This window comes from Ranitomeya variabilis, chromosome 4 (genome assembly GCF_051348905.1).
Source record: "Ranitomeya variabilis isolate aRanVar5 chromosome 4, aRanVar5.hap1, whole genome shotgun sequence".
NCBI lineage: Eukaryota > Metazoa > Chordata > Amphibia > Anura > Dendrobatidae > Ranitomeya > Ranitomeya variabilis.
The window spans coordinates 96,963,573-97,251,930 of NC_135235.1; the positions used below are offsets into that span (position 1 = coordinate 96,963,573).

The following is a 288,358-nucleotide window of genomic DNA, read 5'->3' on the forward strand; positions in this document are numbered from 1 at the left end:
CGTATGACAGGTGACTTAAGCCATTTTACAGGATCTCTATCACAACCCGGGCCCTATGTGTCACTGTGCCTCCTGGGTGTAAAGGCAGACAGGTAACTGAAAGTTCAGCTGTCCTGCCGGTTTCAGCTATGTCTCTTAGAGTCCGACACGGCCTCGGTCTTCCTGCTACCGGAATCTGCACTAGCCATGGAGGTAGCCAAATCACTGCTCTGCTCCCCTGGTGTCACTCTCCTGTCCTTTCTCTCTCCTGCACACTTTCCACAAGCTGTTCTTTCCTTCTTTTGTTCTCTTTCCTCCAGGAACTGTAGTAACTCTGACTACACGGCCCCTTCAGTCCTGCTGACACTCACTGTCCGACTGTACTCTCCTCTGTCCTCTGGCAGACTGCCTATTAACCTCCCCTCCAGCCAGAATATATTAGGGAAGTTCCCCTTAATCCGCGGTCAGAGCTCCCCCTTCTAGCCTGGAGTTTGAACATGTTATGTGTATGTGATTACCTGGTGAAAGATATCTTTCATCGCTTCCAAGCGTGACATCACTCTCCCCTTGAGGAAAGCAATGCCACTGTGATGACCAGGACCTTGCATACTTTCACCTCCCATACTCCCTCCATGGAGTATTTACTGCTGTGATTTTATATAAAAAACCTGTTAACTCTTGCTCTGTCTCCTGCTTGTCACTCCATCCCGCGTACCTGCTAGAACCTTACAGAGCCACCGTGCTGCCCTTCATGTATGAATGTGGTCTCAGCTTTGGCCCTTGGGGATGGTGTTTTTATAAGGTTGCTTAGCAATCAATCAGCACCTTGAGTTACATGGTTTAATTTATTGTAAAAATATTTTAAAACGCATAGCATATGGATTGCATACGCGTGTCATATGAATGTCATACGGATACTAGGTGAGGAAAAAAAAGCACACTCCCATAGCATTTGTATGACAAACTGATGCTAGGTGAGAAAAAATACACACTCCCATTACATATTCTTGTCTAACACAAACAGATAATGAAAAAAAACTTAAATATAGTATATGTGTGGCACCCCAGGAGTTCGGGTACCACAGTAGTGCTGCCTTCCTCTCGGGGAGGGTAGTGCTATGCCTGGAGACAATTGAGATTCCCTTTGGCAGGTTATTGCACACACAACACCTTCCAATTCCAGGCCAGGATGGGGAGCTCAAAACCCTGTTTTAGGGCAGCTTCCCTGGATAAAGATAAAGATCCTGGTGTGGAGAAGGAGTCAGATTAGTCTGTGAGAGAGGACAGACAGGAGTGGAGCAGAGAGGAGATACAGGACTCAAGGAGGCTACGAGTAGGCCTCTGAGGAGTCATAGCTCAGGAAGCCGGGTACCGGGAGCCCGAGGCTAGAGTGGAACTACAGGACACTCAACAGAACCGGAGGGCATAGGATTACACACATATTGCCCAATTACACCTGTGGTACAGCAGCACCTTGCAGCCTGGAGTCACCGTGTAAGGACCCTAGAAGGGACAGCCCAAGCTGCCTACCATACAGGTACCTGTCCCAGGACAGGGGAAAGAACTGAAACAACTAGGACCTTGTTTGGAACACTTAGTGGCAGCAGGGACCTCAGACACAGCAAGCGCAGAGTGGAAGGCTCCCAACCTGACTTGCCAAGGGGATTCCACTTGTCTCTGGACTGCCTGGACTCCAAATTCACCCGTTGCCGGTGCTCTGGACTGTGGCCTGCCATCTAAAGTAAATCCGGTAAAGACTTACAACTTGTGTCCTATCTTTATTCACCGGCACATACCATCCACGACTTACATCTTAGGACCCCTGGGGACCCCACTTCACCTGTGGGAAGTGTAACATCAGTGCTGCCATAACATCCCCCAGAGGACCCCTTTAATGCAGTGTCGGTCCCACTATTGACCTGGACTCCACAGGTGGAGTCAGACTTATGATCATTTTCCCTTAAATGACCGTTCCCCTTTAATGTTGAGCCCCAGGGCCACGGATCGGGTCGCAGCCACCGTGACATCCCCCCTTTTGAGAGACCGGACCCGGTACCGAGTACCCCACTGCCCTGGCTGGGCGACTCATATGCATTCTCCTCAAATGTGGCAGAACCCTCTGGCAACATAAAATAGTTTGCAAATATATCTCGAACTCTGATGCCTGAAGGTTCACGTCGTCTTCCAGGAAACTTACGGTACATTCTGGAACCAATTCTGTAATATAACATTAGCACATTTGCTGAATCTGGAGAGTCATGTATTCTTGTGAAAATATGCGAGATGACACATGCTTAAATTATGCCATTTATATTTTGTTTGCATAATTGGAGGGCACTCATCAACACATTTCATTTAGCAACCAAAATGTGCACTCGTTTGAACATCAGGTCCTGGTAAGGTGGTAATTAAAGACCTTCCATTGTTCGGTCAATTCCCTAAATGGGAACGGCCTCCAGACATGGATGGTCTTTCCTAACCAGAACATCAGGAACTGGTTCACCGGTAGATCCAGGCAGGATCCATGGGGGAGGGACTCCTATGTCGCTTATTAGAAGACGCTGTCCCATTAAGGAAGAATTGAAGATTATAGTCTCCAGTTCTTCCATTGGCCCCAATATGTACAATTACAAGCCTGTAGTTGTTGTCAGCCATGTTTAGAATAACTACAAAAAAATATTGTTAGTAATTAAAGTATTGGAACCCTGAGTTCAGCGGCTTCTTTACGTAGAGGTGTGTTTTCAGTGGATGACTTCAATGCAGTTGGGAAACTGGCTGGTCTCATAAATCCCCTTGGAAATGTGGAGCCAGTCTTCAGTGATTGGCTGGGGCATAACCACTTCCTGGAGGAACTCCCAAATTAGCCTGCAGGTGTTCGTGATGATGCCCGAAATAGTGGATTTCTCCAAAAGAAAATCCATATGTAATGCTGAGCATGAATGGCCATTAGATAGAAATCTGAAAGGGGTAGGGAGAAGATTGTTAACAATAAAGATGAACACATATGGACCAAAAAAGTACAGCATTATGTTTTTATGGTTTATTGATTTATTCCAGGTTTAACCCCTTCATGACCCTTCATAACGTTTTTATTTTTCTGTCAATATGGCCATGTGAGGGCTTATTTTTTGTGGGACGAGTTGTACTTTTGAATGACACCATTGGTTTTACCATGTCTTGTACTGGAAAATGGGAAAAAATTCCAAGTGCGGTGAAATTGCAAAAAAATGCAATCCCACACTTGTTTTTTGTTTGGCTTTTTTACTAGGTTCACTAAATGATAAAATTGACCTGCCATTATGATTCTCCAGGTCATTATGAGTTCATAGACACCAAAATATGTCTAGGTTCTTTGTTATCTAAGTGGTGAAAAAAAAATCCAATCTTTGCTAAAAATAAAAAATAAAAAAAATTGTGCCATTTTCCGATACCCGTGCCATCTCCATTTTTTGTGATCTTGGGTTGTGTTTGTGTTAGGGCTTATTTTTTGCATGCCAAGCTGCCATTTTTAATGATACCATTTTGGTGTAGATACGATCTTTTGATCGCCTGTTATTGCATTTTAATGCAATGTCGTGGCGACCTAACAATCGGAATTTTGGCGGTTTGACTTTTTTTCTCGATACGCCGTTTAGCGATCAGGTTAATCCTTTTTTTTATTGATAGATGGGGCGATTCTGAATGTGGCAATACTGAATATGTGTACGTTTGATTTTATTTTTATTGTTTTATTTTGAATGGGGCGAAAGGGGTTGATTTGAACTTTTATATATTTTTTTTATATATTTTTAAACACTTTTTTTATACTTTTGCTATGCTTCAATAGCCTCCATAGGAGACTAGAAGCTAGCACAACTCGATCAGCTCTGCTACATAGAGGCGATGTTCAGATCGCCTCTTTGTAGCTGAATTGCTGAGTTGCTATGAGCGCCGACCACTGGGTCTGGCCGTGACAACCATAGAGGTCTCCAGGAGACCTTGGGTTGCCATACCGACACACTGGTGACCCGCGATCACATGACGCGGGTCACCGGTGTGCGTATTTCCGGCGCGATTGCCAGAAGCATCATTTAAATGCCGCTCTTAGCATTTGACAGCGGCATATAACTAGTTAATAGCCGTAGGTGGATCGCGATTCAAAACAGCTGACATGTCCAGAGAAAGATGTGGGCTCACCGCTGGAACCCACATCAAAAGGAGGGAATGCGACATTGGTGTACTATTACGCCCGATGTCGGAAAGGGGTTAAAATGGCAGTATTTGATTTTTGGGGGAATTAAAATGATAGGCTCAATTGGCAAACAGCCATAAGATTTTGTGACTTACCTCAGCGTCAATAGGAGTCGCTCTTCTGCAGAAATGCATCTCCGAAAACATCTTTTGCTTGGCCAGGCCTGGGCATAGAGCTTCCAGGAGGGAGGCAGTCAAAAGTTTGAATCTGCATTTTGCAGTAGGCCAAAAACTTTTCAGTACGCCTCCTGGGCTCCACAATACCAGCGTACCTTGAGCCATATTCCCTGGTGAGCACCCAGCGAAATATAGCCTCTTCACGCTTCTCAAACAAGGAAAGATTGCTCGTCATATCTGGGTCGGAGGATGCAACAAAGCCAGTCACAAACAAAACCCTATGTATTTTATTTATTATGCTTTGCTTATATAATGCTGCCATATTCCACAGCGCTTTACATACATTATGATGGCTTCCTCAATGGGGCTCTCAATCTAAATTCCCTATCAGTCACTCTTTGGACTGTGGGAAATAGCTGGAGAAAATCAACGCAAACACAGGGAGAAAATACAAACTCCTTGCAGATGTTGTCCTTGGTGGGATTTGAACATAGGACCCCAGTGCTGCAGTGCTAACCACTGAGCCACCGTGCTGCCCTTCATGTATGAATGTGGTCCCAGCTTTGGCTCTTGGAGAGGGTGTTTTTATAGGGTAGCAATCAATCGGCACCTTGAGTTACATGGTTTCATTGATTGTAAAAATATGTTTAAAAAACGCATTGCATATGGATGGCATACGCTTGTCACATAGATGTCATACGGATACTAGATGAGGAAAAAAAGCACACTCGCATAGCATTTGCATGACATACCGATGCTAGGTGAGAAAAAAAATACACACTCCCATTACATATTCATGACACTCGTCTAACACTTTTCATCTTTTCTGGCTGAGAATCTCAGCTACTTTATATGCGCAAATGTAAGGGTCCCCTTACTTAGAAAACGTCTTGCGAATTGCAAAAAAACAAATAAATTTTGAAAGCTCCTTCTGTCACTACTGTTGGGGGCTCACATGACATAGATTTAATATTGCATTCAATGGCAACATTCAGGATATGTGCCGACGATCAGGAAATGTCAGCGCTTAGGACGCAGCGTAGTTTTGCTGCGTCCAAAACGCTGTGTTCTAATCACGCAGGTAATTCTGCATGTGTTCACTGAACCATGTGGATTTACCACATCCAATACATTTCTATAGTGGAAAATTCTGTTGAGCAGACTAGTGTTTCTGAAACAGAAGTTGACATGCTGCGGTTCGTAAACCCGAACCACAGGTGAGTTTACGCAGCATCAAATAGAAGCACAGTGGGCATGGGCTTCCTATAAATCACTGTGCTTGTGACCTAGAAAGCAAAGGGTGCTGCTTCCAAAACGCTACTATTCCTGATCGTGGACATGTACCTTAAGACGCTCACACACATTAGACTAAAGTTGAGTAAAATGGATGATTTTGAGAGTTTTCTCTCAATTTCCCCATAAACTGGAAAGCTCGGCTTGGCCAAGCGCTCCCGTGTTCTCTATGAAAGAGCTGCTGCCAGACTCCCCTGATAGAGGCTTATCTTCCTGCTGAACAAAAGGATCGGCTGTTGAAATTCTAATAACAGTAACCTTCTCTACCCTGACATCATATGTTGGAGGAGAGTCAGGAGGTCAGCACCATACATATTAGATGGTCTGCCAATCTTACCAAAATTTGCGTGTTTGGCCAACTTTTATCTTACGTGTATGAGGGCTAAAACACAATCATCCTAGAAAGCCATTGATATTAAATATCAATATTCAAGTGAGAAAAAAATCACATTGCACTTGGACCATGTGAGTGCCATCCAATTTTTACGCACCCATCTCCTAGAAAACCCGACATTTCATCAGCCGAGTACAGTAAAATCACAGCATGACAAGTTAGAATAGAATTGATAGAATAGATATACAGTGGAATTTGATACGCTGCCATTTTGCAAGTTTTCCCACCTACAAAGAATGGAGACGTCTGTAATTTTTATCGTACGTACATTTCAACTGTGAGAGAGAATTAGAATAAAATCCAGAAAATCAAATTGTATGATTTTACATAATTAATTTGCATTTTATTTCATGACATCAGTATATGATACAATAGAAAAACAGAACTTAATATTTGGTACAGAAACCTTTGTTTACAATTACAGAGGTCAGACATTTCCTGTAGTTCTTGACCAAGTTTGCACACACTACAGCAGGGATTTTGGCCCACTCTTCCATACAGATCTTCTCCAGATCTTTCCAGTCACTCCAGAACCTTGAAATGCTTCTTACGGAGCCACTACTTAGTTTCCCTGGCTGTGTGTTTTGGGTCATTGTCATGCTGGAAGACCCAGCCATGACCCATCTTCAATGCTGTTACTGAGGGAAGTAGGTTGTTGTTCAAAATCTTGCAATACATGACCTTACGCATCCTCCCTTCAATATGGTGCAGTCATCCTGTCCCTTTTGCAGAAAGGCATCCCCAAAGTATGATGTTTTCCCCACCATGCTTCATGGTTGGGATGGTGTTCTTGGGGTTGTACTCTTCCTTCTTTTTCCTCCAAAAATGGCGAGTTTAATTAATACTAAAAAGTCCTAGTTTGGTCTCATCTGACCACATGACCTTCTCCCATGCCTCTTCTGGATCATCCAGATGGTCATCGGCAAACTTCAAATGGGCCTGGCCATGTGCTGGCTTCAGCAGAGGGAACTTGCGTGCCCTGCAGGATTTTAATCCATGATGACGTAGTGTGTTACTAATAGTAATGTTTGAGACTGTGGTCCCAGCTCTCTTCAGGTCATTCGCCAGGTCTTCCCATGTAGTTCTGGGATGATTCCTGACCTTTTTCAGAATTATCTAAACTCCATGAGGAGAGTCCTTGAATGGAGCCACAGACCGAGGAAGACTGACAGTAATCTTGTGTTTCTTCTAATCCAGTGTTTCTCAACTCCAGTCCTCAAGACCCCACAACAGGTCATGTTTTCAGGATTTCCTTAGTATTGCATAGGCGATGGAATTAATGCTTGAGCAGGTGATGAAATTATCACCTGTGCAATACTAAGGAAATCCTGAAAACATGACCTGTTGTGGGGTCTTGAGGACTGGAGTTGAGAAACACTGTTCTAATCTCTAATAATTGTGTTTGCACAAAACATTAGCAGCCCTGCAGTGCTGGAGTCCTGTGTTCCAACCAGGGGCTGGCTGACACTTTTCAGCCTGGGGGGCAATCACAAGGCAGTGGCCCTCCAGTTGTGGTGTTTTTGCCCTGCATGTCTCTGGCCGCTGCATTAAAGCAGCAGAGATAACAGGCTTTAAAAACAGGCTGGTACATTGATATCGGAATAGAACGGAGCTAGCAGCATATACAGTATATGGAAGTAGAACCAAGCTTGCTGCCTACATAGATACTGTAACAGAAGCAAGCTGACTACATAGACACGAGACCGGAAGCAAGATTGCTACGTAGACAAAGAAACTGACTGGGGCTTACTACAGAAATATGGGAGCAGAACCAAGCTTACTACAGAGATATTGGAGCAGAACTGAGCTTACCACAGAGATATGGGAAAGAACGGAGCTTTCTACAGAGATATGAGAACAGAACTGAGTTTACTACAGCGATATGGGAACAGAACGGAGCTTGCTACAGAGATTTGGGAGCAGAATAGAGCTTACTACAGAGATATGTGAACAGAACTGAGCTTACTATAGCGCTCTGGGAGCAGAACCGAGCTTACTACAGAAATATGGGAGCAGAACCAAGTTTACTGCAGAGATAAGGGAGTAGAACCGAAATTACTACAGCGATATGGGAGCTGAACCAAGCTTATTACAGAGATATGGGAGCAGAACTGAGCATACTGCAGAGATAAGTGAGCTGAACATAGCTACTGTTCTACTACAAGATACGGAAACAGAACCGAGCTTACAGCATACATATCGTACCAGAATCTAGATTACTACATGGATACAGTACCAGAACCAAGGTTACTGCTAAGATATGGTACCATAACTGAGTTTACTTGCAAACATACATACAACTCCAGAAACATGGACATGTAAACACACAGTACGGCAGGGGCATTGCTAGGGTCCTTAAAGATCAAGGGCCCAAGCCCCAAAGTGCATGTCTCCCCATACGACCAACCTTTAGCCATTTAAAATAGCATGTATATATAATTACAGTATACCACTGTTGCTAACCAAAAGCACACAATGCAAAGACCAATATTATCAATATTACTACTATAAAAGGCCAAAACAATACGGCTGGACAATGCCCACTACCATCACCACCACACCGCAAATACACAATATAATATGACCATTACCTCTACATAACAAAACACTCTAAACAAAGACCAATGACACCACCATATACCTTCTACTACATAATGACCGAAACACTAAATAAATTTAAAAAAAGCTACTAAAAAGAGCAATATTTCCACCTTAGAGGAACCGTATATTGGTAGATACCAGCCCTGCAGAACACACACATGATTACAGTCAGGGCTGCCACTAGGAATTTCGGGGCTCCATACTGGCAAAATTTTCGGGATCCCTTGGGACTCCGCCCAGACTCCACCCCCAGTTCCGCCTCCACACCTCAAGGCTTCCACAGTCCCACTGGCTGCTCATCATCATCCTCTCTGTTCTCCCACTCCTCGCCCTGAAAGTCACCCTCCTTCTCTTCTTGTGGAGCGCCCCCACACCGCCGCAGGGCCAAGGGGTACCCGGAGCCGGGCCTCTGGGATCTCAGTCCTGGGGTTGTCACGGTGGCTAGACCCGGTCCGTGGCCCTGTCTGTCAGTGGGGGACGTCCGTTGCAAATAGGTACTGTTAACGGTAGTATAGCGGTGCAGTTGTGGGGTGCAGGTCGCGGTAAATAACGAGGACACCAGGTTGCAGTCTCTTTACCTCTTTACTGGAGATCTCTCGGTCCTCAGTCCAGAATCCGGTCCACCAGGCTGCGCAAGTCCGGCCGGTCCAAGGGCACTTCCAGAGTTCTCCTCACAGGTGGAAATCAGTGCCTTCCTTCTTAGCGCTTTGTGTTGTAGTCCTTCCCTGCTGTGCTTACGGAAAGTACCCCACAACTGTTGTGTCTGTTTCTTAAGTTCCCTCACAACTCGATTAACTGATCTTCTGCTAATCTTCCGTCCCTTCCTGATGTTACAGTAAGAACGGCACCCGTTTGTCAGGTAGGCCTGGAGTTCTTCCGGGACCCTAGAGACGCCCCTCTCCCGCAATTGCCCCCCAAGACTTCATAGGTGATATGTGGTAGACAGCCCGCCTGAGACTGACTGTCCTGCCGCTGTTTGGAGTATGGCTTAAAGCTGTATATTATTCCACTCCCTCGGCGTTCCGGCCACCGGTAATGCGCCTCAGCAAGGTGCTGCCTCTTTCAACAAAACCCCTGCTGGTATTCTCCTTCTGCTTGATCTCGTTTCTCACTCAGCACAATCTATCTCGCTTCTAATCCTTTCTTAGGGCACCGCCGCTATTCTGAGCAGGCACGGTCCCGTTACGTTCTTTCAATGCCAAGCCTCTGCCAGGATCCCACCCCTGGCAGAGACCTTACTGTCTCTTCCTCCACAACACCCTCTCTCACTAGGTGTTGCTTCGTTCAATCCAGTCAGCTTTCTCTACTAACTTCCTGCCTGACCCCCAGTTTACCCACTATGGTGGGGAGTGGCCTAATGAATAGCACCCTTAGCTCCCCCCGGAGGCCCAGCTGTGAAACATATTGGTGTCTGTGATACCTGATTGGAGGAACTCCTTCAGTGCCATCGAACGCACCATGGCTCCCCTTAGTGGCGGAGCCACAGTACTGCAACGACCAGGACTCTGGGGCGCTGCACTTGCCTTGACAGCACAGTACAGTCTGTGGGCGACTCAAATATCTGAGTCTTGTCACAAATGGATCACCTTCACCCAATGGGGTTAACGTCTGTTGACAAGGGTTTGGTTTATGCTCGGATAAAACTTCGTCCAGCCATGGATGAAGTAAATGAGCTGTTAATATCTATGAGCCAGACACAGATCTCTGTGAGAATCTTCCTACAAAGGTTTATTTTAAATTAAAGATGGTATTATCAGTGTGAGACATGTATATCAAGAGGGAAAATTGTCAGTCATTACATGTCTCACACTAGTAACGTCCCCTTTCATTTTAAATAACCTCTGGAGGCAGATTCTCATGCAGATCAGTGTCCTGCCTTTAGAGCTCATTTACATATTAAGAAACACATGGATTTCTCTGGAACAAGACATTGAGTCACACATATGAAGCTATCCCTTTATTCATCCTTCTGTGACCTTCATGCACATATAGATGACTTAGGAGGTTTTATCCACCTTTGAACCTTTTTTAGTTAAGCTGACTTGTACTACAAGATCACATTCCTCAAGTTCCTGCAGTTTGTTATTTGCCCTTTTAAACCTTTTTGAGATTATCTTGTGTTTCAGATCCCATGTGATAAACTGACAAGATTTACCGTTCTTTTGTTTGTAGATTTTTTGACAGTTGCAATGTCAATTCCAATTCACACAGAAATGTTTGAGCTGTAATCAGGGCCGGCTCCAGGTGTTTGAGGGCCCCGGGCGAAAGAGTCTCAGTGCCCCCCCTTTAACACATACCGTGATTCATGATGCACAGATACAGCAGAGACATATAGGTATAGTACAATGCCAGATTTCACTTCTTACATGAGTGATAGCTATTGTACATTACCACACAGCAGAGGGGCTTTATATAAGTCAACCCCTTATATGCCAATTATGCGAGAGCGATGCGCGAGCCTTGCATTGCATCACCCGAAACATCCGTATTTCTATGCAGCTGCACACTCCTGTCCAAAGAACGAGCGGCTGTGCAGGATGAAGTGATGCGAGGCTCTCGCAAGTGGAACTCCAAGTCCGACCTAATATATAGTAATGATTGGTCACTTAGTCACTTACTAGTCCAGGTGTGTGTTCTGGAAAATAAGTCCTGATAGTGGCGATTCTGCACTATGTCACTGTTGGAGTAGGTGACATGTAGATCCTGTGCTTTAGCAGATGGCTAACTCTGGTGATCTAAGGTCCACAGGTCTCAGGGTATCAGTACCTGTCATATTAGAGGCAAATCAACATTATAGAATACTGTTGGGTTTTCACTGGCTGTAAGCCATAATCATCTACAGTAACGGAAATAAACACTTGAAATAGATCACTGTTTATAATGACTATATAATATGGAGTTTCATTTTTTGTATTGAGGAACTGAAATAAATTAACTTTAATGATATTCTAATTTTGTGAGCAGCACCTGTATGCATACAACTTTTCTAAACTAAATTAGTGAAGTTTCAGAAATTCATAAACTGTAGGCACTGCTTCAATGGTGATGGTAACTTGATCTGAAGATGGTGACTTGATCTGAAGCGCTGGCCATCTGACAATATAAAGGGGTACAAAAATGATAGGGTGCCCATCCACAAAAGGAAATACAATAGTAAAAGGGTGAATTTCTAATATATGCTTGCATGTGTGACTTTAAATAAAACTGGGCTATTTGGACATCCCCTTTAAATATTTACTGAACTTAAAGTCTTTAGATTCGTACCTATTTATGGTATACACATCAGATATGCCACAGAAGGGAACACCCCTTTAATTTAGTGGGGCTCCTGGATTTGTTCAGTGTGACCCATGACTCCTATACCCTAGAGATGTGGCCAGTGACCTCCACCTGCCCCCACCCCCAGGTCACCTCCCAACAGGGCTCACACGTGGGGGACAAGTCCTCGCCATTTCCCACTATTCCCAGGAGTATTATCATGCTCCGGCACAGGCCGTACGTGGGAGCAGCACACAGCCTCATAGGCAGGGGGCACTCCGGGCTTCAGCCACCAACACCAGCAGAACACACACGTGAGCCCAAACCCGGGCGTGCCTCTACCCGGGGGTCACCGTGCTGACCAGGGCCAGTACCACAGACATACAGAGCTGCACACCGCAGGCTGGATACTCACAGGCGAGCAGTTCATTGACGTCCGGCTATCAGTCAGACCGCTAAAGCTCCAATCACCTACTCCTCGTCTGACGGTTCCGGCCGCTATGACACCTCTGAGTCAGGCTGACGGTCACCGCGTAGTCTTCCCTGCGAGGCACGCGCGCTGTATCCCAGACAGTGTGAGTGGGCCCCCCGTCTTGCCAGGGCCCCGGCACTTGCCTGGGTGCGCTGGGTGCTGACGCCGGCCCTGGCTGTAATCACAGTCTCACACTTAACAAACTTGAATATTTTGTCTTTTTTTCTTATGACCCTAATAAATTACAGATAGGTAGTTGCTCCCTACCTGCCTGTCCTTCCTGGCACCGATCTGTGCCGGCTCAGAGCAGTCATGGACCGCTCATGTCAGCTATTCTGCAGTTTTGCATCGTCCGATCCTTTCCATCACGTTGATAGAGCAGCTTCCCTTCTGCAGACACAAGTAATGTCTAAACATACTCCTAATGTCTCACAAAGTTGAGAAAAACTACAGCGTTTTTTCATGCCCTAATGGTATAATTAACCCTTTGAGGACATGGGATCATTTAATCTTTAGAAGAATTTTTTTTTTTTTACATCCACTATTTACAAACCTTTTTACAATAACATAAAAATAATTTTTGATTTATTTAGCACCAACCTTATCTGCAGCACTTTACAATTAAGTGAGATATCTACAGACAATAAGCACATTATATAGTAACACATAATACAACAGTTATAAGAGTTAGGGTCCGGCTGGCAAGATTAATATCTATAAAGACTAAGGGGGGCACAATAGGTAGAAAAGTGCCTGCATAGTGTGGTCCAACCATCATCAGAATAGATAGGGGTTTTCAAATAAAGCTGCATAAACCGGCCACCGCCTAGTATCAGTCTAAGAGCTGTTACCGAGTGTTACATTTTTCTACTTTTTATTGACAAACAGTGGCATGTAAAAGTTTGTGCACCCCTGGTCAAAATTACTGTTATTGTGGATAGTTAATCAAGTTGAAGACGAAATTATCTGTAAAAGGCCTAAGGTTAAAGATGAGACATTTCCTTTGTATTTTAGACAAAATATAAATATATATCTTTTACATTTTAAAAATTATAAAAAAGAACATGCAAATGCAAAACCCAACCTTTTGAAAGTACATAAGCCTTGTAAATTCTTTTTGTACCAAGCCAAAAATCATTCTAGGCATTCAAGGGATTTCATCCATTCTTCCTTGTAAAATTGTTCCAGTTCTGTGAGATTCCTGGGGCTTCTTGCATGCACAGCTATTTTGAGGTCTAGCTATAGATTTTCAATGATGTTTAGATCAGGGGATTGTGAGGGCCATTGTCAAATCTTCAGCTTGTGCCTTTTGAGGTAGTCTATTGAGGATATTGACTTGTGTTTAGGATCATTTTCCATTTCTAGAAGCCATCCCCTTTTTAACTTCATCTTTTTTACAGATGTTTTTATGTTTGCATCAAGAATTTGTTGAAATTTCATTGAATCCATTTTTTTTATTTAACTGTGAAATGTTCCCATTGCCATTGGCTGCAACACAACCCTAAAGCATGATTGATTCACCCCTATTGTATTGTCAGTGGCATCATTTTTGGTGTACATGTAGCTACATAACAATTTGTTATTAACTCTTTACGGGACTGAATCAAAACCAAAATGTAATACTGCTTGTGTTTTTTTTACTTTTAACATTTTTATACTCTTGATTTACTGCACAAATAAAGTGTTAACTTTATTTTGTGGTTCGCCATTCTACATTTGAATGACACTATTCATTTTACTACACATTGTACTCGAATACGGGGAAAAAAAATCCAAATGCTGTGTAATTATAAAAAAAAACAAAATTCTGACATAGTATTTTGGGAACTGTTTTTTACATTTCATGATAAAAAAAAGCCCATGCAATGTGTTTCTCTTCATTAATATGATTACGGCAATACCAAACATGTCCAGGTTTTTTCATATTTGAGTGTTGGAAAAAAAAATCAGAAGATTGCCCGCTCAAAATTTTTGGAGTTGTGTGGCAAGACCCGGAACATTTTTATTTTTCTGCGAATTGAGCTGAGTGAAAGCTTATTTTTTTGTGGGGCGAGATGATGCTTTTATTAGTACTATTTTTTGATAGATATGATTTTTTGATTGCTTTTTACAGCATTTTGGGGGGGAATTGTGGCAGCCAAAAAACATAATTTTGGTGTTCCTGAATTTTTTCCGTTTAAAGTGTTTACCCATCAGATTAATTGTTTTTAGATTTTGATGGATGTTTGAAATTTTTTTGAGAGTGGCAATACCAAATTTGTAAAGCCTATACATACAGGTCCTTCTCAAAAAATTAGCATATAGTGTTAAATTTCATTATTTACCATAATGTAATGATTACAATTAAACTTTCATATATTATAGATTCATTATCCACCAACTGAAATTTGTCAGGTCTTTTATTGTTTTAATACTGATGATTTTGGCCTACAGCTCCTGATAACCCAAAAAACCTGTCTCAATAAATTAGCATATCAAGAAAAGGTTCTCTAAACGACCTATTACCCTAATCTTCTGAATCAACTAATTAACTCTAAACACATGCAAAAGATACCTGAGGCTTTTAAAAACTCCCTGCCTGGTTCATTACTCAAAACCCCCATCATGGGTAAGACTAGCGACCTGACAGATGTCAAGAAGGCCATCATTGACACCCTCAAGCAAGAGGGTAAGACCCAGAAAGAAATTTCTCAACAAATAGGCTGTTCCCAGAGTGCTGTATCAAGGCACCTCAATGGTAAGTCTGTTGGAAGGAAACAATGTGGCAGAAAACGCTGTACAACGAGAAGAGGTGACCGGACCCTGAGGAAGATTGTGGAGAAGGACCGATTCCAGACCTTGGGGAACTTGAGGAAGCAGTGGACTGAGTCTGGTGTGGAAACATCCAGAGCCACCGTGCACAGGCGTGTGCAGGAAATGGGCTACAGGTGCCGCATTCCCCAGGTAAAGCCACTTTTGAACCATAAACAGCGGCAGAAGCGCCTGACCTGGGCTACAGAGAAGCAGCACTGGACTGTTGCTAAGTGGTCCCAAGTACTTTTTTCTGATGAAAGCAAATTTTGCATGTCATTCGGAAATCAAGGTGCCAGATCTGGAGGAAGACTGGGGAGAAGGAAATGCCAAAATGCCTGAAGTCCAGTGTCAAGTACCCAGTCAGTGATGGTGTGGGGTGCCATGTCAGCTGCTGGTGTTGGTCCACTGTGTTTCATCAAGGGCAGGGTCAATGCAGCTAGCTATCAGGAGATTTTGGAGCACTTCATGCTTCCTGGCACCTGCTCACAGTGCCAAAACCACTGGTAAATGGTTTACTGACCATGGTATTACTGTGCTCAATTGGCCTGCCAACTCTCCTGACCTGAACCCCATAGAGAATCTGTGGGATATTGTGAAGAGAAAGTTGAGAGACGCAAGACCCAACACTCTGGATGAGCTTAAGGCCGCTATTGAAGCATCCTGGGCCTCCATAACATCTCAGCAGTGTCACAGGCTGATTGCCTCCATGCCACGCCGCATTGAAGCAGTCATTTCTGCCAAAGGATTCCCGACCAAGTATTGAGTGCATAACTGAACATTATTATTTGATGTTTTTTTTGTTTGTTATTAAAAAACACTTTTATTTGATTGGACGGTTGAAATATGCTAATTTATTGAGACAGGTTTTTTGGGTTATCAGGAGTTGTAGGCCAAAATCATCAGTATTAAAACAATAAAAGACCTGACAAATTTCAGTTGGTGGATAATGAATCTATAATATATGAAAGTTTAATTGTAATCATTACATTATGGTAAATAATGAAATTTAACACTATATGCTAATTTTTTGAGAAGGACCTGTACAAGGCCAGTATCCACAAAAAGACCAATTGAATGTGGAAAGGACAGGAATAGATTCAGTGCCAAAATAACAAAACTCAAATAGAGAACACGCACCACCAGTAATCAATGAGTAAAAATGTACAAACTTTATTATAAACAAATCCATAAAATACAGGGATGTGACAGAGGTAAGCCAAAAAGTGGATGGGATTACAAAAAGGCACCAGGCACCAACAGGCGTATGTGAATTAAAGAATAAATAGATTGCTCCATAATCAGTGTGAACCCGATATTGGTAATAGTACAAAATCAAAAATAGAAGTGCATAGACCAGAGCAAACATAGTAACATAGTAACATAGTTAGTAAGGCCGAAAAAAGACATTTGTCCATCCAGTTCAGCCTATATTCCATCATAATAAATCCCCAGATCTACGTCCTTCTACAGAACCTAATAATTGTATGATACAATATTGTTCTGCTCCAGGAAGACATCCAGGCCTCTCTTGAACCCCTCGACTGAGTTTGCCATCACCACCTCCTCAGGCAAGCAATTCCAGATTCTCACTGCCCTAACAGTAAAGAATCCTCTTCTATGTTGGTGGAAAAACCTTCTCTCCTCCAGACGCAAAGAATGCCCCCTTGTGCCCGTCACCTTCCTTGGTATAAACAGATCCCCGGAGAGATATTTGTATTGTCCCCTTATATACTTATACATGGTTATTAGATCGCCCCTCAGTCGTCTTTTTTCTAGACTAAATAATCCTAATTTCACTAATCTATCTGGGTATTGTAGTTCTCCCATCACCTTTATTAATTTTGTTGCCCTCCTTTGTACTCTCTCTAGTTCCATTATATCCTTCCTGAGCACCGGTGCCCAAAACTGGACACAGTACTCCATGTGCGGTCTAACTAGGGATTTGTACAGAGGCAGTATAATGCTCTCATCATGTGTATCCACACCTCTTTTAATGCACCCCATGATCCTGTTTGCCTTGGCAGCTGCTGCCTGGCACTGGCCGCTCCAGGTAAGTTTATCATTAACTAGGATCCCCAAGTCCTTCTCCCTGTCAGATTTACCCAGTGGTTTCCCCTTCAGTGTGTAATGGTGATATTGATTCCTTCTTCCCATGTGTATAACCTTACATTTATCATTGTTAAACCTCATCTGCCACCTGTCAGCCCAAGTTTCCAACTTATCCAGATCCATCTGTAGCAGAATACTATCTTCTCTTGTATTAACTGCTTTACTTAGTTTTGTATCATCTGCAAATATCAATATTTTACTGTGTAAACCTTCTACCAGATCATTAATGAATATGTTGAAGAGAACAGGTCCCAATACCGACCCCTGCGGTACCCCACTGGTCACAGCGACCCAGTTAGAGACTATACCATTTATAACCACCCTCTGCTTTCTATCACTAAGCCAGTTACTAACCCATTTACACACATTTTCCCCCAGACCAAGCATTCTCATTTTGTGTACCAACCTCTTGTGCGGCACAGTATCAAACGCTTTGGAAAAATCGAGATATACCACGTCCAATGACTCACCGTAGTCCAGTCTATAGCTTACCTCTTCATAAAAACTGATTAGATTGGTTTGACAGGAGCGATTTCTCATAAACCCATGCTGATATGGAGTTAAACAGTTATTCTCATTGAGATAATCCAGAATAACATCCTTCAGAAACCCTTCAAATATTTTACCAACAGTAGATGTTACTTACTGGCCTATAATTTCCAGGTTCACTTTTAGAGCCCTTTTTGAATATTGGCACCACATTTGCTATGCGCCAGTCCTGCGGAACAGACCCCGTCGCTATAGAGTCCCTAAAAATAAGAAATAATGGTTTATCTATTACATTACTTAGTTCTCTTAGTACTCGTGGGTGTATGCCATCCGGACCCGGAGATTTATCTATTTTAATCTTATTTAGCCGGTTTTGCACCTCTTCTTGGGTTAGATTGGTGACCCTTAATATAGGGTTTTCATTGTTTCTTGGGATTTCACCTAGCATTTCATTTTCTACCGTGAATACCGTGGAGAAGAAGGTGATTAATATGTTAGCCTTTTCCTCGTCATCTACAACCATTCTTTCCTCACTATTTTTTAAGGGGCCTACATTTTCAGTTTTTATTCTTTTACTATTGATATAGTTGAAGAACAGTTTGGGATTAGTTTTACTCTCCTTAGCAATGTGCTTCTCTGTTTCCTTTTTGGCAGCTTTAATTAGTTTTTTAGATAAAGTATTTTTCTCCCTATAGTTTTTTAGAGCTTCAATGGTGCCATCCTGCTTTAGTAGTGCAAATGTTTTCTTTTTACTAATTGCCTGTCTTACTTCTTTGTTTAGCCACATTGGGTTTTTCCTATTTCTAGTCCTTTTATTCCCACAAGGTATAAACCGCTTACAGTGCCTATTTAGGATGTTCTTAAACATTTTCCATTTATTATCTGTATTCTTATTTCTGAGGATATTGTCCCAGTCTACCAGATTAAGGGCATCTCTAAGCTGGTCAAACTTTGCCTTCCTAAAGTTCAGTGTTTTTGTGACTCCCTGACAAGTCCCCCTAGTGAAAGACAGGTGAAACTGTACAATATTGTGGTCGCTATTTCCTAGATGCCTGACCACCTGCAGATTTGTTATTCTGTCAGGTCTATTAGATAGTATTAGGTCTAAAAGTGCTGCTCCTCTGGTTGGATTCTGCACCAATTGTGAAAGATAATTTTTCTTGGTTATTAGCAGAAACCTGTTGCCTTTATGGGTTTCACAGGTTTCTGTTTCCCAGTTAATATCCGGGTAGTTAAAGTCCCACATAACCAGGACCTCATTATGGGTTGCCGCTTCATCTATCTGCTTTAGAAGTAGACTTTCCATGATTTCTGTTTTATTTGGGGGTTTGTAACAGACCCCAATGAGAATTTTGTTACCATTTTTCCCTCCATGAATTTCGACCCATATGGACTCGACATCCTCATTCCCTTCGCTAATATCCTCCCTTAAAGTGGACTTTAGACAAGACTTTACATAGAGACAAACCCCTCCTCCTCTCCGATTTTTACGATCCTTTCTAAACAGACTGTAACCCTGTAAGTTAACTGCCCAGTCATAGCTTTCATCTAACCATGTCTCGGTTATTCCCACTATGTCAAAGTTACCTGTAGATATTTCTGCTTCTAGTTCTTCCATCTTCCATCTTCCAACGGACTCAAAATAGGCTGTACACCACATCTAGAGACCAGTAAAAAGAAATCCAAATCCGATCATACAATCATAGTATTTACCTGAAAGTGCCTGGAGACCTGCAAAACCCACCGTCCTCAAAAATACCAAATTTGTGTATTTTTTTATTTTTACATTATTTTTATTTTCATTTTTTATTTTTTAAATTTTTTTTACCTTTTTACTGATCTTGTTAGTCCCCTTGGGGGGCTTGAAGATGTAATCATCCAATCACTTGTGCTATATTCAGCAATGCCACAGCATCAAGGCATATAGCAGAGATCACAGTCTCCTTTGAAGCTTGGCCCCAGCCCGGGTTTCAAAGAAGCTCCACAATGACAAGCATGGCTGTCCTGACAACCTATCGGCGATCTGCGGTCAAGTCACGGTTGTGCCAGTGGGCAGAGTTAGGCTACTTTCACACTTCCGTCAGTACGGGGCCGTCGCCATGCATTGGCCCGACGTACCGACGGACGTTGTGAAATAAATGAACAATGGGGGCAGCGGATGCAGTTTTTCAACGCATCCGCTGCCCCATTGTAATGTCCGGGGAGGAGGGGGCGGAGTTCCGGCCTCACATGCGCGCTCGGAAATGGCGGACACGACACACAAAAAAGTTACATGGAACGTTTTTTTGAGCCGACGGTCCGCCAAAACACGTGTGGCCATATGTCGCAATGCGTCGCTAATGCAAGTCTATGGAGAAAAAAAGCATCCTGCGGGCAACTTTGGGCTGGCTATGCAGCATCAACAGTAAAAAGATATACTGTTAAAAATAATAAAAAAATAAAAAATCATGCTATTCTCACCTTCCATCGACTCCGCAGCTTTCCCGCTCCTCCCGATTCTCTCGGCAGCTTCCATTCCCAGAGATGCATTGCGAAATTACCCAGGTGACATAGCGGTCTCGCGAGACCGCTATGTCATCTGGGTAGTTTCGCAATGCATCACTGGGAGCAGAAGCTGCCGGCCGCATCGCTAGGAGCGGAACAGCTTCGGTGGACGGCAGAAGGTGAGTATATAACTATTTTTTATTTTAATTCTTTTTTTCACAGGAATATGGTGCCCACACTGTTGTATACTACGTGGGCTGTGTTATATACTAGGTGGCCTGTGTTATATACTACGTGGCCTGTGTTATATACTACGTGGGCTGTGTTATATACTACGTGGCTGCTATATATTATGTGGCTGCTATATACTACGTGACTGCTATATACTAGGTGGCTGTCTGTGATATATACTACGTGGCTGCTATATATTATGTGGCTGTGTTATATACTACGTGGGCTGTGCTATATACTACGTGGCCTGTGTTATATACTATGTGGGCTGTGCTATATACTGTGTGGGCTGTGTTATATACTATGTGGCTGTGCTATATACTACGTGACTGCTATATACTACGTGGCTGAGCTATATACTACATGGCTGTCTGTTATATACTACGTGGCTGCTATATCTTACGTCGCTGTGCTACATACTACTTGGGCTGTGTTATATACTATGTGGGCTGTGCTATATGTTACATGGCCTGTGTTATACACTACATGGGCTGTGTTATATACCACGTGGGCTGTTATATACTACGTGGCTGCTATATATTATGTGGCTGCTATATACTACGTGACTGCTATATACTATATGGCTATCTGTGTTATATACTACGTGGCTGCTATATATTACATGGCTGTGTTATATACTACGTGGGCTGTGCTATATACTACGTGGCCTGTGTTATATACTACGTGGGCTGTGCTATATACTACGTGGGCTGTGTTATATACTACGTGGCTGTGCTATATACTACGTGGCTGCTTTATATATTACGTGGCTGCTATATATTAAGTGGCTGCTATATACTATGTGACTGCTATATACTACATGGCTGTGCTATATACTACGTGGCTGTCTGTGTTATATACTACGTGGCTGCTATATATTACGTTGCTGTGCTATATACTACTTGGGCTGTGTTGTATACTACATCGCTGTGCTATATACTACATGCCTGTGCTATATACTACGTGGCTGTGCAATATACTATGTGGCTGTGCTATATACTGCATGGGCTGTCTTATATACTACATCACTGTGCTATATACTACGTGGCTGTGCTATATACTACGTGGCTGCTATATACTACGTGGCTGTGCTATATACTACGCCGCCGGCCGCGACCAATCAGCGATATTGCCGCGGGATTTAAACACCGCTTCGTTATTAGTCATGCCCAGCCAACCTCGACCAATCAGCGAAACGCAGTCCGGACGTGAATTGTTGCGGGATTTCAAACACGCCCGGCTGGCCGTGACCAATCAGCGATATTGGCGCAGAATTTAACCCCCACTCACAGCACGACGTATATACATACATACATATTCTAGAATACCCGATGCGTTAGAATCAGGCCACCATCTAGTATAATATAATTATCTTATTATTTGTAAGATAGTCAAAAACTGGTCAGTTAGGAAAAGGTTGTACAACAAGGCTTAATGCAATTTCTGGCTTATTAATTTGTCCAGTGGTTAATTTAAAAAAAAGCTGCTAAGGAAAAGAAGGGACTGGGACCTAGAGAGAGAGGTGCTATACCCCGTGAAAGAGTCACACCAGAAGCATCCCTGGTATTGCTCATCGGCTGGCAGAGCTCTGTATCTGGAGCGCCCCCAGATGCAGGGCCACGGGGCACTCGGTACCGGGCCTCTCAGTCTCGGTCTTGGGGTTGTCATGGTGGCCTGACCCGGTCGGTGACCCTGCTAAGGGGCGTCCAATTAAAGGTGATGGTGCGTGGTGGGAGGAAATAATGAAGACACAGGGTTGCAGTCTCTTTACCTCTTTACTGTAGGCTTCAGGATCCACAATCCGGAGCACTGCTAACAGGGCGGGCTGAGACCGGCTGGTCCGAAGGCACATCCAGAGTTCCCTTCACAGGTGGAAATCAGTGCCTCCCTTCTAGCGCCTGTGTGTTGTAGTACTTCCCTGGTGAGCACCACGGGATAGTCCTCACAACTGTTGTGTCTGTTCTGATGTTCTTTCTCACAACTCTCGTTTCTATTCTGATGTTCTTCTCCGTCCCCCAGATGATATGGCTAGGATGCACCCGTATGACGGGTAGGCCTGGAGTTCTTCCAGGACCCTAGTGACGCCCCTCTCCCACAGTTGCCCCCTATGTCTGCTTAGGTGATTTAGGTGAGACAGCCAACCTATAATTAACTGTCCTGCCGCTGTTTGAAGTAATGCTTGGAGCCCAATACTTCCTTGGCGTTCTGGCCACCGGCTACGCGCCTCAGTAGGATGTTGCCGATCTCGGGGCACGACTCCTACTGTTATTATCTCCTTTTTGCTGTGATCTCGTTTCTCACTGCTTCACAATAAACCTCGCTTCTTGTCCTTTCTTAACCCCTTAATGACCGCCGATACGCCTTTTAACGGCGGCCGCTAAGGGTACTTAAACCACAGCGCCGTTAATTAACGGCGCTGTGGAAAAAGTTAATAGCGCCCCCCAGAGTCGGATTTTCTCTGGGGTCTCGGTTGCCGAGGGTAGCCGAGACCCCAGAGAACATGATTCGGGGGGTTTTTACCGACCCCCGAGTTGCGATCGCCGGTAATTAACCGTTTACCGGCGGTCGCAACAAAAAAAAAAAAAACGCGATTTGCCGTTTAATTTCTCTGTCCTCCGATGTGATCGCACATCGGAGGACAGAGAAATGTGGTCCCCGATGGCCCCCAATAGCCCCCCAATACTTACCTACCTCCCCCGGTGCTCCTCGTGTCTCCCCATGGGCGCCGCCATCTTTTTTCCGGGAAAAAATGGCGGGCGCACGCGCAGTGCGCCCGCCGCCCGGCACCCGGATGTTCTTTGGGGTCTCGGCTGCCGGGGGTAGCCGAGACCCCAAAGAACATGATCGGGGTCGATTTGCACCGACCCCTGCTTTGCGATCGCCGGTAATTAACAGTTTACCGGCGACCGCAAAAAAAAAAAAAAAAAAAGCGATCAGTTATTTCTCTGTCCTCTGATGTGATCGCACATCAGAGGACAGAGAAATAGGGGGATTCGGGGACCCTATAATACTCACCCGGGGTCCCTGGGTCCTCTTCTGTCTTCTCCTGCCAGCCGGCTTTTTCATCATGGCGGGCGCATGCACAGTGCGCCCGCCATCTGCTGCCATCTGCCGGCCGGCAGGAGAAGACAAGTTGGGGCTAAAATTAGGGTTAGGGTTAGGGTTAGGGTTAGGGTTAGGGTTGGGGCTAAATTTAGGGTTAGGGCTAGGGTTAGGGTTAGGCTACTTTCACACTAGCGTTTTTTGGCTTCCGTCGCAATGCGTCGTTGGAGAAAAAACGCATCCTGCAAAAGTGCTTGCAGGATGCGTTTTTTCTCCATTGGCTTGCATTAGCGACGCATTGCGACGGATTGCCACATGTCGCATCCGTCGTGCGACGGATGCGTCGTGCTTCGGCGGACCGTCGACACAAAAAAAACTACATGTAACTTTTTTGTGCGACGTGTCCCACATATTTCAGTGCCACGTGCCACGTATTTAAGTGACACGTGCCACGTATCAAAGTGCCACGTGCCACATATTTCAGTGCCACGTGCCACGTATCAAAGTGCCACGTGCCACGTATCAAAGTGCCACGTGCCACGTATCAAAGTGCCACGTGCCACGTATCAAAGTGCCACGTGCCACGTATCAAAGTGCCACGTGCCACGTATCAAAGTGCCACGTATCAAAGTGCCACGTGCCACATATTTCAGTGCCACGTATTTAAGAGACACGTGCCACGTATCAAAGTGCCACGTGCCACATATTTCAGTGCCACGTATTTAAGTGACACGTGCCACGTATCAAAGTGCCACGTGCCACATATTTCAGTGCCACGTGCCACGTATCAAAGTGCCACGTGCCACGTATCAAAGTGCCACGTGCCACATCTTTCAGTGCCACGTGCCACGTATTTAAGAGACACGTGCCACGTATCAAAGTGCCACATGCCACATATTTCAGTGCCACGTATTTAAGTGACACGTGCCACGTATCAAAGTGCCACGTATTACGTATTTCAGTGCCACGTATTTAAGTGACACGTATCACGTATAAGTGCCACGTGTCACGTATTTAATTGCCACATATTTAAGTGCCATGTATCAAGATTTTCCATGGAGAACAGACACATCCAGAGATATGTCTGCTCTCCACGGCTGCAGCAACACACTGACAGGAGCCATAGTTCCTGTCGGTGTGTCACTGCGCATGCGCGAGCGAGTTTACCGGCGGTCATTGACCCCGGCACTCTCGCTTAACGGCAGTGCTGCGTGGGAAAGTTCAACGCAGCTGTACTGCTGTTAACCGAGACGCCGGAGTCATTGAACTCCGGAACAGTACGCGATACACTGCTAGGAGCTTCGCTCCTGGCAGTGTATCGCCGGAGAGCAGCCGATCGGCGTGGGACACTCGTTTTATGGATTCTGCGGACAGGGAGTATGAATTTGGTTTATTATTTTTGGATTTTTTCCTGGAGGATCGAGGGCTTCGCCTACAAGTGTGCTGTTGGTGAGTATATACTCTGTGTTATATGTTGTATGTACTGTGTGTCATGTATGTGTATTGTGTGTAGGTGTTTTGTGTAACTTTACAATTGTGCTAAGTCGCCGGACACAGGGACAACTCTCCCATCCTAATACCGGATGGGAGTAGTAGTCCCATACGGCGACTTAGCACAATGGTGGCACTAGCGTCGCATGGGGACACACACACGCACACACACGCACACACACACACACACACAGAAGGACTCCATGCTGCTTCACTGGGGGGCGGGGGCTTCCCTCTTCCTGTCCGACGTCACGTCCGGTCCTGGGTGTCAACCCCTCCGTACAAAGACGCCGACACCCAGGACAAAGGCGCTGTGTGTGGAAGGTAATATGGGGCCCTAGGGGGATACGCAGACACGCCGCTGCGTAAAGAATTGACATGTCAATTCTTTTTACGCCAGCGTGTTTGCAGACAAAAGCGCCGCGTTTTTTTGCGGTGTGTCTGAACGGCAAAGTGAATTTCTCATTCACTTTGCCGGCAGACGAAAATGACATTGCGCATTTTTGAAAAGCGCCCGCAAAATAGCGCTCAAAAATGCGCTATGTCTGAAAGTAGCCTAAGGCTTCTTTCACACTTGCATCGGTACGGGGCGGTCGCAATGCGTCGGCCCGATGTACCGACGCACGTTGTGAAAATTGTGCACAACGTGGGCAGCGGATGCAGTTTTTCAACGCATCCGCTGCCCAGTCTATGTCCTGGGGAGGAGGGGGCAGAGTTACGGCCACGCATCCGCGGAAATGGCGGACGCGACGTACAAAAAAAAGGTTACATTGAACTTTTTTTGTGACGACGGGGGCTAAAGTTATGGTTAGGGTTGGGGCTAAAGTTAGGGTTGGGGCTAAAGTTAGGGTTAGAGTTGGGATTAGGGTTAGGGTTTGGATTAGGGTTGGGATTAGTGTTACGTTTGGGATTAGGGTTAGGGGTGTGTTGGATTTAGGGTTTTGATTAGGGTTATGGTTAGGGTTGAGATTAGGGCTGTTTTGGGGTTAGGGTTGTGATTATCGTTAGGGTTGTGATTAGGATTATGGATCGGGTTGAGATTAGGGTTAGGGCTGTGTTGGGGTTAGGGTTGGAGTTAGAATTGGGGGGTTTCCACTGTTTAGGTACATCAGGGGGTCTCCAAACACGACAGCCAATTTTGCGCTAAAAAAGTCAAATGGTACTCCCTCCCTTCTGAGCTCTGCCGTGCGCCCAAACAGTGGTTTACCCCCACATATGGGGCATCAGCGTACTCGGGATAAATTGGACAACAACTTTTGGGGTCCAATTTCTCCTGTTACCCTTGTGAAAATAAAAACTTGGGGGCTAAAAATCTTTTTTGTTGGAAAAAAATATATTTTTTTATTTTCACTACTCTGCATTATAAATTTCTGTGAAGCACTTGAGCTTTCAAAGTTCTCACCACATATCTAGATAAGTTCCTTAGGGGGTCTAGTTTCCAAAATTTGGTCACTTGTGGGGGTTTCTACTGTTTAGGTACATTAGGGGTCTGCAAACGCAACATAACGCCCGCAGACAATTCTATCAAAGTCTGCATTGCAAAATGGCGCTCCTTCCCTTCCGAGCTCTGCCGTGCGCCCAAACAGTGGTTTACCCCCACATATGGGGTACCAGCATACTCAGGACAAATTGGACAACAACTTTTGGGGTCCAATTTCTCTTGTTACCCTTGTGAAAATAAAAATTTGGGGGCTAAAAAAATCTTTTTTGTGGGAAAAAAAATATTTTTTATTTTCACTACTCTGCATTATAAACTTCTGTGAAGCACTTGGGCATTCAAAGTTCTCACCACATATCTAGATAAGTTCCTTGGGGGGTCTATTTTCCAAAATGGGGTCACTTGTTGGGGGTTTCTACTGTTTAGGTACATTAGGGGTCTGCAAAGGCAACATAACGCCCGCAGACAATTCTATCAAAGTCTGCATTCCAAAATGGCACTCCTTCCCTTCCGAGCTCTGCCATGCGCCCAAACAGTGGTTTACCCCCACATATGGGGTACGAGCATACTCAGGACAAATTGGACAACAACTTTTGGGGTCCAATTTCTCTTGTTACCCTTGTGAAAATAAAAACTTGGGGGCTAAAAAATCTTTATTGTTAAAAAATATATATTTTTTATTTTCACGACTCTGCATTATAAACTTCTGTGATGCACTTGGGCATTCAAAGTTCTCACTACACATCTAGATAAGTTCCATGGGGGGTCTAGTTTCCAAAATGGGGTCACTTTTGGGGGGTTTCTGCTGTTTAGGCACATCAGGGGCTCTCCAAACGCGACATGGCGTCCGATCTCAATTCCAGTCAATTTTGCATTGAAAAGTCAAATGGCGCTCCTTTGCTTCCGAGCTCAGCCATGCGCCCAAACAGTGGTTTACCCCCACATATGGGGTGTCGGCGTACTCAAGACAAATTGTACAACAGCTTCTGGGGTCCATTTTCTCCTGTTACCCTTGGTAAAATAAAAATTTGGAGGCAAAAAGATAATTTTTGTAGAAAAAATGCGATTTTTTTATTTTCACGGCTCTACGTTATAAACTTCTGTGAAGCACCTGGGGGTTTAAAGTGCTCACCACACATCTAGATAAGTTCCTTAAGGGGTCTAGTTTCCAAAATGGTGTCATATGTGGGGGGTCTCTACTGTTTAGGCACATCAGCGGCTCTCCAAACGTGACATGGCGTCCGATCTCAATTCCAGCCAATTCTACATTGAAAAAGTAAAACGACACTCCTTCTCTTCCAAGCTCTGCGGTGCGCCCAAACAGTGGTTTACCCCCATATATGGGGTATCGATGTACTCAGGAGAAATTGCACAACAACTTTTGTGGTCTAATTTCTCCTGTTACCCTTGTGAAAATAAAAATTTGGGGGCAAAAAAAAAATTTTTGTAGAAAAAATGCAATTTTTTATTTTCACGGCTCTACGTTATAAATTTCTGTGAAACACCTGGGGGTTTAAAGTGCTCACCACACATCTAGATAAGTTCCTTAAGGGGTCTAGTTTCCAAAATGGTGTCACTTGTGGGGGTTTCCACTGTTTAGGCACATCAGGGACTCTCCAAACGCGACATGGCATCCGATCTCAATTCCAGCCAATTCTGCATTGAAAAAGTCAAACGGTGCTCCTTCACTTCCAAGCTCTGCGGTGCGCCCAAACAGTGGTTTACCTCCACATATGGGGTATCGACGTACTCAGGAGAAATTGCTCAACAACTTTTGTGGTCTAATTTCTCCTGTTACCCTTGTGAAAATAAGAATTTGTGGGCGAAAAAATCATTTTTGTGAAAACAAATGCGATTTTTTATTTTCACGGCTCTACGTTATAAACTTCTGTGAAGCACTTGGGGGTTCAAAGTGCTCACCACACATCTAGATAAGTTCCTTGGGGGGTCTAGTTTCCAAAATGGTGTCACTTGTGGGGGGTTTCCACTGTTTAGGCACATTAGGGGCTCTCCAAACGCGACGTGGCGTCCGATCTCAATTCCAGCCAATTCTGCATTGAAACAGTCAAACGGTGCTCCTTCACTTCTAAGCTCTGCGGTGCGCCCAAACAGTGGTTTACCTCCACATATGGGGTATCGGCGTACTCAGGAAAAATTGCACAACAAAATTTGTGGTTAAATTTCTGTTTTTACACTTGTGAAAATTAAAAAAAATGGTTCTGAAGTAAAATGTTTGCAAAAAAAAGTAAAATGTTAATTTTTTTCTTCCACATTGTTTTAGTTCCTGTGAAGTACGTAAAGGGTTAATAAACTTCTTGAATGTGGTTTTGAGCAGCTTGAGGGGTGCAGTTTTTAGAATGGTGTCACACTTGGTTATTTTCTATCATATAGACCCCTCAAAATCACTTCAAAGGTGATGTGGTCCCTAAAAAAAACATGGTGTTGTAAAAATGAGAAATTGCTGGTCAACTTTTAACCCTTATAACTCCCTAACAAAAAAAAAAATTGTTTCCAAAATTGTGCTGATGTAAAGTAGACATGTGAGAAATGTTATTTATTAACTATTTTTTGTGACATATCTCTCTGATTTAAGGGCATAAAAATACAAAGTTTGAAAATTGCAAAATTTTAAAAATTTTCGCCATATTTCCATTTTTTTCATAAATAATCGCAAGTAATATCGAAGAAATGTTACCACTAACTTGAAGTACAACATGTCACGAAAAAACAATCTCAGAATCAGCGGGATCCGATAAAGCGTTCCAGAGTTATAACCTCATAAAGTGACACTGGTCAGAATTGTAAAAATTGGCTCGGTCATTAAGTACCAAATTGGCTCTGTCACTAAGGGGTTAAGATACCGCCGCAAATCAGTGCAGGCGCGGTTCCGTAACGTTCTGTTCTGTTCGCTAGGCCTCTGTCAGGATCCCACCCCTGACAGGGACCCCCCTGAATCTTCTCAAGCAACCCCCTCTCTCACTAGGTGTTGCCTGGGCAAAACCCAGTCAGCTTCTCTCTCACTTTTTATCCAACCCCCAGTTTTACCAGATTGTGAGGAGTGGCCTAATGCATAGTACCCTTAGCTCCCCCTGGAGGCCAGACGGTGAAGTGTATTGGTGCCTGTGATACCTGGTCAGGTGAACTCTTTTGGTGCCATCAGACGTACCATCACTCCCCTTAGTGGCAGAGCGATGTTACTGCAACAACCAGGTTTCTGGGGCGCTGCATATCCATCTGCGTGTGCTGATTATTTTGTTCAAAGCAGACCAGGTGAAAGGACACTAAAGCCAACACCCTCAGTGCATGATTTACAAATACTCAGAAAACCAAATTTAAAAATGTCTTCCCATTCCTTCAGAATTGGTGCAGCCACAGAGGCAGCGTGGATGGGTTTGTTAGACCAGTGATGGGCAACCTTTTGAGCTCGGTGTGTCAAAATTCGCCAAAAAACCGAGCATAACTTGGGTGGTGTGTCACCTTGATAAAAAAACAATTTTGCGACATGTATAGTTTAAATAACAAATATGTATAATTAGAATTAACTTACCTGCTTAGTGACTTCTTTGTTCATCTGTCAGTTGGTTTCTTTTGTTGGTCTTGCTATTATTTAACTTGTGTGGGGTGCCGTGAACTAAGATAAGTGAGGGGGAGGGGGAATTCTTCCAGTGATGGCGAACCTGTGGCACTCCAGCTGTTGCAAAACTACAATTCCCATCATGTCTTTACAGCCAAAGCCTTTGCTTTGAATGGCCAGCCATGATGGGAATTGTAGTTTTGCAACAGCTGGACTGCCACAGGTTCGCCATCACTGATGCCTCCCTCTCACTTATCTCAGTAATGGCCAATGACACCCCACAGTTCACTGGATGATGGTTGCTGTAGTAGTCACAGGGCCTGAGTCCAGACAGCAATCACAGGGCCTGAGTCCAGACAGCAATCACAGGGCCTGAGTCCAGACAGCAATCACAGGGCCTGAGTCCAGACAGCAATCACAGGGCCTGAGTCCAGACAGCAATCACAGGGCCTGAGTCCAGACAGCAATCACAGGGCCTGAGTCCAGACAGCAATCACAGGGCCTGAGTCCAGACAGCAATCACAGGGCCTGAGTCCAGACAGCAATCACAGGGCCTGAGTCCAGACAGCAATCACAGGGCCTGAGTCCAGACAGCAATCACAGGGCCTGAGTCCAGACAGCAATCACAGGGCCTGAGTCCAGACAGCAATCACAGGGCCTGAGTCCAGACAGCTATCACAGGGCCTGAGTCCAGACAGCAATCACAGGGCCTGAGTCCAGACAGCAATCACAGGGCCTGAGTCCAGACAGCAATCACAGGGCCTGAGTCCAGACAGCAATCACAGGGCCTGAGTCCAGACAGCAATCACAGGGCCTGAGTCCAGACAGCTATCACAGGGCCTGAGTCCAGACAGCTATCACAGGGCCTGAGTCCAGACAGCTATCACAGGGCCTGAGTCCAGACAGCAATCTCCTCAGGCCCCAGAAGTGCAGCCTGGGACTTCTGGTCGGCGCAGCAGGGAGCAGCGCAATGTCGCCCAAACAACACAGATCCGACGCAGAGGCCTGGGACTTCCGGGAGCTGTGCCTGGCCTACCGGAAGTCCCAGGCCTAGACGCTCTGCACCGGAGCTCTGTTGTTTGGACCCACAGACCTCCTGCATGGCATCCGATCCGATAAAAAATCGGATGCCATTGTTTAGTATTCCGATACCGCAAGTATCGGGTATCGGCCGATATTTGCTGTATCGGAATTCCGATACCGAGATCCGATACTTTTGTGGTATCGGTATCGAAACAACATTAATGTGTGTAAAATAAAGAATTAAAATAAAAAATATTGCTATACTCACCTGTCCGACGCAGCCTGGACGTCCGCGAGGGAACCGGCAGCGTTGTTTGCTTAAAAATCGCGGTTTTCCTTCCTTACTTGAAGTCCCGGCTTGTGATTGGTTGCGTGCCGCCCATGTGACCGAGACGCGACCAATCACAGCAAGCCGTGACGTAATTTTAGGTCCTTCAGGATTTTAAAATTACGTTCCGGCGTTGTGATTGGTTGCGTGCGGTCACATGGGCGACGCAACCGGTTCCCTCGCGGACGTCCAGGCTGCGTCGGACAGGTGAGTATAGCAATATTTTTTATTTTAATTCTTTATTTTACATATTAATATGGTTCCCAGGGCCTGAAGGAGAGTTTCCTCTCCTTCAGACCCTGGGAAAGAAGCAATTTCTATGGGGCCGCGGCCGGCGTGTCACTGAAAATGACTACGCGTGTCAGCACTGACACGCGTGTCATAGGTTCGCCATCACTGTGTTAGACAATAAGATAATGAAAATTGGCAGATGGGATTCTAAACATTTCAAGCTTTGCGTAAGACCGGGTTTGATGTTTCACTAATATTTTAAATTCATAGTTCAGATCCTTTGATTGTGTGGATCTTAGGACATTATTTTTATATACTGGGCTGAGAAAAGAGCCAAAGTAAGATACTACAATGAAAATGAATGGTTCAACCCAGCTAAGTTACAAGTCTGGTGGCGCAGCATGAGGGGAATGAAATGGGTTTACCTGTTAGAGGAAATGGAGAAATTATTGGTTATTTGGCCGGGCACTTTAGACTTGTTGGCATTAATGAAAAAAGATTTCTTCGCTATTAAAATGTCGTTTTCATTCCAATTGTTTTGTTGTTTCCGAATTCATTGGAATTGGATTTCCAAGCAATGATAGAGAATTGGCGGGGGCATTTGTGGTGTTTTGAGGGGGGTACATCTCGTTGAGTTGTGGCGAATGGAAGATCGCCCAGCCTTGCTTGGTGGATTTGGTCTTTAACAATTAAATGCTGACACTCTGGGTACAGGATAATGAGGCTGACACTCAGGGTACAGGATAATGAGGCTGACACTCAGGGTACAGGATAATGAGGCTGACACTCGGGTGCAGGATAATGATGCTGACACTCGGGTGCAGGATAATGATGCTGACACTCTGGGTACAGGATAATGATGTTGACACTCTGGGTACAGGATAATGATGCTGACACTCGGGTGCAGGATAATGATGCTGACACTCTGGGTACAGGATAATGACACTGATACTTTGGGTACAGGAAAATGATACTGACACTCTGGGTACCGGATAATCATGCTGACACTCGGAGTACAGGATAATGATGCTGACACTCTGGGTACAGGATAATGATGTTGACACTCTGGGTACAGGATAATGATGCTGACACTCGGGGTGCAGGATAATGATGCTGACACTCTGGGTACAGGATAATGATGTTGACACTCGGGGTGCAGGATAATGATGCTGACACTCTGGGTACAGGATAATGATGCTGACACTCGGGTGCAGGATAATGATGCTGACACTCTGGGAACAGGATAATGATGCTGACACTCGGGTGCAGGATAATGATGCTGACATGGTACAGGATAATGATGTTGACACTCGGGGTGCAGGATAATGAAGTTGACACTCGGGGTGCAGGATAATGATGCTGACACTCGGAGTACAGGATAATGATGCTGACACTCGGAGTACAGGATAATGATGCTGACACTCTGGGTACAGGATAATGATGCTGACACTCTGGGTACAGGATAATGAGGCTGACATGGTACAGGATAATGATGTTGACACTCGGGGTGCAGGATAATGAAGTTGACACTCGGGGTGCAGGATAATGATGCTGACACTCGGGGTGCAGGATAATGACACTGACACTCTGGGTACAGGAAAATGAGGCTGACACTCAGGGTGCAGGATAATGAGGCTGACACTCAGGGTGCAGGATAATGATGCTGACACTCAGGGTGCAGGATAATGAGGCTGACACTCTGGGTACAGGATAATGAGGCTGACACTCTGGGTACAGGAAAATGAGGCTGACACTCTGGGTACAGGATAATGAGGCTGACACTCAGGGTGCAGGAAAATGAGGCTGACACTCTGGGTACAGGAAAATGAGGCTGACACTCGGGGTACAGGATAATGAGGCTGACACTCTGGGTACAGGATAATGAGGCTGACACTCGGGGTACAGGATAATGAGGCTGACACTCTGGGTACAGGATAATGAGGCTGACACTCAGGGTGCAGGATAATGAGGCTGACACTCAGGGTGCAGGATAATGATGCTGACACTCTGGGTACAGGATAATGAGGCTGTCACTCAGGGTGCAGAATAATGATGCTGACACTCTGGGTACAGGATAATGAGGCTGACACTCTGGGTACAGGATAATGAGGCTGTCACTCAGGGTGCAGAATAATGATGCTGACACTTGGGGTGCAGGATAATGAGGCTGACACTCTGGGTACAGGATAATGATGCTGACACTTGGGGTGCAGGATAATGAGGCTGACACTCGAGGTGCAGGATAATGATGCTGACACTCTGGGTACAGGATAATGATGCTGACACTCGAGGTGCAGGATAATGATGCTGACACTCGAGGTGCAGGATAATGATGCTGACACTCGAGGTGCAGGATAATGATGCTGACACTCTGGGTACAGGATAATGAGGCTGACACTCAGGGTACAGGATAATGAGGCTGACACTCAGGGTACAGGATAATGAGGCTGACACTCGAGGTGCAGGATAATGATGCTGACACTCTGGGTACAGGATAATGATGCTGACACTCGAGGTGCAGGATAATGATGCTGACACTCGAGGTGCAGGATAATGATGCTGACACTCGAGGTGCAGGATAATGATGCTGATACTCTGGGTACAGGATAATGATGCTGATGCAGCGCCCCAGAGTCCTGGTCGTTGCAGTAATGTCATTCTTCCACCAGGGGGAGTGATGTTACATCTGATGGCGATAAAGGAGATCTTCCTACCAGGTATCGCAAACCATACACCACACTTCACACTCCAGACCACCAGGGGGAGCCTTGTTTCTATCTATTAGGACACTCCTCACAATAGGGTAAAACTGGTGGGCTGGATAGAAAGTTAGTCAGAAGCTGGCAGGGCTTTGCCCAGGCAACACCTGCCAGGCAGACAGGGGGAAAGGAGGAACATCGGAGCTGCAGACAGAGAGGTCCCTGACAGGGGTGGGATCCTGTCAGAGGCCTAGCTAGAAGGTCACAGAGCTGCGCCTGCCCCACATGCGGCAGCATCCTAAGAAAGGACACGAAGAGAATTGTATTGTAGCGGGTGAGAAACGAAGTCATAGCACAAGGAGATAAAACCAGAAGGAGTTCTGCCCTGTAATAGGCTGCCTCCTTTTGAGGTGCAGAAGCCGGTGGCCGGAACACCGAGGGAACAACCGTCTCCAAGCCTTGCTCCAGAGACCGGCAGGACAGTCAATTCCACGTTGGCTGCCCGACCATATACCTGCCCTAACAATGTGAAACAGTATTTGTAACCATCCTGTAGAATGTAAGCCAGCAAGGGCAGGATCCTCGCCCCTCTGTATCAGTATGTCATTGTTAGTTTACTTACTGTAAGTGATGTCTGTAACTTGTATGTGACCCCTTCTCATGTACAGCACCATGGAATCAATGGTGATATATAAATAAATAATAATATTAATATTTTTTTTAGTAAATTTTATAAATGTAACTGCTGATTAGTGTTGAGCATTCCAATACTGCAAATATCGGGTATCGGCCGATATTCGCTGTATCGGAATTCCGATACCGAGTTCCGATATTTTTGTGATATCAGAAATCGGAATCGGAAGTTCCCAGTGTATGGTTCCCAGGGTCTGGAGGAGAGGAGACTCTCCTTCAGGCCCTGGGATCCATATTCATGTAAAAAATAAAGAATAAAAATAAAAAATATGGATATACTCACCCCTCCGGCGGACCCTGGACCTTAGCGGTGTAACCGGCAGCCTCCATTCCTAAGAATGCAGTGAGTGTACAGGACCTGCGATGACGTCGCAGTCTTGTGATTGTTCGCGTGACCGCTCATGTGACCGCTCACGTGACCGCGATGTCATCAAAGGTCCTTCACTCACTGCATTCTTAGGAACGGAGGCTGCTGGTTACACCGCTAAGGTCCAGTGTCCGCCGGAGGGGTGAGTATATCCATATTTTTTATTTTTATTCTTTATTTTTTACATGAATATGGATCCCAGGGCCTGAAGGAGAGTTTCCTCTCCTTCAGACCCTGGGAACCATCCAGGATACCTTCCGATATTTGTGTCCCATTGACTTGTATTGGTATCGGGTATCGGTATCGGCGATATCCGATATTTTTTGGATATCGGCCGATCCAATCCGATACCGATACTTTCAAATATCGGACGGTATCGCTCAACACTACTGCTGATATATAAAAATGGTCATATACTGTAAATTTATCAGTAAGTAGAGCACAGGGGGGGATACATAGAAACAGGAACATGAAAATGGTGGGAACAACTAGATATAGCAAAGCAATGTGAAAATATTTACAAGCGTCTCAATTGCCTAATCCTAATGGGTATTCAATATCTATCTATACACATGGTGTCCATATATTTATAAATACATATGTAAAGTGCATGTGCTGTAAAAATAAAAATTAGGAGCCACCAAGTTGAATTAAACCCAAGATATAACCCTGTGTGTAGCAGGGACCAGGAATAATAAGACAAAGTGTCACAAATACAGGACTATAAATCCTAGCAATGAAGCCAGGTATAGGCAATATATAAAAGGAATCAAGTAAAGCAATGCATAATTACCACAGAGTGTAGGTATCCAGGGCTTTTAGAGCGAAACGTGCGTCGGGTATGGTGGGCACCTGGATACCTACACTCTGTGGTACTCGGAAGTCTGACTGCACCCTAAGATTGACCAGTTAGGGTATGTGCACACGTTGCAGATTTGCCTGTGGAATTTTCTGCACAGATTCTTCCTCTCTTGGCAGAAAATGCAGGTGCGGATTTGATGTATTTTTGATGCGTTTTTTATGCTGATTTTCATGTCTTTTTTTCATGCAGATTTGTATGCGTTTTTGTAAGCTAAATAAAGATCTATTATTTAACAACAAAAAAAAGAATTGTGATGTCATTTCTTGTCCAACCTCTTCATTTACATACTCCATTGAAGAATAATGTTTACACACACAGACAGACATAGATAGATAGATAGATAGATAGATAGATAGATAGATAGTTAGATCTATAGATAGATAGGAGATAGATAGATAGATAGATAGATAGATAGATAGATCTATAGATAGATAGGAGATAGATAGATAGATAGATAGATAGATAATACCAAGGCCGACGTTTAGTAAAGAACCTAATACAATGGTACATAAATAGGTAAGTCATGTGACAAGGCTCGTTAAAGGGTCGACATTGACTTGTAGGATTGCTACCTTCCAATTGGTGGCACAAGAGTTCTAGCTCTCTTCCTCTCTGAAGAGATAATTTGCATAATTAGCATAGTACCCAGAGGAGCATTGCGGCTTTAAGTCTCCTCATCTTGGCATGCTTAGCATGTTAATCTCTGCAAGGAGAAACGATGCTTCTTGGACAGTTAGACACAGACACACAATCTGCACACAATATCTTTATTGTAAAAAAAAAAATGATGCCAGAAAGGGAAAGCTGACGTCTGTGGGCCAATATTTCTAGCCTGGGAAGGGGTTAATACACATGGAGCTTACTAAGCTATGAATATCAGTCCGCCACTGTATATTTAGCCTTTACTGGCTATTAAAATAGGGGGACCCCCCCAAAAAAACGACGTGGGGACCCCTTTAATTTATAGCCAGAAAGGCTATGCAGACAACTACGGGCTGATATTCATAGCCTAGAAAGGGGCCATGGATATTGGCCCCCTCGGCTGAAAATACCAGCACTCAGCCGCCCCAGAATTGGCACATCTATACAATGCACCAATTCTGGCACTTAGCCTCCCTCTTCCCACTGCCGTATAGCTGTGGCATATGGGGTAATAAGGGGTTAATGTCACCATTGATTGTAAGGTAACATTAAGCCTGATTAATAATGGATAGGTGTCAATAAGATGCCTTTCCATTATTAATTCTATAGTTATTAATGGGTTAAAAAAAGACACAGCCAGAAAAAAGCATTTTAATGATATAAAACACTACTCATTTTTTGATAATTTTTATTCCACACCTAATCCAATCGAAGTGATCGATAACCTGCAAAATTAAAAAAAACAAACACAAATACTCCCTGTTCCGATGTAGTCCCTCTTTAAGCCCTTTCTGACCTCGGACGGGATAGTACGTCTGAGGTCAGAACCCCCGCTTTAATGCAGGGCTCCGGCGGTAAGCCCGCATCAAAGCCGGGACATGTCAGCTGTTTTGAACAGCTGACATGTGTCCGCAATAGCGGCAGGTGAAATCGCGATTCACCCACCGCTATCAACTAGTTAAATGCCGCTGTCAAACGCTGACAGCGACCTTTAACTAGCGCTCCTGGCCGGAAATGAGCGCATCGCTGACCCCCGTCACATGATTGGGGGTCAGCGATGCATCAGAATGGTATCCATAGAGGTCCTTGAGACCTCTATGGTTACTGATGCCGGCCTGCTATGAGCGCCCCCTGTGGTCGGCGCTCATAGCAAGCCTGCATTTCAGCTACATAGCAGCAATCTGATGATCGCTGCTATGTAGCAGAGCCGATCGAGTGTTCCAGCTCTAGCCTCCCATTGAAGCATGGCAAAAGCATTGAAGCATGGCAAAAGCATTGAAGGCTATTGAAGCATGGCAAAAGTAAAAAAAAAGTTTAAAAAATTGTGAAAAAAAATAAAAAATATATAAAAGTTTAACCCTTTCACGACATGCGCCGTACATGTACTGCGCATGTCGGGTCCCCTGCTTTGATGTGCGCTCCGGCGGTGAGCGCACATCAAAGTCGTGACATGTCAGCTGTTTTGTACAGCTGACATGTGCGCGCAATAGCGGCGGGTGAAATCGCTATTCACCCGCCGCTATTAACCTGTTAAATGCCGCTGTCAAATGCAGACAGCGGCATTTAACTACCGCATCCGGCCGGGCGGCCGGAAATGACGTCATCGCCGACCCCCGTCACATGATCGGGGGTCGGCGATGCATCAGGAAGGTAACCATAGAGGTCCTTGAGACCTCTATGGTTACTGATCGCCGGTGGCTGTGAGCGCCCCCCTGTGGTCGGCGCTCACAGCACACCTGCAATTCTCCTACATAACAGCGATCTGATGATCGCTGTTATGTAGCAGAGCCGATCGGGCTGTGCCTGCTTCTAGCCTCCCTTGGAGGCTACTGAAGCATGGCAAAAGTGAAAAAAAAAAGTTTTTAAAAATGTGAAAAAAATATTAAAAATATAGAAGTTTAAATCACCCCCCTTTCGCCCCATCCTAAATAAAACAATAAAAAAAAAAAAAAACCTACACATATTTGGTATCGCCGCGTTCAGAATCGCCCGATCTATCAAATAAAAAAAAGCATTAACCTGATCGCTAAACAGTGTAGCGAGAAAAAAATCCGAAACGCCAGAATTACATTTTTTGGTCGCCGCGACATTGCGTTAAAATGCAATAACGGGCGATCAAAAGAACGTATCTGCGCCGAAATGGTATCATTAAAAACATCAGCTCGGCATGCAAAAAATAAGCCCTCACCCGACCCCAGATCACGAAAATTGGAGACGCTACGGGTATCGGAAAATGGCACTTTTTTTTTTTTTTTTTTTTAAGCAAAGTTTGGAATTTTTTTTCACCACTTGGATAAAAAATAACCTAGACATGTTAGGTGTCTATGAACTCGTAATGACCTAGAGAATCATAATGGCAGGTCAGTTTTAGCATTTAGTGAACCTAGCAAAAAAAACAAACAAAAAACAAGTGTGGGATTGCACTTTTTTTGCAATTTCACCGCACTTGGAATTTTTTTCCCATTTTCTAGTACATGACATGGTAAAACCAATGATGTCGTTCAAAAGTACAACTCGTCCCGCAAAAAATAAGCCCTCACATGGCCATATTGACGGAAAAATAAAAAAGTGATGGCTCTGGGAAGGAGGGGAGCGAAAAACGAAAACACAAAAACGAAAAAGGGCCGCGACTTGAAGGGGTTAAATAACCCCCCTTTCGCCCCATTCAAAATAAATCAATAAAAAAAAATCAAATCTACACATATTTGATATCACCGAGTTCAGAATCGCCCGATCTATCAATAAAAAAAAAGATTAACCTGATCGCTAAATGGCGTAGCGAGAAAAAAATTTAAACTCCAGAATTACGTTTCTTTGGTCTCCGCAACATTGCATTAAAATGCAATAACGGGCGATCAAAAGAACGTATCTGCACCAAAATGGTATCATTGAAAACGCCACATCGGCATGCAAAATATAAACCCTCACCTGACCCCAGATAATGAAAAATGGATACGTTACTGGTATCGGAAAATGGCGCAATTTTTTTTTTTTCTTGCAAAGTTTGGATTTTTTTTTCACCACTTAGATAAAAGAGAACCTAGACATGTTAGGTGTCTATGAACTCATAATGACCTGGAGAATCACAATGGCAGGTCAGTTTTAGCATTTAGTGAACCTAGCAAAAAAGTCAAACAAAAAACAAGTGTGGGATTTAACTTTTTTTCCCAATTTCACCGCACTTGGAATTTTTTTCCCGTTTTCTAGTACACGACATGCTAAAACCAATGATGTCGTTCAAAAGTACAACTTGTTTTGCAAAAAATAAGCCCTCACATGGTCATATTGACAGAAAAATAAAAAAGTTATGGCTCTGGGAAGGAGGAGAGCGAAAAACGAACACGGAAAAACGGAAAATCCCAAGGTCATGAAGGGGTTAATAATGAGTGTCCCACGATGATCACCCCTATAAAGTGGTCACATCAGCAGATGTGTCCACTCTATAGGGCCTCCGATGACACACTGACTGGAGATAACCCTCCCGCAGTGTATCATCAGAGTTCACTTTACGCCACTACAGCCGTGAGAAAATTCTCACGCTGTAGTGCCGCAAGTGACAGGTGAACTTAGGTGACCTGTCAGCGGCGGAGTGATACAGTGCGGAGGATTATCTCCATCATTGTATCATCTGAGCCGCTGGAGAGCAGTCGCATCTGCTGATGTGACAGCTCTCCACGGGAGATCGTCGTGGGACAATCGTTATTAATTGGATTACGTCGGACACAGGGAGTATAATGTTTGTTTATTATTTTAATTTTATTTGCAGATGATCAATGGCTTCGGGGATTAGGTGTATATGGTAAGTGTGTACTATATGTGTATATGTATGTACTGTATGTCTATATGTATGTACTGTATATGTACAGCATATGTATGTACTGTATGTGTTTTTTTTCTTTAATATTCAACACATTAGCCAGATGATGGGACTACTTTCCCATCATTGGCTAATGGTGTCACTGTAGCAGTCATGGCCGGATGGGATTGTAGTCCCATCAGACGATGCCTGCCTACACACAGACACACACACACAGCCCCACACACACCCGCACACAGACACAGATTCACGCAGACACCGGCACACACACATACACGCACATAGCTCCGCTCACACTATGCCCACACACTTCCCTCCTCCCGATCTTAGCGTTTCTAGCTCCCACATCCGTAGTAAATCCGCAGATCTTTTTTACATCTGCAGTTTTGCTGTGGATGTGCCTGACTCAATGGAAGTCTATGGGTGCAGAAATGCTGCAGATCTGCAAAAAGAATTGACATGCTGTGGAAAAAAATGCTGTGTTTCTGTGCGGATTTATCTGCAGCATATGCACAACAAATCTCCATTTCCCATAGATTAACATTGGCTGTGCACTACACTGCAGATTTGATGTGAATCCGTGCGGCCAAATATGCTACGGATCCGCATTTAAATCTGCAATGTGTGCACGTAGCCTTACTTAGGTAAGGAGTGTGAGCCTGCTCGGCCGCTCTAAAGCTGTAGTATCTGGACCCTGCGCTACTCCACAGAGGCAAATCTGCCTGTGCTAGTGGAGCGCCCCCAATAGGGCAGTGGGGTACTCGGTACGAGGTCCTTCGGTTCTCAAGGGGGATGTCACGATGGCTGACCCGGTCCGTGGCCCTAGGGACGTCCGTGTAAATGGGGGAAAGGTCTTTAAAGGGATGATGTTCATGACGCCACCTGTGGTATTCGGTCAGGGTGACCGACGCTGCTTTGAGGGGTCCGCTGGGGTGATGTTATGGCAGCTACAGTAGATGGTATACCTTCCCACAGGTGAAGTGTATCCCCAGGGCTTCCCAGTGTGTAGATGGTGGATGGTGAAAGGCGCAGTGAAGAACGAGGTCACAAGGTTGCAGTCTCTTTACCTTTACTGAAGGCTTCAGCATCCACAGTCCAGGGTACAGACCACAGGGCAGACAGAGTCCAGCCGGTCTGAAGGCAAATCCAGAGTCCCCTTATCCAGGTGGAAATCAGTAGCTTTCCTCTAGCGCCTGGATGTTGTAGTACCTTACTGCTGAGCCTCTCATAAGGTCCTCACAACTGTTGTAGATGTTCTAGATGTTATGTCTTTCTGTCTATCCCCCAGATTGATAGGAACAACCTGTATGACTGATGGCCTGAGGCTTTTTACAGGGACTCTAGCACGCCCCAGCCCCCACAAGTTGCCACCGTGCCTCCTGGGTATAAGGTCGGGCAGGTAACATGGAATTATCTGTCCTGCCGGTCTCTGGAGCAAGGCTTGGAGACTGTTACTCCCTCGGTGTTCCAGCTACCGGATCCTGCACCTCAGAAAGGAGGCAGCCTTTTGCAGGGCAGACCTCCTTCTGGTTTCCTCTCCTTTTGCTATGACTTAGTTTCTCACCCTCTACAATACAATTCGCTGTTCGTGTCTCTTTCTTAGGATGCTGCCGCACGTCGGGCAGGCGCAGCTCCGTGGCCTTCTGTCTAGGCCTCTGACAGGATCCTACCCCTGTCAGTGATCACTCTGTCTGCAGCTCTTAGATGTTCCTCCTTCCCCTCTGATTGCCTGACAGGTGCTGGCTGAGTGAAGCTCAGCCAGCTTCTGACTAACTTCCTATCCAGACCATCAGTTTTAACTAATTGTGAAGAGTGCCTTAATAAATAGGAGCCTGGCTTCCCCTGGTGGACTGAAGTGTGAAGTGTGTTGCATGGTTTGTGATACCTGGTAAAGAGATCTCCTTTATTGCCTTCAGACGTAACATCACTCCCCCTGGTGGAAGAATGACATTACTGCAATGACCAGGACCCTGGGGCGCTGCACTAGCATCCTGGAAGAGAGCTCAATGTGGACCAGCGATGCGACCATGCTGGTCGGGACTGTACATTTTCAGGAGCACACCACCCCCCTGGCTACCAGTCTCATGCACACGTTGCTTATTTTTCTGTGCAGATTTGGTGCAGGTGTAAAGCTTCATCATGTCAATTCTGTCAGAGTTTTTACTGCAAATTTCACCAATACTAATGAATGGGGAAAAATCTGCATCAAAAACACATGTAAAAAGCACAACTATTTTATGTTACTTTTTTCCTGCCAAGAGATGAAGAAATGGTGCAGAAATTTCTGCTGCAAATACCTAACGTGTGCACACAGCCTCAATCTCCTGCTCCCAATGTCTTATACAGCTGTCAGGGAGCAATCTTCTGTCCCTCAAAGCATGGTAAATTGTCCTACGGCCATGTGCTATTCAGTTGTGAGTGCTGGTTCTCTGCGCCGATGCACTCATGATGATGTCAGTAATCCCTGGTTATAGATGGTGACAGTGCGCTCTGCCAGAACACTGTACGGCTCTGCCTGATAGAGCATTCTCCAACATGGGAGATCCTGGAGTGAGCTGTAGTCCATGGCCCTCACTGTACGCTGCTGCCTTCTGCTGATCTCAGACCATTGTGCTTTAGCCTGACTGAATATTACTGCTCTCTTCTGGCCATTATGGCTTAGTATAACAAGTGTTATATATGTAAGAGGGTGGTGCTGTTATGGACAGTAAGAAACACGCTGTCACTTTAAGAGGCTGCATCCCCTTGTCTGGTGTGAGATGGAATGGTCTGCTCCCCCCCTGCTCTAATTGTTGTGATGAACCAGTGCAGTGTGGAGGGGTGGAGCTGAAGCAGCGTGTGTGAGAAAGAAGCTGAAATAGAAGATGGTGTGTGCTGTTTTTCTGCAAGAAGAGTTACACAGCTTGAGACTGACTGCGTTTTTGAAATAGACTGTTCCAGTTACAGCAAAGGTGGCTGTTCTGTGCTAGTTTGTGAAGCCACGAAGATACTGACAAGGGGACTTACAGTTTCCAGGAGAAACCCTAGGATCCGGAAGCAAGGAGGAGACCGCGCTTCACAGAGCTGACAGGAATCTGTGCGCACCACCGTGTTGGACTTCTGGGGGCCCCCTGGGACTGGACCTGTGTCCCCAACATCACCGTGAGTCTGTTCCTGTATGGTGCACCAGTTAGGGCCTAGTGCAGGCTTCAGTAGTCAGAACACGGTAGCCGTGTGGCCTGCTTAGTAAGGGCCAGGGAGATTATACATAGAGTAGCATCGATATTTGTTTTATTGTTTAAAGTTGCTTGTGAGACAAATTCTGAGTTTGTAATTGTTGAAGCACCGTGCTATTTTACAGACAAGATAACTCATGTGCATTATCTTTTGCTATTGTAAACCCCTGTTTGCATCTTCCTTGTTCCTTCCATTCCCTGTCTCCCAATAAATCTACCCTTTGTTGTTTGCACCTCATCTTGTGTACAGTAGTCTTCCTGCACAGTGGTGGTCCCCCGGCCATCGCTTCATATACACCTATTCTCCAGGGATCTGTGTGCGGGGGGGGGCTTCTGGTTATTTCTGGCTACATATTACGGCTCTGTAATCTATATTTTATACCCTCTGTTGTAGTAATTTCAATGATGAAAGTGTATTTTTTTCCAGTTTTTTTACATAAGATTTTACATAGATACATTTGGAAAAGGAGTAAATAAAAGAAGTTAAAGTGGATCTGTCACCAATTTTCAATCTGAATTCATTATTTTAGGCTGGTTTCACATTTGCGGTTGTGTCCGCAGCGTTTCGGAGGCATACATCCGCATGCGTCTTGATTTCCTATCTTTAACACTGTAGACGCAGGTGCATGCGTTTGCCCGCATTTGCATACGCATGCGTATTTTCACGGTGTGTGGCAGGGCATGGCTGACGCACCATGTTAGAATTTTTTTGGCGTCAAATTTCCACCGCCATATGCATGTGGATGCTTGCAGAAAGAGTGCGTCAAAACAACGCCTTACAGTCAATGGGATCGCATAGGAACGCAAGGACATGTGTTCGCTTGCGTTTGCACAAGGGTCTGTATACAGAAATCCCATGAGACACGCCCACTGGGAGTGGCTTATGTCAATGAAATTCTCCTTGAAAAAATTTTTCATAACAAAGCAAACACATGCAAAAATGAGTGCAAACGTTGCGTTTTTTAATCCATAATGCGCAAGTTGATGCAGATAAAAAACGCTGTGTTATCATGCGTTTGCATGCATTTTGCCATGCGTTTGTGATTGCGTACGAAATGCTGCAGACTCAGCCGCAAATGTGAACCTAGCCTAAGACTTTGAAAATCACTTTGAGAAAGGCTGTATGATGCTTTATTATTATTATTATTTATTATTATAGCGCCGTTTATTCCAAGACGCTTTACATGTGAGGAGGGGTAGACATAATAAAAACAAGTACAATAATCTTAACCCCTTTCTGCCAGCTGACGGAATAGTACGTCAGCTGGCAGATCCCCTGCTTTAAGGTGGGCTCCGGCGGCGAGCCCACCTTAAAGCCGTGACATGTCAGCTGTTCTGTACAGCTAACATGTGCGCGCAATGAGCGCGAGCGGAATCGCGATCCGCCCACGCCCATTAACTAGTTAAATGCCGCAGTCAAGCGCTGACAGCGGCATTTAACTAGCGCTCCCGGCCGCGCGGCCGGAAGTGCTCGCACTGCTGACCCCCGTCACATGATCGGGGGTCAGCAGTGCATCGCCATAACAACCAGAGGTCTCCTTGAGACCTCTATGGTTGTTGATGGCCGATTGCTTTGAGCGCCACCCAGTGGTCGGCGCACAAAGTACACCTGCCTTTCTGCTACATAGAGGTGATCTGTATGTCACCTCTATGTAGCAGAGCCGATCGAGTTGTGCATGCTTCTAGCCTCCTATGGAGGCTATTGAAGCATGCCAAAATTAAAAAAAAAAGTGGTTAAAAATATAAAAAAAATTAAAAATATATAAAAGTTCAAATCACCCCCCTTTCGCCCCAATCAAAATAAAACTATTAAAAAAAAATCAAACCTACACATATTTGGTATCACCGCGTTCAGAATCGCCCGATCTATCAATAAAAACAAAGGATTAACCTGTCTGCTAAATGGTGTAGCGAGAAAAAAAATCAAAACGCCAAAATTACGTTTTTTTGGTCGCCGCGACATTGCATTAAAATGCAATAACGGGCGATCAAAAGAACGTATCTACACCAAAATGGTATCATTAAAAACGCCAGCTTGGCATGCAAAAAATAAGCCCTCACCCGACCCCAGATCATGAAAATTGGAGACGCTACGGGTATCGGAAAATCGTGCAATTTTTTTTTTATTTTTTTTTAGCAAACTTTGGAATTTTTTTTCACCACTTAGATAAAAAATAACCTAGACATGTTAGGTGTCTAAGAACTCGAAATGACCTGGAGAATCATAATGGCAGGTCAGTTTTAGCATTTGGTGAACCTAGCAAAAAAGCCAAACAAAAAACAAGTGTGAGATTGCACTTTTTTTGCAATTTCATCACACTTGGAACTTTTTTCCCGCTTTGTTTTACACGGCATGGTAAAACCAATGGTATCGTTCAAAAGTACATCTCATCCTGCAAAAAATAAGCCCTGACTTGGCCATATGGACGGAAAAATAAAAAAGTTATGGCTCTGGGAAGGAGGGGAGCCAAAAACGAAAAAAACGGAAAAAGCTCCGGGGGTGAAGGGGTTAAACAATCCAAGTCATGACTGGTACAGGAGGAGAGAGGACCCTGCCCGAGAGGGCTCACAATCTACAAAGGATGAAAGGTTTCCTGCCTAATTTGAAAATTATTTTCTATGATTTTAGGTCTCGCTGAACTTGTAAAATGCTCTTTATAAATTGAAGAATTAGACAGAAATTTTGATATTAATTTTCATGGTAAGTACACCAGTCTCATCAGATTTAGGAGACATAATTAATAAGTTTTGCAGTGTGTAAGTGAAACCTGCTAACAAATCCACTTTTAAGGGGTTTTCCCATCTTAGAGATTTGTGTCCACAGAATATGCCATAAATGTCTGACAAATGCCATTCTCACATTTGTTCTCCACACCTTTCTTCAGATTGGCTGTTCCCTATCCCGCTTTTACATCTATTTCCGTAACTCCCATGGAAATCAATGAAGAGGACCACGAATATGCACGGCCATCTCTGTATTCATTGGAAATGGGAGTGCATCTATCAAACAGTGATGACAGTGACTATTTATGGTGGAAATACCCTTTTAGTAGACTGTTTCATGTGTAAGAGGGTTTCTATGAGTCGAAAAATTCTAAACCTGAAAGGATTCTATGTTGAAAATTATTTCAATGCATTTTTTCTTGCTTTATTCTTTTTTCTGGCCCCATTAACCTGGGCACATGCCACTCATTTGCTTTCAGGCTTGTGGTCATGTTGACAGTTCAGCTTACTACAGTTATAACTTTACATTGTGGCGTCCCGTTCCCACCATCTTTATCCTGCCACTATGCCTCCTTGTTCTGTAAGACCAATGAATGACACATCCTTTTTCCATTTATCTCCACCCAATACATCTCTTGCTGCACTAATATATTCTATTCCCATTACATCCCTAGCACCAGGTCACCTTTCCATGTGTGATGGGCTGGAGGCTCCTGAGATGGTGCACGGTGTTGGGTCAGTACAGGGACTATGGAATATGACGTCCTCTACATCAGAGGTGTCAAACTGCATTCCTCGAGGGCCGCCAACAGGTCATGTTTTCAGGATTTCCTTGTATTGCACAGGTGATAATTTAATCACCTGCACAGAATGATTCCAGCACCTTGTGGAATGATAAGGAAATCCTGAAAACATGACCTGTTGGCGGCCCTCGAGGAATGCAGTTTTACACCTCTGCTCTACATGATCTGTGATGTGCGGGGACTTTAGTGGAGGAGACTGCACTTGGGGTAAAGATGATGATGTTCTCCCGATCCCATGTACTACATGTGATTGATGATCTGGTGCACATCGGGGCAGTGACATTACTCTGGGAAAGCCATATGACAGACGACCATAACATCACTGTCACAATGGGAAAGAATCGGCAGCGACATCACGTGACCCAACTCCCCACAATAAAATACATGGGATTAACTCTTAATTCCTCCCCATTTGCAACATTCACTACAGCACCCCAAAATTATAATAAGAATCTCAGTAGAATGAACAGAATATAAAGAAGACACAGACGCAATGAATAGAGTTTATTAATTTTTATTCTTATCTATTATCAAATTTAGATAAATTTAATCATCCAGCGTCATTTATAGGATTTACTGCATAAAAAGGATGTGAACCAGAGGAAGGCGAAACAACCCCATGTGTGGGGAAAAATTCCTTCCTGACCCCAAATACTGGCGATCGGCTAATCCCTGGGTCACTGCAGTGTCGGCTCTGGATGGGCCCTGTCACCTGGGACATTTCTACTTATCTAATGCAGATTTCTATCTTATCTTGCTATCTAGACTATTTAGGATTTTTATATTGAATTTTAAATATACTTATCCTTACTTATCTATACTTTTTGTCTTATATTTACTGTTTTTTTAATATATTTATCTTTTCTTACCTATACTTATCGTTTCTTACCTATATTTACCTATACTTAAAGGGAATCTGTCACCCCTGGATGATTTTGATCTATTACTATTAGCATACAGGATCTGGTGGGACCGTTCCATTTCGTAATTGTGTACAGTATATGTCACCATGACAAGTACCTCACTGCACATGAATACTGACTAGTGCAACTCATGTTCCTAGGTCATAATTACTCACGAGTTTTTTTTGTGTGTTTTTTCTATTGGTTGTTAATTATCCTGAGGCTATTTTATTCTAACACAGTAAAGATTATATTTTAATACTTCTACCCTGCTGCATCATTACCTATATTGTTCAATTTTTTCCTATATTTATCCTCTCTTGACTTTTTTTTATTTTTTTCCAATATTTAACATACTTATACTTTACCTATACTTCTTACCTATAGTTGTCTTTTTTACCTATACTTATCCTTAATTGCCTATATTTACCTACATGTATCTTTTCTTAAATATATTTATGCTTACTTACCTATACTTATACTTTTTTTATTTTTATTGAATTTAAAATGCACTTATTCTTTACTTATACTTACCTATAACTTACCTATACTTATCTTTTCTTGTCTATATTTACCTACACTTATATTTCTTAAATAAATGTATCTTTACTTATCTAAACTTATCTTTTTTTATTTTTATTGAATTTTAGATACACTTATACTTTACCTATACTTATACTTACTTTCCTATACTTATCCTTTTTTACCAAAACTTATACATTCTTATCCATACTTATCTATACTTATCTATTTTTACCTAAATTTATCTTATCTTGCCTATATTTACCTACACTTATCTTTTCGAAAATATATTTATCCTTACTTACCTACACTTATACTTTTTTTTTTAATGTTAAATATACTTATACGTTATACTATATCCTTACTTATCTATACTTATCTGAACAGAGTGTTTATGAAGGAGGCAATCCTGGCCCTCGCTCTTCTCATCATCCTTCTTGCGGGAATGCAGGGCCAGGCGCAGCAGGTTGTTTCCTCCTCCTCCTCCTCCTCTGCGCTTGTGCTGCCTTCTTCAGAGACAGGTTCCTCCTCCACTGTAGTAGTGACGTCTTCTTCTGGAATCTGCTCTGTCTCTGGTTCCTATAGACATAATGAAGTAAAACTAACTATTGTGGTCCCGATTCATCATGTGCATTATAGTTATGTCACTTTTCTTTTTTGTCTTATGGTATTAGTTGTCTTTTTTGGTGCCAAATTCATCAAAATAGCACAAGAGATTAATGAATGTGAGATTTACTCTAAAACAGGCTTTCTCTGGGTCTGCAACAGTTTTTTTGTAAAGGTTAGGTTGTGGCAAATTTAGAAATTGATAAATCAGGATAAAATATCTGGAATTACCAGTTTCCACCGACAACACGGAAAGCAATAAAAACCAGGCAAGCACATACAGAACAGCCAAATTCATCAAAATGGCGCATGAGATTCATGAATTTGGCATTTAGTAAAAAACAAGCTTTCTCTCGGTCTTCAACTGAAGCGTCAGCTGAGAGATGGGGGTGATACTGACATATACCTGTGTGTAGGGAGAAATGCTGCATAGTGATGGGGATCTGTATAGAACTACTAGGACCAAACAGAAGGACATTTCCAGTTTTTCTTCTACATGATGCTAATGTAAATCATGTCCTGTCAGTTCAGTGTGAAGATACTCGCTGGATCATCACGGCCATCACTTACGTCATCCTCTGGGATCCTGACGCCACATGCTGGATCATCACAGTCATCACTTACATCGTCCTCTGGGATCCTGACCCACACGCTGGATCATCACGGTCATCACTTACGTCATCCTCTGGGATCCTGACGCCACATGCTGGATCATCACAGTCATCACTTACATCGTCCTCTGGGATCCTGACCCACACGCTGGATCATCACTGCCATCACTTACGTCATCCTCTGGGATCCTGACGCCACACGCTGGATCATCACTGCCATCTCTTACGTCGTCCTCTGGGATCATGACGCCACACGCTGGATCATCACTGCCATCACTTACGTCATCCTCTGGGATCCTGACGTCACACGCTGGATCATCACGGTCATCACTTACGTCATCCTCTGGGATCCTGACGCCACACGCTGGATCATCACGGCCATCACTTGCGTCGTCCTCTGGGATCCTGACGCCACACGCTGGATCATCACTGCCATCACTTAGGTCGTCCTCTACGATCCTGATGTCGTCATCCAGCTTCATGTTGATCGGCTGCAATACAACAGGTAAAAGTTAGTTTTTTATCTACTTTTTAATACTATAAAGGGGTTGTGTCACCTCGGTGGGATTTTCATAAATCATTGTAACCTAACACACTGTCAGGATTCGGCTACGTGTGCCGGGTCCAGCATTTGTCATGTGACCAAAAGTCAGTGATTTACATACAAGTGATAGGGTCAAAACATTACATAGTGTTCACATTCTGCCATAAATTACACCAGGGCTGAACAACCCCTTTAATTTCAGACATTTTCTGAATTCCCCATATTATTGCATCCTAGGAGTTCTCGTGTAGAGATGGCGGCAGGCTGTAGGTAAGGGAGCACTTCTATAGACTATGGTGCCCATGAGGCCCTTACCCCGTCATCTTCGTCACAGCCGTCCGCATCCTGATCCTTATAGAAGAAAAGAGGAAAATGATTAATTGTATTGGGAAATGTTTGGGCGCTCTCAGATCTGCACGATGATATTAGGCTACGTTCACATTTGCGTTGTGCGCCGCAACGCACAACGCAAACAAAAACGCAGCAAAACGCATGCACAACGCTGCGTTTTGCGCCGCATGCGTCCTTTTTTTCATTGATTTTGGACGCAGCAAAAATGCAACTTGCTGCGTCCTCTGCGCCCGGACGCGGGCGCCGCAGGGACGCATGCGGCGCAAAACGCAAGTGCGACGCATGTCCATGCGCCCCCATGTTAAATATAGGGGCGCATGACGCATGCGGCGACGCTGCGGCGCAGACCGCAAATGTGAACGTAGACTTATTGGTGTTTTTCTCTGTGTATTTGTGTTTTTTATATTCTAGTTTGATGTAGTTGTTTTATGCTCCATGTACCAACAATTGTAGCCACAACCATGATCTGCTCATATCACTTACGTAATACTCAGTGAGCCGCAGTCCGTCGTCTCTCACCTATTGCAATGAGATAAATAACATTATTAGCAATGTATGTGTTTTCTAGTAATAGATCGACAAGAACTCGACTCGTGCGGTTTCTGTTACAGACATTTTTATTACTAGCCATTCGGGTCATCCTCTATATGTATCTGCCCCCGCTGCACATTACACGGGATCATATATCTGGGCCTAATTCCTCATCCGTCCTGGTGGGATCTGGAAAATTACTGCTTTTCTTACTGAGGTGAAGGATTTGTTCAGATCTGCAGTTTCTGCCATTTTCACAACAAGAATAGCAGAACCCTCTGACAAACAGTCACCGCCTCTGACTGTAAGGCCAAGTTCACACCATTTTATTTTCGATGTGAGTAATGTCCATGAAGAAACTGACATCATGCGGACGGCACGAGAACCAATGTGATTCAATTAGTTGATGGAAGCGTTTTGGTTTTTTTCATGGATCAAATCTGCGTGCAGAAAACATCTTGGCGGCATTAGTTTCTTCTGTAGATCAGATGAGACTTCTCCATTTAAGTCTATGAGAGGCCAAAACATTGGATCCGATACGGATCATCCGTATAGTGTCAGATTTTCACGAATACAAACAATTTTATAGAAAATTGTATTTGGTCATGTAAATTGTCATATGCCATACAGATGAAAACCGTCCGTCCTCCTGGATAAAATCAAACATACAGTACACAGCCATGTAACAGAGGAAGGAGCCTGGCACTAACAGAGTCCTTGAAGCTGTCCAGCAGGTCCGTCATGATATCCACGTAGGCCTCGACATCGTCCTCCGGCTCGCTGTCCATCTCTTCACGGGAGGCGATAGATCTTTAGATCGCTGCTCCTGGGCACAGATTACAAATAGATTTAATCATATAAGAATCTGTCATATTCTGCAGCAACCAGCATAAAAGTAAAAAGTGAGACCGTAACATAAGACTAGAAATGTGTCACTATAGATATTATCATTAATATGTGTCTTATTTGTCGTAATATTAATATCCTTATGTCCTAATATGGCACAATATGGTCTCTCCACTGTGCTGTATACAGTCACTACGATGCTCTCTTCCACCATCTTGTGCCCATTTTTGAGTATTACGCTCCAACTATGAATGCTCGACTACTCTTGCAGATCAGCCCGGCAGCACACATGCGGATCTGGTGCCCGGCCGGCTCTCCTCATCATATATTATGTGTGCCCTTCGGTGTCACAACCCAGTTTGTGACATGGTCGGTCACATGACAAGGGTCTGGGCAAGCTCCCAGACTTAACCAGTTCAGGCATGTGTCACTACACGTCGCATCCCTTTCCTGTTGTCTAGTGTTGCATTGTTATACCTCTTCCTGTGATGACCACCAAGAATGTACAAAACTAATTTTCTCCCATCCATCCTGAGCGTACGCTGAATATTTGACCATTCTATATATGGGAATATATTTACCTTTTACCCCTAACAGGGCCGCCTTCTGGACATTACTGCCCTTACTGGTGTACGGGGCCTGGTGAGTAGAAGCAAGGAGGAGGAGCCTGGACTGGGTGAGATATGCCGGCAGCATGTATCACAGAGGTGTCAAACTGCATTCCTCGAGGGCCGCAAACCATGAGTGTTTTCAAGATTTCCTTAGCATTCCACAAGGTGCTGGAATCATTCTGTGCAGGTGATTATATTATCACCTGTGCAATACAAGGAAATCCTTAAAACATGACCTGTTTGCGGCCCTCGAGGAATGCAGTTTGACACCTCTGGTGTATTACTCACTCCGGGCCCACCACTTTTCTTCTGCCAGCCAGGCACAGCAGAGATGACTCTCTTGACTCCTCTCCTGCGTCAGGGAGCACAACACATAGAAGTGACCATAGGAGACCAGCTACACAATAGCCAAGAGCAGCTGCACGGCTGCACTCATTGCTGTGCTCCGGCTGCTGCACTCACTGCTGTGCTCCAGCTGCTGCACTCAGCTGCTGCACTCACTGCTGTGCTCCACTGCTGCACTCACTGCTGTGCTCCGGAAGCTGTTGCACTCACTGCTGTGCTCCAGCTGCTGCACTCACTGCTGTGCTCTGGCTGCTATACTCACTGCTGTGCTCCAGCTGCTGCACTCACTGCTGTGTTCCGGCTGCTGCACTCACTGCTGTGCCCCGGCTGCTGCACTCACTGCTGTGCTCCGGCTGCTGCACTCACTGCTGTGCTCCGGCTGCTGCACTCACTGCTGTGCTCCGGCTGCTGCACTCACTGTTGTGCTCCAGCAGCTGCTGCACTCACTGCTGTGCTCCGGCTGCTGCACTCACTGCTGTGCTCCAGCTGCTGCACTCACTGCTGTGCTCCGGCTGCTGCACTCACTACTGTGCTCCGGCTGCTGCACTCACTGCTCTGCTCCGGCTGCTGTTGCACTCACTGCTGTGCACCGGCTGCTACACTCACTGTGCTGTGCACCGGCTGCTGCACTCACTGCTGTGCTCCGGCTGCTGCACTCACTGCTGTGCTCCGGCTGCTGAACTCACTGCTGTGCTCCAGCTACTGTATTCACTGCTGTGCTCCAGCTACTGTATTCACTGCTGTGCTCCAGCTGCTGCACTCACTGCTGTGCTCCAGCGGCTGCTGCACTCACTTCTGTGCTCCAGCGGCTGCTGCACTCACTGCTATACTCCGGCTGCTGCACTCACTGCTCTTTTCGGCTGCTACACTCACTGCTGTGCTCCAGCTGCTGCACTCACTGCTCTTCTCGGCTGCTGCACTCACTGCTGTGCTCCGGCTGCTGCACTCACTGCTCTTGTTGGCTGCTGCCCTCACTGCTGTGCTTCGGCTGCTGCACTCACTGCTCTTGTTGGCTGCTGCACTCACTGCTCTTGTTGGCTGCTGCACTCACTGCTGTGCTCCGGCTGCTACACTCACTGCTGTGCTCCGGCTGCTACACTCACTGCTGTGCTCCGGCTGCTGCACTCACTGCTGTGCTCCAGCTGCTGCACTCACTGCTGTGCTCCGGCTGCTGCACTCACTGCTGTGCTCAGGCTGCTGCACTCACTGCTGTGCTCTTTTTGGCTGCTGCACTCACTGCTGTGCGCCGGCTGCTGCACTCACTGCTCTTTTCGGCTGCTGCACTCACTGCTGTGCTCCGGCTGCTGCACTCACTGCTGTGCTCAGGCTGCTGCACTCACTGCTGTGCTCTTTTTGGCTGCTGCACTCACTGCTGTGCGCCGGCTGCTGCACTCACTGCTCTTCTCGGCTGCTGCAATCTTCACAGTGCAGACTCGGCCCACTCCCTTGAGCCTCCTGCAGAGCAGAGCAGACTGCTGCCTCCAGGATGAAGATGCCTCCTCTCTGCTGCCCACAGGTTTGATCTTACAACAGGATGAGGGAAACTAATCCCCCTGCCCCATATTCAGCACTATTGCTTTTCACCAGCCACACAGCAATCATTATACCGCCCCCTCCTGCCTTTCCAGCACATCTAGTAGTCGGCTGACAGGAGGGGAGCAGTCTGCTGTGCACAGAGCTGCACATGGAGAACTTAGTGAGGGTCTTTAGCCCCCACCGCATTGCATGATACTGAGGGTGCATGATGCCCAGTCCTCCACACAGTGTACATGTGTATAATATATGCACAGTACATGTGATGTGTATGTCTAATAAATGTGCTGTATGTAATGCATCAACACCTGGTCATCTTATGGTTATACGAGACCTGGAGTGGCTTACAAGCCACAGTGTCTTGCACCCTCTGTGAAATTTGGTGGAGGATCGGTGATGATCTGAGCATGCTTCAACAAAGCTGGAATTGGGCAGTTGATTCATTGCAAAGGACACAAGCCGCATACAAGGTTATCCTGGGAAAACAGTTGATTCCTTGTGCTCAGGCAATGTTCCCCAACTCTGAGCACTGGTTTTTCCATCAGGACAATGCGCCATGCCACACAACTAGGTCAATCAGGGTGTGGATGAAGAACCACCACATCAAATCCTCGTCATGGGCAGCCCAATCTCCAGACCTGAACCCCATTGAATGTAATCAAGAGGATGTTGGATAGTCACAAGCCATCAAACAAAGAAGAACTGCTTACATTTTTGTACCAGGAGTGGCATAAGGTTACCCAAAAGCAGTGTGAAAGACTGGTGAAAAGCATGCCAAGACGCATGAAAGCTGTGATCAAAAATCATGGTTATTCCACAAAATATTGATTTCAGAACTCTTCCTAAGTTAAAACATTAGTAATGTTGTTTCTAAATGATTGTGAACTAGTTTTCTTTTCCATTATTTGAGGTCTGAAAGCACTGGGTTTTTTTTTTCAATTTGGACCATTTCTCATTTTCAGAAAAAAAAAAAAAAATGTATTGCTTGGAACTTTGGAGACATGTTGTCAGTAATTTATAGAATAAAAGAACAATTTACATTTTACTCAAAAATATACCTATAAAGAAAAAAATTAGACAAATGGAAAAATTAGCAGTGGTCTCTTAATTTTTGCCAGAGCTGTATATCCCACCTGCCGTTTCATTTTAAAATGAGGATTTAAGTTCCCCATTCTTTAGATTGATGCAGTTTCCAATGGTCGGAATTTTCCAAGAGTGGGCGGTAGGTCTGTGGAAGGTTCGAGGGGTAGAGGCGGAGCTGCGGTGGAGCTTTGGCGGAGTCTCAAAGGGGCCCGAAAATTTTGGTAGTATGGGGCCCTGAAATTACTGGTGTCAGCCCTGACCCCAACCTTGTGTACTTGATTATTAGTCACCGTAACCCCGTATATTCTGATTGCATCATCAGTATTATATACATATGTTTATACAGATGCATATTTCTGATGATGGTTACATTCTATATCCTATATTTGTGACTTTGTACTAAGGAGTGAGTCTCCTTTATTTTTGCATACACTATTTTGCTAGTTATATTTGTGATGTGCTTCCTCTTTCTGTAAGTTGATCTTTAATGACATATTTTTATTAGTGATGGGCGAGCATGCTCGGGTCCCTGTAATGAGCTCATATGAATCCTTTGAGCCACACGCAGCACTAAAGCCGGGAATACCCCTGCTGGGAGGACAGGGACCTCTCTGTCAGCCGGACTCTGTGTGAGCTCCCTCTCATCTACATCAACCAATCATGTACACAGCCTCCTCCAGAGACCCTGCCACAGCAGCACAGAGGGTTTCAGGAGAGGCCCTGCCACAGCAGCACAGAGGGTGTCAGGAGAGGCCCTGCCACAGCAGCACAGAGGGTGTCAGGAGAGGCCCTGCCACAGCAGCACAGAGGGTGTCAGGAGAGGCCCTGCCACAGCAGCACAGAGGGTGTCAAGAGAAGCCCTGCCACAGCACCACAGAGGGTGTCAGGAGAGGCCCTGCCACAGCACCACAGAGGGTGTCAGCAGAGGCCCTGCCACAGCAGCATAGAGGGTGTCAGCAGAGGCCCTGCCACAGCAGAACAGAGGGTGTCAGGAGAAGCCCTGCCATAGCAGCACAGATGGTGTCAGGATTTACCCTGCCACAGCAGCACAGAGGGTGTCAGGAGAGGCCCTGCCACTGCAGCACAGAAGGTGTCATCAGAGGCCCTGCCACAGCAGCACAGACGGTATCAGGAGAGATGGAGAGAGAGATCACAAAGATTCCGGCTGACAGAGGTGTCCCTTCTCACCCAGCAGTGGAATTCCTGGCTTCAGTGCTGTAAGCTTATTACGGGGACTGGAGCATATCTCTCTACTGCCCGGTCATCGAGTACTGGTCATACCGGACATATAAGCTACTCAGATACCTCTGACGGATGATTGCAAATTGGCATCTGTCTCAATAGGAATCCATTGCAAAAAATAGTATACAATTAGAATATTTTATTTTTTTAATTTATTAACAGTAATTTTATTAGTAACAAAAGAGCTTTGTAGAGACATGTGAACTTTGCAATACTTATGTATCATTTTCCCCACCCACCCCAATAAATAGGACAGAGGTGGAAAAAGAATGCAAAAGAAAAAAAGAAATGTATAAAAAACAAAAAATTAGAGAGGGGAGAGAGGAGGAAGGCTAGATGACTTTAATAGAATTATTATATACCAGTCAGACACATTCTTTCAGCATAAACACATAAAAACATAACTAGTGAACTAGTGTATACATTAATAAATGTCCATATATGATGTGAACATTGTCTTACTGGTCCCAGAGAAACATCAAACATGAGGGGTATACCTGCCGTAGAAGGAGCTTGTCTGCAGACAGACGGCATTACCCTGCAGGAGCGGAGTCATTATAGACAAATACTATATTATTCATGTGCAGCCATCTAATTGGAAAAGAGGCTGCAGGGAGAAAATAAAGTGACACTCTCCCTGCAGCCGCTCGCTCCAGTCATCAGCACTCGGGAAGTGAACGGTCAGTGATCTGTACACACTGAGCACTCTGTAATCATACCCACCGCTCCGACATCCATAGAGCAGGATGTCAGTGATAGAGAAGGGGAGAGATTACAGCTCACAGTGTAGTGATCGCTGACTGTTCACTGCCTGGAGCTGCCCCAAGAACAGGAAGCGAGCGGCTGCAGGGAGAACACAGCTTCATGTTTCCCCACTTCCAATTAGATGCCCCACATTGTATAAAACAGCATTTATCTGCTGATTATTTTTTTGCAGAGGTTTCTTTTAAGACGATAAAACTATAAATCTGTTATACAGCTCCGTCCCCGATCAAATAATATGCGCAGTTCTGCTCCTAGCTCTGTGTACACTGTGTAATGTGAATGTATTGTGCTCTGTGAACTGTGTATGGGGTACAGAGAATGATACTTGCCACACGATGACCAGTAAAGATGATGTAATCCAATAAATCCAGCAAAAAATGGAAAAAGGGGAAAAGGGGGAGGGTACAAATGGGAAAAGGAAAGGTAAAAATGGCAAAATATGGTAGTTCTGAGGCTAAAATCTCTCCTGATGCTCATTGTAGACAAGTCGCTGCCGTCGCTCTCTCCCAACTGTCACCTGAGATTCAAATGATAACAGGAAGTGACCAGTAACTGCCACTCACCGCAGTCACATGACCTCCTCACTGCATCAGTACATTTCTTACATGTGGAACCTACAAGGAAAGATTTCACCCGATTCCCCAAGACTGGCAGTTTCCATGTCGGCATGGGTTGGTTTCTGGGCCTTAGGCCGGAGTCACACTAGACCGTAATACGGACGAATGCAATGCGCTAAAAAATCGCATAGCACTCGGCCCAATGTTAATCTATGGGGCAGCTGCTATTATCCGTTGTTTTCTCGGCCGTATTCAGGATCCGAGTGAAATCGCAGCATGCTGCGGTTGTCAGCGTATCTAGGCCGAGAATCGCCAATGCAAGTCTATGGGTGTGAGAAAAAAACGGATTACACACGGACCATCAGTGTGACTTGCGAGAAATACGCACTGGTGTTCTATAGAAAAGCCGGCAATTCAGTGCGGTGTACAGTAAAATCACACTGACAGGTTAGAATAGAACAGATAAAATTAATGTCTACACATAGTATAGGTATATATATATATATCAGTGAGACACACATACACTCACCGGCCACTTTATTAGGTACACCATGCTAGTAACGGGTTGGACCCCCTTTTGCCTTCAGAACTGCCTCAATTCTTCGTGGCATAGATTCAACAAGGTGCTGGAAGCATTCCTCAGAGATTTTGGTCCATATTGACATGATGGCATCACACAGTTGCCGCAGATTTGTCGTCTGCACATCCCAAAGATGCTCCATACAAGGCAGGATGGATCCATGCTTTCATGTTGTTTATGCCAAATTCTGACCCTACCATCCGAATGTCGCAGCAGAAATCGAGACTCATCAGACCAAGCAACGTTTTTCCAATCTTCTACTGTCCAATTTCGATGAGCTTGTACAAATTGTAGCCTCAGTTTCCTGTTCTTAGCTGAAAGGAGTGGTACCCGGTGTGGTCTTCTGCTGCTGTAGCCCATCTGCCTCAAAGTTCGACGCACTGTGCGTTCAGAGATGCTCTTAGGCCTACCTTGGTTGTAACGGGTGGCGATTTGAGTCACTGTTGCCTTTCTATCAGCTCGAACCAGTCTGCCCATTCTCCTCTGACCTCTGGCATCAACAAGGCATTTCCGCCCACAGAACTGCCGCTCACTGGATTTTTTTTCTTTTTCGGACCATTCTCTGTAAACCCTAGAGATGGTTGTGCGTGAAAATCCCAGGAGATCAGCAGTTTCTGAAATACTCAGACCAGCCCTTCTGGCACCAACAACCATGCCACGTTCAAAGGCACTCAAATCACCTTTCTTCCCCATACTGATGCTCGGTTTGAACTGCAGGAGATTGTCTTGACCATGTCTACATGCCTAAATGTACTGAGTTGCCGCCATGTGATTGGCTGATTAGAAATTAAGTGTTAACAAGAAGTTGGACAGGTGTACCTAATAAAGTGGCCGGTGAGTGTATATATATATATATATATATATATATATATATATATATATATAAATATTTATATTTCATACAGCGCTAGATAGCAGAAAAGCCGGTAATTCAATTGCCGGCTTTTGCTATCTCCTTATCAAACCCGACAGGATATGAGGCATGGTTTACATACAGTAAACCATTTCATATCCCTTATTTTTTACATAGTCCTCACTAGTAATGTTAGAAGTGTATGTGTGTTAAATTTGGGGGCTCTAGCTGTTAAAATAAAGGGTTAAATCACGGACAAAATTAGTGTGGGCTCCAGCTCAATTTTCTCTGCCAGAGTGGGAAAGCCAGTGACTGAGGGCAGATATTAATAGCCTAGAGAGGGACCATGGTTATTGGCCCCCCTGGCTAAAACCATCTGCCTCCAGCCACCCCAGAAAAGGCACATCTGTAAGATGCGCCTATTCTGGCACTTAGCCACTCTCTTCCCACTCCCCTCTAGCGGTGGGATATGGGGTAATAAAGGGTTACTGTCACCTTGCTATTGTAAGGTGACATTAAGCCAGGTTAATAATGGAGAGGTGTCAATAAGACATTTATCCATTATTAATCCTATGTTCATAAAGGGTTTAAAAAAAACCCACACACATTAGGAAAAAAGTATTTTAATGAAATAAAGACACATGGTTTTGTAATAGTTTATTAAATGCTCAAACCACCTGAAGACCCTTGTCACCTGAAGCAAAGTTAAAATAAAAAAACAACAATATCCCATACCTCTCCGGCGTTACAGTCAAGTCCCATGCTGTAAATCGATCAGAAGGGGTTAAATAATTTTACAAGCAGAAGCCTGCTAATGCAGCTGTGCTCCTGCCTGTAAAAAGTGGGGAATGAATGGAATGCAGGGGAACGTAGCATCTTATACTTGCGGTGCTGCGCCCCCTGCTGGCATAAACTCATATGAACTCGAGCGTGGAAATTTTTCAGAATATTTTCTCACGCTCGAGTTCATATGAGTTTCTGCCAGCAGGGGGCGCAGCGCCGCAAGTCTAGGTAGCTACATTCCCCTGCATTCCATTCATTCCCCACTTTTACAGGTAGGAGCACAGCTGCATTAGCAGGCTTCTGCTTGTAAAATTATTTAACCCCTTCTGATGGATTTACATCATGGGACTTGACTGTAATGCTGGAGAGGTATGGGATATTGTTTTTTTCTTTTAACTTTGATTCAGGTGACAAGGATCTTCAATTGGATTGAGCGTTTAATAAACTATTACAACACCCTGTGTCTTTATTTCATTAAAATACTTTTTTTCCTAATGTTTGTGTGTTTTAATAACCATTTACTAGTATTGGATTAATAATGGATAGGTGTCTTGTTGACACCTCTCCATTATTAACCTGGCTTAATGTCACCTTACAATAGCAAGGTGACATTAACCCTTTATTACCCCATATCCCACCGCTACAGGGGAGTGGGAAGAGAGAGGCTAAGTGCCAGAATAGGCGCATCTTACAGATGTGCCTTTTCTGGGGTGGCTGGGGGAAGATGTTTTTAGCCAGGGGGGGCCAATAACCATGGTCCCTCTCTAGGCTATTAAAATCTGCCCTCAGTCACTGGCTTTCCCATTCTGGCGGAGAAAATTGCTCGAGAGCCCACGCCAGTTGTTTCCATGATTTAACCCTTTATTTTAACAGCTAGTGCCCCCAAATTTTACACACAGACACTTCTAACATTACTAGTGAGGAATATGTAAAAAAATAAGGGATATGAAATGGTTTACTGTATGTAAACCATGTCTCATTTCCTGTCGGGTTTGATAAGGAGATAGCAAAAGCCGGCAATTGAATTACCGGCTTTTCTGCTATCTAGCGCTGTATGAAATATAAATATATATATATATATATATATATATAAATATATATATATATATATATATATATATATATATATATATATATATATATATATATATATATATATATGTCAGGGAGACACACATATATATATATATATATGTGTGTCTCACTGACATATATATATATATATATATATATATATATATATATACAGTATATATATATTTATATATATTGTAGGGATTTCACTCACTCAGGTGCGATGGCTGACACTTCAGGAGGCACGTTCCTTTAAAAGTTCATAGGTTTATTACATCATAAACCAAGTGGCAAAATAACAGCAAACAAATAGCCTTTAGTTCAGGAAAAGGAAAAACAAAGTGTCCAGTCTTTCAGGCTCAGACCTAGAACCTTAACACACTCTGGAGGCTAGCAGCTCCACACATATCTCCTGTGTTAATCATTTGCCTGTCTTATATAGAGCTAACCACACCCAGTAACCCATCACATGATTAGCCATGTGGTCTGACATCACCACAGGTCCTGGAACACACATATATACATGGTTATATACAACAAAGAAATACTCCGGGCTACATTACAGCAACAAGGCACTTATATGGCACATACCTCCCGTCGACTACACACCCTTTAGCCATGCTACATACCTCCCCCCTCTGCCTAAAGCCGTGGGGCTTGGCACTTTTCCCCACTAAATAAGGGATTCTTGATAGGGCATCCGCATTACCGTGCAGCTTTCCGGCCCTATGTTCCACATGGAAACTGAAGTCCTGCAGGGCTAAGAACCAACGGGTGACCCTAGCATTTCTACCCAATGTTTCCCTCATCCATCTTAGTGGGGCATGGTCAGATATCAATCTGAATTTACGACCCAGCAGATAGTACCGTAACGTGTCCACCGCCCACTTTATGGCCAAACACTCTTTTTCCACGACTAAGTAGTTCTTCTCAGATGAGGACAGCTTTCTACTCAGTTAGAGAACAGGATGCTCCTCCCCATGTAGCTCTTGGGAAAGGACTGCTCCTACCCCAACATCTGAGGCATCTGTCTGGAGAATAAATTCTTTATTAAAGTCTGGAGCCATCAGAACGGGCTGCTTACATAGAGCCCCTTTCAACTCTTGGAAGGCTGACTCTGTCTCTTCGGACCATTTAACCATCACCGATTTTGTCCCCTTTAGCAGATCAGTCAGAGGCGCAGCCACTGTGGCGAAGTTCGGGATGAACCTCCTGTAATATCCCACGATTCCCAGAAAGGTTTTAACTTGCTTTTTGGAGAGTGGTTTCGGCCATGTTTGGATTGCCTCCACTTTCCTGATTGGGGCTTTATTTCTCCATGACCCACTATATAGCCTAGGTATTTAGCTTCTTCCTTACCCAAGGCACACTTCTTCGGGTTTATTGTAAACCCCGCCTCTCTTAGAGCATCAAACACCGCTTGGACTTTCTCCAGATGACTCTCCCAGTCCGGGCTAAAGATGACGATATCATCTAGGTACGCAGCAGCGTAGGCCTTATGGGGTGCAAGGACTCTATCCATAGCCCTCTGGAAGGTCGCCGGAGCTCCCTGTAGGCCAAACGGCATCCGGACATACTGGAATCATCCATCAGGTGTTGAAAAGGCCGTCTTCTCCTTGGCTTCCTGTGCCATGGGGATCTGCCAATACCCCTTTGTCAAATCCAAGGTGGATATATATCTGGCGTGCCCAAGCCTTTCGATGAGCTCATCAACGCGGGGCATGGGATAAGCGTCAAACTTGGAGACCTCATTCAACTTCCGATAGTCGTTGCAAAACCTCCACTCTCCATCAGGTTTTGGGACCAGGACAATTGGGCTCGACCAACCGCTCTTGGATTCCTCAATGACTCCAAGCTTCAACATACGCTCCACTTCCTTGGAGATAACTTCTCGACGAGCCTCAGGAATACGATAGGGCTTCACGTTCACCCGCACATGTGGCTCTGTTAGGACCTCGTGCTCTATGACCTTCGTGTAACCTAGCAACTCTGAAAACAGGTCCCTGTTTTTCTGGAGTAACTCCCGGCACTGCTGTTTCTGGGTCTTCGATAGCGTCTCCGCTATAGTAACCGCTCCAACCTCACCTTCTGGGTTGTTTAACAACGATGGAGTTACTGTCGGCTCTCTATCTTGCCACGGCTTGATGAGGTTGACATGGTATACTTGGAATGGTTTCCGTCTTCCTGGTTGGTGAATTTTATAATTTACTTCACCAAGTTTCTCGACAACCTCATATGGCCCTTGCCATTTGGCCAAGAACTTGCTCTCCACCGTCGGAACTAACACAAGAACTCGGTCTCCCGGATTGAACTGCCTCACTCTTGCAGACCGGTTGTAGACTCTGGCCTGAGCTTCTTGTGCCTGGAGGAGGTGTTCTTTCACAATAGGCATCACCTTTGCAATCCTCTGCTGCATCAGGGCCACATGCTCAATGACGCTTCTGTGGGGTGTGACTTCGGCTTCCCAGATTTCCTTGGCTATATCCAGGAGTCCTCGTGGATGTCGGCCATATAGAAGCTCAAACGGTGAGAATCCTGTGGAGGCCTGTGGAACTTCACGAATGGAAAACATCAGGTAGGGTAAGAGACAATCCCAGTCTCTACCATCTTTCTCTATAGCTTTTCTCAGCATGCTCTTCAGTGTCTTGTTAAACCTCTCAACAAGGCCATCTGACTGGGGATGGTACACCGAGGTCCTCAACTGGGAGATTTTCAGGGCTTTGCACAACTCCCTCATCACTTTGCTCATGAAAGGTGTCCCCTGGTCAGTCAGGATCTCCTTCGGCAGACCTGTCCAGGAAAAGACATGGACCAACTCGCGGGCTATACTCTTTGAGGAAGAATTTCTCAGAGGAATTGCCTCAGGATAGCGTGTGGCATAGTCCAGGATGACTAATATATACTGATGGCCCCGGGCTGATTTAACTAAGGGACCGACCAAGTCCATGGCAATTCTCTCGAACGGCACCTCAATAATGGGCAGGGGCACAAGAGGGTTCCGGAAATGAGGAGTGGGAGCAGTTAGCTGACATGTAGGGCAGGACCTGCAGTAGTTCACTATTTCCCAGTTACACCCAGGGCAATAGAACCTCTGCACAACCAGTTCCTGCGTTTTTTCCACCCCTAGGTGTCCACCCAAGATGTGTGAATGGGCCATGTCCAACACCTTCCGTCTATATGGACCCGGCACTACCAACTGCTCTACCAACTCCTCCCTTATTTTCGTGACCCGGTACAACAACTCCCCACTCATCAGAAAATGGGGAAATCTTTTGTCTGCCCCCGGCTCCTGTACCACCCCGTCAATAACTGTGACATTATTATAGGCTTCCCTCAGAGTGGGGTCCCTATGTTGGGCAGTCCCAAAATTTTCACCGGTTACCTCTAACTCCAGAATGTCAGATGCAGGGGACACTTCCTCCTCATCCCCAACCAGAACACAAAAAGGAAACCTGTCTGACTCCGGGTGTGGCGACACCCTTCCAGGGTTCATTGGTTCCCTACTCTTGCTAGGGAGCTCAGAACCTTTTCCCCACAAATCCCAAAACAAACAGAAATCCCGGCCAATAATTATAGGGTGCAACAAGTCCTGCACGACGCCGACTATGTGGGACTCAGTGCCACATGCCGTTTCAATGTCCACCCTGGCCAAAGGGTAGTCCTTTGCATCACTGTTGTGAAATTGGATTTTGGGCTCCCCCGGTGGCCACTGGTGGAATTGAACTGGTGTGCATCATCCTCTCTGTTCACCTGTTTCCATCAGGATGTGGGAGTCGCTATTTAGCCTTGCTCCTCTGTCACTTCCATGCCGGTCAACATTGTAATCAGAAGCCTTTCTGTGCATGTTCCTGCTGCTAGACAACTCTCAGCTAAGTTGGACTTTAGTCCTTGTTTGTTTTTGCATTTTGTTCCAGTTCACAGCTGTAGTTTCGTTTCTGTGTCTGGAAAGCTCTTGTGATCTGAAATTGCCACTCTGATGTTATGAGTTAATACTAGAGTCTTAAAGTAATTTCAGGATGGTATTTTGATAGGGTTTTCAGCTGACCATGAAAGTGCCCTTTCTGTCTTCCTGCTATCTAGTAAGCGGACCTCAATTTTGCTAAACCTATTTTCATACTATGTTTGTCATTTCATCTAAAATCACCGCCAATATTTGTGGGGGCCTCTGTCTGCCTTTCGGGGAAATTTCTCTAGAGGTGAGCCAGGACTATATTTTCCTCTGCCAGGATTAGTTAGTCCTCCGGCCGGCGCTGGGCGTCTAGGGATAAAACGCAGGCTACGCTACCCGGCTACTGTTAGTTGTGAGGCAGGTTTAGTTCATGGTCAGTTTAGTTTCCATCCTTCCAAGAGCTAGTTCTTATGTTTGCTGGGCTATGTTCTCTTGCCATTGAGAACCATAACAGTTTGACCGGCCATAAAAGGGTTAAATTAATTGACAGAGAAAGGAGAGAAAAGAGAAGTCTGCTGAAGATTTTTTTTTTTTTTTTTTTTTTTTTTCCCCCTTCAGTTCTGAGTGTGCTTGTAATTGAATCTCTTGCAAGTCCGCCTATATTGCAGCCTTTCTCTCTCTCTCTCCTTCTAATCCTGGAATGGCTCTGTGTTCACCTGTTTAAAATGGATATTCAGAGTTTAGCTGCAGGTTTGAATAATCTCACCACGAAAGTTCAAAATTTACAAGATTTTGTTGTTCATGTTCCTATATCTGAACCTAGAATTCCTTTGCCTGAATTTTTCTCGGGGAATAGATCTTGCTTTCAAAATTTCAAAAATAATTGCAAGTTGTTTTTGTCCCTGAAATCTCGCTCTGCTGGAGATCCTGCTCAGCAGGTCAGGATTGTGATTTCCTTGCTCCGGGGCGACCCTCAGGATTGGGCTTTTGCATTGGCTCCAGGGGATCCTGCGTTGCTCAATGTGGATGCGTTTTTTCTGGCCTTGGGGTTGCTTTATGAGGAACCTCAGTTAGAACTTCAGGCGGAAAAGGCCTTGATGTCCCTATCTCAGGGGCAAGACGAAGCTGAAATATACTGCCAGAAATTCCGTAAATGGGCTGTGCTTACTCAGTGGAATGAGTGCGCCCTGGCGGCGAATTTCAGAGAGGGTCTCTCTGATGCCATTAAGGATGTTATGGTGGGGTTCCCTGTGCCTGCGGGTCTGAATGAGTCCATGACAATGGCTATCCAGATCGATAGGCGTCTGCGGGAGCGCAAACCTGTGCACCATTTGGCGGTGTCTACTGAGAAGACGCCAGAGAATATGCAATGTGATAGAATTCTGTCCAGAAGTGAACGGCAGAATTTTAGACGAAAAAATGGGTTGTGCTTCTATTGCGGTGATTCAACTCATGTTATATCAGCATGCTCTAAGCGTACTAAGAAGCTTGATAAGTCTGTTTCAATTGGCACTTTACAGTCTAAGTTTATTCTATCTGTGACCCTGATTTGTTCCTTATCATCTATTACCGCGGATGCCTATGTCGACTCTGGCGCCGCTTTGAGTCTTATGGATTGGTCCTTTGCCAAACGCTGTGGGTATGATTTGGAGCCTCTTGAAACTCCTATACCCCTGAAGGGGATTGACTCCACCCCATTGGCTAGCAATAAACCACAATACTGGACACAAGTAACTATGCGGATTAATCCGGATCACCAGGAGATTATTCGCTTTCTTGTGCTGTATAACCTACATGATGTGTTGGTGCTTGGATTGCCATGGCTGCAATCTCATAACCCAGTCCTTGACTGGAAAGCTATGTCTGTGTTAAGCTGGGGATGTAAGGGGACACATGGGGACGTACCTGTGGTTTCCATTTCATCATCTATTCCCTCTGAGATTCCTGAATTCTTGACTGAATATCGTGACGTTTTTGAAGAACCTAAGCTTGGTTCATTACCTCCGCACCGGGAGTGCGATTGTGCCATAGATTTGATTCCGGGTAGTAAATACCCTAAGGGTCGTTTATTTAATCTGTCTGTGCCTGAACATGCTGCTATGCGAGAATATATAAAGGAGTCCTTGGAAAAGGGACATATTCGTCCTTCGTCATCTCCCTTAGGAGCCGGTTTTTTCTTTGTGGCTAAGAAAGATGGCTCTTTGAGGCCGTGCATTGATTATCGGCTTTTGAATAAAATCACGGTTAAATATCAATATCCGTTGCCACTGCTGACTGATTTGTTTGCTCGCATAAAGGGGGCCAAGTGGTTCTCTAAGATAGATCTCCGTGGGGCGTATAATTTGGTGCGAATTAAGCAGGGGGATGAGTGGAAAACCGCATTTAATACGCCCGAGGGCCACTTTGAGTATTTGGTGATGCCTTTTGGTCTTTCAAATGCCCCTTCAGTCTTTCAGTCCTTTATGCATGACATTTTCCGTGATTATTTGGATAAATTTATGATTGTGTATCTGGATGATATTTTGATTTTTTCGGATGACTGGGACTCTCATGTCCAGCAGGTCAGGAGGGTTTTTCAGGTTTTGCGGTCTAATTCCTTGTGTGTGAAGGGTTCTAAGTGCGTTTTTGGGGTTCAAAAGATTTCCTTTTTGGGATATATTTTTTCCCCCTCTTCTATCGAGATGGATCCTGTCAAGGTTCAGGCTATTTGTGATTGGACGCAGCCCTCTTCTCTTAAGAGTCTTCAGAAATTTTTGGGCTTTGCTAACTTTTATCGTCGATTTATTGCTGGCTTTTCTGATGTTGTTAAACCATTGACTGATTTGACTAAGAAGGGTGCTGATGTTGCTGATTGGTCCCCTGCTGCTGTGGAGGCCTTTCGGGAGCTTAAGCGCCGCTTTTCTTCCGCCCCTGTGTTGCGTCAGCCTGATGTTGCTCTTCCTTTTCAGGTTGAGGTCGACGCTTCTGAAATCGGAGCTGGGGCGGTTTTGTCGCAGAGAAGTTCCGATTGCTCCGTGATGAGACCTTGTGCTTTTTTCTCGCGTAAATCTTCGCCCGCCGAGCGGAACTATGATGTTGGGAATCGGGAGCTTTTGGCCATGAAGTGGGCTTTTGAGGAGTGGCGTCATTGGCTTGAGGGGGCTAGACATCAGGTGGTGGTATTGACTGACCACAAAAATCTAATTTATCTTGAGTCCGCCAGACGCCTGAATCCTAGACAGGCGCGCTGGTCGTTGTTTTTCTCTCGGTTTAATTTTGTGGTGTCCTACCTGCCGGGTTCTAAGAATGTTAAGGCGGATGCCCTTTCTAGGAGTTTTGAGCCTGACTCCCCTGGTAATTCTGAACCTACAGGTATCCTTAAGGACGGAGTGATATTGTCTGCCGTTTCTCCAGACCTGCGGCGGGCCTTGCAGGAGTTTCAGGCGGATAGACCTGATCGTTGCCCACCTGGTAGACTGTTCCTGATGATTGGACCAGTAAAGTCATTTCTGAGGTTCATTCTTCTGCGTTGGCAGGTCATCCTGGAATCTTTGGTACCAGGGATTTGGTGGCAAGGTCCTTCTGGTGGCCTTCCCTGTCTCGAGATGTGCGAGGCTTTGTGCAGTCTTGTGACGTTTGTGCTCGGGCCAAGCCTTGTTGTTCTCGGGCTAGTGGATTGTTGTTGCCCTTGCCTATCCCGAAGAGGCCCTGGACGCACATCTCGATGGATTTTATTTCGGATCTTCCTGTTTCTCAGAAGATGTCTGTCATCTGGGTGGTGTGTGATCGTTTCTCTAAGATGGTCCATTTGGTTCCCCTGCCTAAGTTGCCTTCTTCTTCCGAGTTGGTTCCTCTGTTTTTTCAAAATGTGGTCCGTTTGCATGGTATTCCGGAGAATATCGTTTCTGACAGAGGTACCCAATTCGTGTCTAGATTTTGGCGAGCATTCTGTGCTAGGATGGGCATAGATTTGTCTTTCTCGTCTGCTTTCCATCCTCAGACTAATGGCCAGACCGAGCGGACGAATCAGACCTTGGAGACATATTTGAGGTGTTTTGTGTCTGCAGATCAGGATGATTGGGTTGCTTTTTTGCCTTTAGCGGAGTTTGCCCTCAATAATCGGGCCAGCTCTGCCACCTTGGTGTCTCCCTTTTTCTGTAATTCGGGGTTTCATCCTCGATTTTCTTCTGGTCAGGTGGAATCTTCGGATTGTCCTGGAGTGGATGCTGTGGTGGAGAGGTTGCATCAGATTTGGGGGCAGGTAGTGGACAATTTGAAGTTGTCCCAGGAGAAGACTCAGCTTTTTGCCAACCGCCGGCGTCGGGTTGGTCCTCGGCTTTGTGTTGGGGACTTGGTGTGGTTGTCTTCTCGTTTTGTCCCTATGAGGGTTTCTTCTCCCAAGTTTAAGCCTCGGTTCATCGGCCCGTACAAGATATTGGAGATTCTTAACCCTGTGTCCTTCCGTTTGGACCTCCCTGCATCTTTTTCTATTCATAATGTTTTTCATCGGTCATTATTGCGCAGGTATGAGGTACCGGTTGTGCCTTCCGTTGAGCCTCCTGCTCCGGTGTTGGTTGAGGGCGAGTTGGAGTACGTTGTGGAAAAAATCTTGGACTCCCGTGTTTCCAGACGGAAACTCCAGTATCTGGTCAAATGGAAGGGATACGGTCAGGAGGATAATTCTTGGGTGACTGCCTCTGATGTTCATGCCTCCGATTTGGTCCGTGCCTTTCATAGGGCTCATCCTGATCGCCCTGGTGGTTCTGGTGAGGGTTCGGTGCCCCCTCCTTGAGGGGGGGGTACTGTTGTGAAATTGGATTTTGGGCTCCCCCGGTGGCCACTGGTGGAATTGAACTGGTGTGCATCATCCTCTCTGTTCACCTGTTTCCATCAGGATGTGGGAGTCGCTATTTAGCCTTGCTCCTCTGTCACTTCCATGCCGGTCAACATTGTAATCAGAAGCCTTTCTGTGCATGTTCCTGCTGCTAGACAACTCTCAGCTAAGTTGGACTTTAGTCCTTGTTTGTTTTTGCATTTTGTTCCAGTTCACAGCTGTAGTTTCGTTTCTGTGTCTGGAAAGCTCTTGTGATCTGAAATTGCCACTCTGATGTTATGAGTTAATACTAGAGTCTTAAAGTAATTTCAGGATGGTATTTTGATAGGGTTTTCAGCTGACCATGAAAGTGCCCTTTCTGTCTTCCTGCTATCTAGTAAGCGGACCTCAATTTTGCTAAACCTATTTTCATACTATGTTTGTCATTTCATCTAAAATCACCGCCAATATTTGTGGGGGCCTCTGTCTGCCTTTCGGGGAAATTTCTCTAGAGGTGAGCCAGGACTATATTTTCCTCTGCCAGGATTAGTTAGTCCTCCGGCCGGCGCTGGGCGTCTAGGGATAAAACGCAGGCTACGCTACCCGGCTACTGTTAGTTGTGCGGCAGGTTTAGTTCATGGTCAGTTTAGTTTCCATCCTTCCAAGAGCTAGTTCTTATGTTTGCTGGGCTATGTTCTCTTGCCATTGAGAACCATAACACATCACCATGTATGCACCGCACTCCAACCTTCTTTCCTGAGAGCAGGTGGAGAGGAAAAGTGGCCCTCACCAGGGTCACTAGGCTCCCCGAGTCTAACAGTGCCGTTACTGCTCGACCGTTCACCTTTACGGGGCACGCTTGAGGTCCCTCATTGGGCGGAGAGTTCACACTGCAGGCTGGATATGCATAGTATGAACATCGGCGTCCCATGCTGCAGTCCATCTGCTCAGTGGTCTGGGAACAACGGGCAGCTATATGTCCTGGCCCGTGGCACCTCCAACAAATAATATCACCCGTAGGGACCTTGGGCACCACCTCCCCCGCCCTTTGTGACCTTGGACGCGCCACCCCTTTTTGGGACTCAGCAGCTTTCTGGGACCCCCAGTACGGCATGGGTTGCCTCCCGGAGGAGCCTTCCAACCCTTGGTATCTCTCAACCAGTCCAATCAGCTCATCGGCATTCTGGGGATCACCCTGGGCAACCCAAGTCTGTATGGACCTCGGGAGGGAATGCACAAACCGATCCATCATCACCCGTTCCACCATCTGTGCAGGTGTACACGACTCTGGCTGCAGCCATTTCTGGACCAGGTGCAACAGATCAAACATTTAAGAGCGAGGCGGATTGTCCCAGTGATAGGCCCAGCTATGAACTCGCTGTGCCCTGACAGTCAGTGTCACCCCCAAACGTGCGAGAATCTCGACTTTCAATTTGTGATACTCTTTGGCATCCTGCAAGGTCAAATCATAGTACGCCTTCTGGGGTTCTCCCGTCAGGTATGGCGCCAGTACCTCTGCCCACTGCTCTGGCGGGAGTTTTTCCCTCTCAGCGACCCTCTCAAACACCGTCAGGAAGGCCTCAACATCATCCCCGGGGGTCATTTTCTGCAATGCGTGTCTTACCGTCTTCCGGACGTGGGTGTCATCAGCCAAACCTGGGGTTGGGGCACTCGTCTTGCCCTGGATGGCGGTTGCCAGAAGCTGCATCTGCTGCCGTTGCTCCTGCTGGTTCTGTTGCATCTGCTGCATCAACAGCCTGTTGGTCTCTTGCTGCCGTTGCTCCTGCTGTGACTGCAACTGGACCAAGTGTTTCAGCAGGTCCTCCATTTTCCCCGGCAATGCTTGCTGGCTTACAACAGACTTGACCCAGGACATCCAATAACAGACTCTTCGTCTCCGCTGGGAACGCTGCCCGCACGTCTACCACCAATTGTAGGGACTTCACTCACTCAGGTGCGATGGCTGACGCTTCAGGAGGCACGTTCCTTTAAAAGTTCATAGGTTTATTACATCATAAACCAAGTGGCAAAATAAACGCAAACAAATAGCTTTTAGTTCAGGAAAAGGAAAAACAAAGTGTCCAGTCTTTCAGGCTCAGACCTAGAACCTTAACACACTCTGGAGGCTAGCAGCTCCACACATATCTCTTTTGTTAAGCATTTGCCTGTCTTATATAGAGCTAACCACACCCAGTAACCCATCACATGATTAGCCATGTGGTCTGACATCACCACAGGTCCTGGAACACACATATATACATGGTTATATACAACAAAGAAATACTCCGGGCTACATTACAGCAACAAGGCACTTATATGGCACATACCTCCCGTCGACTACACACCCTTTAGCCATGCTACAATATATATATATAGACTGTATATATGTTTTTACGAATATTTGAGGCCATGGATCCATTCTATGTCCATTTTGCAAGCCGGCGAGGAAATCTCGCCGTATGGATGCCATACAGATGACACACGGATAGTTTTTGGAGAAAAAAATCGCATCCTCGCATTGAATACGGATCACTGTTCAGGAAATTTTCTGTGTATCTCGGCCATCAAAAATGGACCATATTTTTATGAGTTGTGTGTGACTCCGACCTTGGACTGAGGTTTATTGGCCAGACCTTGTGCCTCCATGAGCTCCTGAGTGTTTTTGGGGCATCTGCAGTAACTTGGGCTAATACTGAGCTGATGGAGGTTTCCATTTTGTTATAGCAGAGTCTGGAGATTCATTAAATACTCTATAAACCACTGTGGCCCGATTTATCCTTTGTGATTTATTGAAGTCACTTTTCTTTTTTTGTATTGTGGCATTTACTGCCGTTTTTGCATCAAATTTTCCAAAATAGCGGCACACGGTTCATGAATTTGAGGCAAAGGTAAAAATGTTTTCTATTGTTGTTTTTTATTTGTTTTCACCTTTTCAGCAGAAAAACTCACATATCTTTTAAAAGGTCTCAGAAATGCGCCACATTGAAAATTCCTCCAGAAATCTTACTCCAGGTAGGAACTGAACTGAGATGAGCCAAAAATGGGATATTTCATAATATTCATAATTCGTGAATCTAAATTCTAATTTGAACTTTTATACATTTTTTGTTTTCTTAATATTTTTAAAAACATTTTTTTTTACTTTTTGCATGCTGCAATAGTCTGCATGGGAGATAGAAGCTGCAGTACTTTGATCACTTCTGCTACATACAGGCGATGAACAGATCACCTGTGTGCAGCAGAAATGCTCACCAGCTGTGAGCACCGACCACGAAGCGGTGCTCTCAGCAATCTAGCAATGACAACCATAGAGGTCTGCTGCAGACCTCTGGTTGTCATGCCGACCCATCAGTGACCTGCGATAATGTGACAGAGTCACCGATGGGCGGGATTAGCGATGTACTTCCGGAAAGTGTGAGTTAAATGCCATTGTCAGAGATTGACAGCAGCGTTTAATAGTTAAAAGTGCGGGCTCCGGTAGGGTGAGTCCAACATGGGCGTACTACTACGCCCAACGTCAGAAAGGGGTTAATGTATCCAGAAATCTTCCACTAGCTGGAAAGGAAACTTTGTAGCATGCAACAATAAGTTATATTATGGCGAATACCATATTTTTCTTTGGCAACACGTGAGTAAATTCAAAGAAAAGTTTACCATTATCAAAAGGAAATACATTTGAAGCTTGAACTGTCATTTCCAAGCATTGGGAAATATTTGGAGAATAAGAAAGCCAAACCAACATCGCCCATAGTCTGTTCAGGTCAGAGGGCGCGATGACATATTAATGTGCGCGCCGCCCTCTGCCTGAACAGTTACTGTGGAGAGACGGGACGCTGAGGATCAGCAGGCAGCAGCGAGAGGTGAGTATGTCATTTTTTTTTTTTTAGTGCAGCAGCAGCATTACATGTGGCACAATGCTGTATGGAGCGTCTATGGGGCCATAAAGAACTGCATGGAGCATTATATGGAGCATCTATGGGGCCATAAAGAACTGCATGGAGCATTATATGGGGCATCTATGGGGCCATAAAGAACTGCACGGAGCATTATATGGGGCATCTATGGGGCCATAAAGAACTGCATGGAGCATTACACTGTTTTCCAAATTATTATGCATATAATATTTCCTCATATTTTCTCTAATTTACCTATCTGAATTGCAGTCTTTGTTATTTTCCAGTCATCTACTATTCTAGTATAATTGCAATGTTTTGGAACAAACTGCCTATGAAAACAATATCTTTTAAAAAAAAATAAACACTCAAAATGCATGTTCCAAATTATTATGCACAGCAGAGTTTTCAACCTTTTTTTTTATTTTGAACAAAAAAATGGTCAATTGTGAAGTTATAAGCATTATCAGCTTATTACAAAATGAAATCAAACAGTTTTCAAGTGAAAACTTTATTCTAGGTGATGTTACATTTGCACATAGGACCCCTTGTTCGAAAGAAGCTTCTGAACTCTCTCGTCCTTTGAATTTGTCAGTTTTTGGATGGTTTCTGCTTCAATTGTTTTGCATGTGTGGACAGAATCCCTTCCCAGAGCTGTTGCTTAGATGTGAACTGCCTCCCGCCATCATAGACACTCCTTTTGATGATGCTCCAGAGGTTCTCAATGGGGTTGAGGTCAGGGGAAGATGGTGGCCACACCATAAGTTTGTCCTCTTTTATGCCCGCCCATAGCAGCCAGAGATGCAGATGTGTTTTTTGCAGCATGAGACGGTGCATTATCATGCATGAAAATGATCTTGCTGCGGAAAGCACGGTTCTTCCTCTTGAACCATGGCAGGAAGTGTTGTTTTAGAAACTCCACATAGATTATGGAGTTCATCTTTACCCCTTCAGGGATCATAAAGGGGCCGAAAATCTCTCTCCCCATGATTCCAGCCCAAAATATTACTCCACCTCCTCCTTGTTGGTGCCTTAGCCGTGTTTTCATGGGGTGTCCATCCTCCACTCCATCCATCTGCACCATCGAGTGTTGCATGGCACTCATCGGTGAACAAAACAGTTTGGAAGTCAGTCTTCATGTATCGTTTGGCCCACTGGAGCCATTTCTGCTTGTTGCAGTGGATAGAGGTGGTCGACAGGATGGCTTACGCACAGCTGCAAACCTCTGAAGGACCCTGCATCTTGTTGTTCTGGGGACGTTGGAGGCACCAGCAGCTTCAAAAACTTGTCTACTGCTATGACAAGGCATTTTTGCAGCTGCTCTTTTAACCTTACGCAATTGCCTGTTGGAAAGAGTCCTCAATTTTTCCTTATCAACACGCACACGTGTGTGCTGGGAATCAGCTACATACTTCTTGATTGTGCGATGATCATGATGAAGTGTCTTGGCAATGTTGATTGTAGTCATGCCTTGACCTAAATACTCCACAATTTGTTGCTTCTCAGCAGCCGACACATCCTTTTTCTTTCCCATTTTGGCAAAAAATGTAGGCTAGTTCACAAACCAAAAGACAACACACAATAGATGGAGTGCATCCACCTGATACTACATAACCTATAAATATGATGCACAACTCAATACGTATGGACAATCATGATTTTATTAGAGAAAATTAATAAAATAAAGTAATACAGGGGATAACAGTAAGGTAGATAAAATACAGGGTATCACAGGATATCTGTAGAATACCACATCAAATATGATAACAAATAACAAATGTATAAATTACAAAGAAATATATTTTTTGTGGATAATACAGCCCATATAGTTTCTCATGTTATGTAACCACATTAGATAATCCCAAACCTCTAGTAGGGTAATGGCATACAAGGGAAATCAATAAATAAATCTAGTAATATATAAAGTGCTGTGCACAAAATAGATATATAAATAATTATGCCCTTAAATACATATTAATAATAAATATAAGGCAATATTACAAGAAAGTGTCAAAGTGCCATGAATGAGATAGATGTATTTAAGGGCATACCTATTTTTATTTTTGACATTTACTGCTGCTGCATTTTCCACCCTAGGCTTATATTCGAGTCAATGGCTATGTGTTAGGGCTAGCGGAACGCACCAAATTATAAGAGAGATGGTATGAGGTGCGTTCGCAGCCCGGGGTCCACTGTGCAGAGATGGAACCTGCTGCTGAGTAATGACGGACTATATGGCGGTACAATGTGGATACACACACGGGTTAACTTCACCCTGTGTGAAGGAAGCAAACCCTGTTGCGTCACAGGACCACGGTACCGCACCAAGAGCGCAAGCAAGGAGTCTCAGGACTCTATCCCAACACACAGGATTAGAGTACTTACTGACCACTTGCGCTCGACACCGCAACTGGGGTGTCAAGGTAACTGAAAAATATAACTAAAGCACAAGAGTGCGTGCTGTGCCGCTTTGGCGGACGCCACTAACCACCCAGACTTGGGATAGGAAAGCGCTCTATAAGCGCATGGCGCCGCATTGGCGGCTACAGCAGTAGACGCTGTATCGTGTGTCTTTGTGTTGACAGCTTAGTCGGGCGCTAGACAGCAAGCATCCACCTTTCGCGAGCAGTCATACACAAGGGAGGGGATATTAAAGAACGACTTGCACTCATCAACACACACACGTATACAAATGTACACTAGCGCATGGCCGTGCGGCCATGCGAGCCTTATATAGCTGCAGCAAGTAAAAAACCTTCCTAGAAGGACCAATGAGAGACTGCCATACCTGAGCATGTGACCCTAAATCTCCACTGAGAGATCTTGCCCTGGGCATGCTCAGTGTGTGCAAAGCAAGACTTAGCCTTAGCACTTAAAGGACCTTCCTGAAAGGACCAATGGACTTAGCTGCAGTATCTGACCATGTGACCCTCGATCTCGACTGAGAGATCTTACTCAGGGCATGCTCAGAACGAGAAAAGCAGGACTTAGTCCCAGAAGCATCTGCTCGCTGCTGCCCAGCACTGACTTCAATGGCAGAAGCCGGAAAAGCAGCAGTAACTCTTTGTACAGAGTGAGACTGAGCAAGATGCTGGGACCGATGTCTCTGCTGAGCAGGCTCCACTGCGGCTGGAGAAGAATGGGAGACTGTAGCGGAGATGGTTCGAGATTCCCCCTGTGCAGAGGCGGGAACTTGACACCTAACACTATGTGCACACGATGCAGATTTAGTCCAGTTCTGCAGCGTTTTTTTCTGCTGCAGAACTGCACTGTGATTTACAGTACAATGTAAATCAATGTGAAAAAAAAAAGCTGTGCAGAAACCCTGCAGATTTCAAAGAAGTGCATGTCACTTCTTTTGTGCAGAACTGCAGCGTTTCTGCACCCATTGACTCCCATTTTGTGGGTCAAATCCGCATAAAAACTGCAGATGTAAAAACCATCTGCAGATTTTATGCGGATTTGGGTGTCAAAACCGCAGCAGAAGGAAGTGACGTCAGTGATGTGGAGGAAGTGTGTGGGCGGAGTGTAGCGAAAATGGAGTCGTACCGTTGGACGGGGATCGATGTGAGGCGTATGGTAGAAATGGTATGTATAGTGTCTGTGTGTGTGTCTGTGTGTGTCTGTCTGTGTGTCTGTCTGTCAGTAGTGACTCATTGTAGTCATTCGTCGGGTGGGACTACTTCTCCCATCGAAATGTGATTATGGGAGAGTTGTCCCATCATCAGGTGACTGACTACAATGGGTTAAAAACACAAACACACATTTACATGTGGTACATACTCACCACATACGTCCCCGAAGGCCAGCATCCATGATCATCCTTGTCCCAAAATAAAATTTAAAAAAAAAAAAAATCTTTTCCGTCATAATCCATAATATAGGTTGTCCCACGACGTCCTCCGGTGATACACTGCAGGAGTTAATGGCTCCTGCAGTGTATCGGAGCTGCCCGTTCGTTTCCTGGAGTTAAATGAACTCCGGGAGCTCACTTCACGGCAGTTGAACTGCCGTGAAATTTCTCACGCAGCAGTGTCGCAAAGCGAGAGTCCCGGAGTTCATTGAACTCTGGTAAACTCGCGCGCATGCGCAGGCATACTGCAGGAGCTTTAGCTCCTGTCATTGTGTTTGGGAAGCCGTGGAGAGCAGTCACATCTCCTGGTGTGGCTGTTCTCCATGGCAGATCGTCGTGGGACACTCGATATTAATGGACTACGTCGGAAAAGACTACAGATCATCAAGGGATTTGTAAGTATGGTAAAATTTAGAATATTAAAATAATTTTTCCTGTGTCTTTTTTTTGTGTTCAGTAATTTGGGGTTAATAATGGAGAGGCGTCTTATAGACGCCTCTCCATTATTAACTGGGGTTAACGTCACCTTACAATGTCAAGGTGACGTTAACCCCTTATTACCCCATATCCCACCGCTACACGGGAGTGGGAAGAGAGAGGCTAAGCGCCAGATTTGGCGCATCTTAGAGATGCGCCATTTCTGGGGCGGCTGCGGACTGGAAGTTGTAGCCAGGGGGGGGGGGCAATATCCATGGCCCCTCTTTAGGCTATGAATATCAGCCCGCAACTGTCTGCGTAGCCTTTTCTGGCTATAAAGTATAGGGGGACCCTATGTAATTTTTTTCTGGGGTCCTCCTATTTTAATAGCCAGTAAGGCCACGCAGACAGCTGTGGGCTGATATTCATAGCCTGGGAAGATTAACCCCTTCCCTGGCTACAAATTAGCAGCCTGCAGTCGCTGGCTTTCCCTTTCTGGACATGAAAATTGGGCAGGAGCCTACACCAATTTTTTTTGAGGGGTTAATAATGGATAGGCGTCTTATAGACGCCTCTCCTTTATTAACTGGGGTTAACGTCACCTTACAATGTCAAGGTGACGTTAACCCCTTATTACCCCACTAGATGGTGGCCCGATTGTAACGCATCGGGTATTCTAGAATATGCATGTCCACGTAGTATATTGGCCAGTCAGGTAGTATATTGACATCACGTAAATATTTATTTTTATTTTTTTTACTTTATCTCTTTATTTAGCTTTAAAAAAACGCTGACAAATCAACACAAAAAATGCACAAAAAACGCACTTCAAAACTGCACTGCAAAAAACACACTAAAAACGCATGAAAAACACATAAAAAACGCATAAAAAACGCAGGAATTGTCAGCTGCGTTTTCTGCCAGAAGATGCAGATTTTGTGCAGATTTTGTGCAGAAAATTCTGCACCAAATCTGCATCGTGTGCACATAGCCAATAAGTTTTAACAGTTTTTTGTTGCAAAATTAGGGGGGTCGGCTTATATTCGAGTATATACATACCGTATATACTCGAGTATAAGCCGACCCCCCTAATTTTGCAACAAAAAACTGGGAAAACTTATTGTAAGTGGGTTAAGAGCTGGCTCAGGGATAGGAAACAAAGGGTGGTTATTAATGGTGCACACGTGGACTGGGTCGCGGTTAGCAGTGGGGTACCACGCTTCTTGTTAACATATTTATTAATGACCTTGTTGAGGGCATTCAGAGTAGAATTTCAATTTTTGAAGATGACACTAAACTCTGCAGGGTAATCAATACAGAGGAGGACAATTTTATATTACAGGAGGATTTATGTAAATTAGAAGCTTGGGCTGATAAATGGCAAATGAGCTTTAATGGGGATAAATGTAAGGTCATGCACTTCGGTAGAGCAAATAAGATGTATAATTATGTGCTTAATTGTAAAACACTGAGTAAAACAGTCAATGAAAAAGACCTGGGAGTATGGGTGGATGACAAACTCATATTCAGCGGCCAGTGTCAGGCAGCTGCTACAAAGGCAAATAAAATAATGGGATGCATTAAAAGAGGCATAGATACTCATGAGGAGAACATAATTTTACCTCTATACAAGTCACTAGTTTGACCACACTTAGAATACTATGCACAGTTCTGGTCTCCGGTGTATAAGAAAGACATAGCTGAACTAGAGTGGGTGCAGAGAAGAGCTACCAAGGTTATTAGAGGACTGGGGGGTCTGCAATACCAAGATAGGTTATTACACTTGGGGCTATTTAGATTGGAAAAACGAAGACTAAGGGGTGATGTTATTACAATGTATAAATATTTGAGGGGACAGTACAAAGACCTTTCTGACGATCTTTTTACTCGTAGACCTGAGACAGGGACAAGGGGGCATCCTCTACGTCTGGAGGAAAGAAGGTTTAAGCATAATAACAGATGCAGGTTCTTTACTGTAAGAGCAGTGAGACTATGGAACTCTCTGCCGTATGATGTTGTAATGAGTGATTCACAACTAAAATTTAAGAAGGGACTGGATGCCTTTCTTAAAAAGTATAATGTTACAGGTTATATATACTAGATTCCTTGACCGGGCGTTGATCCAGGGAACTAGTCTGATTGCCATATGTGGTGTCGGGAAGGAATTTTTTTCCCCAATGTGGAGCTTACTGTTTGCCACATGGGTTTTTTTTTGCCTTCCTATGGATCAACATGTTAGAGCAGATTAGCTTAGGATCTGGGTTGAACTAGATGTACTTAAAGTCTTCCTTCAACCTTAAAAACTATGTTACTATGTTACTATGACCCCTTTACTATATGCCCCTTAAAGGGGCATAGACAAATTAATATTTGATGCAAGTAAGGTTCAAAATTCTGTGTTGATTAATTTTACTTAATATAAAAAAGGAAACTTTAATGTCCAAGAAAAATATATGGGTCCTTTGCAGCCAAATAATTGTCCATAGCAGAAGCTGCTTTTGAGCTTGCTGCTCTCGGGCCCCTTTGCTGCTGCACTGGTTGATCCGATGGTACATCCATCCCTGCAGGATTCCTTCAGTTACAAGTCTAGATCTCATTGCCCACTTCTGCTCAAAGTACTGCACATGACTCCCATTTCTAATTTGACAGATTACATATTTTGTACCTCTTCTTTGCTCAAATCGAGGGTGAGGTAAGCTCACCGGCATCAGGGGCTTATCTACAGTATTCTGGAATGCTGTAGATAAGCCCGCGATGTATCCTAAAAGATGAGAAAAAGAGGTTAGATTATACTCACCCAGTGGCGGTCCCGCTGCTGGTCCGGTCCGGGACCTCCTATCTTCATCAGATGACGTCCTCTTCTTGTCTTCAGGCTATGGCTCCGGCGCAGGTGTACTTTGTCTGCCCTGTTGAGGGTAGAGCAAAGTACTGCATTGCGCAGGCGCCGGGCCTCTCTGACTAATCCGGGTGCCTGCGCACTGCAGTACTTTCCTCTGCCTTCAACAGGGCAGACAAAGTACGCCTGCACCGGAGCCGCAGCGTGAAGACCAGAAGAGAACGTGATCGTAAGATGGTGGAGGCCCACAAAGCAGAAGGAGGCTATAAGAAGATAGCAAAGTGGTTCCAAGTTGCCCTTTGCTCAGTTCAAAATGTAATTAAAAAATGTCAGTTAACAGGAACAGTGAGAGAGGTTCAAGAGAAGGTTATGATGCCGTTCAAATAGAACTCCTTGTGTATGAAGGAGAAAAAAAACATGCAATATGATGTGCACACCTGGAATATTTAAATTGTAAAAAATGACAACTTTATTACACCTACTGACTAACAATTAAATACACATAAAATCTACAAAAAGAGGTAATATACATAGCACCCCCTGGTAGAAAATACTGCCAATAAATAGGATACTCAACGAATGGTTAACTACATGTAAGTTAGTCTGGTCCAGTGGTAGACAAAAATCAAAAGTGACTTTTATCTCTGTTTTATGAAGATACATGTGAGCATAAATAGACAGATGAATGTGAACGTTACCAGAGTAATTGATGTATGCACATATGTGATTGTGGATGTCCCCCACATCGGATCAAAAAAGCAACCCCATATGCAAAGCTTCTACAAATGGATAATGATCCTAAACACGTCAAAATCCACAATAAACTACCTCAAAAGGCACAAGCTGAAGGTTTTACAATGGCCCTCACAGTCCCCTGATCTGAACATCATTGAAAATCTGTGGCTTGACCTCAAAACAGTAGTGCATGCAAGACAAACCAAGAATCTCACAGAACTGGAAGAATTTTACAAGGAAGAATGGATAAAAATCCCTCAAACAAGAATTGAAAGACTCTTGGCCGGCTACAAAAAGCATTTAACAAGCTGTGATACTTGCAAAAGGGGGTGCTACTAGTTACTAACCATGCAGGGTTTCCAAACTTTTGGTAGGCACATTTTCCTTTTTGTCATTTTTAAAATGTAAAAAACAATAATATTTTTTTTGCCTAAAATACGAAGTAAATGTGTCATCTTTAACCCCTTTCTGTCATTGGACGTACTATTCCGTCCATGTGGGGTGGGCCCTACTTCCCAAGGACGGAATAAAACGTCCAGCGCGATCAGCCGTGCTCACGGGGGGAGCGCGGCCGATCACGGCCGGGTGTCAGCTGACTATCGCAGCTGACATCCGGCACTATGTGCCAGGAGCGGTCACGGACCGCCCCCGGCACATTAACCGCCGGCACAATGCGATCAAACATTCTGCCTCACAAAAATCGGAATAAAAAGCGATTAAAAAATGTCACATGCCCGAAAATGATACCGATAAAAACATCAACTCGTCCCACAAAAAACAAGACCTCACATGACTCTGTGGACCAAAATATGGAAAAATTATAGCTCTCAAAATGTGGTAACGCAAAAAACATTTTTTGCAATAAAAAGCGTCTTTTAGTGTGTGACGGCTGCCAATCAAAAATCCGCTAGAAAACACGCTATAAATAGTAAATCAAACCCTCAACTTAAATTTAAAAAAATGTATTTATTTCCATTTTCCTATTAGGGTTAGGGCTAGGGTTAGGGTTAGGGCTAGGGTTAGGGCTAGGATTAGGGTTAGGGCTAGGGTTAGGGCTAGGGTTAGGGCTAGGGCTACAGTTAGGGTTGGGGCTAAAATTAGGGTTGGGGCTAAAGTTAGCATTGGGGCTAAAGTTAGGGTTTAGGGTTTGGATTACATTTACGGTTGGGAATAGGGTTGGGATTAGGGTTAGGGGTGTGTCAGGGTTAGGGGTGTGGTTAGGGTTACAGTTGAGATTAGGGTTAGGGGTGTGTTTGGATTAGGGTTTCAGTTAGAATTGGGGGTTTCCACTATTTAGGCACATCAGGGGCTCTCCAAATGCGACATTGCGTCCGATCTCAATTCCAGCCAATTCTGCGTTGAAAAAGTAAAACAGTGCTCCTTCCCTTCCGAGCTCTCCCGTGTGCCCAAACAGGGGTTTACCCCAACATATGGGGTATCAGCATACTCAGGACACATTGGACAACAACTTTTGGGGTCCAATTTCTCCTGTTACCCTTGGGAAAATACAAAACTGGGGGCTAAAAAATAATTTTTGTGTAAAAAAAATATTTTTTTTTATTTTCACGGCTCTGCGTTATAAACTGTAGTGAAAGAGTTGGGGGTTCAAAGTTCTCACAACACATCTAGATAAGTTCCTTGGGTATGTAAAGTGGTGGATTATTATTTAAAACCTTTAGTATCGGAGTTACCATCACATGTAAAAGACACCACAGCAGTGCTTGGCCACTTAGATCACATGATTCTGGGAAAAGAAATGCTGCTAGTTACTGCAGACGTTGAAACATCGTATACTTCCATCATACACCAAGATGGAATAGAAGCTGTGAGTTGGTTTCTTCAAGCAAGCAATATGGATAAATCTTTAAGTGAACTTCTTATCATTTTACTGAAGTTTATCTTAACACACAATGTGTTTACATTTAATCAAAAGATCTACATACAGCAGCAAGGTACGGCAATGGGGGCAGCTTGTGCCCCCTCATATGCTAACTTATTTTCGGGGTACTGGGAGCGTCAGGTCTTCCAAAGCGAATCCACTTCTGGTACTGAAAAGATCCAGAAGTGGATTCGCTATATTGATGACATATTCTTCATATTTGAGGGGAATGTGGATGAATTAAAGAATCTTATGACAAGACTTAATAACAACAGATATAATATTAGGCTGACATTTCAGTATGGTAAAACTGTGGAATTCTTGGATTTGAAGACTGCCACCAATTCTGGTGGACATCTCACTACAACTATCTTTAGAAAACCCACTGCAACTAATTCTCTTCTTGATGCCACCTCATCACACCCTAGGTCTACAATTCAAGGAATACCGGTGGGTCAGTTCTTGAGGTTAAAAATAATTTGCTCTGAAGAGAAAGACTTCTTATCCCAATCCAAAGAACTAACTGAACATTTTAAAGCCAGAGGATATAGTAATCGGAGTATTAAAAAAGGTTTTCAACGTGCTAAGCATTCTTCACGTAACTCGTTACTATATAAAAATAGATTGATGTCTCAGAAAGATAATAATGATGGTGAAATAAGATTGATTACAAACTACCATTCGCAGTGGCATAGTCTTAAGCAGATTGTGTTTGATAATTGGAATATACTAGCCACAGATCCTATCCTGAAAAGAATCTTACCTTCAGCTCCGTCTATTGTGGCCAAACGCTCTAAAAATTTACGAGACCGACTTGTTCATAGTCATTATGAACCCCAAAGACAACATGGCAATAAAAGTGACAATGGCTTCTTTCCTTGCGGTATTTGCAAAGCTTGTGGAAATTTAATTAAGAGTAAGAAGTTTGCCAATCACGATGAGTCAAAGATATATGAAATTAGAAAACACATAACATGCAGTACGAAAGGGGTTATTTATATGGCTGAATGTCCATGCAGAAAAATTTATATAGGCCTCACCAGTAGAGAACTTAAAGTAAGGACCAGAGAACACTGTCTGGACATAGAAAGAGCAAAGGGAACAACAAATGATTCAGAGTTAAAAACAATTCCCCAACATTTTAAACGCTATCACCAATGCAACCCTAATCTTTTGAAAATTCGTGGGATAGATGTGGTATCTGTAGGATTTAGAGGAGGGGATCTAAACAAGCAGTTAGCCAAGAGAGAAAGTTGGTGGATATACCAATTGGGTGCCTTGACCCCACAGGGCCTTAATGAATCTTTTGGCTTTGGAGCCTTTTTGTAAATAGAGTTTTTGTAGGTCATTATGAGAGGGTTGTTTTTAATTTTATTATAGTATTTTATTGTTTGATTTTAACTAGGATTTATATGTGATTTTAATTTTGTTGATTCTATCATTTACAGTATGTGCATATTTATCAAGGGCTTGAAGAATTATGTTATGGATTCTTGGGCCATTTCACCTTAATCTTTGGCAAAATATGAAAGGACTATGTGAATGTGATGGGACAGCAAGAAAAGCAGGAAAAAATTGGAAAATGTGTGATAACTGGCTATGCTTGTCATTGTATTATTAAAAAATGTAGTTTTTTTTTTGTTTTTTTTTTGTTTGTTTTTCTCTCCCTATTTTACAATTTTGCACCATCCTTTTGGTGTTTAATTTATTATCTTATTAGATTATTCTGACGTATATTACACTAAATGCACTTGGTTCACATATTCACTCTAATTGTTGGTTTACAGCAAGTGCACAAATTTGTGCTTACACTATATTTCATTTATTTATTTTTATATAATCATTGATATTTTACAGTTAACACATCTTATTTTGTCACTAGCATAAGGGGAAAAAGAGAAAGGGGAAGGAAGGGGAGGGAGAATAGAGGGGAAAAAAAGGAAAAAAGGGGGGGGGGAAGGAAAAAATACATAATTATCACTATGATACATATCATATCCATATCTGCATATGTTCATTTTTTTGTTATAACACACGTTTCACCTTATTGTTATTTACAGTTAATAATAATTGGTGTATCACACTAGTATATTTATGGAAGTTATTGTTTAGTTTATTTTACGATTTTGTATTGGAATGGTTGGTTTTTAGCACAATATGTAGTTATTTATTTTTGTAAAAATGCATGGCATTGTATTTAATATATCAAAGTATCCTAGTATTGTGAAGGTGATCAAAAATACTATTTGAAGTATTGGACATTATATTGTTATATTTTTATATTGTCAATTGTTTATTTTTAGATAATGGTTTTGTCGCTCCCTATGAGCTATTTCCTAGGTTAGACTGTCAAGTAAGATGATGGATCAAATACGCGCTTCTTTGGCCATGTGTTCATGCTTTTCCTTTGGCAGTGGATCCACAAGGTGGTTATCATCTCCCCTCCCCCTTTTATTAGGCGGATGTTGGCGAGTAGATGTTCTACTGGATCACTGCCTTGGAGATTATTTTTGCTATCATTGAACACGTCACTGAGAAGAAGCGTGAATTAATGGTTCATCATTATGACATTTGTATTAATGTGTTTTTAGATAGATCTGAAGCATATATATATTTTTAGTGAACTATGTTGTAATAATAATTATGATATGGATATGATTTAATAATATGGGGAAGCTTTAGCAAGTTTCTATAATCCAAGTATATTGGTATTGGTAATTGTATCTATAATTACTTTACTTAACGGGAAAAAAAATTTAATATTGATCTCTTGTAATTTATATTTACATAATTAGTTTTGGAGGTCATTGTGACAGGTGGATTTGGCACATGATATTGATACTATATATACGTTGCGATTTATGGTAGAAACACGCTTTTCATGTTGGTCGTATGATAATCATGGAGACCTGTTTATGGTATTGTGCGCTTCTTAGATTTTAGTAATAAATGTGTTATAGCGTTAATAATTTTCCAGTTTTTTGGTTTTGTTTTTGTTTTGTCTTGTAGTAGAGTCTATATGTCGTATGCACGTAACAATTTGTGTGTTACCAGCAGATGAGCACCTGTATATGGTGAAGTGCGATTCTTTTGTGGGTTTATATCTCTTTTTTGGATGGCGCAATTTGTTTTGGTAGGAGGTGTTGATTGTTAGACTAATACTTCAGAAAATGTGTATTTGCCATTGATTGAGATGACGAGAGGTCTTTCTGAACTTACTCTGTGTTAAGTTTATTGGTTTCCATTGGCATATTTGTTTAATGCCCTTAGTAACAGTCGCGTCATCGTACATACCATTTTCCAATTGGCTGTTGACGATCACCTTAGGACATGCGCAATACGCGCTTGGTAACACGTTAAGTTTATTGGTTTCCATCGGCATGTTTTGTTTGATGCCCTCAGTAACAGTCGCGTCATCGTACATACCATTTCCTATTGGCTGTTGAGGACCGCCTTATGACATGCGCTGTATGCGCTTGGTAACACTTACGCTACTAAAGATATGTGTCTGGTCTTTCGTGCTGCGCACTTTATACTGTGAATGATGATTGTGGTTGGATGCTTTAGGACATGCGCAGTATATACGTAGTAACGCTAGCGTCATTAAACATATGATTCCCGGTTATGTGCCAAGCTCCATATAAGGTGAATTACGTTCTTTGGTGCAATACACCCATTGGTTAAGCCTTATATTTACGCACGCAACTTTTGTCAAGCTAGACACGCCCCCGGAAGAAGCTGGGCGAAACACGCACGTCGGGGCGCGAGGTCTTCTATATTCCACCATTGCATTTCCCGGGTTGCAGTTACACACGCGGTAATTATATATTTTCTATCACATACTTTTCTAAGATATGGGGATGTATTGACGTACATGATCCTTAGGGAACGGTAGATTCGTGACACATTCGCTCATGATAAAGTTTGTGTATTTAGAATAGCATTTGCCACACCAGCAATCCAGGGTAAAATTACAACAGTGCCATCTAATGTTCACTTATAGTAATGATATCCTATTACCTATAAAAGATAGCATTAGCTGCTGCATTAATATCTGTATTTTTTTAGGGATTCTATTAGATTGTTTATAAGTGCATTTTGTTGATATTATTGTTAAAGTATGGATAATACATAGACGAACCTCGATTTTTTCCAGTACCGTAATTCTGAATTTTATTATACTGTTTTTGTATGAATTAATAAAAAATCTATTTTAATATAATTTACTTGCTGTTGTCACTTCATTATATATATTCTTTTGTCCCTATTGGTATAGTGGAAAGGAGATACAAAGGAATATTAGGTGTTGTCTAAGTTCCTTGGGGGGTCTAGTTTCCAATATGGGGTCACTTGTGGGGGGTTTCTACTGTTTAGTTACATCAGGGGCTCTGCAAATGCAACGTGACGCCTGCAGACCAATCCATGTAAGTCTGCATTCCAAATGGCGCTCCTTCCCTTCCGAGCTCTGCCATGCGCCCAAACGGTGGTCCCCCCCCACATATTGGGTATCATCGTACTCAGAACAAATTGGACAACAACTTTTGGGGTTCAATTTACACTGTTTCCCTTGGAAAAATACAAAACTGGGGACTAAAAAATAGTTTTTGTGGAAAAAAAAGGATTTTTTATTTTCACGGCTCTGCATTATATACTGTAGTGAAACACTTGGGGGCTCAAAGTTCTCACAACACATCTAGATAAGTTCCTTGGGGGGTCTAGTTTCCAATATGGGGTCACTTGTGGGGGGTTTCTACGGTTTAGTTACATCAGGGGCTCTGCAAAAGCAACGTGACGCCTGCAGACCAATCCATCTACAGTAAGTCTGCATTCCAAATGGCGCTCCTTCCCTTCCGAGCTCTGCCATGCGCCCAAACGGTGGTTCCCCCCCACATATTGGGTATCATCGTACTCAGGACAAGTTGGAAAACAACGTTTGGGGTCCAATTTCTCCTGTTACCCTTGGGAAAATACAAAACTGGGGGCTAAAAAATAATTTTTGTGGGGAAAAAAAATAATTGTTATTTTCACGGCTCTGCGTTATAAACTGTAGTGAAACACTTGGGGGTTCAAAGCTCTCACAACACATCTAGATGAGTTCCTTAGGGGGTCTACTTTCCAAAATGGTGTCACTTGTGGGGGGTTTCAATGTTTAGGCACATCAGTGGCTCTCCAAACGCAACATGGCGTCCCATCTCAATTCCAGTCAATTTTGCATTGAAAAGTCAAATGGCGCTCCTTCCCTTCCGAGCTCTGCCATGCGCCCAAACAGTGGTTTACCCCCACATATGAGGTATCAGCGTACTCAGGTCAAATTGGACAACAACTTTTGGGGTCCAATTTCTTCTCTTACCCTTGGGAAAATAAAAAATTGGGGGCGAAAATATTTTTGTGAAAAAATATGATTTTTTATTTTTACGGCTCTGCATTATAAACTTCTGTGAAGCACTTGGTGGGTCAAAGTGCTCACCACACATCTAGATAAGTTCCTTAGGGGGTCTAGTTTCCAAATTGGTGTCACTTGTGGGGTGTTTCAATGTTTAGGCACATCAGGGGCTCTCCAAACACAACATGGCGTCCCATCTCAATTCCAGTCAATTTTGCATTGAAAAGTCAAATGGCGCTCCTTCCCTTCCGACCTCTCCCTTGCATCCAAACAGTGATTTACCCCCACATATGGGGTATCAGCGTACTCACAACTTTTGGGGTCCATTTTCTCCTGTTACCCTTGGTAAAATAAAACAAATTGGAGCTGAAGTAAATTTTTTGTGTAAAAAAGTTAAATGTTCATTTTTATTTAAACATTCCAAAAATTCCTGTGAAACACCTGAAGGGTTAATAAACTTCTTGAATGTGGTTTTGAGCACCTTGAGGGGTGCAGTTTTTAGAATGGTGTCACACTTGGGTATTTTCCATCATATAGACCCTTCAAAATGACTTCAAATGAGATGTGGTCCCTAAAAAAAATGGTGTTGTAAAAATGAGAAATTGCTGGTCAACTTTTAACCCTTATAACTCCCTAACAAAAAAAAAATTTGGTTCCAAAGTTGTGCTGATGTAAAGTAGACATGTGGGAAATGTTACTTATTAAGTATTTTGTGTGACATATCTCTGTGATTTAATTGTATAAAAATTCAAGTTGGAAAATTGCGAAATTTTCTAAATTTTCGCCAAATTTCCATTTTTTTCACAAATAAACGCAGGTAATATCAAAGAAATGTTACCACTATCATGAAGTACAATATGTCACAAGAAAACAATGTCAGAATCATCAGGATCCTTTGAAGCTTTACAGAGTTATAACCTCATAAAGGGACAGTGGTCAGAATTGTAAAAATTGGCCCGGTCATTAACGTGCAAACCACCCTTGGGGGTAAAGGGTTTAATAGAGATTAGTGAGCACTAAAATTCTTTGATGCTCGTTACTCGAACTGAGCATTTCCTAATTCTTGGATGCTCGTTTTTAGTAATGAGTATAACAAGAGTCACTGAGAAATTCAAGCATTTTTCTGGCAGACCCAACAAAGAATTCTGGAGGTCAGTGAAAATGTTGAAAAAGTTGGAAAAAGTGCTGAAAGGAAGGAGACAAGCATGGATACAACCCCTGGAAGCATCTCTGACTCCCACATCACTGGTGAGAACAATCGTGTTACACTTTTACTCCACTTTAAGGACTGACAATAAAACATTCAAAATAACATTCAAGATATGGTAACTTGTTGTTTACAGGAAAAAAAATATTTTTTCATTATTATGACTTGTATATAAGGCAAGATTTAAAAAGGAATTAAAAAATAAAAATTTAAGTAAACCAAAATTGAATTTTTGATAAATTGGAAATTTCACTGCAATATATGAAGGAAGCAAGAAGTGCCAAAAATTGGGCACTCAGATGCACCCTGTATTAGATATAAAGGATGGCCTCTTACACATCTGATCAAATTGTCATGTGATGGTACTCCTAGACTCATAAAGGCTATGCTCTAAATGCAAAGACTGCCAAAATTTACAAGCAGGGTCATCCATACACCATTCAAATATTGTGAACAAACTGTAGTTGTGATACTTCTACACTCATAAAAGCTCTTCACACAGTGCAAAATCTGCCACAAATTACAAGCAGGGTCATCCATACATCATTCAAGGCACCAACTGTAGAATCTCATTCAAATATTGTGAACAAAGTGTAGTTGTGGCACTTCTACACTCATAAAGGCTTTGCACACAGTGCAAAGTCAGGAAAAATTGATAAGGAGGGTAATGCAGTCATCCACAGACCCTTGAAGGCAACAAATTTTTGGCCTCACTAAAATATTTTAAAAAAGTGTAGTTGATGTACTCCTACACTCATAAAGGCTTCACACAAAGTGCAGAGCCAGAAAAAATTATAAGTAGGGTCATCCAGTCATCCATAGGCCCTTGAAGGGAACAACTGGCGGGACTCATTCAAATATTGAAGATTAAAAACACTTCATGTGCTGCTGTCACCTGGTCATATGGAAAATCAGGGGCTGATCCGGGTTTTGTTCATTTTTACCAGAGTGAGCCTGTCAGCACTTTCTGTTGACAGGCGAAAGCAGGAACTGATGTAGGAAGTGGAGGAAACCCTGATAGAATTAAGGCCATCAATCCTTGGCATCGGTAGCACATGTGCCCTTTCAGGGTGGGACTTGGGCCCGGCCTCCACAATGTTCATCCAGTGTGCCGTCAGGGAAATGTAGCGTCCCTCGCCACAAGCACTTGTCCACATGTCAGTCATTAAGTGGATAATCATAGTAATCATGTTGGTAAGGGCATGGATGATGTTTCTGGACACAAGCTGGTACACGGCAGGGATGCCACACCTGGAGAAATAGAGGTGACTGGGGAATGAGTACCAAGGGACCAAATGTGCACACCTGTAGCAGGCCATTTTTTTGTACTTATTTCTAACCAATAAAATCTCACACAAACCAAAGTCAACAGTATATATGACAATAGTCAATTTTTAACCCTTAACCCCAAGGGTGGTTTGCACGTTAAAGACCGGGCCATTTTTTACAATTCTGACCACTGTCCTTTATGAGGTTATAACTCTGGAACGCTTCAATGGATCCTGATGATTCTGACATTGTTTTCTTGTGACATATTGTACTTCATGATAGTGTTAAAAGTTCCTCTGATATTACCTACGTTTATTTGTGAAAAAAATGAAAATTTGGCAAAAATTTAGCAATTTTCCAACTTTGAATTTTTATGCCCTTAAATCACAAAGGAGTGTCACACAAAATACTTAATAACTAACATTTCCCCCATGTCTACTTTACATCAGCACAATTTTGCAACCAAAATTTACTTTGTTAGGGAGTTATAAGGGTTAAAATTTGACCAGCAATTTCTCATTTTAACAACATCATTTTTTTTAGGGACCACATCACATTTGAAGTCACTTTGAGGGGTGTGTATGATAGAAAATACCCAAGTGTGACACCATTCTAAAACCTGCACCCCTCAAGGTGCTCAAAACCACATTCAAGAAGTTTATTAACCCTTCAGGTATTTCACAGGAATTTTTTGAATGTTTAAAAAAAAATGAACATTTAACTTTTTTTCACAAAAAGTTTACTTCAGCTCCAATTTGTTTTATTTTACCAAGGGTAACAGGAGAAATTGGACCACAAAAGTTGTTGTACAATTTGTCCAGAGTACGCTGATGATAACCCATATGTGGGGGGAACCACCGTTTGGGAGCATGACAGAGCTCAGAAGGGAAGGAGCGCCGTTTGGAATGCACACTTAGATGGAATGGTCTTCAGGCGTCACATTGCGTTTGCAGAGCCCCTGATGTGCCTAAACAGTAGAAACCCCCCACAAGTGACACTATTTTGGAAAGTAGACCCCCTAAGGAACTTATCTAGATGTGTTGTGAGAACTTTGAACCCCCAAGTGTTTCACTACAGTTTATAACGCAGAGCTGTGAAAATAAAAAAAATTCCCACAAAAAGGTTTTTTTAGACCTCACATTTTTATTTTCCCAAGGGTAACAAGAGAAATTGGACCCCAAAATTTGTTGTCCAATTTGTCCTGAGTACACTGATACCCCATATGTTGGGGTAAACCCCTGTTTGGGCGAACGGGAGAGCTCAGAAGGGAAGGAGCACTGTTTTACTATTTCAGCGTAGAATTGGCTGGAATTGAGATCGGACGCCATGTCGCGCTTGGAGAGCCCCTGATGTGCCTAAACAGTGGAAACCCCCCAATTCTAACTGAAACCCAAACACACCCCTAACCCTAATCCCAACACTAACCACACCCCAAAACCAAACACTCCCCTAACCCTAATCCCAACCACGCCCCTAACCCCAACACACCCCTAACCCTAATCCCAACCCTAGCCACACCCCTAACTCCAACACAACCCTAATCCCAACCATAACCCTAACCACACCCCTAACCCTGACACACCCTTAACCCTAATCCTAACCCTAATCCCAACTGTAAATGTAATCCTAACCCTAATCCCAACTGTAAATGTAATCCTAACCCTAACTTTAGCCCCAACCCTAACTTTAGCCCCAACCCTAACCCTAATGGGAAAATGGAAATAAATACATTTTCTTTATTTTACTATTTTTCCCTAACTAAGGGGGTGATGAAGGGGGGTTTGATTTACTATTTATAGCAGGGGTTTTTTAGCGAATTTTTATGATTGGCAGCTGTTACACACTAAAAGACGCTTTTTATTGCAAAAAATAGTTTTTGCGTCTCCAAATTTTGAGAGCTATAATTTTTCCATATTTTGGTCCATGAGTCATGTGAGGTCTTGTTTTTTGCGGGACGAGTAGATGTTTTTATTGGTACCATTTTCGGGCACGTGACATTTTTTGATCGCTTTTTATTATGATTTTTGTGGGGCAGAATGACCAAAAACCAGCTATTCATGAATTTCTTTTGGGGGGGGGGCATTTATACCATTCCACATGTGGTAAATTTGATAAAGCAGTTCTATTCTTTGGGTCAGTGCGATTACAGCGATACCTCATTTATATAATTATCTATGTTTTGGTGCTTTTATATGATAAAAACTATTTTGTATTAAAAAAAATTATTTTTGCATTGCTTTATTCTGAGGACTATAATTTTTGTATTTTTTTGCTGATGACGCAGTATGGCGGCTCGTTTTTTGTGGGACAAGATGACGTTTTCAGCGGTAACATGTTTATTTATATTAGTCTTTTTGATCACGTGTTATTCCACTTTGTGTTCGGCGGTATGATAATAATTTTACTGTGTTCACTGAATGGGTTAACTAGTGGGACAGTTTTATAGGTCGGGTCGTTACGGACACGGCGATACTAAATATGTGTACTTTTATTGTTTGTTTGTTTTTTATTTAGATAAAGAAATATATTTATTGGAGCAATATATATATATTTTTTTTTCTTTATTTAGGATTTTTACACATGTAAATATTTTTTTTTTACATTGTCCCAGGGTGGGACATCATGCAATAGTGTCAGATCTCTGATCTGACACTTTGCAAAGCACTGTGTCAGATCAGCGATCTGAAAGGCAGTGCTGCAGGCTTGCCGATGCCTGCTCTTAGCAGGCGCTTGCAAGCCACATCTCTGCAGGACCCGGAAGGAGCCCCGCGGCCATTTTGGATCTGGGGCCTGCAGGGAGGAGACGCTCAGAACAACGCTAGCCCCCTCCCTGCACGATGGTTCCATATGCCGACGGAACGCTGTGATCATGTTTGATCGCAGTGTTCCGGGGGTTAATGTGCCGGCAGCGGTCCATGACCGCTCCTGGCACATAGTGCAGGATGTCAGCTGTAATAATCTCCCCATGACATACTATCCCGTCCCTGGGAATTAAGTCCCAGACCACCTCAACGGGATAGTACGTCATATGGCAGAAAGGGGTTTAATAACCAAATTTGTACATCTGTAGCAGGTCATATATTCTAATTATTTCAAACCAATAAAATTTCACACAAAACAGGTTCTACAGTATATATGACAATAGTCAATTATGAAACAACCAAATTTGTACATCTGTAGCACGGCATATTGTGTGTATTTCTAACCAATGAAATTTCACACAAACCAAGTTCTATAGTATATATGACAATAGTCAATTTTTGAACAACCAAATGTGTACACCTGTAGCAGGCCAATTTTTCCTGCTTTTTTTCAAACAAACGAAATTTCACACAAACCAGGTTATACAGTATATAAGACAAAAGTAAATTTGGGAAACAAAAATATTTTGTGAAATGTACAGGCCAAGTGTTTTTATTTAAATTTATAACAGTTTAATTTTACACAGATTATGTTAAACTGTATGGATGACTAATTGAATCCGGAAAATGTTTTCAATGCTTTTTTGAGTGTTATATACCACCATAATGTAACAAGAACTGCATTACAGTGTGTGGATGAATCATGGTATCCATAAAAAGTTTTGTAAAGTTTTTTTTTCAGTTTTATATACCACCGTAATGTAAAAAGTACCACGTTAAAGGGTATGGATGAATCATTGAATCCATAAAAGATTTTTGAAGTCTTTTTTTTAGTTTTATATACTGCCAAAATGTAACAGAAAGCACATAACACTCTATGGATGAGTAATTGAATCCAGACAAATTTTTCTATGCTTTTTTGGAGTGGTATATAACACTGAAATGTACCACAAATCACGTAATGCTGTATGGATGACAGTATAGTACATTTTTTACCCCCTGCCTCGCCCCCCCTAAAGAAATCTGGTCTTGTGCAGCTGCTATATATCTATCAAAGGACTGTGAAGCTCTCAGCCCTGCATTGTGCCTTTATTCTACTACTCTCCCGGCAACTATCCCTTGGCTAAATGCATAATGTATCTGATGCAAACAGCAAATCACAAGATTAGCCCTTAGAAGAGCTAGAGGACTCTGAAAAATTGAACCGTGCACACGCAGGCCTGGACAAGCACTCTCTCCCTCCAATACGAACTTTTCCTGAGCTGTGCTGTGGTGTCAGTGTACCAAGCGTGGCAATGCCTGTCTTTATATAACCTCTCATAAGGTAATACAGCCAGCCAATCACAGGAATGCCACTACCAATATGACTACGACATTACAGTGACTGACAGGCAATCCCTGCATGTTTATTGGCTGTGCAGGGCAGGGATTTGAGCATTACATCCAAGCACCAGCCAATGCTCATTGAGTGCCGAGCGCATCCGAGCTCCCAGATACTTGAGCGATATCCGAGTATCACTGAGCATACTTGCTCATCCCTAATCTTTAACTCTAGGCCTTTTAGAGATCATTTCAACTTCAACTTGCTTAATTGCTCACAATAAGAGTCATTGTACCCAGGGGTACTCAAGCTTTTACGTGCCATGGTACTTCCCATTGTGCGGCTGGAAGCAGGTATGAAAAAATGCAGTAACACAGGGATTGCAGAACAATGCTGTATAACAATATTATTTAATTTTTAACAAAAGGATGAAACAGATCTCGTTGCAGGGAGTTAATAAACAAAAATCAAGGGGGTTAAAGAGTTAACGCGACAGTCTAATATTTAAACACCACTTATTGTAGTCTTCTCTGATCCTCATCCACACACAGTCTGATGGGAGTTGGAGTACCAGCAACAGCCAGCGTGGTGTCCTCAAATGGATGAAAAACAAAAATCACGGTCCAGCTTCTGGCGGCAATGGGCCGACATCGGTTTTGCCTGCAGAGACCCTAGTCCATGAATCTGTGCAGCCGAAGTGGGGATCGCTACATGAGTCTCTGTCCAACAAGGGTGCTGCTGGTCGTCTATTAAAAATGGTGAAGCACCTCAGGGTCCTGCACCTGGCCCCCACTTCTCAGCGCAAGCACTGCACTCTGCTTAGCCGGGCGTGCGGTGCTCTGCACATCCACTGTCTCAACGGAGCATTTGTGCAAGTTCTGCCGGGGCACGTCTCTTCACTGCCTCTGTAACTGCAGAGCGCACCGTACACCTCCCTCTGCTCTCACCGCCGGCGGGAAACTGAACGCCCTTTCCCACGCTTCCTGCTCACTGACTGGCTTAGCGACGCCCCCTCTCCCCGGGTCATGGGACCTGTCCGGTTCCTCATTCTTTTCCCCCCGGCAACACTAAATACACCCTCGACAGTTCCAGACCCGGCATAACGCAGGTACCCGCAGCCTGGTCATCCTCCTTACACAGCCAGGCTCTGATTGACTGTAGTTTGGGCAGCATGAATCAAATGACTGTTTCTCTTTAATCAGTGTCATTACGGATTTAAAGGGGCTGTGACAAGATTTTCAGTTACTCGTTATGCTATAATTCACTGATCATTTGAGGTTCAACTTCTGAGACCCTCATGATCCCGAGAACGGTAGACAGCAGAGCCTCATCTTAACAGAGTGGAAGTAGTGCAGGCACCTCCACTCCATTTATTGTCTATGGGACTATCGGACACAACTGACAACAGAGCTCAGTTATTTCTGGCAGACCCCTACAGAATGAATCATTATGCAAGGGGTAGAGAGAGATAAAGTCAGCTCAGCGTTGATGTGAAGGCTAGATGCCGTCTATGGAACAGCCCTGGGTGCGGCTTGAACATGAATCAGAAGACAGAGTATTCCAGAGAGATGGTGTGATCAAGGTAAGCAAAATACACGTTTATTAATTCATTTTAAAAGCAAGTGAGCATTTACAACGTCCAGCAGCTTGGATAATAGACCTATATGTTTTAGCTGTTGCTAGCCTTACTAATTGTATAGCATCGAGCCTTAATTATATACAAAGCATAAAAAACACATGTCTGTCTCAAACCAATTAGAAAGAAGCAGTCAAGAAGAATCACCTGAAATCGTTAAAAAACAAAAAACAAGGTGGGTGGGATGGGGTCATAAAAAGACAAAATCTAATAGATTGTCTTTTCTTGCAAAAAAAAATTGTGTTTACACTTTAACCCCTTCATGCCGCAGCCATTTATCAGTTTTGCGTTGTTTTTTTTTACGCTACCCTTCTTCCCAGAGCCATAACATTTTTCCGTCAGTATGGACATGTGAGGGCTTATTTTTTGTGGGATGAGCTGTAGTTTTGAACTACGCCATTGGTTTTAACATGTCGTGTACTGGAAAACGTGAAAAAAAATTCCAAGTGCAGTGAAATTGCAAAAAAAAGTGCAATTCCACAAATGTTCTTCGTTTTTTTTTACCATGTTCACCAAATGCTAAAACTGACCTGCCATTATGATTCTCCAGGTCATTACGAGTTTGTAAATACCAAACATGTATAGATTCTTTTTTTATTTAAGTGGTGAAAAAAAATCCAAAGTTCTGACCTGAGGCTGGGTGAGGGCTTAGTTTTGTGTGCCGAGCTGACGTTTTTATTGATACCATTTTGGTGCAGATAAGATCTTTTGATCGCCTGTTATTGCATTTTAATGCAATGTTGCAGAGACCAAAAAATGTAATTCTGGCATTTTGCTTTTTTTGCTTTTATTTTGAATGGGGCGAATGGGCGGTGATTTTAACTTTTGTATTTTTTAAATATTTTTATAAACTTTTTTTTTACTTTTCTCTTTAATCAATAGTCTTCATGGGAGACTAAAAGCTGCGATAATCCGATCGCCTCTGTTACATACAGGCGATGATCAGATTGCCTGTGTGTAGCAGAAATGCTCACTTGCTATGAGCGCCAAACGCTGGGCGGCGCTCATAGCAATCCGGCAATCACAACCACAGGGGTCTGTTGCAGACCCCGGGTTGTCATGCCAACCCATCGGCAACCCGTGGTCATGTGAAACAGGCGCCGAAGGGCGGGAAGAGTGAAGCGTTTCCGGCGCAATCACATTAAATGCTGCTGTCAGAGATTGACAGCAGCATTTAACAGGTTAACAGCTGCGGGTGGATCACAATTAATGAAATATAGACTCTCACATAATGAAAAATAGACTCTCACAAAGAGGGTATGGACTGGCCATTTTAAGTTATGCTCACAATCAAGTTACCCAAAAAATTTACTTGACAATGGCACAAAAAATATTGAAAGAACAAAGGTTATCAATTTAAACACCAAACAAAACAAAATTATAACATTATCCAGATAATTTAGTCCACAATATCAAGACATCCTAAAAATAAAAACAAAAAAAAGACTCAAAATTAACCAAAATCCTGGAAAAAAACGGACATCAGATACACAGCTATAAGAGCACTGGCTTTCGGATCTCTACTATCCCCGAGATTATTTGGCTTTCTTTAAAAGGATTTTTGAAATGTAGTACCATTAAATGTATTTCATGCACACATGTCCATAAATCTAATACTTTTTCCGCCTTCTCCACTGGACAATCTTTTCCCGTAAAACATTTTGTGAATTGCAGCACTGCCGGAGTTATATACCTTATAGATTGCATACAATGCTGCATCCAGTACGTTGGATGCAATATAGGGCCATTGAAACATATGTCCAAGGCAATTAATACAACGGCCATTAACATCTCCGCAGTGTCACGTCATCTCTCATAATGCCATAAGGGAGATTTATCGGATCGCAAGTTCAAAGGTATAGAAAAAGTATTTAAACCTGCCAGGGAAGGTAATTATAGGAGAATCATCATAAACGGAGACTCCTTCTGGATCTCTAAATTAAATACTAGGACTCCAGACGGTTTAAACATTAGACAGGACATTATTCTACAATATTAAAGTGTGAACACTATTTTTTGCAATAAAAGACAATCTATTAGATTTTGTCTTTTTATGGCCCCATCCCACCCACCTTGTTTTTGATTCTTTAACAATTTCGGGTGATTTATCTTGACTGCTTAATTCTTATTGGTTTGAGACAGACGTGTTTTTTATGCTTTGTATATAATTAAGGCTCGAGCACCAGGATGCTATACAATGAGTAAGGATAGAAACAGATAAAACGTGTAGCTCTATTATCCAAGCTGCTGGACGTTGTGAATGCTCAGTTGCGTTTAAAATGAATTAATAAATGTGGATTGTACTTGCCTAGATCACACCATCTTGCTGGAATCCTCTCTCTACAGAATGAATAGAGCAGAGGTGGGAAGGCTCCACCATGCACTGGTTCAGTGGAACAACCCCTTTAATAATGACAGATGATAAATGTATATATATCTACTAAAATTGAGCTAGTTCTCCTATAATGTAATACTCACGTGTTCTACGTTGCATCCAGTCACCTTCACACCTGGGCACAGAGCCAGGGCAGCTCTTTCTGCATTAATAGCGCGGAATTGGACATAACCAGCAGTGAACTCTTCTGTAGAGGGGTACAGAAGCAAATATTATGGCGTACATCTTCACTGTGCATTATATTACTGTATAAGTATACAAGATCTTACTTGCTCCATTTGGCGAGTAATATAATGCTGTGTTCTCCGCACTTCCAAAGTCATACACAACGGGGATAGCAGGTCCATTGTTTGCAAGGCAGCTTCCAGCATTGTACACCACTGGATATTTCTAAGAGAGGATCCAAAAGATTACACTGTGTGCAGAATTATTAGGTAAGTTGTATTTTGATTACATGATTTATACATGTTGCCCTACTCCAAGCTGTTCAGGCTTGAGAGCCAACTAACAATTAAGTAAATCAGGTGATGTGCATCTCTGTAATGAGGAGGGGTGTTGTCTAATGACATCAAAACCCTATATAAGGTGTGCTTAATTATTAGGTAACTTTCTTTCCTTTGGCAAAATGGGTCAGAAGAGAGATTTCACGGGCTCTGAAAAGTCCAAAATTGTGAGATGTTTGCAGAGGGATGCAGCAGTCTTGAAATTGCCAAACTTGTGAAGTGTGATCACCGAACAATCAAGCGTTTCATGGCAAATAGCCAACAGGGTCGCAAGAAGCATGTTGGGCAAAAAAGGCGCAAAATAACTGCCCATGAAAATCAAGCGTGAAGCTGCCAAGATGCCATTTGCCACCAGTTTTGCCATATTTCAGAGCTGCAACGTTACTGGAGTATCAAAAAGCACAAGGTGTGCGATAGTAAGGGACATGGCCAAGGTAAGGAAGGCTGAAAAATGACCACCTTTGTACAAGAAACATAAGATAAAACATCAATACTGGGCCAAGAAATATCTTAAGACTGACTTTTCAAAGGTTTTATGGACTGATGAAATGAGAGTGACTCTTGATGGGCCAGATGGATGGACCAGAGGCTGGATCAGTAAAGGGCAGAGAGCTCCACTTCGACTCAGACGCCAGCAAGGTGGAGGTGGGGTACTGGAATGGGCTGGTATCATCAAAGATGAACTTGTGGGACCTTTCCGGGTTGAGGATGGAGTGAAGCTCAACTCCCAGACCTACTGCCAGTTTCTGGAAGACAACTTCTTCGAGCAGTGGTACAGGAAGAAGTCGGTATCGTTCAACAAAAACATGATTTTCATGCAGGACAATGCTCCACCACATGCCTCCAACTACTCCACAGCGTGGCTGGCCAGTAAAGGTCTCAAAGAAAAAAAAAATAATGACTTGGCCCCCTTGTTCACCTGATCTGAACCCCATAGAGAGCCTGTGATCCCTCATAAAATGTGAGATCTACATGGAGGGAAAACAGGACACCTCTCGGAACAGTGTCTGGGAGGCTGTGGTGGCTGCTGCACGCAATGTTAGTTGTAAACAGATCAAGCAACTGACAGAATCTATGGATGGAAGGCTGTTGAGTGTCATCATAAAGAAAGGTGGCTATATTGGGGGTTTTGCTTTTGCATGTTAGAATTGTTTATTTCTAAATTTTGTGCAGTGATATTGGTTTACCTGGTGAAAATAAACAAGTGAGATGGGAATATATTTGGTTTTCATTAAGTTGCCTAATAATTCTGCACAGTAATAGTTACCTGCACAAACAGATATCATCCTAAGAAAGCCAAATCTAAAAAAAACCCACTCCATCTTCCAAAAATATTAAGCTTTGATATTTATGAGTCTTTTGCGCTGATTGAGAACATACAGTAGTTGCTGATCAATAGTAAAAATAATCCTCTAAAATACAACTCGCCTAATAATTCTGCACACAGTGTATTATGTTTTTATTTTGCTTAAAGGAAATCTGTCAGTAGGATCAACCCTCCTAAGCTGTATGTATAGGCATGTAGATCATAAGAAGCTGAATAAAATGACACCTTGATATCTGCGAACAATATTGTTACAATACGGCAGAGCTCAGGAGCTGCAAAAATGGGTTTGTAAAGAGACAAAGTTCAGTTCACCTGTTCTGTGTTAGTTACATGTCTCACACTGGTAACTCCCCCTTTTATTTCCAATAATCTCTGGAGGCAGATTCTCATGCAAATTACTGTCTGGCTCTTAGATCTTACCAGCTCAGTTACATATAAGAAAAACATGGATTTCTCTTGAATAAGACATCAGATCACAGATATCAAGGTGTCATGTTATTCAGCTTCCTATGGCCTACATGCCAATATAGATGGCTTAGAAGGGTTGATTCTACTGACAGTTTCCCTTTAAAAGTGTAGAATCTAGTTTACAGCAATCGTCCAGCATTGTAACCACTGTTCTTAAAGGGTTAATCCAAAAATGACAAATTGTCCTAAACCCAGGATGGCGATAACTTGCTGATCGCTGGGGTTCCGACTGCTTGGACTGCCACAATTCAGAGAATGGGGCTCTGAAGCTCCAAAATGATGCTCTGCACATGGCCTTCTCCAGCAGTCTTATGGATAATGAATGAAGCACTGGCCGAGCATGGCATCTCCTCTCCATTCAAGATGGGTCTGCAGATTCCTATTCTCTATATTGTGGGAATCCCAGAAGCCGGACCTCCAGCAATCAGCAAGTTATCCCTTGTCCTAGAAATGGGGATAGGTGTTATTTTGGGGAAAAAAACCTTTAAGGATGGCTACCAGGCATGTTGCTTTTCTGTGTTTCTACGCTTTTGTACATATAGATGTAAAGTAATACAGGGCTGGGTCAGACCGTAGAGAATCCCAGGACACGAGAAGTATCTCCTGCTCTGCAATAGCTTTTCTGCTGGTAGCAAGATGCTCTTCTTACTAATGGGTGTCTATATAGTAAATCTTTCACTTTTCTACTGATCTCTAGTGAGCCATTAGATCAATTGTGCAATCGGAAATATGAAGCTTTCAAGACTAACGTTAGAACCTCAAAGGTAGCTCAGATGCTCATTACTGTTTACACAGCCCTCTGTAAATGGGAAATGGCGACTAATTTCTTAACAAGGCCATCATTTTATTTTTTTATAAAAATCCTTTTTCTTATTATAAGCATACAGCCACTATAAGAGAAGTCACATTTTATGGAGCACTCACTTTGTACAACTCGAAGAGGTTACCACCCTCTTGACTAAAGAAGCCATTGTCTGTGCGATATCTCAGGAGAGAGGCATTCTTCCACTGGGACAAGGGTGTATTATTGGGAACGTGCCACAAGCTCAGATCTTCAGCAGTGATATCATAATAACCAGGGTTCTAGAACGGCAAATAAGACTTTGTTACATGTACTTGGATTATATTGGATGAAAGGAGGTTAAATACCAATTTATTCCATCATGATAAATATAAAACCCTGAGGGGTAGAAAGTATTTTCTACCACCGAGCCTATTTTAAAAGAAAAGAAAATCCTAAAGAATTCAATAAATGCTAATTTACTTTGGTATAGTCAATAAAAAAATAAAACTAAATCAAGAGCTATTATGTTTATGAATGTTCAGAAGGTACAACTTAAAGGGTTATTGTCATCTTCTTAAACAAGTAAAATTGCAAGAGCGCGTGTGCAACCCCAAATTTAGGATGCTGAGTAAAATGTAATGAAAACAAGAATGTAGTGATTTGGAAATCTCTTAGGGACGCATTTTATTTACAACAGAACATAGAAGACAAATCAGAGGTAGAAAGTTAGATATTTTTCCATTTTTATTGAAGAAAATTAACTGATTTAGAAATTGATGGCAGCAACACATCTCAAAAAGGGTCAGGTCTACCATTGTGTGGCACCCGCACTTCTTTTTTGAATGGTCTGTAAACAACTGGAATGTGAGGATACCAATAGCTGGAGTTTAGGGGGAGGAATGTTGCCCCATTCTTGCCTGATGTAGGATTCTGGCTGCTCCACAGTCCCGGATCTTCTTTGCTGGATTTTTCATGTTATAATTCGCCAAATATTTTATATTGGTGGAATGTCAACTGCAGGAACCCAGTTCATTACTCAAACTCATCTTCCGAAATGTCATGCCATTCTAATGGATACAGTATAGTGTTAAGTATTATCTTGCTGTATTTATGCTGAGTGGCGCAACTAGAGTCAGATGGGCCCCAGTGCAAGATTTGGACAGAGCCTCCCACCCGCTGCATGTTGGACAGATGTATGAGCTCTTATAGCATTCAAAATCCTATAAGGACATACTTGTTGCACCTCCTTCCCCATTATGTAGTAATGTCCCCCATCCTAGGCTGCTTCCTGGTATATATGTCTCTCATCCTGGGCCCATCCCAGGTGGCGGTCACAACTTCTTCGATAGCGATCATTATGCCCCCCCTGATCAGAAGTTATCTGAATGAGAGCATATCAATATACCTAATTTGGAGGTGTCCGTGTGTCTGTGCACAATGAGTCATCCACAGTTGGGCGTAACCATGGATACCTAAGGAGAGGAGCTCCCCCTGGTGGCGAGTTAAGGCATAAGCCTTTTTTGAATGTTAGCCTGTGAGACAACACTGTGAGGCAACACTGCAAAGATGGATCAAATTGAGTGCGCTGCTGCGAATTGCATACGGATGCGTAACCTGCGTCTTAATGAAACAGAAGATGAATGAAATTGTTGAAGAATTGCTGATGCAGCTCGACAGAGGGCGGCCAGAGCAAGAAAAACGAATGAAGTAACTGAATCACGTAGAGCATCTAATGCTGCACAACAGCGAGCAACACGCAATGCACGAAGTGATACACATACTTCACAAGAAAGAGAACAAGATAGAATACGTGTCCAAAATGCAAGCGCTACTTGCAAAGTTACATTTGCCGCTAGAGGACTTCTCAATCAAATTGATGAGACACGTATTGAAGAGCACTATGTTGGCGAACAGACATTTCGATGTCAGTTCTGCCAATCTAAAAATTTCAAAGACGAAATGGAGCAGGAGAAAACATTCCCTTCCTGCTGCAAGAGAGGGCGCATCCAATTACGTCCCATTCGTATGGATGATCAATTTGTCAAGTTGATGAAAGGAGAGCATCAGCACTCCAATAACTTTATGGCTAATATAAGGCAATACAATAGCTCGCTTGCTTTGGCATCAATGGGAGTACAAGTAGCGCATGGGCATGGGCATGGTCCATACTGTTTTCGAATTCATGGACAAATTTACCACAGAACTGCCCCATTGCATCCCGCTGTGGGTAGTAATGCCAAGTTTGCCCAGATTTATATCTTGGACAGTGAAGAAGCAATAAGTACAAGAAGTCAAGCAAATAAATAGTGCCTCCCAGCACTACTATCATCTCTTGGAGAGAAAATTAAAGCAATTAACTCACTCGCAAGAGCCTTCACAATGATGAGGGAATTTGAAATAGAGGAAAAGAGGATTGCTGAATTAGAAAATGGCGATCCACTCGAAATAACAATGTCAATTATAAATGACTACAATGATGACCAGAGGAGCTACAATGCACCAAGGTGCAATGAAGTAGCTATAATTTATCAAAATGCAATGGGTGAACCCCCATTTAATAGGGACATCAGAGTTAATCTCAAAAGTGAAAACCAAACTGTTCAAATCAGCTTTCTTCACAGAAAGTGTGATGCAATGACATATCCACTTCTATTCCCATATGGTGACAGTGGATGGACAATAAATTTGACAACTCCAATTGCCCTAAGTGCAACATCAAGGAATTGGTGACATTCATCTACCATCCATACCAGTGGATCAAGCTCAACAAGAAAAAATTACCCTGTTGCAGTACTATGCATACAGGCTTGCCATACCTGATGAGTTCAATCCCCTTTTAAATGCTGGGAAGTTGAAGCAACAATTTATCGTTGACAGTTACGTCAAAATTGAATCCAACAGGATCAAATATATAAAACAAAATCAAAAGGCATTACGCATCGACAGTTATGCCAGCGTTATGGATCACATCCATAATGCTGCATTACACCAAGGGCTAAAAGCTGGGACACCAGTAAATTGACCTGACTTCCAAAGATAAAAACTTGCCAGTCCAGAAGCGACGGCGTCAGTTTCCTGTAATGTTGGCTTTTGCAATGATCATCAACAAATCTCAGGGACAGTCCTTGGATATTATAGGAATTTATTTGCCTCCCCCAGTGTTTTCACATGGGCGGTTATATGTGGCTTTCTCCAGGGGAAGGAAAAGCCAACAAATAAGGGACACAAGCAAGGTAAACTTATTCCGAACGTTGACAAATGGTTTACTGTCAACTGTGTGTACAAAGAAGTCTTTTATTAAGCTTTTTAACAATTGTAAAAGCCGAAAAATGTTGTACACAAAAGCAGGACTAACTCCTAGCCGCAATCTGCGGACCAAACATTGGGCATGGGCAGTGCCTTGGGGGCAGATCCCAAGTGCGCTCAGCCATGTGAAATAGCTTACGCTCAGGAACACTGAGGAATAGCGCTATCGGATAGCTCTACCCGTTCATTTCCTTTAGGAATAGGGCTATGGGATAGCTCTACCCGTTCACTTTCTTCATGGATAGCGCTATCGGATAGCTCTACCCGAACATTATTAACTACAGAGCTTTTCATACACAATATAGGAGTGGCAGGAGAGGTACACCAGGTATTTATGTTTGCTATTAGTCTGCACATACACCAGTCTGGTGTGTGGGTACACCCCATTGCGTGGTTCGTAATCACAGCGCGCGCCCAAAAAGCGCGCAATCACTCGTGTTGTTCTAAAATCTCTGTATAATACACAGAATTGAGAGTCCTCAGTGGTTGATACCTTCTAATGGCTAAATGAAAAGATGGTAACAAATTGAAAGCTTTCAGTTAGCCATTAAAAGGTTTCAACCACTGAGGACTCTCAATTCTAAATATTTTTCTATCCACTGGCTAACACGGTACAAGGATATATATATATATATATATATATATATATATATATATATATATATATATATATATATATATATATATATATATATATATATATATATATATACACAGTATATATATATACATATATATATACAGTGGGTACGGAAAGTATTCAGACCCCTATAAATTTTTCTCTCTTTGCTTCATTGCAGCCACTTGGTAAATTCAAAAAAGTTCATTTTTTTTTCACATTAATGTACACTCTGCACCCCATCTTAACTGAAAAAAACAGAAATGTAGAATTTTTTTTGCAAATTTAATAAAAAAGAAAAACTGAAATATCACATGGTCATAATTATTCAGACCCTTTTCTCAGACACTCATATTTAAATAACATGTTGTCAATTTCCTTGTGATCCTCCTTGAGATGGTTCTACTCCTTCATTGGAGTCCAGCTGTGTTTAATTAAACTGATAGGACTTTATTTGGAAAGGCACGCACCTGTCTATACAAGACCTCACAGCTCACAGTGCATGTCGGACCAAATGAGAAATATGAGGTCAAAGGAACTGGCCAAGGAGTTCAGAGACAGAAATGTGGCAAAGTACAGATCTGGCCAAAGCTGCAACAAAAATTTCTGCAGTATTCAATGTTCCTAAGAGCACAGTGGCCTCCATAATCCTTAAATGGAAGAAGTTTGGAACAACCAGAAGACTTCCTAGACCTGGCGTCCTGCCAAACTGAGCAATTGTAAGAGAAGAGCCTTCGTGAGAGAGGCAAAGAAGAACCCCAAGATCACTGTGGCTGAGCTCCAGTGGTGCAGTAGGGAGATGGGAGAAAGTTCCACAAAGTCAACTACCACTGCAGCCCTCCACCAGTCATGCCTCTATGGCAGAGTGGCCAGACGGAAGCCTCTCCTCAGTGCAAGACATATGAAAGCCCGCATAGAGTTTGCTGAAAAACACATGAAGGACTCCCATACTATGAGAAATAAGATTCTCTGGTCTGATGAGATGAAGATAGACCTTTTTGGTGATAATTATAAGTGGAATGTATGGAGAAAATCAGGCACTGCTCATCACCTGCCCAATACAATCCCAACAGTGAAACATGGTGGTGGTGGCAGCATCATGCTATGAGGGTGTTTTTCAGCTGCAGGGACAGGATGACTGGTTGTCATTGAATGATACATGAATGTGGCAAAGTACAGTGATATCCTGGATGAAAACCTCTTCCAGAGTGCTCTGAACCTCAGACTTGGCCGAAGGTTCACCTTCCAATAAGACAATGACCCTAAGCACACAGCTTCAATAACAAACGAGTGGCTTCAGAACAACTCTGTAACAATTCTTGACTGGTCCAGCCAGAGCCCTGACCTAAATCCAATTGAGCATCTCTGGAGAGACCTGAAGTTGGCTGTCCACCAACATTCACCATCCAACATGACGGAATCTGCAAAGAAGAATGGCAGAGGATCCCCAAATTCAAGTGTGAAAAAATTGTTACATCATTCCCAAGAAGACTCATGGCTGTACTAGCTCAAAAGGGTGCTTCTACTCAATACTGAGGAAAGGGTCTGAATACTTATGACCATGTGATCTTTCAATTTTCCTTTTTTAATAAATTTGCAAAACTTACTACATTTCTGTTTTTTTTCAGTCAAGATCGGGTGCAGAGTGTACATTAATGAGAAAAAAAATGAACTTTTTTGAATTTTCCTAATGGCTGCTATGAAACAAAGAGTGAAAAATTTAAAGGGGTATGAATACTTTCCGTACCCACTGTGTGTATATATATATATATATATATATATATATATATATATATATATATATATATAGTAGCGTGGCTAAAGGTTGTCTAGTCGACGGGAGATATGTGTCACATAGGTGGCTTGCTGCTGTGATGTAACCATGCCTAACTATATGTGTTTCAGGACCTGTGGTGATGTCATAACCACATGTCTAATCATGTGATGGGTTCTGGGTGTGGTTAGACCTATAAAAGAAAGGCTAATGCTTAACAAAGAGGATATATGTGTGGAGGTGCTAGCCTCCAGAGTGGGCTCCAGGACTGAGCCTGAAGGACTGGACACTTGTTTTTTCCTTTGCCTGAGCTAAAGGCCATTTGTTTTCTGTTTTTGCTATGTAGTTTATGGAGCAATAAACCTTTGAACTTTTGATGGAACGTGCCTTTTGAGGGTCAGCCATCGCATCTGAGCGAGTGAAACCCCTACAATTGGTGGTAGACATGCGAGCAGCGTTCCCAGCGGAGACGTAAGTCTATTATTGAATGTCCTGGGTCAAGTCTGTTGTAAGTCAGCAAGCATTGCCGGGGAAAATGGAGGACCTGCTGAAACACTTGGTCCAGTCACAGTCACAGCAGCAAGAGACCAACAGGCTGTTGATGCAGCTAGGGTTGAGCGAAACGGGTCGTTCATTTTCAAAAGTCGCCGACTTTTGGCTAAGTCGGCGTCTCATGAAACACGATCCGACCCCTGTGCTTGTCGGCCATGCGGTACGCGACTTTCGCGCCAAAGTCGCGTTTCAATGACGCGAAAAGCGCCATTTCTCAGCCAATGAAGGTGAACGCAGAGTGTGGGCAGCGTGATGACATAGGTCCTGGTCCCCACCATCTTAGAGAAGGGCATTGCAGTGATTGGCTTGCTGTCTGCGGCGTCACAGGGGCTATAAAGGGGCGTTCCCGCCGACCGCCATCTTACTGCTGCTGATCTGAGCTTAGGGAGAGGTTGCTGCCGCTTCGTCAGAAGCAGGGATAGCGTTAAGCAGGGTCCACTAACCACCAAACCGCTTGTGCTGTAGCGATTTCCACTGTCCAACACCACCTTCGGTGTGCAGGGACACTGGAAGCTACATTTTTTTTTTCCCTCAGCGCTGTAGCTCATTGGGCTGCCCTAGAAGGCTCCGTGATAGCTGTATTGCTGTGTGTACGCCACTGTGGAAACCAACTGCTTTTTTCAAAGCACATATCCTCTTGTTCCTTCCTTTCTGCACAGCTATCTTTTTTGTTTGTCCACACTTTTTATTTAATTTGTGCATCAGTCCACTCCTATTGCTGCCTGCCATACCTGGCTTAGATTACTGCAGGGAGATAGTAATTGTAGGACAGTCCCTGTTTTTTTTTTTTTTTTTTTGTGGAAGATTAAGATTGACATTTCTGCTACAGTGCCATCCCTGTGTGTGCCATCTCTCACTGAGTGGGCCATAGAAAGCCTATTTATTTTTTTCCTTGATTTGTGTTCTAAAATCTACCTCAACACAAAAACACTACATCAATCAGTGGGAGAAAAATATTGGCCTCAGTCAGGGCTTGTGTGCCACTCCTGTGTGTGCCATCTCTCATTCAGTGGGCCATACAAAGCCTATTTATTTTTTTGTTTTTTTTTAATATTATTGGGTTTCTAAAGTCTCCGTGAAAAAAAAAAAAATACATAAAAAAACAGTGGGAGAGTAATATTGCCCTTTCAGCTTGTGTGCCAGTCTTGACTCCTGGGTGTGCCACCTCTCTCTCTCTAATTGTGGGCCATAGAAAGCCTATTTATTTTTTTGCTTTTTTTTAATATTATTTGGTTTCTAAAGTCTCCCTGAAAAAAAAAAAAAATACATAAAAAAACAGTGGGAGAGTAATATTGCCCTTTCAGCTTGTGTGCCAGTCTTGACTCCTGGGTGTGCCACCTCTCTCTCTCTAATTGTGGGCCATAGAAAGCCTATTTATTTTTTTGCTTTTTTTAATATTATTTGGTTTCTAAAGTCTCCCTGAAAAAAAAAAAAAGTACATAAAAAACAGTGGGAGAGTAATATTGCCCTTTCAGCTTGTGTGCCAGTCTTGACTCCTGGGTGTGCCACCTCTCTCTCTCTAATTGTGGGCCATAGAAAGCCTATTTATTTTTTTGCTTTGTTTAATATTATTTGGTTTCTAATGTCTCCCTGAAAAAAAAAAAATACATAAAAAAACAGTGGGAGAGTAATATTGCCCTTTCAGCTTGTGTGCCAGTCTTGACTCCTGGGTGTGCCACCTCTCTCTCTCTAATTGTGGGCCATAGAAAGCCTATTTATTTTTTTGCTTTGTTTAATATTATTTGGTTTCTAAAGTCTCCCTGAAAAAAAAAAAATACATAAAAAAACAGTGGGAGAGTAATATTGCCCTTTCAGCTTGTGTGCCAGTCTTGACTCCTGGGTGTGCCACCTCTCTCTCTCTAATTGTGGGCCATAGAAAGCCTATTTATTTTTTTGCTTTTTTTAATATTATTTGGTTTCTAAAGTCTCCCTGAAAAAAAAAAAAAGTACATAAAAAAACAGTGGGAGAGTAATATTGCCCTTTCAGCTTGTGTGCCAGTCTTGACTCCTGGGTGTGCCACCTCTCTCTCTCTAATTGTGGGCCATAGAAAGCCTATTTATGTTTTTGCTTTGTTTAATATTATTTGGTTTCTAAAGTCTCCCTGAAAAAAAAAAATACATAAAAAAACAGTGGGAGAGTAATATTGCCCTTTCAGCTTGTGTGCCAGTCTTGACTCCTGGGTGTGCCACCTCTCTCTCTCTAATTGTGGGCCATAGAAAGCCTATTTATTTTTTTGCTTTGTTTAATATTATTTGGTTTCTAAAGTCTCCCTGAAAAAAAAAAAAAATACATAAAAAAACAGTGGGAGAGTAATATTGCCCTTTCAGCTTGTGTGCCAGTCTTGACTCCTGGGTGTGCCACCTCTCTCTCTCTAATTGTGGGCCATAGAAAGGCTATTTTATTTTTTTATTTTTTTTATTAGTATTTGGTTTCTAAATTGTCCCTGAAAAAAACATTTTATCTTATTTGGTTTCTAAAGTCTCCCTGAGAAAAAAAAAAAAAAAAAAATAGGTGGGAGAATAATATTGACATTAGTGCTTGAGTGACAGTCCTGCGTGTGTGTCATCTCTGTGATTTTGTGCCACAGAAAACAGAGTGTGTAACATTGTGCCTGATTTTCCTTGTGGTCTCACCAACCTGTTAAGGGATATAGAAATCATACTGAAGTTATAGCTCACCGTGTAAGTTGTTTGACAGCAACAAATAAAGTTACTTTGGTTAATTTTTTAAAACAATGAGGAAGTCTGGTGCAAGAGGTCGTGGCCGTGGGCGTTCATTGTCAGCTGGTAATGATGGTAGTGGTAGTGGAGCATCAGGTGGTCGTGGGGATAAAAATATTCCACCTAAGTCTGGAGCTGTGGAGCCAGTTTCGTCGTCTGGCTACACAAGGCCTCGAACGCTCTCTTTTCTGGGAGTAGGAAAAACGCTTTTAAAGCCGGAGCAGCAACAGCAAGTTTTGGCTTACATTGCAGACTCAGCCTCTAGCTCTTTTGCCTCCTCTTCTGAAACTGGTAAATGTAAAAGCAGCGCGTCGCTTGTGGATGTTCACGGTCAGGGACAAGTCGCTTCCTTGTCCTCCTCAGCAAAAACTACAACAAGAGAGAAGGATGCAGCAGGCGACACAACGGGTCACTCCATGGAGCTCTTTACACATACCGTCCCTGGCTTAGAAAGTGAAACACTTAACAGGCCATGCCCATTACAAGTAGATTCTGACATGGAGTGCACTGATGCACAGCCACAGCCAGAGTACTATGCTGCTCCTTTGACTCAGACCACCACATTGCCCTCTCAGGGTACAGATCCACAATCAGACCCTGATGAGACTATGTTGCCCCGCCACGAACGCTATACCACAGACCGACACAGTGACACAGACGAAGTTGCACACGAGCTCGAAGAGGAGGTAATAGATGACCCGGTTGTTGACCCCGATTGGCAGCCATTGGGGGAACAGGGTGCAGGCAGCAGTAGTTCAGAAGCGGAGGTGGAGGAGGGGCCGCAGCAGGCATCAACATCGCAACAGGTTCCATCTGCCGGGCCCCTATCTGGCCCAAAACGCGTGTCAAAGCCAAAACCTGTTGGAGCACAGCGTTGCCATCCGGTTAAAGCTCAGTCTGCAATCCCTGAAAAGGGATCCGATGCTAGGAAGAGTGCAGTCTGGCATTTTTTTAAACAACATCCAATTGATCAGCGCAAAGTCATCTGTCAAAAATGTTCTACTAGCTTAAGCAGAGGTCAGAATCTGAAAAGTCTCAATACTAGTTGCATGCATAGACACTTAACCACCATGCATTTTCAAGCCTGGACTAACTACCAAACGTCCCTTAAGGTTGTAGCACCCTCGGCCAATGAAGCTAGTCATCAACGCAACATCCCTTCCGTCACTGTAAGGCCACCATTTTCCGCACCACCGGCAGTATCTGTGCAGGTTTCTTTGCCAGCCAAAAGCAGTCAGGGTCAGGGAATCACCAGTTTTGTAGGCGGAAATATTGCATCTAGGGCACCGGCGGAAACAATACCGTCTCCAACCGTCTCTCAGTCTGCCATGTCCACCGGCACACCCGCAAGTTCCACGATCTCCATCTCTCCAGTTCAGCTCACACTACATGAGACTCTGGTTAGAAAAAGGAAGTACTTATCCTCGCATCCGCGTACACAGGGTTTTAACGCCCACATAGCTAGACTAATCTCGTTAGAGATGATGCCCTACCGGTTAGTTGAAAGCGAAGCTTTCAAAGCCCTGATGGAGTACGCTGAACCACGATACGAGCTACCCAGTCGACACTTTTTTTCCAGAAAAGCCATCCCAGCCCTGCACCAGCATGTTAAACAGCGCATCGTCCATGCACTCAGGCAATCTGTGAGTACAAAGGTGCACCTGACTACAGATGCATGGACCAGTAGGCATGGCCAGGGACGTTATGTGTCCATCACGGCACACTGGGTGAATGTGGTGGATGCAGGGTCCACAGGGGACATCAATTTCGGGACAGTTGTGCCTAGCCCACGGTCTAGGAAACAGTTGGCTGTAGGCGTTCGCACCCCATCCTCCTCCTCCTCCTCGTCCTCCTGCAGAAGCTACAGCTCTTCCACAGACCGCAGTCGGCCAACCACTCCATCGGCAGATGACACTGTTGCACACCAGTTGTCCCATTATGGGCCAGCTACTGGCAAGCGTCAGCAGGCTGTATTGGCTATGAAGTGTTTGGGCGACAACAGACACACCGCGGAAGTTCTGTCCGAGTTCTTGCAACAAGAAACGCAGTCGTGGCTGGGCACAGTAGATCTTGAGGCAGGCAAGGTAGTTAGTGATAACGGAAGGAATTTCATGGCTGCCATCTCCCTTTCCCAACTGAAACACATTCCTTGCCTGGCTCACACCTTAAACCTGGTGGTGCAGTGCTTATTGAAAACTTATCCTGGGTTCTCCAACCTGCTCCTCAAAGTGCGTGGACTTTGCTCACATATCCGACGTTCGCCTGTACACGCCAGCCGTATGCAGACCTATCAGCGGTCTTTGAACCTTCCCCAGCATCGCCTAATCATAGACGTTGCAACAAGGTGGAACTCAACACTGCACATGCTTCAGAGACTGTGCCAACAGAGGCGGGCTGTTATGTTTTTGTGGGAGGATACACATACACGGGCAGGCAGTAGGATGGCAGACATGGAGTTGTCAGGTGTGCAGTGGTCGAAGATACAAGACGTGTCAAGTCCTTCAGTGTTTTGAGGAATGCACACGGCTGGTTAGTGCAGACAACGCCGTAATAAGCATGAGCATCCCCCTAATGCGTCTGCTGATGCAAAGTTTGACGCACATAAAGGAGCAGGCGTCTGCACCAGAGGAAGAGGAAAGCCTTGATGACAGTCAGCCATTGTCTGGTCAGGGCAGTGTACAGGACGAGGTAGCGGGCGAAGAGGAGGTGGAGGACGAGGAGGATGATGGGGATGAGTATATTTTTAATGCGGAACCTTTCCCGGGGGCACTGGAAATTGGTTGCGTGTCAAGGCCGGGCTCTGGTTTTTTGAGGGACACGTGACGTAGATTTGCCTGCAACTGCCCCTCACCCAATCACAACCGGAGATTTGACAACTGGAACTTTGGCCCACATGGCGGATTATGCCTTACGTATCCTAAAAAGGGACACACGCATAACGAAAATGATGAACGATGACGATTACTGGTTGGCCTGCCTCCTTGATCCACGCTATAAAGGCAAATTGCAAAATATTATGCCACATGAGAACTTGGAACTAATATTAGCAACCAAACAATCAACTCTTGTTGACCGTTTGCTTCAGGCATTCCCAGCACACAGCGCACGTGATCGTTCTCACACGAGCTCAAGGGGGCAACAGACTAGGAGTGTTAGGGGTGCACACATCAGAAGTGGCGTTGGACAGAGGGGTTTTCTGAGCAGGTTGTGGAGTGATTTTGCTATGACCGCAGACAGGACAGGTACTGCTGCATCAATTGAAAGTGACAGGAGACAACATTTGTCCAGTATGGTTACTAACTATTTTTCATCCCTTATCGATGTTCTCCCTCAACCGTCATTCCCATTTGATTACTGGGCATCAAAATTAGACACCTGGCCAGAATTGGCAGAATATGCATTGCAGGAGCTTGCTTGCCCGGCAGCAAGTGTCCTATCAGAAAGAGTATTCAGTGCTGCAGGTTCAATATTAACCGAAAAAAGGACTCGTCTGGCTACCCAAAATGTTGACGATCTAACATTCATTAAAATGAACCACAACTGGATTTCGAAATCTTTTGCCCCACCTTGCCCAGCCGACACCTAGCTTTCCTATGAAAAGCTCTTGCCTGTGGACTACTGTGAATTACTTTTCTAATGTCTAATTTGCTGCAGCTGATTGTCCAGCATACGACATGTTTACACCTCCCTAAATGGCCAAACTCCCCACACGGGGCCGTGGTATCGCGACTTGGCGCAAGCACCCGTGAGACTGCTGTTTGTCTGAAGAGGTGGGTGTACTCGCTTTTGGTCGACGGCATTGCTACTGGGTTCCTCATAGTACAATAAAGTGTCTCTGGCGGTGGTGGTGCTCACCCAACGTCAGACACACTGTTGTAACATGAGGGGCCTTGGGCCTGTAACGCCGGCCACAAGAGAGTTCACCCACCCCCAGGTCAAACATTGCTCTACCACTTCCACAGTTATCTCTCACACTTCCACCAATGTTAAGTCTATGCGCTGACATCCTTCCATACCTGCCACTGACAATACCATTGTGTTGACATGTATGATGGTACTTAACATAGTCAGGGGCAGTGTCCTCTATTTACCACAGTAAATACTTTGCGCAAAATTAGTAGGTCTGAAACAACGCAGAGGATCCCACCCCTGAACCTAATGATTGCACCCTTTAGTGTTTTTGTTTTGTTTTAATGCGAGACATTCACATTTAGTTGTTGTTTTGGACTACTAACTGGCAGACACTCATTACAATCGGCCTCCGTTGACCAGACCACTGCTGCCCGTGTACCCCTGTAACTAATAATAAAGTGCCTACAGCCAGCCCAATTTAATTATGTTAGGCCTTCGAAGCCTGTCTGCGGTCCCTCCTTCCACTAGGCCTCCACTGACCAGACCACTGCTGCCCGTGTACCCCTGGAACCAATTATAAAGTGCCTACAGCCAGCCCAATTTAATTATGTTAGGCCTTCGAAGCCTGTCTGCGGTCCCTCCTTCCACTAGGCCTCCACTGACCAGACCACTGCTGCCCGTGTACCCCTGTAACTAATAATAAAGTGCCTACAGCCAGCCCAATTTAATTATGTTAGGCCTTCGAAGCCTGTCTGCGGTCCCTCCTTCCACTAGGCCTCCACTGACCAGACCACTGCTGCCCGTGTACCCCTGGAACCAATTATAAAGTGCCTAAAGCCAGCCCAATTTAATTATGTTAGGCCTTCGAAGCCTGTCTGCGGTCCCTCCTTCCACTAGGCCTCCACTGACCAGACCACTGCTGCCCGTGTACCCCTGTAACTAATAATAAAGTGCCTACAGCCAGCCCAATTTAATTATGTTAGGCCTTCGAAGCCTGTCTGCGGTCCCTCCTTCCACTAGGCCTCCACTGACCAGACCACTGCTGCCCGTGTACCCCTGTAACTAATAATAAAGTGCCTACAGCCAGCCCAATTTAATTATGTTAGGCCTTCGAAGCCTGTCTGCGGTCCCTCCTTCCACTAGGCCTCCACTGACCAGACCACTGCTGCCCGTGTACCCCTGGAACCAATTATAAAGTGCCTACAGCCAGCCCAATTTAATTATGTTAGGCCTTCGAAGCCTGTCTGCGGTCCCTCCTTCCACTAGGCCTCCACTGACCAGACCACTGCTGCCCGTGTACCCCTGTAACTAATAATAAAGTGCCTACAGCCAGCCCAATTTAATTATGTTAGGCCTTCGAAGCCTGTCTGCGGTCCCTCCTTCCACTAGGCCTCCACTGACCAGACCACTGCTGCCCGTGTACCCCTGTAACTAATAATAAAGTGCCTACAGCCAGCCCAATTTAATTATGTTAGGCCTTCGAAGCCTGTCTGCGGTCCCTCCTTCCACTAGGCCTCCACTGACCAGACCACTGCTGCCCGTGTACCCCTGGAACCAATTATAAAGTGCCTACAGCCAGCCCAATTTAATTATGTTAGGCCTTCGAAGCCTGTCTGCGGTCCCTCCTTCCACTAGGCCTCCACTGACCAGACCACTGCTGCCCGTGTACCCCTGGAACCAATTATAAAGTGCATAGAGCCTATTTTTTAATTTAATTTAATATTAATAAAGCCAGGATGAACTACGATATACCACGCTATGAGCTACCCAGTTGACAATTATTTTGCGAGAAAAGCCATCCCACCCCTCCACCTGCATGTTAAAGACCGCATTGTCCTTGCATTCTGTCAATTTGTCAGTCCAAAGGTATACCTGACAACAGACACATGGACCTGTAGGCCTGGCCACGGAAGGTTACGTGTCCTTTGTGGCTCAATGGGTTAATGTATTGGATGCATGGTCCACACAAGGGACAGCCTGCAAAGTCTGTCTGCAGTCCCTAATTCAAGTTGGCCTCAACTGAATAAAGCTGAGCTTCTACCTTCTGGCTCAGATTAACTGCTGTTTTTAAAAAAATTGGCTTTTCCGTCCTTCTAAAGGTGTCTGCCCCTGCCTGGTGTTGTCCTCAACTGAATAAAGCTGAGCTTCAACCTTCAGTTCCAAACATACAACAAAAAACTGGTACAATACAAAAAGTGGCCTCCAGCTACAAAAACTTTCTCCTACAAGTAGTTAACTGACAGTTTTTTTTCCAGTGAAAACACAGATATGGCATCCAACGAGTGTTGTCCTGTCTCGTCTTCTTTATATTATTGCCAAGAAGCTGCAACTGAATAAAGCTGTGCTTCAACCTTCTGTTCCAAATTACCATTTTTAAAAATGCAATTGGCTGTTCCGGCCTACTAAAGGTGTCTGTCTGCCCCTGCCTGGTGTTGTCCTCAACTGAATAAAGCTGAGCTTCAACCTTCAGTTCCAAACATACAACCAAAAACTGGTACAATACAAAAAGTGGCCTCCAGCTACAAAAACTTTCTCCTACAAGTAGTTAAATGACAGTTTTTTTTCCAGTGAAAACACAGATATGGCATCCAACGAGTGTTGTCCTGTCTCGTCTTCTTTATATTATTGCCAAGAAGCTGCAACTGAATAAAGCTGTGCTTCAACCTTCAGTTCCAAATTACCATTTTTAAAAATGCAATTGGCTGTTCCGGCCTACTAAAGGTGTCTGTCTGCCCCTGCCTGGTGTTGTCCTCAACTGAACAAAGCTGTGCTTCAACCTTCTGTTCCAAATTACCATTTTTAAAAATGCCATTGGCTGTTCCGGCCTACTAAAGGTGTCTGTCTGCCCCTGCCTGGTGTTGTCCTCAACTGAATAAAGCTGAGCTTCAACCTTCAGTTCCAAATTACCATTTTTAAAAATGCAATTGGCTGTTCCGGCCTACTAAAGGTGTCTGTCTGCCCCTGCCTGGTGTTGTCCTCAACTGAATAAAGCTGAGCTTCAACCTTCAGTTCCAAATTACCATTTTTAAAAATGCAATTGGCTGTTCCGGCCTACTAAAGGTGTCTGTCTGCCCCTGCCTGGTGTTGTCCTCAACTGAATAAAGCTGAGCTTCAACCTTCAGTTCCAAATTACCATTTTTAAAAATGCAATTGGCTGTTCCGGCCTACTAAAGGGGTCTGCCCCTGCCTGGTGTTGTCCTCAACTGAATAAAGCTGAGCTTCTACCTTCTGCCTCTTACTAACTGCTGTTTTTTAAAAAAAATTGGCTGTTGCGGCCTACTAAAGGTGTCTGTCTGCCCCTGCCTGGTGTTGTCCTCAACTGAACAAAGCTGTGCTTCAACCTTCTGTTCCAAATTACCATTTTTAAAAATGCCATTGGCTGTTCCGGCCTACTAAAGGTGTCTGTCTGCCCCTGCCTGGTGTTGTCCTCAACTGAATAAAGCTGAGCTTCAACCTTCAGTTCCAAATTACCATTTTTAAAAATGCAATTGGCTGTTCCGGCCTACTAAAGGTGTCTGTCTGCCCCTGCCTGGTGTTGTCCTCAACTGAATAAAGCTGAGCTTCAACCTTCAGTTCCAAATTACCATTTTTAAAAATGCAATTGGCTGTTCCGGCCTACTAAAGGTGTCTGTCTGCCCCTGCCTGGTGTTGTCCTCAACTGAATAAAGCTGAGCTTCAACCTTCAGTTCCAAATTACCATTTTTAAAAATGCAATTGGCTGTTCCGGCTTACTAAAGGGGTCTGCCCCTGCCTGGTGTTGTCCTCAACTGAATAAAGCTGAGCTTCTACCTTCTGCCTCTTACTAACTGCTGTTTTTTAAAAAAAATTGGCTGTTCCGGCCTACTAAAGGTGTCTGTCTGCCCCTGCCTGGTGTTGTCCTCAACTGAACAAAGCTGAGCTTCCACATTCTGGCTTTCGCCCTATACTATCAGATATTAAACTGCATTTGGCCTACTAGTGTGGTTAGGCCCTTGAAACAGTGTCTGCTGCTCTTGGGTTTGCTACTCCACTGAACAAAGCAATGCCGCCTGTTTAGTCCTGTTACCAATTTTGAACTGCATTTAGCCTACTTTATTCTTTGGCCCTATATCTGTTTCCTCCTCATCCTGCCCATTGCCCAGCCACTGCTAGATGAGTCTGCTGGTACATTGACCTAGACCACTACATTCCCCTTATACTCTACACAGCCAAATCTGACCCTGCTGAAAGTAAGGTTCCCCTTCCCGCATGTTATACCACCTTACACAGGGACAGAGAGGAAGGTGCAGATGAAAGTGCAGGTTCCTTTATCAGGTGGGGGGGCATACTCGTTGGCGACGTCACTGGCACAGGGCCCCTCAGAGTACGCAAAAGTGTCGCTGCTGGTGGGAGGCGCCCCCGCCATGCAAACACACCGCTGTACTTTGAGGGGCCCTGTGCCAGTGCCAATGCGAACGAGTGGGCCCCCCCTGCTTGCTCAGGATCACAGCACTTGCAACGTTGAAATACTTACCTTTCCCTGCAACACCGCCGTGATGTAGTCCGCATTTCCTGGGCTCACGAAAAACTTGAGCCAGCCCTACTCCCCCCACAACTTTTGCCAAATGACCCCCAATTCCCTATGCCCAACTATTATTATAAAGTTAATTAAGATTGACAAGCTTCAGAAACAAGAATGGATGTTTTTGGCATTAAAATGGGCACTGTAGGTGTTTTCCTGGCCTCCACTCACTGCCGACTATGCTTCCCCATTGACTTGCATTGGGTTTCGTGTTTCGGTCGATCCCCGACTTTTAGCGATAATCGGCCGACTGCACTCGACTCGACTCTGGACAAAATCGGGTTTCACAAAACCCGACTCGATCTTAAAAAAATGAAAGTCGCTCAACTCTAGATGCAGCAGATACAACAGAGCCAGCAGGAGCAGCGGCAGAGCCAGCAGGAGCAACGGAAGCAGATACAACAGTACCAGCAGGAGCAACGGCAGCAGATGCAGCTTCTGGCAACCGCCATCCAGGGCAAGACAAGCACCCCAACCCCAGGTCTGGCTGATGACACCCACGTCCGGAAGACGCGCATTGCAGAAAATGACTCCCGGAGATGATGTTGAGGCCTTCCTGACGGTGTTTGAGAGGGTCGCTGAGAGGGAAAAACTTCCGCCAGAGCAGTGGGCAGAGGTATTGGCGCCTTACCTGACGGGGGAACCTCAGAAGGCGTACTATGATTTGACCTTGCAGGATGCCAAGGAGTATCACAAATTGAAAGCCGAGATTCTCGCACGTTTGGGGGTGACACTGACTGTTAGGGCACAGCGAATTCACTGGTGGGCCTATCACCGGGACAAACCGCCTCGCTCCCAATTGTTTGACCAGTTGCACCTGGTCCAGAAATGGCTGCAGCCAGAGTCCTCTACACCTGCACAGATGATAGAACGGGTGATGATGATTTGTGCATTCCCTCCCGAGGTCCATACAGACTTGGGTTGCCCAGGGTGATCCCCAGAATGCCGACGAACTGATCGGACTGGTCGAGAGATACCAAGGGATGGAAGGCTCCTTCGGGAGGCAGCCCATGCCGTACTGGGGGTCCCAGAAAGGTGCTGAGTCCCAAAAAGGGGTGGGGCGTCCAAGGTCACAAAGGGTGGGGGAGGTGGTGCCCAAGGTCCCTATGGGTGATATTATTTGCTGGAGGTGGCACGGGCCAGGACATATAGCTGCCCGTTGTTCCCAGACCACTGAGCAGTTGGACTGCAGCATAGACCGCCGCAGTTCATACTATGCATATCCAGCCTGCAGTGTGAACTCTCCGCCCAACGAGGGGCCTCAAGCGTGTTCTGTAAAGGTGAACGGTCGAGCAGTAATGGCGCTGTCAGACTCGGGGAGCTTAGTGACCCTGGTGAGGGCCACTTTCCCTCTCCACCTGCTCCCGGGAAAGAAGGTTGGCGTGCGGTGCATACATGGTGATGCAAAGGACTACCCTATGGCGAGGGTGGATATTGAAATGGCGTGTGGCACTGAGTCCCATGAAGTCGGCGTCGTTCGGGACTTGTTGCACCCTATAATTATTGGTCGGGATTTCTGTTTGTATTGGGATTTGTGGGGTAAGGGTTCTGAGGTCGCTAGCAAGAGTAGGGAACCAATGAACCCTTAAAAGGTATTGCCACACCCAGAAACAGACAGGTTTCCTTTTTGTGTCTTGGTTGGGGATAAGGAGGAAGTGTCCCCTGCATCTGACATTCTGGAGTTAGAGGTAACCGGTGAAAATTTTGGGACTGCCCAACATAGGGACCCCACTCTGAGGGAAGCCTTTAATAATGTCACAGTTATTAATGGGGTTGTACAGGAGCCAGGGGCAGACACAAGATTTCCCTATTTTCTGATGAATGGGGAGTTGTACCGAGTCACGAAAATAAAGGAGGAGTTGATAGAGCAGTTGGTAGTGCCGGGTCCATATAGACGGAAGGTATTGGATACGGCCCATTCACACATCTTGGGTGGACACCTAGGGGTGGAAAAAACGCAGGAACGGGTTGTGCAGAGGTTCTATTGGCCCGGGTGTCACCGGGAAATAGTGAACTATTGCAGGTCTTGCCCTACATGTCAGCTAACTGCCCCCACTCCTCATTTCCGGAGCCCCCTTGTGCCATTGCCCATTATTGAGGTACCATTCGAGAGAATTGCCATGGACTTGGTCGGTCTCTTAGTTAAATCAGCCCGGGGCCATCAGTATATATTAGTCATCCTGGACTATGCCACACGCTATCCTGAGGCAATTCCTCTGCGAAATTCTTCCTCGAAGAGTATAGCCCGCGAGTTGGTCCATGTGTTTTCCCAGACAGGTCTGCCGAAGGAGATTCTGACTGACCAGGGGACACATTTCATGAGCAAGGTGATGAGGGAGTTAGGCAAAGTCCTGAAAATCTCCCAGTTGAGGACCTCGGTGTACCATCCCCAGTCAGATGGTCTTGTTGAGAGATTTGACAAGACACTGAAGAGCATGCTGAGAAAAGCTATAGAGAAAGACGGAAGAGACTGATTGACTCTTACTATATCTGATGTTTCCCATTCGTGAAGTTCCACAGGCCTCCACAGGGTTCGCACCGTTTGAGCTTCTATATGGCCGACATCCGAGAGGACTCCTGGATATAGCCAAGGAAACTTGGGAAGCCGAAGTTACGCCCCACAGAAGCGTCATTGAGCATGTGGCCCTGATGCAGCAGAGGATTGCAAAGGTGATGCCTATCGTGAAAGAACACATCCTCCAGGCACAAGAAGCTCAGGCCAGGGTCTACAACCGGTCTGCAAGAGTTAGGCAGTTCAAACTGTGTTAGTTCCGACAGTGGAGAGCAAGTTCTTGGCCAAATGGCAAGGGCCATATGAGGTCGTAGAGAAGCTTGGTGAGGTAAACTATAAAATTCAAAAATTCACCAACCAGGTAGACGGAAACCAATCCAAGTCTACCATGTCAACCTCATCAAGCCATGGCAGGATAGAGAGCCGGCAGTAACTCCATCTTTGCTAAGCAACCCAGAAGGTGAGGTTGGAGGGGTTACTATAGCGGAGATGCTATCGAGGCCCAGAAACAGCAGTGCCGGGAGTTACTCCAGAAGAACAGGGACCTGTTTTCTGAGTTGCCTGGGTACACGAAGGTCATAGAGCACGAGGTCCTGACAGAGCCACATGTGCGTGTGAACGTGAAGCCCTATCGAATTCCTGAGGCCCGTCGAGAAATAATCTCCAAGGAAGTGGAGCGTATGTTGAAGCTTGGAGTCATTGAGGAATCCAAGAGCAGTTGGTCAAGCCCAATTGTCCTGGTCCCAAAACCTGATGGGGAGTGGAGATTTTGCAACGACTATAGGAAGTTCCAAGTTTGACGCATATCCCATGCCCCGCGTTGATGAGCTCATCGAAAGGCTGGGGCTCGCCAGGTATATAACCACCTTGGATTTGACGAAGGGGTATTGGCAGATACCCATGGCACAGGAAGCCAAGCAGAAGACGGCGTTTTCTACACCAGATGGGTGCTTCCAGTATGTCAGGATCCCGTTTGGCCTACAGGGAGCTCTGGCAACCTTCCAGAGGGCTATGGATAGAATCCTTGCACCCCATAAGGCATACGCTGCTGCATACCTGGATGATATCGTCATCTTTAGCCCGGACTGGGAGAGTCATCTGGAAAAGGTCCAACGGTGTTTGATGCTATAAGAGAGGCGGGGTTTACAATAAACCCGAAGAAGTGTGCCTTGGGTAAAGGAGAAGCTAAGTACCTTGGATATATAGTGGGTCATGGAGAAATAAAACCCCAAATCAGTAAAGTGGAGGCAATTCAAACATGGCCAAAACCAGTTTCCAAAAAGCAAGTTAAAGCCTTCCTGGGAATCGTGGGATATTACAGGAGGTTCATCCCAAACTTCGCCACGATGGCTGCGCCTCTGACTGATCTGCTAAAAGGGACAAAATCAGTAATGGTTAAATGGTCTGAAGAAACAGAGTCAGCCTTCCAAGAAATGAAAGAGGCCCCAAACTTCAAGAAAGAGTTTATTCTTCAGACAGATGCTTTAGATGTTGGGGTAGGAGCAGTCCTTTCCTAAGAACTACGTGGGGAGGAGCATCCTGTTCTCTATGTGAGAAGGAAGCTGTCCTCGTCTGAAAAGAACTACTCAGTCGTAGAGAAGGAGTGTTTGGCCATAAAGTGGGCGGTGGAAACATTACGGTATTATCTGCTGGGACGTAAATTTAGACTGATATCCGACCATGCCCCACTTAGATGGATGAGGGAAACGAAGGGTAGAAATGCTAGGGTCACCCGCTGGTTCTTAGCCCTGCAGGACTTCTGTTTCCATGTGGAACATAGGGCTGGGAAGCTGCATGGTAATGCTGATGCCCTGTCAAGAATCCCTTGTCTAGTGGGGGAAAGTGCCAAGCCCCACGGCTTTAAGCAGAGGGGGGAGGTATGTAGCGTGGCTAAAGGTTGTCTAGTCGACAGGAGATATGTGTCACATAGGTGGCTTGCCGCTGTGATGTAACCATGCCTAACTATATGTGTTTCAGGACCTGTGGTGATGTCATAACCACATGTCTAATCATGGGTTCTGGGTGTGGTTAGACCTATAAAAGAAAGGCTAATGCTTAACACAGAGGATATATGTGTGGAGGTGTTAGCCTCCAGAGTGCGTTAGGGCTCCATGACTGAGCCTGAAGGACTGGACACTTGTTTTTTTCTTTGCCTGAGCTAAAGGCCATTTGTTTTCTGTTTTTGCTATGTGGTTTATGGAGCAATAAACCTTTGAACTTTTGATGGAACGTGCCTCTTGAGTGTCAGCCATCGCACATGAGCGAGTGAAACCCTACAATATACAGTATATATATACCTTTCCTGTATAATACCCAGCATTGATTGTGACTTTCAGGATGTGTAAAGCTGCCCTTGAAATAGACACTAATGCCCATAGATCACAAGCATCCAATATGGACCATAGCCTTTAAAACACTTTGAATATCCTACCATATACAGTATGAAATATGAAAAGAAACAGAGATTCTGGAAGAGTCAATGTGCACAGGGGATTGTGATCCTTTGATTATATTATTTACTGTAGATAATGGGATCTCCCAAATCTTTGTAATTTTACATTAAGGAACATTTGCTGAAATTGTTCAAATTTTTAGACGCAGTTATTCACAGATAGGTCAACCTCTGACAATATTTGTTTCCGAGAGACTCTGCCTCTCCAATAGGCTCTTTTTATACAGAATAATGTGACTTAGATGAAAATTGACACTCCAGCTGCTTTTTCATTAGTTTCACCTACTTTTACAGTCTTTTGTTAACCCTTTCCCAACCTTTTTGAGATGTGTTATTGCCATCAATTTCATTTTATGCAGTGTCTCAACTTTTTTTAAAACTGAGGTTGTAAAAATAAGTAAATCTTGCAATATACCTCTTACTGAAATTCCTTTCTGTTCTCAAAAACAGAGGGATTTTTAATTCTAAAGTTTCCTTCTCATTGCTTAGGTTATCGACCACTTCTGCAGTCTGTCAGTGGTGGCCCGGTTCCTAGGCAAGAGGAGTGTACTGTACTTGCAAACTCTGTGCTCCAGAGCTTGAAAGTGCTGTTTTGAAGCTCATCAGATCACTGTATCCAGCCAGCCTCAATCCCCCCTGTGCTCCTCTGAGGCTACAAAGGCAAAGCTTCCTCTGCTTGCATCATGGAAGACTGCACAGTTTGGAGCAGTTGTGTGACATAACCATTGGTCCAGGCTGTCAATCTTTAGGAGCGCTCTGCCCATCAGCAAACAAGAAATTGAGAGGCAGGAAGCACTGCTCTTCTTAAAATACAAAATGAGAAAACACCTTTAAGATTTAGAAAATGTGATACACATGCTAGAGTTGAACAATTTGCAGAATATTGGTCAAGTAACCACATCTGTAGAAAATGGCAGTCAGACCACAGCACTGTGAACCTCCTACTGCCTGTGGGACCCCGTTCGCTTCGTCTGATAAGCAGGTGGCTGCTCTGCCGCTTCATGAAGTTGTGGAGTTCTATAAGGCAGAAGAGGTGCCAGGAAGGTCTCAGGTAGTAGGAGGTTCACAGTGCTCAGGTCTTGCGGCAATGGAATGTTAAAGTAACCACTGGATCAAGTGTAGGGGTGGTGGTGATGATGTTCTACTCTCTGACACCCTAAGGGGTTAAATGTATTTTATATTAATGTATGTTATCTGAACGTAAAACCCGCTGGGGCTGCAGTTTAGCCTAGACAAAGTTAACTGTGATGATCAACCCAGATTATGGAGGGGGGAACTGAGAGTTACTGCCAAGTTCAGGAAGCGCCAAGGGCAGTTAGAGAACATGTGGTAAAGTGACAGCAGTGGTCATAGGCAAAAGGTTGCTAGAGACAATGTGAGCCTGATACTCGGGGCAGTGGATTGTCATAGAACCCTCTATCGGCCTGAGAAACTCAAGATGGACATTGGGGCCTTTGGGTGCAGTAAGCCTGCGAAGGTGCAGGGAAAGATGGACTCAAACTCTCAGAGACGGGAAGTGATGGAGTCCGGGTGCACTGCTTTGTAGTGGAGAAGAATTCCTAGTGCTAGAGGAGTTAGCAAGAGAGATGATCTACCCAAACCAAAAACTAGGGCTGAAATTATGTCCGGTACCTGTGGGAAAGACTGTAACCCGATCGGCCCTAACGAATTCAATGTACCTTGGGTTGTTTGCTGCAAAGGTTCTGGGAGATTAAAGCCTGGAGCCAGTGGAGACCTATGGGCCACAAGTAAGTGTGATGCACCCCACACACAGCAGCACACTGGGGCATGGTTTTGTAGGGTGCCAGAGTCAGCGGAAGTAGCACCTCGTCCACGACTACATTGCTCCGGCACCTTACACAGGGTCCTGCTCAATCTCTTTGCTCTAATACATGCCTAAAAATACAGTATGTTTGAGCAATACAGATTTTTTTAGTTATTAATTTCTATGAAAAAATGTTTTAACGACAAATATTCAAGAAAAAATATAAATATAATGTATTCAGGTAATGTAAAGGTACAAGTGGTTTTTAAAGCATCACAAGGGTAGAACAATGAAAAATAAAGATATTTGCCAAATGACCTTATAATCATCACTGGTGGCTCCATCAGGTAGGCCATATGTGGCGTAGTTATCCCAGTTACCATCTCCTTTAGGATTATTGAGGTTGTCTCCATTCTGACTGGACCAGCGATCTCCTACTGTGCATTTGCCATTCATATTGTTTTCATGGATACTGGCCACCAGTGTCCAACCTCCACCACTAGTTGTCATGTCACAGTAGGTCTGGTACATCACTCCATCTTCTGTGGTCAGCATGTATACTCCATCTACAATCACACCAGATGGTATTGAGACGCTCTTTATAGCACAGTGTGCAGAATCGTATATTGTACATCACATGTTTTATTGAGCTTCACTTTTTTTGGAAACTGATCAATTTGAATGTGAAAAGAAGAAGACAATAAAGCCACTAAAACAACCCATTATAAACACCAAATGCTTATTGTGTACTGTCTTTTTGGCAGCTATTATTGTCATCATAGTCATAATTTGTTATACTTTGTGCCTTAAAGATGTTTCAAAATGAACAAATGTCTTGCATTTATACTTTACAATTACATAATTATCACCTTTTGCATTGTTTTCGTATTTCTTCACTTCCTTGTAGCTCCTGTACCCATAGCCCTCTCCACCAGCAGGATACCCAGGTTTAGATTTAGAGTCACTATTGGGGTTTTCATCCCAGCAAGACAACATGTTCAGAATGTTTTGCTTCATCTCAGAAATAGAAGAATCCACTAAGAATGGAAATAAAGTTAGAGTAGTTTATTAGTACAGGTTCTCCTTCACACAACATTGAGCACATACGTATGGCAAACATTTTTCTACTCTACTTTAATTAATGATTTACAGATGTTTCCTCCAATTGACAATTATCACTTATCGAGAGTCAACCTTTCCTCCTCCGGATTAATAAAAATGGGGCATTTAATTAAAGAAATGATTGAGCATGTTTATGGCGTTAATGAAAACAACAGAGTGGTTGTACTCTGTAAGTAATAACTGGTACCCTCTCTATTAATTAGTGGGATTCCCAGTGATGAGACTCCCATTGGTCAGACATTTATTACCTATCTTGTGGATAGGAAATATATTTCAGATATTAATAACCCCTCTATCTGACTTTTCTCACAACTGGCAGGTCCAAAGCAGTTTCTTTTGTCCCCCAAAATCCTTTCTGGGCAGGAACTATGGAGAGATCTACCCTATACCTACAGTGGGGAAAAAAAGTATTTAGTCAGCCACCAATTGTGCAAGTTCTCCCACTTATAAAGATGACACGGGCCTGTAATTGACATCATAGGTAGACCACAACTATGAGAGTCAAAATGAGAAAAAAATCTAGAAAATCACCTTGTCTGATTTGGCAAGATTTATTTTGCAAATTATGGTGGAAAATAAGTATTTGGTCATTAATAAAAGTGCATCTCAATATTTTGTTATATATCCTTTGTTGGCAATGACAGAGCTCAAACGTTTTCTGTAAGTCTTCACAAGGTTGGCACACACTGTTGGTGGTATGTTGGCCCATTCCTCCATGCAGATCTCCTCTAGAGTAGTGATGTTTTGGGCCTGTCACTGGGCAACACAGACTTTCAACTCCCTCCAAAGGTTTTCTATGGGGTTGATATCTGGAGATTGGCTAGGCCACTCCAGGGCCTTCATATGCTTCTTACGAAGCCACTCCTTCGTTGCCCTGGTGGTGTGCTAGAGATCATTATCATGCTGAAAGACCCATCCACATATCAATGCCCTTGCTGATGGAAGGAGATTTGCACTCAAAATCTCACAATACATGGCCCCGTTCATTCTTTCATGTACACGGATCAGTCGTCCTGCTCCCTTTGCAGGGAAACAGCCTAAAAGCATGATGTTGTGACCCCCATGCTTCACAGTAGGTATGGTGTTCTTTGGATGCAATTCAGCATTTTGTCTCCTCCAAACACGATGATTTTCCGTGAGAGGCACACACATATATTTTTGCTAAATTTTTCTGTTCTCCTTTCCAAATGATTCTTGTTGTGAATTCTGCTTTTGGGCTCCCTCCGGTGGTTGTAGGTGGTAATGCAGTTGTCCCTGAGTTGCAGTCCTGGTCAGGTGTATCTGCTGATTGCAGTTCTGACTGGGGTATTTAGGCGTGCAGGATTCATTAGTCCTTGCCAGTTGTCAATTGTTGTTGGGAGGTGTTGGACCTCTGCCTGGTTCCTCCTGCCTTTCTGCCAAATTAGCAAAGATAAGTGTCTGGTTTTGTTTCTTTGGCACACATGCTGTGTCCTTCATAATTCAGTGCTATTCTTTTGTGTTTTCTTGTCCAGCTTAGATTGTGTCAGTATTTTCTCAGTCTGTGTTGGAATCTCTGGGGTTGCAGATATTCACTCCACATCTTTAGTTAGATTGTGGAAGTTTTTGTATTATCTGCTGTGGATATTTTGTGAAGGGTTTTAATACTGACCGCCTAGTATTCTGTCCTATCCTTTCCTATTTAGCTAGAGTGGCCTCTTTTGCTAAATCTTGTTTTCTGCCTGCGTATGTATTTTCTCCTCCTACTCACAGTCAATATTCGTGGGGGGCTGCCTATCCTTTGGGGGTCTGCTCTGAAGCAAGGTAGTATTCCTATTTCCATCTATAGGGGTATTTAGTCCTCCGGCTGTGTCGAGGTGTCTAGGGTTTTTCAGGCACACCCCACGGCTACTTCTAGTTGCGGCGTTAGTTCAGGATCTGCGGTCAGTACAGTTTCCACCCACTCCAGAGAAAGTTTCATTCGGCTCCAAGGTCACCGGATCATAACAGATTCTGTAATTGAGAGATAATTCCGTATTATTATTATCAATTGATATTTGTAAAACCATTTACTGTTTTTCTATGTGTCATGAACCCAGGCATCACGTCAGGTGATTCCTTGGCGCCGCGTTTTGAATTTTGAATGTATGTATGTCAGCTGCTGCAGATCCATGGGTCGGCAAGCGACCTAATTACAGCTATTATCCAGGGAGATAGTGGATTATATCCGTGCTGCCAGACAACTCAGAATACAAAATATGGTTGAAGAATGATGGTGGTTTATTCTACGCATTTCAAAGTCATCAGGACTTCTTCTTCAGGATATACCACAAAGACAGTGCTGTTACATTGCTGTTACATTGCTTATACAGTGCCTTGCGAAAGTATTCGGCTCCGTGGAACTTTTCAACCTTTTCCCGCATATCATGCTTCAAGCATAAAGATACCAAATGTAAATTTTTGGTGAAGAACCAACAATAAGTGGAACACAATTTGAAGTTGAACAAAATTTATTGGTTATTTTAAATTTTTGTGGAAATTCAAAAACTGAAAAGTGGGGCGTGCAATATTATTCGGCCCCTTTAACTTAATACTTTGTTGAGCCATCTTTTGTTGTGATTACAGCTGCAAGTCACTTGGGGTATGTCTCTATCAGTTTTGTACATCGAGAGACTGAAATTCTTGCCCATTCTTCCTTGGCAAACAGCAAAAACTGAATGATGTTTGATGGAGGTCGTTTGTGGACAGCAGTTTTCAGCTCTTTCCACAGATTCTCGATTGGATTGAGGTCTGGACTTTGACTTGGCCATTCTAACACCTGGAGACGTTTGTTTGTGAACCATTCCATTGTAGATTTTGCTTTATGTTTGGGATCATTGTCTTGTTGGATGACAAATCTCCGTCCCAGTCTCAGGTCTTTTGCAGACTCCAACAGGTTTTCTTCAAGAATGGTCCTGTATTTGGCTCCATCCATCTTCCCATCAATTTTAACCATCTTCCCTGTCCCTGCTGAAGAAGAGCAGGCCCAAACCATGATGCTGCCACCACCATGTTTTGACATTGGGGATGGTGTGTTCAGGGTGATGAGCTGTGTTGCCTTTACGCCAAACATATCGTTTGGATTGTTGCAGAAAAGATCGATTTTGATTTAATCTGACCAGAGCACCTTCTTCCACATGTTTGCTGTGTCTCCCAGGTGGCTTGTTGCAAACTTTAAACTGCACTTTTTATGGATATCTTTGAGAAATGGCTTTCTTCTTGCCACTCTTCCATAAAGGCCAGATTTGTGCAGTGTACGACTGATTGATGTCCTATGGACAGACTGTCCCACCTCAGCTGTAGATCTCTGCAGTTCATCAAGAGTGATCATGGGCCTCTTGGTTAAATCTCTGATCAGTCTTTTTGTTTCAAATGAAAGCTTAGAGGGACGGCCGGGTCTTGGTAGATTTGCAGTGGTATGATACTGAGTCGACCGCCAGGGATGTCACGGTGGCTGCGACCCGGTCCGTGGCCCTGGGCGCCCATGTAAAAGGGAAAGGTCTTTAAAGGGAATAAAGTTTGTGTTCGTGACGCCACCTGTGGTATTCGGTCAGTGGGGACCGACGCTACTTTAAGGGATCCTCTGGTGTGATGTTATGGCAGCTAGATGATATAACTTCCCACAGTTGAAGTATATCCACAGGGCTCCCAGTGTGTAGATATAAGATGGTGAGGAGTGCAGTAAAGAATGAGGACACAGGTTGGCAGTCTCTTTACCTTGGTTTACTGAAGACTTTAGCATCCGCAGTCCAGAGCACCAGATCACAGGGCAGGCAGGGTCTGGCCAGCTTGAAGGCAAGTTAGGAGTCCCCTTGCCCAGGTGGAAATCAAAAGCTTCCTCTAGCGCCGCGGTGGTGTAGTCCCTTACAGCTTAAAGCCCCACATAAGGTCCTCACAGATGTTATCTCTCTCTCTGTCCCCCAGGTAGGATAGGACATAACCCGTATGACTGTTGGCTTGAGGCTGTTTATAGGGACTCAAGCACACCCTGGCCTCTGAGGTTGCCACCGTGCCTCCTGGGTATTAGGTCGGACAAGTAACGTGGAGTTCAGCTATCCTGCCGGTCTCTGATGTAAGTCATAGATGTCCCTACAACCTCGGTGTTCTGGCTACCGGTCTCTGCGCCTCAAAAGAAGTCAGCCTGCTCGGGGCTGGTCTCCCCCTGATGTCCTCTCCTGTGCTTTGCTCTCCTGCACGTTCACTGCAATCAATTCGGCTTTCTCAATGTCTCTCTCCGGAAACTGCTGCACTGCGGCTACACAGCTCCGTAACCCTTCTGCTGCCTCAGACTGATCCAGTCCGTCTCCTGACTGGACCTTCCTGGAACTCACTCACTTTCCCTACAGACTACCAGTTATATATATACAGTATATATGGGGAGTCACCTAGCAAGTAGGATCAAAAGCTCCCCCTGGTGGCCTGGAGTGTGAATGTGTTGCATGTTTGTGGTACCTGGTTGCAGTTATCCCTTCTTGCCTTCAAGCGTAACATCACTCTCCTCGTGATGAAAGCAATGCTAATGTGACGACCAGGACCCTGGGGCGCCACAATACTCTATCCATTTCAATATGATCGCTTGCACAGTGCTCCTTGGGATGTTTAAAGCTTTGGAAATCATTTTTTATCCAAATCCGGCTTTAAACTTCTCCACAACAGTATCACGGACCTGCCTGTTGTGTTCCTTGGTCTTCATGATGCTCTCTGAGCTTCAAACAGAACCCTGAGACTATCACAGAGCAGGTGCATTTATACGGAGACTTGATTACACACAGGTGGATTATATTTATCATCATTAGGCATTTAGGACAACATTGGATCATTCAGAGATCCACAATTAACTTCTGGAGTGAGTTTGCTGCACTGAAAGTAAAGGGGCCGAATAATATTGCACGCCCCACTCTTCAGTTTTTGAATTTCCACAAAAATTTAAAATAGCCAATAAATTTCGTTCAACTTCACAATTGTGTTCCACTTGTTGTTGATTCTTCACCAAAAATTTACATTTGGTATCTTTATGTTTGAAGCATGATATGTGGGAAAAGGTTGAAAAGTTCCAGGGGGCGGAATACTTTTGCAAGGCACTGTATAAGCAATGTAACAGCAATGTAACAGCACTGTCTTTGTGGTATTTCCTGAAGAAGAAGTCCTGATGACTTTGAAATGCGTAGAATAAACCACCATCATTCTTCAACCATATTTTGTATTCTGATTTGTCTGGCAGCACAGATATAATCCACTATCTCCCTGGATAATAGCTGTAATTAGGTCGCTTGCCGACCCATGGATCTGCAGCAGCTGACAAACAAGCCTTGTTTCTACACCACCAGATGAGCAGTTTTTGATCAAAATTGCACATTGTATAACGTGGGATAATACCCTATTTGCGCTCCTTGTTTTCCTACAGTTTTCACTCTAGCAAACCTCAGAAGGGCCTGGACATGTACTGGCTTAAGCAGGGGGACACGTCTTGCACTGCAGGATCTGAGTCATTGGTGGCGTATTGTGTTACTGATGGTAGCCTTTGTTACGGTGGTCCCAGCTCTACGCAGGTCATTCACTAGGTCCCCCCGCGTGGTTCTGGGATTTTTGCTCACCGTTCTTGTGATCATTTTGACCCCACCGGGTGAGATCTTGAATGGAGCCCCAGATCTAGGGAGATTATCAGTGGTCTTGTATGTCTTCTATTTTCCTATTATTGCTCCCACAGTTGATTTCATCACACCAAGCTGCTTGCCTATTGCAGATTCAGTCTTCCCAGCCTGGTGCAGGGCTACAATTTTGTTTCTGGTATCCTTCAACAGCTCTTTGGTCTTCACCATAGTGCAGTTTGGAGTATGACTGAGGTAGTGGACAGGTGTCTTTTATACTAATAACAAGTACAAACAGGTGCTATTACTACAGGTAATGAGTGGAGGACAGAGGAGCCTCTTAAAGAATAAGTTACAGGTCTGTAAGAGCCAGAAATCTTGCATGTTTTTAGGTGACCAAATACTTATTTTCCACCATACTTTGCAAAATAAATCTTGCCAACTCAGACAAGGTGATTTTATGGATTTGTTTTCTCATTTTGACTCTCATAGTTGTGGTCTACCTATGATGTCAATTACAGGCCTCTCTCCTCTTTTTATGTGCGAGAACTTGCACAATTGGTGGCTGACTACTTTTTTCCCCACTGTATATTAAAGGAAACAGCTGAAAAGTTTCCAAAGCCCACCCCAAAAAACCTGGTGTGTATGCAGAACATCATTTGATTAGTTTCCCTATGGCTTTTATCTCACTCTTAATGTATCCAGAAATCTTCCACTACCTGGTGAGTGCTCTGCTACACACACAAGGAAGCTTTGTAGCATGCAACAATAAGTTATATTATGGCGAATACCATATTTTTCTTAGGCAACACATGAGTAAATACAAAGAAAAGTTTACCATTATCAAAAGGAAATACCGTATTTTTTGGAATATAAGACGCACTTTTTCCCCCAAAAAAAAGGGGGGGAAATGGGGGGTGCGTCTTATATTCGCAATGCACGCTTACCGTGGACCGTGGCGGCAGAGGTGCGGTGGCAGGGGTGCGGCGGCAGAGGTGTGGCGGCAGAGGTGTGGAGATGAGGAGGCGCAGTGAGCGGGGTCCCTTTCCCCGGTGAGGTGATGCAGCAGCCCGGTAATGCAGCAGAGCCGGGTGAATCCTGTTTTTGTCGGTGCGCGCGGCCATCTTCCTGAGGCCGCGCGTTCGCAGATGGAGCTCTGCTGCCCGGGGCTTCAGGAAAATGGCCACAGGATGCCGCGCGTGCACAGATGGGGATCGCGGCGGCCATTTTCCTGAAGCCCCGGGCAGCAGAGCTCCATCTGCGAACGCGCGGCCTCAGGAAGATGGCCGCGCGCACCGATAACAACAGGATTCACCCGGCTCTGCTGCATTACCGGGGCTGCTACATCACCTCACCGGGGAAAGGGACCCCGCTCACTGCGCCTCCTCATCTCCACACCTCTGCCACCGCGGTAACAACAGGATTCACCCGGCTCTGCTGCATTACCGGGGCTGCTGCATCACCTCACCGGGGAAAGGGACCCCGCTCACTGCGCCTCCTCATCTCCACACCTCTGCCACCGCGGTAACAACAGGATTCACCCGGCTCTGCTGCATTATCGGGCTGCTGCATCACCTCACCGGGGAAAGGGACCCCTCTCACGCCATACTTCTCACTGTGCCTCCTCATCCCAGCACCTCTGTCGGTAACCACTGCTGCCACCCTCCCATGGACACCAGGCCGTGGCGTCACCCACCTAAGCAGGAAGGGACCCTGCTCAGGTGCACGCCGTACCGCATCACCCCACCTCTGCCGCCGCCATGCCTCCTGTGACCCTGCTCTGCCACCACCAGCCCTCAGGTAAGATACTGTAAATTCGGACAATAAGACGGACCCCCATCTTATAAAAAATCTTTTTTTCTGCAATTTTCACCCCAAATTTGGGGTGCGTCTTATGGTCCGGTGCGTCTTATAGTCCGAAAAATACGGTACATTTGAAGCTTGAACTGTCATTTCCAAGCATTGGGAAATATTTGGAGAATAAAGTAGGCATACCAACATCGCCCATAGTCTTCCATATATTCTGTCTATAAACAATTATTTTAACACTTTTGTGACAGTTTTATAAAGAGATGACCTAAAGTCATTTCATGTGTCACTGCTAGTAATAAGAAATCTAACCCAAAAGTACTCACGACATTTGTGGGTGAATACACCTGAAAGTGCCACAGACAGGACTGCCAGTTTGTGTACCCACATTTTCCACTGGAGAAAAAAAATAGAAATTATTATTAATAATGATAATAATAATATATTAATAATAGTGACACATATAATGCAGTAACAATGTGATGATGCCCTTATGTGGTCTCAGAGACAGTACAATGAGACACAGTGGCTCTCTGATTACGATTGACATCTCTTACATTGTTATTAAACTAATTCAACTACACTTTCTAGTTAAAGGGGTCAGCTCTTTTTCTTCTTTTCTGCTGTCGACGGGACATCACTGCCGAGACTGATGTCATGCTGATTGATGGCTGGCTCTCTGCAGTTAGGTAAAGGGGAGCCGGCTGTCAATCGGCATGATACTGGCAAAGATGCCATCTTGGCAGAGCAGAGCAGAAGAGAAGAAGCTGCTCTGCCGATGTGACATCACTAGAAGAGGAAGAATCGCCGGCAAGAGCTGTCCGACTGCTTTGAGTCAGGAGCAGATCACTGCAAGACAAAACAGGCAAGTACTTAGCAACTGCCTGCCAGTAAGTTCTTGGCCCTCTAAAAAAAAAAACCACAAAGTGTTGGATAACTCCATTAGGTAACATGACAGGCTTGGGTAGTTTTAGGGTCCGCATAATGGGGAAACAGGAAGAATACGTCCGCATTCACACTGGCCAACTGCAGACGTTGTATGAAAGACAATAGGTTGTTAAATTGCAAGTAATCGGTATAGACAGGCTGACCGCAATTTCATGTGCATGGAGCGACCGCTCATAGTATTGTTGTTTGCCTTCGTCCTTGGCGTTACAGGATTAATGTCCGCAAGCTTATAAGTCAATTAACCTGACCATTTTGCTCATTTATCCTGTAATTGGCAGCCTGTCTAGACAGGTCAATGATCAGGAAACAAATGTGTAAACTAGAATCTTATAAGTCTATAAAAGGGAGTCTGTGAGCTTAAGCTGACAGTATAACCAAAGCTTCTAGCCTCAGCGCATTACTCGCTCCACTGGTTCTACATGTCACCGCCTCCCTCACTGGCATGAGCATTAATAGTGCTCGCTCCAAATCATGGCTGTCCTGGTTAATGATTAAAATCTTGGGAAAGGCTGCTGTCCATCCCTGGTGGGGTGGTGGGTTACATTACATGTTCTTTAGTGCTTTCCATGTTTTTTTGGCTTATATTATAGTTACTGCGCCATCTAGTGTTTCATTACTGTAATGCATGTACATTTATATGCTCCAATCTGCATCACCCTCCCAGCCAGCTCCCTCCTCTTTTGTGTAGTTCTATAGATATCATCATCACTAATAAACTATTTATTTAGTCACTTATTGGCGCTCATTTCTGTGTAGGATATCTATCCTCGGCGGGGACAGGCATCCTAAGCCTGCAGTCAGCCATATAATGGACGACGATCGCATCGCAGTGCATGGACTGGCTGGTGGCTCTGCTGACCGGAGCAGGAGGGCTGCATAGAAATACGCGAAGCTGCCATGTGCAGGTCAGCAGAGCCGCCGGCCAGTCCGAGGATTGGGATGCCACCGTGGCCAGTGTTACACGGCCGTGTGACTGCGCCGAGATGGGGCTACTAGCTAGAACAAAGCCCTTTAGGCCTACAGAGAACCCCTCACTCGTGCTTGGGGAACAGGTTAAAAAAAAACAACAGTGGAATTGCTGCTTCATAGATTGGAACGTGGAAGGAAAGAAATAAACACTTTTCTGTCATTTTGAGGCCATTTATTTGAATGCAATTTCACAGGCGGCTGCAGGAGGTTCACAACGAGACCCCACAACCGGCTCCTCACGGGCCACCGGCAATCACCGGCACTGTCTCCAGTCATAGCCGAGACCCAAACACCGAGCCACGTGGTCATACAGGGATCAGCCACACAACAAGGGCAAAAGTAACATAACCCGCTAACGAATCCCAGCCGCTCTCATACAGTGCGTGATACCGGCACAAGAATTCACCCAGGGAATGTGACAGTTGTCCAGTACAGGAAACCCCGCCTGTATTCTGTTACCGAGCTCTGATTGGTCAGAGCGGTGACTGCCGGATCACGTGGACGCTGCTGCGTTCTGTGTGGGGAAGCGGACACGTGCGGGAGCAGCAGCAGCAGATGTAGGTGATCGTGCAGCGATCGGGCTCATGCGGTTCTCGTTGTTTCCGGTAACCAGGTGTTAACCATTTCAGCTCCCACGCGGATTGTTATGCAGCTTTACCAGGCTTCTGCATGGCTGCATGGACGACTGCCGTTCTGGTTGCCATAGAGCTCGTCATCTGATTCATTTTGGTTGTTTTTAACAGAATTCTTGCCAAAACACGGTGGCGTAATCAGTCTGCCCAAACATTCTGCGACTTTTGGCCGGACCTGGCGCAGCAGAGCTCTCCTGGCACATGCATCCACCTTTCTGCCTGCACCAGTGACATAATGTCAGCAGCGCTGCAGCCAATCACTGAGCTCAGGGATTTCTGAATAGGGCACAAGACTGTGAGCTCAGTGATTGTAGCAGGGCTGCTGACGTGGTGTCACCGCTGCAGCGTGAGAGCATGGAGCGCTGGGGAGGGCAGGTGCAGAACTCATTATTTCTAAGGCAGAGGGCAAAATTTAATGGCAAAACCCTAAAAAACACAACTCCAATTACCTTGTGGCTGTGAGATACTGATGTGTGCGGAGGGACGAGGTCACTGATTAAGGGGGTCCGCCCATCACAGGAACACATAGTGCAGTGGTGGGGAACCTTATACAGACCGAGAGCCCAAACTGCAACCCAAACCCACTTATCACAAAGTGCCAACCTGGCAATATAACCTGAATACTCGGGGTTTAGTTAAGAAAAAACAGCTCATGCAGAGAGCGGGCGGAGGCAGCAAAGAGCAGCCATGGACAAGAGGAGGCGGGGTCGGCGGAGAGCAGCCACAGAAGAGAGCAGGCGGGGGCAGCAGAGAGCAGCCACAGATGAAAGCAGGCGGGGCAGCAGAGAGCAGCCAGACGAGAGCAGGCGGGGGCAGCAGAGAGCAGCCACAGACGAGAGCAGGCAGGGAGCAGAGAGCAGCCACAGACGAGAGCAGGCGGGGGCAGCAGAGAGCAGCCACAGACGAGAGCAGGCGGGGGCAGCAGAGAGCAGCCACAGACGAGAGCAGGCGGGGGCAGCAGAGAGCAGCCACAGACGAGAGCAGGCGGGGGCAGCAGAGAGCAGCCACAGACGAGAGCAGGCGGGGGCAGCAGAGAGCAGCCACAGATGAAAGCAGGCAGGGAGCAGCAGAGAGCAGCCAGACGAGAGCAGGCAGGGAGCAGCCACAGATGAGAGCAGGCGGGGCAGCAGAGAGCAGCCACAGACGAGAGCAGGCGGGGGCAGCAGAGAGCAGCCAGACGAGAGCAGGCGGAGCAGCAGAGAGCAGCCACAGATGAGAGCAGGCGGGGCAGCAGAGAGCAGCCACAGATGAGAGCAGGCGGGGCAGCAGAGAGCAGCCACAGACGAGAGCAGGTGGACCAGACTGCAGATATAAAGGCAGTGCTTCCCAACCTGGTATGTGCTCTCCCCCCACCCCCTCCATCCAGGTATACGCTCCCCCGTTCTGGTATATGTCCCCCATATGGCCGGCGCAACTGTTCAATACATAGAAGAGAAAAAACACGATAAACATGGCTCCTCGCCTTCCGTCCTCTCCCCCAGGGCGCCGCGTCGTTTTCTGAAGCTGGCAGCTGACATCAGCGTCAAAGTGACGGGGCGGTGCGTGACATCACAGCCATGCACCAATCACGTGTGTGCTGACATCAGCTGCTGGCTTCTGATTGGCCAGCAGTGTGTATTGCGGCGCATGGACCCGGCATATTTGTGTGCTGCGATACACTTCAGCTGTGTCCTTGGATGCAGATTGAGCTGAAGGGCTGGCGCTGCTGGGCTCCTCACCCGCTGCTCCACTGGTGCTGAAAGGCAATGGCGCTTGTGCCCACAGGGAGGACTGCGTGCCACAGGTCCGCCACCGCTGCTGTAATGTATCCAAGGAACATGCCATAAAATAATTCCAATTGTTTACCTGTCCTGCTCCCCCTGTGATGGGGGGCCGCCCTGCGCTCCTGTGATGGGGGGGCCGCTCTGCGCTCCTGTGATGGGGGGGCCGCCTCGCGCCCTGTGATGAGGGGGCCGCCCTGCATGTGTGGCTCCTTATTCACTTCTATGAGAGTCCTGAAAATAGTGGTGTACGTTATCTTGGATATTTTCAGTACTCCCATAGAAGAGAATGTTGGGAATGCGCGTGTGCAGCCACTTCTCCACTCACAGCGGCCATGCCACCAGCGGGGTAGGAGGAGGACCCCCATCAGACGTCTACAGCATGCCCTGAGGATCCGCCACACAAGGGTGTTTTGTTTCGGACATTTAATAGGTATGAAGGTGTAGTGAGTGAATCTTGTGTCATCTGATGGAGCATATTGTTTTCTTGCATTTTTTGGCTTCCTGTAGTGCTAGACTCAGTCTTGTGTCTGGGGGACTCGCCTTACAGGTTACTTGGTGAATGATACTTCTATTTCTACGCCCGATTCTCTTTCAGCATGGCCGTGTTTGTAGACCTGAACATTACAAACTGTATGGAAGTGAAGAAGTTACAAAGCCTTATTGAAATGGCGGCACACCGTAAGTACAGCGGCTCATACACCGTTTCCCAGGGCCACTTAATAATAGTCATCATCTAGGACACAACCCCAGGATGCGCCCTGTTTGATAGATGCGGCCCCACATTCGGGAACTGGATCTTTATTTGGGTCAGGGACCCCATACTCACCTGAAAATGTGGAGAATGAATGACCGGGTGGTTGTACGTATACATGCTTCACTTCTATGTGAGTCACTGAGACAGCCGAGCACACTCAGCTAACTCCCATAGAAGTGCGGACACCGCCATTTATTCTCTGCCTGAATGTGGTGGGCATCGGGAGACCTCCATTCTGGAGATGGGAATGTGTCCCGAGGGTGGGACATGATTATCCTGTGGATATGCCATACATTTAAAAAAAAAAAAAAAAATTAGTAATACCCAATAATATGTGAATCCCTGCTAAAGGCCCCGTCTCAGATAGCGATTTACCAACGATCACGACCAGCGATACGACCTGGCCGTGATCGTTGGTAAGTCTTTGTGTGGTCGCTGGGGAGCTGTCACACAGACCGCTCTCCAGCGACCAACGATCAGGGGAACGACTTCGGCATCGTTGAAACTGTCTTCAACGATGCCGAAGTCCCCCTGCAGCACCCGGGTAACCAGGGTAAACATCGGGTTACTAAGTGCAGGGCCGCGCTTAGTAACCCGATGTTTACCCTGGTTACCAAAAAAAACAAACACTACATACTCACCTTTCGGTGTTCAGGTCCCTTGCCGTCTGCTTCCTGCTCTGACTGAGCCGCCGTACAGTGAGAGCAGAGCGCAGCGGTGACGTCACTGCTGTGCTCTCACTTCTCACTGTACGGTCGGGAGTCAGTGAGAGCAGGAAGCAGACGGCAAGGGACCTGACGGACATCAGATGGGGAGTATGTAGTGTTTGTTTTTTTTTACATTTACACTGGTAACCAGGGTAAACATAGGGTTACTAAGCGCGGCCCTGCGCTTAGTAACCCGATGTTTACCCTGGTTACCAGTGAAGACATTGCTGGATCGGTGTCACACACACCGATTCAGCGATGTCAGCGGGACCTCAACGACCAAAAAAAGGTCCAGGCCATTCCGACACGACCAGCGATCTCGCAGCAGGGGCCTGGTCGCTGGTACGTGTCACACATAGCGAGATCGCTACTGAGGTCGCTGTTGCGTCACAAAACTTGTGACTCAGCAGCGATCTCGCTAGCGATCTCGCTATGTGACACGGGGCCTTTAGGCAGAGAGAAGGGGCCTGGCTTGGCTAATGTACCGAGACACAGGTAGGAGGTAGAAGCGTTATGTCAGAACGTTCACATTTTACAAGCTGCTGTTTACTGATCTGTTAACTGCCTTTTAGTCTGCAGGTTAGGCTTCTTTCACACTTCGTCGGCAGTGTCCCGTCCTAATGCGTCGGGAAGACTTGCCGACGATGGATGTCGGTAAAATAGTGATACAACGGAGGCAACGCACCCAGTGTTATGACGAATGCGTCGGCTGAGCATGTAGCTGTAGATATGGAACTTGGTATTCCGGGGACGAGAGAGAGAGACAGATTCTGCGTCCATAGGCTTCCATTGTAGCCAACGACGGACAGCGCAGGACCCGTCACTGACCGATTTTCCTCTGAACGTTTTCTCTCCACGACGGAACGCTATTTTCCAACGGATCCAGAGCACGACGGATGAAACGGCCATCTGTCACAATCCATCACTAATACAAGTCTATGGGAAAAAACAGGATCCTGCAGAAAAATTTGCAGGATCCTGTTTTTTTAAAAAACTCGACGGATTTCGACGTGAGACAAAAGACGGAAGTGTGAAAGAGGCCTTAACACTGGCTTTACATATCCTTAAAGGGAACCTTGTCACCGCCCCATCAGGCATTTGTAACTAAAAGAGCCACATTGTGCAGCAGTAATGCTGCATTCTGACAAGGTGGCTCTTTTAGTTCGGGTCCCTGCCCACGCTGCGATAATCGCTTTTGAAATTTGTCCTTCATACTGTGAAATCGCCAGAGGGGCAGGTCTTTCCCCCCTCATCCAGAGGCCTCACAGCCGTCAATCATGGCCTCTGGGCGCCGCCTCCTCTTCGTTCAGTAGCGTCCCCGGCGCCTGCACTGTTATTTTTTTTTTTCGGACATGCGCAGTTGCGCTGCCCTTCGAACTTACAGCGCAGGCGCCAGGGACGCTACTGAAGGAAGAGGAGGCGGCACCCGGCTCGCAGAGTCCATAAGTGACGGCTGTGAGGCCTCTGGATTAGGGGGGAAAGACCTGCCCCCCTGGCGATTTCACAGGTATGAGGGACAAACTTCTAAAGCGATTATTTCAGTGTGTGCAGGGACCCGAACTACAAGAGCCACCTTGTCAGAATGCAGCATTAGTGCAGCACAAGGTGGCTCTTTTAGTTACAAACGCCTGGGGGGTGACAGGTTCCCTTTAATGTTGGCTGATTTTACCATAGTATTCTGTCCTAATATACAGACCCCATAGAGGTCCATGGATTGTCTAGGTAGGTACAGGCCCCAAATATTTTCAGACCAATCGTCATTCAAACCTTTCATCTTATTACTCTCTCTTTCACCCTTGCAGTCGGTTACTCCGCTGTTGCCATCAACCATGTAGCAGAATTTGAAAAGAAGAAAGTGGTAAGATTCATATCGTGATATCTAACACAGGAAAAATAATTACTCCCATGACAAAAAGTCACAAAAAGGACTTGGCACTACGTTTGGATCCTGTCGACTTCTATTATCCAATGAAGATTATCTGGTTGCGCTACTTTTTTTTTTTCCATGTGGCCATTGTCACCTGTGTGAAAATGCTGCAAACATTCACATCAAGGTTGAAGAATTTCCAGGGGCGCTCTCCAAATATAGTAAAAAGTCTTATTTATTGCGTCACGTAAGGTACAAGTAAGGAGGGGAAACTGCACCTCCTCATGGAATAAGGAAACGCAACCTGATCAGAGAACACGATTTATCACATAATAGAAGTCAACGGGGCCCAAGGTAGTGCCAAGTCATTTTTTTTTTATAGTTTTTTTTTTTTTTTTTAATGTTTCCTGCTGATTAAACATTAAGCTCACCTTTACTATATTATATTTTTCAGACTAGAAATAAGACCGCACATAATCATAAGACATAACCTAGGTTTAGACTGCAGAAAATAGGAAAAACATGTTTCTCCTACGCCTCATTGGGGGACACAGACCGTGGGTGTTATGCTGCTGCCACTAGGAGGACACTAAGTGATACAAAGAAAGTTAGCTCCTCCCCTGCAGTATACACCCTCCTGCTGGCCCTCAGCTAACCAGTTCTTGCTTAGTGTCTTAGGAGGCACTTGGGTCTTTTTTCCCAGACCCCATCTTTGTTTTAATTTTTGATTTTTTAATTTTATGTAAATTTTTAATTTTTTATTTAACGGAGTGAAGGGGGCGACGGGTCCTTTTTTTCATAAGGTCCGCTCTCCCCCGAACCAACAACAGGCGAGCACGGCGAGTATACCTCCCCGTCCCTCTCCTGCGACGTATGGCGCACGAAAAAAGTTTGCGCCAGGGCAACGGTTCCTTTTTTGGTCCCGATTTCCCCCAACCCCCTCCAGGACCCTGCATTACAGCGATGTAATTTGGAGACGTAGGCAGTCCGGAGGGGATGTTGTGCCGCAGCCCCCCTCTGCTACAGAGATGCATCAGGGGCCTCTCCATCCCCATCCAGGGTGCATGGATTGAGCTTACAGACTCACAGAAGCGCCCAGCAGACCTGTGAGATCCGGGATGGCGGCTGTAAGTACCTTCTGGGGACTCCCCCCTGCTCCCCCTCAGCGGCAGCGATGCAGTCTGGGTCCCCAGGGAGAGGCACCGCCGACCGGTGGTCGGTGGTGCTCGGCGGCGCTCCGTCGCGGCCGCCGCCGCACATCGTCGGCAGGGCCCATAAATTTAGGCCCCGGCTTCTTCAGCCGGAGTAGGCCGCAGTGGCCTCTATGGGGTAGGCGCCGGCAGTACTTGCGGCAGAGCCCCTGGGGACAGGCGCCGGCGGTCGGGAACTGCGGCGGTTAGCGTCGCTCTGTTGCGGCCGCCGCGCATCCCCAGGCAGGCTGGAAATTTAGTCCCCGGCTTTTCAGCTGGAGTAGGCCGCAGTGGGCAGATCCCTCCCACGGCCGTAACCCCGCCCCCCTAGATCGGCGCTTCTCGTCTGGGACGAGAGGCGCCCTGCAGATCTCGGGGGCCATGCTTCCTCACGCTGCCTGCCTGGAAGATGCGGTCCTGGGGGTGCCACTGGCCAGTACGCCAGCGGCAATCATTCGGCGCGCGGCCCGCCGACGCGCTCCACCGGCAGGCTCCATAAATTTAGTCCCCGGCTTTTGCAGCCGGACTAGGCCGCAGTTGAAATCCTTTTCAGGAGCGGAGGTGCTTTCATGGTCCCGATGGGCTGAACTTCGTGGATGTACAGAAGCCCCCCTCCATGGTCCGGGCAGCCTCCTCCACCACTGTGAAAGCGGACAAGGAGGCGGACGGTTCCTCTCCACCTCCTTAACAAAGGGATGATGGATTGAGGTTTATCTCTCTATCCCTGCACCGTCCACGCTGCAATACCCGACATCCGCGGCGGCTCCATGCCGGGACGCGCACCGTTGGTAAGTGGATTCTGCCAGCAATGGGCTTCTGCAGCGGGATATTGACAGGCAGTCTCAGACTTCCCTGTGGCCACCTCCCTGAGGTAACGCTCCAGTCGGCTAACAAATTTTGCTCCCGGCTTCAGCCGATGTGGTACAGAAGCGCACTGTGTCGCCTCAAGGCGGCTTAGCCTTTTTTCCTGGCGCTTAGCGCCTGACGCGGAAGCGCTCAATTTTCTCGAGCAACGGGTGACCACCCCTAACTTTTACGCTGACGCCGGCTGCAGAAATTTACGCCCCGGCTGGGGCCTATCATGGAAGTTTCGAGGCTCCGCCCATGTCGTGCCTGTAGCTCCGCCCCCTAAATTGGCGCTTCTCGCTCGCTGCGAGATTTTACCTAACCCGCATGACCAGTATTCCTGGTCTTAAAGTCACACGACCAGTATTCTCTGGTCTTAAAGGCACGTGACCAGTATTTCCTGGTCTTAAAGGCACGTGACCAGTATTTCCTGGTCTTAAAGGCACGTGACCAGTATTCCCTGGTCTTAAAGGCACGTGACCAGTATTCCCTGGTCTTAAGGGTACGTGACCAGTATCCCCTGGTCTTAAGGGTACGTGACCAGTATCCCCTGGTCTTAAAGGCACGTGACCAGTATTCCCTGGTCTTACAGGCACGTGACCAGTATTCCCTGGTCTTAAGGGCGCGTGACCAGAATTCCCGGGTTTTAAAGGCACACGTCCAGTTTTCCCTGGTCTTAAAGGCACACGACCAGTATTCCCTGGTCTTAATGGCGCACGACCAGTATTCCCTGGTCTTAAAGGCACACGACCAGCATTCTCTGGTCTTAAAGCCACACGACCAGTAATCCCTGGTCTTAAAGGCAGACGACCAGTATTCCCTGGTCTTAAAGGCACACGACCAGTATTCCCTGGTCTTAAAGGCACACGACCAGTTTTCCCTGGTCTTAACGGCACACGACCAGTATTCCCTGGTCTTGAGGGCACCATGACCAATCCGAAACTGGTCATAAATGAGGAGCCCTCTGCCGCTGATCCCAGTTTATCCCAGTGTAACTAGTTCCCTCAGCCTAAACTCCCTCGTAGAGCTTTTGCCATCCAGTCCGGATATGCGATTCACTGGACAGAAGCCTCTACGCGGGACGCTATGCCTGGTCTGATTTTTAACGGCGACAGGCACTTTAAAGGTCGCCGGTCTCTCCACACCATCTACAGACGGGCACTCGAAGGTCCAGGCCTAACGCCAGACAGCCTGTCCTGTCCACCCGGAGACTTGCACTCTGTGGATGTACAGAGGCATCCCTTTTTTCGGGCGTCTGAGCACCCCCCTCTGCATCACCACTATTTAACAGAAGATGCAAGTAGGCGTATTTCCCTCTCCACTTCCTTGTTAAGAGGATGGTGGATCGAGGCTCCTAATTTTTAACTCTGCAATGACCTGCTGGAAGCAGCGGCGCATTCTGCCACTCGGCAGATTAACCGGGTACAATCTCCTGTGGTTTACCTACCAGTATCCCTGCCCGATATGTCCTCAATTAAAAATGCCACGATCTGTCAAATAGCACATCTGGTTTGTTCCGTTTGGCAGCTACGGGTCCAGCCCTTTAATCTCCCTATCCGCCGCATGGATGCTAGAGCCCTTAACTACTTCGATTCACACCAGTATCCCTTTCCTGATCCCTTTCCTGAAGACAGTTCAGCTGGTCAATCATATTTTTGAGCGGGAGACTAACGAACAATCGTACGTTTCCGCAGCCCCGACCAACAATGAAAGGGTTGTCCAGGACAGTCTAGATCTAAGGGATCTTGGTTACTAAGAGGTGGAACGATAAGTAGGACCGATTCCGGACCTCAAACTTCTAACAATCTTTTCACAAGGTTCTTCTTCGAATGGAGTTTCATCCGCTCAGCCATTACTTCAACAAAAAAGGTGCAATTTCGGGCATCCATCGACATTCGGGATGCCTAACCTCTTCAAAAATTCCCTAGAGGCGTGGTCGTCCTATCCTGTTTGACCGACTGTTTACCCACCCTTGCAGGACTACCCTAAGTCGTCTATATCACTTGCGATACCCTCTCACCTGGGCTGGTGGCTAGACGTAGACTACTCCTCATTTCCAGCCCAGCAGATATCCTTTTTTGAGGATGATCCAGTATTCTTCCAGAAGGGTGGTAAATCTCCCTCCAGACAAGGTCATGGTTTTTCAACAGGGAGCTCGCGCTCTTGCTCACTCCCCCCCCCCTCATTTCATTTGATTTACTGGGAGGGTTCCAAAAAAAAAAAAAAAAAAAAAAAACAACGGAGACGACAATGGAAACAGTTTCCTTTGCTTCGTTAGTTTTCAGCAAGTCAAGCAGCTTTTCAGACGATAGTCTCTGAGCTCCTTCTTCATCCGGAGTTTTTTCTCCCGGTTCCATGGTTACTAGTAACTTCCAATGCCAGTCCTCTTCTCCCGATCATTGCTCTGGAGATCTCAAGGGTAGTCCTATAGTAGGTCCACTCCTTATGGCGGGTCAACCCATCCGAATTCAATTGGACAACGCCACGGCTGTCATACGTCAATCATCTAGCGAGTACCCACGTTCAAGCACCATGGCCAAAGTACCTCACATGGGCCGAGATCTATCACTCGGTGATCTTGGCAGTTCATATCCCAGAAGTAGAACTCTGGGCTGCGAACATATTTAGCCGTCAGGGTTTCACCTCAAGTGAGTGGGAACTTCACCGGAAGTATTCCATCAGACCCGCCTTCACTGGAGCTCTACAGTTGTAGCTCGGATGGCGTCCTGACTGATCGCCGGTGTACTGGAGTTGGTTGTTCGGCCTCGAGATCCAGGAGCCTTCGCACTGCATGCTCCGGTTATTCCGTGGTACCAGTTTCCACTTCCGAAAGCTTTTCAGAAGCAGAAAGGGCCCCAGTGATCCTCGGAAATCCGTACTGACCACGTCAGTTCGCTTGCGGAGCTGGTAGCTTTCTGTATTTCTGCAACAAAACTGCAAGTAGGGACCACCTCGCAGGATGTTTTTCACATGTAATTCTTCCCTTTTGCATACCGTTAGATCACTGGGATCTATTCTCTTAGGGAAGGTTGCCCCCCTTTTCTCTCGGCGATATCCTCATCCTGACGAGTCTTCGGTGCTAACGGGTCTTTTTCAGTCTTTTTTCTCTTATTTCCTTCAAGGTTGTCCTCAAGCCTTCCCTGTCCCTAGTTACCAAGGTGGTATTGTATTACTACTGTCATGAGGGCATAGTTCCTCCCTCATCTCTTTTGGCATCACTCCACAAAATGGAATGAGGTCCCCATATTCCGGACAGAGCAAGTGCTCTGAGTAGGTATGTCTTGAGGACGGCGTCCTTCCGAAGGTTGGACACTGTATCTTGGGTTTCCTACCGGTAAGAGGAAGGCTTCCTGACTTTTACAGGAAGGGTTTGGCCGTCTCCATCGGCCATTTAGCCTGGTGTATTCTTTCACCATCCAGTAGTCCTTCCGTGTTAGATGACAGCCTATCTCCCCGTCTATCGTGGGTTCCAGGCACCAGGCGTCAACAAGACACGCCTGCAAGCTTGCGGATTCGTCCAGTCCGCATGCATTCTTGAAGCATTATAATTCCCAGACTTCCACAGATGTGACTCTGGGCAGGCGGACTCTGCAGGCCGCGGTGGCGCACTTGTAAGTAGCGGTTACACAGAGCCTGATCTGATGTTGTCCCCACCCAGGGACTGCTTTGGTACGTCCCACGGTCTGTGTCCCCCAATGAGGCGTAGGAGAAAAGGAGATTTTTGTTTACTTACCGTAAAATCTTTTTCTCCGAGCCAATCATTGGGGGACACAGCTCCCACCCTAGTATTGGCTTATGCTTGTTTTTACAATCCGATATGCTATACTCTCATATATAATATGACATGCTGTAAGCTAATATGTTGTTACTGTTCTCCTACTGCTTTTTGCACCGAACTGGTTAGCTGAGGGCCAGCAGGAGGGTGTATACTGCAGGGGAGGAGCTAACTTTCTTTGTATCACTTAGTGTCCTCCTAGTGGCAGCAGCATAACACCCACGGTCTGTGTCCCCCAATGATTGGCTCGGAGAAAAAGATTTTACGGTAAGTAAACAAAAATCTCCTTTTCTTACTAATTAAAACTTCCTTGGTGGTGTAATGTGGAGGGGTCATAATGTGGAGGGGTCATTATTACTAATTTTAATAAACTAGCGTAGAAAAGGGAGATCATTATTATGTAGTTTGTGTGTATTACGCACAGCTCTGCTCATATGCACACCTAGACAAACACACACACATCTCTGCTACATAGGCGCCTATAGATACACACAGCTCTGCTACATAGGCGCCTATAGACACGCTCACAGCACTGCTACATAGGCTCCTATAGACACGCACACAGCTCTGCTACATAGGCGCCTATAGATACACACACAGCTATGCTACATAGGTGCCTATAGACACACCGTTCTGCTACATAGGCACCTACAGACACGTACACAGCTCTGCTACTTAGGCGCTTATAGACATGCACACAGCTCTGCTACATAGGCGCCTATAGACACGCACACAGCCCTGCTACATAGGCGCCTATAGACACGCACACAGCTCTGCTACATAGGTGCCTATAGATACACCGTTCTGCTACATAGGCACCTACAGACACGTACACAGCCCTGCTACATAGGTGCTTATAGACATGCACACAGCTCTGCTACATATGCAGACTAAATGCAGATTTAAGAAAAAAAAAAGAAACCAACAGCCATAAAAGTCCCATAAAAAGTAAATTTTATTAATACAAATAATTAAAACCACCAGACAAGACAGGCAGTATGGCACAGGGAAATAGGCACACGCTAAACACGGCCAAACATTACGGACCAGGACACCAACCCATAGCCTGACCACATGCAATGGTAGGATGTATTATAGTAAATACCCATGACTACTAAGGAAAAATACAATAGGACAATGCCACAGCATGGAAATCATGTGAATCTCATAACAGTATAGCTACCATATCAGCATATTTCACATACCTAACACATGCAGGATGGACAGACAGGATAGGCGACCGGACCTGACGCGCGATTCGGAGCGGACTGCTCCTTCATCAGGAGGTGATGAAGGAGCAGTCCGCTCCGAAACGCGCGTCGGGGTCAGGTCCGGTCGCCTACCCTGTCTGTCCATTCTGCATGTGTTAGGTATGTGAAATATGCTGATATGGTAGCTATACTGTTATGAGATTCACATGATTTCCATGCTGTGGCATTGTCCTATTGTATTTTTCCTTAGTAGTCATGGGTATTTACTATAATACATCCTACCATTGCATGTGGTCAGGCTATGGGTTGGTGTCCTGGTCCGTAATGTTTGGCCGTGTTTAGCGTGTGCCTATTTCCCTGTGCCATACTGCCTGTCTTGTCTGGTGGTTTTAATTATTTGTATTAATAAAATTTACTTTTTATGGGACTTTTATGGCTGTTGGTTTCTTCTTTTTTTCTTATATTATGTTTTGGCAGCTGGTTCCTACTGCTCCTTGATGCATATTGGTTTATCCTGAGCTCTGGGATGTTATACTGGTAATTTATAATCACTTATCTGAATATGCTTGCTTCCATACCATTTTGCTAAATGCAGATTTAGACTCGCACACTGGTCTGGTGCAGGAGTAGAGAGCAGTTTTCTCAGTGATGGGGGAGGACGCGGTGTCGGCGTTCTCTTCCATCACAGGAAGCTGGCTCCGGACTAGAAGACGTGCACACACTTTTGAGCAATGTTTTTTTCTTATTAAAAAGCACGTCTTAGACTCTGTTCCCATGATGAGCTTTCGTTGGTGAGTTTTTTGATGTTGCAGATTATCTGCACCCATTAAGTAAAATAGGTTGTTTGAATTTTTTTGTAAATGTTTTTCTCTGCGCAATCTATATCAATCACAGGCGTTCATGCAGGAAGGGAAAATGCAAACAATGTTTCTTCACTGAATGTAACTTGGAAGAAAGAATATCAAATTGTTAGTACCAGTTCCGTAGAATTCTAAATAACCACATTGTGGAGAAAGATGCAATGAATTCTCTGAAATCTCCTACACTTGTTTGTATTTTCCCCTTACCTGTACCCACACTTCTAATACGACGTAGTAAAGAAGAGTGTTGTCTAGTGATGAGCGAACGTGGTCAGATAAGGTGTTATCCAGGTATCTTGGATGTACTCGAATAATATGTTTGATTCCCTGAGGCTGCAAAACACATGCAGGGATTGCCCATTTGTTAGCAACAAGACATGCAGCCAAGGGGACTCAAACGTATTTGAGCACACCCAAGATACTCAGATAGCAGCTGAGCATGCTCAGATAACACCTTATCCTACGACGTTCGCTCATCACTAGTGCGATCCTATTTGTAGAGTGCGCAGGAAATTCTGTACTGTTAAGACAAAAATAAAGTCCCTTTCTTATAATGTTTTTAATTTGTATATCTGGTTTGTTTTAGGAGATTGCGAAACCTATATCAATTAAAGATCTGTTTCCATCACCGCCTACAGTACAGGTATTACATCACAGCATAACAAGATGGTGCATGCATAGTCAAGAAAAAAAAAATCAGCCCTGCTATGCATAGCAGAAATCAGGATCTTCCATGAACACTGGCCATTGTTCACAGGAGGATAGTGATGACGGGCACAGGGGTCTTCAGCAAACCCCACCGGATGTTATGTCAACCCATGGAGCCCTGTGATCACAGGGCGGGATCTCCGATGGGCAGGATCAATAACGTGCTTCCTGTTTTCACGTGTTAAATTATGTTGTCAGTGATTGACAGCGGCATCAAACAGGATAACAGCCACGGGTGGATCTCTGTTCCACCTGCAGCTGTTAGAGGCACTTGATGGCTAATTAAATCAGCCATCAAGTGTGGGGAAAGATGCGAGCACTGTGTGTGTCTGCATCCAAGGGAGGGACACGTACGTCATGAAGGGGTTAATGTCACCTATAATCTGTACAAATCCATTGAGGATTAAACTGAGATTATTTAGAGGGGGCAGGTAAAAATCTAAAATAATGTGATTGCATTAGTGTGAATACTCCTCTTATAATTTGGTTCTGTTCAGAATTAGCCAATCACAGTTTAGCTCATGCCCAATAGTAGTCAGTGCACAGCTGCCATCATTTACAGTGATTTTATTAACCCCATATAAATTAGCTGTTCTAGTAGGATTTTCCTGACTTTCTTTAGTTACATTTTACAGAAAAAGCCATGGCCTGTAAACAGCTTTAAACACAGCAAAGGGATCTCATTCTTGAAAGATATTTGGCAGAAGGGGACAACATACCGTATATACCCGAGTATAAGCCGACCCCCCCTAATTTTGCCACAAAAAACTGGGAAAACTTATTGACTCGAGTATAAGCCTAGGGTGGAAAATGCAGCAGCTACCGGTAAATGTCAAAAATAAAAATAGATACCAATAAAAGTAAAATTAATTGAGACATCAGTAGGTTAAGTGTTTTTGAATATCCATATTGAATCAGGAGCCCCATATAATGCTCCATACAGTTCATGATGGGCCTCATAAGATGCTCCATACAAAATATGCCCCATATAATGCTCCATATTAAAATATGCCCCATATAATGCTGCATAAAGGTTGATGGTCCCATAAGATGCTCCACACATTATACCCCAAGAGATACTCCACACATTATGCCCTATAAGATGCTCCATACATTGTGGCCACATAAGATTCTCCATACATTGTGGCCCCATACGATGCTCCATACAATTCTCCATATATTGTGGCACCATACGATGATCCATGTATTCTGGCCCCATACAATGCTCCATATATTGTGGCACCATACAATGCTCCACACATTTGCCCCATATGCTGTTGCTGCGATTAAAATAAAAAAATCACATACTCACCTCGCTTCGCTCAGGCCCCCGGCACCAGCGATAGTCACCTTCCTCGTTCACACTCGCGCACACTAATCACGTCATCGCGCCCTCTGACCTGAAGAGTCACAGCCAGAGGACGGAAGACAGAGCAGCGCGCAGCGATGGAACGAGGAAGGTGACTATCGCGCAATGCTCCCCCTCCCCTGATATACTCACCTGCTCCCGGCGCGGTCCCTGGCAGCGTCTCACTGTCAGATGGTCTCCGGCGGCATCTTCCTGTGTTCAGCGGTCATGTGGTACCGCTCATTAAAGTAATGAATGTGGACGCATATTCATTACTTTAATGAGCGGTATGTGACCGGGTGGCAGGTGAGTATGTCACCGCGCCGCTCCCCTGCCGACTCTCTCATCCCCCCCCCCCCCCCCATCCGCTGACAATGACTCGAGTATAAGCCGAGAGGGTCACTTTCAGCCCAAAAAAGTGAGCTGAAAATCTCGGCTTATACTCGAGTATATACGGTAATATCAAAGCATTAGATATGCCATGGAACACTGAACATGGTCATCAAAAAGTGGCATAGATAATGTTAGTTGTGCCAAGTTTAAAACTGTATGTGCCTCAAAAATTGATGGAAAGACAAGAAAATGGGTCCAAGAGGCTTTCTAGATGCCTACAGCAACATTTACAGAAGCTTCAGAATTTTCTGTCAAGTACAAGTTGCACACTGCATGAGATAGGATGACGAGAGGGAATCGTTTTCTCACAAAGAAAAACATCCAAGCCTGGCTATGTTATGTATGAAAATGTTATGGTCTCTTGCCTGAGGTTGAACTTTTTGGCCATAATTGCAAAAGGTATGTGTAGCACAAATCCCACACTGCACATCACCTAAAGACCACCATACCCACCGTGAAGCATGTTGGAGGCAAGATTATGCTTTGAGGCTTACTTTTCACAGCAGGAAATAGGGCTTTAGTCAAGGGGGGGATTATGAACAGTTACAAATATAAGTCAATTTTGTGGTAAATCCTGAAACCTGCTGAAAATGAAGAGGCATTTCACCTTTCAGAATGACAGTGACTCTTAGCATATCTCCAAATCAACAAAAGATCTAGGTTTGGGAATGGCCCAAACCTGTATCCCATTCAAAATCTGTGAGTGACCTGAAGAGGGCGCTGTACACAGGAGATGCCCTCAGTCTGTCAGATTTGGAGCTACTGCAAGAAAGTGTGTGCAACGATCACCAGTTCTAGATGTGCCATTCTAGACCCCTACCCAAAAAGACTGAATGCAGTCATAAATTCTACAGGTATGTCAACAAAGTATTAGTTTAAGGGTGTGAATATTTATGGAGCCATATTATTTTAGTTCGTTAGTCTGCTGTTTAGCAGCGGGGACGATATCAAAAGCCACAAGTTGTAACCAAAAGTAATGTTAATATCGAAAGAACAGCTGCAAATTTTAGCAAGCAGTACATTGAAAAATTGCTTGTATTTACATTCACTATTCAACAATTCACATTTATATATGTTAATAACCCTTTCAATTTGTCAGCTGATCCAATTTTACTTGTGGGGACCTTTCTACCATCGCCCGACCAAATGTGTTGGGAGTAGGGGTTGAATTTAGTCATGCCACATTATGCCCTGATGCAGTGGACAAAAGTCCCCTCTCTTCTGTACAGACGCTTTCCCATTTGAATGGACGGTATTTTGATCTTATTTCCTCGTTTTGTTTAACCTACAGGGTAAAGCATCACCAATAAATATTCTTACAAGGCTAACAATTAAAGCGTCGGATCCGTCCCATTACAATGTACTGGTATGTAGCGCTTTTTTTGTTTGGTTGTTTTTTGTTTGTGTTGGAGGAGATCATAAAGCATTTGAAGAATTTTGCTTGTGTTAGGGGATGTCGACTCTTCCGACATACTGTTTAGGGAAAAACGTACATCTTACAACTCTACATTATGCCCATATTTGTTATTCCTCCTTGAAAATTGGGAGGGAATTGACAACTGGGCGTTACCAGATGGGGGTGTCCATAAACACTCACTGTCTAGTCAGCGAAAACTACCTTACTGTATGGGGTCACAACAATACCTTGTCAATTTATTCATAAATATCCAGGTGGAATATTATCTTAGGAATAGAACAGAGCAAAATTTAAAGAAAATACGCCCACAAATGATTATTTTATGGGAGATTTTTTTCAGAAGGACATCAGCTTGGGGGCAGCCCTTGTATTTAATAAATCAGTGTGGAGCCCCAGATTGATGACTTGTCTAAGTACAATTCCCGGAATAATGTTACCACGCGGGAACGGCTCAGTCAAGTATGTGTTAGTGCAAAGAGTAACATCTCGCTCTTATGTCACAAGTGTGACAGTGGAGGGCTGTGGCATCCCATAAGCCGGAGACCACGTGGGCAGCGCAATGAAGATGACCCTTATTGACCCAGGAGGCGTTTTACAACATACCACGCCAGCCCACATGTTGCTTGTGGCACTGCGAGCAGCCTGAATTGCTGAAACTTGCTACCATGACCTGCAACGTTTTCGGATTTGTCTCCCATCGTGCACATCTGGAACATCATTGGTCGGCAGTTACAAAAGGAGCTGCCAGCAGTGGATCTTGATGATTTGCCCAAGTTCTCTTGTCGTCACAGAACATTCTGCAGACGACCATGAATTACTTTAATAGCATGCGAGTGCGGGAGCTTCTGCATGTGACACTCATACTCGATACAGATGTGTTAAAGGTGTTTCCATTTTTTTCATAATTTCTATATTAAAAAAGTCTGTCCATCCCAAGATTTCCATGACTATTATGTCTTGGTGTTGCAATGTCATTGTTGAGTTTACATAGGATTTGTGCATCCTTTGTAGGCTTACACACAGCACTATACTATATATTTGCTCTTTACTTTACCCAGAAACATTTCTGTAACTTGTAAGACAGACGGTACTGAAGTTTGGACTGTACAGACTTGGGCTCATGAGAAGTGAGAGTGCAATGAAGCTCCGCGACCAGAAACCTCCTCTCTCCGACTTGTTGCCCACCGGTCATCTCCACTGAGACTTGGTGCACCCTTTCTGTGCGTCAGGGGCTTGCATTTCACTCCTGACGAATTTCTTCATTTGTTAATGTACAGATAGCTTGGAGGAGCATGCTTTCATTATGCAAACAGAGTCCTTAACCCCTTCACGCCATAGCAGTTTTCCATTTTTTTTTTGTTTCCGCGTTCTTCCAAGAGCCATAACTTTTTTCATGCTTTCATCAATACAGCCATGTGAGGGCTAGTTTTTTTGCAGGACGAGTTATACTTTTGAATGGCGCCATTCATTTTACCATATAGTGCACTGGAAAATGAAGAAAGAAATTGCAAAAAAAAAAAAAAAGTGCAATTACACCATTTTTTTTGTTTTTTTTTGTTTACCATGTTCACTATAGGGTAAAACTGAACCTGGTAATATGATTCCCAGGGTCACTAAGAGTATGGAGATTAAATGTGTGTAGTTTTATTTAATTGGTGGAAACAAAAAACAAAATTTGTATGAAAACAAAAAAAATGTTTTGTTCATTTTCCGAGAGCTTGTAGCATTTCCATTTTTCGGGATCTGAGGCTGCGGGAGGGCTTATTTTTGGCAGTCTTAGCTGACATTTTTATTGACACCATTTTGGGGTGGATGCAATGTTTTGATCACCTGTTAAAAAAAAACCCATAAAAACATAATTGTGGCGTTTTTGATTTTTTTTCTTCTACTTTTTACAGATTTGTATAAATTTATCTTATATTTTGATCAGACATTTCTAAATGAAGCAATGCTAAATATTTGTTTTTTGTTTTTTTTTCATTTTCAATGGTTCAAAGGGGTGAATGATTTGAACTTTTGTGGGGTTTTTTAATTTTTTTTCATGTTTAAAAACTTTTTTTTAAACTTTAATAGTCCTCTTAGTAAACTTAAAGCTGCGATCGTCCGATAGCCCGTGCTATGCATAGTAGGGCTTCAGCACTGCTACATATAGCAGAAATCACAATCCGCTATGAACGCCTTCCACAAAATCAGCTGTCATGTGTGAGGAAATTTGCGGGCTCAGCATCAGAGCCCGCATTAAAGTCGCAGCCACGACTCATGACGTAAATATACATCCTATGTCTTGAAGGGGTTAAAGAGGTGCCAAAGTAACTTTCTAAAAAAGATTGGCGTTCGAAATCTGCCGTCCAAACCGTGTAATCTGTCATTGGTGAATAAGCTAAAATGTCCTGGAACATTACTGGATGACGATGGAGGATGTCGTAGGAAACAATTGGAGGTGTGAAAGAGCAACTTCTGGCATCTCCACGTAATTCATTGCTCCGACTTCTCCAGGAGACAGGCATGTCCTATTCCACAAGTCAACGAGCGGCCAAGAAAGGTCGTGTTCACCCGCACAGTCACTGTCGATCAGGAATTGAAAGGACCCGATCAGGAGAAAACAATTAGTCATTGCCGGGTTTTTTCCTTTGGGGCCATTTGAACTGTCGGTTATGCAGCAATAACACTACAGGCAGTCCGAGAGAATATACAGCGAGAAATTCAGGCTACGACCACAGACTTCCTACAGAATACATTCAATGGAATGGCGCATGCAGGCGTGCTTGGAGGTGAACAGTGGACATTTCCAACACTTGCCTTAAAACATCAGTTTCTCATGAACCAAGGTATGTACAGTCCAACCTTCAGTACGATTGATCGTCTTTTAGAAATTCTAGCAATTTTTCCGGGTAAAGTAGCAAGTGAATGGCCCCGTAACTTCTCTGAGAGAAAATTACAGAAAATGGCCACTGGTGCATATGGAGTTTTACATTGTAGAAAAACCTGTGCAAAGGAAAAGAAGCAATTGTCCTTTGGGAGCTAGAAGCTAAGTGGTTGCTTTCTGCAAAAGCCATTTTTTTCTTTAATTGGTCGCTATTGGCAACAGCTACACGTGTAGATAAACTTTCCTCATTGTCACTAAACTCTCCCCATCCCTGCGTGTGCCGGACGTGCACAGCCATCATTGTATGGAGGGTTGTTACTGATAGTAAATGGTTATGACTTTAATGCTGATTCCTGTATTGGCCAGCCCCATTCCGGTTCTACATCTGCATGTGTATGGTGTCTCATGAAACCTTCTTTTGACAGAGATCCACCTCCCCTGTAACCAGACTGTATGATATCGTGGCCGTTTATCCTACCACAGAAAAGCTGTTCCATGTACGTATCTTTGCTGCAGGGTCTTTATTCCTTATTCATAAACTTAAGTACCGTACCGGCATTACAGGCGTGTTATGATTTTGCCATGTCTCTTCACTAACTGTATATGCAATTCCTTAAAGGGTTAACCCCATTTTGGACATTTATGGCATTTTCACAAATATATACGGTATATATTATAAAAAATAATTTAACTATTTCCTTCTGATATTCAAGATCTGCATCATAATGATCCTGGAGACTAGAATAATTTATTTTAGAGGAAATACCCTTATAGTGTAACGGGACCCCTACGCATGTCACCTACAGGAGCTTGCATAACATTCTATTCTAACTATAGGCATTAATATGGAGATGGTCCCGCAACTGGCACGCCATTATCAGCTGCTGGCCTCTGATAGGCCAAGCAGCTTGTATTGCAGTTGTGGTGCAGGGAACCAGTGTCTCTCTGTTTCGCAATACATTTCAACTGAATGTGCGTCCCAGAATGCGCATCCAGCTGAAAAAATCTCCAGCATTAGCGGGCCCCCTTTCTCCAGGAAGGGGACACAGTCACATTTCCCTGTGACTGCAAACATTACGTCCCTGGCTTAATTGACTCAAGTTAATGATATAACAAGTGTAAGAAATAACTGCTGAAAAGCTAAAAAGGGGACAGAAAGGCATGATTACATCTACTACAGCATAGCCTGCAGTAGCGTGATGCCAGCTTGAAAGGCAAAAGTCTGATGACTATTTAAATGACTATATAAATCTGTAAGAGCTATATTATTTAATGCATAGTGAACATAAGTCATTTTGCATTTACACACTTTTTTAACCAGCATTAAAATGTCTTCTATCTTCTTGCGACAGGCCGCATGCACCAACATAGACGTTGATATGATATGCATCAACGTAACAGAAAAGTCACCATTTTTCTTCAAGAGGCCGTCTATAAATTCTGTAAGCAAAATGTTCTATTGTATCAGTGTGTTTTTTCCTCCTTCTGCCTTTTCTTTTGTGTCGTCTTTCTGTACAATAGAATATATACATACATAGCCAGAATTGCAGATTAGGGAGGGGACTATAGCCCCACTTGGGGTGCTCCCAAAATAGTTTGAGAGCAATATTATGTCGAAGGGGGAAATGCTGGCACGTGAATGTAGTGTCCCAATGCATAAATTAAGTGTCAAAATAGCACATACCCTCTATGTAGATGGGGAAGAGGAAAATGAGTATGCCACCAATCGAGAGATCATAAAGTGTAGATGGACGCCTGTGCGTCACACCGGGGCCCCTGATGCGGAGGAAGTCCCGCCTTCATATGCTCGCTGTATGCAGTTGAGCGTGTTCCGATCCCCTCATTGAACATGAGGACCCAGAGGGATATATATACCATATGAGATGCACATAGCACACTGACCCTCAAGGAAGCTAAAGCAAAACGCGCGTCGGGGGCCGCAGTGTGACACACCAGCTCTTTACAATACATGGGTAAGAGGAATCTTGTCTGTGAATTACTGCCATCTGCACCGTTCTTGCCCCTGTTCAGATGCACAGTGTGTGTATGTCAGAGGTGATGATTCTGTGCACTGAATGGGTATGCTATCTGCATAGCAAAGACACATTAAATCTAAAAATGCCCCCTTCGATTTATCTGGATGTAATTTCCATCTACACGTTATGATCTCTCGATTGGTGGCACATTCATTTTCCTCTTCCCCATCTACATATAGGGGGTATGTGCTATTTTGACACTAACTTATGCATTGGGACACTACACTCACGTGCCAGCATTTCCCCCTTGGAAATTATAATCTATCGCCTCATGGTTGTATTATTGTCCAACCTGTTTTTTATAATTTTTTTTTCTATATTCATATGTTAATATTTGAACCGTTTTTAATGTGATTTTAAAAATAAAATGTTGTATTGAGCAGGACATGTGAATTGTGCTCAGTCCATATCTATTCACTTTATATTTGGGTTCTAAGCTCCCTACGCCCTTTATTTTCTGGTTGAACAATAGAACCTACACCTGGATACTTAATGGCTTACTTGGTTGTCATTTTTTATAATTTGTAGAAGAACAATGATGCTGAAGTTTTCTAAGTAGTTCAATGTCCTGCAATCTGGTGCTTAGAAAATATGACTATAGGCTATGTAATGTTAAACTATCAGAAATATTGCATTTCACATAGGCGAACCTTTCTTCTTATATTTGTGCATTTTATTACAATGTCTCCTATTCCAGGCCATAGAGAGAGGCATCTTTTTTGAGCTGATTTATACACCTGCAATCAAAGATTCCACTATAAGACGGTATACGATTTCTAATGCAATCAATTTAATGGAAATCTGCAAAGGGAAAGTAAGTGATGATCTGGTATTGTAGTGCACATAGATTTGAGTGTGTGCTTCTCAATGTGTATTGCAGTGCCCGGAATACATTACATGGAGTGCGTAAGGCAGAATGCAGACATGCTTGTTTCATAGCCTGTATATGTCTTCTGACCCAAACTGACCACCTAATATATGCCCTCGAGCTGTCGGCCGACCTGCGATCAGATTGGCCAATGTAGTCTAGCTGTGTGTGTATATAGGCAACCCCTGCATGTGTTGTGGCTGTCGATCAGCTGCGAGACTTGCAGCCGATAACGCTGAAAATACTCAATTAGGACAAGAGCATGTTCGGATAACGACTTATCCGACCACACTTACCACTAATAGATAGGCACAATATACAGTGGGGAATCCTCACTATATGTGTATGTATATATCTCATTATTGTGTGTGTAAAAAATAATATATACTAGATGGTGGCCCGATTCTAACACATTGGGTATCTATAATATAACGCTGGGAGCGTCACTCTGTCCGAAGCCTCTATAGACTGCGCAAGCGCACGCGCCGGCGCAGTCTAGGCCCCACAGAGCGACGCTCCCAGGAGATCGCGGTATGCGTAAACACTGAACGCTCACCGCGATCTCCAACGGAGAAGCAGGGACCGCCAGGAGGGTAAGTATGATATATTTACCTGTCCCGTTCCTCCGTTGCGCGCTGCCCCTCCGTCCTCCGGTCCACATCCTCTGCCTGTGACGTTCACAGTTCAGAGGGCGCGATGACGCGCTTAATGCGCGCCGCCCTCTGACTGAACAGTCACAGGCAGAGGACCCGGAAGACAGACCGGCGCGCAGCGCTGGATCAGGGCCAGGTAACTATAGCAAGTGCCGGGGGCCTGAGCTAGCGGCGACTCCGGCACCTGACCCCCACAGCGCGCCGGTGTCCCCGCCTGCTCAGGCCCCCAGCACCGCCGCGCACAGCCTGAGCCACCGCACCCAGCACAGCCTGAGCCACCGCAGCCAGCACGGCCTGAGCCACCGCAGCCAGCACCGCCTGAGCCACCGCAGCCAGCACCGCCTGAGCCACCGCAGCCAGCACCGCCTGAGCCACCGCACCCAGCACGGCCTGAGCCACCGCACCCAGCACGGCCTGAGCCACCGCACCCAGCACGGCCTGAGCCACCGCACCCAGCACGGCCTGAGCCACCGCACCCAGCACGGCCTGAGCCACCGCACCCAGCACGGCCTGAGCCACCGCACCCAGCACGGCCTGAGCCACCGCACCCAGCACGGCCTGAGCCACCGCACCCAGCACGGCCTGAGCCACCGCACCCAGCACGGCCTGAGCCACCGCACCCAGCACGGCCTGAGCCACCGCACCCAGCACGGCCTGAGCCACCGCACCCAGCACAGCCGCCCACAGCCACGCACAGCCGCCGCACCCAGCACAGCCTGAGCCACCGCACAGCCTGAGCCACCGCACCCAGCACAGCCACGCACAGCCGCCGCACCCAGCACAGCCACGCACAGCCGCCGCACCCAGCACAGCCACGCACAGCCGCCTGCACTCAGCACCGCCACGCACAGCTGCCCGCGCTCAGCTCCGCCACGCAAAGCCACCCACGCACAGCACAGCCACATACAGCCGCCCACACTCAGCACAGCCGCCTGCACTTAGCACAGCCGCCCGCACTGATGGGGGCGCAGGATGGAGCAGCACATGATAGGGTGGAGCAGCACATGACAGGATGGGGGCGCAGGATGGAGCAGCACAGCCACCGCACCCAGCACAGCCACCGCACCCAGCACAGCCGCCCGCACCCAGCACAGCCTGAGCCACCGCACCCAGCACAGCCACGCACAGCTGCCGCACCCAGCACAGCCACCGCACCCAGCACAGCCACGCCCACCCAGCACGGCCACGCACAGCCGCCTGCACTCAGCACAGCCACGCACAGCCGCCTGCACTCAGCATAGCCACGCACAGCCGCCTGCACTCAGCACCGCCACGCACAGCCGCCCGCACTCAGCACCGCCACGCACAGCCGCCCGCACTCAGCACCGCCACGCACAGCCGCCCGCACTCAGCACCGCCACGCACAGCCGCCCACGCACAGCATAGCCACGCACAGCCGCCGCACCCAGCATAGCCACGCACAGCCGCCGCACCCAGCATAGCCACGCACAGCCGCCGCACCCAGCACCGCCACAAACAGCCGCCGCACCCAGCACAGCCACGCACAGCCGCCCACACCCAGCACAGCCACACACAGCCGGCCACACCCAGCACAGCCGCCCGCACCCAGCACAGCCGCCGCACCCAGCACAGCCGCCGCACCCAGCACAGCCGCCGCACCCAGCACAGCCACCGCACCCAGCACAGCCACGCCCACCCAGCACAGCCACGCACAGCCGCCCGCACCCAGCACAGCCGCCCGCACTCAGCACCGCCACGCACAGCCGCCCGCACTCAGCACCGCCACGCACAGCCGCCCATGCACAGCACAGCCACATACAGCCGCCGCACCCAGCATAGCCACGCACAGCCGCCCGCACCCAGCACCGCCACGCACAGCCGCCGCACCCAGCACAGCCACGCACAGCCGCCCGCACCCAGCACAGCTGCCCGCACCCAGCACAGCCGCCTGCACTCAGCACAGCCACGCACAGCCGCCCACAGCCACGCACAGCCGCCTGCACTCAGCACCGCCACTCACAGCTGCCCGCACTCAGCACCGCCACGCACAGCCGCCCACGCATAGCACAGCCACATACAGCCGCCCGCACTTAGCACAGCCGCCCGCACTGATGGGGTGCAGGATGGAGCAGCACATGATAGGGTGGAGCAGCACATGACAGGATGGGGGCGCAGGATGGAGCAGCACAGCCACCGCACCCAGCACAGCCACCGCACCCAGCACAGCCACCGCACCCAGCACAGCCACCGCACCCAGCACAGCCACCGCACCCAGCACAGCCACCGCACCCAGCACAGCCACCGCACCCAGCACAGCCACGCACAGCCGCCCGCACCCAGCACAGCCACGCACAGCCGCCCGCACTCAGTACCGCCACGCACAGCCGCCCGCACCCAGCACAGCCACCTGCACCCAGCACAGCCACGCCCAGCCGCCCGCACCCAGCACAGCCACGCCCAGCCGCCCACGCACAGCACAGCCACATACAGCCGCCCGCACTCAGCACAGCTGCCCGCACTCAGCACAGCCGCCCGCACTGATGGGGGCGCAGGATGGGAGCACATGACAGGATGGGGATGCAGGATGGAGTAGCACATACCAGGATGGAGACCATATACCAATATAAATGCTCGCCACCCGGGCGTAGAACGGGTTCAATAGCTAGTTCTAGAATATGTGTGCATGTATGTACGTCGCGCTGTGAGTGGGGGTTAAATTCCGCGCCAATATCGCTGATTGGTCGCGCCCGGCTGGCCGCGACCAATCAGCGAAGCGTGGTTGAAATCCTGCACCAATTCGCGGCCAGACTGCGTTTCGCTGACTGATCGCGGTTGGCCGGGCACGACTAATCACCGAAGCGGTGTTTAAATACCGCAGCAATATCGCTGATGGTCGCGGCCGGCCGCGTAGTATATAGCACAGCCATGTAGTATATAGCACAGCGATGTAGTATATAACACCACCCACGCAGTACATAACACAGCCCACGTAGTATATAGCATGCCTATGCGGCATCAATAGTTAAAAGATCTAATGTTAAAAATATTTTAAAAAATTAAAAATCGTTATATACTCATCGTCCGTCGGCCCCTCGGATCCAGAATCGGCCTTTCCTGCTCCTCGCGACGCTCCGGTCACCGCTCCATGCATTGCGGTCTCGCGAGATGATGACGTAGCGGTCTCGCGAGACCGCTACGTCATCTCGCGAGACCGCAATGTCATCTCGCGAGACCGCAATGCACTCTTGGGACCGGAGAGCGTGAGGAGCGTCAGTAACCGCTTCGCCTGGATCCGGGGCCAACGGAAGGTGAGTATATAACTATTTTTTATTTTAATTCTTTTTTTTAACAGGGATATGATGCCCACATTGCTATATACTGAGTGGGCTGTGCAATATACTACGTGGGCTGTGCAATATACTACGTGGGCTGTGCAATGTACTACGTGGGCTGTGCAATGTACTATGTGTGCTGTGCAATACACTACGTGGCCTGTTATACACTACGTGGGCTGTGTTATACACTACGTGGGCTGTGTTATACACTACGTGGGCTGTGTTATACACTACATGGGCTGTGTTATACACTACGTGGCCTGTTATACACTACGTGGGCTGTGTTATATACTGCGTGCGTGGGCTGTTACATACTACGTGAGCTGTGTTATATGCTACGTGGGCTGTTATAAACTACGTGGCTGTGTTATATGCTATGTGGGCTGTTATACACTCCGTAGGCTGTGCTATATACTACGTGGCTGTGCTATATACTCCGTGGGCTGTGCTATATACTCCATGGGCTGTGCTATATACTCCGTGGGCTGTGCTATATACTCCGTGGATTGTGCTATATACTCCGTGGGCTGTGCTATATACTCCGTGGCTGTGCTATATACTCCGTGGCTGTGCTATATACTACGTGGCTGTGCTATATACTACGTGGCTGTGCAATATACTACGTGGCTGTGTTATTTACTACGTGGGCTGTTATATACTACATGGCCGGCCGCGAACAATCAGCGACAGGCGCAGTCCGGCTGTGAATTGGCACGGGATTTGAACCACGCTTCGGTAATTGGTCGCGGCCGGCCGAATCCTGTGTATTCAATATATTATTCTAAAATCTTCATAAATAAACTACATACATATTCTAGAATACCCGATGTGTTAGAATCAGGCTACCATCTAGTATATATATATTTATGTATGTATATATGTGTGTGTGTATATATGTATATATCATAATATTAGTTCTTCTAGTTGCTAAAATTAGGAAGTTAAATTCGCACAGCGAACACCATCCTGCTGATGTTTCCAGGGGCAGGTGAGAACCACAGGTTCAGAGTAATGGACTGCCATGGTTAGTAGAATGTTAAGCTGTTGCATCCAATTACAGGATTAGAGACCCCCTGTTGCACATTTTGGATAACAACCTGCTGATTTTTATCTTTTCGGGCCAAAAAACCTTTCAGACGCTTTTGTAGGTTTTTGCTTATAGCAATTCATTGTTGGCATAATGGCCTTCATGTGCAAAACCGTGTAAAGGAATTACACTAAAGGCCCCGTCTCACATAGCGATTTACCAACGATCACGACCAGCGATATGACCTGGCCGTGATCGTTGGTAAGTCGTTGTGTGGTCGCTGGGGAGCTGTCACACAGACAGCTCTCTCCAGCGACCAACGATCAGGGGAACGACTTTGGCATCGTTGAAACTGTCTTCAACGATGCCGAAGTCCCCCTGCAGCACCCGGGTTACCAGGGTAAACATCGGGTTACTAAGCGCAGGGCCGCGCTTAGTAACCCGATGTTTACCCTGGTTACCAAAAAAAACAAATAGTACATACTCGCCTTTCGGTGTCCGTCAGGTCCCTTGCCGTCTGCTTCCTGCTCTGACTGAGCCGCCATACAGTGAGAGCACAGCACAGCAGTGACGTCACCGCTGTGCTGCGCTCTCACTGTACGGCGGCACTCAGAGCAGGAAGCAGACGGCAAGGGACCTGACGGACATCAGATGGTGAGTATGTACTGTTTGTTTTTTTTTACTTTTACACTGGTAACCAGGGTGTAAACATCGGGTTACTAAGCGCGGCCCTGCGCTTAGTAACCCGATGTTTACCCTGGTTACCAGTGAAGACATCGCTGGATCGGTGTCACACACACCGATTCAGCGATGTCAGCGGGACCTCAACGACCAAAAAACGGTCCAGGCCATTCCGACACGACCAGCGATCTCGCAGCAGGGGCCTGATCGCTGGTACGTGTCACACATAGCGAGATCGCTACTGAGGTCGCTGTTGCGTCACAAAACTAGTGACTCAGCAGCGATCTCGCTAGCGATCTCGCTATGTGAGACGGGGCCTTAACCTCTGGGCAACCTGAGGGGTCTACACTAGATGACAAACGGCACGTGAGAGGCTAGTTTTAGTGGACGTGGTTGTAGTATTCTCTTCTTGTCAGCTATGCTGTATGGAACTATATAATAATCCTACATATGCAATCATTGGAGCCATTATCGTACCACTACAAAGCAAATGTCCATTTACACCACCTGACTTGTGTCATTAATTATTTACCGGTGGTCATTTAATAGCTTGATGATAGCTTGGTAAAGACGGGCAGATCTGATTTAACAATGCATCTGTCATTATTCTCAGCGGTTCAAGTTTTGTTGACACAGGACAGTGTTTTGCTGACAACGATGATTTTTCGTGCTACATTTCGGCTGATAGATGAGCATTTTGCTTGTTCAGGTGATTGTTAGCCTGTTTTAGGCTCAAGATTATCTTGCAACGTGCATTCCTAAGAACTGGAACTTTTAAAGGATTATTCTCAAGTTGTCTCTTGAGCCGCTCAGAACTCTTCAGTCTCTTTACTTCCTGTCAGGACGCACTCTCCTGACCTTCTGGTGAGCAGCAGAGCTGTAGAATTAATAAAGTATAAAGCTCCACACAAGTTCTGCTGTAACACATTCCGCTATGGGTGGATTGTTCTATCACTGTATTTACATATAGAGAGAATACTGCATTTGAGCAACCACATGGCTCAGGGCAGTGAGTGTCTTTCTCCTACGTATCATTGGGGGACACAGGACGAATGGGTGTTATGCTGCTGCCACCAGGAGGACACTAAGTTAAACACACACAAAAGATTAACTCCTCCCCTGCAGTATACACCCACAGGCTGGACAATCCAGAGCCAGTTTCTTACTTAGTGTCTCAGGAGGCACTTGGGTCCTCAGGACCCCACCACTTTTTGTTTTTAACGGAAGGGAGCGACAGGCAAATTTTCAGCTCTGATCTCTCCCGCACCAACAACGGGCAAGTACATGGAGCGTTCCTCCTGTATCCTTTCCCGCGACGATGGATGCCAGCCCTGGCTCACTTTCCAGTGTGGCGACGGTTCCTTAGCGTTCCGATCTCCCTCCCTCCCTGTCAGGCGACCACGGGGACTAATCATCCACCTAAGTTTCCTGGAGCCAGGGCACAGCCGGACAGAATGCCATGGCGTCCGTGCAGCCGCCCACTGCATCACCACTGAACATAGCGGATGTTGCACGGCGGCAGAAGCTCTCCACCCTCTCCCTACTAAGGTGAAGGTGGATGGAGCATCGGCCCCATCGCACAAGGTAAGTGCGGGGGCCGACCAGCTGACAGGGGACCGCCCGTTCAGGGATCCCTTATCCTCTTTCTAATGCGGCGCTGCAGCCGCGGGGCAGCTTTATAATGGAGGCATGGCGGGCAATCCGGCGGATTGCATGGCGGGCAATCCGGCGGTGGCACAGTTTACCGGCCCTGGGCCGGACTCCAACACGGACAATCAGACTCCCTCCCTCATACAGCAGGATGGCGGTGGCAATGGCAGCGTTCCGACGCGCATAGCAGGGAATCCACCGCCCGCCCACGACACGCCCCCCTCCCTCTCTCTCTCTCTCTCTGGGCGCTTCTCGTTCCCGAGAAGCGCCCTTCTCACATCTCGGCGGCCATCTTGGACCAGGAAGTGCGCTGGCGGCTCTGCAGCACCACAGCGCACAGGACTTCAGGATCTCCCTGCCAAGCACCGCAGAACTTGGTGAGACGCACTCAGTAGGATTGTCTCTTCCCCTGCCAGTACGCTCACTTTATGGCAAAGATGTCACAGTCTAAGCAAAAACGGACTGGAAAGACCCACTCTGTTATTTTTGCTGTGTGCACCTCCTGCAAGGTATCTCTGCCCCGAGGTCACACTACCCCGCTGTGCTCCGCCTGCGAAATGTCTGCGGCACAGGATACTCCGGCCTCTGACCCGGAATGTAGTGAGCCTAGTACCCCCGCATGGGCGTCCTCCCTTGCTCGATCTGTGGCATCCTTGGAAAGGACGATACAGTCCCTCCGTGACCCGTCCCTTACCCAGGGCGCTTCCACGGATGATGTAACGCGGCCTAAAAACCCCTCTCGGCCTAGAGGTCGTACCGTTTCCAGAAGCCCTCTCTCATCTAGAAAGAAGTCCAGGGTAATATCTCCGGTCCGTGATCAGCCCTCCGGCTCAGAGAGCGAAGTCTCTCGTCACTCATCCCCAGCTCATAGCAGGGAATCCTTTCTGGACGACGCATCCAGCGTGTCCTGTTCCCCAGAGTATCGTCACGACCAAGAGACCCTAGATTCTCTCATAGACTCGGTAAGTCAGACGCTACAGTTAGAGGAGGAAACCCCGTCCAAGGCGGTTCATCCCGTGTCATTCGGGCGAACCACAAAGGCTCATAGATTTTTTCCTACGCATCCTCAATTCAAGGACATTGTCGATCTCCACAGAGTCCGTCCGGATAAACGCTTCTCAGGTCAGAAGGCTATGCAATTGAAGTATCCGTTTGCTCAGGACCTTGCTAAGGAGTGGTCTCAGTCACCCTCCGTGGACCCGCCAGTGTCGCGGCTAGCCACCAAGGCGGTTCTATCCTCCTCCGAGGGCACGTCCATCAAGCATCCCACTGATAGACAAATTGACCAGATGGCTCGCTCGGCTTTTGAAGCTTCCTCGGCTTCTCTCTTCCCTTCTTTTGCCGCCACATGGGTTGCAAAAACCATGACCCATTGGGCCGAGTCTTTAGCCTCTACAGCACTACACGCCGACTTACCCCCCGAGGTTTCACACCTGGCCACTCAGATTGCCAGAGCGGGGGACTTTGTAGTTTCCGCATCCTTAGACGCGGCCAACTGTGCCTCACAGGCAGCGGCCAATGCTGTCACGATCCGCAGATCCCTTTGGCTCAGGGACTGGAAAGCGGACTCAGGATCCAAAAAATCTCTCACGTCCCTTCCATACCAGGGCGAACGCCTTTTTGGGGACAAACTAGATAAAATAATCGCAGACTCCACAGGGGGAAAGAGCAAATTCCTTCCCCAGCAACGGACCTTTCGCCCCTTTCGCAACCAACAGGGCCGAGGCCGATATTTCCGTTTCGGCTCCAATTGGTCCAATCCTCCCTCCGCGCCACCCGGCGCCGGGAGAGGTCAGCGCAAGGACAGAACCTCCCAGCCATCTTACAAACCTTCTCCCTCTTGGAGAGGCAGACCCAGACAACAGGGGTCCAGGGGGCCCAGACCTAACAGGTCTCCACCTCAATGACTCTTGGCAGACGCCAAAGGACACCGACAGAGTTGGCGGCCGCCTACTCTTCTTTCGGGACGCGTGGCTCTCGGTAGTTCCCGACCGATGGGTCCGCGAACTGGTATCCTTCGGTTACAAGATAGTTTGTCTCTCTTCCCCCATCTCGTTTCTTCCAGTCCCCTCCTCCCAGAGCAAGGGTCCGTCAGTATTTTCAGGCCATAAGATCGCTATGGGAAGACGGGGTCATCATCCCGGTACCTCAGAACGAGAGGTACCAAGGTTTCTATTCCAATATTTTCATTGTACCAAAGAAGGACGGCTCAGTACGTCCAATATTGGACCTCAAGCTCCTCAACAAGTACGTCCGTGTACGTCAATTCCGTATGGAGTCCCTCCGCTCGGTAATTGCCTCTCTGGAAGAGGGCGAGTTCCTTGCATCTCTAGATGTTCAAGACGCTTACTTGCACATTCCCATCCTACCGTCTCATCAGCGCTTCCTCCGCTTCGCGGTCCAGGGGCACCATTTTCAGTTTGTCGCCCTACCTTTCGGGCTGGCCACTGCTCCTCGGGTGTTCACCAAGGTCATGGCAGCTGCCGTGGCCATTCTACATGCTCGAGGCATAGTGGTGTTGCCCTACTTGGACGACATCCTCATAAAAGGCCCCTCTTTCCGGTCCTGTTCAGAAGCGGTAGACGTCACTATAAATACCTTTTTGCGCCTGGGCTGGAAAATCAATTTCAAAAAATCTTCCCCAGTCCCGGCCCAAACCATATCCTACCTGGGAATGATCTTAGACTCCTCTCAGGGTCTAGTACTTTTGCCTCCGGAAAAGGTATCCACTCTTCAGAGAGAAGTCCGGAAGCTTACTCAACCTCGCTCTCACTCCCTACGCTTCTCCATGAGGGTACTCGGCAGGATGGTGGCGGCAATGGAGGCAGTGCCCTTTGCTGTTTTTCACCTCCGTCCCTTACAACACGCCATTCTGGCAGTATGGGACAGGAATCCCGCCTCGCTCGACCGCCGTCTCCTTCTCTCTCGCCCAATCAGACAGTCCCTCAGGTGGTGGACCAAGAGGTCCTCCCTGACTCGGGGGAAGTCTTTCCTTCCGGTGCACTGGCTGTTTGTCACAACGGACGCCAGTCTCTTCGGCTGGGGTGCAGTGTTCCAGCGCCACTCGACTCAGGGTCGCTGGTCTCCGCAGGAGTCCCAGCTGCCCATCAATATCCTAGAGATTCGGGCAATCAGACTGGCTCTCCATCATTTTCAGCCGTTCCTCTCCGGCCGTGCGGTCAGAGTCCAGTCCGACAACGCCACTGCGGTAGCCTACATCAACCGCCAAGGGGGCACTCGCAGCAAGGCGGCCATGGTCGAGGTGACGCTAATTCTCCGCTGGGCCGAGACACATCATTCCATACTCTCAGCAGTTTTTATCCCAGGCGTGGAAAACTGGGAAGCGGACTTTCTCAGTCGCCACAGCCTCGATCCCGGAGAGTGGTCTCTCCATCCCGCAATCTTTCACCAGATATGCTCTCGATGGGGGACCCCGGACGTGGACCTAATGGCATCTCGCCTCAATTGCCAGGTTCCCGTCTTCATGGCCAGGTCTCACGACCCCTCAGCCTTCGGAGCCGACGCTCTCGTCCTCTCATGGCAGGGTTTCAGACTCCCATACATCTTTCCCCCAATTCCTCTTCTGACAAAGGTGATCAGGAAGATCAAGGCAGAACGGATCCCAGTACTTCTCATCGCTCCGGACTGGCCGCGCAGGACATGGTATGCCGAGATGGTTCAACTGGTCTCAGACGTACCTTGGAGGCTGCCGAGTCGCGCAGACCTCCTGTCTCAAGGGCCCATTTACCACCCGAACTCAGAGGCCCTGTGTTTAACGGTGTGGCCGTTGAGTCCTGGGTACTGAGGCAGAAGGGGTTGCCCCAGACGGTGATATCTACCATGCTCCGCGCACGCAAGCCTTCTTCTATGCGCATCTACCACCGCGCCTGGAAGGCATACTTCGCCTGGTGCAGGAAGCGGGGACGTTTCCCCCTCCGTTTTTCTATCCCTCACATTTTGGAATTCCTCCAATCAGGCGTAGACTTGGGTCTTGCTCTCAGCTCTCTTAAGGGCCAAATTTCTGCTCTCTCGGTTCTTTTTCAGAGAAAGATTGCAAACAGATTGCAGGTCAGGACCTTCATCCAGGGTGTTTCTCATATGGCTCCGCCTTACAAGATGCCCTTGGAACCATGGCACCTGAACCTAGTTCTCTGTGCTCTTCAAGAGCCCCCCTTTGAGCCCTTGCATGAAGTGTCTTTGCTGTTCTTGTCTTGGAAGATTGCCTTCCTCGTGGCTGTCACGTCTATTAGACGTGTCTCTGAGCTGGCAGCTCTGTCGTGCCGACCTCCTTTCCTCGTGTTCCACCAGGACAAGGTGGTTCTGCGGACATGTCCGACTTTTCTTCCGAAGGTCGTTTCCTCCTTCCATCTTAATGAGGAGATTGTCCTTCCCTCACTGTGCCCTGCTCCTTCCCTCCGCACGGAAAGGGCGCTCCACACTCTGGACTTAGTTACGTCTCCAGGACTGCGTCTCTCCGTAGGTCAGACGCCTTGTTCGTTCTTCCGAAGGGGCCACGGAAGGGACTACCCGCTTCCAAGGCCTCCATTGCCAAGTGGATTCGTTCCGCCATCCAAGAGTCCTACCGTGTCAAGGGTCACGCCGCACCTCCGGGGATCAAGGCTCATTCTACCCGGTCAGTCGGCGCGTCCTGGGCCATCCGGCACCAGGCATCGGCAGCACAGGTCTGCAAGGCTGCTACATGGTCCAGTCAACATACGTTCACGAAGCACTACCAGGTGCACTTTCAGGCTTCGGCAGACGCTTCCGTCGGTAGGCGAATCCTACAAGCGGCTGTGTCTCATCTGTAGTTTGTAGGCTCGCTCAGCATTTATAACTTCTGGTGACCCACCCAGGGACTGCTTTGGGACGTCCCATTCGTCCTGTGTCCCCCAATGATACGTAGGAGAAAAGGAGATTTTTGTGTACTCACCGTAAAATCTTTTTCTCCGAGTCATCATTGGGGGACACAGCACCCTCCCTGTTAGCCTAGTTGGCTCAATTGTTCTTTTCAGTCTGTGTTTTGACTATGACATGTTTTCTGTTTGTTAACTGGCTTACTCCTACTGCTTTGTTACCGAACTGGCTCTGGATTGTCCAGCCTGTGGGTGTATACTGCAGGGGAGGAGTTAATCTTTTGTGTGTGTTTAACTTAGTGTCCTCCTGGTGGCAGCAGCATAACACCCATTCGTCCTGTGTCCCCCAATGATGACTCGGAGAAAAAGATTTTACGGTGAGTACACAAAAATCTCCTTTTTTCCTCAGCTGTGCCTTTAGTGTCATTTATTGTAATGTATAGGATTGATAAGAATAGCTCAGTGAGGAGAAGGGAGGTGAGTAGCTTACTGTTATAGAAATCAATAGGCTGTAGAGAGCGGACTGGGATGTTAGGAGTTAACTCTCCTCCTCTTCTCTACCATATTTTTTGCACTTTAAGACGCAGCTTCCCATAAGACGCACCCCAGGTTTAGACAGCAGAAAATAGGAAAATCATTTTTTCTATTAATTTTAATGTAATGGGGTAGAATAGAGAAGGAATAAATCTGTTGTTAGTGTCTCTCTGCAGTGTTATACACACACTGCTCTGCTTCATGTGTATATAAACACACCGCTCCTGCTACATGTGCATTTATACATACACATATAGACATACAGAGCTCTGCTACATACACATATACATACAAACTCACACACTATACATTACCACATCCTCCAGTTGCTGGTTGGGAGGCTGCAGCAGCAGAGCATTTGCAGGACCTTCTTCAAGCACCTTTCAAGTCTTATGGTCAGTCACATGACCTGAAGGTCCTGCAGCCTCCAGTCATGGCAGCTTCCTCTCCCGCTGTGCACCGATCACATAGATCAGTGTCAGACAGGAGTAGAGACAGTCGTTTTATCAGTTATCGGGAACGACGCATTGTCGGCATTCTCCTCTATCACAGCAAGCTGCCACCGGACTATATGACACACACGGTTTTTAACAAGAGTTTTTCTTTCTAAATAATGCTTCTTATAGTCTGACAAATACGGTAAGGCCGGAATCACACTAGACCGTAATACGGACCAATGCTATGCGTGAAAAAAACGCATAGCACTCGGGCCAATGTTAATCTATGGGGCAGCTCCCATCATCTGTTGTTTTCTTGGCAGTATTACACGAGCATACTAAATCGCAGCATGCTGCGTTTTTCACCGTATTACGCCCAAAATACACCAATGCAAGACTATGGGTGCGAGAAAGACGCGCACACCACACGGACTATCAGTGTGACTTGCGAGAAATACGCACTGGTGTCCTATAGAAAAGCTGGTTAAAAATAGAATCTATAATTGTCTAAGGTCCACTTCCGTCTGTCTGTCTGTAACGGAAATACCGCGTCGCTGATTGGTCGCGGCCGGCTGGGCGCGACCAATCAGCGACAGGCACAGTCCGGCCGCAAACTGGCCCCTCCCTTCTCCCCTCCAGTCATCGCGCCCTCTGACCTGAACAGTCAGTGCAGAGGACACGGAAGACGGGGCAGCGGTGGAACGCGGAAAGGTGAATATGACATACTCACCTGCTCCCGGCGCTCCTGACGCGGTCCCTGCATGTCCCACATCTCCGGGAGCAGCTGCTTCTTCCTGTAGTGAGCGGTCACGTGGCACCCCTCATTACAGTAATGAATATGCGGCTCCACCCCTATGGGAGTGGAGTCCATATTCATAACTTTAATGAGCGGTACCAGTGACCGCTGAACAGGGGAAGAAGCTGCCACTCCCGGAGACGTGGGACATGCAGGGAACGTGCCAGGAGCGCCGGGAGCAGGTGAGTATTTGACAGGCGTCGCTCCCCTCCTCCTCTTGGCCATTGTCTGGGCAGGCACTAGTGGCCAAGCTCCATTGAAGCCAACTGTACACTATGTAAGATATAAGCTCTAGCAGCAGGACAATGACAGCAGATTGCAGTTTGCTTTTCCTAAGTTACTGTATTTATTCGATTATAAGACGCACTTTCTCTCAATTTTTTTTTTGAGGAAATGGTGGCGATTTTTTAATATGAATTTTAGCTGTGGTGGAGCTTTCCGGCTGCAGCGGGGTGAGGTCTCAGACTCGCTGCTGTCGGAGGCAGGAGTTGGGCGATGGCTGCAGGCCCCAGGCTGCTACGCCGAGATGTTGGCGGTGAGGGGGCTTAGCCGACATTTTGTGAGCCCAGAGCCCACACTTTCCATACTCTTCTATGCGATGGATCCCGGGAAAATGGCCGCCGGAGGCGGCTCATTCGCAAGTTGACATCTTGACACAGACTCCAGACTTTTATTGGCAGAATTTCACAATACCATGGCTTATTCTTTACTGATTCCTTATGTACCATCTTACAGACGAGTGGAATGGACCTCTACACTATAGTGTTATGCTCCGTTATACTGTTATGGCCATTTGTGTCTTTGTTTTGGCTTGTGTTCTTTAATAAATATATACTTTAGTCAGGTGATCCTTGTCTTTGCATACCTTCTTTTTTCCTTCTTCACCACTGGGTATGTGATAAGTAGATCTCGACCTTATTTAGGGTGGTTCCCTCTACTTTTCCTTGTTATAATTGCAATAATGGGCGATCAAAAGTTCATATCTACCCCAAAATTGTGTGGATAAAAACGTCAGCTCAGCGCCCAAAAAGTAAGTCCTCGCCCAGCCCCAGATTCTGAAAAATGGAGACGCTACGGGTCTCTGAAAAGGCATTTACTTTTTTTTTTTTTTTCTCTCTCCCCCCATTCTTACAAACTTATGATTTTTTTTCACCACTTAAATAAAAAAGAACCCAGACATGTTTGGTGTCTGCAAACTCGTAATGACCTGGAGAATCATAATGGAAGGTCAGTTTTAGCATTTAGTGAACATGGTAAAAAAAATTAAAACAATTGTGGAATTGCACTTGTATTGCAATTTTACCGCACTTAGAATTTTGTGTTGGCATGGACAGGGCAGTGCCATAAGAATGAGACTGCACACAGTAGGGGAATATAATGTCAAATCGATGAAGAAAGATTTCTGGTGTAATGTTTATGTGCTGATCGTGTTTTCTTCTTTTATTGTAGAATATTATTCTATCCAGTGGCGCAGAAAAGGTACGTTCACTCTAAGTCGCTATGTATATCTGACACAAGTCCAATTATGTGCACACGAGTGAATGTACAGCATGTCCGCGCAACGGTCACACTGCAGTGTGTGACCTCGGCCACAAGGAACATTGATCCTTACCTGTCCTATAACATTTGTACCTTTTTAATGGTGGTCTATGATCACCAGCAGCAGGGCATTGCCAGTGTTCTCTGTCCTGCATACAAAACCACGGGCAAATAGAGTAAAACATAAGGGTAAGTTCACATTAGGCGTGTTTTCAGCTGCAGGAAAAAAGGCATGTTTTTCTTATGTTTTTTTGCTGCATTTTTTTGGCTTTTTTGTAGTTTTGGAATGTTGGAGTTGTCTCTTGTGCATGCTGATAAAGTTTAGTGTTGAAACAAATAAGTCATTTTCTATAGAGTCTTATCTGCAATTTTTCAGTGTTTTTTTTAAGCATTTTTTCACCACCCATTCATTTCAATGGGTAAAAAACGCTGAAAGTGACATGCTCCATTGTGCAAAAAAACATGCAAAGCACAAATGATGCTGAAAAAAGCCAATGTGTGTCCATGAGATTTCTGAAATCTCAAAGACTTTGCTCGTACCATAAAACACAGCTGAAAATTTGCATAAAAAAAGCTGCAAAAACGCCTAGTGTGAACTAGTCTAAGAATAGAGGCCTCACCCCACCCCCAAGAGTCTGCCAGCTTTTGGCTTCATAAGAAATCTGTACAATATACAGAGATGCCAGAATTGTTTGTTTTGTTTTGGGGTTTTTTTCACGCTTCAAAAAATTGGATTAAAGATGGCCAAAAAGTCATGTGTAGCAAAAACGCCAGATCACCCCATGAAATAAATTGTAACATTGATCAGTTGATGGCAAATTTAAAATAAAGTTATATTTCTCAGAATCTTCATTTTTTACATTTTTTTTTAAAAGCAATAAAACACAACAGCAATCAAAGCTGGATTTCTTTAGGAGCGAATCTGCAGAGTAAAGATACCAGACAATCATTACTGTGCAAGGAATGATGTAGAAACACAATCCAAACAACAATCAGGCCGGAAATGCGCGCACCGCTGACCCTCGTCGTGATCGGGGGTCAGCGGTGCATCGGCATGACCACCAGAGGTCTCTTGAAGACCTCTATGGTTGGTGATGCCAGATTGCTGTGAGCACCACCCTGTGGTCGGCGCTCATAGCAATGCTGTAATTCTACTACATAGAAGTGATCTGAGCTTCGCTGCTATGTAACAGAGCCGATCAGGCTATCCCAGCTTCTAGCCTCCCATGGAGGCTATTGAAGCATGGCAAAAGTAAAAAAAAATGTTTTAAAAAATATGAAAAAATTTTTTTTAAAAATCAAATCACCCCGCTTTCGCCCCATTCAAAATAAAACACTAAAAAAAAGTCAAACCTACACATGTTTGGTATAGCCGCATTCAGAATCGCCCGATCTATCAATAAAAAAATAATTAACCTGATCGCTAAACAGCGTAGCGAGAAAAAAATTAAAACCGCCAAAATTACGTTTTTTTGGTCACAGTGACATTGCATTAAAATGCAATAGCGGGCGATCAAAAGATCATATCAGCACCAAAATGGCATCATTAAAAACGTTAGCTCGGCACGCAAAAAATAAGCCCTCACCTAACCTGAGATCACGAAAAGTGGAGCTGCTACAGGTATCGGAAAATTTTGTATTTTAAAAAAAATTTTAAGCAAAGTTTGGAATATTTTTTTACCACTTAGATAAAAAAGAACCTAGACGTGTTTGGTGTCTATGAACTAGTAATGACTAGTGATGAGCGAATATACTCATTACTTGAGATTTCGCGATCACGCTCGGGGGTCCTCCTAGTGCTCGGAGTTTTAGTTTTTAGCGATGCAGCTGAATGATTTACATCTGTTAGCCAGCATAAGTACATGTGGGGCTTGCCTGGTTTCTAGGGAATCAATTTTTTATTTTTTTTTGCGCTTAGAAAAAGTAAAAAAAAAAAATACATCCCCATCATAGATTGGAACAATCTGTGAAAAGCTGACCTCTGTATGAGACTTAAGTGTAAAAACGTACATGTGAAAAGGTGCAGAAAAAGTATAAAAGGGATAATAAAACTGTAAATTACCTGTGGGCTGTTTCAGACTTAGAGAAGCGATGGGAGATGCAGAAAGTCGTCGACGTCTGACCACCTCTAGCTGACTAGATCCTCTGCTGGGCTTGGGGCCCCTAATGGCTTACACTTCTCTTACAAATAATATAATCGCATGTTTCAACAATTTGGACTTCCCCTCTCTGCCTAGGTAGCTGTTTCTCTCCATCCTGATGATATTGCACACATGGCTACATCCGTCCAGTGATAAGAAGCACGGCGCTTTATTGGCCTTACAGTTGCACAACTGTTTGATTATGAAACGCAGCTCCACTCTGGATATATATTCATGGTTGAAAGTGTTAACACCCTTGAAATTGTTCCAGAGAATGAAGTATTTTTCCCAGAAAATTATAGAAATTTCACATGTTTTGTTACACAGGTGTTTATTTCCTTTGTGCGTATTGGAACAACACAAAATAAACAGAGAAAACAAGGCAAATAGGACGTCATTTCTCACAAACCCCCCAAAATGGGCTGGACAAAATTGTTGGCAGTCTCAGCTTAATATTTTGTTACACACCCATTGCAATAATTAACTGCAATCAATCGCTTCCTTTAACAATCAGCAAACTTCTTCCACCTCTCAGCTGGAATTTTGGACCACTCTTCTTTTGCAGACTGCTGAGATCTCTCATAATTGAAGGCGCCTTCTCCCAACCACAATTTTAAGATCTCTCCAGGTGTTCAGTGAGATTTAGATCTGCACTCATTGCTGGCCACTTCAGAACTCTCCAGCACTTTGTTTCCATCCTTTTCTGGCTGCTTCTTGAAGTATGTTTGGGGTTATTGTCTTGTTGGAAGACCCATGACCTAGAAAGTAAACCCAGCTTTCTGACACTGGGCACTACATTGCGACTCAAAATCTTCAAATTTCATGATGCCTTGCACACAGTCAAGGCAGTCTGTGCCAGAGGCTGAAAAACAATCCCAAAACCTCTTTGAACCTCCACTATATTTACCTGTAGGTACTGTGTTCTTTTCTGTGTTATCCTGATTCTGTTTACGGTAAACATTAGAATGATATGCTTAACCAAAAAGCTCTATTTGGTCTTATCTGTCCACAAGACCCTTCAAAGAAGAATTTTGGCTTACTCATCTACATTTTGGCAAACTGCAGTCTAGCTTTTTTATGTTTCTCTCCTCCTGGGTCTCCTGGCCATTTCTTTTGAATGTTGACGGATAGTTCGCCCTGACACTGATGCACCCTGAGCCTGCAGGACAGCTTGAATTTCTTTGGAACTTGATTATCTACCACCCGGACTATCCTGCGTTGTGACCTTTCATCAATTGTTCTCTGCAGTCCACGTCCAGGGAGATTATGTATAGTGCCATGGGTTGTAAACTTCTTGATTATGTTGCACACCATATACAAAGTAACATGAAGTTTTCTGGAGATGGACTTGAGAACAAAATTGCTGAACAATATCAACAATCTCAAGTTTACAAGTCCACAGACAGTTCTCTTCTCTTTCTGTTCTCCATGCTTAGTGTGGTACACCCAGACACACAATGCAAAGATTGTCAACTTTTCCCCTTTTTATCAGTTTTAAGGTCTGATTTTTATATTGGCCACACCTGTTCCTTGCCACAAGTGAGTTTGAACGAGCATCGCATGCTTGAACCAAAGTTGTTTATCCACAGTTTTGGAAAGATGCCAACAATTGTCTGGCCCATTTTTGTGGTTTTGTGTGAAATTATGTCCAATTTACCTTTTTTTTTTTTTTATGACTGTATGTCGTATACTGAACTGCCCTCAATGTAAGGAGTCACAACCCTAATATAATCTGCTGTTTACCTGAGACAGATTTATCAAAATGGTTTATAATAACGTTTTTTGTGCCCCTTAGTAACCAATCACAGCACATCTTTCATTTTACCACAGCAGATTTTTAATATAAAAATGAACACTAATTGGTTGGTGTGGACAACAAAGATTGGGCCCCATTTATCAGAACTGTCTGAAGTGTCTTTTTACAACTTTTTTAGAGCTGAAAATGATGCTAAAAAAAACTCTAAAGGATGAACAAATTATCTTCGCTGTAAAAGCAACTTCCTGTTTGTATTGTGCAATATGTTCAGTCTTGAGCTATTTTTAAACATGTCAGGATTTTAAAAGACACCAAGCATTTAAAAGATGAAGCGTATACTAGGACTGTGGAGTCAGTAAGCCAAACCTCCGACTCCTCAATTTTCCCGACTCCACAGCATTGGTCACTACTGAGCATGTGCATAAAGTGCAGCACAGATTCATCTCCTCTACGACTCCACAGCACTGGTCACTACTGAGCATATGCATAAAGTGCAGCACAGATTCATCTCAGCTAAAAGTCAATGTCTGTAGATCAGGAGCAGAACAGACATTTTTGGACATTTCATAACTTCCCAAATGCTTATGAAAATATTTACAGCACATCCTGCATTGTACTACTGAACCTAATTTATCATAACTCAAATAGAAATACCCATTAAAGAGACATGATGCTCTAGGGCATATCTCAGGATATCTAATCTAAATCAAACAACAAGAGAATATATGTAGCCCATAATATCACTTTTTATTAATGGCATTTAAAAGCAAAAATTCAAATGGAATCAACACAAAAACTAAGAGTGTGCTGCCTTCAAGGGGGAGACATTATCAACTTATTAATTCAGCTGATGTTTCCTAATCATATAAACCTATCGTCCCAGAATACACTTTTCCCACCAGTAAGAATAGAACTTACATGAGATGACCAGTGCTGTTCGTGTGTTGTCTCCACCGCCCCAACGCATTTTTCAATGTTCTCTTCGTCTCCTGGCTCTCTTGCTGTTTGTACCCAATTTATTGAATATTTTAGGAGTCTGTCCATTTTATAGAGATACCCACTTAGAATCCATGACTCCCACTCCACAGCCCTGGCATGTACACAATAAGCTTTTTTTTTTTTTTCAATTTTGCACTAGAAAAAATATCTGGGGAAAAGATTACTATGTTAAAAACTCAGGAAAAGACCAAAAGCTATCAAAAGACGCTTTAAAGGGAACCTGTCAGGTCCCTCCAATCCATCAGCATTCAGCTATGTGCGATTAAACTCCTGCCCTAACCATCCCTGTATAATGTAATTCAGTTAAATAAATGCTTTAAAAAAGCATTTATAACCTCCGCTTTCCCTATGCTAATGAGGGCTATGACTAGTCGATGGGGCGTTAGTTGCTCCAGACTAGTCAGCCTTATTTCCATGTTCTCCCGCCCCTGTGGATGTGATAACATAATTTTCACGACCGGCATAATCGCCAACTCATACAAATCTAGCGCATGCGCGCTGCTCATTCCAGCAGCGTCACTGCGTCTCTGAAGCCGGGTGTATGAGCACTACGCATGACCAGTAGTCATCTTCTGAACTTCCGGACATGGAGAGTGCGCGCCTCCCGAGCCAGGAAGCCTACATCTGGATTAGAGACGCACTACACATCACCGGAAGCCATCTTCTGAACTCCCGCACTTGCGCAGCGCACGTATACAGCCTTCTTCATTACAAAAAAACGCAGCACGCCTCAGTTTCCTCAATAAAACAGATCAGACTCGCCCATTCATGACTACGGAAGCAAAAAAATCGTATGCCACAATATATCATCTGATTTTTACGGATACATTGCAATTCTGTGACATAGGAAATAGTAAATGGCCTCATAAATGATTAATAGCTGCTGCTGCTGTATAAAATAACAAGTCGTATACAGACCGCATATGGGTGACAAGTGGGGAATAAAATCATCCCACTTTACTGGATGAAATTCTGAACAATTTCTTTTTATATATTATATATGGTCATGTGGACCTACCCTGACAGTAGTATGCTCCAATAGCTGAGAAATCTTTTAGGCATTAATGACTTTCCTTGAATGTAAATATTATCATCATATTTTATTATTATTTTTGTGTGAACATAAAATGATTTTATTTTTTTGTTTTTTAGACGTTGGACTTGAGAGGTCCATATGACGTTGCCACCTTGTATCCTTTTCAATCCAATACATGGAACTGATTTGTTTTCAACATAACTTCTCCAGGGGATTTTGGCTCTAAAATTTTTTATATGGGAAAGAAACAAGGTCGCTTCATGTGCAGAATCGCGTATAATAGACGCGTTGCATGACACACAGTGGGGTATTGCATTCGCCTTCTCCTCCTTCTTCTTCGCCAGCTGATCCGTGCAGTCTCCATACATTTGGCCATCTGATCCGTGCAGTCTCCATACATTTGGTCATTTGATCCGTGCAGTCTCCATACATTTGGTCATCTGATCCGTGCAGTCTCCATACATTTGGCCAGCTGATCCGTGCAGTCTCCATACATTTGACCAGCTGATCCATACATTTGGCCATCTGATCCATGCAGTCTCCATACATTTGGCCAGCTGATCCGTGCAGTCTTCATACATTTGGCTAGCTGATGTGTGTAGTCTCCATACATTTGGCCAGCTGATCCGTGTAGACTCCATACATTTGGCCAGCTGATCCGTGCAGTCTTCATACATTTGGCCAGCTGATCCGTATAGTCTCCATACATTTGGCCAGCTGATCCGTGTAGTCTCCATACATTTGGCCAGCTGATCTTTGTAGTCTCCATACATTTGGCCAGCTGATCTGTGCAGTCTCCGTACATTTGGCCAGCTGATGTGTGTAGTCTCCGTACATTTGGCCAGCTGATTAGTGAAGTTTCCATACATTTGGCCAGCTGATCCGTGCAGTCTCCATACATTTGGCCAGCTGATCTGTGAAGTCTCCATACATTTGGCCAGCTGATCCGAGTAGTCTCCATACATTTGGCCAGCTGATCCGTGTAGTCTCCATACATTTGGCCAGCTGATCTGTGAAGTATGATCTAGTGTTTTTGTCTCCATGCTGTAGGTAAATCCTATTACTTTCTGGGCAGAGGAGCAGTGATATAAGCAATAATATCCTCATACTGTCTTATAATTGGCTTAATCACCAAGTGCATGATGGCGCTTGTCCTATAAATGCCCGATTACGGGGAAAGCTGAAGTATGGCCGCTATTGGCTCCAGTAAATTTTTTGGACAACATTTAACTGCATGTTAATGATAACAGAATATTAAGTCACATTGCGTTATACGTTGCTCTAATTTTGATTTTAACGTTTTCCTTTTTTAAATTGTCATATTAAGAAACGTTTTCTGTGTAAAATCCTGAATCTAATATTAGAGGTTTGCTGTTTGGCTTGCCTGAAGTTTCTGCCAAGGCTGCGCTGTCTACCAATTGTCGGGCTGCCCTCTTACATGGTGGTAAGTTCACGTAATACCATATCCAGTCACGATAGCTGGCGATTATTGTATTTGCAATATTCGCCAAACACAGCTGGACGTCATTGGAGTCAATAGAACTAGAGTTGAGCGAATATGTTCGGAAACGATCATCAAAAATACATTTGGTAGAAAAATGGCAGGAATATGGCAAATTTGGATTCGACGACACATTCCGAATATTTTCGCACAACTCTAAACATCACGTCCCATCTAAGAACACTGTGTTGGTGACCACCGCTGATTTCCAGAATGAAGGACATCTGCAGAGCACTAAACGCTCTGGAGTTCAGCAGCGGAAATATGAGTAGCAACAACCAGATGAGCCAAAGCTTTACAATATATTCTTTACATAGTGAAAGGAATTGAAGGGACCTTTTTTGCTATTTAATGTAGATGTAGAGTTGTTGCATTCCTCGGTTATTAAAAAAAACAAAAAACTACATTGCCAACTGGGCGTTGGCAGAAGCAGATGGGCGTGTCCTCACACAGTCCCACCCACGCTGTTCACTTAGTACTGATGGTGGGTACAGGTTGGGGAAGACCCTCTTCAGGTCCAGTATGACTATGTATAAGGCCACATATTATAGCTGCTATGCTAATTCTGCGCCCATACCGTCTTCCATGTGCTGCCATCACCAGCCCTGGTTCTTCCTTTCTATGCTTTGTGAACACTGGCCTGTATGTTTCAGGTTTTCCACAATTTTTTTTTTTTTTTTTTTTTTTTAACACCCTGACTCCTTAGACTTGGACAGTGGATGAGATTTTGTTAATTTGCATGCTACTTTTGAAGCTGAACATGTAAAGTTTTATTCGTAGTGATGTCCTCAATGTTGTGATGTTTTTCTTTCCTTCTCATATTGTGCCTTGTACGTATCCTCACATAATCCTTTTATGCAAAATTTCCTTGAAAACGTTCCATGTTGATAAGCGGATGGCACAGCCTTATTTAATAGTGTGTTTTCAACTTCAGAAACAAGGAAGACGGCCTTCGGCGTCACTTACACCGTGAAGAAACCACAGGCTAAAGAAGATGAAGGGGAAGCGGCAGAGCCGGCGTTCAAGAAAGCAAAGAAGGAGTAAAGCTCGTCCATACCGCGCAGCGTGCTACATGAGTGGAATGAGATGACAAGATCGATGATCCAGTATTGGGATCCGGGGCTAAAATTGATTATTTGTTGTTTTATTTCTTCCAAAATTAAAGTCTTTATGCCGGCACAGTGAATACGTGCAGTCTCTCATCAATGTCTGTATATAGTGTATAGAACAGAGGAAAACACAGGCTCACACATAGAAAAGTTTAACACATTTATTGCTAAACTCAATTTTTTTTCTATTTTGCTGAAACCATAAAACAAAATGGAATTGTTGAGATTTCTTTATTTCTCATTAAATACCGAACTCAAAATCCCATCTGTACTGCCTGAGCTTTGTGGCTTCACTCTGTCAAGAACCTGCATTAAAAGGTTTCCAGACTGAAAACATGATGGCGTTTTTTTCCCCAAAACTGCACCACTGTCCGTGGATTGCACGTATAGCAACTCATGTCCATGGAAGCGTAAGGGCGTTTACCTGCAACATAGACAAATCCTTTGGACAGGTGTGGGGCGCCGTTTTTGGAAGAAATTAACCATATTTTTCTCAACCTGAAAACTGTTTGAAAGGGAATCCGACCAGTAGGTTTTTGCTGCTGCATGATGTAGGGACAGAGACCCTGATTCCAGCAATGCATCACTTACTGGTCTGCATTCTGTAGTTTTGATTAAAAACACTTGTCTCTGGTACCTACCAGTTCTCTAAACGCTGAGCGCTTTAACCCTGCAAACACCACCGATTGGCAGTTTTCTGTCTATTGACAGAGCACACAGAAAGCAGCCAATCAGTGGGGGCAGGATTATACAGTAGGAGAACGACATGGCACGAGACACCTAGTCCTGTAGTGATAATCTCTTGCTGATAAAACACTGATTTTTATTGAAACTACAATAAGCAGCCCAGTAAGTGACAGAAAGATGGAATCAGGTTCTCTGCCCCTGCATTATGTTGCTGACAGGTTCCCTTTAAGTGTTGAGCATTAAGCAGTGTTAACAGAAGTCTATATTTTGTGCCCCTGTTAACAGTGCACAATGTCAGTGCCTGGCAAGCAGTGAGTGCATTATAAGCTATGGTAGCTTTGCACATTATATCAGTCTTTAATGCCATTTTTAATCACTGAAATTCCACAGTCTTTTACAGTACAGGAGAGCAACATAGTACAAGGTAGTCACCACTAGGTGGCGCACATTGATCGTCATTGACCAGTCTGCTCATCATCCGTACCGTTATACACATTATCGTTTTGGCCTTTAAAACAAATAATCGCCACTATTCAGGATCACTGCTCATGATCATGGGCTCACCAAGTGCATTGTGACCACGTGTCAAGCACTGGAGGCACTACATGATACTTGTACATCCTGGGTAGTTTGATTAATTCTAAGACCTTGTAAAATATGATTTTAGCTGTTCTGCATTAGAAAGAATCCGTATGACTCATTTCCTTGTTCCATTATTTGGTACAGTATATAAAATCAAGACCTTAATCATCATCCATCATGTCGTAAATACAGGAAATCAATACAAAATGTACAGAAAATACAATACCGATATACAAAATGTCTTCCAAGTACAAACCTTTCTATCTGCAAACCATTGCATTTCTTTCTAGGCTTATCTGGTGTCTCAACCAACCATACTGTGACCATCGTTACTTAGGGCCTAGAATCCTGATGCCACTGGGGACATTTTGGGGTTTTAGACCCTTACTGCGGCACAATAGCTTGCTGAGGATTCTACAAGTGTGCACTAGTTGTGCCTTTTACAATGTGTACTTTATGCCTGGGATGTGAGAAAATATAGGAGATGATGTACTCCAAGGTCAAATTGACTGATTTTGATAAAAGTGACACTCCGGACCAAACACATACATGGTCTTATACAAGATGCATTAAAAGATTTAAAGAAAATCTAAAGGATTTGTATGGTGTCTGGAGTGGTTCCTTACAGAATACACACCTGAGCTATTGAAGATGTTTTTTTGGTTTCCGAAAACCCTTTCCCCTATGCTGTAGTTTCTTTAAAGGGCCTCTATCTGCACACAATGACTGAAGCAAAGTGCAGGCACTCGGTGCATCATGGCGCGGCTATTCATTTATATCCTCCCTCCTTCCCACCTGCTTGGTTTCCATCTATCTCCACCCTCCTCTTGCCCTATGAAGCCAGAGCTGTCAATCAAATAAGGGTGCAGATAGAGGAAACCAAGCAGGTGGGAAGGTGTATATCAATCATTGGCCGAGCTGTAAAGCACTGAGCGCCTGCACTTTGTTTGAACAGTCATTGTGTGCCGACGGTCCCTTTTTGGACTCCCTCCAGGTCCAGCGCTGAGTCTCCATCATTGCCCCCAGTGTCTACTGTTGTCTGCAGTACTGGCATGCTGCAGCCAATCGGTGATCTCTGGGCTCCGAGTGCCTCGCGCCATCAGCTCAGATTGAGCTGCTGATCTCACTGATTGGTTGCAGTGCTGGTGATGTGACGTCAGCGCTGCAGACAATAATTGACATTGGGATCAGCTTCAGACTGCTGGACCTGGTGGGAGTGAGAAAAGTCAGGGTTTTTGTTTTTATTGTAACCAGGGGCTAGGCTTTTTCCACAACCAGAAAACCCCTTTAAGGCTACACTGGTGGTGTCCACCTAATTTACATCTTGGAAACTAGAGAAAAGGCATTTTCTTTTATCCTTTATACTACATTGTCCCCATGATGAAATAGCACAATAACGACTTTTGTGACACAAATGTCCTCCTTACAAGCTACAGAAGGGGGTAATGAGACCAGAAAATAAAGGGCTTCTTTTGTAAAAAACAGTTTAGCAATAAATGTATTTGTTGTCCATAGCAACCAATCACAGTATCGCTTTCATTTTTCCACACCAGTTTGAAAATTGAAAGCTGAGCTCTGATTGGTTGCTATGGGCAGCAAATACACTATGACCAGTTTTAAGGCCCAGTATCTCTTGTCCAGCTCGGTGTTCTCCTGGACACATCTGGTGCTTCTAACCAAACTCTAAAATTTATGTTACAAGTAAGGCTGAAACAACACAAAGATGTTATCCATGTCTTAAGATCACTGGCTCAGTGGGTAAAATCCCCCTCCGCCTACTGACATTACGTTTGTCTCCTTTCTAAGGTAGCTTCGTTGGGTAGGAAGCCGCAAATAAATTGGGCCTGACCCATGGCAGAAGCTTCTCATTTCTAAACATACAGCCTGGAACACGTCCTGGCGTCACCCGCTGTAAGTCGTGTCTACATAGTCCACCACAATGGCTACGTTCCATAGGGTGGAGTGTTTACTCCTGCACACAACATATAACGTGCATAATTATCAATCAGGCAGCAATGGTGTCCTCTTTTTTTTTTTTTTTTTTTTTTTTTTAGATATAGTAGACACAAGAATTTTTGCCTTCATGGAATTTGTATAAAGCGCAATAATAAATCTAAAAAATACATAAATAAGTACATAAATAAAAATACACAAACATTGAAAAGTGCAAGAAGTTTCAAATAAATAATATGGAATAGTCTTATCTCAAAGCGTGTAGCAAATAAAAAAAAAAGTGCCTGGCGAATGCCATCTCGGAGTGATGCCGGCTGGCAGCGCTGTCAGAATTGCTGGATGTCACAGCTCTTGTATGACTTTCCCTGAAGGCCGTTGAATATCTCCTTCACTCCATTCTGCCACTGGAGGGCGAGCTCCATTGCTGTCCTTCCCGCCTGTCGGCACAATGTGAAAGTAATTCAGTTAGGCAGGAAAATATAAAAATCCTTGAAGTGTTTCAGATCAAGTGTAAAAGCGAGAAGGATGTAGCCATGATAGGTTCGCATGGACGTGGTGGTCCATCACGCAGGAACTACACGCTGCGCCGAGGCTGTAATCACGCAGGCCGCTTTTGTTCTCCGTACCGTTTTTTGATCATAGCGTTGGCACAAATTCCAATGTTGTTCAGTCATTTTTTTTTATTTTTGCATAAATGTTTAAGAAATATGTCCAAAAAGCTTTGTGCCAGTATCTTAACATAAAGGGTGCGAAAAAAAAAATCAGGCACAAGCATCTTATTAAACATGGGCTGATGTCTTTAAAGGGTTGCTCCACTACTCTTAAATCTATGACCCATTTTATGGGTTTCAATATTAGATAGTTGGGGGTCTTACCTCTAGATCCCCCACGGATCAGCTGTTCTCAGTGTCGGCAGCAGCTGAAAGTTAGGCTGGGATCACACAGGCGAGAAATACGATCGAGTCTCGCATGTTAATACCCGGCACTGCCGCTGGCACTCAGGAGTGGAGCTTGCGGCTCCATGTATTCCTATGCGGCTGCACGCTCCGCTCCTGAGTGACTGTGGCAATGCCGGGCATTAACATGCGAGACTCGATCGTATTTCTCGCATGTGTGATCCCGCCCTTAGTAGTTGTGGAGCTGAACAGCACAGCTTTGTCAATACTGTAGTGGCCGCTGCCAAGTGCTGCAGTTGAGGCCCTATTCAAGTAATCAGCAATGGATCGGCAGTACCAGTTGACCGAGCTGTGCTGTTTAGTCCCACAACTGCTTCCATCCGGTAGGCACCAACAGCAGCTGATCAAGCTGTTGCCATGTGTTGTTGGAACACCACAGACCTGATACTGATGATCTATTCTTAGGATAATTAATATAAAAGTAGAAGCGCAACCCTTTAACTTGCCCCCACCACTAAGACCTCGAGCAAACCACTGTTGTCATTTTTTGCTCATTTCCTCTACTTAGATTGCTTTTCAATTTTTTTTTACTACATTTAGCTGCTAAAATGAAAGTTCGTCAATGTAATACAAATACTGATGAGATCTGACAATGGGAACTGCTGTGTGTTGGTTGTCTCCCCTGTTCGGGTCCTGTGTGAGGGACTTGCTATTATGATGCACACATGAACTAATAGAGCAGGGATTTTTAGGATGTAGCAACACCTAGATTTGGCCTGCAAAAGAAAACTGATCCAAAAAGATCAGGATCAATTGTTTTCTTAAAGTCATAGCAGATGGTGGCTGGCAGTAACATTACTTCCATTATACTGTTCAGAGTTGTCCCCCATATTTGCACAGACCCTCAGTGCCATGCTGGTAAGTTTATATGCGGGGCGCATCCTAGTAGTAGGGTGTTAAAAATTGAGAGAAAGTATCAACCGGAAAAGGCTCTTGACAAAATTTAAAGGGGTTATCCGACATGTAGGTTTTTTTTTACTCATAGTAAAAAAAAAACAGGCAGGTAGTTGCTAACAGAAGCAACTACCTGCCTGTTGTACCGGTGCCAGCACAGAGTGGTCGATGACGGTGATTCAGCTGCTCTCTGTCAACAGCGCAGCTCCTCACCTGGGCTCCTCATCTTCTGGGCTGCTCTGTCGGATAGGCTCTGTCGGGAGTGGCTGTAACTGCGCCCCTGGCATTGACTGACAGCTCGCTCATCATTTGGCCAGCTGTCAGTCAGTACTGGGGACACTGCTACCGCTCTCTATACACAGAGCGGTGACTAAACCCGCGCTGGCGCCACCCCCGTGACTGAAACCAAAATGCTGTCGGGAGGAATAATGTTAATTTCCTCTCAGGAACATGGCTCTAAGTGCGGGCTCCGGGCAGGATCACAACGCTATCAACCTGCAGATTAACCCCATATCTACCGGTTAATAACATTTTTTTCACGTGACAGATTCACTTTAAGGGCTTTGGACTGATCTATCTCTTTATATATACATCACTGAGGCTACATAATCACATACAGTACAGACCAAAAGTTTGGACACACCTTCTCATTTAAAGATTTTTCTGTATTTTCTTGACTATGAAAATTGTACATTCACACTGAAGGAATCAAAACTATGAATTAACACATGTGGAATTATATACTTAACAAAAAAGTGTGAAACAACTGAAATTATGTCTTATATTCTAGGTTCTTCAAAGTAGCCACCTTTTGCTTTGATGACTGCTTTGCACACTCTTGGCATTCTCTTGATGAGAGGTAGTCACCGGGAATGGTCTTCCAACAGTCTTGAAGGAGTTCCCAGAGATGCTTAGCACTTGTTGGCCCTTTTGCCTTCACTCTGCGGTCCAGCTCACCTCAAGCCATCTCGATTGGGTTCAGATCTGCTGACTGACTGTGGAGGCCAGGTCATCTGGCGTAGCACCCCATCACTCTCCTTCTTGGTCAAATAGCCCTTACACAGTCTGGAGGTGTGTTTAGGGTCACTGTCCTGTTGAAAAATAAATGATGGTCCAAATAAACGCAAACCGGATGGAATAGCATGATGCAAGATGCTGTGGTAGCCATGCTGGTTCAGTATGCCTTCAATTTTGAATAAATCCTCAACAGTGTCACCAGCAAAGCTCCCCTCACACCTCCTCCTCCATGCTTCACGGTGGGAACCAGGCATGTAGAGTTCATCCGTTCACCTTTTCTGCGACGCACAAAGACACGGTGGTTGGAACCAAAGATCTCAAATTTGGACTCATCAGACCAAAGCACAGATTTCCACTGGTCTAATGTCCATTCCTTGTGTTCTTTAGCCCAAACAAGTCTCTTCTGCTTGTTGCCTGTCCTTAGCAGTGGTTTCCTAGCAGCTATTTTACCATCAAGGCCTGCTGCACAAAGTCTCCTCTTAACAGTTGTTGTAGAGATGTGTCTGCTGCTAGAACTCTGTGTGGCATTGACCTGGTCTCTAATCTGAGCTGCTGTTAACCTGCGATTTCTGATGCTGGTGACTCGGACAAACTTATCCTCAGAAGCAGAGGTGACTCTTGGTCTTCCTTTCCTGGGGCGATCCTCATGTGAGCCAGTTTCTTTGAAGCGCTTGATGGTTTTTGCCACTGCACTTGGGGACACTTTCAAAATTTTCCCAATTTTTCGGGTTGACTGACCTTCATTTCTTAAAGTAATGATGACCACTCGTTTTTCTTTACTTAGCTGCCTTTTTCTTGCCATAATACAAATTCTAACAGTTTATTCAGTAGGACTATCAGCTGTGTATCCACCAGACTTCTGCTCAACACAACTGATGGTCCCAACCCCATTTATAAGGCAATAAATCCCACTTATTAAACCTGACAGGGCACACCTGTGAAATGAAAACCATTCCCGGTGACTACCTCTTGAAGCTCATCAAGAGAATGCCAAGAGTGTGCAAAGCAGTCATCAAAGCCAAAGGTGGCTACTTTGAAGAACCTAGAATATAAGACATAATTTCAGTTGTTTCACACTTTTTTATTAAGTATATAATTCCACATGTGTTAATTCATAGTTTTGATGCCTTCAGTGTGAGTGTACAATTTTCATAGTCATGAAAATACAGAAAAATCTTTAAATGAGAAGGTGTGTCCAAACTTTTGGTCTGAACTGTAGATGTACAACGGTACATAAATAATAGGTAATAAACATTTAATTTGAAGAACTTACACAATTTTTGACAGTTAAATTGGCTCCATACAGGATCAAGAGCCTCATCATTTTGTAGCGATTTAGTCTCACTCCGTCATGCATTGGTGTGTCTCCTTCCTGCAGAATCCATAATAATGGTGTTACTTGTGGTTTAAAAAAAAAATCATAGTAAATATTGTATATTAACAGTCAGTGCAGGCATAATGGTTATACTGTGTTGTGCCTAATCCACAGATGAGACTCTCCATGACACATTGATTCAAAGAGCCAAAAAGAGAAGGCGAGAGTCATGTAATGCCTCTGCTGGTCCGCCAGTACACAGAAGGGAAATATTTCCTAATAATTGGCACTACTAAGTAATAGGTGATTTTTTTTTATTTTAAAGGTAGTGGGTTATTCAACAAGATTCTCCAGTTTCAGTTTTTCCTGACAAATCTAGAATTATCAAAAAATTAGATAATTCACAAAAAATGCAATGAAATGATCCCATTGGCAAGATGGCAAGAAAAAAAAAATTTTTTTTCTATATTTGGTGTCTGGTGTTGCAGCCCAGCCTAATTTATGTGCATAGGCTAGTCACCATGTTTGGGCAAGAGTAGTACTGTTTTTGGTTTAAAAAAAAAATACTTTTTTTCTAATTTTAAAAATGCAAAAAATGGAAATGAAATAAATTAATAAATACATAATAAAAATGAAAAAAAACAAACATTGTTTTCTAAGCATGGATCATTTCAAAATAATTAACGGAGGCATTTGCCTTCCAGGACTCCCATGGATCCAGCACAGATTGCGTAATGGTACAGAACCGCTGAAGACCTCACCATCAGAGAAACATCTGATGATGGGCTCTTCTAGTCACTTGACCGCTGCAGCTAATCACAGGATTAAGCGCTCTTGCGTCATCTGGATAGTGCAGGCCTGCGCTGGATCCATGACACAAGGTGAATATACCTTTATTTGTTAGTTTGAAAGAAATCCCTGGCTAGAAAAAAACCATTTTTCAGCTTCAAACAACCCCTTCAAAGAGCAAAAGATGATCATAGAAGACCAAAATGTGTGCAGCCATAGACAGGGATGTACTTAATGTGATAACTGTGTTTTTATGACACAGTTCAGGTATGTTCTCACAGATCAAAATTTACAATCAGAAAATAAGAAAATGAAAATCTCACCCGATCTTTAGCATTTAAGTCTGCTTCACATGAAATGAGATGTTCTGCGCAATCATACTGTCCTGTCCTCACTGCGACATGTAGGGGAGAACTTAGTAACTAAAGAGAAGGAAAGAACACACAGACATGACCAAACTGTGCCTCGGTCTATGCACCATTGGAAAAAATAGATGTCCTAGGATATCCATAGCACATGAGTTCGCAAATATATAAATAACCGGTATGACAACTAATGAGCCTTCATTTCGAGAGTTCTACCTTTTCAACTGTATCACCATCTGGCTGAGTAAGGAAAATGATTTTAGACATATATTTGCACTGTATGTTCCAGCTAAAAAATAAATCTATTCAATACATGTGGTTAGGGTGCCATAAGTCAGGGTTGGGGTGGAGAGAATCATTTTTGCTTGTTATGGACCACTCTCTATAACCTAAACCAACATTTAGAGATACATTAGAATTCTTCGCTCACTAGAACATTTAACCTAGATCGTTTTCATCCGTGTCGCTAAGGAAGGCCTCTTAGGGTATCTTACCAATAACATCAAACTAGAAGGCACAATTGTGGTCAAAAATTTACACAAAGTTTTGAACATCAGCTTAAAGGGAAGGTACTGCGTTTGTAGATCATTAATAAATTAATGTAATGTAATATAACATGCTGTTATAACCAAGTTTTGATTGCATTTGAAACATTTCGTGTCTTATGAGTTTAAAGAAGGCACTGGGGCTGACATCTTGTTTTCACAGTAGCAGCAGGACACTATCAGTGTCATAATACGGCACCCCATGGTCATAGGAGATAACAGGCGGACTCCGACCCTATCTATTGTAATAGAACTGTCACTGCTGTGAACTGGGCACTCCTCTGTGGGCTGCTCAATTCACAGTAGTGGGAGTGTTCTGCTGCCATATTCATGGAGCCCTCGGATCTGCTAATATAAGCAGTACTGCTGCCAGCAGAACAGATCCTAGATTGACGGCTGATGGGGGTAAAATGCAGGAGAAAAGTGCGGGCAGAATAGCAGAGACATCAAGGAGGAACAGTATACCATTAGCATTACTGGAGCAAGAACTGTCAGCAGCTCATCAGGAGTTGTGACTAGTGTTGAGCGATACTTTCCGATATCGGAAAGTATCGGTATCGGAAAGTATCGGCCGATACCGTCAAAATATCGGATCCAATCCGATACCGATACCCGATCCCAATGCAAGTCAATGGGACGAAAATATCGGAATTAAAATAAACCCTTTATAAACTTGTAGGTTCATTCTACATGAAGGAAAACAACTAAGAATAATGTAGGATGTATTGGGGGACGTGGCGGAGATATTAAAGGGACAGAGGTTTAGCCCAATGTAATAGAATAGCAGGATTTTTTATTTTTTTTTATGAAGTTCGGCGTTAGAAAGAATTTGACTATGTTATTTTTTTTTTTTTTTATGTCAGATATTGATGTTTCACTACTTCCACGCCCTTCACCTTCTTTTTTACTTCTCCCACGCTTTCTTCTTAATTATCCTCATCATCAGCTTCTTTGACATCAACTTCTTCACCTTATTCATCTTCTTCTTCATCTTCTACCTATTATTTTTTGGGTTACATTGTTCATATTCTTTTTATTTTACTATTATCTTCATCATATTCAACTTCTTCATCATATTCTTATTTGTGACAGGCATTCCCGTAGTTGTTATCTATAAAAGTTTGAAGATTACACCTTCCGTTCTGCCTGTCACAAACCAGTTACATTTGTCCGCGTTCAGTTTGGCCTGCAGCATCAGGCTTTATCCAGGGGCACCACGAGGAGGAACGGACTCACCCCCATACACTGCTTAGTCTTCTTCTGCTTATAATTTACATAATATTTTTTTGCTCTGATATTTTGTGTTATGCTTAATGTCCTTCTGCTCTTTGTTCTGCAGCCTCTTGTTCTTCTGCTTCTCGGTCTTCCAGGTCGTCGTCGTCTCCAGGGTCGTCGTCTCCGGGGTCGTCGTCATCGGGGTGGTCTCCGGGGTCGTCGTCATCGGGGTGGTCTTCAGGGTCATCGTCTCCAGGGTCGTCGTCATCACGGTGGTTGTCGTCTCTGGTGTCGTCGTCATCTTAGGGGTGTTCTTCCGGGTCATCGTGTTTAGTCTCTTGAACTTGGAAATGTAGCAGAAGGTACAAGAAGGCTGAGAAAATGCCGAGAACCAGCTGATGGAACTGGAACTCGGATGGCTACCCGAAGGTCCAAGAGCCAATGGAACTACCGAGGACCAGCTGACGTTACTGGAACCCGGTTACTAAGCAGGAGGTACCCGTGCCTGAAAGCACTACCAAGGACCACCTGACGTTGGTGGAACTCGGATACCCAGAGGGAGGCACCTAAGCCAAAGGCTCTGCCCGGAACCAGCTGACGGTACTGGAACCAGGATGGGGAGCAGAAGGTACAAGAGCAAAAGACACTGCCGAGAACCAGCTGACGGTGCTGGAACCCGGATGGGTAGCCGAAGGTCCAAGAGCCAATGGAACTACCGAGGACCAGCTGACGTTACTGGAACCCGGTTACTAAGCAGGAGGTACCCGTGCCTGAAAGCACTACCAAGGACCACCTGACGTTGGTGGAACTCGGATACCCAGAGGGAGGCACCTAAGCCAAAGGCTCTGCCCGGAACCAGCTGACGGTACTGGAACCAGGATGTGGAGCAGAAGGTACAAGAGCAAGTGTCTGCGTGGCTTTTGCAGGACACGTTGCCGGCTGCACAGCAGGGGAACAGCTGGCGGTGCTGGACCCCACTGACACATTGGCGAGGTGTTTGGCTCTGTGCAGCCAGCACTTCCGGACAGCAACGAGCGGTGTTGTAGCCCGGGCTCTGCAGGGGGAGCAGAGTGTAGGCCGAAGCCTACTTGAACCAATTTCAAAGGTAACCTTTAACCCCCCCTCAGGGGTTAGAAAGTAGAAGAGCCACAGCTTATGCAGCAGTAGTGCTGCACAAGTCAAAGGTTGCTCTTTTAATTTCGCTCCTTGCACACGCTGAATGAAACACGTATAACATTTAGCCCTTTATACAGTCAAACTGTGTTGGAGGCGCGAGTTCCCTTTGTAATGAGACGCAGCACAGATGTCAAGAATCCCACCTTGGTGCTGGGTGCAGCCTCCTGAGCGTTGTTATTTGCTGTACAGGAGTCTGCGCTGTCGTGTTATCCCCTGGCCTAGCGCTGTTAGCGCTGCCCATCTTCTGACCTCATTTAATGTTGGCCGGTGCGGTTCGCGATGCCCATGAATCACAGCCCCGCAGTGTATTGACATAGTTTAAACACTGCGGGGCTGGGATTCATGGCCTGGCGCAGTACATATGTTCGCCTCTCGCTTGGGTTCTTACACCTGCTTCAGACTATGCGGCGTCATCTGATCCCTTATCGCATGCCACGGCCATGAAGCCGCACAGTCCGAAGAAGGCGGAAGGAGAGGAGGGACAGGCGAACTGATGCACTGATCCTGCCCATCAATCACACCCTCGCAGTCCCAATAAATAAGACACCGAGGGGCGTTGTGTGGGTCAGGGCGGCCGCAGAGGCGCAGGCAGCCAAACAATGATGCCAGAAGACGGGCAGCGCTACCAAGGGGGTTGCAGCGTGTCATTACAAAGGAAAGTCACACCACCGGGACGGTTAAATGGTCACACAGAGGACACATTGCAGACGTGTTTTCAGTTCCACATGTGCGAGGAGAATACGTTTCTGAGCCACCTTGCACACATGCAGCATTACCGCTGTACAAGGTGGCTGGATAACGTAAAAACGCCTGGGGGAGGGGGGACAGGTTCCCTTCAATTTCAGTTCTTGTGTCTGCGTGGCTTTTGCAGGACACGTTGCCGGCTGCACAGCAGGGGAACAGCTGGCGGTGCTGGACCCCACTGACACATTGGCTGGTGTTTTTCTCTGTGCAGCTAGCACATCTGGGCAAAAACTGGCGGTGTGTTAGAGCCCAGGGACAGCAGGAGGAGGAGCAGGAGGAGGAGGAGCAGGGGGAGGGGAGTGTAGGCCGAAGCCTGCACAGGCGGCAGCTTTGGGTGTGTTGTGTCTGCGTGGCTTTTGCAGGACACGTTGCCGGCTACACAGCAGGGGAACAGCTGGCGGTGCTGGACCCCACTGACACATTGGCGAGGTGTTTGGCTCTGTGCAGCCAGCACTTCCGGACAGCAACTAGCGTTGTTGGAGCCCGGGCTCTGCAGGTGGAGCAGAGTGTAGGCCGAAGCCTAATTGAACCGATTTCAAAAGTCACCTTTAACCCCCCCTCAGGGGTTACAAAGTAGAAGAGCCACAGCTTATGCAGCAGCAGTGCTGCGCAAGTCAAAGGTTGCTCTTGTAATTTTTCTCCTTGCACACGCTGAATGGAACACGTATAACATTTAGCCCTTTATACAGTCAAACTGTGTAATGGAGGCGAGAGTTCCCTTTGTAATGAGACGCAGCACAGGTGTCAAGAATCCCACCTTGGTGCTGGGTGCAGCCTCCCGAGCGTTGTTATTTGCTGTACAGGAGTCTGCGCTGTCGTGTTATCCCCTGGCCTAGCGCCGTTAGCGCTGCCCATCTTCTGGCATCATGTAATGTCGGCCGGTGCGGTTCGCGATGACCATGAATCCCAGCCCCGCAGTGTCTTAACATTGTTAAAACACTGCGGGGCTGGGATTCAGGGCCTGGCGCAGCACATATGTTCGCCTCTCACACTCGGGTCCTTACACCCGCTTCAGACTGTGCGGCGTCATCTGATCCCTTATCGCATGCCACGGCCATGAAGCCGCACAGTCCGAAGAAGGCGGAAGGAGAGGAGGGACAGGCGAACTGATGCACTGATCCTGCCCATCAATCACACCCTCGCAGTCCCAATAAATAAGACACCGAGGGGCGTTGTGTGGGTAAGGGCGGCCGCAGAGGCGCAGGCAGCCAAACAATGATGCCAGAAGACGGGCAGCGCTACCAAGGGGGTTGCAGTGTGTCATTACAAAGGAAAGTCACACCACCGGGACGGTTAAATGGTCACACAGAGGACACATTGCAGACGTGTTTTCAGTTCCACATGTGCGAGGAGAATACGTTTCTGAGCCACCTTGCACACATGCAGCATTACCGCTGTACAAGGTGGCTGGATAACGTAAAAACGCCTGGGGGAGGGGGGACAGGTTCCCTTCAATTTCAGTTCTTGTGTCTGCGTGGCTTTTGCAGGACACGTTGCCGGCTGCACAGCAGGGGAACAGCTGGCGGTGCTGGACCCCACTGACACATTGGCTGGTGTTTTTCTCTGTGCAGCTAGCACATCTGGGCAAAAACTGGCGGTGTGTTAGAGCCCAGGGACAGCAGGAGGAGGAGCAGGAGGAGGAGGAGCAGGGGGAGGGGAGTGTAGGCCGAAGCCTGCACAGGCGGCAGCTTTGGGTGTGTTGTGTCTGCGTGGCTTTTGCAGGACACGTTGCCGGCTACACAGCAGGGGAACAGCTGGCGGTGCTGGACCCCACTGACACATTGGCGAGGTGTTTGGCTCTGTGCAGCCAGCACTTCCGGACAGCAACTAGCGTTGTTGGAGCCCGGGCTCTGCAGGTGGAGCAGAGTGTAGGCCGAAGCCTAATTGAACCGATTTCAAAAGTCACCTTTAACCCCCCCTCAGGGGTTACAAAGTAGAAGAGCCACAGCTTATGCAGCAGCAGTGCTGCGCAAGTCAAAGGTTGCTCTTGTAATTTTTCTCCTTGCACACGCTGAATGGAACACGTATAACATTTAGCCCTTTATACAGTCAAACTGTGTAATGGAGGCGAGAGTTCCCTTTGTAATGAGACGCAGCACAGGTGTCAAGAATCCCACCTTGGTGCTGGGTGCAGCCTCCCGAGCGTTGTTATTTGCTGTACAGGAGTCTGCGCTGTCGTGTTATCCCCTGGCCTAGCGCCGTTAGCGCTGCCCATCTTCTGGCATCATGTAATGTCGGCCGGTGCGGTTCGCGATGACCATGAATCCCAGCCCCGCAGTGTCTTAACATTGTTAAAACACTGCGGGGCTGGGATTCAGGGCCTGGCGCAGCACATATGTTGGCCTCTCACACTCGGGTCCTTACACCCGCTTCAGACTGTGCGGCGTCATCTGATCCCTTATCGCATGCCACGGCCATGAAGCCGCACAGTCCGAAGAAGGCGGAAGGAGAGGAGGGACAGGCGAACTGATGCACTGATCCTGCCCATCAATCACACCCTCGCAGTCCCAATAAATAAGACACCGAGGGGCGTTGTGTGGGTCAGGGCGGCCGCAGAGGCGCAGGCAGCCAAACAATGATGCCAGAAGACGGGCAGCGCTACCAAGGGGGTTGCAGCGTGTCATTACAAAGGAAAGTCACACCACCGGGACGGTTAAATGGTCACACAGAGGACACATTGCAGACGTGTTTTCAGTTCCACATGTGCGAGGAGAATACGTTTCTGAGCCACCTTGCACACATGCAGCATTACCGCTGTACAAGGTGGCTGGATAACGTAAAAACGCCTGGGGGAGGGGGGACAGGTTCCCTTCAATTTCAGTTCTTGTGTCTGCGTGGCTTTTGCAGGACACGTTGCCGGCTGCACAGCAGGGGAACAGCTGGCGGTGCTGGACCCCACTGACACATTGGCTGGTGTTTTTCTCTGTGCAGCTAGCACATCTGGGCAAAAACTGGCGGTGTGTTAGAGCCCAGGGACAGCAGGAGGAGGAGCAGGAGGAGGAGGAGCAGGGGGAGGGGAGTGTAGGCCGAAGCCTGCACAGGCGGCAGCTTTGGGTGTGTTGTGTCTGCGTGGCTTTTGCAGGACACGTTGCCGGCTACACAGCAGGGGAACAGCTGGCGGTGCTGGACCCCACTGACACATTGGCGAGGTGTTTGGCTCTGTGCAGCCAGCACTTCCGGACAGCAACTAGCGTTGTTGGAGCCCGGGCTCTGCAGGTGGAGCAGAGTGTAGGCCGAAGCCTAATTGAACCGATTTCAAAAGTCACCTTTAACCCCCCCTCAGGGGTTACAAAGTAGAAGAGCCACAGCTTATGCAGCAGCAGTGCTGCGCAAGTCAAAGGTTGCTCTTGTAATTTTTCTCCTTGCACACGCTGAATGGAACACGTATAACATTTAGCCCTTTATACAGTCAAACTGTGTAATGGAGGCGAGAGTTCCCTTTGTAATGAGACGCAGCACAGGTGTCAAGAATCCCACCTTGGTGCTGGGTGCAGCCTCCCGAGCGTTGTTATTTGCTGTACAGGAGTCTGCGCTGTCGTGTTATCCCCTGGCCTAGCGCCGTTAGCGCTGCCCATCTTCTGGCATCATGTAATGTCGGCCGGTGCGGTTCGCGATGACCATGAATCCCAGCCCCGCAGTGTCTTAACATTGTTAAAACACTGCGGGGCTGGGATTCAGGGCCTGGCGCAGCACATATGTTCGCCTCTCACACTCGGGTCCTTACACCCGCTTCAGACTGTGCGGCGTCATCTGATCCCTTATCGCATGCCACGGCCATGAAGCCGCACAGTCCGAAGAAGGCGGAAGGAGAGGAGGGACAGGCGAACTGATGCACTGATCCTGCCCATCAATCACACCCTCGCAGTCCCATTAAATAAGACAACGAGGGCTGTTGTGTGGGTCAGGGCGGCCGCAGAAGCGCAGCCAGCCAAACAATGATGCCAGAAGACGGGCAGCGTTACCAAGGAGCTTGTTGCGTGTGTCAATACAAAGTCAAATCACACCTGAGGGACGTTTTAATGGTCACAGAGGACACATTTTAGACGTGTTCACTTCAACATGGGCAAGGAGAATAAGTTTCTGAGCCACCTTGAACACATGCAGCATTACTGCTGTTCAAGGTAGCTGTAAAACATAGAAACACCTGGGGGAGGGGGGACAGGTTCCCTTCAATTTCAGTTCTTGTGTCTGCGTGGCGGTCGCAGGACACGTTGCCGGCTACACAGCAGGGGAACAGCTGGCGGTGCTGGACCCCACTGACACATTGGCTGGTGTTTTTCTCTGTGCAGCTAGCACATCTGGGCAAAAACTGGCGGTGTTAGAGCCCAGGGTCAGCAGGAGGAGCAGGGGGAGCGGAGTGTAGGCCGAAGCCTGCACTCGAGCAAGTTGAAAGGAAACCTTTAACCCCCCCCCCCCCCAGGCGTTTGTAGCTGAAAGAGCCATTGTGTACAGCACTAATGCTGGAAAAGGTAAACTTAGCTCTTTTAATTATGGTCCTTGTACATGCGGAACCTAACATTTATGAAATGTGTCCCCACACAGCGTTAAACCGTCCGGTAGGTGGAACTTTCCTTTGTCGTGTGACGCAGCACAGCCATCATTTTTACCCCCTTGTCGCCGTTCGCCCCCTCCTCAGCGTTGTTTGAATCTGTCCCGGAGCCTGCGCTGTTAGGTTAGCCCATGGCTATGCACACATGTTGCGCTGCCCGTCTTCTGACCTCATTTGGTGTCAGGCTGGCTGCGCCTGTGCGGGTGCGCTGGCCGAGATCCCGCCTCGCAGTGTCGTCTCATGTAATCCCACCGCGGGCCTGTGATCCGTGCCCGTGCGCAGTGCATATCCTCTCCTCTCACTCCCCTCCCTACGGCTTTTTCAGACTGTGCGGTGTCACGGCCGTGGCATGCTATTAGGGACCAGCTGACATCGCACAGTCTGAAGAAGCCGTAGGGAGGGGAGTGAGAGGAGAGGATATGCACTGCGCACGGGCACGGATCACAGGCCCGCGGTGGGATTACATTAGACGACACTGCGAGGCGGGATCTCGGCCAGCGCACCCGCACAGGCGCAGCCAGCCTGACACCAAATGAGGTCAGAAGACGGGCAGCGCAACATGTGTGCATGGCCAAGGGCTAACCTAACAGCGCAGGCTCCGGGACAGATTCAAACAACGCTGAGGAGGGGGCGCACGGCGCCAAGGGGGTAAAAATGATGGCTGTGCTGCGTCACACGACAAAGGAAAGTTCCACCTACCGGACGGTGTAACGCTGTGTGGGGACACATTTCATAAGTGTTTGGTTCAGCATGTGCAAGGAGCATCACGAAAAGAGGCACTTTTTCCCTTTGCATCATCATTACTGCTGCACAAGGTGGCTCCTTCAGTAACAAACGCCTGGGGGGGGGGGGGGGTCAGGTTCCCTTACATTTAACTTGTTGTGTCTGCGTGGCGGTCGCAGTACACGTTGCCGTATACACAGCAGGGGAACAGCTGGCGGTGCTGAACCCCACTAACACATTGGCGAGGTGTTTGGCTCTGTGCGTACAGCACTTCTGGACGGCAACTAGCGGTGTTGGAGCCCAGGGACACGTGGAGGAGGAGGAGGTTGGAGGAGGTAGGAGGAGGTAGGAGGGATTGCCACACACACAGCAGGGGAACAGCTGACGTTACTGAACCCCAATAACAGAGGAGGGACTGTTGACTGTGCGTACAGCACTTCTGGACGGCAACTGGCGGTGTTGGAGCCCAGGGACAGGTGGAGGAGGAGGAGGTTGGAGGAGGTAGGAGGGATTGCCACACACACAGCAGGGGAACAGCTGACGTTACTGAACCCCAATAACAGAGGAGCGACTGTTGACTGTGCGTACAGCACTTCTGGACGGCAACTGGCGGTGTTGGAGCCCAGGGACAGGTGGAGGAGGAGGAGGTTGGAGGAGGTAGGAGGGATTGCCACACACACAGCAGGGGAACAGCTGACGTTACTGAACCCCAATAACAGAGGAGCGACTGTTGACTGTGCGTACAGCACTTCTGGACGGCAACTGGCGGTGTTGGAGCCCAGGGACAGGTGGAGGAGGAGGAGGTTGGAGGAGGTAGGAGGAGGTAGGAGGGATTGCCACACACACAGCAGGGGAACAGCTGACGTTACTGAACCCCAATAACAGAGGAGGGACTGTTGACTGTGCGTACAGCACTTCTGGACGGCAACTGGCGGTGTTGGAGCCCAGGGACAGGTGGAGGAGGAGGAGGTTGGAGGAGGTAGGAGGGATTGCCACACACACAGCAGGGGAACAGCTGACGTTACTGAACCCCAATAACAGAGGAGGGACTGTTGACTGTGCGTACAGCACTTCTGGACGGCAACTGGCGGTGTTGGAGCCCAGGGACAGGTGGAGGAGGAGGAGGTTGGAGGAGGTAGGAGGAGGTAGGAGGGATTGCCACACACACAGCAGGGGAACAGCTGACGTTACTGAACCCCAATAACAGAGGAGCGACTGTTGACTGTGCGTACAGCACTTCTGGACGGCAACTGGCGGTGTTGGAGCCCAGGGACAGGTGGAGGAGGAGGAGGTTGGAGGAGGTAGGAGGAGGTAGGAGGGATTGCCACACACACAGCAGGGGAACAGCTGACGTTACTGAACCCCAATAACAGAGGAGGGACTGTTGACTGTGCGTACAGCACTTCTGGACGGCAACTGGCGGTGTTGGAGCCCAGGGACAGGTGGAGGAGGAGGAGGTTGGAGGAGGTAGGAGGGATTGCCACACACACAGCAGGGGAACAGCTGACGTTACTGAACCCCAATAACAGAGGAGGGACTGTTGACTGTGCGTACAGCACTTCTGGACGGCAACTGGCGGTGTTGGAGCCCAGGGACAGGTGGAGGAGGAGGAGGTTGGAGGAGGTAGGAGGGATTGCCACACACACAGCAGGGGAACAGCTGACGTTACTGAACCCCAATAACAGAGGAGCGACTGTTGGGACTGTGCGTACAGCACTACCAGGCAACAACTAGCGGTGTTGGAGCCCAGGGACAGGTGGAAAAGCAGAGGAACACAATGTAGGCCGAAGCCTGAGAAAGTCGAAAGGGAACCTTTAACCCCCCCCCAAGGCGTTTGTAGCTGAAAGAGCCAGCTTGTGCAGCACAAAAGATGCAAAAGGAAAAGGTGGCTCTTTTCATCATGCTCCTTGCAAACACAGAACTAAACACTTATAAAATGTGTCCCCTGCAACCGTAAAACCGTCCCGGAGGTGGGACTTTCCTTCGTAATGTGACGCAGCCCAGCCGTCATTCCTACCCCCCCGGCGCCGCGCACCGGCTCCTCAGCGTTGTTTTATTCCGTCCAGGAGCCTGCGCTGTTATGTTATCCCGTGGCCAGGCACACTTAGCGCTGCCCGTCTTCTGGCATCATTTGGTGTCTGGATGGCTGCGCCTGTGCGGCCGCGCTGGCAGAGAGCCCGCCTCGCAGTGTCTTCTGATTTAATCCCACTGGGGGCCTGGGATCCATGGACATGCGCAGTGCATATCTGAACCTCCACCTCTCACTCATCTCCCTATGGCTTCTTCAGACTGTGCGGTGTCACGGCCGTGGCATGCTGTTAGGGACCAGCTGACACCGAACAGTCTGAAGAAGCCATAGGGAAATGAGTGAGAGGTGGAGGTTCAGATATGCACTGCGCATGTCCATGGATCCCAGGCCCCCAGTGGGATTAAATCAGAAGACACTGCGAGGCGGGCTCTCTGCCAGCGCGGCCGCACAGGCGCAGCCATCCAGACACCAAATGATGCCAGAAGACGGGCAGCGCTAAGTGTGCCTGGCCACGGGATAACATAACAGCGCAGGCTCCTGGACGGAATAAAACAACGCTGAGGAGCCGGTGCGCGGCGCCGGGGGGGTAGGAATGACGGCTGGGCTGCGTCACATTACGAAGGAAAGTCCCACCTCCGGGACGGTTTTACGGTATCAGTGGACACATTTTATAAGTGTTAAGTTCTGCGTGTGCAAGGAGCTAAACAAAAATAGCTACCTTTTCCTTGGGCAGCATTACTGCTGCACAAGGTGGCTCTTTCAGTAACAAACGCCTTGGGGGGGGGGGGACAGATTCCCTTACATTTCAGTTGTTGTGTCAGCGTGGCGGTCGCATGACACATTGCCGGCTACACAGCTGGGGATCAGCTGACGTTACTGAAACCCAATAACACTGGGTCGTATGTTTTGACTGTGCAGACGGCACGTCTGAGCCTCAACTGGCGGTGTTGGAGCCCAGGAATTTAAGTTCAGGTGGTAGAAAGATGAACACAACAGGAGACCTGGATAACGTATACAGTGACCTAATTATTCAATCAGGAGGAGGAGTGGCAAATTCCGGCGAGATCCAGGCCTTGTTCATTTTCAGGAAAGTAAGCCGGTCAACGTTATCGGAGGATAGTCGCATGCGACGGTCAGTTAGTACACCACCTGCAGCACTAAAGACACGTTCCGATAATACACTGGCCGCAGGGCAAGACAGCACCTCCAATGCATACTGGCTTAGCTCTGGCCATGTATCCAGCTTTGAGACCCAAAACTTGAAAGGGGAAGAGCCGTCTGGGAGTACAGCAAGAGGGCAAGACATGTAGTCTGTCACCATCTGACGGAACCGTTGCCTCCTGCTGACTGGAGCCGTCTGTGATGGTGTAGACTTTTGTGGCGGGCACAGAAAACTGTGCCACAGTTCGGCCATACTGGTCTTGCCTTGGGCAGAGGCACTGCTTCTGCTCCCTCTTTGTGCAGAGCCTCCACCACGGCCTGGACGCACTGAGCTGCTTTGGAATGCACTAGCAGCACTTCTCTCAGTTGGAATGGAGAAGATGATGGAATTGACCAGTGTGTCTTGGTACTCCCGCATTTTTCGCTCCCGGTTCAACGGTGTGATGAGGCTTTCTACGTTGTCCCGGTAGCGAGGATCGAGGAGGGTGAACACCCAATAATCAGACATGTTGAGAATGTGGGCGATGCGGCGGTCGTTTCTCAGGCACTGCAGCATGTAATCCACCATGTGCTGCAGACTGCCAACTGCCCAAGAAACGCTGTCCCCTGCTGGAGGCGTGATCTCTGCCCGCTCGTCATCACCCCACCCTCGCTGTACACACTGAGTACTGGACAATTGTGTAACTCCCTCCTCTGGACGGATGTCTTCCTCCTCCATTGACTCCTCCTCATCCTCCTCACAAACGGTCCCCTGCCTACGCGTTTGTGAGGAACCACGTGGCGCTGACTGTCCAGAAGATGATGGAAATGGTGAATCCTCATCCTCCACCTCTTCCACAACATCATCCCTTAGCGCTTGCAGTGATTTTTCAAGCAGGCAGATAAGGGGGACAGTCATGCTGACTAGTGCATCATCTGCACTCGCCATCCGCGTGGAATAATCAAAGGGACGCAAAACCTGGCAGACGTCATTCATAGTGGCCCACTCTGTGGTTGTGAAGTCTGTACGGCGCTGACTGCGACTTTTTTGCGCCTGAAGCAGCTGGTACTCCATTACAGCTTGCTGCTGCTCACACAACCGCTCCAACATATGTAACGTGGAATTCCACCTGGTAGGTAGGTCACATATGATGCGATGTTCCGGCAGGCGGTGTCGGCGCTGCAGAGCCGCAATGCGCGCTTTTGCCGTGCTGGAACGCCGCAAGTGAGCACACTCTAGGCGGACCTTGTGCAGCAGTGCATCAAGATCCGGATAGTCCCTCAAAAAGCTCTGCACGACCAAATTGAGCACATGTGCCAGACATGGGATGTGAGTGAGGTTGCCGAGGCCCAGAGCTGCCACCAGATTTCGGCCATTATCACACACTACCATGCCTGGCTGGAGATTCGCTGGCACAAACCACACATCGCTCTCCTGCTTGATGGCATTCCAGAGCTCCTGCGCTGTGTGGCTACGATTCCCCAAGAAAATTAATTTCAAGACGGCCTGTTGACGTTTGGCCACGGCTGTGCTCATGTCGGTCGTAACAGGTACACGTTCATCACGGGTCCATGTGGAGGTGGACTGTGACGGCTCCTGCAGCGATGATTCTGAGGAACTGGTGTAAGAGGAGGAGTCAATGCGTACAGAATGGATTCCTGCAATCCTTGGAGTGGGCAGGACACGTCCTGCGCCACTCGCACGGTCTGTACCCGGCTCAACGACATTAACCCAATGGGCAGTGAGGGAAAGGTATCGCCCCTGTCCATGTTGACTGGTCCACGCATCGGTGGTGAGGTGGACCTTGCTACTGACGGCGTTCAGTAGCGCGTGTTTTATGTGTCCCTCCACATGCTTCTGCAGGGCAGGGACGGCTTGCCTGCTGAAGTAAAAGCGGCTGGGCACATTGTACTGTGGGACTGCCAATGACATCAAGTCACGGAAGCTGTCAGTCTCCACCAGCCTGAATGACAGCATTTCCAGTGACAGAAGTTTGGCAATGCCTGCAGTCAGAGCCTGTGCTCGTGGGTGGTTTGACGAGAAAGGCCGCCTTTTCTCCCATGCCTGTACTACCGATGGCTGTAGACTGGGCTGGGAGTGTGTGGATGACTGGGAAAGTGGCGCTGCGGGTGGAATTACAGCGGGTCTCTGGACAACAGGGGCAGAGGTTCTTCCACGGCGATCCTGGGAGGACGCCGAACCAGCTGCGTGTGAGGTAGAGGAAGAGGCAACACGAGCTGAAGAGGTGGTAGCTGCCGCTGTTGGTTGGCCTACCTCTTCAGTGTGTTTTTCTAACTCCGCCGGGTGCCTGTTGCGCACATGTTTCCACATGTTGGAGGTATTGAGGTTGCTGACATTTTTCCCTCTTTTGACTTTTTGATGACACACGTTGCATCTGACATAGCAAATGTCATCTGCAACTGTGTCAAAAAAGGACCAGGCACTGCAAGTCTTGGGAGCGCCCTTTTTGGCTTTTGGAAGAGACATGCTCCTAACGGGTGCCAAAGCGGAGGCTGCAGGATCCGCAGTCTTCCCCCTCCCTCTCCCTCTTTGGGCCGTACGGGGAATCTCTTCCTCAGAGCTGCTCCCACCACCTTCCTGTCCCTCACGCCAAGATGGGTCGAGGACCTCATCATCTACACTACCCTCTGCCCCCAACTGCTCCTCCTGGGTAGTCTCAGCAGCAGAGCACGCACCAGTAAGTGGCACCTGAGTGTCATCATCAGCTGATGCGGCCTGCGATGTGGTGACCGGAGCCACTGGCCCACCCGCCTCTTCAGAGGAAGACAGAAAAAGCTGTTGGGCATCACTGCACCCTGCCTCTTCTTCCATTTCTCCAATGCTGCTTGGCTGGCCCCCTGTTTCCAAGCCAAGAGATTCAGAGAACAGAAGTAGAGACGGCTCCTGTCCTGGGCTCTCTGTCTGCCTGGGCAATTTGGCAGGTGGTGAAGAGACAGATGGCTGCTCTCCAGTGCTCTGTGTCTGAGAGGATGTGGCACTAATGGAAGTTGATGCATTAGCTGCCATCCATCCGACAACAGCTTCAATTTGTTCTTCATGCAGCAGCGGTGTACGGCGCTCGGACACAAAGCTTCGCATGAACGACTGTTGCCTGGTGAAAGTGGGTGCTGATGAGTCACCGGTGCCCGCAGCAGGCACAGAATCCCCACGTCCCCTCCCTGCTCCGCGACGGCTCCCACGCCCCCGTGCCTTACTCACTGCCTTCTTCATCTTGGTTGACTGATAAAGATAAGCAGAAAAGTACTAACGGATTTGTGTGCTTATTCCTGAGCAACTCCTCCTAACAGGTATAAGAAGCACTAATTATCTAAAGTGTGGACTAGACTTTAATATGAGCTAATGTGGCCTACAGAAATGTAAAGTGGTGTAACTGGTGTGTTTGGTGAACTTTATTATTTATTTATTTTTTGGGGGCTGAACTGACAACAGATAGAGCTGCAGTCACACGGAGACCGTGCAGACAGACGTAAACGGCGCTACAAGGCCCAAAAACCCTCCTCTACTTTATCCTATGTAGTGTTTTTCCACAAATTAGCTGGAGACGGGTGGAAAGACACTAATAGGATTTTTTTGAATAAATTAGCAGCAGACTACACTATTTGGAAAAAAAAGAAAATTGATTTGGCGGTATGACGCAGTGAAAAACCCTGAGCTGGAGACAACCAGGCTATAGCTGCTCACAGATTACAGGGCGAGCTGCAGTCACACGGAGACCGTGCAGACAGCCGTAAACGGCGCTGCAAGGCCCAAAAACCCTCCTCTACTTTATCCTATGTAGTGTTTTTCCACAAATTAGCTGGAGACGGGTGGAAAGACACTAATAGGATTTTTTTAAATTAATTAGCAGCAGACTACACTACTTTGAAAAAAAAGAAAATTGATTTGGCAGTATGACGCAGTGAAAAACCCTGAGCTGGAGACAACCAGGCTATAGCTGCTCACAGATTACAGGGCGAGCTGCAGTCACACGGAGACCGTGCAGACAGCCGTAAACGGCGCTGCAAGGCCCAAAAACCCTCCTCTACTTTATCCTATGTAGTGTTTTTCCACAAATTAGCTGGAGACGGGTGGAAAGACACTAATAGGATTTTTTTAAATTAATTAGCAGCAGACTACACTACTTTGAAAAAAAAGAAAATTGATTTGGCGGTATGACGCAGTGAAAAACCCTGAGCTGGAGACAACCAGGCTACAGCTGCTCACAGATTACAGGGCGAGCTGCAGTCACACGGAGACCGTGCAGACAGCCGTAAACGGCGCTGCAAGGCCCAAAAACCCTCCTCTACTTTATCCTATGTAGTGTTTTTCCACAAATTAGCTGGAGACGGGTGGAAAGACACTAATAGGATTTTTTAAAATTAATTAGCAGCAGACTACACTACTTTGAAAAAAAAGAAAATTGATTTGGCGGTATGACGCAGTGAAAAACCCTGAGCTGGAGACAACCAGGCTACAGCTGCTCACAGATTACAGGGCGAGCTGCAGTCACACGGAGACCGTGCAGACAGCCGTAAACGGCGCTGCAAGGCCCAAAAACCCTCCTCTACTTTATCCTATGTAGTGTTTTTCCACAAATTAGCTGGAGACGGGTGGAAAGACACTAATAGGATTTTTTTGAATAAATTAGCAGCAGACTACACTACTTGGGAAAAAAAAAAAAAAAAGGAACAGTATGAGGCAATGAACCACCCTCCCTGAACTGAATACAACCAACTATGGATGGCCTATGTGGCTGCACTCAGACTGGAGACTGGGCTGCACTCACACACACACACACACAGACCCTGCAGATCGCTGTGAAAACAGCGCTACAAGGCAAAAGCAAGGTGAATAGTAGGTGAACACAGCGGTTGCTAAATTAGCCTTTGGAAAGCACAAAGAAGCAAATCGCTATCTCTAAACTGTCCCTCAGTCAGCAAACAGCGTCCTGTCACTAACTGAATTCACAGCAGAGTGATCGCAAAATGGCGCCAGCGACTTTTAAACTGCATCATGACATCATTACACCAGCCAATCACAGCCTTGCCAGTAGTTTCATGCCCTCCATGCTAAACAGGATGTGCCCACACTTGGAATCAATCTCATTGGCTGAATTTCTGCTTTTTGAATCTTAGAACTTCCGATTCCGGTATCCGATACGCGGCAAGTATCGGAATCCCGGTATCGGAATTCCGATACCGCAAGTATCGGCCGATACCCGATACTTGCGGTATCGGAATGCTCAACACTAGTTGTGACTCATCCCTCAGTAGAGATAAGATGAGCTGCAGCTGCAGGACTGCAGTGAACTTGTGGAGGGGGGGTGAGAGAATCATGTAATCTGGGTGAGAGAGACTGATGGGCGAGAGAAAAACAGTAATTGCTGATGATAGCAGATCACAGGGCAGTCACCCACAAAATGGCACTGCCCTGTGATGCTACTCTTCATTCTGCCCCAGGGATACTAGACCACCCAAAAGGGGAGGGAAATGGTGATGTCAGCAGTTACTGCCCCAATTTTCCTGCTGACAGTAAAGCTGGTAAGTCTTACTATAGCTGCTTGAGGTCTAAAATGGAAAATGCTCCCCCTAGTGGTAAATATATATATTTGTAAGAAAATATATAATATTTTTCATATAGAAATGCTTGCAAACAGTGCAAACAGTGCATTAATACATTTTAATTACTATTGTAAGCTTAATTTCACCAAAAAAAAACAAACTACAAGAAAACTGGTGGCACCTTCCCTTTAAAAATAGTTAACTACATATGCCCCGTGATGCTGAGGCTTAGCTTCAGGGGGTCCGTAAAAAAACTGTCCATCTTCTTGATAAAAAAAATACATAGTAAATCTGTGACAGAGGTTACAAAGCAAGCCTCCAAAGTAGATGTGGACACAGGCTAAGGAGTTCAGGCATGGTGCTCACTACTGACCCTCGGTTGGGTCATTGAGGGACAATACAACTGACCAGTAGATAAACCCGGTTTTCCAAGTATTCTCATGAATAAAGATATTAAATTTATTAAAGGTAAATAAGTAAAGAAAAATCTAACATCTTAGAGTACTCTTGGAATTCACATTTAAGTTTAAAATTTTAGACATAAAAAGAAACTGGGACATACAAGAGTTCTATGAACTTAATTTGCAATAATTGAATGTTAAATGGAATCTGTCACTAGTTTTTTGCTATGTCATCTGAGAACACCATAATGTAGGGTCAGAGAGCCTGACTCCAGTGATGTGTCGGTTATTAGTCTGTGTTTTGCAGTTTCAATACAATCAGTGTTTTATCAGCAGGAGATTATCAGTACAGGACAACTGGCCTTGTGCATCCTAGTCCTGCCCCCAGCACTGATTAGCAGATCTCTGTCACTATGCATTGTACACAGAAGGGTGTGGTGTGTGCAGAGTTATACACAGCTCAACAACTGAGCTCTGCTAGATCTGCAGCAAAGAAGACTGATTCAATGAAAACTGCTGCATCCAATAAACCAGTGTTTCCAAACTCCAGTCCTCACGAACCCCAACAGGTGGGGTTTTCAGGATTTCCTTAGTATTGCACAGGTGATGGAAGTATCAGGAGTTCTCTCACTTGTGCAGCACTATGGAAATCCTGAAAACATGACCTGTTGGGGTCGTGAGGACTGGAGTATAAACTGATACATCACTTCAATCAGGGTCTGTGTCCCTACATGATGGGGCTGTCAGATCACAGAGCAAAAACCTGCTGATTGATTCCCTTGAATATTCCTGGATGACATGAGTGTGCATACAACTGACCATCAGCAGCATACCTTGTCTTTTGCATTGATTTTTGCTCCTTTGTTAAGCAGTAATTTTAGGACATCAACGCTACCACCACGACAGGTCCAGTGAATGGCTGTGGATTCCAGCTGTGAATGAACCAAATTATATTATGTGAACTGTGCCTGGACGCTCACATTTACATACACAAGCTTTATGGATCTAACCAAAAAATGCTGGGATGACTCTGTATCTTGTATAGAGGAGGTTTCGGGGACTATTGCAGCCTATCTGTAAAATAGACCACCAATGTTTTAGAGGGTATCTAACCTCCGAGACCATAGCCCATCACGCGGACCTTATGCGAGTGATGCACCCCCTTCACCTATTACTTAAGCTTAGCAGAGCAAGCCATTCTTTTAGAAGCCCAGACAATCCCTTTAAACCAATGCCATCATTTGCACATTTCTCCAAGTTACACTTCTGCTATAGGGCTCTATGTATTAAAACTAGGAGAGGTTAATACCATGGTTTATCAGATAATGCGAAGAATAGAGGGTTAAATGCACATTGATTTCACCCTACTTTCCATATGCATAATGTTTTATCTATGAGAAATATATGTTTACCCAAGGTTAAAAAATCCCTAAAGCATTTCCCTGAAAATGTCCTGTCTGTACATGTTCATTTAGAGCATAAGAGATAAGTCATTTATTTTATATCATGCTTGCCAAAAAATAAGCAGCAGCGTAATATTGAAAGTGACAGACTCTCATGTGGTTTGCACTTACTACTTTGATTTCAAGTCTCCTGTTTCCGTCACTGATTGAACAAAGTGATCTCAGAGTCTCCGTGCTAACTACCGAGCTGTCATATCGGCCAATCCATAAAGTACCGGTAGATTATTATTGACCACTCCAGATCTCTAGGTGGCACTGTTGCTGTTTTGGCAATTTTGGAACTAGTGTCTAATTCTAGAAAAAGATACCAGTCTTTGTTCTAAAGTAGCAGGGAACTAAATACCACCCAGGTTATATTTTCCCCAATGAAAACGCATTAAGTGAAATTCTAATTTATATAACAACTGATACCGCGCTTGGGAACAGATTAGGAGGGAGAGGGGGGGGGGGGGGGGGGGAAAAGGGAACTACCCCTAAATGTGAAAATGTAGCCAGACTAAGAAAATGTACAACAAAAAACGAAACTATCCACTGTAATTTATCACAAGTCGAATAGATAACTACTCATAATGTCAAACTGCTTGCTTACTCACAAAAAATACATATGCACCGGCATGTATCCACACTCCCACAGGAGTAACCACAAGTGTCCGCACACTAATAGGTTAATGACCACAATGACTACAAGCGATAATGGTTCTTACCATATAGAGGTGTAGTTGTGGGATGATGGCTGTATTATCAGGCTTTCACCTCGCTGTTCGTATTGAATACCGAAAATGGTGTGCGGCGCCTCACCGCTGCACGCGGTAGGTGTATAGGTAGGATACCCTGTGGGGTAACCCTGATGAAGAAGGGCGTTTTCCCTTCGAAACGCGTCGGTCAGCTTTTTTGGTCCTAGTGAGGCTCCGTTGGTCAGTGACGTCACACGCTGCTTGTCAGCGGCGGCCATTTTTTTCTTTCAGTACAACCAGGGACGTCTTCGGCCGGGACGTTCCCTGGCTCTGCACTGAACAATTGCACCTGGCATCTATCCAGGCGGCACGAACAGCCGTGCACCTACTCTCAAGGTGCCACCCACAGGGTATCCTACCTATACACCTACCGCGTGCAGCGGTGAGGCGCCGCACACCATTTTCGGTATTCAATACGAACAGCGAGGTGAAAGCCTGATAATACAGCCATCATCCCACAACTACACCTCTATATGGTAAGAACCATTATCGCTTGTAGTCATTGTGGTCATTAACCTATTAGTGTGCGGACACTTGTGGTTACTCCTGTGGGAGTGTGGATACATGCCGGTGCATATGTATTTTTTGTGAGTAAGCAAGCAGTTTGACATTATGAGTAGTTATCTATTCGACTTGTGATAAATTACAGTGGATAGTTTCGTTTTTTGTTGTACATTTTCTTAGTCTGGCTACATTTTCACATTTAGGGGTAGTTCCCTTTTTTCCCCCCCCCCCCCCCCCTCTCCCTCCTAATCTGTTCCCAAGCGCGGTATCAGTTGTTATATGTTTTAGTTATCTTACAGAAGGGGCGCCATTTCTGTGGATACCAGCAGCTGGGAGTTTCCTTGGTCCATTTCGATTTGTTCGGCGGACATAAGTGGTGAGCGCCAGTGATTTTTGTTTATTTATTTGCGAAATTCTAATTTGTTCTTTTTGTGACTACATTTGATCTTGTTCTTTCTGTAGATAATTGTAGGGCAAGGGAAGTTGCGCTCTATATACTTTCCTTGTAGGTGTTCACAGAAATAACTGTCCATTATTTGGTATTTTGATTTTTCCGCTTTATAACATTCTGCAGCTTTGTGTCAATACAATTATTTCTTGTAATCTAGTAAAATTTTCCAGTGAAATCTCCAGCATTACTCTATTCGCTTTGTTGTGGCTGTTTTTATTGTGTGTTTTGGAAACATCCACATACCATGTCGCGGAATTCAAGATCTGCTCCAGCTTCAATTAACTTCTCGACAATGGCAAGGTGTCCTTCTGAGCATGCTCTGTGCAGGGCCGTACGTCTGTACTGTAGAGATGGTAAGAAACATGAGATGATTAGTACCATGAGCATTCTTCGTAATCCTGGCTCACTATATAGGATGGACAACTGCTCATGAGTTATCATTTTCTTATGGATAGTGGAGTACAGTTAACCCTCAGGACTACTCTATTTGTAAGGGTTTAACAAGTGTACAGGGAACCACCTGAATGCACTGGTACTTGTACGTTAGAATCATAGAATGTTGAAAGGGACCTCCAGGGTCATCGTGTCCAACCCCCACTCAATGCAGGATTCACGAAACCATCTCAAATGATGTCTGTCCAGCCTCTGTTTGAAGACTTCCATTGAAGTTGCTATGCTTGAGCTTCAAAAAAGCTCCAAAAGCACCCATAGAAGTCTAAAGATCCATACTAAATCTTCATATGCCTCCTATCACATATACAGGCATTGGGTAGGATCACACGACCATTTTCTCTCCATCCGAGAAAAATGGTCAAACTCTGATCACCGATTATTCTGGTCAAACTCTGATCACAGTTTAATTAGAGTCAGTATGTAAAAATAGGACCACACTTGGATGTCATCCAAATGCGGTCCGATGTTTTTCACACACCCATACACTTGTATGGCTGATTTTTATCTGGACATTTAGATAATAATCGGACATACCTCCAATTTTTTCCTGAGACTACTTACTCCAAAGAAAAAAATCACCAATGTGCATAGCCCCATAGAATACCATGGGTACAAGTGCTCTCCGTGAGAACCAAGTATAGCAGTTTTCCGATATAATTGGTGGTGTGGACCAGCTCATACAGAGATTTTTTTCTGTTGTGCTAAAGAAAGGCTAAAGCTCTGTGTCCTAGCTAACAACTATACATCTAGTAATTATTAGGTCATCCCCTTCATACTTTTTATTCTATATTATTGACATTGATTATAATGTTTCCCAGAGGTAGAGGTATCTCTCTGAAATGGTTTTCCCAGAATCATTACTTTACACTGATTGACGGGGTAGATATTAGTGTCTGATCACTAGAGGTTCCACCGCACCAATTGTGGAAACTGGAATCCCTTGTCCACCATTTGAATGGAGACAAACTCAGTTCAAAATTTATAGGACTGGTGAAGGCAACAGAACCGTACTAATGGTTTCTCCATCAATAGCATAGACTGTAAAAGGGAGACAGCAAACACGTCCCCGATTCTCTTGATTGGTGGGTGTACCAGCAGGAAGACCTTTTGTAATCGGACTCTTTTCACCTACTCATTGGTGGATTAAGTGAAAATTGATAATTCTGGAAAAAAATCCCTTTAATCTGTTAATTTTGTAAGTAACTTGATGAAGTTAAAGTTAAAGCCCATTATATAGACTACACAATTGAACATTGTAAGGAATAATATTGACCACATCTGTTGGGATGTGGTAAATTCTGTTGGACCTTTTTCTTGCTGAGGACTGATGATCTGTTAGAACATTAATCTGTCAAACTGGATTTTCTTACTATTAATCTCAGCCCATTGTCTTAATACCCTGGCCTAAGCTTGTTAAAGATGACCTGTTGCCAGGTCAGAAGTGTTGTTATTTTGTTCCGGCTGCTACATTGAGTATTGTTTTCTTCCAGAATCTGCCATACAGTTCCAAAGCTATGGGGTTTTTTTTATCTAGCACAAATTTTTATGGTCTTTACTAGTGATGATCGAGTATACTCGTTGCTCTGGTTTTCTTGAGCAGGCTTGGGTGGTCTCCAAGTATTTGTTAGTGCTTGGAGATTTAGTTTTTGTTGATGCAGCTGCATGATTTATGGCTGCTAGATAGCTTGAATACATGTGGGGATTCCCTAGAAACCAGGCAACCCCCACATGTACTCAGCTTGGCTATAGCGGCCATAAATCATGCAGCTGAGTTGACAAAAACTAAATCTCCGAGCACTAACGAATACTCGGAGACCACCCGAGCGTGTTCAGGGAAAACCCGAGCAACGAGTATACTCGCTCATCACTAGTCTTTACCATGAGGGTGTGGTGCCTAAAGACACACCTACAGAGAATCATGTAAGCTACACCCCCTTGGTAAAGGCCATAAAAATTATCACTAAATTTAAAAGATAGTATCTCCAGAACTGTATAGAGAATTAAAAAGACAAAAACAGAACACTCATGGGGGAATAAAGAATGAAATAAGAGTAAAAACTGGTCCCTTTGACCTGGTTATAAGTTTTCTTTAATGCTCTCTTGTCACTAGAACTTAATACCTATATTTTATATATATTTTGTATATATGTTATGGGTTTTTTTGTTATATTTTTTATATCTATTAAATATATGGGTACATATAACTAGAGTTCATGATGTTGTTAGGCATGGTATAATACCCAGCCGTCATCTGGACTTCAGCTGTTGCTGAACTGCAACTTCCATGAAGCTGGACTGGTGTCAGGCATGCCGAGCATGATGTAAATTGCTTCCCAGTGCCAACTGGGATGCTGCGCCTTGCCAGCTTCTATTTCAAAACTGTATTTAGTTTAACAAAAGAGAAAAAAGCATAATACCTCATCACAGACATTTGGATCACCACCATCAGCCAAGTATTTCTCGACTGTTGGAAGCTTGTTTTCCAGGGCAGCTTTCAAGAATGTCACGTCATCCACATGTTCAATCTAAATGACAGATTTGACATTGAGATTTGACATTAGTTTTCTAGTGTGCAGTTGATATGATTTGTATATGACTTCTCACTCCATGCTCACATACTTACCACTGGTTCAGGTTCTTGTTCCTTCACCACCAACACTTTTACTTTCTTACATCTTTTCCGTTTTCTTAGGTTTATTATAGTTTGCAAATCTTCCAAGCTATCAAGCTTTGGGCGTTCATCTAGTTTCTTCTTAAGGATCTAAATACAAATTAGTGAATCAAGTTTTAGTTGTTTGTTTGTTTGTTTGTTTTAAATAGAAAAACGTAATTATTTTGTGTTGCCACCAGCCACAGGCACTGGAATCATTAATTTAAGTGTTAAAATTAGACTTGCTAATTAAAATTGGTTCATGTAATCCATGTATAAGAGATGTTGCTTTTGAACTATAAGGGCCACATTTGAGCAATAAAATGACTACTGTGCAATATCATCATTTTATTCTTAAAAAAAACACGAAAGTCCAACCTGGTCACCAGTGGTTGAATGGAAAAAGACAGAGCAAACCATTGTTAATCCTATGGCATGCATGTTGGTGAAAAAAACCAGGGCATTGTCCAGAAAAGGCAGCCAAGTGTGAGCTGTCCCATTTCTCAAGTTTGTTGATTATGTGGAAATGACACCTATGAATGTTTAGAAGTAGAATTTTAAAAAAAAGTCCATATTTGTCAATTTTACGGACCAAGTGAATAATATCAAGCAAGGAGATATTTGAGTGGTTATGCATAAAGATGCTGATAAGGAGGATACATTAGATGTTCTTAATTTCGGTAAAGTTATTACCTCTGCTTTAAGCTGTTTCTGTCTTGCTTGTTTTTCCACTTCTTGGTCAATCAGTGATTTTGAAGTTGTCCTCAAGTCATCTTGTTTTTCTAGGGTTATGTCCGTTTCATACACTCCATGTTCTCCAGACACAAAATCTCCAGTGTCTTTGTTTTCACTTTTTTTTCCGGTCACCTGTTGATGAAACCATTAATAAACTTTCAACTTCCTTACTAAAAATAGTAAGATGTATTGTCCATATCTCGCAGTGTTCTAAATATCTTAAAAACAAGTCTAAAAGTAAAAATGCAGCATCAAGTGTCAATATAGATAATCTTAAGAAATACTAAAACTCTAAAAGAAGAGACCTTATTAAAGATTTGATTAAGATTTGGACAGCTATAAATGATAAAAAATCTGGCTGGAGATTTTTATAAACTTCAGTTTCCTAGAATCATAGAATGTTAGAGTTGGAAAGGGACCTCCAGGGTCATCGTGTCCAACCGTCTGCTCGATGCAGGATTCAATAAGCCATCTAATTATTATTTTATCATTTTATCAAAAACTATTTACTAAAGACCTATATATTCCATTGTGTCCAGGCAGTGTTCCTCTTACATGGTCTCATGTTGAGCAACCATCACCTAAAAGACCTCAACTTTAACACAATAGGTATCCTTTTTATTTGAAGGCACCAACTTCCACTGAAGATCTGAAGTAGTCCATCTGGCAATTCATCTGCAGCCATGAGCACTCTAATAAGTATGGATCAAACTAGTAACTATTTTTTTTATGAAAGACCAAATAAAATGTAACAACTAATAATTTATATATATACAAATTATATGAACACAACACAAATCCATGATTATTAATATTAATAACCAACATATTTATTATAGGTTGTAAAGTCTTTTTCCTACCAGATCTCATAATACCTATTGTGGCTGTATCAAACAATACTTTTATTTATTACAACATTGTAATACATAATATGTGATAATTACTAATATAATAAATTCTAAAAAAATTCACAAACATAATATAATAAAATAAACATACCAATTCTTCTACTTTCAGCAACATTTTGTCTGCTCTGAAGTCTTCAAATACCATTTCCTGATGTTAACCTTAGCGAAGACAAGTTAGCTCCCTGTTCTCCAAGTTCAGGGCGATCTTGCTTTATATACTCTGTCTCTGGCAAGGTTGGATGAGGTAATGTTCCAACCTGGGAACCAACATCTATGGTCCTAGCTGAGACTCGGAGATAGGTGCTTGCTCATTCCAGACATGCTAACTAGCCAGATCTTGTGTCATGTGAGACTGTCCGAGGGGAGGGCTAGCGTAGCAATGGACCTTATGATAAAAAAAAATCTCATACACTAACCACATTGCATTTACCCCTTGGAATGAAATGTAAGATGAGCATTTCACTAGCAATGACTAAAGGGCTCAGCAATGCGAGTCATTCTATCTGTACCAGTATGACAGCTGTCTGTTGGTCTTGCACTAGATTTATCCCTTGACAGCCCAATGACTAAATGATGCTGGAAAGGAACTCGTATGAGAAATTGTATTCGATAAATAGGGTGACTGGCTCTTGAGGAGGAGCATTTTATTTGATATAACACTTTAACAATAAAGTTGGGGATGGAGAGAAGAATTCCAACCATATTCTATATTTCTTCTCCTTGAGGATTATGGAGTAGGACCCGTGTCTCCTAAACTAAAAATGACATTGATATAATTGTAAACAGCCTGCTTTGTGAATCATTCACACATTGAGGTAGTAAACAAGTATGGCATATAAATATACATATGTTTATGGGGCAAATACAGAAGCAGGTATTTAGTTTCAAATAGATATATAAATAATTTCAGTTTTTTTTAAGACTAACAAGTTGGAAATACTAAGGCTAAGTTCATAAGTCCGTTTCTACGCTCAGTTTGTCTGCACTTTTTCAATGCAAATATATAAAAAAATCAGAATTTATTTCCTTTTAATTGGTCGGGTTAAGGGTCTCGGGTGAATGGAGTATCTTTCCACCTTGCTTTTTGAGGGTGCATTTCTCCGCAGTCACTTACTTTTGACTAAGAATCTCCGTTTTATTACTCAAACTACTGTTGACTTTAAGCAGTCATTTACAGTGGTAGCCAAAAGTTTTATGACTGACACAAAGTTTGCTGCTTCAGTGCTTTTAGATATTTTAGTCAGATGTTTCTATTGTTACTGAAGTACAATTAGACACATTTCACGTGTTTTCACATTTTAATTGAGCAATACATCGCCTTTTTGGAAAGACTCAATTTTTTCAATGTTGACCCTTATTTTTCAAGACTTCTGCAATTTGCCCTGACAGCTGGATGTCATCTCCTGGGCCAAATCCTGACTGATGACCGCCCATTCTTGTCTAATCAGTGCTTAGTGCTTATCAACATTTCAGTGTTTTTTTTTGTTGAGGATTGACAACAGTTTCTCAGTGGGATTGAGATCTAGAGAGTTTCCTGGCCAATGTTTTTTTCATCGAGCCACTTAGTTATCACTTTTTCCTTGTGACATGGTCTCGATCATGCCGGAAAAAAACATTTTTCATCACCAACTTTCTCCTGGATTGTAGTCTGAAGTTGCTATTGGAGGATATTTAGATACCATTCTTTATTCATGGCCATGTTCTTAAGCAAAATTGTGTATGAAAACAAGCCCACACATGAATGGTCTTAGGATACTTTACCGTCGGTTTGAGACAGGACTCAACAGAGTGCTCACCTTTTCTTCTCTAGACATTCTCTCCTAAACAGACTTAAGGAGGCTTCATCAAAGAAAATAACTTCACCCCCAGGTTATTGATTCTATTCGCTTATATAGTCCATTCCCTGCACTTCCTGAAAAGTTGTTTTCTCTGTGCCTGTAGCAGAGCTGTGTGCGCATGTACCGTGCATGCAGCAGTGTTGTGTACATTTGTGTGCACTGCAGAGAGTGTATGTAATGGGTGTGCTGTAAATCTATACATGTATAATATACATGCTGCAGAGAAGCTCTAACAACCTTCCTATTCCATTAAATGTGTGATATTGACCATTCCACTTCATTAAATACTACTAGGTAAGTTTTAATTAGTAGGAAAAAATGTTTTTCCCTTTTTCTGCTGTCTAAACCTGTGATGTGTTTTATAGTAAGATGTGCCCTTATAGTCCGAAAAGTATAGTAATTCCTGTTCTGTAACATGAAATCATGTCTGTGCTCATGAAATTGGTTTTATTAGAAGTTTTGCTCTGGAGACCCAAAGTTACCGGTTCTGCCAGTGGTAAATAACATGAACCTTGTTCATTGTGTGCCGTATTTTATTCCTCTTAAAGCACTTATGAATGCAGTGCCATGCTTAACCACCAGCTCTGATCGACGTGGGTCTCACACTAGCCTTATTTAGGATCAGTGTGTTGGGTCTTGGCAGGGCTGGTCATTTTTACCCTGTTGCATCATACCTAGTGTGTTGATCATTAGTCATTCATGGTCTACTAGGTCACTGGTATGAGTAAGAGCTACCTGCTGGGAACCTATTAAAACGATTAAACATATATAGATGAACCACTATGCTTCCCGTTCCAGGTGTCATGTTTTTACTGATTTCTAAAGTTACATAGTTTAATACGGGCTGTATGGCTACAGCTGCTGCTTTTGGGATTGAGCCAATATTTGAAGCAGCCAGGACCTCTCATTGGAGAGCAGCTGGAATGTAAAGAACCACCTAGCGTCTCATCACATGCCCCATGCCCTGTAGATGACATACTCTGTTACCGAATAGTGAGTGGATTCTCAGGGCACCGTGGTGTAGGGTAACAGAACAAGTTCAACAACTGTGCTACTGTCCCATTTCCAAAAAAAAGAAAATACTAGCTCGTCCTAAAATAACATGTTTCATATTTGTGAAATTAATTTCTACTTTTTTTATGAATAGCATATCAGGTTATTACAAATGCACCATGTGCAGATGTGGTTATATATAAATTGAGGGGGCACCACCAGGTAAAATGTCGTGGGATCCAGCCAAGCCTACAAAAAATGAATTGCAAACCAAAAGAAAAGGATGTAGGCCATAAAGGAGGGATCACCATACAACAATACACATAACATCAAATTTTATTAGGTACAAATACACACAAAGCTTTTAAAAACATTGAATGTCACAATAGTGACCTTTTTTAATATTTTTAAAAGCTTTGTGTGTATTTGTACTGAATAAAATTTGATGTTATGTGTATTGTTGTATGGTGATTCGTCCTTTATGTCCTACATCCTTTTCTTTTAGTTCGTATATGTGGTTACACTCACTTATGAGTCAGGTTATATTCCTTGGTACCTATAGTATGTATTGCGTATAGCCCCCCTTCCCCAATATTTAGTGCCTTCAATGTCCCCAATGCTTGCCCATCATTAAAAGAGTGGCCACATTATGTACATTGGGACCTTTCCAAACGTCATATTTTTTGTGACAGATCTTTAATTCTAATATCTTCTATACAGTATATTGGCCTCTTCTTTGACAGGACCAACCCTCTAGAAGACTTTTGAAATCTGAATTTGAGAGGTTAGCTTAGGCTAAGTTCACATTTCACATTATACAATACTAAACTCTGAGCACAGCATTGAGGGTTTTATCTGAATCCCCCAAAAAAGGGATTCAGACAATACCCCTATAGAACCATTCAATATAAAGATGCAGACGTGTCTAAAAAAGACAGACACCGCAGGAGTAGAGGCCAGAGTTCCTCTGCTTGGTTATATTGAATGGCTCCCCCCGTGCGTTCCATCTGAATCCGGAGTACAGAAGAATGTGCTCTCACCATAGAGCCTGGGATTTATTTGAACATGGCCTAAAAGAAATATCACTGTACTTTTATATTGATTGGGGAAACTTATACTGATAGTTGGGCAAGAAGAGGATAGGTTAATAGTGATGGTGAAACTGGGCACCACGTGTTGGATCCACTTAATTGCTTGGACAGTAGGGAAGCTTTATTAACCCTTTAACATCCAATGACGGGCACGGTTTAGTGTGGGCTCCGGTGATGAGCCCGCACCTTATTTGAGACATGACAGCTGATCTGATCAGCTGACATGTACCCGAAACAGCTTCAAGTGGTCTGAGGGGCAAATTCCTTAGTTTCTTAGTTAATGTAAAAAGACATAAATCCATGTGACACATTCATTCCTGCACTAATTTGCCCCTCAGACCATGTGGGGTCATCACAACAGAACCAGACCCCAATCAGAGGACAATAAAACATTCCTTATCTAAGAACTGTTCCAATATTTATGGACATAACTGTTTATCACTCATGGTAATTCTGCTTCATGTCACCTGTCTTATCCATGTTTTTTCTGTTTGTTTTTTTTTTCTGTGATGTGTAGTGCATAAATATGTGATTCTCCAGAATTTCTTTTAGTCTATGCTTGAGGAAGAGACCCGTGTAGTCTCGAAAGCTTGCAATTTGTTACCATCTTTTCAGTTGGCCATTAAAAAGTGATCTTGTTAGTGATTTTTCTACTACACAAAAAAAGGGCCAATTTTCATAACTTTTTTGGGGAACAGAGTTTCATCAGTGTTTGGTCAGTGTGTTATTTTTTACCATCATTATTTTTTCAGAGAATTTTTGCATATGTACACGCTATATTACTAAGAAGGGATCCCCATTTACTAAACGTGTTTTCTAAGACCGGTTTCACATTTGCGTTCGGCAGCCCTGTGTAGAGCCCTGTCTAGAATTAGGAATTTAGGACCTGAGAATGTCGTCACGGCTTGTGATTGGTCGCGTGGCGGTCACATGAGCGGCACGCGACCAATCATAAGCCGTGACATCATGGAAGGCCCTAAACGCGCTCATTTTAAGCAACGGAAGCTGCCGGTTAACAGCGTTAAGGTGCAGGGGCCTCCGGACAGGTGAGTATATCAATATTTTTTATTTTAATTCTTTATTTTACACATTCATATGGGTCCCAGGGCCTGAAGGAGAGTTTCCTCTGTTGTGAATTCCGTTCTCGGGCTCCCTCCTGTGGTCATGAGTGGTACTGTGTGAGTTCTGTTCTTGGGCTCCCTCTGATGGCTTTTAGCGATACGGCTGGTCTGTAGCTGGGCTCAGCTGCCTCATCATCTGCTATTCTGGCCTCCTATTTAACTCCACCTGGACCTTTACTTGTTGCCTGCTGTCGTTGTATTCAGTACTGGTTCTGATCTCTCTGGACTTCACTTGTGACCTGTCTCCTCCTGGAGAAGCTAAGTCTTGCTAGTTCATGTTTGCTCATTATTGTCTTGAAAATGTTTCTCAGTATATGATGAGTTTAGTCCAGCTTGCTTATATGTGATTTTCTCGCTTGCTGGAAGCTCTGGGGCGCAGAGTTGCTCCCCTCACATCGTAGTCGGTGTGGGGGTTCTTGTATTCTCTGCGTGGATATTTTTTATAGTATTTTATACTGACCGCACAGATCCCTTGCTTCCTTCTGACTATTTAGTGTTTAGCGGGCCTCATTTGCTAAAACCTGTTTTCATTTCTACGTTTGTATTTTCCCCTTAACTCACCGTTATTATTTGTGTGGGGCTGTCTAAACTTTGGGGTTATTTCTCTGAGGCAAGTGAGGCTTTGCTTTCTCTCTAGGGGTAGCTAGTTTCTCAGGCTGTGAAGAGACGTCTAGGATTTTAGGAACGTTCCACGGCTGCCTATAGTGTGTGTTGATAGGATCAGGGTTGCGGTCAGTACAGTTCCCACATCCCCAGAGCTCATCCTAATATTCTGGTTTAACTATCTGGTCAGGTTTTGTGATCCTAACCACCAGGATCATAACACCATCCACAACATCCAACAGACACAACGGCTTGTGCCATTGGCTTACAAAGTCACATGTCCATCTCCATATAACAAGCGGACATGTGGCTTTGACGCCATTTTGTGAGTGTAAAAGCGTAGTGAAGCTGCTGCTGCTTCAAGTAGTCAGATAGATAGCTAGGCATTTTTTTGTCAGCTAGTATAGATAGGATCCTGTGTTAAATCAATCTTCCAGCATATAAATTAATAGTGCTGCTGAAAATTCTTTGTGCTAATTATGTGGTCCGGCCACCAGTCCACATTTCAGCATCTAAATCCTTTGTGCTAATTGTGTGGTCCCTCCACCAGTCCACATTTCAGTATTTCAATTCTTTGTGCTAATTCTGTGGTCCAGCCACACTATCTCAGCAAATAAATACTGATTGTTAATTTAGTGACAGGTGACTGACAGGTCTGGGCCTAGAGTTGTGAAACAGCTGTTTAAAAGAGGGGAAGAGTACATCCAACATGAGTGTGAAAAAGCGAGGTCGTGGTGGAAGGGGGAATAGATGTAGTGTTCGAGGTATATGTGGGGTAGATGGTAGTGTTCCTAAAAGCTCTACGCCTTTGTAGGTAATTTTTTGAAATGTGGACTCCAAGTTGGGTCTCCATCTGGTGGGTTGCCTGTATTGGAAGGGGTGTCAGTACCCCATTATACTATTTACACTCTGGGGAAATTGATGCCACTTTAGTGGTGTGTGACAATTATTTTTTTAAATGTGGAGACTCCAAGTTGAGTCTCCATTTGGTGGGTTTCCTGTAGTAGAAGAGGTCTCAGAGCACCAGGGCTATACCTGAGACTCATCCACCTCTTACTGATCAATTTGTAAGCTAGAAATCTTGGGCCAGGCCCTATGCCAACAATCCGGGCTGGGCCATTATAACATTTCAACTGTGGGTCAATTGATGACACTTTTCCTAATGTCTGCCCCTAGTTTTTGGAAATGTTTGGACTCGAAGTTTGGTCTCCTTCATGTTTGTTGCATGAATTTGGCAGGGCTCTCAGACTCATACACCTGTTACTGATCAATGTTTCAACTAGAAATGCTGGTCCAAGCCCTGTCCCAGGCCCTGTCCTGTGCATCCATGCTGCGAAATTATACTATTTGTACTGTGGATCAATTAATGCCACTTTTCCAGGTGTCTGCCCCTAATTTGAGCTGTTTTGGCAGCTTTTGGGTCCCCTTGAAGGTGTTGTCTATTCCTTTGGTTTTGCTTCCCATTGAATTAAGTGGGGTTCGGATAAGTTTGGCAAACATCGGGAAGTTCGCCGAACCAAATCTTAAAAGGTTCGCTTATCTCTAGCACCAACAAATTTATGTCTAGTTCTTTGGTTATCACGGCGGATCTATTGGTTGATTTCTATGAGACCTGTTTTTTTTACATCATCTTTACTCTGTAAGACACAGAATGGTTTCTATAGCTTTGAAAAAAAAGTTGAAGATCAGATGGTGAAAGTTGTAGCTCAAGATAGTTTGCGTTTAACATTTCCTAACTAATCTTAACTTAAAAAATTCACAATGTCACAATTAACAACCTGCATATGTCTGTGTATTTTCATGCAAGTTCATTTATTTATTTTCTTGTATAGCAGCAACATATTCCACAGTGCTCTACAGACATTGTCATAAACACAGACCTGCAACTACCTGTCATACGTTTTTGGAGCGTAGAAAGAAACAGATAAATCTGGAGGAAGCCCACACAGATACGAAAAGAACATACAAAATTCTTGCAGATATTGCACTTAGACTGCATCTTTTTCTGCTTATCTATCTGTCTCTCTATCTATCCATGTGTCATCCATTCTGCATCTTTTTTTTTCTCAATTTTTTTTTTTAATTGGATCAGTCAAAAATGTATGGACAAAAGATGTCTTCCATACTGCATTTATTTATTTTTCTCACTTATATAGCACATCAACTACACAGCATTTTACAAACCTCATGATCAATGTCCCCATTGGTGCTCACAATTTAATGTCAGGTGTGGATAGTATACATTTAGCAGCTACCACTATCAGCAGCAACCAGAGCTAGTTCTGATTGCTGCTGTTTCACCTTTAAATGCCACTGTAAATGTCATGACACAGCTGTCGGGTGCCCCGGGACCAGGGGCTTTTTCCCTGTCCCTAACACTAGGGGGCACCCTTGCTCACCCTACTCCCCGGGATACTTCCAAAGGTGAAGATGGCGGGACCTCCACCCTTGCCTCATCTCCTGAGTTGGCCCTCCATCTGTCCTTCTCCCCCACCCAGGAAAGAAGGGGCGCTACTGTGCACCGTAGTACAACAAACCCGATAAACAAGGCAACACAAACAAGGGTTAACAGAAAACTCCAGGCATACAAAATATTCACTCACATATAACAGGAATGCACAAGGGTATGAAGGTAGGGAAACAAACCAAAATAGAGAATGCAAATGCAAACCAAGCAACAGTCACTAATAACTCCTCCAACTCTCCTCATACCAATTCCTCTCCCTCCATTAGCCATGCAGCAATAAAGCTAGCTCTGACAAGGATTTGTATCAGAGTCCAGATTATAAAGGCAAAAGGAGTGGCTAACCGAGCTCAGCTGTGATCACAGGGATTTCCAACATGTCTGATTAACCCCTATTCTGCCAGAAGGAATAAAAGCATTTAAAATGAAGAAGTGCTTCGGCCTTCTGGCTCCACATTGTCGCGGTAACCCCATGACAGTAAATCACCAACAGCAGCATTTAAATAGCACCATCCCAGTGGCACACTGATTTAGGTAGCCATTGACCCCCCTTCCACCCCATGATGCAAGGTACCAATAGGTTGCTATGGCAGCCTGCGGTCTGCTAAATCCCCCCATAACATTTTTGGAAATTGCTCTTGTAACACCCCAGGCAACTGGTTGTTGCATTGGTATTGCCTTCCTTTTGGGGAGGGTGATGCCATTATTGGAAGTGAGGAAAGATCCCTTTAACAGGTAACAGGTAGCTCGAGACCTGGATTCAGGGGAACTTCCCTATATATTCTGGCTGGAGGAGTTAGTTCCATCTGTGTGAGGAGTCTGTGAGGAGTCAGTCTGTCAGAGGGACAGAAGAGAGAGGAAGCAGACAGAGAGAGATTGAGAGAGGAAAGGTGGGGCTGTGCTGACCCGTGGATCTACAGCTCTGTGGATCTGCAGCTCCTAGAAGGATAGAGGAACAGAGCAGTCTGTAGGAGACTGAAAGGGGAGGAGAAGCACAGGCGAAGTAAAGCGCTGGAGGGAAGCTGCGACCGGGCTTCCTCCACGCTGAAGTGCAGAATTCCGGTAGCCAGAAGACCGAGGATGTGGGGGTAACTCTATGCCCCACGGCAGAAACTGGCGGACAGGAGATTGCAGGTCGCCTGTCCACCATCAACACCCAAAGGCACAGTAACACATAGAGCCCGGAGTCATCTGAGAGACATCTGTAAAAAGGATCAGGTTACCTGCCATGCGGGTAGTGTCCTAGCAATAAGGGGGACAGAGAGAAAGTGAGGACCTTGTGTGAGGCCTAAGGCAGCAAGGGACTACAACACAGCACAGAGAGGAAGGCTTCCAACCCCACCTGGCTAGGGGGATTCCTGAATCACTTCCAAGCCGGCTGGACCACACCAGCACCTGTGATTAGAGTTGAGCGACTTTTACTTTTTTTGGATCGAGTTGGGTTTCGCGAAACACGACTTTGTCAAAAGTCGGGTCGGGTGAAATCGGCCGATTATTGCGAAAAGTCGGGGGCCGACTGAAACACAAAACCCAATGCAAGTCAATGGGGAATCAAAGTCGGCAGTGAGTGGAGGACAGGAAAACACCTACAGTGCCCATTTTAATGCCAAAAACATCAATTCTTATTACTTAAGCTTGTCAATCTTAATTTACTTTATGATAATAGTTAGGCATTGAAAACTGGGGGCCATTTGGCTAAAGTTGTGGGGGGGGGTAGGGCTGGCTCAAGATTTTCGTGGGCCCAGGAAATGCGGAATACGTCACGGCGGTGGAGCAGGGAGAGGTAAGTATTTCAACTTTGCAAGTGCTGTGATCCTGAGCAACCAGTGTGTTATGGTTCTCAATGGCAAGAGAACATAGCCCAGCAAACATAAGTACTAGCTCTTGGAAGGATGGAAACTAAACTGACCATGAACTAAACCTGCCGCACAACTAACAGTAGCCGGGTAGCGTTGCCTACGTTTTTATCCCTAGACGCCCAGCGCCGGCCGGAGGACTAACTAATCCTGGCAGAGGAAAATATAGTCCTGGCTCACCTCTAGAGAAATTTCCCCGATAGGCAGACAGAGGGGCCCCACATATATTGGCGGTGATTTTAGATGAAATGACAAACGTAGTATGAAAATAGGTTTAGCAAAATTGAGGTCCGCTTACTAGATAGCAGGAAGACAGAAAGGGCACTTTCATGGTCAGCTGAAAACCCTATCAAAATACCATCCTGAAATTACTTTAAGACTCTAGTATTAACTCATAACATCAGAGTGGCAATTTCAGATCACAAGAGCTTTCCAGACACAGAAACGAAACTACAGCTGTGAACTGGAACAAAATGCAAAAACAAACGAGGACTAAAGTCCAACTTAGCTGGGAGTTGTCTAGCAGCAGGAACATGCACAGAAAGGCTTCTGATTACAATGTTGACCGGCATGGAAGTGACAGAGGAGCAAGGTTAAATAGCGACTCCCACATCCTGATGGAAACAGGTGAACAGAGGGGATGATGCACACCAGTTCAATTCCACCAGTGGCCACCGGGGGAGCCCAAAATCCAATTTCACAACAGTCCCCCCCCCTCAAGGAGGGGGCACCGAACCCTCACCAGAACCACCAGGGCGATCAGGATGAGCCCTATGAAAGGCACGGACCAGATCGGAGGCATGAACATCAGAGGCAGTCACCCAAGAATTATCCTCCTGACCGTATCCCTTCCATTTGACCAGATACTGGAGTTTCCGTCTGGAAACACGGGAGTCCAAGATTTTTTCCACAACGTACTCCAACTCGCCCTCAACCAACACCGGAGCAGGAGGCTCAACGGAAGGCACAACCGGTACCTCATACCTGCGCAACAATGACCGATGAAAAACATTATGAATAGAAAAAGATGCAGGGAGGTCCAAACGGAAGGACACAGGGTTAAGAATCTCCAATATCCTGTACGGGCCGATGAACCGAGGCTTAAACTTAGGAGAAGAAACCCTCATAGGGACAAAACGAGAAGACAACCACACCAAGTCCCCAACACAAAGCCGAGGACCAACCCGACGCCGGCGGTTGGCAAAAAGCTGAGTCTTCTCCTGGGACAACTTCAAATTGTCCACTACCTGCCCCCAAATCTGATGCAACCTCTCCACCACAGCATCCACTCCAGGACAATCCGAAGATTCCACCTGACCAGAAGAAAATCGAGGATGAAACCCCGAATTACAGAAAAAAGGAGACACCAAGGTGGCAGAGCTGGCCCGATTATTGAGGGCAAACTCCGCTAAAGGCAAAAAAGCAACCCAATCATCCTGATCTGCAGACACAAAACACCTCAAATATGTCTCCAAGGTCTGATTCGTCCGCTCGGTCTGGCCATTTGTCTGAGGATGGAAAGCAGACGAGAAAGACAAATCTATGCCCATCCTAGCACAGAATGCTCGCCAAAATCTAGACACGAATTGGGTTCCTCTGTCAGAAACGATATTCTCCGGAATACCATGCAAACGGACCACATTTTGAAAAAACAGAGGAACCAACTCGGAAGAAGAAGGCAACTTAGGCAGGGGAACCAAATGGACCATCTTAGAGAAACGGTCACACACCACCCAGATGACAGACATCTTCTGAGAAACAGGAAGATCCGAAATAAAATCCATCGAGATGTGCGTCCAGGGCCTCTTCGGGATAGGCAAGGGCAACAACAATCCACTAGCCCGAGAACAACAAGGCTTGGCCCGAGCACAAACGTCACAAGACTGCACAAAGCCTCGCACATCTCGAGACAGGGAAGGCCACCAGAAGGACCTTGCCACCAAATCCCTGGTACCAAAGATTCCAGGATGACCTGTCAACGCAGAAGAATGAACCTCAGAAATGACTTTACTGGTCCAATCATCAGGAACAAACAGTCTACCAGGTGGGCAACGATCAGGTCTATCCGCCTGAAACTCCTGCAAGGCCCGCCGCAGGTCTGGAGAAACGGCAGACAATATCACTCCATCCTTAAGGATACCTGTAGGTTCAGAGTTACCAGGGGAGTCAGGCTCAAAACTCCTAGAAAGGGCATCCGCCTTAACATTCTTAGAACCCGGCAGGTAGGACACCACAAAATTAAACCGAGAGAAAAACAACAACCAGCGCGCCTGTCTAGGATTCAGGCGTCTGGCGGACTCAAGATAAATTAGATTTTTGTGGTCAGTCAATACCACCACCTGATGTCTAGCCCCCTCAAGCCAATGACGCCACTCCTCAAAAGCCCACTTCATGGCCAAAAGCTCCCGATTCCCAACATCATAATTCCGCTCGGCGGGCGAAAATTTACGCGAGAAAAAGGCACAAGGTCTCATCACGGAACAATCGGAACTTCTCTGCGACAAAACTGCCCCAGCTCCGATTTCAGAAGCGTCGACCTCAACCTGAAAAGGAAGAGCAACATCAGGCTGACGCAACACAGGGGCGGAAGAAAAGCGGCGCTTAAGCTCCCGAAAGGCCTCCACAGCAGCAGGGGACCAATCAGCAACATCAGCACCCTTCTTAGTCAAATCAGTCAATGGTTTAACAACATCAGAAAAACCAGCAATAAATCGACGATAAAAGTTAGCAAAGCCCAAAAATTTCTGAAGACTCTTAAGAGAAGAGGGTTGCGTCCAATCACAAATAGCCTGAACCTTGACAGGATCCATCTCGATGGAAGAGGGGGAAAAAATATATCCCAAAAAGGAAATCTTTTGAACCCCAAAAACGCACTTAGAACCCTTCACACACAAGGAATTAGACCGCAAAACCTGAAAAACCCTCCTGACCTGCTGGACATGAGAGTCCCAGTCATCCGAAAAAATCAAAATATCATCCAGATACACAATCATAAATTTATCCAAATAATCACGGAAAATGTCATGCATAAAGGACTGAAAGACTGAAGGGGCATTTGAAAGACCAAAAGGCATCACCAAATACTCAAAGTGGCCCTCGGGCGTATTAAATGCGGTCTTCCACTCATCCCCCTGCTTAATTCGCACCAAATTATACGCCCCACGGAGATCTATCTTAGAGAACCACTTGGCCCCCTTTATGCGAGCAACTTGGCCCCCTTTATGCGAGCAAACAAATCAGTCAGCAGTGGCAACGGATATTGATATTTAACCGTGATTTTATTCAAAAGCCGATAATCAATACACGGTCTCAAAGAGCCATCTTTCTTAGCCACAAAGAAAAAACCGGCTCCTAAGGGAGATGACGAAGGACGAATATGTCCCTTTTCCAAGGACTCCTTTATATATTCTCGCATAGCAGCATGTTCAGGCACAGACAGATTAAATAAACAACCCTTAGGGTATTTACTACCCGGAATCAAATCTATGGCACAATCGCACTCCCGGTGCGGAGGTAATGAACCAAGCTTAGGTTCTTCAAAAACGTCACGATATTCAGTCAAGAATTCAGGAATCTCAGAGGGAATAGATGATGAAATGGAAACCACAGGTACGTCCCCATGCGTCCCCTTACATCCCCAGCTTAACACAGACATAGCTTTCCAGTCAAGGACTGGGTTATGAGATTGCAGCCATGGCAATCCAAGCACCAACACATCATGTAGGTTATACAGCACAAGAAAGCGAATAATCTCCTGATGATCCGGATTAATCCGCATAGTTACTTGTGTCCAGTATTGTGGTTTATTACTAGCCAATGGGGTGGAGTCAATCCCCTTCAGGGGTATAGGAGTTTCAAGAGGCTCCAAATCATACCCACAGCGTTTGGCAAAGGACCAATCCATAAGACTCAAAGCGGCGCCAGAGTCGACATAGGCATCCGCGGTAATAGATGATAAAGAACAAATCAGGGTCACAGATAGAATAAACTTAGACTGTAAAGTGCCAATTGAAACAGACTTATCAAGCTTCTTAGTACGCTTAGAGCATGCTGATATAACATGAGTTGAATCACCGCAATAGAAGCACAACCCATTTTTTCGTCTTAAATTCTGCCGTTCACTTCTGGACAGAATTCTATCACATTGCATATTCTCTGGCGTCTTCTCAGTAGACACCGCCAAATGGTGCACAGGTTTGCGCTCCCGCAGACGCCTATCGATCTGGATAGCCATTGTCATGGACTCATTCAGACCCGCAGGCACAGGGAACCCCACCATAACATCCTTAATGGCATCAGAGAGACCCTCTCTGAAATTCGCCGCCAGGGCGCACTCATTCCACTGAGTAAGCACAGCCCATTTACGGAATTTCTGGCAGTATATTTCAGCTTCGTCTTGCCCCTGAGATAGGGACATCAAGGCCTTTTCCGCCTGAAGCTCTAACTGAGGTTCCTCATAAAGCAACCCCAAGGCCAGAAAAAACGCATCCACATTGAGCAACGCAGGATCCCCTGGAGCCAATGCAAAAGCCCAATCCTGAGGGTCGCCCCGGAGCAAGGAAATCACAATCCTGACCTGCTGAGCAGGATCTCCAGCAGAGCGAGATTTCAGGGACAAAAACAACTTGCAATTATTTTTGAAATTTTGAAAGCAAGATCTATTCCCCGAGAAAAATTCAGGCAAAGGAATTCTAGGTTCAGATATAGGAACATGAACAACAAAATCTTGTAAATTTTGAACTTTCGTGGTGAGATTATTCAAACCTGCAGCTAAACTCTGAATATCCATTTTAAACAGGTGAACACAGAGCCATTCCAGGATTAGAAGGAGAGAGAGAGAGAGAAAGGCTGCAATATAGGCAGACTTGCAAGAGATTCAATTACAAGCACACTCAGAACTGAAGGGAAGGGAAAAAAAAAAAATCTTCAGCAGACTTCTCTTTTCTCTCCTTTCTCTGTCAATTAATTTTAACCCTTTTTGGGGCCGGTCAAACTGTTATGGTTCTCAATGGCAAGAGAACATAGCCCAGCAAACATAAGTACTAGCTCTTGGAAGGATGGAAACTAAACTGACCATGAACTAAACCTGCCGCACAACTAACAGTAGCCGGGTAGCGTTGCCTACGTTTTTATCCCTAGACGCCCAGCGCCGGCCGGAGGACTAACTAATCCTGGCAGAGGAAAATATAGTCCTGGCTCACCTCTAGAGAAATTTCCCCGATAGGCAGACAGAGGGGCCCCACATATATTGGCGGTGATTTTAGATGAAATGACAAACGTAGTATGAAAATAGGTTTAGCAAAATTGAGGTCCGCTTACTAGATAGCAGGAAGACAGAAAGGGCACTTTCATGGTCAGCTGAAAACCCTATCAAAATACCATCCTGAAATTACTTTAAGACTCTAGTATTAACTCATAACATCAGAGTGGCAATTTCAGATCACAAGAGCTTTCCAGACACAGAAACGAAACTACAGCTGTGAACTGGAACAAAATGCAAAAACAAACGAGGACTAAAGTCCAACTTAGCTGGGAGTTGTCTAGCAGCAGGAACATGCACAGAAAGGCTTCTGATTACAATGTTGACCGGCATGGAAGTGACAGAGGAGCAAGGTTAAATAGCGACTCCCACATCCTGATGGAAACAGGTGAACAGAGGGGATGATGCACACCAGTTCAATTCCACCAGTGGCCACCGGGGGAGCCCAAAATCCAATTTCACAACACCAGTGGGGGCCCACTCGTTGGCATTGGCACTGGCACAGGGCCCCTCATAATACAGTGGTGTGTTTGACGGCGGGTGGCACCACCCACCGGCAGAGTCACTTTTACATACTATGAGGGGCCCTGTGCCAGTGACGTCGCGAACGAGTATGCCCCCCCACCTGATGAAGGAACCTGCACTTTCATCTGCACCTTCCTCTTAGTCCCCGTGTAAGGTGGTATAGTATGCGGGAAGGGGAACCTGACTTTCAGCAGGGTCAGATTCTGGCTGTGTAAAGTGCAAGGGGAATATAGTGGTCTGGGTCAATGTACCAGCAGACTCATCTAGCAGTGGCTGGGCAATGGGCAGGATGAGGAGGAAACACAGATATAGGCCCAAATAATAAAGTGGGCTAAATGCAGTTCAAATGTGGTAACAGGACTAAACAGGCGGCATTGCTTTGTTCAGTGGAGGATAACTGTAATGAGCAGCAGACACAGTTAGTAGGCCCAAATAATAAAGTAGCCTAAATGCAGTTCAAAATTGATAACAGGACTAAACAGGCGGCATTGCTTTGTTCAGTGGAGGACAACTGTAATGAGCGGCAGACACAGTTAGTAGGTCAAAATAATAAAGTGGGCTAAATGCAGTTCAAATGTGGTAACAGGACTAAACAGGCGGCATTTCTTTGTTCAGTGGAGGACAACTGTAATGAGTGGCAGACACAGTTAGTAGGCCCAAATAATAAAGTAGGCTAAATGCAGTTCAAAATTGGTAACAAGACTAAACAGGCGGCATTGCTTTGTTCAGTGGAGGACAACTGTAGTGAGTGGCAGACACAGTTAGTAGGCCCAAATAATAAAGTAGGCTAAATGCAGTTCAAAATTTGTAACAGGACTAAACAGGCGGCATTGCTTTGTTCAGTGGAGGACAACTGTTATGACCCCAGTGGACAGGGTCTCAGAGGAACGTGTAAGTCTGCGAGATTCAAAAATCCAGCTCATAGGGCTGTGGTAACTGGGTTGACCAAATAGCTACTCCTAACGCCAACACTAGAAGTAGCCGGGGATCATGCCTACAGTGATCGCTAGATGACACGCGCCAGCCGGAGAATCTAACTACCCCTAGGAGAAGAAAACAAGACCTCTCTTGCCTCCAGAGAAAGGGACCCCAAAGCAAGATACAAGCCCCCCACAAATAATAACGGTGAGGTAAGAGGAAATGACAAACACAGAAATGAACCAGGTTCAGCAAAGAGAGGCCAGCTTACTAATAGCAGAATATAGCAAGATAACTTATCTGGTCAACAAAAACCCTATAAAAATCCACGCTGGAGATTCAAGAACCCCCGAACCGTCTAACGGTCTGGGGGGAGAACACCAGCCCCCTAGAGCTTCCAGCAAAGGTCAGGATACAGATTGGAACAAGCTGGACTAAAATACCAAACAAAACAAAAGCAAAAAGCAAAGAAGCAGACTTAGCTTGAAATACAGGAACCAGGATCATAGGACAAGAGCACAACAGATTAGCTCTGATTTCAACGATGCCAGGCATAGAACTGAAGGTCCAGGGAGCTTATATAGCAACGCCCCTGAACTAACGGCCCAGGTGAGGATATAGGAAAAGACAGAAGCTCCAGAGTCAAATCACTAATGACCACTAGAGGGAGCAAAAAGCAAAATCACAACAGACAACTGTAATGAGTGGCCGACACAGTTAGTAGGCCCAAATAATAAAGTGGGCTAAATGTCTGCCAAAAAATTGTTCATAAAAAAATAGGTGGCATAGCTAGGTACAGGGGTGGGCTCCTCTGCTGAGTAGCAGACAGTGGTAGTAGGCGCAAAGTATTAACTGGTCTAAATGGAGGCCAGGGCCTCTGTATATTTTAACTATCATCTATCATTTCAACAAATTTGTATTGGCAGTGCCATTGAAGGATTTAACAGCCCAGACTACACAGTGGTGGAGCAGGGAGAGGTAAGTATTGCAAGTGGTAGAGCACTGTTCGAGCTGGGGGGAACACTCTCTCATGGACGGCGGTACTGGCACAGGGCCCCTCATATTACGACGGTGTGTCTGACGTTGGTTGTGCACCACCACTGTCAGAGACACTTCATTGTACTATGAGGGACCCTGTGCCAGTGCCGTCGCCCAAGAATGGGCACACCCACCTGTCCAGGCAAACGCCACTCGCACGGGTGCTTGCGCCAGGTGGTGACCACGGCCCTGTGGGGGGGAGTCAGCCCACTTAAGGAGGTATAAAAATGGCCTATGGTGGACATTCAGCAGCTGCAAATGGAGGAATTGGAGCAGTCAGTAAGAGGAGGCCAAAAGCAAGACATTTTTCAGGCAAGCTACATGTCAGCAGGGGAAGGTGGGGCCAAATAATTTGAAATCCATGACATGTTCATTTTAATGAAGGTTAGATCATCAACATTTCGGGTAGCCAGGCGTGTCCTTTTTTTGGTCAGTATTGAACCAGCAGCACTGAAGACTCTTTCTGATAGCACACTAGCAGCAGGGCAAGCGAGCTCCTGTAATGCATATTCTGCCAATTCAGGCCAGGTGTCTATTTTAGATGGCCAGTAATCAAAGGGGAATGACCTGTGAGGGAGAACATCGATAAGGGAGGAAAAGTAATTCGGAACCATACTGGAGAAATGCTGTCTCCTGTCACTTTGAATCGATGTAGCAGTACCTGTCGCGTCAGCGGTCATTGCGAAATCACTCCACTCAACGCCACTTCGGATTTGTGCACCTCTCACACCTCTGCCATGTTGCCCCCTACAGCTCATGTGAGAACCATCACCGCCGCTGTGTGCTGGGAATGCCTGAACCAAACGGTCTACAAGAGTTGCTTGTTTGGTAGCCAATATTTGCTCAAGGTTCTCATGTGGCATGATATTTTGTAATTTTCCTTTTATATCGTGGATCCAGGAGGCAGGCCAACCAGTAATCATCATCGGTCATCATTTTGATAATGTGGGGGTCCCTTTTTAGGATACGCAAGTCATACTCAGCCATGTGGGCCAATGTTCCAGGTGTCAATTCACTGCTTGTGCTGGGTTGAGGAGCACTTTCTTGCAAATCAACATCACTTGTGTCCCGCAAAAACCCTGTACCTGACCTTGCAATGCCACCAGTTTCTATTGCCCCCTGCGAAGCATCCTCCTCCCATAAATATTCATCCCCATCATCCTCCTCCTCCTCTTCGTCCGCCACCTCGTCCAGGACAGTTCCTGAGCAGACAATGGCTGACTGTCATCAAGGCTTTCCTCCTCCTCGGCTGCAGACGCCTGCTCCTTAATGTGCATCAAACTTTGCATCAGCACACGCATTAGTGGGATGCTCATGATGGCGTCGTCTGCACTTACCAGCCGTTTGCATTCCTCAAAACACTGAAGGACTTGACAGAGGTCTTGTAGCTTCGACCACTGCACACCAGACAACTCCATGTCTGCCATCCAAGTGCCTGCCCATGTATGTGTATCCTCCCACAAATAAACTACAGCACACCTCTGTTCGCACAGCCTCTGAACCATGTGCAGTGTGGAGTTCCACCTTGTTGCAACATCGATTATTAGGCGGTGCTGGGGAAGATTCAGTGATCACTGATGGTTCAGCATACGGTTGGAGTGTACGGGCGACCGGCGGATGTGCAAGCAAAGTCTTTGCACCTTCAGGAGCAGGGCTGGTAACCCCGGATAATTTTTCAGGAAGCACTGCACCACCAGGTTCAAGGTGTGAGCCAGGCAAGGTATGTGTTTCAGTTCTGAAAGGGCTATGTGTTATGATCCTTAGTGGCTGAGGATCACGAATAGACCAGCAAGTGAATAAACTAAGGACAAGCTCTAGGGAGATGGTAACTGGACTGATCGCAAATCTGAACCTATCCAACACAAATAGAGGTAGCCGGTGAACGTGCCTAAAAAATTCCTAGACGTCTCGAGCCAGCCTGAGGAACTAGCTACCCCTAAAGAGAAAGAAAGACCTCGCTTGCCTCCAGAGAAATAATCCCCAAAGATATAGAAGCCCCCAACAAATATTAACGGTGAAGTAAGAAGAAGGCACATACGTAGGGATGAAATCAGATTCAGCAAAAGAGGCCCACTAGTACTAGAAAGCAGAAAATAGAGCAGGGGTCTATGCGATCAATAAAAAACCTTTACAAAATATCCATCCTGAGATTTCAAGAACCCACGCACCAACTAATGGTGTGTGGGGAGAAACTCAGTCCACTAGAGCATCCAGCAAGCGAGGGAATCACATTTTAGCAAGCTGGACAAGAAAACATGATAAACAATGCTGATCAAAAAATGAGCAAACAAAACTTAGCTTGTCCTGGATGGACTGGGAGCAAGGTAGTCAGAAGGAATCTGAGTAGCACTGATTACATCGACAGCCGGCAACAAGTGAAAGCAAAACAGAGCTATATAGGAACCTCCCAGAGGATAACGAACCAGCTGATAGCCAGAGACCAGCAGGATAACAAACAAAGCCACCAGGGGGAGCCCAAAGCAAAAGTCACACCATACCACCAGTGACCACAAGAGGGAGCCTGAAACAGAGTTCACAACAGTACCCCCCCCCTTAAGGAGGGGTCACCGAACCCTCATGAAAACCCCCAGGGCGATCAGGATGAGCCACATGGAAGGCACGAACCAAATCGGCTGCATGAACATCAGAGGCGACAACCCAAGAATTATCCTCCTGACCATAGCCCTTCCACTTGACCAAATACTGGAGCCTCCGTCTAGAAACACGAGAATCCAGGATCTTCTCCACCACGTATTCCAATTCTCCCTCAACCAGCACCGGGGCAGGAGGCTCAACCGGAGGAACCACAGGTACCACATACCTCCGCAACAACGAGCGATGGAACACATTATGAATAGCAAATGATGCCGGGAGGTCCAGACGGAATGACACAGGGCCAAGGACTTCCAGAATCTTATAAGGACCGATAAACCGAGGCTTGAACTTAGGAGAGGAGACCTTCATAGGAATGAAGCGAGAAGACAACCACACCAAGTCCCCATCACGAAGTCGGGGACCCACACAGCGACGGCGGTTGGCAAAGAGCTGAGCCTTCTCTTGTGACAACTTCAAATTGTCCACCACATGATTCCAAATCTGATGCAACCTATCCACCACAACATCCACTCCAGGACAGTCAGAAGGCTCCACCTGACCCCAGGAAAAACGAGGATGAAACCCCGAATTACAAAAAAAAGGAGAAACCAAAGTAGCAGAACTTGCCCGATTATTAAGGGCAAACTCGGCCAACGGTAAAAAAGTAACCCAGTCGTCCTGGTCAGCAGAAACAAAACATCTTAAATAAGTCTCCAAGGTCTGATTAGTTCGCTCCGTTTGGCCATTCGTCTGAGGATGGAAGGCCGACGAAAAAGACAATTCAATGCCCAACTTAGCACAAAAGGTCCGCCAAAATCTAGACACAAACTGGGATCCTCTGTCAGAAACAATGTTCTCAGGAATCCCGTGCAAACGAACCACATTTTGAAAAAACAGTGGAACCAACTCGGAGGAGGAAGGCAACTTAGGCAAGGGCACCAAATGGACCATCTTAGAAAAACGATCACACACCACCCAGATGACAGACATTCTCTGAGAGACAGGGACATCTGAAATAAAATCCATGGAAATGTGCGTCCAAGGCCTCTTCGGGACAGGCAAAGGTAACAGCAAACCACTGGCACGAGAACAGCAAGGCTTCGCCCGAGCACAAATTCCACAAGACTGCACAAAGGAACGCACATCCCGTGACAAGGAAGGCCACCAAAAAGACCTGGCCACCAAGTCTCTGGTACCAAATATTCCAGGATGGCCCGCCAACACCGAAGAATGAACCTCAGAGATGACTCTTTTGGTCCATCTATCCGGGACAAACAGTCTCTCCGGTGGACAGCGGTCAGGTCTATCCGCCTGAAACTCTTGCAGCACACGTCGCAAATCTGGGGAGATGGCAGACAAAATCACCCCTTCTCTAAGGATACCAGCCGGCTCTGAATCTCCAGGAGAGTCAGGCACAAAACTCCTAGAAAGAGCATCAGCCTTCACATTCTTCGAACCCGGCAGGTACGAGACCATGAAATCAAAACGAGAGAAAAACAACGACCAACGAGCCTGTCTGGGATTCAGCCGCTTGGCCGACTCGAGATAAATCAAATTCTTGTGATCAGTCAAGACCACCACACGATGTTTAGCTCCCTCGAGCCAATGTCGCCACTCCTCAAATGCCCACTTCATAGCCAACAGCTCCCGATTACCGACATCATAATTCCGCTCAGCAGGCGAAAACTTTCTTGAAAAGAAAGCACATGGCTTCATCACAGAGCCATCGGGGCTTCTCTGCGACAAAACAGCCCCCGCTCCAATCTCGGAAGCATCAACCTCCACCTGGAAGGGAAGTGAGACATCTGGCTGACACAAGACCGGAGCCGAAGAAAACCGACGCTTCAGCTCCCGAAAGGCCTCCACAGCCGCAGAAGACCAATTAGTCACATCAGAACCCTTCTTGGTCAAATCCATCAAAGGCTTAACAACGCCAGAAAAATTAGCTATGAAGCGACGGTAAAAATTAGCAAAACCCAAGAACTTCTGAAGACTCTTAACAGATGTAGGCTGCGTCCAGTCATGAATAGCCTGAACCTTGACTGGGTCCATCTCAATAGTAGAAGGAGAAAAAATGAAACCCAAAAAAGAAATCTTCTGGACTCCAAAAAGACATTTTGAGCCCTTCACAAATAAAGCATTGTCACGCAGGACCTGAAAGACCATCCTGACCTGCTTAACATGAGACTCCCAATCATCCGAAAAAACCAGAATATCATCCAGATACACAATCATAAACTTATCCAGATATTCACGGAAGATGTCATGCATAAAGGACTGAAAGACTGAAGGAGCATTAGAAAGTCCAAAAGGCATCACCAAGTACTCAAAATGGCCTTCAGGTGTATTAAATGCAGTTTTCCATTCATCACCCTGTTTTATACGCACAAGGTTATACGCACCACGAAGATCTATCTTGGTGAACCAACTAGACCCCCTAATGCGAGCAAACAAATCAGTTAACAATGGCAAAGGATACTGAAATTTGACCGTGATTTTATTCAAAAGGCGATAATCAATACAGGGTCTCAGGGAACCATCCTTTTTAGCCACAAAAAAGAATCCTGCACCAAGAGGGGATGAGGACGGGCGAATATATCCCTTCTCTAAAGACTCCTTTATATAACTCCGCATGGCAGCATGCTCCGGCACAGATAAATTGAAAAGTCGTCCCTTAGGAAACTTACTACCAGGAATCAAATTTATAGCACAATCACAGTCCCTATGAGGAGGTAGAGAATTGAGTTTGGGCTCCTCAAATACATCCTGGTAGTCTGACAAAAACGTAGGGACTTCAGAAGGAGTGGACGAAGCAATTGACACCACAGGAGCGTCACCATGAATTCCCTGACAACCCCAACTTGACACCGACATAGCTTTCCAATCCAGGACTGGATTATGAGTCTGCAACCATGGTAGACCCAACACGACGACATCATGCAAATTATGCAGTACAAGAAAGCGAATCACCTCCTGATGAACAGGAGTCATGCACATGGTCACTTGTGTCCAGTACTGAGGTCTATTCGTAGCCAATGGTGTAGAATTAATTCCCCTTAGTGGAATAGGGAATTTTAAAGGCTCCAAATCAAAACCACAGCGCCTGGCAAATGACCAATCCATCAGACTCAGGGCGGCACCTGAATCTACAAAAGCATTAACCGGGTAAGATGACAGGGCACAAATCAGGGTAACAGACAAAATGAACTTAGGCTGTAAAGTACCAATGGTGACAGATTTATCAACCTTTTTTTTTTTTGCGCTTAGAGCATGCTGAGATAACATGAGCTGAGTCACCACAGTAAAAGCACAACCCATTTTGCCGTCTATAATTTTGCCATTCACTTTTGGTCAGAATTCTGTCACATTGCATAGATTCAGGTGTCTGTTCAGAAGACACCGCCAAATGGTGCACAGGTTTGCGCTCCCTCAAACGCCGATCAATCTGAATGGCCAGAGTCATTGACTCATTCAGACCTGCAGGCGTAGGGAACCCCACCATGACATTCTTAATGGCTTCAGAAAGACCTTCTCTGAAATTTGCAGCCAGGGCACACTCATTCCACTGAGTAAGCACCGACCATTTCCAAAATTTCTGGCAGTACACCTCTGCTTCATCTTGCCCCTGCGAGAGGGCCAATAACGTTTTTTCAGCCTGGTTCTCAAGATTAGGTTCCTCATAGAGCAATCCAAGGGCTAGAAAAAACGCATCTACACTAAGCAATGCAGGATCCCCTGGCGCCAATGCGAAGGCCCAATCTTGAGGGTCACCGCGCAAAAAGGAAATGATAATCTTAACTTGCTGAACGGCATCACCAGAGGAACGAGGTTTCAAAGACAGAAACAACTTACAATTGTTCCTAAAATTCAGGAACCTAGATCTATCTCCAGAAAACAACTCCGGAATAGGTATTCTAGGCTCTGACATAGGACTGTGAACAACAAAATCCTGAATACTTTGAACCCTAGCAGCAAGATGATCCAGACTGGAAGCCAAGCTCTGGACATCCATGTCAGCAGCTGAACTCAGAGCCACACCAAGATTAAGAGGAGGAGAGAAGCTAGCCACAGCAGCTAGACACACAGCAACAACAAAAAAAAAAAAATAATAATTTCTCAAGGCTTCTTTTCTCCTGCTTCTGCCATGCAATTAACACTTTATGGGCCGGCTGTACTGTTATGACCCTTAGTGGCTGAGGATCACGAATAGACCAGCAAGTGAATAAACTAAGGACAAGCTCTAGGGAGATGGTAACTGGACTGATCACAAATCTGAAACTATCCAACACAAATAGAGGTAGCCGGTGAACGTGCCTAAAAAATTCCTAGACGTCTCGAGCCAGCCTGAGGAACTAGCTACCCCTAAAGAGAAAGAAAGACCTCGCTTGCCTCCAGAGAAATAATCCCCAAAGATATAGAAGCCCCCAACAAATATTAACGGTGAAGTAAGAAGAAGGCACATACGTAGGGATGAAATCAGATTCAGCAAAAGAGGCCCACTAGTACTAGAAAGCAGAAAATAGAGCAGGGGTCTATGCGATCAATAAAAAACCCTTACAAAATATCCATCCTGAGATTTCAAGAACCCACGCACCAACTAATGGTGTGTGGGGAGAAACTCAGTCCACTAGAGCATCCAGCAAGCGAGGGAATCACATTTTAGCAAGCTGGACAAGAAAACATGATAAACACTGCTGATCAAAAAATGAGCAAACAAAACTTAGCTTGTCCTGGATGGACTGGGAGCAAGGTAGTCAGAAGGAATCTGAGTAGCACTGATTACATCGACAGCCGGCAACAAGTGAAAGCAAAACAGAGCTATATAGGAACCTTCCAGAGGATAACGAACCAGCTGATAGCCAGAGACCAGCAGGATAACAAACAAAGCCACCAGGGGGAGCCCAAAGCAAAAGTCACACCATACCACCAGTCACCACAAGAGGGAGCCTGAAAACAGAGTTCACAACAGCTATGGCAGCCATAAAATTCCTTCCGTTATCACTGACTACCTTGCCTGCCTCAAGATGTACACTGCCCAGCCATAACTGAGTTTCTTGCTGCAAGTACTCGGCCAGTACTTCCGCGGTGTGTCTTTTGTCGCCCAAACACTTCATTTGTAACACAGCCTGCTGACGCTTACCACTAGCTGTTCCATAATGGGACACCTCGTGTGCAACACTGGCAGCTGCGGATGGAGTGGTCGTGCGACTGCGCTCTGTGGACGAGCTTTCGCTTCTGGAGGAGGAGTGGCGAACACCTACAGCCAAATGTTTCCTAGACCGTGGGCTAGGCAGAACTGTCCCACTATGGCTGTCCCCTGTGGACCCTGCATCCACCACATTAACCCAGTGCGCCGTGATGGACACGTAACGTCCCTGGCCATGCCTACTGGTCCATGCATCTGTTGTGAGGTGCACCTTTCCACTGACTGATTGCCTCAGTGCATGGACAATGCGGTCTTTGACATGCTGGTGGAGGGCTGGGATGGCTTTTCTTGCAAAGAAGTGCCGACTGGGTAGGTCATAGCGTGGTACTGTGTAGGCCATCAGGTGTTTGAAAGCTTCACTTTCAACCAACCAGTAGGGCATCATCTCTAACGAGATTAGTATAGCAATGTGGGCATTCAAACCCTGTGTATGCGGATGAGAGGATGAGTACTTTCTTTTCCTAACGAGAGTCTCTTGTAGGGTGAGCTGGACTGGAGAGCTGCATATGGTGGAACTAGCGGTGGTGGTGGTGGTGGACATGGCGGATTGAGAGAGGGTTGGTGATGGTATTCTTGATGTTGGCCTACATACTGTGTTTCCTACCAAAAACCTTGCGATTACCTGACTGCTTTGGCCTTGCGACGATACCTCCACATTTGCTGCTGGTGGTGTCCTAACTGGTGGGCTTACAGTGAGGGAAGCAATGTAGCATTTCTGACTACCTTCATTCTGAGCAGGTGCACCAACGGTACAGGACGTTTGGTAGTTAGTCCAGGCTTGCAAGTGCATGCTGGTTAAATGTCTAAGCATGCACGTTGTATTTAAATTTTGAAGATTCTTCCCTCTGCTAAAGGTCTTTGAGCATTTCCTACAGATAACTTTTGACTGATCATTCGGATCTTGGTTAAAAAATTGCCACACTGCACTCTTCCTACTATGGAATACCTTTTCAGGCATTGCACACTGTGCTACTTTCACCGGATGGCCACACTGTCCTAAAACTGTTTTTGTTTTTGACAAACTTTTTGGCCTGATACGGGCCTGCCAGATGACAGCTGTTGCGATGTAGATGGCTGCTGCGGATCATCCTCCTCCGCTTCTGAGCTACTGGCAGCGGCAGCCTCTTCCCCCAATGGCTGCCAATCTGGGTCAACAACTGGGTCATCTATCACCTACTCTTCAATGTCATGTACACCTTTCTCTGTGTCACTGTGTAAGGTGCTATAGCGTTCGGGACGGGGCACCATAGTCTCATCAGGGTCAGATTCTGCCTCAGTACACTGCAAGGGCAATGTAGTGATCTGAGTCAATGCATCAGTGCACTCCATGTCCGATTCATCTTGTAATGGGCAGTTAACAATTTCCCTTTCTAACCCAGGCATGGTATGTGTAAAGAGCTCCATGGAGTAACCTGTAGTGTCGCCTGACGCATCCTTCACTTTTAGTTTGGGTGAAGAACGCAAGGAAAAGTCTTGTTCCTGACCGGGAGCATCCACTGACGACTCGCTGCTTTTATATTTGGAACTTTCTGAAGAGGAGGCGAAAGAGCTAGAGGCTCAGTCAGCAAGGAAAGCCAAAACTTTTTCCTGCTGCTCCGGCTTTAAAAGCTGTTTTCCTACTCCCAGATAGGGAGCCTTCGAGGCCTTGTGTAGACAGACGATGATGCTGGCTCAACACCTCTAGCCTTAGGTGCTATTGTGCTTTTGCCACTACCACCAGAGGCACCACCACCACCATCAGTACCAGCTGGCAACCACCACCCACGGGCTCTTCCACCAGACTTCCTCATTTTTGGGAAAATGTAACCAAAATAACAACCGTTATATGGTACTGTAAAACAATGTAGAAGGTGTATATAAACTTGTTGAGAATTTAAATCTCCCTTTTTTTGGGTGAGACTGAACCCAAACTCAGGCCCAGTGTATAAAACAACACAATGTACGTGGCAGAAAGTGGCTGGCTGATATACGACAAACTAACAGGACAGAAGTATATCCACTTTGTGAGAATTTGAATCCCACTTTTTTGGGGGGAGACTGAACCAAAACTCAGACCCAGTGTATAACACAACACAATGTACGTGGCAGAAAGTGGCTGGATGATATATGAAAAAATACAAGGACTGTAGTACAATTTCAATCTCCCTACAATGATTTCAGGACAAGTATGGCAGCAATAAAAAGGACTGCTGCACACAAAAGTGTGGACAAATAAACAAGATAACTGCGGAAAGGACCAACAGGATTTTTGCTTTTAAAAAAGCAGTTGGTTTGCATAGCAGCGTGCAAACAGCAATGCAGCTATCAGGGAGCCTTATAAGGCAGCTAATAAGCTACAGAGCTGATGCACAAAAAAATAGCCTCCACTGTCCCTGCAAAAAAAAGGTGGTGTTGGACAGTGGAAATTGCTACAGCACAAGCAGTTTGGGGGTTGATCTTCCCTCCCTAACTATATCCCTTTTTCTGATGAAGCTGCAGCAACCTCTCCCTATGCTAAGATCGGCAGAAGTAAGATGGCGGTCGGCATGCACGCCCCATTATACCCCCTGTGACGCCGCAGAAAGCAAGCCAATCACTGTCATGCCCTTCTCTAAGATGGTGGGGACAGAGACCTATGTCATCACGCTGCCACACTCTGCGTCCTCCTTCATTGGCTAAAAAATGGCGGTGAAAGCGTCATATGAAATGCAACTTTGGCGCGGAGATCGCCGATCTCATGGCCGATCCCACGCTAGGATCGGGTCGGGTTTCATGAAACCCGACTTTGCCGAAAGTCGGCGATTTTTTAATTTGTCCGATCCATTTCGCTCAACCCTACCTGTGATCCATACCCTGGACTGTGGCTGCCTTACACCAGTAAAAAGGTAAAGAGACTGCAACCTTATGCCCGCTAGTTCTTTCTGGCACTACACCATCTTTATCTACTACACCGGGAGCCCTGAGGGCCCAGCTTCACCTGTGGGAAGCCATACCATCCCTGCTGCCATAACATCACCCCAGTGGACCTCTTTAAGCAGCGTTAGTCATGCCTGACCGAATACCACAGGTGGCGTCACGAATAAACTTTATTCTTTATTCAATAACCCCTTTTATTGGATGCCCAGTGCCATGGACCGGGTCACTGCAGCCGTGACACATCCTTTTAAGAACCGGCCCGATTCCGAGTACCCTAAGGCCCTAGTGGGGTGCTCCAAAACTTGGCATCACAAACAGGATGGACCGACCCAGCAAACTGGGTCTTGTGCACCTCAGAGACTGTGCTTTATTGAGAAACTATTGAATTGCTAATTGCCGCCCATAATACCGCCATTACAGCACCATGTGGCATGCAGGAGGAATAGGGCGTGTTGTCATGGGTGGAGCTTGGAGGAACGGCGCAAAAGCTATGCCCGCCCCTCACCAATACTACTATGTGAGAGAAGTATGCCCATCAACTAGAGCAATTTGCCTCCTGGTCTGGTATGGCGGGAAGAAGAGGAGGAACCGCCTACAAAGACAGGCGTGGTGGAGTGAAACTGCGGTAAACCAGACTGTGGAGGAAGTGCCGGAAAACAGCATGGCAGAGGGAGGTGAGCGAGCACCGGAGCGTGGGGTGGAGGAGGACTCCCCCAACTGGGACTCGCAAGAACTGTACCAGCCATCGATGTTGGATCCGGACCTCCTGCATAAGGAAGTGGAGAAACTTACCCAGCAACTCGTGCGGATGCAGCTGGAGGCTGTGGCTGGGTGGAAAGAGGCCTTCCTTGGAAACCTTACCGGGAGACCGCCAGCAACCTTGTCTGGCCTGGAGCGGGAAAGAAGATCTGGCACTCCGGAAGAAAAGGTAAGGGGTGCAACCCTGACCCCGGTGGCGGAAAGTCCAATGGCTAGGCCCGAGTCACCCCCACTGCTGTACACACCCGACCAGAGTTTTGGGCACCTAGTTGAGATGTTACCGTACACTGAGGGTACCCCGGTCTCAAGTTCCACTGCAACCCCTGCGCCAGACGACACGCTGGTGGGTCCCTTACCGACCGCGCCGACTCCAAGGCCTGGAGGAACAGGCCGTCGACTATGCTGGGACCAGGGGGATGGCAGCCTGGACCAGATGACATCTCCGCTAGTTCCAACCAGTAGACCATGGGTTACCTATACCAAACCCGTGGTGTTTGAAGAGGGACCCACGGGGGAGGACATGATAGAGCTCCAAGGGGAAATCCCCATCATAAAATGGTGGGAGCACTGTAGACGGCCGGAGGAGCAGGAGAGACAGCAATCTTTGGCCCGGCAAACAGCATATGAGGAAAGAAACCTGCAGGTAAAGGCTCGAACATGCAAAATCCCTCAGGCAGAAAGGGGACCACTATGACAGGGAGAAGTAATGGTCTTCAACCAAAAGAGAGACTGGGGGTTTATTAAAGAAGCAGGGATGATAAACGAGGTCTTTGTTAACGAAGAGACATTGAATCCCAATTAATGGAGGGACACCCTGACAAAGACCTTTACCCCAGTGATAGAGTGACATATACCTGCCATATCGGCAACAAAGGGTGGTACACTGTGGATTGCAAAAAGTGTGTTAAAGTGCAGAAACAGTTAAAACATGCAGACCAGGCTGCAGGATCAGTTCCCAGAGGAGCAGCAGCAGACCAGGCCGGTTACTAATTGCCACCAGTCCACCCAGACACCCGTGGTGGAACCAGCCAATGTGCCCTGGTATCCCGTACCAGTTGAGAGACATGATCCTGAGTTTTCCCAGTCAGGGAGTAGCAGTCACCAGGAGCTACCCTGGCAGAGGAAATAGACAGCTTCTGAATGTTATGATAATTGCTGAAAGTTCAAAAAGACTGCTGAAGTTCAAAAGTTCATTTGTTTGACAAGACACTGAGGCCATGGACAATGAATGGTCCAGAAACTTTCCAGTGTAAATAGCACTTTAGGGTATGTGCACACGTCCGGATTTCTTGCAGAAATTTCCTGAAGAAAACCGGAAATTTTCTGCAAGAAATCCGCATTTTTTTTTTGCGTTTTTTTTCCGTTTTTTTCGCGTTTTTTTAGCATTCTGCAAGCGTAATTAGCTTGCAGAATGCTAAAGTTTTCCAAGCGATCTGTAGCATCGCTTGGAAAACTGACTGACAGGTTGGTCACACTTGTCAAACATAGTGTTTGACAAGTGTGACCAACTTTTTACTATAGATGCAGCATCTATAGTAAAAGATAGAATGTTTAAAAATAATAAAAAAAATTAAAAAAAATGCTTATACTCATCCAGACATCTCATCAGCGGCGTCCGTTCCTCTTCCTATAGCTGGTGTGTGCGCGCAGGACCTTCCATGACGTCGCGGTCATGTGAGCGGTCACGTGAGCGGTCACATGACCGCTCACGACCAATCACAAGACAGTGACGTCATCACAGGTCCTTCACCGCACAGCAGCTATAGGAACCGAAGCGGCAGCATGCAGCGGTGAGGCGGGAAGACATCGAGGGTGAGTATAGGACTATTTTTTATTTTAATTCTTTTATTTTTGACCAATTATATGGTGCCCAGTCCGTGGAGGAGAGTCTCCTCTCCTCCACCCTGGGTACCAACCGCACATAATCTGCTTACTTCCCGCATGGTGTGCACAGCCCCGTGCGGGAAGTAAGCAGATCAATGCACTCCTAGGTGTGCGGAATCCCCGCAATTCCGCATTTTTAATGAACATGTTGCTTTTTTTTCCGCGATGCGATTTTTTCGCGGAGAAAATCGCAAAATTTGCACAAAAAATGCGGAATACACTGTAAATAATAGGAGGCATATGTTAGTGTTTTTTTCGCGTTTTTATCACGTTTTTATAGCAAAAAAACGCGAAAAAAACGCTAAAAATCCTGAACGTGTGCACATGGCCTTAAGGTGCTTTCTACTGGTTTTACAAGTAACCACTGAAGATACTGTTGTTTGTGTTTGTTGTTTACACTAAAGTTTATTTGTCTTAAAGGGACCAAGAAAAAAAACCATTTGGCGTGTCCAGGGAGGAGACCATTTACGCCTTGCAGCCCGCCCAAGCCTACGCTGGGGGTTTAGAACGGGTCCCTCGCTTCATTGCTGTTGTTGGTAAGAGAGATCTCACAATTTACTGAATGAAACTGTTACTAATGTGATGTTGGAATACTTGAATACTTGCACCTTTAAATGCTGCACTACCTCAGTATAGAAAATGTTGACTTGTGGCACTTTGTTTAAGAAAGTGTTAGTCTTTAATATTGCTAGAGAAGTTTACCCATAATGGAATTGAATAGTAGTTTATATATCAGACAGTTAATATTGGTATTACAGAGAGTTCTATATTTTTAGTAAAGCTAATGTTTTGCACTTTAAATATAGTTACTCTAACGTTCAAGAAAACAACCTCCCATAAAGAGAAGCAAAAGTTTTTATAACCTGTTACATGCATTTTGAAAATGTTTGCAAAATATAACCTGTTATTGTTGTTTTTGTTTTCCCAGTCCTGGAGTACTGGATTTAAAGGGCGGGGGAGTGTAGGTAACTGGTTGTTGCAGTGGTATTGCCTTCCTTTCTGGGAGGGTGATGCCATGTTTTGAAGCAAGGAAGGACCGCTTAAACATGTAACCAGTGCATGCAACACTGTTCTGACTCCAGGACAGAAGGGGGAGCTTGAGACCTGGATTCAGGGAAGCTTCCCTATATATTCTGGCTAGAGGAGGAGTTAGTTTAGTCTGTGAGAAGAGTCTGTGAGGAGTCAGTCTGTCAGAGGGACAGAGGAGAGTGGAAGAAGACAGAGAGAGTCTGAGAGAGGAAAGCTGGGACCGTGCAGACCTGTGGATCTGCAACTCCTAGAAGGAGAGAGGAACAGAGCAGTCTGTAGGAGACTAAAAGGGGAAGAGAAGCACAGGAGAAGTAAAGAGCTGGAGGGAAGCTGCGACCAAACTTCATCCACGCTGAAGCGCAGAATTCCGGTAGCCGGAAGACCGAGGTTGTGGTGGTAACTCTATGCCCCACGGCAGAAACCAGTGGACAGGAGATTGCAGGTCACCTGTCCACCATCAACACCCAAAGGCACAGTAACACATAGAGCCCGGAGTCATCTGAGAGACACCTGTAAAAAGGCTCGGGTTATCTGCCATGCGGGTAGTGTCCTAGCAATAAGGGGGACAGAGAGAAAGTGAGGACCTTGTGTGAGGCCTAAGGCAGCAAGGGACTACAACACAACGCAGAGAGGAAGGCTTCCAACCCCACCTGGCTAGAGAAATTCCTGAATCGCTTCCAAGCCGGCTGGACCACACCAGCACCCGTGATCCGTACCCTGGACTGTGGCTGCCTTACGCCAGTAAAAAGGTGAAGAGACTGCAACCTTGTGTCCTCTAGTTTTTTCTGGCACTACACCATCTTTATCTACTACACCGGGAGCCCTGGGGGCCCAGCTTCACCTGTGGGAAGCTATACCATCCCTGCTGCCATAACATCACCTCAGTGGACCCCTTTAAGCAGCGTCGGTCATCCCTGACTGAATACCACAGGTGGCATCACGAACAAACTTTATTCTTCAATATCCACTTTTATTGGACACCCAGGGCCACGGACTGGGTCACGGGCAACGTGACACATCCCTTTAAGAACTGGCCCCGTTCCGAGTACCCTAAGGCCCTAGTGGGGTGCTCCACTCTTCTTCCAAAAAGGCAATAAAAATTGATCAAAGCATCATGTATACCCAGAAAATGTTCCAATGTAAACTACAGCTGACCTCACAAAAAACAAGCCTTCAGCAAGGACCATCAATGGAATAGTTACGGTTCTCAGTAAATCGCGACCCAACCACAATTTTTATTTATATAAATCTTCTGATTTATTTTTTACTTCTTAATTACAAAAAAAGCTGATTGTCTCTATAATGTACTGATCTGGAGAATCATGACATCAGGACATTTTAATAACCCAATGAACACTTAAAACATGTATAATGTTTTAAAGTTTTTTTTAATTTTTTATTTTCTAATTTGGATGACCACACTTGTAATTCTCTGAATACAATGAACACTGAAAAACAAAGCCCAAAAAACAATGGTGGAATTGTATTTTTTATTTACCATTTTATTGTACTTGGAATTTTTCCCCAATTTCCAGAACACAAGTGAATCATTAAACATAAAGGCTGCTCTGTTCCCTTACCGAGGGATCCACTGTAGAACTGATATGCAAATGCGCAGGACAGAGCTCTTCCACTGTCTCGTCTCCCAGCTTCTTCCTCAGCCAAACTCCACCCTCTACTAGATGATTGACAGATAGCATGGCTGTAGCATGTCAGTCACTAAGTGGAGGGTGGATTTAGGCTGGGGTCACACTTGTGAGTACAATGCAAGAAACTCACACGACTCTCTCGCACGAGTGTCGGCCGCAGTGCCGGGTATTCATGCGCGAGTTTCTTGCATTTTACTCGCAAGTGTCACCCCGGCCTTAGGCTGAGGATTGAGCTAGGAGTCAAGGCAGTGGACTTCCTCATTTACTTATCCTTTTTAAAGACGACTTTTCTGCAACAGAGCAGTGCTTTTATTTATTAAAGTTATGGATTTCTGTTCTTATAACATACACGCATGTGAATCGGATGTAGACACATGAGCTGACACATTCCCTTTAAAGCAAATCAATGACATAGGACTACATGGAAAATACAGCAAATCTGATAGAACAGCGAGGAGCACTGACCTAGAATTGTCTATTACTAAGAGTATCTTATGGAGCTGCTTTAATTCCCCATAGAAGCTGGAGACAAGAGGGACACTTGTAATCTATTTTATAGCACACCGGTATATTCAGTTTAGTTTCGCAGTCGTTGTGTTATTATCAGTAATCAGATGTTCTGCCCCTTATCCGTTGTGTGACTCACATCCATTACATGAATAGCCTGTGCCGTTCTTATGCTATACTGGAGTACGGCACAGGTGCACGCCGCCTCTGAACACGGGCTGCCAGAACAAAAGTGACATTTTCTGCTGGTCCATGACACAGCCTGAATGCATCATTCAATTCATCACAAAGTAAGTCAGTTCTTTATGGCAGATTGTGCAGCTACTTTCGCCTTTTTTGTTATGAACTTTTTCATTTAAAAAAAAACACACTTTTCCCTAAACCTGCACAAATTGGTTTGTGTGAAGTTGGGTCACAGCAACATAGCATATAAAAAAGCAAATCTGTCTATTTCTACCTGTTATCTACATTGTTTCTCCAGAAGGCGGCACAAACTCTATAAGTCAAAGTTTACATAATGTAAAAAAGGTCAGAATAAATCATATAACTAAAACAGACCTTTATAGATATCAAGAAGCCATAAATGAATTAATCATCACGATACCCTGTAGACCAGACCTGCATGGTTTTAATGCAATTACAGTCAAGAAGTCTTCTAACATGACTTTCCTTTCCCAGGACCAAAGATTCCAAAAGCCGCCCTAGCCCTGGAGTTAATTACCCTGGCTACAAAATTTGAAAAATTGCTGCAAAAAATGCAATTTAACTCTTATGTGTGAAAACATCAATACTGGCATATACACCATTACACATCACTGATTAGGACTATAAGACGCACTTTTTTTCCTCCAAATTTGGGAGGAAAGTGTGGGTGCGTCTTATAGTACGGATATAGCATGTGGGGAGGGGGGCAGCAGCGAGTGGGATCGCACTGTTATCCCACTTCAGGATGTCCCCACTGCCCGGAATCAGCTGCTGTGGAAACCACATGGCCCCGCTGATTAAGTGCAGTGAATATTTATTAGCTGCTCCCCGCCCACCAATCAGCTGAGCGGTGAGCCAGAGCAGCAAATGAAAGTTGCACTTAAGCAGCGACACAGTTTCCCCAGCACTGATTCCGGGGAGAATCTGTGTGTCCGGGGGAGGAGGAGGCAGCAGCAGGGGCCAGGAGATCGCTGCCTACCTGCCTGGGCTGGACGCTGAGCTGTCTGTGGTGCACAGGGAGGACCTGTGATGATGTCAGGAGTGGGCGGGCTGGAGCATCACATGGCAGCTCAGAGCCCTCCCTCTTCTGACATCATCACAGGTCCTTCAGACTCCCACCTAGAACCTGCAGCTTCCTCTTATGTCCTGCGCTGTGGAAAGGCAACAACAACAGGGAGGGCTCTGTGTGTGTGCAGCCATGGGATGCTCCAGCTTTTACCTCACCACAGCTGGCTGGCTGCCACAATTAAGAGGTCAGTCTTTACAAAACACTATAAAGCACTCTGCCCCTCCTTTGGTGAACTATAACTCCCAGCATGTCATAGGATCTGCAGGACATGCTGGGAGTTATAGTTCTCCCATGGGATTTTAAAGCAGCACTCCAGTGTTATTTTGCAGTGCTGGAGTGGTGCTTTCACTATAAGCCCTGCGCCCCCATTCTTAGGGCTCATTTCCACATGCGAGGCACACGTCCGTATCTCGCATGTGGAAACCAAGCTGTGGAGCCGGCACTCCAGAGCGGAGCGTGCGGCCGCATAGGAACACATGGAGCTGCACAGCTCCGCTCCAAAGTGCCGGCGCCAGAGCTTGGTTTCCACATGAGAGATACGGACGTGTGCCTCGCATGTGGAAATGAGCCCTTATACTCACCCTCCAGCATCTTCATATCGTACTTCAGACACCACACTGGTCCCGCAGCTTCCAACATAATAACATACTATTATATATAATAAAACCACATATAATAGTATGTTATTTATGTTATTAAATATTTTACCACATTTTTTTTGCTTCAAATATTTTTTTCCCTATTTTCCACCTCTAAAACCTGGGTGCGCCTTATAGTCCGGTGCGTCCTATAGTCCGAAAAATACGGTAGATTACCCATTTTAATAACATAATAGAATACAAAAATATGCAAATTTACACACCAAAAACACTTAGCAGGTCAGTAATTGGACCATTCAAGTGGTTGGCTCTTATTTTTCATCCTATAAAAGTAGATATGTAAAATTTGGCCAGACCAACACGGCATCTTGTATGTTCCTTACCTTTAGGCCACGTTCACACGTTCAATATTTGGTCAGTATTTTACAGCAGTAATTGTAAGCCAAAACCAGGAGTGGGAAGAAATCCAGAAGTGGTGACATGTTTCTATTATACTTTTCCTCTAATTCTTCCACTCCTGGTTTTGGCTTACAAATACTGATGTAAAATACTGACCAAATACTGAACATGTGAATGTGGCCTTATTCTGTAGTCCTTATGCTTTTCTTTTATCAGAGGAAATCAATGAAGATATAATTGATATGTTTCCCTTAGGCTACAATCACATGACTTTCTTCTCCACATCCGAGAAAACCAGTCCAATTAGGCTGATCACATTATGATCATAGTATGATTAATTTTTCTCATATATAGAAAGTAAAAAAAAGAGTTTCTCCATTCTGTCAGTCTGTGAAAGTTGGACCACACTCGGATGTCATGTAAGTGTGGTCCGATTGCTTTCACAAGCTCATAGGCTTTAATAGCCAAGTGCAATCCGATTATAGAAGGCAAATTGTGCCAAAAAAAATCCAAAATGCCATACCCATCCTGCTCTGTGCTTACTATTGGACAACTTACCGATGCGGACATTGTACTAAACCTAATAATTACCATTAAATAAGGTGTATATAAACAATTAAAGCATTTGGTCTATTAATTCATAATCAAGTATTTTTTCATTAATACATTTCCTATAGGATCCATTTAGCCTCTTAGTGACCACCAATACGTCTTTTCACTGACGTGTGATATAAGTGAATAGCATCCTCTGACAGGTGAAAATGCCGCAGCTGTCAGCTGTACACTATAGCTGACACCCTGATGGATCAGTCATGATTGATGTTGGCACAGATCATAGCTGTTTAACCCCTTAGATGCTGCTGTCAAGCGTGACTATGGCATCTAGATGGTTAATAGAGTGTGGGAACTGTGTCGTCCTGATGTTTGCCATGGCAATTCACAGTCAAATAACGACCTTATAGTCTGCCGGCTATAGTGATCGGTTCACATGTTAGCAATATTTAGGTGGTAAACATAACATTTATATTTCCTGTCATGCCACTTTGCATTAATTCCTGAAAGCACCTGTAGGGTTAATAAACTACCTGAAAGCAGTTTTGAATATATTGAGGGGTGCTCTTTTTAAAATGGTATCACTTTTGGGGGTTTTCCAATATATGTGTCCCTAAAGGTCACTTTAACCCCTTAACGACCGCCGATACGCCTTTTAACGGCGGCCGCTAAGGGTACTTAATCCACAGCGCCGTTAATTAACGGCGCTGTGGAAAAAGTGAATAGCGCCCCCCAGAGTCGGATTTTCTCTGGGGTCTCAGTTGCCGAGGGTAGCCGAGACCCCAGAGAACATGATTCGGGGGTTTTTTACCGACCCCCGAGTTGCGATCGCCGGTAATTAACCGTTTACCGGCGGTCGCAACAAAAAAAAAAAAAACGCGATTTGCCGTTTAATTTCTCTGTCCTCCGATGTGATCGCACATCGGAGGACAGAGAAATGTGGTCCCCGATGGCCCCCAATAGCCCCCCAATACTTACCTACCTCCCCCGGTGCTCCTCGTGTCTCCCCATGGGCGCCGCCATCTTTTTTCCGGGAAAAAATGGCGGGCGCACGCGCAGTGCGCCCGCCGCCCGGCACCCGGATGTTCTTTGGGGTCTCGGCTGCCGGGGGTAGCCGAGACCCCAAAGAACATGATCGGGGTCGGTTTGCACCGACCCCTGCTTTGCGATCGCCGGTAATTAACAGTTTACCGGCGACCGCAAAAAAAAAAAAAAAGCGATCAGTTATTTCTCTGTCCTCTGATGTGATCGCACATCAGAGGACAGAGAAATAGGGGGATTCGGAGACCCTATCATACTCACCCGGGGTCCCTGGGTCCTCTTCTGTCTTCTCCTGCCAGCCGGCTTTTTCATCATGGCGGGCGCATGCGCAGTGCGCCCGCCATCTGCTGCCATCTGCCGGCGGGCAGGAGAAGACAAGTTGGGGCTAAAATTAGGGTTAGGGTTAGGGTTAGAGTTAGGGTTAGGGTTAGGGTTAGGGTTAGAGTTAGGGTTAGGGTTAGAGTTAGGGTTAGGGTTAGAGTTAGGGTTAGGGTTAGGGTTAGGGTTAGGGTTAGAGTTAGGGTTAGAGTTAGGGTTAGGGTTAGGGTTGGGGCTAAATTTAGGGTTAGGGTTAGGGCTAGGGTTAGAGTTAGGCTACTTTCACACTAGCGTTTTTTGGCTTCCGTCGCAATGCGTCGTTGGAGAAAAAACGCATCCTGCAAAAGTGCTTGCAGGATGCGTTTTTTCTCCATTGGCTTGCATTAGCGACGCATTGCGACGGATTGCCACATGTCGCATCCGTCGTGCGACGGATGCGTCGTGCTTCGGCGGACCGTCGACACAAAAAAAACTACATGTAACTTTTTTGTGCGACGTGTCCGCCATTTCCGACCGCGCATGCGTGGCCGGAACTCCGCCCCCGCCTCCCCGCACCTCACAATGGGGCAGCGGATGCGTTGAAAAAACAGCATCCGCTGCACCCGTTGTGCGGCGCTTACAACGCTAGCGTCGGTACGTCGGCCTGACACACTGCGATGGGCCGAGTACGACGCTAGTGTGAAAGTAGCCTTAGGCTTCTTTCACACTTGCGTCGGTACGGGGCGGTCGCAATGCGTCGGCCCGATGTACCGACGCACGTTGTGAAAATTGTGCACAACGTGGGCAGCGGATGCAGTTTTTCAACGCATCCGCTGCCCAGTCTATGTCCTGGGGAGGAGGGGGCAGAGTTACGGCCACGCATCCGCGGAAATGGCGGACGCGACGTACAAAAAAAAGGTTACATTGAACTTTTTTTGTGACGACGGGGGCTAAAGTTATGGTTAGGGTTGGGGCTAAAGTTAGGGTTGGGGCTAAAGTTAGGGTTAGAGTTGGGATTAGGGTTAGCGTTTGGATTAGGGTTGGGATTAGTGTTACGTTTGGGATTAGGGTTGGGATTAGGGTTAGGGTTGGGATTAGGGTTAGGGGTGTGTTGGATTTAGGGTTTTGATTAGGGTTATGGTTAGGGTTGAGATTAGGGCTGTTTTGGGGTTAGGGTTGTGATTATCGTTAGGGTTGTGATTAGGATTATGGATCGGGTTGAGATTAGGGTTAGGGCTGTGTTGGGGTTAGGGTTGGAGTTAGAATTGGGGGGTTTCCACTGTTTAGGTACATCAGGGGGTCTCCAAACACGACAGCCAATTTTGCGCTAAAAAAGTCAAATGGTACTCCCTCCCTTCTGAGCTCTGCCGTGCGCCCAAACAGTGGTTTACCCCCACATATGGGGCATCAGCGTACTCGGGATAAATTGGACAACAACTTTTGGGGTCCAATTTCTCCTGTTACCCTTGTGAAAATAAAAACTTGGGGGCTAAAAATCTTTTTTGTTGGAAAAAAATATATTTTTTTATTTTCACTACTCTGCATTATAAATTTCTGTGAAGCACTTGAGCTTTCAAAGTTCTCACCACATATCTAGATAAGTTCCTTAGGGGGTCTAGTTTCCAAAATTTGGTCACTTGTGGGGGTTTCTACTGTTTAGGTACATTAGGGGTCTGCAAACGCAACATAACGCCCGCAGACAATTCTATCAAAGTCTGCATTCCAAAATGGCGCTCCTTCCCTTCCGAGCTCTGCCGTGCGCCCAAACAGTGGTTTACCCCCACATATGGGGTACCAGCATACTCAGGACAAATTGGACAAAAACTTTTGGGGTCCAATTTCTCTTGTTACCCTTGTGAAAATAAAAATTTGGGGGCTAAAAAAATATTTTTTGTGGGAAAAAAAATATTTTTTATTTTCACTACTCTGCATTATAAACTTCTGTGAAGCACTTGGGCATTCAAAGTTCTCACCACATATCTAGATAAGTTCCTTGGGGGGTCTATTTTCCAAAATGGGGTCACTTGTTGGGGGTTTCTACTGTTTAGGTACATTAGGGGTCTGCAAACGCAACATAACGCCCGCAGACAATTCTATCAAAGTCTGCATTCCAAAATGGCGCTCCTTCCCTTCCGAGCTCTGCCGTGCGCCCAAACAGTGGTTTACCCCCACATATGGGGTACCAGCATACTCAGGACAAATTGGACAACAACTTTTGGGGTCCAATTTCTCTTGTTACCCTTGTGAAAATAAAAATTTGGGGGCTAAAAAAATCTTTTTTGTGGGAAAAAATATATTTTTTATTTTCACTACTCTGCATTATAAACTTCTGTGAAGCACTTGGGCATTCAAAGTTCTCACCACATATCTAGATAAGTTCCTTGGGGGGTCTATTTTCCAAAATGGGGTCACTTGTTGGGGGTTTCTACTGTTTAGGTACATTAGGGGTCTGCAAACGCAACATAACGCCCGCAGACAATTCTATCAAAGTCTGCATTCCAAAATGGCGCTCCTTCCCTTCCGAGCTCTGCCGTGCGCCCAAACAGTGGTTTACCCCCACATATGGGGTACCAGCATACTCAGGACAAATTGGACAACAACTTTTGGGGTCCAATTTCTCTTGTTACCCTTGTGAAAATAAAAATTTGGGGGCTAAAAAAATCTTTTTTGTGGGAAAAAAAATATTTTTTATTTTCACTACTCTGCATTATAAACTTCTGTGAAGCACTTGGGCATTCAAAGTTCTCACCACATATCTAGATAAGTTCCTTGGGGGGTCTATTTTTCAAAATGGGGTCACTTGTTGGGGGTTTCTACTGTTTAGGTACATTAGGGGTCTGCAAACGCAACATAACGCCCGCAGACAATTCTATCAAAGTCTGCATTCCAAAATGGCACTCCTTCCCTTCCGAGCTCTGCCGTGCGCCCAAACAGTGGTTTACCCCCACATATGGGGTACCAGCATACTCAGGACAAATTGGACAACAACTTTTGGGGTCCAATTTCTCTTGTTACCCTTGTGAAAATAAAAACTTGGGGGCTAAAAAATCTTTATTGTTAAAAAATATATATTTTTTATTTTCACGACTCTGCATTATAAACTTCTGTGATGCACTTGGGCATTCAAAGTTCTCACTACACATCTAGATAAGTTCCATGGGGGGGTCTAGTTTCCAAAATGGGGTCACTTTTGGGGGGTTTCTGCTGTTTAGGCACATCAGGGGCTCTCCAAACGCGACATGGCGTCCGATCTCAATTCCAGTCAATTTTGCATTGAAAAGTCAAATGGCGCTCCTTTGCTTCCGAGCTCAGCCATGCGCCCAAACAGTGGTTTACCCCCACATATAGGGTGTCGGCGTACTCAAGACAAATTGTACAACAGATTCTGGGGTCCATTTTCTCCTGTTACCCTTGGTAAAATAAAAATTTGGAGGCAAAAATATCATTTTTGTAGAAAAAATGTGATTTTTTTATTTTCACGGCTCTACGTTATAAACTTCTGTGAAGCACCTGGGGGTTTAAAGTGCTCACCACACATCTAGATAAGTTCCTTAAGGGGTCTAGTTTCCAAAATGGTGTCATATGTGGGGGGTCTCTACTGTTTAGGCACATCAGCGGCTCTCCAAACGTGACATGGCGTCCGATCTCAATTCCAGCCAATTCTACATTGAAAAAGTAAAACGACACTCCTTCTCTTCCAAGCTCTGCGGTGCGCCCAAACAGTGGTTTACCCCCATATATGGGGTATCGACGTACTCAGGAGAAATTGCACAACAACTTTTGTGGTCTAATTTCTCCTGTTACCCTTGTGAAAATAAAAATTTGGGGGCAAAAAGATCATTTTTGTAGAAAAAATGAGATTTTTTATTTTCACGGCTCTACGTTATAAACTTCTGTGAAGCACTTGAGGGTTCAAAGTGCTCACCACACATCTAGATAAGTTCCTTAAGGGGTCTAGTTTCCAAAATGGTATCACTTGTGGGGGGTTTCCACTGTTTAGGCACATCAGGGACTCTCCAAACGCGACATGGCATCCGATCTCAATTCCAGCCAATTCTGCATTGAAAAAGTCAAACGGTGCTCCTTCAATTCCAAGCTCTGCGGTGCGCCCAAACAGTGGTTTACCTCCACATATGGGGTATCGACGTACTCAGGAGAAATTGCACAACAACTTTTGTGGTCTAATTTCTCCTGTTACCCTTGTGAAAATAAGAATTTGTGGGCGAAAAAATCATTTTTGTGAAAGCAAATGCGATTTTTTATTTTCACGGCTCTACGTTATAAACTTCTGTGAAGCACTTTGGGGTTCAAAGTGCTCACCACACATCTAGATAAGTTCCTTGGGGGGTCTAGTTTCCAAAATGGTGTCACTTGTGGGCGGTTTCCACTGTTTAGGCACATTAGGGGCTCTCCAAACGCGACATGGCGTCCGATCTCAATTCCAGCCAATTCTGCATTGAAACAGTCAAACGGTGCTCCTTCACTTCCAAGCTCTGCGGTGCGCCCAAACAGTGGTTTACCTCCACATATGGGGTATCGGTGTACTCAGGAAAAATTGCACAACAAAATTTGTGGTTAAATTTCTGTTTTTACACTTGTGAAAATTAAAAAAAATGGTTCTGAAGTAAAATGTTTGCAAAAAAAAGTAAAATGTTCATTTTTTTCTTCCACATTGTTTTAGTTCCTGTGAAGTACGTAAAGGGTTAATAAACTTCTTGAATGTGGTTTTGAGCAGCTTGAGGGGTGCAGTTTTTAGAATGGTGTCACACTTGGTTATTTTCTATCATATAGACCCCTCAAAATCACTTAAAATGTGATGTGGTCCCTAAAAAAAACATGGTGTTGTAAAAATGAGAAATTGCTGGTCAACTTTTAACCCTTATAACTCCCTAACAAAAAAAAAAATTGTTTCCAAAATTGTGATGATGTAAAGTAGACATGTGAGAAATGTTATTTATTAACTATTTTTTGTGACATATCTCTCTGATTTAAGGGCATAAAAATACAAAGTTTGAAAATTGCAAAATTTTAAAAATTTTCGCCATATTTCCATTTTTTTCATAAATAATCGCAAGTAATATCGAAGAAATGTTACCACTAACTTGAAGTACAACATGTCACGAAAAAACAATCTCAGAATCAGCGGGATCCGATAAAGCGTTCCAGAGTTATAACCTCATAAAGTGACACTGGTCAGAATTGTAAAAATTGGCTCGGTCATTAAGTACCAAATTGGCTCTGTCACTAAGGGGTTAAAACTGAATGCATCCCTAAAAAAATAAGTTTGTAAATTTCCTTGATAAAATGAAAGATTACTGCTGCATTTTGATACCTTCTAACGTTCTAACAGAATAAAAGAACAATTGGAAAATTACAATTTTTTATGTCAAATTACACATATTTTTCCAAATAAATGCAAGAGATATCAACCAACACATAAAGTAAAATGTGTCACAAAAATCACTGAGATAGTTGAAACATTCCAGTGTTATTGACACATAGGACAGAGTCAGACTGCTGTATTTCTCGTGGGAGAATCGCATCGCACTGCACACACTGACCTGGCACATCTCCTGACCTGAACAAGACAGCTTGATGGATTACTATGCAGTTGTCAAGCTCAGGTCAGGAGAACCGACAGCCAGTATGATGCGATTCTCGCAGTCTGTCTCTGCCCATAAAGTGATACTGGTCAGATTTGAAAAATTTGGCCTGATCACTAAGGGGTGAAAATATATATATTGCAGGTGTTGGCTAACCAACCAGACATTGTGATAGTAGACAAGGATCAGAAAACAGCAATGATAATAGATGTGACAGCAACATCAGAAAGAAGGAATATGAGAAGCTGAAGAAATACCAGGGCCTCAAAGGAGAACTGGAGAAAATGTTGAACGTGAAGACAACAGTGATTCTAGTGGTGATAGGAGCACTTGGTGCAGAGAGCCCTGAGTTGGGAAAATGGCAACAACAGATCCCAGGAGAAACATCTGACCTCTCTGTCCAGAAAAGCGCAATGCTGGGAACAACTGAGATCCTGGGAGAACCCTCAAGCTCCTAGGTCTCTGGTAGAGGACCCGAGAATGAGAAAGGACAAAAAGACCACCCAATTAGGGGGGGTGAGAAGGAAGTTTTTATATAGCGTATACACTCGTGTATACGCTGAGATTTTCAGCACCTTTTTTTGTGCTGAAAATGCCCCCCCTCCGCTTATACACAAGTCTATTGTCCTGAACGCTGGCTGGAGAGAACTGTGCACTGAGGGGATTCACCGGTTTCTGACCCGGGACAGAAGGGTATGTATGAGTTATATATACTCTTGGTCAGAGCCTGTCCAGTGGATGTGGCTTTGCTCCATACACTTGTATTGAGCGAGTCCACACCCTGTACTCGACCGCACCCTCTATTCAGTGATGCCCTCAAGTTGGCCACCCCCACTGCAGGGCCTCATTGCTTGAGGGGGAGCGGCCTCGCTCAATATAAGTGTATTGAGCAAGGCCACGCCCACTGGACAGGCCCTAGCTGGGAGTATGTAAAACTCATACATACCTTCTGGTCTCGGTGGAAACAGGTGAATCCCCGTAGTGCACAGTGCATGCGCTGGGTGGATTCAAATGTGGTGCCAATATTCAAAAAAGGGGCAAAAACTGAACTCGGTAATTATAGGCCAGTAAGCTTAACCTCTACTGTGGGTAAAATCCTGGAGGGCATTCTAAGGGATGCTATGCTGGAGTATCTGAAGAGGAATAACCTCATGACCCAGTATCAGCACGGGTTTACTAGGGACCGTTCATGTCAGACTAATTTGATCAGCTTCTATGAAGAGGTAAGTTCCGGACTGGACCAAGGGAACCAAGTGGACGTAGTATACATGGACTTTTCCAAAGCTTTTGATACGGTGCCACACAAAAGATTGTTACATAAAATGAGAGTAATGGGGATAGGGGAAAATATGTGTAAGTGGGTTGAGAGCTGGCTCAGGGATAGGAAACAAAGGGTGGTCATTAATGGAGCACACTCGGACTGGGTCGCGGTTAGCAGTGGGGTACCACAGGGGTCAGTATTGGGCCCTCTTCTTTTTAACATATTTATTAATGACCTTGTAGGGGGCATTCAGAGTAGAATTTCAATATTTGCAGATTACACTAAACTCTGCAGGGTAATCAATACAGGGGAGGACAATTTTATATTACAGGATGATTTATGTAAACTAGAAGCTTGGGCTGATAAATGACAAATGAGCTTTAATGGGGATAAATGTAAGGTCATGCACTTGGGTAGAAGTAATAAGATGTATAACTATGTGCTTAATTCTAAAACTCTGGGCAAAACCGTCAATGAAAAAGACCTGGGTGTATGGGTGGATGACAAACTCATATTCAGTGGCCAGTGTCAGGCAGCTGCTACAAAGGCAAATAAAATAATGGGATGTATTAAAAGAGGCATAGATGCTCATGAGGAGAACATAATTTTACCTCTATACAAGTCACTAGTTCGACCACACTTAGAATACTGTGCACAGTTCTGGTCTCCGGTGTATAAGAAAGACATAGCTGAACTGGAGCGGGTGCAGAGAAGAGCGACCAAGGTTATTAGAGGACTGGGGGGTCTGCAATACCAAGATAGGTTATTACACTTGGGGCTATTTAGTTTGGAAAAACGAAGACTAAGGGGTGATCTTAATTTAATGTATAAATATATGAGGGGACAGTACAAAGACCTTTCTGATGATCTTTTTAATCATAGACCTGAGACAGGGACAAGGGGGCATCCTCTACGTCTGGAGGAAAGAAGGTTTAAGCATAATAACAGACGCGGATTCTTTACTGTAAGAGCAGTGAGACTATGGAACTCTCTGCCGTATGATGTTGTAATGAGTGATTCATTAATTAAATTTAAGAGGGGACTGGATACCTTTCTGGAAAAGTATAATGTTACAGGGTATATACACTAGATTCCTTGATAAGGCGTTGATCCAGGGAACTAGTCTGATTGCCGTATGTGGAGTCGGGAAAGAATTTTTTTCCCCATGGTGGAGTTACTCTTTGCCACATGGGGTTTTTTTTGCCTTCCTCTGGATCAACATGTTAGGGCATGTTAGGTTAGGCTATGGGTTGAACTAGATGGACTTACAGTCTTCCTTCAACCTTAATAACTATGTAACTATGTAACTATAAGTCTTCAGTCACAAATACTGAAGGCAGACTTATGAATTTGGACCGGACAACTCCTTTAAATATTCACTGGTCCTGTATCTGGATATTAGTATTACTAACATTATATGGTGCCCATGATTGTTCTTCTGATTTCTTCTCAAAGCATCAACCTAATGTATGCAGTGATGATAAGTGTAACACTCCAGGGTCCTGGTTGTTACAGTAGCATTGCTTTCCTCACGAGGAAAGTGATGTCACGCTTGGAAGCAGGTGAAGTTCTTCTCTATCAGGTAACACAAACATGCAGCATGTTCACACTCCAGGCCAGAAGGGGCAGCTCTAAGCCTGGTTTAGGGGGAACTTCCCTATATATATATATATATATATATATATATATTCTGGCTCGGAGGGAAAGCAGTCAGTCTGTCAGAGGGACAGAGCAGAGAAGTTGGTGCCAGACAGCAGACTGGAGCAGTCTGGGGCAGAGAGATGTGTGAGGGGCCATGCAGCCAGAGGTGCTGCAGCTCCTGGAAACAGAGAATACAGAAGGAAAGAACAGATTGTAGAGAGCATGCAGGAGAGCCAAGCACAGGAGAGTGACACCAGGGGAGGACAGCAGCATTTGGGCTACCTCCCTGTAAAGCGCAGATCCCGGTAGCCGGAAGACTGAAGTTGTGTCGGACTCTAGGAGGCACAGCAGAAACCGGCAGGACAGCTAGACTACATGTAACCTGTCCACCCTAACACCCAGGAGACACAGTGGCACATAGAGCCCGGGTTGTGATAGAGACCCTATAAAAAGGTTTGAGTCACCTGTCATACAGGTTAGTGTCTCACCTTTATGGAGGACAAAGAGAACTGTGAGGATCTTGATAGAAGCCACAGGCAGCAAGGGACTACACCAAAGCACTGGTAGGAAGGCTTTCATCTCCACCTGGTAAAGGGGACTCTGAACTTGCTTCCAAGCTGGCTGGACCCTGCCTGTACCTGTGATCTGGTGCCCTGGACTGTGGATTCCTGGAGTCTCCAGTAAACTAGGTAAGGAGACTGCAAACATGTGTCCTCCGTTCTTTACTGCACTACTCACCATCCTCATCTACACACTGGGAGACCTGAGGACCTACTTCACCTGTGCAAAGTTATACCATCTTAGCTGCCATAACATCACCCCAGAGGACCCCTTTAAGAAGCGTTGGTCCCCACTGACCGAATACCACAGGTGGCGTCATGAACACAAACTTCATTACATCTCCTTTAAAAGACCTTCCCCCTTATAAATGGGTGCTCAGGGCCACGGACTGGGTCGCTGCCACTGTGACACCCCCTTTAAGTACCGGACCCGGTACAAAGTACCCACGGCCCTGGTGGGCGACTCAAGAAGTGTGCAGATTATTAATGGCTGTCCTTCTGTACAATATGCTAAGGCTGGTGGGAGTGAGATTCTGAGTATGTGTGACCACAGTACTGAAAACATTAGGCTGATTTTCTGAGAAGGAATCAGAAAAACACCATAGATTGCAACAACAAGATTGTAACAGCAAGACCCAGATTTGGTGGGTTTCTGAGAAGTCCTCTGAGAATTCTTGCAACTAATAGGAAACACAAGAACCCACTCACTCAGGAGATTTGTTGGCGACCAAGCACCTCATCACAAATCTATGTAATTATTATGAGAATATTCCTATTTGTTAGGTTAAATACTATATAATGTAGAGCTAAGAACAGTTAATGGACCACTTTTCAATAATTCTATTAAAATAAAATACTTCTTGTGCTATTTTGGCACCCCAGGAGTCCGGATGCCACAATGGTATTGTCTTCCTCATGGGGGAGGTGATGTCATGCCTGGAAGCAAGGAGGGATCCCTTAATCAGGTAATACTAACATGCCACACTGTCCTGACTCCAGACCAGAAGGAGGCGCTCTAAACCCAGTTTCAGTGGAACTTCCCTATAAAATTCTGGTCTGGGGAAGGGGTTAGAGAGTTTGCTAGGGAGTCTGAGGGAGAGTGTGTGCAGAGACAGTGAGAGGAGAAGAGAAAAAGAAGAGGAGCCTGGGGTCTGGAAATGCAAGTGGGCTCACCCCAGAGGAAAGCGCCAAGAGAGACCAGACACCGGAGTCCGTGGTGGTGTGGGTATTGCACTGAAGCCATTGAACCCGGAGGGCAGGAGATTGGAAGTCTCCTGTCCCATCTAACACCTGCAGGTACCACAGAAATTCAGGAGCCTGGGGCTGCCAGATAGAGGACAGTGCCCATGGAAGTTTCAAGCTGTCAGCCATACAGGTTGAGAATACAGACACTGAGAGGACTCGTGCATAGCTTCAGGCAGCAAGGGTCAGATATACAGCGCAGAAGGAAGGCCTTTGAACCCACCTGGCTAAGTGGATCCCAAGCTGTTTCCAGGCTGCCCGGACCCCATCATCACCTGTTACCTGTACCCTGGACTGTACCTGCACCTGCATTCTACCAGTAAAAGGTAAAGGAAACTGCTATCCCTGTGACGCGCCCACAGGGCCGTGGGGTACTCGGTATCAGGTCCTGCAGTTTACAGGGGAATGTCACGGTGGCGACCCGGCCTGTGGCCCTGGGCATCAACGTTAAAGGCAAAGTCTTTAAAGGGAATAAAGTTATGTTCATGACACCACCAGTGGTGTTAGGTCAATGGGGACCGACACTGCTTTAAGGGGTCCTCTGGGGTGATGTTATAGCAGCTAGATGGTATAACTTCCCACAGGTGAATTGTATCCCCAGGGCTCCCATGGTGTAGATGGAAGATGGTGAGGAGTGCAGTAAAGAACGAGGACACAAGGTTGCAGTCTCTTTACCTTGGTTTACTGAAGACATCAGCATCCACAGTCCAGAGCACCAGATCACAGGACAGGCAGGGTCAGGCCGGCTTAAAGGCAAGTTAGAAATCCCCTTACCCAGGTGGAAATCAAAAGCCTTCCTCTATCGCCATGGTGGTGTAGTCCCTTACTGCTTAAAGCTTCACATAAGGTCCTCACAGATGTTATCTCTCTCTCTCTGTCCCCCGGATAGGATAGGACATAACCCGTATGACTGGTGGCTTGAGGCTGTTTATAGGGACTCTAGCACGCCCCGGCCTTGGAGGGGTGCCACCGTGCCTCCTGGGTATTAGGTCGGACAGGTAACATAGAGTTCAGCTGTCCTGCTGGTCTCTGATGTAAGTCGTAGAGGTCCTTACAACCTCGGTGTTCCGGCTACCGGTCTCTGCGCCTCAGAAGGAGGCAGCCTGCTCGGGGCTGGTCTCCCCCTGATGTCCTCTCCTGTCCTTTGCTCTCCTGCACGTTCACTGCAATCAACTCGGCTTTCTGAATGTCTCTTTCCAGGAACTGCTGCACTAGAGTTACTCAGCTCCGTAAAACCTTCCTCTGCCTCAGACTGATCCAGTCTGTTTCCTGGCAAGACTGTTCTGACCCTCCCTACAGAGCGCCAGATATATATATATATATATATATATATATATATATATATATATATATGGATCGCCCCCAGGTGCAGGGCAGTGGGGTACTCGGTACCGGGTCCCTTCTGTCTCGGTTCTGGGGATGTCACGGTGGCCCGACCCAGTCCGTGGCCCTGCTAAGGGGTGCCCAATCAAAGGATGTAGTTTGTCAAGTGTTCGTGACGCCACCTGTGGTACTCGGTCAGGATGACCGACGCTGCTAGGGGTCCACTGGGGTGATGGAATGGCAGCTAGATGGTATACCTTCCCACAGGTGAAGTATGTCCCCAGGGCTTCCCAGTAAGGTAGATGATGATGGTGTAGGTCGCAGTAAATAACGAAGACACAGGGGTGCAGTCTCTTTACCTTTTACTGTAGACTTCAGCATCCACAATCCAGAGAACTGCTAACAGGGCTGGCTGAATCCGGCCGGTCCGAAGGCACATCCAGAGTTCCCTTTGCAGGTGGAAATCAGTAGCCTTCCTACTTGCGCCTGTGTGTTGTAGTACCTCCCTGCTGAGCACCACGGGATAGTCCTCACTACTGTCGTGTATGTTTCTGATATTCTCTCTCTCTCCGTCCCCCAGATGGTATGGATAGGACGACCCGTATGACGGGGTAGGCCTGGAGGTATTTTATAGGGACCCTAGATACGCCCCTCTCCCACAATTTGCCTCCGTTGTCTTCATTAGGTTAAAGGTTGGGCAGCCAACTTGGAATTAACTGTCCTGCCATAGTTTGAAGTAATGTGTAGAGCCTATTACTCCCTCGGTGTTCCGGCCACCGGCTACGCGCCTCAGAAGGATGTTGCCGATCTTAAGGCAGACCTCCTCCCGGTGTTATCTCCTTGTGCTGTGATCTCGTTTCTCACTTCTCCACAATATACTCCACTTCTTGTCCTTTCTTAGGATGCTGCCGCAATGAGGTGCAGGCGCAGCTCCGTAATGTTCTATCTCTCGCTAAGTCTCTGCCAGGATCCCACCCCTGACAGGGACCTCTGTCTGCAGCTCAGATGTTCCTCCTTCTCTCCCTGTCTGCCTGACGGGTCTTTCCTGGGTTTCACCCAGTAGCGTTCTCTTCTAACTTCCTATCCAACCCCCAGTTTTACCCGAGTGTGAGGAGTGGCCTAATACATAGAACCCTTTGCTCCCCCTGGTGGTTGGAGTGTGAAGTGTAGTGTGTGACTGTGATACCTGGTCAAGTGAACTCATTTAGTGCCATCAGACGTACCATCACTCCCCCTGGTGGAAGAGCGACAATACTGCAACGACCAGGACTCTGGGGCACTGCATATATATATGGAGTCACCTAGCAAGTAGGATCAAAAGCTCCCCCTGGTGGCCTGGAGTGTGAATGTGTTGCAGGTTTGTGGTACCTGGTTGCAGTTATCCCTTCTTGCCTTCAAGCGTAACATCACTCTCCCTGTGAGGAAAGCAATGCTGCTGTGGCAATCAGGATCCTGGGGCGCCACACCTGTGTCTTTCAATTATTTCCTGCACCCTAAGTCCTGCAACCCACTGTCAATCATAGGACCCCTTTAAGCAGCGTCGGCCACCCCTGGCCGAATACTACAGGTGGCGTCACGAACATTTCTACATTAGACTTTATTCCCATTTTCTTTAACCCCTTTTACTGGACACCCAGGTCCACGGACCGGGTTAGTGCCTCCATGACCACCCCTTTAAGAACAGAACAAGCCCGATACCGAGTACCCCATGGTCCTAGCAGGCACTCCAACTATCAGTCAGCATTTGCATTCTCTAGGGATTTCTTTTCTCACTACCAGTCAAGAGCATTAACCTTCTCATTATGAGATCTCAATATGACTCTTGCCATTTGTACATTGCTATCAGTGAACAGTTGAAAGTCGTGTGTCTGGCTGTGGGCAGACGTCTTACCAATGAAAGCTGCACGCTGTTCTGACAAGTGAACGTCATGTAGATCTGCAGGTCCTGAATCACCAGACAGAATTCACAGGTGCACATTAATAAAATACTTAGTGGTTTAGCAAGGCATGGTGAATGTTTAGCAGAGTCATCCAGTCCAACAACAAGGTACATAGTGTAAGTTTAGGAGACTCAGACAAAGCAAATTATGATAAATCTATTACAGAAACGGGGAAGCAGCATAATCTGTCCTCACTGGTCACAATGTTATTTATTTATTGATTTGTAAGTTTAAAGGGAATCTGTCAGCAGGTTTTTGCCACCTCATCTGAGAGCAGCCTGAAGTAGGCAAAGAGACCGTAAAACAAAAATTCAACTATGTATCACTTACATTACTGGGTGCAGTCATTCTCACACAATCAGAGGTTTTAGATTTAGCAATGCAGCAGAGCTGAGAAAGCTAACCCCACCCACAACTAACCCCTCCCACACCAGGCTTTCAGTGTAGACTGTCTATAGACAGTGAGATGCTTATCACAGAAGGGGCGGAGTCAGACTTGCAAGCAAGCGAGGTAGTCATAACAACGTTAATCACAAGGTGATTAGAGCTTCAATTTAAGTAAACAACAGCACACAGCCTGACATATGACACATCATTACATTCTGTGATTTAGCCCCTATCTCTTGCTGTCCTCCGTTTACATTGCAATACCTGCTGACAGATTCCCTTTAAATTAAACAGGGGGCACATATTTTTAATATGGCAACTACATTCTGGCCAAAAGCCAGCCGAGGCCTATGATCAGGTTAAGAATCAAGCATTAAAGAGGTATAGTGTTTGAAGTTCAGTGTTTTCCATCAGTGAAACTTGTTTTTGGCACCCAGAGATTTTGCAAACTGGTGGAGAATCACTGTGTAATTAAAGGGGTTATATACTTTATTTTTATTTTAATAAATGCAGGAGGAAAACATGTAATACTCATTTATTATATATTAGTTATAAGGATGAGCGAGCACTAACATGCTTGGATGCTCGCTACTCGAACCGAGCAATTCCTAATGCTCCAATGCTTGTTTCAAGTAACAAGTATAACGGGAGCCAGTGGGAAATCCGAGCATTTTCCCTGCAGACTCTACAAAGAGGTCTGGGGGTCAGTGAAAATGTTGAAATGGATGGGAAAAGTGCTGAATGGAAGGAGAACAGCAAAGAAAGACCCCTGGAAAATCTGTGTCTCCCAGATCGCTGCTGAGAGCAATGGTATCGTAGAGAACTTGGAGTTTACAGGAAAAAAATTGTTAAGAAACATTTTTCCCATATAATGACTTGTTTATAATGCAAAATTTAAAAAGAATTTAATAAAAATGATTTAAAGGGAACCTGTCAGCAAGATTGTGCTGAGTAACCTACAGACAGTGTCATGTTGATGCCGTTATACTGATTGAAATGATTCCTGGGTTGATGAAATCCGTCTCATGGTTGCTGCTTAATCTTTATTCAAAGTTTTCGGTTAATGAGATTCTTGTGCTCCACGTCAGACTGTGGGGGATCTTTATACGGTGCTCTCCTTACATATTCATCTGCATGGCTTATGAAAGGTGACCTGCCCCCTAGTTTACATACTGTATATCTTATTGTTATGAAAAAAATAAAAAAATTACATTCATCATGCAGGCGCCAGCGACTGCGCTGTATCATGATCGGATCTAATAATCCATTTAATTATTTTATTTAGTGATATAAATTTCTTCAGAAAAAAAAATCTTTATCAAAATGGCACCAGCCATGCCTGCGCAGTAGCATAATTCCGGTTCTACACCCTTCGCTGGGTACCTTGATCTACCAGCTGGGGACTTTGTCCCAAAGGCCCTATGGACTTTGTTCTATATGAACTGTGTCACCATTCCATGAGCTGGTGGGGAACAATGGACTGTGCCTCCCATGGACTGTGTCCTGGTCGTAAGAAACAATGTTTAGGGTATGTGCACACGATGCGGAAAACGCTGCGGATCCGCAGCGTTTCCGCAGCTGCGGGTACGCAGCAGTTTCCCATGACTTTACATTACAATGTAAACCTATGGGAAACAAAAAATGCTGTGCACATGCTGCGGAAAAAACGCGCGGAAACGCAGCGGTTTACATTCCGCAGCATGTCACTTCTTTCTGCGGATTCCACAGTGGTTTTACAGCTGCTCCTATAGAAAACCGCAGTTGTAAAACCGCAGTGAAATCCGCAGAAAAACCATGGTAAATCCGCAATAAATCTGCAGCAAAAACGCAGCATTTTTGCCCTGCAGATTTATCAAATCCGCTGCTGAAAAATCCGCAGAGGACCATTCTACATGTGCACATAGCCTTAGGGTAGTGGTGAATGGACGACCCGATGTATCAGTCAGGTCAGTAACCTTGAGGACTGTGACCTTGGACAGGATGGGCTGCTGTTGTGTTGGCCTGTGGCCTCTGTCAAATATGGACATGGACACTTGGTTACGGGGTCCCAATCTATTGAGATCAGGGTCAGGCTGACCCGAAAAACATGAAAGAAAACATCTGCTTTCCGGAAAAGCAAAGAATTTGTTTGGTTTTGTTTGGTTTTATGCATTGGTGTCATGCAGGTCTTCCGGGTGGTCGAGGATGACCATCATTAAAGAAGGGGAAAATGTAGGGACATGGACCAGCTACCATGTTCCCCCTGAAGATATCAATGCTACTGTGGTGTTGAATGTGAATAATGTTTTGTTCCTGATATGTTTCCCTGTTATAACAATTGTAATTCCCCTGTGGTCTGCAGTAATAACTAATAGTCACAAGATGTCACTGCCGAGAACACAGGTGAAGTTTGCCCAGTAAGACAAAACATATAGAGTTAGTTGAAGGATAACAGTACAGAAAGTGACAGAAAGTGAGTGCTGAGCAGTGACAAGTGACAGGCTCAGGACAGGGGTTGCTAGGGACAATGTGAGCCCAGAACCTCGGGGCAGCAGATTGCCAGAGAACCCTTCCACACGAGTCCCTCCTTTTGCCGGCCTGGGAACCTCGAGATAGATGTTGGGGCCCAGGAGCACACTCAACTGGACTCAAACCCTAAGAGGCGGAATGAGATGTAATCCAGATATACTGCTAGAAAAGGAAAAGATCCCCTAGAGCTAGAGAAGACAATAAAAAGGATGTGAGTCGCCCACAGGGCAGTGGGGTACTCGGTACCAGGTCCGGTAGCAAGGGGGATGTCACGGTGGCTGCGACCCGGTCCGTGGCCTGGGCCTCAACGTTAAAGGGGAAAATGTTCAAAGTTTGTCGTGACACCACCTGTGGAGTTCAGTCAGTAGTAGGACTGACGCTGCATTGAAGGGGGTCCCCTGGGGGATGTTGCGGCAGCACAGATGTTACACTTCCCACAGGTGAAGCTTGGTCCCCAGGGGTCCTATGGTGTAGGGCGTGGATGGTATAGCCGGTGAATAAATGAGAGGAGACAAGTTGTAAGTCTTTACCTGGTTTACTGCTGATGACAGTCCACCGGCAACAGGTGAATTAGAAGTCCAGGCAGTCCAGAGACAAGCAGAATCCCCTTGGCAGGTCAGGTAGAAGCCTTCCACTCTGCGCTTGCTGTAACTGAGGTCCCTGCTGCCACTAAGTGTTCCCAGCAAAGTCCTAATTCGTTCCCATGTCCTGGGACAGGTACCTGTATGGTAGGCAGCTTGAGACGTGCTTACTGGGGTCTTTCCACGGAGTCTCCAGGCTCCAAGGTGCTGCTGTACCACAGGTGAACATGGTCAAAGTCCATGTAATTCTCTGCCCTCTGGTTCTGCTCTGTGTCTTCTAGTTCCACAAAAGCCTCGGGCTCCCGGTACCCGGATTCTGTGCACTGATTCCCTGGAGGCCTACTCGTTGCCTCCTGGAGTCCTGTATCTCCACTGTGTTCGTTCCTGTACAGACTTTCTGTACAGACTAAACTGACTCCTCCTCCAAACCAGGATTTTTACCCAGGGAAGCTGCCCTAAAACAGGGTTTTGCGCTCCCCCTCCTGGCCTGGATTTGGAAGGTGTTGTGTGTGTGATAACTTGCCAAAGGGAATATCACTTGTCTCCAGGCATAGCACTACCCTCCCCGAGAGGAAGGCAGCACTACTGTGGTACCCGAACTCCTGGGGTGCCACAGATGTTCTACCTATACTGAGAACCAGGGCTGAAGTTGTGTCAGGTATTTATGGGAAAGATGACAACCTGTTGGGCCTTATCCTCTATATCTGCCTGTAAATAATACCATTCACCAAATAAAACTTTGGTTGTTTTTATGATCCTCGTGTCTCCTGGATTATTGCTGCACTGGTTCCAGAAGAAGGATTCCTGGAATTAGAAGAGGCCTGCAGCACTGAAGTAAGTGTGATGAACCTCACACATAGCAGCACACCGGGACTAGGACACGAGTTGTCTGTAGGAGGCCAAAGCAAGTGAGAACAGAAGCTTGCCCACGACTACCTCGCTTGGGCATCTTACATCAGCATGTGCAGTGTGGCGTTCCAGTGCATGGTGACGTGGCACTCCAGTAAGTGAGCTAACACTTGTATACACTGCAGCAGCACTGACACAGTGGCAGCAGCTGTAGCTGACGTGCAGAAATGTTCGCTGACATGGAGTACCTTGATCAGAAGTTGTAGAGAATCTGGGTAAGTTTTCAGAAACTGCTGAAGTACCAAGTTGAGTACTTGGCAAAGTATGGTACATGTGTGAGCTTGCCAAGCTTCACAGCCACCAGCAGGTTACAGACATTACCACACACGACCATGTCTGGTTGTATGTTCAGTGTCGAAAGCCACAGATCTGTCTGATCTGTTATTCCTTTCAATAACTTTGCCGTGGTTTGTCTCCCAGACAAATTAGCTTCAGCAGAGCCTGCTACCGCTTGCTGCAGAGCTTCCAGCTTCCGGCTGATGTAGATGAAGTGCTCTGAGATATCACATCAGAGATGGAGGATGAGCAGGAGGGGTGCAGGAACTGGTGGAAGAAGTGGAGAAAACACTGATAGAAGTAGGGCCAACAATTCTCAGCGTCAGTAGCATACAGTATGTGTCGTGCCAGGGTGGGACTCGGCCCCAGCCTCCACAATGTTCTCCCAGTGTGTGGGACCAAATCTGTACAACTGTAATGCAGGGCAATTTTGTTTTTATTTCAAACCAACTAAGTTTCACACAAACCAAATTCTACAGTATATATTACAATAATCAATTTTTGAATAACCAAATTTGTACACATGTAGCAGGCCAATTTTTCTTATTTATTTCAAACCAACAAAATTTCACACAAAGCTGTTTATACAGTATGACAGTAGTCATTTTTTGGAACAAAAATATTTTGTGAACTGTATTAGGCCAAATTGTTTTAAAAAAATTTAAACCACTGTAATTTTACACAGAGCACGTTAAACTGTTTGGATGACTAATTGAGTCCAGAAAAACTTTTCAATGCTTATTTAGAATGTTATACACCACCAAAATTTAACACAAAGCAAGTAATAGTCTATGGATGACTAATTGAATCCAGTAAAAAAAAAAATGTTAACGCTTATTTGGAGTGTTAAATACCACCAAAATTTAACATAAAGCACATAATACTCTGTGGATGGCAATACAGTATAGTCAATTGTTTCACCCCCAAAAAAAGAAAGTGGTCACGTACAGCAGATATATATTTAGCAAATGACTGCAATGACCTAAGCCCTGCCTAGAGGCTGTATTCTGCCACACTACCTGCTCCTGTAATTGTCCCTTCCTAGGGTAAATGCAGAATGTATCTGATACAAGCAGCAAAGAACAAGCCTTTAGAAGGACTGTTAATATGATGGTTCAGAATCAGCACCTGTATCTACACTGGTATCTAAGAAGTGTCCCTGAGCTGTGCAATGGCATCAGTTTGCTGAGCGTGGTAGCACCTGTTCTTTTATAACCCCTGATGATGTCATATGGCCAGCCAGTCGTGGTAATGCCACTACCAAGATGGCTACGTCATTACAATGACTGGCAGGCAATCCCCGCATGTTTATTGGCTGTGTAACAGGTGTCAATCATTTGGGGCTGGGATTCAAGCTTCAAATTTGAGTATCGGATAATGCTCGCCGAGTGCTGAGCACCCAAATACTCGAGTGATATCCAAGCATCACTGAGCACGTTTGCTCATCCCTTATGGGTATTATCCCCTTCCCAGGCTATGAACATCTGCCGCCAACTGTCCACTTTCCCTCTGCTGGTTAATAAAATGTTGGGGAATCCCACAATATTTTTTTCAGAAAATAATATGTTTAGCAAAAAAAAATACATGTAGAGTAAGCTACACAAGTACTGTGCTAATTATATATGAGACTGACATCTTTATATCTATCTATTCTATGTGTATATATCTATTCAATCTATTCTATTTTGTCGGGTCACGCTATGATTTTACTGCACGCAGCAGATGAATTGCCGGCTTTTCAAAGGACATGGGTGTGTAAAAATAGGACGGCATGGTCCGAGTGCTGTGCGATCTAATTTTCAAATACAATTACAGCATACTGTGAGTTTTTCCAGTCCGATCGTGATCCAATCTGAGCAGGAAAGAAAACCGCAGATGAACACACAATGATAGAATAACATTGGTCCGAATGCAATCCGAATTTTAATCGGATTGCATTCGCCCGATTTAATCTCAAGTGCGAGCGAACCCTTAGGGCTCATACCCATATGCGAGAAAAAAAAACGTCCGATTTCCGGACAGAAAAAACGGACGAGTGCTATGCGAGTGTCATGCGAGTGTCATGCGAGTACAATGCGATTTTCACAACTAGCATCTGATTTATATCTGAATGCATTGTGATCGCTATCCGATTGCAATGCGATTTTAACATGATCTCTTACATATAGCATTCCTCTATGTCATTTACACATCGTTTTCAAAGGAAATATTTGTCAAAACAGACACATATATATGGTGCGAGTGATGTGCATTTTTTTCTCGCATCCATTGATTTTTTTCTCAGTCCGATTTCAGCTGAGAAAAAAAATCACAGATGAGATGTAACTCATAACATTGGTCCGAATGCAATCTGATTTTTTATCAGATTGCACTCGTCCGTATGAGCCCTTGCAGCAGAAATCTTACTCCACTTGCCGGGTGAAGTAAGATTTCTGTCCTGGAGCCTCTTGAAACCTATAAAAATAATCTCACCAGAATAAATAAAGTAGAGCACATATATGCTCTCATGTAGTGTGAATCATGGAGATTATTAGAAAGATCATAAGAAGCAAAATAACTAATTTATACAGTAAAATACTTTATTAATTTAATATAAAAATATGTACAATATTAATCTGCGTGAGACTTGGAAAAAACATACAAAGACAGAAACAGCAGAGTTGTATGGGGAAATTTGCCCTCTTAGACCCATAGATTAGGGGTCTATACACAGGAGATGTAATGAAGTATATATATGCATTTTAATACATAGGTACACAGAAAAAGTCTGTATAAAAGATGAGCTTAATAGCTAGTTATATAGTCCTCCATCCATATTAACTTTGAAGAAATAATAAACCATAGATGAGAGACTTGCCTTAGTAAATAACAAACAGACAAAATCAGCTAGCAGAGGAACCCTATCACTGTCTATATCCTAAAAAATACCATCATCTATAGGGGTAAATCGCCCAGTAGATGAGAAATGGTTTTTAGAAAACTTTTAGATGGCTATATAGAATGGAATAGTTCCTGAGGCCATGATACCCGTGTGGGCGGACAAATGTTCACCACAGCACCACGTTGAGCTGCACCTCGACGCGCGTTTTGCCCTCTAGGATGTCTGCAACATCATCAACGCTGGCATTGTTCACACATGTCTTGATGAATTGGGGCCTCTAACTCTCTGTAGAGAGCAGTGCTATTGCCCTTTCATTTTAGCATTTTAATGGTGGGATCTCAGTACCCAGACACCAAATAACCAATACTTCCAACATGTCTCCATGACATTTCAAAAAGTTTGTGAAAGGAAAGTTACTGTGTAAAGAGGACCTGTCATTCAATGTTAAATATTTTATAAAAATCATTGCACTTCTCTGATTCTGCTGCTCTTTTCTTTTTTTTTTGCACTTTTTAGCTCCACTGCAGAGATATTCACATTTTGGAGTGCAGTATGTGAAATTTCTTTTTCCAGTACAACTGTGTGTTTCTTCAGAGCCTTCTCTCTGGTGTGTTCTTTCACCTCCACCTTCCAGATGCTATCACTCACAGCACAGTCTCCAAAGCTGCCAAGTTGAGATTGGCAGCCTCTGGGATGGAGGGGGAAAGTGCATGCCACTAGAGAATACTCTGAAGAAACATTTAGTTGGTCTACAAGCAGAAATGTCACTTACAGCAACCAAAAAGCAAAGCAACAAATGGGAATATCTCTGCATCTCTGCAACTGAACAATGCAGCACAAAAAAGAATAATAGAAAAATTAGGGAGCTCATAGACTTTTACAAGGTATTTAACTCAGTTTTTTGTTGCTGTGACAGGTCCTCTTTAAATGAGTACCACAACTAGAATTACTTCATACTCAATACTAATGTTTATCCAGCGGTCACTAAATTAAGTGAAATCTCATTTATGACCTTCCAAGGACTGTTGTTGAGTGAAGTAGACATTTATCACATTGTTTGGTTATGACCCTGAGCAGTGTGAGAACCAGTGTGGACGAGATCTGTTACATTGTTTATTTCATCTAACGTTACATTGTTGCCATTCTCAGCTGTGCAAGTGTGTGAGACCTTTCTCTATAGCCTTTCTGCTGTCATTTATGTATATAATCCCTGAAATATAATGCACAAATAAAACAACCAATCAGGTCCTATAGTTGCTGCCACATGTTGGTAAGGCCTCATTCAGACGTCTGTGTTTCACGCACATGTCCTATCAGTGTTTTCCACAGATAGAACGTGTACCTATTAGGCCGGTTTCACACGTCAGTGGCTCCGGTACGTGTGGTGACAGTTTTCTCGCGTACCGGAGACACTGACTCACGTAGACACATTAAAATCAATGTGTCTCTGCACATGTCAGCGTGTTTTCGTGGACCGTGTGTCCGCGTGCAAAACACGGAGACATGTCAGTGTTCGTGGGAGCGCACGGATCACACGGACCCATTAAAGTCAATGGGTCCGTGTAAAACACGTACCGCACACGGATGCTGTCCATGTGCAGTCCGTGTGCCGTGCAGGAGACAGCGCTACAGTAAGTGCTGTCCCCTGCTTTGGGTGCTGAAGCCGCCATTCATTTCTTCTCTCCAGCAGCGTTCGCTGGAGAGAAGAAATGAAAAGTCATTGTATTTTGTTTTTTCCCCCTCCCACCCCCTGTGCACCTGACCGCTGGAAAGAAAATACTCACCCGGCTCCCTCGAAGCGTCCTCTCCGCGCCACAGCTTCTCCTGTATGAGCGGTCACGTGGTGCTGCCCATTACAGTCTTGAATATGCGGCTCCACCCCTATGGGAGGTGGAGCTGCATATTCATCACTGTAACAAAGATCTTTATTTCTATCGCAAAAAAACCCAAAATGCAATGATTTTTCATTTCTTCTCTCCAGCGAACGCTGCTGGAGAGAAGAAATGAATGGCGGCTTCAGCACCCAAAGCAGGGGACAGCACTTACTGTAGCGCTGTCTCCTGCACAGTCCGTGTGGTACCCAGTCGGCACACGGGCAGCACATGGCTGCTGCACATGTGCCACACTGATGTGCCACGTGAGCTCATGGACACACGGACACGGATAACTCCGGTACCGATTTTTCCGGTACCGGAGTTATCTGGACATGTGGGACAGGCCTTACATAGGGAGAAGTTCACAAGTCACAGAGTGATCTGCAAAAAAAGAAAAACTGCAGATGTCTGTTTTTGAGTTCAAAATTTCCCATACAAGTGTATGAGTCCAAATATATATTGTAAAAAAAAACAAACACCTATATACTGTATATATCCTATATGGTAGCCAAGATATATAAATACACCTACAAATAGAATAAGGCTCCACACCAGAGCAAATAATGATAAAAAATATATTTATTTATAACAAGAGATAAAACAAGACCAAACAAGGTCATAAAAAAGCCCATATAGATAACAAGTGAGACTCACATAAGCACAGAAAAACAAATGGACAAACCTGGAAAAATCTATATATATATATATATAAGAGGCATCGTGATTACTCGCTAATCCCGCCCCCTGCACAGTAGATCCACCCCCCACATCACCACACACAATCCCGCCCCCCACCCCATTACCACACATAATCCTGCCCCACCATATTACCACACACAATCCCGCCCCCCACCACATTACCACACATAATCCCGCCCCCACCACATTACCACACATAATCCTGCCCCCACCACATTACCACACATACTCCCGCCCCCCACCACATTACCACACATAATCCCGCCCCACAACACATCACCACACATAATCCCACCCCCCACCCCATTACCACACATAATCCCACCCCTCACCACATTACCACACATAATCCCACGCCCCACCCCATTACCACACATAATCCCACCCCCCACCCCATTACCACACATAATCCCACCCCTCACCAATTTATGTTTCGTTATGAAATTTGTTTAGATGCTGGAAAGAATGAAAAACGCACATCTAACTGAATCCAGTTTGTTTTTTATTTTACACTGTGAATAAAATGTGTTATTAGTATTATTCAGATTTTTAATGATTATTATTGTTATTAACTTCATTTTAAGTTAACTTACCACCTGCGTAAGCGCTATTGAATGTTGTCATTATTTACTTTAGGTTAATCACCAGCAGCGTTAATTAGATAGCAATCTGCGTGCCAAGCGTTAGCTGGCTGGAAACAGCTAGTAAAGACATAAAATACAAATACAAGTATATATATATATATATATATATATATATATATATATATATATATATACAGGTCCTTCTCAAAAAATTAGCATATAGTGTTAAATTTCATTATTTAACATAATGTAATTATTACAATTAAACTTTCATATATTATAGATTCATTATCCACCAACTGAAATTTGTCAGGTCTTTTATTGTTTTAATACTGATGATTTTGGCCTACAACTCCTGATAACCCAAAAAACCTGTCTCAATAAATTAGCATATTTCACCCGTCCAATCAAATAAAAGTGTTTTTTAATAACAAACAAAAAAACCATCAAATAATAATGTTCAGTTATGCACTCAATACTTGGTCGGGAATCCTTTGGCAGAAATGACTGCTTCAATGCGGCGTGGCATGGAGGCAATCAGCCTGTGACACTGCTGAGATGTTATGGAGGCCCAGGATGCTTCAATAGCGGCCTTAAGCTCATCCAGAGTGTTGGGTCTTGCGTCTCTCAACTTTCTCTTCACAATATCCCACAGATTCTCTATGGGGTTCAGGTCAGGAGAGTTGGCAGGCCAATTGAGCACAGTAATACCATGGTCAGTAAACCATTTACCAGTGGTTTTGGCACTGTGAGCAGGTGCCAGGAAGCATGAAGTGCTCCAAAATCTCCTGATAGCTAGCTGCATTGACCCTGCCCTTGATGAAACACAGTGGACCAACACCAGCAGCTGACATGGCACCCCACACCATCACTGACTGGGTACTTGACACTGGACTTCAGGCATTTTGGCATTTCCTTCTCCCCAGTCTTCCTCCAGACTCTGGCACCTTGATTTCCGAATGACATGCAAAATTTGCTTTCATCAGAAAAAAGTACTTGGGACCACTTAGCAACAGTCCAGTGCTGCTTCTCTGTAGCCCAGGTCAGGCGCTTCTGCCGCTGTTTATGGTTCAAAAGTGGCTTTACCTGGGGAATGCGGCACCTGTAGCCCATTTCCTGCACACGCCTGTGCACGGTGGCTCTGGATGTTTCCACACCAGACTCAGTCCACTGCTTCCTCAGGTTCCCCAAGGTCTGGAATCGGTCCTTCTCCACAATCTTCCTCAGGGTCCGGTCACCTCTTCTCGTTGTACAGCGTTTTCTGCCACATTGTTTCCTTCCAACAGACTTACCATTGAGGTGCCTTGATACAGCACTCTGGGAACAGCCTATTTGTTGAGAAATTTCTTTCTGGGTCTTACCCTCTTGCTTGAGGGTGTCAATGATGGCCTTCTTGACATCTGTCAGGTCGCTAGTCTTACCCATGATGGGGGTTTTGAGTAATGAACCAGGCAGGGAGTTTTTAAAAGCCTCAGGTATCTTTTGCATGTGTTTAGAGTTAATTAGTTGATTCAGAAGATTAGGGTAATAGGTCGTTTAGAGAACCTTTTCTTGATATGCTAATTTATTGAGACAGGTTTTTTGGGTTATCAGGAGTTGTAGGCCAAAATCATCAGTATTAAAACAATAAAAGACCTGACAAATTTCAGTTGGTGGATAATGAATCTATAATATATGAAAGTTTAATTGTAATCATTACATTATGGTAAATAATGAAATTTAACACTATATGCTAATTTTTTGAGAAGGACCTGTATATCAGGCAATGAATGCTAAATATCATGTAAAAAGACAAGAATGACACACTTTATTCAATATTGGCCAGTGCTAGACTGCACATAATAGCAGACAAAAAATATCCTATATAATAGGACATACCCATATGGTAGGCCTAAGTATATGTAATAACATTATAGAAACCCACATATATTCAGTAAAAAGGATACAACACATTTAGCTCAGCCATCTTATGTACATGTCTAATAAAACAACATTCATCTGGATCTCCTCTACCCTTTCTGGTAATGAATGTTGTTTTATTAGACATGTACATAAGATGGCTGAGCTAAATGTGTTCACCATGCTGTGATTTTAATTACATCCAAACACAGTTGGTTCTGACCTTCCTATAAATGCAGGCTTTACCATATTATTAGCCATAGGTAAGTGTTCACACTAGGTAGACAGGTCAGGTACCCATCCTATGGACAAAGATATGGGTAAGATCTACGGGTGGTCTCATGTCTCTTTCACTGTTTAGACCATATTAGCCATATGGCCGCTAATTGATATAATGATCTCTATGATGGGATCTTACTTTTGAGACTTATGTGACCATTCAGGCTATGGATAAAATTATATGCACTGGCACTTTACTTTAATCTGATCCTTGTTTGGACTATATGAGATAGCTATATTTCCATACTTTTGTCCTTGGGGTGCCAATACTTGAGGTGCACTCTCTACCTAATCTTTTGCTCTGTTCTAATTACTTGTTTGATACTTACCTCTATATGTCATATTTGATGTCTAAAATAAAATTTACTGTTTTATGATATACATATTTTGTGGTCTTTTGCTCTAATTTCTGGTGTTTGGATGGATGACTATGGCGGTGCATTATACTATATGGAGCACTATGAGGAGTGTAAAATACTATATGGAGGACTGAGCAGTATATTTTACTATATGGAGGACTCTGAGGAGTGTATTATACTATATGGAGGACTGATGAGTGTATTATACTATATGGAGGACTGAAGAGTGTATTATACTATGTGGAGGACTATGAGGAGTGTATTATACTATATGGAGGACTGAGGAGTGTATTATACTATAAGGAGGACTGAGGAGTGTATTATACTATATGGAGGACTGAGGTGCACATTATAATATATGGAAGACTATGGGGTGTATTATACTAAACAAGCAAAATGCTGCCTATTCATCGAGTGATAGGATTGTTTATGTGGGAACAGAAATCCTTGTTCTCAGCAGCACATCGCCGGTGTAAACTGTAGTTGTGCTGCTGATAACATGATACTGTATGGGGACAGATTGATCTAATTGTGATTGTTCTGTCCCCATCATTCTTTCTCAGTTGGTGTAAAGAGGCCGGGAAACAAGCGAACGACTTCAGTATTGTTGATCACACTCGTTTAGTGTCCTGAGATCAGCAATACAATAGAAATGCTTCACAGGGAGACCAGGCAAGGATGATGACCGTTGTAGTTAGCACCCGGCACCTGGGAGTAGCGCTAACTCTACTGCTTTTCCCAACCGCCAAAGCATTTAATTCTGGTATGTGTAATGATTTTTAGGGTTGATGTCAGCTGCGTAATGTCAGCTGCTATCAATCCCTGGTGTAAGTAATGGAGAGGTGACTATCAGACATCCCCACTACTAGCCCAGACCTGGCGAGACCAGTGACTCTGAAGAGCGGTGACGGTAGTAACAATACCAGTCTTCACAGTCGCCGAGCTCAGCGCAAGACCCGGAATATCTGAAGAGCGGTGACGTTACTGATGTCACTGCTCTTCAGAGTCACCGGGTCTCGTGCTGCGCAGCGGAACCAAAAGTGGCTGTAGGCAAAGTTTATGGAGCATCAGAATGAGGTTCCATAGCCTTTGGTCGTCTCATCCCTTCATTATCTACGAGATCTAGTTATGTAGGTAAAGTAGCGCCATTTCTTGGTACTGCAGCTAAAAGCAATAAATAGGATCGAGCTGTAATCTGGATACAGCTGTAATTATATGTTATATAGTCGTGTTACACTCCCCTCACTTCTTGTAACCTACAAGTGTACAAAGATATTATACACTCACCATGTGACAAGTGGGCTTGTGTAACTTCAAATGCCTGGGCCGAATTTTAGTCCCAGTCCGGCCCTTATAGAGAGTGACAGAGGCATCCACTTTATCAGAGAAGTAATGTAGAAAATAATGTCTGCCCTGGGAGTGGAACAGGCCTTTCATATTTAATACCATCCACAAAGTAGTGGTAGAGTAGAGAGATTGAATGGGATCCTGAAACTGAAAATCTAAAAAGGCCATGGGTGAAACAGGTAGACCATGGACAGAATGCTTGCCCCTTGCACTCTTTCAGTCTGGTAAACGCCCACCAAAAAGACAGGCCACAACCACTACGAGGTGTTATTTGGGTCAGCCCCTAAGCTAGGGTTGTATTTTCCACAGCAGCTCCAGACACAACATGATAGGCTGTCTTTTTATATTATTGCACTCTCGAGATTACGTTTCTCTTCCAGATCCAGATTCTGTGGAAGGGAGACACCCCCTGCATATAAACCTAAAAACACTCACTAGGTTGCAGAGTAGAAAGGCCAATATACGCACAAATTCGCAACCAAGTTAGAAGAGGTATCAAAAACAGTAAATAATTTTATTAAGGTATCAAATATACATAAATATAATAATTACATACAGACAAAAACGGTGAAAGGAAAAAAGTGTGCCAAATGACACCAGCAAAAGAGATGTAAATGGATGCTGGAAAGAAGACACACCAGGTGCAGGCTTCCTGATACCACAACCACGCTGGAAAATGCCTATAAATTGCAATAGTAGTCTGCAGTGAGGTAATAATCAATCAAACTCCAAAAAACTAAAAAAGTGAAAAACATGGGCGTGACTAATAAATCATTGGAGTAAATGTATCAAAGAAAACTGGAGACCACATTCAAATAAACATATTACTACGCTCAATAAGAGCAAGGCATGCAGATGTACTGCACACCGGCACCCCTAAGTCTTAAGGCCAATGTAAGCATGCTATGAGTGTATCAAGGACATTACCTTGGGACATGGTAGGGACCGTGCACCAGTGTGGTGTGAACAGGAGGAGGCCTCGACGTACGTTTCGCCGTAGCGGGCTTCGTCAGGAGGTGTGGCTTATTGTTGACTGGGCTGGGGTATAAATGTGAGAGGAAGGGGGTGTATTGGCCAATCGGCGCGCGCCCATCATGTTGTGAAGGTCCCCGGCCGGCGGATGCAGCGGCGCACCACGGGACATGGGCGGGAGGACGAACGTCATCTCCGCCCATCTCCGCGGCAACGCCGCAAACATCCGGCACGGCCGGGGACGCCACAGCGCATGCGTGGGGTGCGCTCAGACCAAAGGGATGGATGGCAGAAACATCAATGCCGCAGCGGAAACAAAAATAAACGGAGAAGACTAAGGATTGGATCAGAAGTTAATCGGGCGCATTGTTCTCAAGAAAAAAGGGCCGGTAAACCCATAAAGGGCAAACACAAAAGAATAATTGATACATAAGAAGTAAACCAGGGACAGAAAATAAAGGATAATATGTCATAAAAGATAATATGCCCAGACACTGGCGCCAGGTCACAGGGTACAAAAATATATAGAGCATGGGTAAATGAAAACTAGATGGGTATTTCCTGAAGGAACTACAGATAGTGCTTTGGAATGGTGCCCGGGCTGCCCCTGCAAGACTTTCACACTTGGGTGCCCCTCAGGCGCTGGTTTGGTAGTTGTAGCCCCTCAGGGTTGAGGCTTGGTGGGCCGGGTCACTCTGGGTCCGATTTGGTGGGCCGGGTCACTCTGGGTCCGATTTGGTGGGCTGGGTCACTCTGGGTCCGATTTGGTGGGCCGGGTCACTCTGGGTCCGATTTGGTGGGCCGGGTCACTCTGGGTCCCATTTGGTGGGCCGGGTCACTCTGGGTCCCATTTGGTGGCCCGGGTCACTCTGGGTCCCATTTGGTGGCCCGGGTCACTCTGGGTCCCATTTGGTGGCCCGGGTCACTCTTGGTCCGATTTGGTGGCCCGGGTCACTCTGGGCCCGATTTAGTGGCCCGGGTCACTCTGGGCCCGATTTGGTCAACCCGGGTCACTCTGGGCCCGATTTGGTGGCCCGGGTCAATCTGGGCCCGATTTGGTGGCCCGGGTCACTCTGGGGCCGATTTGGTGGCCCGGGTCACTCTGGGTCCCATTTGGTGGGCCGGGTCACTCTGGGTCCCATTTGGTGGCCCGGGTCACTCTGGGTCCCATTTGGTGGCCCGGGTCACTCTGGGTCCCATTTGGTGGCCCGGGTCACTCTTGGTCCGATTTGGTGGCCCGGGTCACTCTGGGCCCGATTTGGTGGCCCGGGTCACTCTGGGCCCGATTTGGTCAACCCGGGTCACTCTGGGCCCGATTTGGTGGCCCGGGTCAATCTGGG

General features: G+C 45.3%; 3 protein-coding genes across 4 annotated transcripts; 1 reads left to right on the plus strand and 2 right to left on the minus strand.

Moving 5' to 3' along the window:
• Window positions 1-50,467: 50,467 nt before the first annotated feature.
• Window positions 50,468-179,023, minus strand: LOC143769907 (intelectin-1-like). Its single transcript, XM_077258949.1, has 11 exons — window positions 178,482-179,023; window positions 136,122-136,191; window positions 128,149-128,316; window positions 127,598-127,845; window positions 103,327-103,485; window positions 100,374-100,494; window positions 100,188-100,291; window positions 52,177-52,292; window positions 51,419-51,454; window positions 50,900-50,935; window positions 50,468-50,531 (listed from the first exon to the last, which is right to left on the minus strand). The coding sequence occupies exons 2-8, from the start codon at window positions 136,183-136,185 to the stop codon at window positions 52,206-52,208; spliced, it is 951 nt and encodes a 316-aa protein (XP_077115064.1). The 5' UTR covers window positions 136,186-136,191; window positions 178,482-179,023; the 3' UTR covers window positions 50,468-50,531; window positions 50,900-50,935; window positions 51,419-51,454; window positions 52,177-52,205.
• RPP30 (ribonuclease P/MRP subunit p30) lies at window positions 138,014-187,214 on the plus strand. Of its 2 annotated transcripts, none has more exons than XM_077258951.1 (12): window positions 138,014-138,269; window positions 140,703-140,785; window positions 143,371-143,426; window positions 151,904-151,960; window positions 155,058-155,132; window positions 158,475-158,546; window positions 159,402-159,491; window positions 160,783-160,899; window positions 176,330-176,359; window positions 182,468-182,505; window positions 183,716-183,795; window positions 184,787-187,214. In XM_077258951.1, the coding sequence occupies exons 2-12, from the start codon at window positions 140,704-140,706 to the stop codon at window positions 184,894-184,896; spliced, it is 807 nt and encodes a 268-aa protein (XP_077115066.1). In that variant the 5' UTR covers window positions 138,014-138,269; window position 140,703; the 3' UTR covers window positions 184,897-187,214. The 2 variants fall into 2 exon arrangements, with proteins under 2 accessions (XP_077115066.1, XP_077115067.1); XM_077258952.1 differs by lacking the exon at window positions 138,014-138,269 and adding an exon at window positions 138,270-138,317.
• A 248-nt stretch (window positions 187,215-187,462) lies between these two features.
• On the minus strand, window positions 187,463-219,798 carry ANKRD1 (ankyrin repeat domain 1). Its single transcript, XM_077258948.1, has 9 exons — window positions 219,593-219,798; window positions 218,552-218,725; window positions 217,832-217,969; window positions 217,626-217,733; window positions 214,999-215,097; window positions 212,437-212,535; window positions 193,478-193,576; window positions 192,324-192,422; window positions 187,463-188,620 (listed from the first exon to the last, which is right to left on the minus strand). The coding sequence occupies exons 1-9, from the start codon at window positions 219,644-219,646 to the stop codon at window positions 188,510-188,512; spliced, it is 981 nt and encodes a 326-aa protein (XP_077115063.1). The 5' UTR covers window positions 219,647-219,798; the 3' UTR covers window positions 187,463-188,509.
• Between the last annotated feature and the right edge of the window lie 68,560 nt (window positions 219,799-288,358).

Coding starts and splice junctions, on each gene's coding strand:
- RPP30 (XM_077258951.1), top strand. CDS start 140,704: ATGGCCGTGTTTGTAGACCTGAACATTACAAACTGTATGGAAGTGAAG. Junction 155,133..158,474: donor CGTCCCATTACAATGTACTG/GTATGTAGCGCT, acceptor TTCTTTTGACAG/AGATCCACCTCCCCTGTAAC. Junction 182,506..183,715: donor CCATATGACGTTGCCACCTT/GTATCCTTTTCA, acceptor ATCTAATATTAG/AGGTTTGCTGTTTGGCTTGC.
- ANKRD1 (XM_077258948.1), bottom strand. CDS start 219,646: ATGGTATTTGAAGACTTCAGAGCAGACAAAATGTTGCTGAAAGTAGAA. Junction 218,726..219,592: donor TGCTGAAAGTAGAAGAATTG/GTATGTTTATTT, acceptor TTTCATCAACAG/GTGACCGGAAAAAAAAGTGA. Junction 193,577..212,436: donor AAATCAATGCAAAAGACAAG/GTATGCTGCTGA, acceptor CCTTCTCTTTAG/TTACTAAGTTCTCCCCTACA.
- LOC143769907 (XM_077258949.1), bottom strand. CDS start 136,185: ATGTGGGTACACAAACTGGCAGTCCTGTCTGTGGCACTTTCAGGTGTA. Junction 128,317..136,121: donor TGTATTCACCCACAAATGTC/GTGAGTACTTTT, acceptor TTCCATTCTTAG/TGGATTCTTCTATTTCTGAG. Junction 103,486..127,597: donor CCACCAGTGATGATTATAAG/GTCATTTGGCAA, acceptor TTGCCGTTCTAG/AACCCTGGTTATTATGATAT.